Below are 279112 nucleotides of genomic sequence, written 5' to 3'. Positions count from 1 at the left end.
CTGCCACAGCACCAGCAAGAGCTGGCAGAGACCTCTTTGCAGCTGAGGCTTCAGCAGCTCCCACACCAGGCAAGGTCCCTGCCTCATTCCCTTTCCTGCACCAGCAGACATGGCTCTTGGGCAGCGGGAGGTCACATACACGTCTGGAAAGGGCTCAGACCCCTGGGACCTGCTGAGCGTTGTATCGTGTGAGCTGTAAGGGGTGTGGGAAACACCTGTCTTAAGAGCACTTCTGATGGGAAATCCCAGTCAATGCAGGTGGCAGCGGTGGTGGCCTCCAACAACCCCCTCCTGTCCCTGGCTGGACTGTGAGGGACATCTCCCCGGTGGGAGCAACCTGGAGCTGTGATGGTCAGCACGTGCAGAGCAAAACCCTGCTGAGAAAGTTCTTAGGCACCGGCATGTCCATGGGCACCTCAAGCCCACGAGAGGCTGTGTCCTGCCGGCCACCATCCCATCCTGCCTGCCCCGGGACTGGTGCTGGGCTCCTGCGGAGACTCAGGGCAGGGATGGATCCACCCAGGAGCTCAGCAGTTTCCTATCTGGGTCAGCATCTCCCTGGCCCAGGGCTGCCATGGCTGCCGGAAGGTTTGTGGGTGGTGAAGAAGTGAGTCTGCACTTTTCATACGGGTTTCTCTGAGCATCTGTGAGCCATGCTGGTGGGATGGAGAAGGTCACTGAAAGGGGTGACAGCAGGGTGGGGACCAGCAGCGGGACATCGTGTCCCAGCGAGGACCAGCGGGACAGCCCCGCTGCACCCCAGAGAGCCGGTCACCTCCCCCAGGGCCACGGCTCACCCTCCCTGCGACTGAGCTGCAAACAAGAAGACAACACTCATTTCTCTCTTTCTTTCTTTTTTTTTTTTTTGAAGACCAGTTTGGGTTTTTTTATCCCCGAAAAATGCCTGCAAAGCTGCAGCGACTTGTGTGTGTTACAGGAGCATGTGTTGGAATGAGGTTAGCTGGGGCGAGGCTGCTCCGCTGCCTTAGGGAGCTGCTGGAGATACAGTCTGTTCCCACTCACATCGCGGATATTTATAGATACAGATGTTTCTCTAGCAGCAGGGTTCAAGCTTGATTTTTTTTTTTTACTCCCTGTATTCCTTTGCATCCCTCCTTTGCTCTTCAAAGCAATGCTGAAGGTAGAGAAAGCAGCTCCAGAAACCAGCAGGGAGGCAGAGGAGTCACTCCCCGCTCCGGGGTTTTAGAAATAAAGTGTGCGAGTGGGTTGAGGTGCCCCGTGTCCCCACGCAAGGCCAGGGGCACCTTCTCAGGAACCCACAAACTGCCACCCTGGACAGTGGGAAGAGCAGGCTCTGCCTCTGGGTGCTGCAGCTGGAGAGCACCCAAGGGACCGATACCAGCCCCGTTTCACCAGGTGAAAACCACAAGGAGCGATCCTCCGAGGGCAGGGAGGGGGCTGAGGGCAGGGCCAGGTCCCCTGGAGCACCCCGGGGTCTCACACAGCAGCAAACCTCCCCCTGCATCAGACCAGGAGATGCTTGGTCCATGTATCTGCAAAACAAAATGGGAATATTTGGGGCTAACAGGTGCTGGGCCGTTAGGTCCCCACTGTAGCGGATGTTCTCCCCTCCACGGGGTCCCTCTCACCCCTTCCCCAGGGCCAGGCTCAGCCCTGACGCCTGCCCATCGCCTCAAGCACAGACCAAGGAGTCCTCGCACATGATGCTTGCCCACAAGCCCAGCCAAGCAGCCATGATTTCACAGCCCAGCTCGGCTTATTCCTACTGCTGCTTTAACCCCACCAGTTCCCCAGCATCTTCCTACCCCAGGGAAGGCTGGTTGAACTTCTTGGGAAAGAGAAAAGACCCACTGAAATAAATCCACGCCCTGGGGGAACACTGCTGGGCGACGCTGCCTTCACCTCTTCGCCTTATCTTCGGAGGCTGGGCAATGGCTTTGCTCTACAATTAATTATACATGCTCTGTGGTCCGTCTGGGAGGCATTAATGGCTCCACATGCGGATCATGGGGCTCTGCGTGGCACTATAAACATGCTGGAAGTCCAATTTGGATTTCCCCGGGTGCCTCATTTAAATGAATTATGTAAATGCTTTCCCCTCCTCTTTTGAGCAAAAGCCAGTCCGGCTGCTGCCCGATGTGTTAATCCCATGAATAAAATAAAAAACAAGGGAGACCATGCATTAAAGAGAATAAAAGGATGCTGCGGAGCCCCTGGCAGTGCCAGCATCACCTAGGGACCGAGGCAGGTGGGCCGGGGAGCGGTTTGGGACTGTGGCCACCCCCATCACCCTGGACCTGGGCACTGCCGGGGGGTCCCCCCTCTGTGAGGTCCTAAGCCTGAGATGACCCAAGCAGCTCCAGGAGGGTACCGTCCCCATCTCTGGGGTTTAAGTTCAGTTTAATTTGGCAATGAAGTGATCACAATTATCTTTCGTAACACAAACTGCTCATCGACTTTGCCTGGGCTCCCGAATTTCCCACAGTACCCTTATTTCTTCCATATACATCATTCTGAGGTGTCCCCCCCGACCTGGGATTGCAAATTACAGCAATTAAAGCCACATCAGGAGATAGTCCCCGTGCTGGTGTGTGGATTTCCCAGCACGTGCATGGCCTGATCCTGCTCTCTGGGCTGGGGCTGCGACTCAGGTGCAGATGGGGAGGGACAGGCAGGGAGGGGACCCACCCCAGGGCTGTATTTTCTGCTGAGCAAAAGACAGCAGATGTTTGCTGATGAATTATTCACCCAGAAAATTAGAATGAAAAGGGCCACTCCGCTTCTGAAACAAGGTGGCTGCGAGTGCCACGGGCTGGGCCATGCCAGCAAACGGACCGTTTACTGAAGCCATCAGGATCTGGAGGCTGAAGACGCTATCTAATCCCGGCACGCTTTGGAGAGACCCCCATAGCTCGTCATCGCTAGCAGAGCTGGAGCAACCAGACCCTGCCGTATATTTCTTAAATACCCAGCCAGCCTCCCAAAAGTACAGCTGCTGCTGCAGGGTGTACGCACAGCATGGGGACATTTCCCTTCAGAAGCGAAAATCACCAAAACAAGGAAGTTTTTAACCCCCCACTGACTCTATGCCAACTGCGTACTGCCCATGTATGCAAGCTCACCTTGGTGCATCCCTTTTCCATCAGACCCACGAGGCAAAGCCATGGCCGGGAAATCCCCAGCGTAATTCGGGGCTGCCGGGCAGTGTGTGCCTCTGTCACTGTGTGCTGAGCTGGAGTGTGACAGCCTCCATGGGATGCTCCCTGCAGCCGCTCCCATGGACTTGGGTCAGCTCGGCGGTGATGCCCAGCAAGCAGGAGGCTGCTTGCCATCCTCCCTGCCTGTGGACGATAAGGTATTTGGACTCAGAAATGGATCTTGCTAACAAGCAAATGCAGAACTCTCCATTCCCATGACAAGCACCAGGAGGCGATTGCAAGGGCCCAGACCGAACTTGGCATCTCTGCCTGTGAGCCTCACTCACGTCATGCTTAGGCCTGGGGTTTTTTTGCAATCAACCCATTTTTTTTTTATTATTTATTTGCATTAAAATATACAGCCAGGGCTTGCAATAGCAGCCAGGCTTCCCCATGGCTTGAACTCCTGCTTGGGGCGCTCCGCAGCTGGATGCACGTGGATGGATAAATACAGTCAGATGGGACAGTCACATCACGCAGGCAATAACCCACCATGGGGATGTTTTTCTCCACTGAAACACAAAATCAAAGGATGCCTGAGGCGGTGTGACTTGGCAGCCATAGCAGCATCAGAGACACCCCAACTCACCCTGCCTCAGTTTCCTTAGTCATTCTGGAGGTGCAATGATCGCTACATTGAGGTGTATCTGCAAGCGGTTTGAAACATCTCCTAGAGAAAACAGTGAGCGAAGATTACTCTTATTTAAATAAATAACGAATAGGAGGCATGAAGTGAAAATAAATCTTGCAGCAGACCCTGTGCAATCCAGACCTTCTCAAGTCAAGGCAGGGGAAGGAGCACGCCGGTGCTCGCTGTTGGGTTATTCCAGCAGCGTCACACCAGAGCTGTTTGGATACAGCTGGAGAGCAGAAAGAAAGAACAAGGATTTCTTGTTTCAGGGAAAATCCCAGGGATGAGGCATTTTGGTGGTAGCTAGAGACTCACTGCTGGCTAAGCTGGAGACTTGCCCTGAGTGGGACACCCCGTCACTGTGTCACCTCTGGATGCTGCTATGTCACTGCTGGAACCAGAGTGGGTGCTGCTGGCTCTGCGGAACCATGCTCACCCTCGCAGCAGCTCCCTGGCCAGGGGAGGCATTCAGGAGCCAAGAGCACATTTCCTGCAGCCAGTGCCTTGGGTCTATCTCCTGTTGACTTGCTTTGCTTGGGAATATCATGAGAAGCTGCCTGCAGATGAGGCCAGCGGTTACAGCCCAGGGAGGGACCCGCCGGCTGCAGCAGATGCAGCATTTTTCTCCCCTCTTGAAAGGTAGGAAATAGGAAAGGCAAAACTTGTCATGGGGAAGGACTGAACGTGTCCCCGCAGGCCGTGGGGACCACGTTGCATTGGCAAGTGTCACTTGTCCAAGGTGCCTATGGGGACAGTCAGCTCCCAGTGCATTGCTGCTCTGCACCGCTGCTCTGCAGTGGGGGCTCCTGCAGTCCCCCCATCTACATGGCTGGGGAGATGGCAGCCAAGAGGGGACATCTGCAGACATGTTACTGGCAGTGCATCTGCCAAGGCTGCCCACCCCAACACTGCCTGTACAGCCCAGTGCAGGTTGCTACAGGGTGCAGGGTGCAAAATGAAGGGTGCCAGGTACATGATGTGGGGCGCGGGACGCATGATGCAGGGTACAGGGTGCACAATGAACGGTGCAGGATGGGGGGTGCAGAGCGCAGGATGCAGGAGGCAAGGTGCAGGGGACGGGAGGAGGGATGTAAGGGTGCGGGATGAAGGATGCAGGGTGTGGGATGAAGGGTGCAGGGTGAAGGGTGCAGGGCAAAGGGTGCAGGATGCAGGAGGCAGGGTGCAGAGTGCAGGCTGAGAGATGAAAGGGTGCAGGATGAAGGGTGCAGGCTGAGAGATGCAGGACGAAGGGTGCAGGAAGAAGGGTGTGGGATGCAGGGTGCAGGGTGCAAGCTGACGGGTGCAGGACGAAGGGTGCAGGACGAAGGGTGCAGGGTGCCGGGTGCCGCAGCGCGGGCTGCCAGCTCCACCTCGTGGCTGAGCCGCTCAGCACCGCCCGGCCCTGCCTGCTCCTGCCTCCCCTGCCTGCTCCTGCCTCCCCGCTGCCTGCGGCCGGGCCCCCGCGGCTCCAGTGCCCGCGCCCAGCCCCTCCTCGTCCCGCACAGAACGAGCCTGGCCACGGTGATGGGCTGAATCGCTGCTCCAGCACAGGGCCGAGCCGGGAGGCCCTTTCCCGGGGAGCCCCGGCTGGGGTGGGCGACGGGCACGTCTCACCTCCCACGGCTGCTGCAGGCAGGGCAGGGACCCCCTGCCAGAGTGTGCACCGACCTGGGGGCACCCCTCCCCCAAAGGGTGCACCCCTGCACGGGATACACGCCAGCATGTGAGGCACCCCATCCCCGTGCGCATCCCGGCACGGTGTGTACCCCACCATGGTGCTCACCCCATCCCCACGTGCCCCTGGGCATGGTGTGCACCCCCGTACTGTGTGCACCCCTGTACACTGTGCACCCCACCACGTTGTGCACCCCCACACACATCGTGCATCCCACCACGTTGTGCATCCCACGCCGTGCACCCCACTTTTCAGACCACCGCTGCCCACCCTGCAGGCAACATGCCCCTCTCCAACAGCAGCTCTCGGGCTGCCGCAGGCTGGCAACAGGGTCCAGGGCTCCAAAGCCACCGTGCCCCAAAGCAATGCCACCCCTGCCTGCACCCACAGGGCAGCCAGCTGTGCGTTAGGTCTGTTTAGTACATCCCTCTTCATCCACCTCCCGCACACCCAGCACACATGGCAGGGAAGACCCCGAAGGACAAATCTGCCAGGTTTATTCCAAACGAGACTTTATTAATGAGGAAAGGCGCTGGGGCCACGCCAGCACAGCCTGCGGGAAACCCGACCTGTGCTCCAGCAAGGACCAGGGACCCGTCCTCCCGCGGGGACGGCTGGGCAGGAGCTGGGGGGATGCCTCCAGCCACAAATCCCTGAGATTTGTTTTCCTCCAGGTGGTTCGGGGAGGCAACACCAGCTGCGTCCTGGGTCCTGGTACATGGCCAGTCCCCAGAGCCTCTCCAAAAGGCACCATGGTCCCAGGGCACCAAGCAAGAAAAAGCTGGTGAAAACCAACCTCTCCCAAGGCAAGGCGGTGGTCTCCTCTAGAAGAGGGTATGGAGGCACCGCCAAAGGCACTAGACAGACATGGAGATGATAAGAGCTTCAAAAGCATCCTCAGGTCTTTCTCAGCCCTTGCTGATTTTCCCCGCTTGGCACTTCATCCCTTTCAGATTAAAACAGAAGACCCACAAGAAGGCTCAACCCAGCACAGCTGCTCCTGTGTGCAAAACCCGAGGCTAAGGCAGAGCTGGGGCTGTCCCCGGCCTCAAGGGACATGGCTGCGGTGGCTCCAACCCAGCAGTGAGATGCCCAGGGCCGCCTCAGCTGAAGTCCCGGTCCGGCAGCACCAGTGGAGCCACTAAGGTCCAGAGGTAGAGCAGGAGCCCGGCCCAGCTGGAGCAGATCTTCACCCACACGGCCGTCCAGGGGCTCGTCAGCACCTGCAAGCTCTCGTCTGGCCTGAAACAGCGAACAAGTGGGCGGCACCCATCACTGCGCTGCACCGGGAGGGTGCCATCCCCCTGCATGCCCCAAGCATGGCGGGCAGCAGCTGCGCTGGGAGGGATGGAGGCTGCGAGCACCGCGCCATGGGTGCCACGCAGAGTGTGGAGGAGAGAGCGGAGGAGCCCCACGCCTGCAGCCACGCAGCTCCCCGCAGCTCGCCCAGGAGATGCAACCCCACCGCTGCAGCCTACAGCACCCCAGAGGCTGGGTCCCCGCTCCCCCCACGTCCCAAGGGATCCCGGGCTGCAGCCGAGGATGCTGCAGTAGGGAGCTGGCGAGCCCGGGGCACAACTGCACAGGCAGCCCTATGCTACTTAAAAATAATTAACACTGATTAGAGTGCACGTTAAGCGGGCTTGCAGACGGATGCATCTCGGCAAAGAGCTGTGCCCAGCACAAGAGCAGGGAGGACGCCAGGAGCAGGGGAGCAGAGGAAGGGGCACAGGCCCCGGTCCCCACGGCAGCTCTGCCCACCTGTACCAGTTGGTGAGGGTCATCGTGATGTAGAGGGCAGCGAGGAGGAGGCAGAGGTGGAAGAAGGTGTAGTTGTAGGACACACCGTCCTGCTCGTTGTCGTAGGCACGGTGCAGCCCGCTCTCCACGGCCGCCGCCTCACCGCCCGCCCCGGCCACGCTTTCCTCCGTCAGCATCAGCTTGTTGACCTGCGGGTGGTCCGAGGAGCGGACGCTGCAGGCAGAGGGACACAGGCTCATGGATGCCTGCCCACGGCCTCCTCGGCTGCCCCCCAGCCCCAGCTCAGCCCCCCATGCCCACCCGCCTGGGGACACCCTGCAGGGCCGTCCCCGGGACAGGCAGGGTACTTCGGGGATGCAGCTTGTGCAGAGCAGGACCCCGCAGGCAGGCTGCCTGTGTCCCTGGGGACCGGGCCGGCTCTGCAAGAGGCACGTCATGACAAAAACCCTGGACCAAGCTGCGACCTCCCCTCCAGCACGGACTTCCCCTAAAAGCCACCCGATGCCTCTGCTCCGGGCAGGCAGAGGGATGGGGCAGTCCCTGGGGACACAAGCCAAGTCCTCACCTGATGAAAAGGGTGCAGAGGATGAAGATTATCAGCCCCACGATGCTCGGGGCATCCCACCAGGTTGTCAGCGGCTGGGTGGCCATCGCCGAACTGGTGCTGTTCCTCACCAGCAGCGTGGGGTTACAGGTCTGGACTGGGGGTGAGGGAGACACACAGGGGGTTCAGCCCCCAGAGACCCAGGGGGGCAAAGCCTCCACCCCAGTGTGTGGTCCTGCCCCACGCACCCCCCTCCCAAACCCGAGGCCGCATCCTGCTCACTTGGTACGTTGGCCAGGGCGGCCCAGGTGACATAGATGGTGTAGAGGGTGATGATGGAGGCCTGCAGCAGCCCTGAGTGCGGCTGGGCGTCCTGCAAACGCAACGGCGGGGGCTCAGGGCTGGCCCCAGACCCGCTGGGTGACCCCGTGGTGACACAGCCACCGGCCCCCCGTGTGTCCCCCACCGCCTCACTTGGATCTTCGGCAGGATGGACACAGCAGAGACGATGAGGCAGAGGATGAGGTTGATGCTGATGAGGACCTTGCCCTCCGTGCAGCCCTGGGGCTTGGTGTAGTACACATACAGCAGCACTATGGCCGCGATGGACATGGCGTAGAAGATGAAGGTGATGATGCAAAGGGCTGGGGGAGGAAGCAAAAAGGAAAGAGGCTGGAGCTGAGCTCCAAGTCCCCGCTGGCCCAGCGGCACCCAGCCCCAGGATGAGTCCCCCATCCCGAAAGCCTCTGCAGTGCCAGCCATACCGACCTGCGTACCAGCCCTTGGCGTTGCTCTCGCCCGCGTTGCGCAGCCACAGCTGGCTCCAGGAGTGGGCGAAGTCGATGAGGAGGATGAGCTGGATGAGGATGAAGAGGAAGGAACCGACCACACCGAAGTAAAACCAGACTTGAGGGGAAGAGAAAAACCAGTTAAGAGCAGGGCAAATGGGAATTTGGCAATGGCAAGGGCACGCGGCAGCAGGGATGCTGACTCCAGCCCCGGGTTTGATCCTGTGCTGGGGGTTAACCCAGAGAGCGGGGGCAGCTCGTCACCTGAGGTGAAGGCACCATCGGGGATGTAGAAGGCCCCCACTGTGATCCCCACCAGCACCAGGAACTTGAAGAACCAGAAGCTGTGGGAGGAGAGAGAAGGCACGGTCTGCAAGCGGGAACCCAGCGGGGAAGGGGGGGTCTGCCCCCACACCAGCATCCCCCCGCCAGGGACGAACGCTCACCCGTTCTGCACGGCGGCTCGCGGGTCCTTGCTGCTGCGCACGCACACCATCATCACGGCGAAGAGGAAGAAGAAGGTGGCCATGGCGAAGCCCATGCGGTACACAGCTTTGTGACCCAGGAAGCTGCTGCAGTCGATGTTGGTCTGGACCCCCAGGACCGACCCGCTGCCTTCACAGAAGCCAGGGAGCTGCAACGGCGACAGGAGGGTGAGCATCACCCCAGCATCCCGCACCCACCACGAGCCCTGGTGCCACCAAAGATGGGCCAGACTGCTCCAACGCTACCCGTAAGGCAAGCGGTTGGCCTGCCTGGGGACAGCGGTGGGGTGACACAGCTGGGATGAAACCAGCATTTCCCAAAAAGCCTGGCCCAGCCCTCGCGTTAGCTGAGCTGGCAGAGCTCAGCTCCCTGCACCTGAAGTCCCACCTCCGTGACCTGCAAGTCACTTGGGAGCTGAACCCCCAAAAATGGGATGTAGGAAACTTTCCTGGGACACATCTGGGAAAGCCAGATAATGCATGAAATTATCCCACTGCATCTTCCCCTCCGTGGAAAACCGGGGTAAACAATACCCTCTCCCAGTGAGATGCTCAGGAAAAAAGGAACAGAAGCAACATCACGCCCCAAAAATTAACTTTCTAATTCAGCCCCATGTACCCACCACAAACTAAATCTCTTCCACGTGGCGACTGAGCCCAGTGACCTGTGAGCATTATTTACCTTGTGTAGCTCCTTCTCCACGCCGGGGATTATCATAATGATGGACACGAGGGTGCCGAGGAAGAGGAAGAAGGTGAAGAGGAGGCGGGAGACGGTGGAGTTCTTGGCCGAGGGGCAGCAGCCGCAGAGCAGGCATGGCGCGGAGCCGCAGAGACACGACACCTGCAACGAGAGCATCCCCGCGTCGGAGGGGTCGAAATTGGCCCTAAAACATGTGCCCAGGTTGAACTGTAACATCTGCCCAGGAACCCACGCTGCTGTGCTGGGGGCTTTGCTTAGAGCTCCTGGCCAGCATCATGACCCGCATCCCACAGGACCTCACGGCCCCGTGGGACCCCCCCAAATCTCCCCAAAAAGCTGGTGAAAACCAAAAGAGCCACAGGAACGGGTCCACTGCAATAACCAACCAACTTGGAAAATGACACCAAGAGTCCCGGAGACACCCTCATCTTCTTTTTGTGCTCCCCAGCAATTGCAGGAAAAAAAAGGCTTTGGTCAAAGCAAAGCACGGCCCTGCAGGAGCCTCCTCTCCTCACCAGATATATGAGTCTGCAGAGTAATTTAAGGCTGCCTTTTCAATCTAAGACAGGATGGGGAAAACACCGGTATCGGCATCATGGGGAAACGTGTTCTGCCATCCTTCCCCCTCCCCAAAGGCCATTTTACAGGTGGGGAAACTGAGGCACAGCAGCCCTGGGAGTCCGCAGTGGGTCCGGGCTTCCCTAATCCAGCATCGGGAGCGCTGCCGGGTGCATCCTCGCTCCAGGGGCTCCCATTGCCGTGCCAGAGCTGGTGCACAGTGGGGAACCGGGGAAACCCCGGCTTAACAAAACGCAGCCTTGCTACCTAGCAAAACACTGGCTGGGGTTTTGCCTGAGGATTGCGCAGCATAACGCTTGCAGGGAGAAAAAGGAATTTTTTATTAAACTATATTCTTGGACTTCCCTAGGTCCCGCGAGCCATCGCTAGAGGAGCGTTAGGGAGATGCTGTTTGCATCCCACCAGTTGGGCTGGACTGGGCTGGGCTGAGTTTTGCAGGTCAGATATACGCTGTTCTCACCAGCTTGTCCAACAATTTGGGTATTTACCCACCGATTTAATAGCTACCAGGTTGGGGAGTGCCCCAGTCACTTGCCCGAGAGGAAGAAGAGCTGCGGGGGTTCTGCACAACAGGTTTTAAAGCCCACGATGGGGCAGGAACGCAGGAGGCTGCAGCCAGCCCTGCCCATGGAATCCCTGGTCCGGACGGGGCAGATTTGCAGCCTCTTACTCACCTGCACCAGCCCCGGGATCTCCCGGCTCGCTGCCACATCCCCAAACCCCTATTTTCCCAAAAGCAGGGGGAAGTTGGAGAATAAAAAGGGCATTTTTAGGCAAGAGTATGGAAGAAGCTTTTTGGGATGGCTTGTCACTGCTGGGTCACTAATCCACTATGGCACATGAGCAGAAGGTCCCATGTTAAATATTTGGGGAAAAAACCCCAGGGGAATAAGGTGTCTCTTGGGTTAGCGTTGAAGATGCCGCACTCCCAGGAATTACTGAGGTTGGTCAGGGGAGTAAAACCAACATCTCACACCAAGGCAAAGCGGGCAGCAGTGCCCTCCCGGCCCCTGAACCAGAAGCCAGCGCTGACCCTGCCTAAACGAGCTAAAGACAGGCTAAAACACTGAATAAAACCTCAAAGGACCCAAAAACTAAATTAAAACTGAATTTCCAACTCCCCATGGTGTGAGTGGGAACAGCAAGGGTCTCGGGACAGACAGCCCATGCAATGCAATGCAACTGCAAAACACACCCAAATTCCTCTAAAATAGGGAAACTTCAGGCTACTTCCTTTTTTTAATGCCTCAGGGAAGCCCTCACAAGCCCACAGCCTCCCCCGGCCCACGCACCAGCCCAGGGAGCAGCGAGAAATCCCCACGCAGGTGCCGCCAAGCTGCCAGTACAGGTATTGCCTAGAGAGCAGCGGGAATTAAACATCTGCAGTTTGTTTAAAATAGCACCACTTTGCTTTCCAAATATTTTTCTCTAGCTAAAATCTACTTCTTTCAAAATTTACAGCATTCGGCGTTTTTAACTCCTGCATCGAGCCAGCTTCTTCCTAGGAAATCCTGTGACCATCTCTGGTCCTCAGCAAACTACTTCCCCTCTATTTACAAGCTAACTTCATTGATTTATTTTGCTTTTAGTACTTCATTTCTTCCCTTTGAACAGCTCTTCCTCTCCTGCACTTGAGACACACCAGCCGGCCACGTGCACTTGCAACAGGAGAAGGGTTCAGCTCTCTCCCATGCACACGTGTTGTGTCTTTATTGTGGCTATGTACTTCCTAATTATGCCCAGTGATCCATATTAATTAAACACCGCTCAGTATCAACTCAAATATACATTTCTCATTGCTAAAATTAGTGTAAAAAACGGACGTGGCAGAAAAGAAAACCAGATGTTGAGCTGCTGGAATCAGGGATGCTCATGAGTGATCACTTCAATGCCCCCAAATCACTAGAGGTGGCTTGGGATTTCTTTTTTAAACATAAGCACATCATTCTTTGAAAAAAAATGACCTCCTTCCTGATTTATTCCTCTTTACCCACATGTCAGCCCCACGTCCCAGCCCCACCAGAGGCTGTGTTGAGCTGAGGGTGCCCGCGGGAGCCAGGGTGGGCGAGAGGAGCCCCCACATCCCAAGGGACCCTCATCCTGCCTCTCCAGGAGCTGCTCAAGGGACATCACTTCATGTTTTCAACTCGAAAGCTTGAAAAAATGGCTTTCAATTAGAGATAGCTTCCTTTCAGGCTCATTAAATGCACCACTTGCACAGGAATGCATTTAACATATGCCAGCGTTACCGTATTTCTCTTTCAAATTAAAAGACAGATAACAACAAAAATCCCTTTTAATGCAGAATTACTGCCTTATTTGACCTTACCTTGCAAAGGACCTTAGCGCACCCTTAACTTTAAGCACATCAATACCTCCAGCTCCCCTCCTTTCGGTGCCAACTGAAATAAAAACCACCGGTCCCAAAATCACCCAAACCAACCTGGAAAACCATGAGGTTTGTTATTGTTTAGGAAGTTGTTGGATTTGGGGGTTCAGCTTCACGTCCAGGCATCACCGAAGACCTGCAGCAGGCACGGTGTCACGATCAGCAGGGTGTCACGCTTCCCCCGGGGTCGGTGCGGGGGGAGCAGGGCGAAGGGGTGTCCACAGGGCCGTGATGGAGCTGGGCTGAAGGGAAACCCTTGCTCCACGTGCAGGCTCCAAACCTTGCAGCTGACCTCTGGGAAAGCTGCAGGTGGATAAGGTAGTTCCTAGTATGAGTTTTTTGGGAGCATGCAGCATCCCTGGAGCCTGCCAGGTTTATTTTCAAGGATGACCCTTACATGGCCAAGCTCCATAGCCATATTTCAGGTTTTACAGCCCCTTGTAACCACAGGAAGGCAACCGCCGAGGTAACGGGGTATGACAGCCCCATCCCACTGACCTGCTTTGAGCCCTTTTTTCACGGCTCCTGGTGCCCTTCTTGGGTGTCACCCCGCCCCGCCAAGCTCCTTCACAAAGGAAGCAGATCCCTTGCGCCATGCGCTAACCCAACCTGCTGCCTGGGCACCTCTCGATTTCAGCTTTTTTCTTGAAAAAGAAGTGGGTTAAGAGCAAGGAAAATCCTCCCACGTTAAGGCAGCGCTGGACACGCTCTGATACACCTCCCCTCAAAGACTTTCAAAGACGCCCGTAAGTACGAATGTGGCCAACGGCCAAACAGCAGGATGGAAAAAGCCAACCGAGGGAAGCGGCTGCAGCATGAGTGGCGGATGAATGAGGAAGCATTGGTTTTCAGCCGCTGCAGATGAAAGATAATTGTCTCTAGTTTCACTATCGACTTCCTCATTTAAATGCAGCTCACCTCCAGTGCAACTCACGCAGAAGGGCTGCTGTGCCTCCCCTCCTGGTGACCAGGAGAGCGTGCTCGTAGCCAGACAAGCACCGTCCACCCAGTCCAACACAAGGAAATGCAACAACATGAACCCAACCACACCAATCCAACACCAGCACCCCAACTACACCACCCCAACAACACTGGCCCAACTACACCAACATAAGTGCACCAGCTCAATTACACCAACCGAACTACATCAGCCCAACTACACCACCCTACCACCACCAGCCCAACTAAACCAGCCCAACTACACCAAATCAACACCACCAGCCCAACTACACCAATCCAACTACACCAAATCAACACCACCAGCCCAACTACACCAATCCAACCACACCAGCTCAACTACATGAGCCCAACAACACCAGCCCAACACCAACCCAACCACATCAGCTCACCTACATGAGCCCAACACCACCAACTCAACACCAGCCCAACTGCACCAACCCACTAACACCAGCCCAGCTACACCAACCCAACAACACCAACCCAACAACACACCTTCTGCAAGCTGCCCTCGCCCTAGAAAATCCAGAGATGCAGAGACCAAGTCAACCAAAATTGGTCTTTATCTCCTGTTAAATTAATGACCCGGCAGGTTAATCAGTACCAAACCCACAGGGTCAAGCACAGGCTTAGGAGGTGGGTGGCTCTCACGTCTGGCAGGTGGCTTTGCATTGGTACAACGAGTCTGCCAGTCCCCACGAGCTGCCCAAACCATGCCAGAGGGCTGCACGAGCCCCCAGGGATTGCTTTGGCTTGGGCAGGCTTCTGCTGGCAACACCAACCCTGTCCCCAGGGAAGGCAGCTCCAGACGACGGCGCTGGGCAGAATCTGGCAAATCGCTGGAGGCAGAGAAAAGGAAATTTGCCTGGCGTGGTGCAAAGCTCCACTCAGGAACGGCTTGTAGAGTTTTAATGGGACAGTGCTGAAGAGATGGCCTGGCAATCCGATAGTGCTTTGACTCAAATGATGCAGGCTGACCAGAAGGAGTTAGTTCAGGTTTTCTTGTTAAAAATAAAATAATAAAAAAACCCAAAACCAACCTTAGATTGGGGGTTTTGGTTGGGTTTGGGTTGGATTTTTCTTCTGTGTTCAGAATCGAGCTAAAACACCCCTTTAGTCAAACACCTCCCCTGGAAGGAACAGGAGAACCAAACCTACACAGCGACTCTACCCCATTAGCACAGCCTGGTCCAGTATAGTTTATTGGGGGAAAAAATCCAGAATTAGGCAAGAAACCTCCCCGACCTGCTCCAGAGTAACTCCCGGCTTTTCCGATACCTGCCCATAAGGAAAAGCATCAGATGTATGTTACAGACGGAAACCTTGCAGGCCACCATCTGTTCGATCTTGCGTTTCAAAAGCTCCCGTTCATTAAACCTCCAAAACTTTGAGGTCGAGTTGTGAAACCAGCCCCGTTTCGAGGCCGGCAGCTCCCGGGTTGGTTTCGGCTTCCAGGTTGGTTTCATAGCCCTGCCTTGGCCCCGCGCCCGCAGGTGAGGCAACGCCAGGAAGGGAACGGCAGCGCCAGCCGCAGGCAGCTGCCTGCGTCACTGGGCATGGCATCCTGATGCACGCACGCTGCGTCACCAGGCACAGCACCCTGGATCACACACCCTGCCCCCGCCCTGGGCCGTGGCACCCCACGTACAGCCCTCCCACCCGCGGACCTGCACCCCCCCGTCCCGGCTCCTCCTCTTACGCCATCCCCAGCCCCCCGCTTTGGGGGTTCGCAGTGAGAACCAGGCAGGACCCCTGGCCCCTCAGCATCGCATGGGTGCAGCAGGACTGGACCCCCCCAGAGAATCAGGGCAGGGGGGCAGGACCCCCCCACTCCCCCAGGTGTAGCAAGGCATCACCCCTCCGGCTCCCCACATCCCCCAAGCGATGCACCACCCCAGACACCCTCAAACTCCACGTTCCCCTCGACCGTGATGTTCACGAGCCCCAGAGCTCTCTGGGGTGAACCCTCTGGGTCTCCCCCGGACACCCGGGGTGCAGCGGGATGCCCTGCGCCGAGTGTCCCCTGCATCCCCCCAGGCACAGAGGGGTGCACCCTTGGGCACAGAGGGGTGCACCCTTGGAACCCCCCGCGTCCCCTCTGCCCCCGGCCCCCCCCCGGCTGCAGCGAGCCGGGTATCCCCTGCCCCCCCCCCCCCCCCGGGTGTACCAGGTCACATCCCCGGGGTGCCCCCAGACCTCCCCGGGCCCCCCGGACCCTCCTCCGGACCCCAGCAGCAGCGCCCTCCCCCCGGGCCGCGCCCGTCACTGCGGCGCTCGTAGCCGACGCAGTCCCGGTGTCTCCCGGTGCCTCCCGCTCCCCCCGCTCCCCCCGCTCCCCCCGGTGCCCCCGGTGCCCCGGCCGGGCGGGCACTCACGCAGCTGAGCAGGGAGCAGACGCCGAGACAGGCCCCCATGGTGCGGTCGGGCCCCGCCGCCTCCCCGCTTCCCCCCTCCGCCGCCGCCGCGCTGGCTCCGCCCGGGCCGATCCCGGGGCGCGGAGCTGGGGCCGCGTCGCTGCCGCCGCGCCTCCCCTGGGGCGGCCCCTGCGGCTGCGGGGCGGGCGAAGCAGCGGCGGGACGGGGCTGGCCCGACCGCGGGGGAGCCCCTCCACCCCCCGACCCCTCGTACCGGGTCAGCGGCGGCCCCGGACCCCCCCTTTGCCGTTCACCGCCGAGGGGACCCCACCGACGCCATGAGCCCGGTCCGGAGCGCGGCTCTGGGATGCCCCCGGAGCCGGGGATGCTGCCCAGGCCCCCACTGCCGGGGCTTTCCGTGCCCTGAGAGCAGGGTGGGCTCCTCTGAAGGCGGCCCGGAGCCCCCGGGGGTATTTGGAGCGTGTTCGCTGTGAACTGGGTCCCCTGAGAAGGGCCGGGTCCGGTCCCCGCTGGCGCCTGTCCCTGACGATGCTGCGTGGGCCGGGGGTCACCCGGCACCCAGCTCCAGGGGAGAAGTTGGTGAACCCTGTGATTTTTCATGGCTGAATGCTGCTTGTGCAGCCAGATGTGACCTTGCCGAGAGCTCCGAGGGGACACATGGGGTCAGTGACTGCGTTCGAGGCCCGGGAAGAGCTGGGCTGCTCCTGGCCGTCAGGTCCTACAAGTCCAGCACACCCACCAGTGCCAACACATACCGGCTACAGAACATGTACTGGCTACAGCACACCCACAAGCTCCAGCACACCCACCAGTTCAGAACCACAGAAAGGTTGAGGCTGGCAGGGTCCTCTGGAGATCACCTGATCCAACCCCTTGCTCAAGCAGGGCCACCTGGAGCCAGTTGCCCAGGACCATGTCCAGGCAACATTTGAGTATCTCCAAGAATGGACACTCCACAACATCACAGTCAAAGTGTCTCCTGATGTTCAGAGGGACCCTCCTGTGTTTCAGTGTGTGCCCATGGCCATTGATCCTGTCACTGGGAAGAGCCTGGACCTGTCCTCCTTGCACTCTTGTTTCAGGTATTTATCTCCACTGATGAGATCCCCCCAAGCCTTCCCTTCTCCATGCTGAACAGTCCCAGCTTTCTCAGCCTTTCCTTACACGTGAGATGCTCCAGTCCCTCAATCATCTTTGTGAACCTCCACTATGTCCTTGTCTCTCTGCTACTGTGGAGCCCAGCACTGGACCCAGCACACCAGGTGTGGCCTCACCAACGCTGAGCAGAGGGGAAGGATCCCCTCCCTCCTGGCTGGCAATACTTTGCCTAACGCAGCCCAGGACACCGTTCGTCTTCTTTACAGCAAGGGCACATTGCTGCCTCATGTTCAACTTGGTGCCCACCAGGACACCCAGGCCCTTTTCTGCAGAGCTGCTTTTCGGCCGGGTGACCCCAGCACGTGCTGGTGCCTGGGATTGTTCTTCTCCAGGGACAGGACTCATCCTTCCCCTTGTTGAACTTCATGAGGTTCCTGGCAGCCCATTTCTCCGGCCTGCCAAGGTCCCTCTGGATGGCAGCATGACCCTCTGCTGCATCAGCCACCCCTCCCAGTTTGGTGTCATCTGCAAACTTGCTGAGGATGCACTCTGCCCCATCATTCAGATCGTTAATGAAGACGTTGGGCAGGACTGGGCCCAGTACAGACCCCTGGGGTACACCACTAGTGACTGGCCTCCAACTAGACTTTGTGCCACTGATCACCACCCCTGGGCCTGGCCATTCAGCCAGTTTTCAACCCACGGCACTGTCTGCTCATTCGTCTGCATCAACAGCTTCTCTATGAGGATCTTATGGGAGACAGTGTCAAAGGCCTTCCTGAAGTCCAAGTCTTCCCTCATTTATCAGCTAGTCTTTGTAGAAATGTATCAAGTTGACGAAGCATGGCTTCCCCTTAGTGAAGCCATGCTGACTTCTCGTCCTTAATGTGCCTGGAAATAGTCTCTAGGATTAGTTGCTCCATGAGGAGCTCCACCCAGGGATTGACGGGAGGCTGATGGGCCCATAGTTCCCTGGCTCCTCCTTGCCCTTCTTAAAGATAGGAGTGACATTTGCTTTCCTCCAGCCTTTCGGCACTTCTCCCCGTCACCATGATCAATCAAAGGTTGTTGAGAGTCGCCTGTCAATGACATCAGCCACCTCCCTCAGCACTGTGTGTGCATTCCAGCAGGGCCTGTGGACTTATGTATGTCTTAGTTTGCTAAGTATCTCCCGACCTAATCCTCTTCCACCAAGGGTATGTCTTCCTTGCTCCAGCCTTTCCTCATGGTCTCTGGCACCTGGGATTCCTGAAGGTCAGTCTTGAAAGTAAAGAGGCAAAGGCGACATTCAGTTCCTCAGCCTTTCCCATGTCCTGTGGCACCAGGTCCCCTGTCTTATGGAGCAATGGGCCCATATTTTCCCCAGTCTTCCTTTTGTCACCTAGAGCAGCCCTTCTTGCTGGCTTTGACAACACACGTCCCGGCTCCAGCAGACCCACCAGCTCCAAAACATGCCCTAGCTCCTGCACACCTTCCAGTTCCAGCAGACCCACCACTTCCAGCAGACCCACCAGTTCCAGCACACCCAGCAGCTCAGCACACCCAGGAGCTCAGCGCACCCAGCAGCCTGAACCCGCTCCCCCTGCGGGGCCAGACCCCAGGCGAGGGGGGCTGAGGGGCACCTGCCCGCAGGGAGCTGAGGGTGGGATCCGGGGCTGGCGGGCAGTGGGTCACCCTGCTCTGCCTGCCCGGCCAGAGTCTGGCACGTCCGCCCGGAGCAGCGAGTGCCGCTCTGCTGCTGGCATGCATCGTTCAGGGGCTGAGATAAACTGGGACATGCTAGCCCACTTCCAGACCCTAAATTTAGACAGCCGGGAAAGTACGTGAGTATGCGGCAGTGGGCTTTGGGGGGCACAGGGCCGGAGTAGATGGGGACTCGACGTACCCCCTGTGTCCTTGAGGAAGAGGAGGGTGTCACGCTTCTTGCTCCAGAGGTAAAGCTCCAGGATTTGGCCTTTCATCAGTGTTGGCACAAATTAAATAAAAGCTTTTCTGAGCCTCCGTGGGTTTCCAAAAGCTGCCAGCTGGTTGCAGTCCTGCGACAGGAGAGGTCAGCGCCCATAAATTGCTCACTGATCTCAACTGATCTCAGGTTGCTTTTCCTTTCGGGAGGCATCCGGGGTGTGCGCTGGGGACCTGCCCTGCCTGGCTGTGTGCGGGCACGGGTCTGGCAGCGCCCACGGGGCAGGCAGCGGCCTCGGGGACACGGTGGGCTGGCTCCAGGTGCAGCCCCCGGGTGGGAGGTGGGGGCTCTGGCAGCTCCCATCTCTTCCCAGCTGGGTATCGGAGCCCGGTGACACCCACAGCAGGAGTGTCCTTCAATCCCTGTCCTCCCGGGAAGGGCAAATCGGCTGGAAGGGTATTTGTCCCTTTGGTCCTGCTGTCCCCCTGTGCCTTGCAGGGACGTGAGCCCGCTGGCATGCTGGAGCAGAAATCCCGCTGGCTCCATGGGGACCGCTCCTGCCCACGCTGTCCCCTCATCCCCTTTGATGGTGCCGCCAGATGGCAGTGCCGGTATGAGACCAGTGCACACAGCTGCCGGACAGCAGGGACGGTGGCAGCGCTCGGTCCCTGCCTGCTCCTGGATGGCCAAGCAGGGCCCTGGCTGCCAGGAGGGAGAGGACTCCCCACCCGTGTTGCAGGGGTGTCCCCGTTCCTGATTTTTGCTGGTGATCGGAGGGCACACCACCACCTCCACCCGCAGCATCGGCCCCTTGCTGTCCCCTTCTCGGGAGGTGGTTTGTCTGCAGACGTGGCAGGGCAGCAGCAATGTCCCAAGTGACAGCAGCTGTGACAGCCCTCCATGCACCAAAGGACACGCTGGGTTTACATCACCCTGCACGTGGGGAAGAGCAGGAAATGAGGGATGGGAGATGGGGGGTGCTGCCAGAGCCCAGGGACACGTGGCTGCCTCCAGCCCGCCCTGCAGCAGAAGCCCCCAGCCCATGTCCCCCTGCTCAGCAATGTGGGGAGCACCCTCACCCCTGTACCCCTAATGAAGCATCTTTTTTTTTTGCTCTGCCTCCTTCTCCTGCATCACTCAGCATCCCCAAGGCGTGAGGCTGGGGCCATCTCCTTCTTCCCCCCCGGTACCTGGTGCATTAGGGGTTCGGGATCATTTTCTGGTCACCGCGGGGGGATTATAGGGCCAGCCTGTAGGACCGGGAGCGAGCGGAGCCAAGCACAGCTTGCCAGGGATGCTCTCCCACCCCGGGCACATGGGGGGAAAACAAATGATCTCATGTGACTGTATCTGGGACAATACTGGCTTAACCGTGGGCGCAGCCAGAAGGGTTTCTGCTGAGCCCAAGTGATGCTATTCATGGATAAACCTACATTACAGTAATTAATAATTATTAATAATCGAGTTTGTATTTGGGGAAAAAAGCTAAACCCATCAAGCGTCTTTCCTCCAGAGCATCGTCGAGTGCGGGCAAAGGCAGGCACGGCGTAAGGTGCATTTTTGGGGTGATGAGTGTTGGACAAACCCCTGGTCTGGGGGGTGTCCAACCTCTGGCACTCTGGGTACTGGCCCAGCTCCTGGTCAGGGCTTTTGGGGCACCCTTGGCCACCAGCTACCAGCCAGCACTCCACAGCCTTGTGTTTTGGGTGCTTCAGGGAACAGCTCTGTGACCTCAGGGTGCTGCTCATCCACGCTGGGAGGTGTGGGGGTCCCTCTGCCCTTCCCAGGCTGCCGGGGAGGCCAGACGAGGGGGACAGGAGTGAAGTGACCCTGATTTACTGCCAGTAGTATATTTTCTGGGCTGCGCTGCCTCTCTCGGGGTTTCCAGCCCCCAGAAGAGAAGGGGGCCAGGCACAAAGCCAGGCTGGGATGGGAAGGACAAATGCAAAAGTCCTGAGACTGAAGCATCTCCCTCCCCCTTGTCTAAGGATGCCTTGGAGTCGGGGAATTAGTTTTCCGCTAAGCTCTTCTGTAATAGAGAGAGACACAGGAGGACTCAAAATGGGTGATTGCACGGCCTTTAATTAGAGACAGAGGCAGGGTGCTCAGGGTCACAGGAGCTGGGATTCAAACCCAGTGGAAATAAACGGGATAATTTTCGGGAGGGCCACTGCAGGCACCTGCAGTACCTTCTGCGCTTGAGCTCCTACTTCGTCCCTTTTGGTTACCAGGACCCTCCTGTCCTGCAACACCACAGGCTTAGCAGCCAAATTCATCTCAAATGCGTCAACCCTTGAGACCAGCCCAGCAGAGGAGCCTGATGGAGACCAAGAAAACCCTCTGAATCCAGTGATGGCATCCCACCTGCTGGCCTTGCTTCTGGGAAACCCACCGAGCATTGGGATTTGCGCTGGGGACCTCTTCAAGGATCCGTTACCAGTTTGGGATGCCTTAAAGGCCAGTGAGGTGATGCGGAGCTGACACGGCTGGTGGTTTCTGCAATGGGCCATCACCAAACCTATCACTTGTCATCCAACAGGCTGGCATCTTCTCCCCAAAGCTTCTGCCAGCCAGAAGAGCAAGGGGCTGTGAGGCCAAGGAACGCTGGCCACCCTCCGTCCTTGAAGCTTGATTTAGTCCGGGCTTGCAGACACAGCAACTGGCTGGAAAAGCTTCGGCATTTCTCTGCTGAGTTTGGACAGACGCTGTTTGTCTTTCTCATGGTGGTGGCCAGATGCCTGGCCGGTGATGGATGGGAGTGTCACGCACAGGAGTTTCTGTGCTGTCACAACTGCTGGGTCGCTCATGAGGTGGAAAATGTGGGGAGGAGGTGACTCCACTGTGAGCTAAATGTCCTCCCCAAGGTACCTGGATCTGCCAGGATCTGAGTCAACAGAGGTGGTGGAGTAGGGAGGTTGGGGGAGCAAAAAGCAGGGTGAGACCTTGATCTCAAGGTGTCCTTAGTCCCCCTTGCAGGAGGACCTGGTTCTTCTGTCGTTCCCAGCATGCAGCCTCCACACCACTGGGTGCTTCTGCTTTGATGCTCACCCCAGCTGTGGATTTGAGCCCCTCAGTTTGCTCTCCCAGCACCCAAAGGCTCCAGCCTTCCTCCAAACTCCAGCACGAGCCTCCCCAAGCCCCTCACTTGGGTTTTCCACATCCCCTGGTTGACAGGGCATCCCCAGTGCCACCCGGGCATCCCAGCCAGGACAATGCTGGGGGGATTGCGAATTCGGGATGCCCGCAGAGAGCTGTGTATGGCGCAGGCGGTTTTCGAGCCTCTTCATTTTCAGCCTTAACGATTCTTCCTTTCGGAGAAATGGCTAATGAGCCATGGGGATCCAATTACATTTCTCCAGTCAGCCTTTCGCCTCGTTCCTTGCAGTTTAAAAACCAAAGAAAAAAAAAAAACATGAGCGCCAGAGTGGAGACAATTAGATCAGTGTCTCCTTAATGAGTTCATGGCTCTGGCAGAAATATCTGTCTTTGACAGGAGAGGCAGAAACCGAGCTGCACCCACGGGTGTGCGTGCCGTGGGGTGGGAGCTGTGTGTCCTCCCCCCTTTTCAGACCCTCTGCGGGGTGCAGGTGACCCGGAGGGTGCCTCGCCGGGCTTTGGGTTTGCTCCTTACACCGGCTGCTTCTCACAACACCCACGTGGATGCCCGGGGCCACTCGGCTGCTTTTTATTGAGCACAGCAGTGAGCTGGGGCTTTACACCATGTTTCTGTAGGATCAGGGATGCTAATGAAGTCCAGATGCTCCCCAGCATAAAATACCCCAGCTAGGGTGGAAGGATCCCATAAAACCCCAGAGTGGGAGAGGAATGGAGCCCCCAGGGTGGGGAGAAGCGATGAGATGCTGTTGGGAGCATCAGAGCAGCGGTGATGCTCACCTGGATGGGGATGAGACACCACCGGGTGAAAGATGCCACCAGCCAGGACCTTGTCACCCCCCCCGGGCGCTGGCAGACCCCAACCCCGGCTGAGGCAGCGGCAGCGCTGCCGAGCCCCACGTGGCCCTGCCAAGCAGATTTTGCTTAGCTGCCTGGGCTATATTTAGCTGCCTGTAAAAGGGGTTAGCGAGCAGCGCTGGAGCCAGTGGCACAGCTAAGAATGTCAACGTAAGAGCAGCCAGGGATAAAAAAAGCCCAACTCGGGTGCTGGGAGCTTTGCACAAATCCCTCACTGCTGGAGGTGCAGGCAGCAAGCAGGCAGGGCTGCAGGCAGCGCCCACATCCTCCCTGGGTGAAAGCACCCGATGATGGCTCCTCACTGTCCCCCCACCATGATTTGAGCTGATCTGGCTGGTTTGCAGCATCCCAGCATTCAGCCGGACAGCAAGGGTCTGCTAGGGGAGAACGGGGCCTGAAACCTGGTGGGTTTGGTTAAATCCCAGGGCTTTTGGGGCAGGCACCCCCTCCGCAGGCAGGGGACAGTGGCAGGCAGGAGGTACAGCCTGCTCCCCAAGCTGGGAGGTGTTTGTGAGGCTCCCCGCATCCCCATCCAGGCATCTGGAAGTTACTGGAGCATAAACAACAGATCTGAGTTTTGTTTGGGTTTTTTGCCCATGAAGATATCTTTTTGGGATGCTTGCTTTCTGCTCAGTTGACTCGAACACACCTTTCTTCCAAAGGCTCGTCTCACCGCCCCGATCTGGTCTCTTAAAGCAAAAACTGGGCAAATCCCACCACGTCCCAGCTCCTCCCAAACCCTCCTGTGTGGCTCTGAGCTCTTCCACACTGCCCCGACCTTGCCTGGGCTCACCTCCAGCCTGTGCAAACCGGGCTCTTGCCCGGAAACATCAGATTTAAAACAATATAGGAGTCAATACATAGCAAAGGTGGGTTCCCAAGTTGTAGCTGTTTTGTCCCAGAAATAATTTGCATGTTCCACTTGTCCATTGGGGCAGGTGATGAATATTTTGATGGCTGAGCCCTGAGTGCAGCAGTTAGAGTCATTCGATGGAGACCTCGTTTCCCTGGTGGGACCGCAGCTCCCATGATGAACTGGCAGAAGGATGAGCCCCAAGCTGTGGCTGCATCTGGCTGCATGATCCACCATGCCTTTGGGTCGGGAAAGAGCTTCTGCTGAAAAAAAAAAAAAAAAATTTAGTTTAATTTTCCCGTTCTGCTGCAAACAGCAGTTGCAGACGAGTTGCAAAGACCTGTGCAACTCATTGCAGGTATTCAAGCTGCCTTGACCTACAGAAATACAAAAAGCAGCTCATGTGCTGTCGCCCGCCGTGGAAGGGATGCACTGGGCTGTGTGTGCACCCGAGGGCTGCTCGATTGCATCCCACGGGGGGGTGGGGAAGATCTCCACCACCTCCATCACGTTGTGCCCGGGGGGGAGATGGTGCTGCATAATTGATGTGCCCTGGGAAGGACGGCGCAGCAAGCTCAGATCCAGATGGCTGAGTACCCGGAGCAACGAGGACGCCTGGGAAGGGCATCGCTCTCTGCTGTGACCTTAACATCTCCTGTTGAGGCAGAGATGTCCAGACTTTCATCTTGGCATGACACTCCACCCTGCCTGGTGACAAATTGCCTCCCTGGGAGGTGTTTGCTGGCATTTTCCCTCTTGTTTTAAATTCTCCAGGCAATGAGATGTTCTTGATGCCTTTGGCCTCTGAGATCTCACGGGTAGGATGGTTTTTCCCAAGGGCTGAGCATGTTTTCTGCAGATCCATCCCAGAGGAGCCACCTCCATCACTCCAGGGCTGGTACCCCCCATGCAGGGATGGCGCTGAGGCCGTGTCCTGCCCAGGGTCATGGAAAGTCCCTGTCCCCAGCCAGGGAACAACCTGCAGGTCCCCAAACCTTGTGACCCATGTCCCAAAATAGCACCTCATTGGAGGGACTGACGCAGCCCAGGGTGACCTCAGCTCAGGAATAACCTTTCCTGCACGTCCCCTACGTACCCAGCGAGAAATCAGGGTCTAAACTGGATTGGAAATTAGGAAGATACATCTAAAAGAGGAACAGCAAAGTGCTGCTCTCCCTCAGGGGTGACTTTTAGCCCAGATCAGAGCTCGCAGCGCTGGGCAGGCGAGTGGAAAACCACCCTGCTCCTCCCCTGCTTGCACCCCTGGGCAGGGGGACGCTGCCTCCATCCCCGGGGGGCTGCCCCAGGGCCGGTGGCTTTTAATGGCCTTCGTGCGGAGGTGGGATAAAGCAGCTTGGCAGCAGCAGAAAGAGAATAGACTCTCCTGAACTCTTTTCCTTCCTATTCTGGACCCTCTTTTGGGGGGGAGAAAATAGGATTTAAAGCAGTCTGACCCCGACCTCACTGGCTTCACACCCCCGATGGACAAGGCAGGGGCTCTCCCGATGCTTGGGAGGGCACGGACAGTGTATTTTTGGTCCCCCATCAACAGGGATGCTCATCCTGCCGGGAGCACTCTGGGAGGAGGATCCCAACATCTGCAGGTGCTGAAAGAGCAGAGGAGGAGCAGAGCAACCTTTGCTCCGTGCCGGCACAGCCCGGTACCAACACGGAACGGGTGCTGCCTGATAAACCTTTCCCAGCCGCTGTGCCACCGTGCTTTGGCATCGGTGGGGCTTGTACCCAAGAGTTTTGTGAGCTTCAGCTGGGAGTTTGGGCTCTTGATGTTCACCATGTCCTGGATGCAGGCAGGCTCAGAAAGGTTATTTGGTGCCACCAATGTCCTGGCCAAACAAGGAGGGACCGACACACCGCTTGTGTGCCTCAGTTTACCCAGGTCCCCCAGCCCAGCCATCCCCAGCGGATCGCACTGGCAGAGGGAAGCGTTCAGCCTAGATGGAAATGGGGACCATGCCGCAGCTGTCCCCCAGCTCTCCCAGGGCAGAGCATCCCTGGGGGGTACCCCGGAGCTGGAGAAAAGGAGACCCACCCTGGGGAGCTCCCGTAGGACCCTGCCCAACCACTCCGGGCTTCCCTCCCCTCCTTCTCCATCCCCTCAACATCTCCTCCCTTGCTCCCACACGTCTCCCGGAGCAGAGGGATGGCAGCCGTCCCCCTCGCCCGCGACAGCCAGTGTCACATCCGATCAGATGCCAGGCAGGATAAACATCGCCGATGCTCGGCCCGAGACTGCTCTGGAGAGGGGAGACAGTCAAGGAGAAAACGGAGCGTGAGGAGCTAAATATAGCGGCTGGCGAAGGCTCCCCTCCCCGCCGGCCGCGCGGGAGCTGCCAGTCGCCCGTCAGCACGCGTGAGCGAGCAGGCAGGATGAATGTCCCTCCCGCTGGCTGCCGGGGCCGGGTGGCTCCAGCCCCCCCCCCAAGCTGTTTGGGGGTACAGGTGTACTGGAGGCAAGCACCAGGCTGAGACCAGCCAAGTCCTGGCTGCTTCAGTGGCTCCTGTCCCTCTACAGCCCTGGCACGGTGAGGCACGACCGAATTTGCCTCCCTGGTCGGTAGGGAGGTGAGGAAACCATTGCCCCTCCCGGGGCAGAACCTCTGCCAAGCCCGGCTGAGCCGGCAGCTTCTCCCCGTGGCCAACAAGCCCCGGGAGGTGCTGAGCTCCCCTGGGGAACGGACAGGATGGGCACCTTGCTCCGTGTGCTGAGCATCACCCCTCACCGTCTGCAGGGAGAGGAGGCTGGCCAGAGCCAGGAATTTGGGAATGTGCCCCAGCATCCCGGTGCAGGGCCAAGGGAGCAGGGGCCTCTCGGGTACCCTCCCAAAAGTGTGTCCTGCTTCCCCAGCCTTGGAACACCCACCCTGAGAGCCAGGAGGGGACACTTTGGAGCCTCTCACCAAAACCAGACTGTTCCCCAGTCGCACATGTGGGCGGGAGCGCCAGTGGCAGCCCAAGGAGGTGCGTTACCGTTCCTGTGTGCAAATTTTGAGTTGCTTTTAATTCACACTCGGGGCAGCTCTGTTCACCGCTGCCTCTCCCCTCCCTCGCTGTCCTGACCCAGCTCAGGGGTGCGGGTGGGGAACACCCATCACACGCAGCCGGTGTCAGCCATGTCCCCTCCTCGAGGCGATGCTGGTGTCAGGCCAGGAGCAGCCCTGGCTGCCAAGATGGTGGCATCTGCTCCACGCCCAGGCTCTGCCCAGCGTCCTTCTGCTGTGAGGACCGGCCTTGTGTTGGGCAGAACGTGGGCCTGTGGCATGGTCAGGTGGAGCTACCAGCTGGATCCAGGGTCTCCCAGCCCCCCCCCCACCTCAGGGGTGCAACCACATACTTTTTACTGATTTTTTTTCCAAAGATTTTGAGCCTGGCAATTATTTTTGGCTGAAAGAAATGCACAGGGAGGTGCATGGGCTGCGGCCGTGCTGTCCTGGTGGGCAAGCGGATCCCTCCTCACCCCCCATGGGGACCATGGGGCTCCTTCCGCAGGGCTGCAGCCAGGGATCCTAATTCAGAAGAATTTTGGGGTTTTGCACTTTTTTCCCAGGGGGCTGGCTGGGCTCCTGGTGCAAGCGGCGCTGCTCACCACCCTGGGCTGCAAACCCCCTTTTCCCGGGCGGGTGGGTTCTCCAGCCGTGGCAGGGCAATGATGTCACACGGAGCCTTACGGGGGGGAGATGGGCCCCGGGTGGGGACGTCACAGCCCCCCCAGATGTCTCAGCGCGGGGGGGCACAGGGCACACAGCCCCCGGGCGGCGGGGACAGCCGGGGGGGGGGGGCTGCGGGGCGGCCCCGGCCGCGGGGGGAAGGGGGGGTGGGCGGTCCCCGGCGGCAGCCGGCGGGGATGGGGGGGGAGGCGGCGGGCGGGGCGGCGCGGTGGCGGCGGGGGTGGGGGGGGGTGGTGGCCGGGCGGGGGGGTCCCCCCCGTGCGGAGCGTGGGCCGGGCGGGGGGAGCGGCGGGGAGCGCAGCGCTGGGCGGGCGGCGGCGGGCGGCTCGGCCCCGGGTGCCCCAGGGGCTGCCTGAGAGCCGGACGCGGCCCCGGGGCTCCTGCCGAGCGCGGAGCGTCCTTCCCCCGGCCCGCCCGGCTGGCACCGGCACCGGCATCGGCATCGGTAGCAACATCAGCATCAGCATCGACACCGACATCAGCATCGGTATCAACACCAACACCGGCAGCAGCACCAACAACCACCGGCACCGGTATCAGCATCGGTACCGACGTTGGCACCGGGTCCAGGTGAGCAGCTGGTGGGTGGTGGGTGCCGGTGAGGTGTTTGTGCCAGGCCCTGGGCCGTGGTGGTGGATGATGCCCTGTGCTCGCGGGTGCTGGGGACTGGGTGCCTGCCCTGGGAAGCGGGTGCCCGCCCTGGGCACCTCCATGGCAGCGCAGCAGAGCAAAGGGAGGGAGGAGAGGCAGGAGGCTCAGGAGATGGCAGTGGCCTCGGGGGGCAGATGGAATTTGGGGGGGATGAAACTTTGCGGCAGGCTGCAGTGCTGAGTGGGGCAGTGGGGTGTCTCTCGAGGGCTTGGGGGGGTCTGTCCCCATCCCACCGGGGGCAGGTGGCTCTGGAAAGGATCAGGGTAAGCAGCAGTTAGGTGCTGAGCAAGGCTTGTCTATCTCGGGGTGGGCACCTCAGGTCAACCCCCATGGTGGCACCCCTGTCCCATCCTGGCACCCACCCCTGGCCCCCTCACCCCCTGCCCCCTCCTCCCTGAGATGTCACCACCGCCCTCTCCACCTTCCACCTTGCCCCATCATCATCTCAGCTACCCTGACACCCCCCCCGCCCCCAACTCCAGCCCTCAGCTTCCCAGATGGGAGCTTCCTGGATGGTTTTGGGCCCAGGGAGCTGCGGGGGGGGGCAGTCCAGGTAGTGAGAGCTGGCATGGGGCTGAGCACCCAGGAACCACGCTCGTCTTGTGCCTCCTCCCAGGCGGCATCCTCTTGGAGGAAAGGGCTTCCCCAGGGACAACCCCTCCTTGCTGCCTTCAGGGCTTTATTTTGGCAGGTTGCCTCTGCAGATGCTTGGATCGGGTCCCTTTGGTCCCCAGAGCTGGCTCCTGTCCCCTGGTGGCAGTGCCACCGAGGAGGTGGCGGAGGCAGGGTGTCCTGTGCTCACCCCGAATACTCACAGCGCATGACCTTGGGGCTGTCCACCGAGGGACACCTCAACCCTTGCTGTCACGGGGGGCTGCCTGGACTCCTCCTGGGATGTCCCCCCTGGTCACAGCTGAGCAGAAGTGGGACATATAATGGGGGGGAACAGCCCTATTGCTGTCTCCACCCTTTATCTGCTCAGCAGCATACCCCCCCCAAAAAAAAGCAGTTTTTCAAGGGGGGAAGGTGGTGGCAGAGCCAGGGTCTCCTCACTTTGTTAAACTGGGGGAGCCACAGAGTTTCTTTCCAAGCTGGGCTGCCTGGAGGCTGCGCCCAAGTCGCCCCCCCCCACCCCCAGGGACTGTGCCGGGCTGGAGCAAGGGACCTCAGAAGGGTCTAAACTGCAGCTCTCAAAGCTCTGTGGTTCCCTGCCCTGCCCCTGCCCGCCGTGCTGGGGGCTGCCAGGGTCTTTGGTGGCTGGTGGAGGGCTGTGCCAGCCCCAGCCTGGGGACTGTGCCTGGTGTCCCTGAAGGCAGATGGCAAGCGGTGGGCTGGAGGGCAGAGGGGGAGGCGGAGGAGGTGGCTGGGAGCTGGGGGATGCGGGGTGGGAGCTCTGACACCCGTTCCTGACCTGGCCCCACGCTCCCTCACAGGACGAGGTGCTCCGGTCCCCTGTGGGGACACGGCACCACAAAGGACAGGGATGGGGCCACAGCCCTGCTCCGACCTTGGCTCCTCGGTCCGGCGGTTCGAGGGCCTGGCTCAGCCAAGGGACAACGGATCCGGCTCTGCTCCATCAGGGCTGGGGATTTCAGGCCGTGCCTCTGATCCTAGGGTGCCTGCACAGATTTCTTCCCTCCTTGGCTTTTGGTCCCTTCCCCGCCAGCTCCCCAGGGGCCGGGCAGGTGTCACTGGGTGGCGGGGAAGGTGACGTGATAACCACCGTGTCGGGGAATCCCGATGATGCTCCCAGCATCTATGCAGGGATGGGGGAAACATCTGGATTGCCTCCATCAAGGCTTCACCGTGGGGGAGGCCAGTCGGTCCCTCCCAAGCGGCTGATGCCTGGGGGGCAGGACACCCTGGAAGATTTCCACCTCCCCTCTTGGATGAGTTGCAGAGGGAAGGAGAAAATCTGCCGGCAGCCAGGGACCTGGGGGGAAGGACATGCCGGGGGCTCCCTGGGGAGCCGGAGGTACCAGCTGCAGAACATGGCCTGGGAAGCCATGAGCTGGCTCTGCTCCCCAAAATTAATTATCTGGGTGCCTGAACATGTCCTGCTGCTTTGGCAGAGCCAGGGAACCTCTTCTGAATTCAGTGCTGCTTCCTCGAGGCACCCCACTGCCCCCTCTGCCGTACCCAGCTGGACCACGGTGCCGGCCAGTGGCAGTGGCAGATGGAGAAAAGGGACCCTGCGCTGGGAGAAGAGGCTCCCGTGGTGCACGGCCGAGCCCGGGGCCATCCGGCTGCGTTTCAGAAATGCCTGGCGACTCGTGTCACCCAGCCCACAGCGCTCCCGGCACCGCACAGCCCAGCATGCGCTTGGTAGCACCCAGCTGGCACCCCGTGTCCCTGCAGATCTCCCAGCCCCTGTCCCAAGCAGCTCACAGCCCGTGTCACAGCATCCTCACGGCTCCTTGGGGTTCCCCTGGCACAAATCCCTGCACCATCGTGCTCACCCACGCGCTTCGCACCCGCAGCCAGGAGAATCGAGGACGTCTGTGTCCTTGTCCTCAGCACCTCAGATCGGGTCCATCGGCTCCCACCCAGGACGCTCAGGCTGGAGCAGCTGACAAAGAGCCATTTGGGGAGGAGGGAGCCTGAAACTGCTAAAGAATGAAACCGATTTAGATGTGGGTGACACGTTTATTATGCAAAATTATAGTTTGTGCCGTCGCCGGAGCAGCTAACTAAAGGTTACTGTGGGAGCTCTATTACCCAGGGCTCAATCATCGTAATTACCTCCCATTAGATCACCTGCTTTGCAGCGGAGACACGTGGAAGGGGAAGCTCCTGTTTACCTCCCTTGGCTACAGGAGCAAGCACGGATTTACCCGCAGTGCCACGGTATCCCCGGGAGGGATGGAGGCCCCTCTCCGTGGGGGCCACGGGTGGGTTTCCATAACCCCCATGCCAAAGGGAGCGTTGCATTTTCCCCCTTGGACTCAGAAAGGACCCAAATGCAGGCGATGGGACTGAGAGCAGAGCCATGGGGCGCAGAACGTGGGGGAGATGGGCTCAGCCCTCCCGCGCAGCACCCTTGCAGGGTCCCCGATGGGCACCTGAACCCCCTCAAGGAAATTCCTGTTCTCCTGCTGGCAATTAAAGGTAATTAACTGATAAGGGAGGGCAGGGATGCTCACAAGCTCTAGAAGAGGTCACAGCCCACAGGCTGGCGAACACCCGGCTGGCCTGGGAGAGGCTGGAGCAGCCTCCATCCCTCCCTGGGCTGCGGTGGGACCCCTCGCTGCATCCCTCCCGGGGATGCCTCTGTCCCTCCTGGGGATGCCTCCATCTCTTCCTGGGATGCCTCCGTCCCTCCCCGGGATACTTCCGTCCCTCCCCGGGATACCTCCATCTCTTCCTGGGATGCCTCCGTCCCTCCCTGGGATGCAGGGCAGCATCGCCTGTCCGGGAGGTTTGGGCAGGGGAACACAAGCCCATGGTCCCAGCTGCTCGTGCGTGGGCAGGGGGACAGGCACGAGCCAGGGGAGCTGCTGTTCAATGGGTGACCCCAATCTGCACCCAGACCGATGTGCGGCGGGGGTCTCACCGCTGTGCTCATGCTGGATGTGTCGTCCTGCGTGGTGGTGCCAAGCTGGGTCACGTAGCTGTCACCTCCCCCCGTCACTGGGAAAGCAGGAGCTGCCAGCACTGCCAGCCCTGAGGATTTGCCGTGTTCCCACAGCAATATCGTGGAATATCGCTGGTGATTTTTTGGGTGCTTTTTGTTTTCCTAAAGCTGATGAGCGGGTGGGCTGGCAGGGCCGGTGGTGGCTGTGGTGCAGGGAGGGGACCTCTCTGCTGTCCCAGAGCTGCTCCCGCTCCGGTGCTTTGCCCAGCCCGTGTGTCAGACCCCGGTGAGGAGCTGCCGGCTCCTTCCTCCAGGATACCGAATTGCAAAGCAGCTTCATCCGTGCCAGCAGCAGCTTTCCCCAAGTCCAGCCTGCATCCTTGCACAGGGACCTCGCACCTCCCAGCTGCCAGGGAACAGGACCCCTGCTCAATATGACGGTAAAAGCCGGAGGTGCTTGTTGTTAGCACAAAGTGAAGGAAAAATTTTCCTCTCTAAATTTCCCAGGGGAGATTGGGCGGGATGGGAAGCAGTGATGTGCGCTGAGCTGGGAGCCCTGGGCTCCAGGAGGATGGAGAAGAGGACTCAGGATCTGGGTATCCCAGTGCACACCCCACCGCCAACACAGCTGAGGTTTTCCATCCCCTTCCCTCCTGCGCTGGGGTTTTGGGAGCTTTTGGGTGCAGGATGAGTCCCCGGCAAAGCCCGGCAGCGATGTTGCACTGCCAGCCACATCCTCGGGCCTCTGCCCACTGAGCTTTTACCGCTTTACTCTTTAATAAGAGCAACTCAGGCTTGCCCAAGAATGAAATCAGGATGGTCCAGAGGCCATCGCCCATTCGGCTTTCCCCGGTGCTTTCGACATCGGCCCGGGATGCCCCGCGCGCTGCTCCTGCAGGAAAAGATGCCTGTTTTATCAATGTATGGACTGGTAGGAGATGCTGTGCTCAGCAGGGCTGTGGTGTCCTCTGGAGCACTTTTTCCGGGTCCAATCCAGGTCTGCGGGGTCAAAAGGGGATTTTCTCTGCGGTCGCTGCCCTGTGGGGAAGCCAAGCCGTGATGTGGGGCACGGTGGTGAGCGCCTGGAGATCCGGAGGCACCTGGATTTGGGCTGGCAGCGTTTGGGTTTGCCCTGCAGATGCTGAAGGAAACTTTGGGTTTGGATGTCAGTGAGCACGTGAGCTGGTTTCACTCCTACCCTCAAGCAGGACTTGCTCTGATTTGTGTTTGCAGCTTTATAAGCCAAAGTGACAGTTTATACAAATAGCCTGAAATCTTGTCTGGAGAGACTCAGGTTGGATTTTATTTTTTTTCCTGGCTTTCATGAGGGTATTAAACAGAGCTGAACTCTGCCATCATCCCCAAGCGCGACAAGACCGGGACTGAGGGAGCAATAACACATCCTTCCTTTCCCCCAGCGACTCCATCACATGGATTTCAGCAGCAAAACCCACCTCTTGTGCTCCTCTCCCTCTTGGCATCCAGCAATTAGCTGGAAAGAATATGATCAGTGTCCTGTTTTGGAGTCCTTCAGTCTCACTCTGCCTCGAACAGGAATTTGGGTACCGATATCCAACCAGCCTGGACGAGCCCCACTGCAGAACCAGCGAAGGGTAACCTTTGTGTCCAGTCCAAGCTGGTATTAGCTAGGACAAGTCTCAGGTTTTAGCGTGAAAAAGAAATTTCTAAGTCCCACAGCTGGAGAGAAAACCCTTTACAAGTCAGTCAGCCCTAAAGCGTGCAGAGAGCAAACAGAGGGTGAATAACGGCAGGTGAAGGGTGATCTTTAAGGGCATCCTTGTAAGCCAGGAAGAGTTTTGGGTGGAATAATTTGGGAGCGGGGTATGAGCAGGGTGGGACTGAGCCTAGACCTGGTCCTGCTCACCTGCGGGGAGTGGTGGGCACCAGGGAGGAGCGGGGCAAAGGGAGAAGAGGGACGGCAGGATGACGGGAGGGGAGGAAGAGACGCTTCCACGTGTCCCAGACCGATGGCTGAGGCCATCCAAGCACGAGCAGGAACCAGGGAGAAGATGGAAACCAGGTCGGGCTGTGAGGATGGGCGTGCGAGAGCAAGAGCAGGGAGGAAGGTCAAAGCGCAAAGCAGGACACAACGGCAAGGGGCTTAGAGGGTAACGAGAATTACTGCTGTAAGTACATTAGCCTAACGAGGAGGATCCACTGCTCAGCGGTGATGGGAGGTGGTGGGAGCCCACGTGTTGGACGCCTTTTGGGCAGGGGTGTTTGCTGGAAGTCCATCACGTGGAGGGGCCAACCCCATGGGTACCAGGATGTGCTGGACCTTCTCAGGCTGGGCCAGAGATTTGGGGAGCTGCCAGTGTAACCTGCTCCCCGAAAACCTGCTGGAACAATTCCTCAAAGCTTTGGGAAGGAGCCGAGGCCACACAGCGAGGAGGAGCCAAGGAAAAATGGGGGGAAAAATAGTGTGAGACCTCGATGATGCTCCGAGCACCGGGGCACAGATTTGCCTGGATCCCTGCACCGCCTCGCTCCGGGCTGTGTCACCGTCACTCGAAAGGTGCCAGGCAGGGTCCGAGCTGGCCCAGGCACCTTCCCAGCCCACCTGGAAACAAAACCCGGGACAAAAGGGCCAGTCTGTGGCCGGAGAGGCTTTGCTGCCGAGCGCAGGCAGCGGGGTGGGTGCCAGCATCCCCCATGGGCAGGCACTGGCAGCTGCGTCCCACCCAGCACCGCGTCCAGGAGGGATCATCTTCTCGAGACGCTTGGGATGAGACTTCCTCGTGCTCTGGGCTTGAAGCAAAACCTGTTCTCCATGTCGTTCTGCATCTCCACATTAAATATTCCTGTGCCAGCCAACATCCCTGGAGCCTTTCCCCCCCTGCCCTGGAGACGATGAGTTTGGGACAATATTTATTCCCATCCTTCCCACTCGCCTGGATCCCGGGAGCTGTTTATGGGCTGCTGACAGCTGACAAAGTCCATTTCTACGTGGCAGCGGGTGCCTGCTCAGCATCTCCTGGGCTCCGGCACCGGCAGAGTCAGGCAGGAATGCTGCTGCCTGCAGCCACATCCCTCAAGACGAAACCTCCGGGACCAAACCTGCTGCCTCCGTGGGAGATCTCTCGGCTCTCCAGATTTTATCCTGTGTTTAATTATTGCCATCTGCTGTTCCAGGCTCCAGGGGCTGCTTGGTTTGTCTGGTGGCTGTCGGTCTCTGGTTAAATCAGCCCCGTTGGATTTTCCTCCCATGTGGACTCATCACTGATTTTCCTGGATGATGCTCTCATCCCTTTCCCATCTGGGGCAGCTCTTTCCTTCCCGGCTTGCAATGCTCATTTAATTCAATGTTACAGCTACGCCTCGGTAAATCCTTCCCGTTTTTCATCGCATTCATTATCTCTTAATAACATCGACATCGCAGGGTTGCCGGTGGATTTTTGGAGGACTCACACAGGGCTGCAGCGCTTCCCAGCCTGTCGTCAGAGAGGCACTACATGTTGAATTAAACGAGCATGAAGAACCCTCTTATAAAGAAAGCAAGATCATTAAGTGGCCCAAACCCAACACTCCCAGACCCATCAACCACTTAGAAGCTGAAGAAGCAAATCCTCATGCCTACGGTTAAATGAATCCTTAACAAAACTTCACAGCCATCGCCGTAACAGATCCCTGCTCCTAAACACCCCGGAGCATTTCTGGTTCACGTGCCCTGGGAGGGGGAAGGTGCTTGGCAAAGCTGCCCAGCGTGGTGTGACTGTGGTAGGGGCCACAAGATGTCCCGTGGTGCCCCTGCTCCGGGCGCTGGCTCCAGCACAGCCAGAGATGCTGTTTTGGGTGAGCTCGTGAGCATGGTCTGCTCCCCCGGCACCCCAAGGTGCTGTGTTAGAGGGGACATCCCTGCTTCAGTCGCTGGGGAGGATTCATGGACGTGCTGTCCATGGAGGTGTCTGACCCCAAGCTGAGCCCTCAGTCTCTTCAGCTGCTCCATCCCCGGGGTGGTTAACACCTTTCTCTGCCCATTCAGCATCTTCCTTCCACCAGGGCTTTTATATCCAGGGAAATGGGAGATTAGGTCAAAACCTTCGAGCAGGAATGACGCCACGCCAGAAGGAAGACCTCCACCACCAAACCCTGCTGCCCATCCTACCCAAACCCCCGTGGGACGGGACCGAGCTCCTCCTAACACCCTTGGCTGGTTTCCTCCCATTGACGGCAAAGCCCAGGTCTGGCACGGGGTGGCCACAGCGTGTCCCTGCCCGTCGCTGCCTGCGCCTGGTGTCCCTGTCTGCGGGTGGGAGGGAGAGGGGTGGCTGTTTCCAGCCTGGCTGGGACCATCCTGCAGCTTTCCTGGCCCAAGGCTGGGAGAGGAGGTTAATGAGGAGGAGGAAGAGGAGGAAGAGGAGGTTGGGTGCTCCTCACCCCAAACCACTCTCCCTCCCAGGGCTGATGCTCTGGGTCTCAGCAGAGGTGTCCAGCTGTGGCACCTCCTTCACAAGCCATGGATTTTGGCTTTTTGGGGCTTGGATGAGGAGGTTTGGAGCAAAGAGCAGGGGAGCAGGGAGCAGGGGCTGGGGCAGGAACCCTTCCTCCCGCTGCCTGCAGGTACAGGAGCTCCAGGCTTGGGGTTCGTACCTAAATGACAAAGGCAAGCAGTGGGGCAGCACCCGAAACAGGGCTGAGGAGATGTTTCCTGCAGCAGGTCATCCTGCAAGGAGCTTGGATGCTGAAGGCAGCCTGGACGCTGGGCCCGGGGTGGGGTTCTGCAGCCGCATGTGATGGGGAGCGGCACATCCCGGTTGCGGTGGGATGGCAAAATCTCACTTCTCTTTCATCTCGTGGTTGCTTTGCATCTCACCCACTGACCAGACCGTCACCTTCCCCTCTTGTGCTTTAATTGGGCATCGCCGCAGCCAAATTACATTACTGAGCGTCCCCAGCCCAAACCGAAAAGCTCGGCATGTGCCTGCGGTTCTCACCCACGTGGCACGAGAGTGTCAGGGCTCAGCAGCACCACAGGGATGGAGACGTGGGAGCTGTCCTGTTGGGAGGACGTTGCGTTACACGAAGATGCCCGAGGTCTGAGGGCATCCCAGCCTGGATATGGCCTCATAGGACGTTTTCTGGTCTCCCGGTGGTCTCTGTGCAAGTGGCAGCTTTTGCCGCGGTGGGGCTGGCTCGATTCCCAAGGGACTTGACCAAGGGGACACGACACGTCCCAACGCTGTGTCCTCCCTCCACCTCTGCCCAGTATCTTCCACCACAGCCCATCTCCAGGAGGGATTAAGGTTTATTTCTGCCCTACCCTCCCATATCCCATTAGGGGCATTAAAGCAGGAGCCAGCGGCCCCGAGGACTTTCCATGTGACTCCAGGAGCTTTTTTAAGTCGAGACCACGTTAAGCCTCCCAGAAATGGTCCCTGCTAAGAGAAGGAAAGCCCTGCTCACCGGGCGGAAGCCTGGGGTTTATGCAGCGGTATTTGCCCAGTGCTGGGTTGGATTTGCTGCCTGCAGGGCCCGGAGGATGCAGCAGCACTTGGCATGGCGTGGGTGTTGTGCCCGAGGGAGCCCAGGGATGCGAGGGGACGGGGGACAGCCTGCTGGGCTCCCGTGATGCTGCATCCCAGGGGGGCTCAGGATTCCCCCTAGCACAACCCCGCAGGGGTTTCAGTCCCCTCCAGGATCCCAACAGCTTTTCTGTCTGTGCCAGCATGAAAGTCCTGATCTCTCTGCATGGCTTTTGGGTGCTGCAGGGTGAGCGTAGGAGGTGTAACCCCTGCCCAGTCCTGGGCACCCATCCTGGCATCCCGGGAGATGTTTAGCTGCAGGAAGGAGACGGGCAGGATCCAGCCTGGTCTTGACAGCCATTTACCGCCTGGTTCTCTGGTGCTTGAGCCAGCGGGAGCCGCTGGGGCTGCCGGGAAGGCAGCTCTGATCCAGCCCTGCAGGATCCCAGTCTTGCTGGGATGTGCAAAGAGTCTGTGCGTGTGCGCACAGCGTGTGAGTGCACGTGTGCATTCGTCTGTATAGGCATATGTGCATGCATGCGTGTCTACGCATGTGCGTACGTGCCTGTGTGTGCATGCACGTGTGCATCTGTGTGCATGTGCGGCTGCACGTGTGCATGCATGACTTTGTGCATGCGTGTGTGAACATGAGTGTACACACGTCCATGCTTGTGCACGCTCACGTGCTCACACCATCACGCGTGCCTGGCGTGTGAGCCCTGCTCACCCCAGCCCCTGTTCCCGAACGGTTCCAGGTGACACGGCGGGTGCTGCGGTGCCCACACGGACACTACACGCTGCTGCCTGTGGCCCGGTGCCCAGGGCGAGCTGCTGCAGGGCACTCCATGCTGGATGAGGGATGTGACCTCAAATGTGTGGGGCATGACGAGAAACTCTGTGACCGGGAGGTGACATGGGTCCAGCGCTCACGGGAGCTGGCAGGAGCCCTCACGCTGCCATTGGGGTGCACGCATGTGCCTGCACGCATCCAGGGCACACGGCATGCATGCATGTGTGCTGGGGTGCCATGCACGCACATACATGTGCCAGGGGATGCCAAGCATGCACGTACATGTGCCATGGGACACCACACATGCACTCACGTGTACCAAGGGCACCGTATGTGCACATCCTGGGGCTCAGCTCCAGCTGCACGTACACGCACACTCGCACACAGCAGCCCAGCCAGAGGTGATGCACGCAAATATGCACACACGTGTGCCGATGCACATGCAAACACACGCAGCCCCAGAGTGCCACAGATGGTGCAAGTGTGCACGGAGACCCGCGCAGGGACCATCGCACCTCCACCATGCCTTTGCCCATGGCACAGCCACCGCCCGCATGGCCTTCGTCGCACATCCGAACCTCGCTCCGTGCCTCAGTTTCCCCACCTGAACAGGGCCTGGGTCCTGCCCTGCGCAGGGCGGCTGCCCCGTGACTAATCGCCTCCCGGGTTAATCATTCATTTCTCCTCCTCACATGCAGCCGGGATCACTCGTCCCGCTCGGCACAGCACCTGCGCCCAAGGACTTGGGGACCTTGGCCTGTCCTCCACGGAGAGCGATTCCCGGGGGACGCCGGTGAGTTCATCCCCCCCCCTCCCCAGCAGGACGAGCTCCCGCTGCCACTGGCTTGGGGACGCCGGTCCCAGCACTGCTGCCAGCGTCCAGCCTGGAGGGGCTGCGACTGCCGGGGCGATGGCGTGGGGGTCCCTGTGCCCCATGAGCACAGGAGGGGGTTTGGGGAGGGTGGAGGCCATCCCTGTCCCTGCAAGGTCCTGTGTCCCCCCCCCGAACCCGCCCTGTGCCACCCCTGTGCCACCTCCCGCCTGCAGCTGCAAAACCCCTCTGCAAAATCTGGAACATTTACCAGCGCTGAGCCGACAGCCCAGCAAGGTCCCAGCAGTGGCACGGGCCGGCGATGGCTCCACGCTGGTGGGATCCACACCGTGCCAAGGGCTTCCCAGGACAGCCCCCCGCCTGCCCAGGGAGCCCCCAGCATGGCCACCCCCTACCCTGCGTCAGTGAGAGCCGCTCTCCGAGGGACATGGTGGGGTCCCTAGGCTGGGGACGATGCGCCCTTGTCCCCGCAGGTGGTCCCACTGTCCCCTCTCCACGTCCCCATCCCTGCTCTCCACCCACCCCTCGTCGCCATCCCCTCCTCCTGCCCACCCACCCTGCCCTTCGCAGCCCGGCCTGGCGTAGGGTGCTGGGTGCTATGGGTGCCCTGCGCAGGGACACAGCCTCTGCCAGCCCCCGGCTTGCTCCCCGCTCCCTCCTTCGCACCCCCTGGGCACCAGCCCCGGTGCTGAGCCCCCGCTCTGCCTCCCCCCAGGTCGGAGCTGGAGGGGCCCCAGCCGGGACTCCCCGTCTCCCGTGGGATCCCTCGCTGGCCGGGAGACGTCGGGAGCAGGAGCTGCCAGAGCGGGGCACGGAGCGGGACCCGGGCACGGGGGACACGCAGCGCCAGGCCAGGCTGGAGGGTGCCCGGTAAGGCTGCTGGGGATAGGGGGTGCTGGGGGACCCCCGAGGACCCCCCTTCCTCCACGACGCGGTGACCGGCGGTGATCACGGCGCCCAAAGCTGCCAGCCCCGGGGATGGAGGAGTCCCGTGGGCAGGGTGGGCCCTGCCTTCGCTCCCGCAGAGCCTGCAGTCAGGGTGGGCAGCGGGGGGGTTGTACCCTCCTTGGCTCAGCCCTGCTCCCCCCCCCGGACCAGAGCGTGGTCCCCTTCGCCCTCCGCGCTCAGAGGGGCTGACGGGCAGGGGACGTGTCTCCCCAGGGTTAGCATGACCGAGGTGGAACCCGTGCTGGACTTCGCATCCTCCGGGAGAACCGGCCGGCGCAATGCCCTGCCCGACATCCTGGGCTCGCCGGCCGGCGTCAGCCCCTCCGACCTGCCCCTCAAGCTGGCCGAGATGTCCCTGAACGCAGGTGGGTGTCAGGGAAGAGGGAGGACTACGTGGGGTGGGCGGGAACCCACCTCTCTGAGGGTGCTCATGCCCTCGGCTCTCCTCGCAGGCAGCGCCCAGGAGATGCAGTCGCCGTCGGCAGAGGTGCCCCCTCCGCAGCCCCCCAGCCCCGAGCTGAAGGACACGTCCTAACCCCCCCCCGGTGGGGGCCATTGCTGACCAGCGGAGGAAGGAGGAGGCTGCGGAGCATCAGCCCAGCTTTCCTGGCACGGCCGGAGTCCGCTGGGTTTTCCTCGGTGCTACCGTGGCGAGACCGTCGGGTGTCACCCCCCCCCCCCCGCCATGGGGGGAGCAGCGCATGGCGGGGACCTGCCGTGACGGAGGGGCGATTCCCACCCACGCCCTGGGACAGGACCCGGGGAGGGGGGGGTTTTTTGCCTCCCTGGGGGGGGAATGAATATTTTTCTTCTGGGGCATTTGGCAGAACCGAGCGCAGGTGGGTCGCCGGGCGGGGGGGGCTTTCTCCTCGTGGCAGGAGCAGCCCACGGGTGTTTCTGGCTGAGTGTGGTGGTCACTGTGATGTTTTGGGTACCACCTCCGTCTCCTGGCCTTTCTTCCTGGGTCACCTGGGAGCCTTCCTCAAGGAGGTGGGGGAGGAAGCACCGCACAGCCCCAACAGCCCCCCTGGCAGCCAGCACCTTGCGGACGGCTCCCACCAAGCATTGGAGCACCCCAGGGTGGTCCCTGCCCCGGTGGTGGGGGGGGTGTCTCAGCTCCTTTCCAGAGCTGGCCCGGGGTCCCCATGGCAGGGAGGCAGCTCTGTCTCTGCCAGGGGATGCCGGGGATTTTGCGGGGGGGAGCAGGCTGATGCTGTTTTGGGCATCCCCAGCCCTGCGCATCACCCTGTCCCCCCCTGTGCTGGGCCCACCCATGGGTCCCCATGTCTGCTGTCCTCCCGCCGCGCTGGGATCCCCCCCGGAGGGGAAAGCAGCAGTGAACGTGGCCAGCCAGGTCCTGCGGCGCTTTGGGGATGTGCATGAAATGGGGTCGGGCTTTTCCAGGCGCTGGCAGGTGGGACGGGGACCCTCCTGCCTGGGCACTGAGGGGCTGGGGGGCGGGAGACCAGGAAGGCCGGGGGCTGGTGGCCCAGGCTGGGGCTTGCCAGCTGGAGGCCGGAGCCGGACGTTGTGTTGGACCCAGCTCCGTCACGGGTGGTCACCTATAGCTGTCGCTGTGGGACCAGCAAATCCATCCCGAAGCCCAGGGCCACCACTGGGCCGCTCTGGCCACCGCCGGGGTGGTCACCAGGTCCAGGAGAGCTGCACGAAGCCGCACACAGGGCCACTGTGTCCAGCAGCACCCGTCCCCAGCACCCCAGGGGGGCCCTGGCCACCCCCCGGCTGCCCGGCCCTCGGCGCGGAGGCCGGGACACGGCGTTGTGTGTGCATGGGCATCCGCGTCCGTGGGCGTCCACACGTGTGCATGTGCATGGGTGTCTGCGTGCATGGGTGCCTCTGTGCACGGAGCACCCACATGTATGGGCACCTTTGTGCATCTGTGTGTGGGGGTGTTGTGCACATGGGTGTCAGCGTGCGTGTGGGCGGGTGGTGGCCATGTTCGTGGGTGGTGGGTGTCTGTGTGAGTGGGCAGCCGTGTGCATGTATGTTCGTGTGCATGGGTGTCAAGTGCATGGGTGCTCACGTGGGTGGGTGTCCATGTGTGGGGGTGAGTCTCTGCCAGCATGGGTGGCTGAGTGTGTGGGTGCTCCTGTGGGTGGGTGTCTGCGTGCATAGGGAGGCGTGTGCTTGGGTGCTCACATGCGTGGGTGCTCGTGGGCATGGGCACCCATGCGTGTGGTGGCTCTGTGTGAGCATGGGTGTCTGTGTGCGTGGGTGCTCGTGTTGGGCGGGTGTCCATGTGCATGAGTGACCATGTGCAAGGGTGCTCAGCCGTGTGTGTGGCTGTCCATGTGCACAGGCAGTCTTGTGCGTGGCGGGTCTGTGTGAGCAGGAGTGGCCAAGTGCATGGGACCTTCTGTGGGTTGGGGGTGGCCGTGTGGAGGGGTGTCCATGCATGTGGGTGCTCCTGTGCCTGGGTGTCCTGTGGGTGGGCGTCCACATGCATGGCAGCCGTGCGCGTGGGTGCTCATGTGCATTGGTACCCACGTGTGTGGTGGGTGTCTGTCAGCGTGGGTGTCCGTGAGCGTGGGTGCTGCAGTGGGTGGGTGACCCTGTGCGTGGGCAGCTGTACATGAACGTCCCATCTCATGGCACCGGTGTCTCGGGGGGAGGTTGGCAGCACGGAGGGGGACCAGCGCTGTGCAGATTTGGGACACTGATGCCCAGAGGGTAAGGGGACAGGGGACAGCCCCTCTTCGTCCCCTCCAGGGCCACGCGGGCAGGTGTGGGTCGGGGCTTTTCTCCGGGGAATAAATTGTCCATCTTTCTCTGGGGAGCCATGCCTGCGGGGTGTCCCAGCCAGGGCGGGGGGACACCCATCCCGCGGGGTCTGGTGGCTGCCCCCCCCGGGAGGACGCAAGGCAAGGGGGTCCCGCTCGGTGGCAGTGCTGGCGGGAGGAGGCTGAACACGAACTCCCGGCTATTTTTGGGTGTCTGTGATGACACCTTGGGGCCAGGGAGGGGGGGAAAGTGTCCCCGGGTCCCTTCCGGATCTGGTCACTTTCACCCTGGTGTCCCCAAGGTGGGGGGATGCACTGCAGCCACAGGGCTCCAGGACACCTGACCCCCCCCCCAGCTGGGACCCTCCGCTGCCTGGGGATGGGGGCAGGAGCAGGCGCGTCCCCAGGGAGCCGGGGACACGGAGTCCCACGGCCGCAGGTGACCCCCTGCCCGGGGGCCTGGGGGCTGCGCCAGCCCTGCCCCTGCTTCTGCTGGAGCCCAAAGCCAGGGGAGATGTGGGGGGGGACACGCTGTGGGTCCCATGGCCCCAGGGCTGTCCTTGTCCCGGTGTCCCCCTGGCGCAGAGCATCACTGGGGGCACACGTGTGTGTCCCCCCACACACAGGGTAGGAACAGCGTCACACGTGTCCCCAAACACACACACAGGTGCCATCACACATGTCCCCACACTGCCCTGCATGCCTGACTCTCCCCCCGCCCCAGTACTCGCTGCTCCCCATGCCTCAGTTTCCCCAGCTCAGCTTCCCTGTCCCCAGGACGTTACCTTGAAGGACACTGCCATTGCTGGTGTCCCCATGTCCTGCCCATGTCCCACCACCCACAGACCATGGGCAGCACCTGCCCCCCCCACCCACCCCTTGGGGCTGCCATGGAGTGGGCACACACCTGCCGTGCCCAGCTCTGCCCTGCCTCAGTTTCCCCATATCCCATGCCTGCTGCACCGCTGGTGGTCAATTGTGTCATGAGTTGTGTACGGTCTCCGCACCGCACCAGCTGGTACAGTGCGGAGACCGTACACAACTCGTGACACAAATGACCCACTCTTCCTTCCCCATCTTTGACCCGACCCAACCTGACCCTCCACGACCAGAGGGTCCAGGCAGAGGTTGGTGGCCGGTGACGGGTGGCCCAGGGTCGAGGTGGCCGCTGGCAGCGCTGCCGAGGAGTATTTCTGGAGCGCGGTTGTGCTCTTTCCAATCATGTGATGAGGACATTATTTAAGGCGGCTGCAAGGCCGGCAGGCAGCTGCGAGCTGGGCGGTGCGGTGCCACGCTCACAGCCGGACGGACCCCCCGGGCCCCCCCATACACGCGTCTGGTTGTGTCACCCCCCCCGCACCCCCTCGCCATGGTCGACGCCTTTGTGGGCACCTGGAAGCTGGTGGATACGACCAATTTCGATGAGTACATGAAGGCACTGGGTGAGTAAGGGGGAGTCTGCCGGGGGGAGGGGGGCTGGAGTCAGGACATTGCCCCCTTTTTTTTCTACACACACCCCCCTGATTTGCCCGGCAGACACCCCCCCCCTCCCCGCACACGGGGCTCTGGCTTTGGGGGGCTGCGGGCGGTGGGGGGTCGCTCTGCCTGGGCAGGGTGGTTTATGGGGGGCTCTGGGGCTTTGTGCCGGGGTCTCGTCCTGCCCCTGCCCACCCCCGGACAGCCCTTGGCAGAGGGTGGAGGGAGGGGATGCCCCCCCACCCCCAGGGTGCAGGGAGCCACCCGGGACCCCTCCAGCCTTCATCCCTCCCCGAGCCCCCATCACCCAGTCCCAGCTCCGGCACAAGTCCTGGGCAGGATGGGTCCCCCACGGGTGGGTCCCCCACCCAAGAGCAAGCTGGGGGGGGTGACAGCGATGCCCCCCCCCACCCCACCAAGCCCCAGAGCTGGTGGGTGCTGGTGCAGGATCCAGCCCCAAGCAATGGCAGTGTTTCCCCCATACACATTCATGCCCCGGACCCCCTCCCCCCGCAAGCACAGTGGGCACATTGAGCCCCCCCAGGACCGAGGGTGGGGAGCGGTTTTGGGGTTCACCCCCCCCGACCCCATGGGAAGGATGGGCTCCAGTGCGATGCCGGTGGGACTGGAGGCTGACAGCCTCATCCTGCCCCGCCCCGTGCCCTCAGCCCCCCCAAACCTTGCACCCCGCAGGCGTGGGCTTCGCCACCCGGCAGATGGCCGGTCTCACCAAACCCACCACCATCATCGAGGTGGAGGGCGACAAGATCACGGTGAAGACCCAAAGCACCTTCAAGAGCACGGAGATCAGCTTCAAGCTGGGCGAGGAGTTTGACGAGACCACGGCAGACGACAGGCACGTCAAGGTGAGCCCCCAGCCCTGCCCCCCCGCCTCGGACCCCCCAAAAAGGGTTTGGGGGCTCTGCTGGATCCGGCCATCAGTTCTTGGCTCTGGGGCTCCATCCTTTTTGCCTTCAGCGGGGTGACATCGCTTTGCCCCCCGGGGCTGGTGCTCAAGCCCGGGCTCACCCAGCCGACCCCCCCACCCCACCCCGTTTTGCAGCTGGGTGTTCCTCCGGGGAGCAGCACGGGGCCGGAGCTGCCGGGAAGGTTGTGCAAGAGCTGGGCTTGCAATGCCAGCTACCGCCTGGGGCTTGCTCAAGAGGAGGCGAGGGGACCTCGTGGGGTAGCGGCGAGTGTTGTCCCCGCTCCCGGGGGGACAGAGGGACACGAGACCCACTGCTGAACCCCCCCCGCACTTTGCTTGCCCTACAAAGCCGGCAGCTCTGCAGGCAGGGATGGTGGGGCTGGGCAATCCTGCCTGGCCGATGCCTCCCCAAGGGCTGATGCCTCCGCGGGGGTCCCTGGGAGGCCAATACCTCCCCGCTCGGGCTGTTCCTCCCCGCAAGAGCAAGGAAAAAAAGCTTTGAGAGGAGTCAGAGCTTCTTTCCTGGCCTCGTCCCCTGCAGAGCCGTATTCCCTCACACCCAGCCCCTGCTTTTTCCTAGTTTCCCGGCTGCCGTGCACATTAAATACGCCACACACGGAGCAGCTGCAGCCCCATGCCCCCCACCTGGCCCGTGGGGAACCTTGGGGAGGATCTCGGGGGGGACCTCGGGGCTTGTTGGACACAGAACCCCTTCCCGGCTCTGAAGCAGCAGGCGCAAGGGCTGGGCACAAAGTGAGGATGGGCTGAAATGGGACGAGTGCGAGCAAGGCGGCAGTGCCAGGCAGATCGGGCAGCGTGTCCCTGCCTGCAGTGCTGCTGCCCGCCGGACCCGCCACAGCTGGTGGAAACCACGTTCCAAGCAGCGGAGACGTGTGAGCTGCCGTGAGCTCCTGCCCGCAGCCCGGGGACGTGCCCTTCAGGAGCCCCTCGGCTGGTAGCCAGAGGGCACACGGCGGGGCACAGGGGCCGCCGGGACGGCTGCCTGAGCCGTGGGGCTGCACGGGAGGCAAGCGTCACACCGTGGGGTATGCCGAGCCGTGGGGCACCCAGGATGTGTGGGGCACCCGAGCTGTGTGGGGCACCCAAGCTGTGCAAGGGAGCCGAGTTGTGGGGAGACCCAAGGTGCGTGGGGACCCTGGGTGTGGTGCGTGACCCGAGTGGTGGGGACACCCCAGCTCTGAGGAGACCCCCTGAGCCATGGGGGCACCCACGCCTTGTGGGGACCGGGGCCAGGGGGGACCTGAGCCAAGGGGAGAGCCGAGGGGCAGCACCCGGCTCTCAAGGAGCTGGGTGGGGGGCACAGGGCAGGATGGGGCCGCTGCCTGTCCCGGCACAACCCCGCACCGCGCGGCCGCGGGCCGTGCCCAGCTGGCTGTCACACTAACCTTGGCACCGGCTGGGCTTTCACAGCCGAGTCAACAGCAGCGACTGAGCAAACAGCGGCCCCGGCGAGCGGAGGCATGTTTGCCAGATCAGCCCCTCCGAAAACTCTGGCTGGGCCCTCCCGTTCAAAGCACCCATACCTGCTCCGCCTCTTTGATCCCCTCCGTCACCGGAGCCAGCGAGCCATGCCTGGGAGCGGCCAGGATTGGGTCCCAGCGTCCCCAGAGCAGGACGCGGCCCTGGGCAGGGCTCCCGGTGCTGGCCTGAGGGCAGGGTGACCACCACGGTGCTCACGGCGGGGTTAGTGGGGGGCGGCTGAGGCCGTGACTCAGCCGGCAGCCAGAGCAGGATCTGGCCCCTGCTGAAGTGGGCTGAGGAAGCCAAGCAGGATGCTGCCAGCCAGGCATCCCCGGGGCGGGGGGGCACCCGCAGCTGGTCCCCAGAGCCCCACGGGGCTGTGGGTGAGCACGAGGACACCCAGCACCATCCCTGCCAAGGGGCCAGGGCCGCGCTCCCCCAGGCACAGGGACAAAGCCCCCAGGAACCCCGGGGAGGAGGAGAACAGCGGGCCTTGCTCTCTCCCCACAGTCCGTGGTCACGCTGGATGGAGGCAAACTTGTCCATGTGCAGAAGTGGGAGGGGAAGGAGACATCGCTGGTCCGGGAGCTGAAGGATGGGAAATTAATTCTGGTAAGGAAAGAGAAATGGTTTGACACTGGGGGGGTCAGCCCGGGACAGGGCAAGCCGGGGGCTGCACCGGCTCAGCACAGCTAACGTCCCCGTTTCTGCCGCCAGACTCTCACCATGGGCAACGTCGTCTCCACCCGCACCTACGAGAAGGCGACATAGACGCCGTCGCCAGCCCCCCGCCCATCACCCAGTGCTGCGTTCGCCCCCCACGTCGCCTCTGTCCTCGCCCCGCGCCGGGCACGGCTCGCTGGGTCCTCGGAGCCCGCTGCCCCCGCTGGGGCCGCCTGCAGCCCCCGTCCCCTCCTGGGGCTCCTTGGGGCTGGGGTGGCAGTTTCATGGTTTGTTTGGGGTTTGTTTTTTTATGAATAATGGGAAAATCCACATGGAAAAAAAATAAAGGCCATGTTGTTACAGTTCTGTGATCGGTTTACTTGGAAAAAGGGGGTTTTGGCACTTGCTGACCCGTAGCGTTGAGCCGGTCTCAGTCAGGCTGGGGGGGCAGCGTGGGGGTTACATCCAGCCCCGACACCCTGGCAGTGATGGGTTAAATGACCAGCGATCCCAGTAGCCCACCTCAGCTGGTTCTCTGAGCTGTGGAAGTAAGAGAGGCCGTTAGGGTTAGAAACATGTTTTTCCGGGGGAATATTCACGTACTCCCGCTGCAGCTCCGCCATCAGTCGCCCGGGGTCCAGGCCCACTCCATCCCCATGGGAGCCGCCAGCACAGGCGGGTGCTCCCTGCCAAAGCGTTGCTGGCGGTGTGCGTCCAGCAGCGGCCGAGCGGGAACCAAGGTCACGGGCACGCCGTGTCTGCGTTCGGGAAGGGAATTAGCCCGAAAGGGATGACTCGGCTGTGTGGAAATGGGGCAAGAAGCACGGGAAAGGGCACAGCGCAGGAGAAAGGGGCGGTTGCCGGCCCCGCTGCCAGCCCCACTCTGGCTTCCCCTAGAGCCCGAGGTGCCAGCGGTGACTCAGCTCCCCCCGCCTGGCACAGCTGCGCGGGCAGCTCCCAGCTGACTCCCTCTGCGGTCACCACAGCCCAGCATGGGACAGCCCGGCCTTCCGCCGCCCCTTCCCTGACCGTCAGCTCCAGTTACAAGATTTACGCTCCAGTTGCTCCTTAGCAGAAGGCACCGGGCTTCTCACCGGGGTCACCTCGTCACACACCCCCTTCCCACCCCACGGAGCCTCTGAAAGCAGCCAGGACTTTCAGAAAAACCCCTTTAATGCAGGTCGCGCCCCCTCCCACTCAGCCGGCCCTATTTTTTCATTGCCCAAGACGAAGTGTGGAGCGTATAAAACAAAAGACGTGGTACAAAGTACAACTGGAGATTGGAGAGATTTATTTTTCATCACTTACCAAGGCGGCAAACACACCACAGTTAATGTTTACTTAAAATATCTCCGCTCCCCCATTTGCTTCTTATTCTTCCACTCCCAATGTTTGCAGACAAAACGAGTGAGGCTGGGGGAGGGATTGCAGACCAAAGCCGAGCAGTTCCGCACCGTTACCAGCGGGGAGGATGTAACCCCAGCGCAGGGCCCAGAAACAACAACCCTGGCCCCGAGCGTGGCACGGGGACGGGCAGGGAGGGCACGACTGCGCAGCTCCACCTTTTACAGGCAACTGGATGGCGGCTGATGCGATGCAGGCTCGGTGCAGCTGGCCACACCGCACTGTCCAGGGGAGCTGTGAGTGCTGGCAGCTTACCCAGCGAAACGCGAGGCGACAGGACGGGAGAGGTGCCGACCCTGGGTGTAATTAGGCAGTTTTGGCAGGAGTGCCTGCTGGTGGGAGAAAACGGCAGCCTGCGCCTGAGGTAACAGGGAACAACTCGTATCAAAGTCAACACCCATACAACCGCGTGCCGAGCAGTACTCTGAGGAGAAGGAAACTCTTGTCCCTAGAGCAAGGGGCACGCTGATTCGGTTCTGCTCGCTCCTCAGGGACTCGCCATGCCAGTACCCCTGCCTGCCCGCTCAATCCCGGGGCTTCTTCTTATGCTTCTTTTTCTTCTTCTTCTTCTGAGCCTTGCTGGGCTTCCCCGAACGCTTGGTCCTCTTGCTGGCTGGCTGAGCCCCTTCGCTGTCTGAGTCCGAGCTGTCCGAGTCTGACTCGGAGGACTGCTTATTCTTGTGCTTCTTTTTCTTCTTCTTCTCCTAGCAAATGAAGGAAAATAAATTAAAAAACCTTGCACATGACAAAACTGTCACTTGTGCTCACCAGGGCAGCGAGACACTTTCTGTAATGAGTGTGTTACAAGCTGTGACAGGGGCGAGCCTGTTCCGACATGGAAAGTGCACTCAGCTTCCACCCCAGTGAGTCAGGATTGAACCACCGCTGTCAGTCCACAGGGTAGGGCAGCTGTCAGAGCAGGGGGGTATCAAAATGTAAATCCAAGCCTGAAAACTGTTGGTCAGATCACAAGAAGAGAGTTCTTGCCGTCCCTCCATGGTCAGAGCCTACTCCATTATTTAAGGCTACTCTTTATTAATAGAGGTTGGCAGGATGAAGCCTTTTTGCCAACGAAACGGGTTTCTAAAATAGCCAGCTGGTCACCATCCCCGCGTCCCCACAACATCATCGGCCCACAGACTGCCAGCAAACCAGCGCTGATGGCTGGAGTGCTAATGACAACACGCCCTTCTGCTTGCAGGAAAGCCTGAGCAACGCCAGCCAGAGTTTCTTGCAGCCGTCCCTGGAGGGCAGCCGGGATGAGCAACGTGCCCTTTTGCCGGCAGCAACTCTTTGCACAATGTCCACGCAGACTGCGCACCCTCCCGCTCTCACAGCTTCCCACCCTCTCCCCCACGCACGCAGGGGCAGCACGGAGCCCCCCGGGCCGCGATTCCACAACGCCCTGAAGCAACAGCTATGCTGAGCTCAAGACCTGACGTTTACGTGCAGCATAAGAACAGCCGGTGCTGGAATAAAGCTTGTAAGGAACTCTGACAGAAAAAAAAACCCTCAATTTTGAGACAGGCACTACCAAGCAGAGATTACTCGGAGATCAGCATCACGGTACAGCTTCCCCTGGCATCGCATTGGGCAGAGCGTCCCAAGGCAGACAAAGACAATTTCATGAGGCAGTTCAGCAATTTGTATATATTTAATTAGAAAGCAGTACGGGAGGAGAGTGGCTGACCTGCCTGTGCTGGCATCACTCTGCTTGTTGCTTAACGCCTCTTCCAGCAAGGAGGAGGAGGAGGAGAAACGCTGACCGCAGCTCTCGGGAGCCGGCCGTGCCCTCCGAGTGCTGGGGCAGCCTTACAGCTCTGGAAACCACCGCCCTCCAGCCAAAGCGGGCCAGCGTTGGAGGCAGTTGGGCAACCAGCGCCAACCCGAGTGGTGCCGGAAACACAAGTGGCTCAGAAGGCATCAGCCGGCATGGTCGGCTTTTGTGCACAAATAAGCCAAGATCCAAATCTGATCCCAGCTCAACTCACCTTTCTCATTCCCTGAATACCCACAAAATTATCATGTAGACCAACCATCAGAACAAGATGGAAGATTTTTTTTCAGGTATATTTTGTAGGAAGATGCTTTGGAAAAGAAATGATCGTCATGCAAAAAATGAGATATTTTCTCCAACACCCCTTGGTTCTGGGAAGTAAAGGAAAGCAGCAGACAGATGAAAGGGCCCCTAAAAATTATTTTAATATTTCACATATGCTTAATATAGAGCTCCAGCTTTCTGTCCAAGCCCAGCAACACTGGCCTCCAACAAGGATCCACCGACTTCTTCCATGGCCACACCAACATCAGAGAGAGACCTTCCCGTGCAAATGGCTATCATGAATTTTCGTTCTATTCAAGGACAAAAAGAGGACATAAGGAAAGAAGCAAGAGAGGGTTTCATGGAGCAGAGATGGGCCAGCAAGGCAACCCAAGCCCGTGAGACTGCCTGTGACAGATGCCGCCAGCGAGGAACGCAACCCAGTGAGCAAAGCTTCCTGCTTTGGCTGAGCCATTTTTCAAGCGTTTGTGCTCAAAGCAAGCTACACCTTCCCAGAGGATCCACGTGTGCTCACTGCTCTGGAACTGCTGCACCCGTAAGACTGAGCACAATCTTCTCCACATTTGCTGCAAACCAGCATCCTATTCTCCTCCATAATTTAACTATGCAGTCAGGTACCAGTGATACGCATGCTACTGCTGGCTGCACTAGATGAGGGTTTTTTATCCCCAGTCATAGCCCAGCTCCTCTCCCCCTATGCATACTTTACTGAATGCATCTCCTTTAGACTGGCATCATCCTGGGTTTGTAAAAGCAAGCCCTGCGGTCGGGATGACACAGCAGCATTGCAGCTGGGGGTCAAGGTGAGCTCTCGAAGCAGAGCGTGAGCAAGGAGCCATGGCCATGGCACTGCCTCCCCCTGCCACCACCTCCGGAGGGCTGAGCTCTCCAAGAGCCTGTGCCAGCGGGTGGGAGAAGCCCAGGGCAGTCACTTCAAGGCCCCACCAGACCAGGAAAAGGACTCTTGGTAAGCCAGACAAAAAGCCCTGTTTCCCCCCGTCCCCACTCATTTCTCATTTAAAGAGGTTGAATGATGGCTTGTTCAGAGCTCAGCTGTGCAAAGGCTTTGGGGAGCAGCACAATGGGAGACGGACAGCGGTCAAATGACAGTCCCAAACATAACACATAATCGTGTTTTACATTCCACTATGGAAGGGAACGTAATGGGAGAAGCCTGAAGCCCCCAAGCCAACAGCTCCACTTATTTCCTTTGCCAAGAGCATTCCAAATGACCTCAAGGCCACCCTTGGGCTTGCATATTTACTGGGAGAGGTTTACTGCAAGTCACCCCTGCCCTGGCAGGGCTCAGTGCCACGCATTCGTCTCAGGAGGAAGCAGAAAGGAGCAAGCCCAAGGGCACGGTTGTGCCAGTCCCAGGACTGCAGGCAGGATGAGTCCTCGGGGAGGCCACCCTCCTCGGCCAGCTGCTGCGGACACCCACGGCCACCCTAGAAGCTAAGCCAAGGGAGAGACAACGAACGCATCATTAGATGAAGGGAACAGCAGCAATCAGCCACGGATACACAAGATACCTGTACAAAATCAGAACGGTTAGTGTTGGCAAATATTTCCACTTGCTCCAGCACAACAGGCACATGGCTGGCCAGGGGAGCTACGGGTCTGAACCCAGCCCTGACACCAGTTTTGTGGGTCTGGCATGAGATACTGTCTCCTCCCTCGGGCACCCACAGGTGCTGCCTCAGGCCTGTTACACATCCACCCCACCCAGGGGAAAGAGAAGAACCCTGGCTGGAAATGGATTGCAAGGCATCCACGTAAAGAAAACTGGCTTCACAGAAAGAAGCCCGAGTCATGGCAGCACGTGCATATTCACCCAGAAGACTCCAAGCTAAGAAACCAGCATTCATCTGTTCGAAACAAAAGCCAGAAGTAGCTGCTGAGCGCAGCACGAAGAATGAGGCAGAGAGGGGGGAATAAAAATAATGAGGCAGGGAGCACATTAAAGCCAAGCCCGTGCTGTATTTAGGTATGCGCTAACAGCACAGAGGGCACAGGGTTGCTAGTAGCCCTCCGGTACCACCCCACAATCTTCCCCTGAAGGGCAAATTGTCTTAAAATTACTTGGGGGAAAAGTAGTGACCCAATGCGGAAAGCACAGAGAAGGTTGGCTTCCCCCTCCTCCCCATGAGCCATTCCTTCCATTAGCTTCAACCACTTCCAGACAAGTGCAGTTTCCATATGAAGATTAATATACTGGCTTACGGGAAGACAAGCTGAGCCCATCTACATTTCATTTAAAAACAACGTATTCTCCCATAAGAGCAGGGACACAAAAGACCCAGCTAAAGACATCAAGTTAGCATAGATTGTGTGTAGTAGCACCAGATACAGGCTATCAATTAGGGACAACAGGAAGGGAGCTAGTAGCTTATTTAATGTGAAATAGGACAACTCTTTCAGGGAGGTGGAAGAGCAAAGACAACGCACGGCTCGGAGCTGAACATCAAGCAGAGAGTCCTCCAGGACTTGGGGAAGAGAGCAGAGGATTGAGTTCACTCCAGGGAGGGGAGCAGAGGATTGAGTTCACTCCACACCTAGCGGAGCCTTGGCACGTATTCATTTTTGTAGCTCCACAACAGCACTATGATCCTTGATGTCACCCAAAATTTGAGCATCTACATTTTTCTGTGGGACAATACCAGACTCACTTCAAAGTCCCCGACCCACAGACTAAGGGCAGAGGCAAATCGTAACAGTCTTTAGAAGAAGAGGAGGGTAAAGAGTTAAATCTTCTACAGAAAGGGATGCAGCAAGGAGAATTTTCTCAAGCTTTTCCAGCCCGTGCACATGGTGAGAAAGTTTGACAAGACCTTAACAACTAACAGAGTTTCATTCCAGAGCTTGGGAAACTTTCTCAGCATGTGAAAGCTGAAGACAGGACAGGATGTCATGCTGTCCCTTCAGGATTACAGGGGAATAAAAGTACACACGTGGACATTGTGCTGGCTGAAAAAAAAAAACCCAACAAAAACCTAACCAAACCTCAGTCTCCTCTTTTTGGGGGCTTCTAACAGCCAAACTGCTCACACCAACACATAAAAAGCACTTTCAGTGCAGCCCTGCAAGCACCACCACACGCTGGACTGCAAATACTGCAGGGAGCAAGCCAGCAACGGAAGAGCTTAACATTTTCTGTAACAGGAGATAGTGCTGCTGTGAAATCATTCTGCACAAGCAGCATCTTCTGTTCGACCACAGATTCCTTTAAACTCCACCATCCTGGTACTGGGGGGGACAAGCACTCCGCAGGTGACCAGTCAACTCACGGTTGCACAAGCAGGAGCATTTCTCTAGTTTAGGGATGGGAGAGGGCAGTGCCAAAGCAAAGCTCGGATTTCTGCCTCCAGCAACAGCAGCAAAGCCCTGCCGCACCCAGAGCTTCCAACTGGTCTCCAGAACCAATGGCTGCTGATGGATGAAGCTCAACTCAGCTCTCAGGCACACCCAGGCACTCCCCCAGAACTGCAAATCCTGCATTTGTGTAAATATTTTGAGTGTATTTTGCCTACACAGGCTCCCAGTGTAAAGATGCCGAGGGCCAACAAGTACGAAGGACCTGCGTGTTGCGTCGTACATCCTGTCCAATTTATGTAACGATTACAATTCTACCAAAACAGAACAAACTTGCTTCAAAATCTGTCCTCTGCAAAACCCGCGTTGGGAGCTGGCCTGCAGAAGAGCAATAGGCTGGGCTACAGCCCGAAAGTGCCGGTTCTCCTACTGCTCCAGTTATTTTTAAAAGGCTGGCACTAAGAGGGGACCACATTACCACACTAGGCTCCCTCCTGTCCTTTGTAAGGAAAATTGCTCGGGGCTATGCTTCAAGAATGTCAGAACAGTTCATTCCTTCTAAAGGTATTTGATTTTGAGATAAGAGGGGAGTGTCCAGAACTCTCCAAGAAGTTTAAATATTTTTCCTCAGACCCTTTTGTGGAGTTATTGTCTCATTCGGAGATTTGATGGCTGTCCTTGCGAAAAATTAGAATAGATTTCCAGATATATATGTCTTTCTGATTCTCCAGAGAGGTGCCAGTATCCCTTCTAGGGTTTTTTAATTCTTAAAAAGAAAAAAAGTGAAATTCCACTGCCAAATTTAATTCCAAATAAGATCCATTACATAAATCTAAAGATATTATTGGATCCCTTGTTTGAGGACTAGTCAGAATTAACCTGATGAGAAGAATCCAGTCTATGGTCATCAAAGAAATACAGCAAAGTTCAGAAAAGCACAGATAAGGACAGTAAGAGAACAGCCAGTGTGTGATGAGCTGTGCCCTAAGCTAATGCCATTTAAGAACCAGTAAAACAAGTACCAGCTACAAGTGAGGATACTAAGGCTAGATAAACTACAGGTCACTGAACAAACAACAATTAAGGTGTGGTTTTTACACGAAGAGACAACATCTGCAAGAGGATTGCCTGGAAATCATTTACATGGTGGGAGAAAGAGTAGCAAAGTCTGCCGAAAAGCCATCACCGGTCACATTTACTATGCAATTCCAATGACCATCACAGAACTACCCCAGGGATAAGTAAGTTAATGTATCTGAGTAGAAAATGGGATGCTTTTGCAGAATTCATATTAAAGGGATTACTCCTAGTGTTGAACAGCAGATCTTTTCTTGAAAGACAGACAGGAGAGAAGAATCAGAAGGGTTCATTTCTTCTCAGCACGCCTCCCTCCCACGCACGCTGCGGCGTTCCCATAGGAGCTCCTTCACCCTGCGACCCGAAGAGTAAAAGCGAAAGGGAGGTAACCACGTGCAGGCACAGCTGTCAGCAACTCCTCGGATGCTCCCTGGTACTTCCGCACAGCGCTGTGACAACAGCATCCCCGCTTCACCCTCAACTCCCTTATTTTCTCAGGGATTACGGGAGGCAGGATAGCGCTCTCGTACAGAGTACTAACAGGGTGATCTGAACCAGAAAGACTTGTGCCCACGGTCACACCAGAAGCCTGTGCCAGTGCAGAGCCCTGAAGCCTCCAGCTGTCTCAATCCTGGAAATGCTGTGGGGCTTAGGCAGGAGAAAAGCGAGGAACTGAGGAACCATTGGGGAGGCAACCCAAGCCAAGAAAAAAGGGGGTGAGGGCCCCAGAGTTTCTCTGTAAGGAGAGGAGTCTGGGGCGAGTGAAGAGCACCCAGGGACTGCAAGGAAGCATCTGATCAAGGAAACAAAACGTTGATCATGAACAACTGAAAACATTAATACTATTGCTCGGACACTGAACAGATCCTTGCAGATAACAGTTCCTTATCTACTCTTTTAAAAATATAAGCTCCACATTTATGTCACAGACATCGGATGGGACGGGGTCAGCAAGGCCATTGTTACTAGGTAGACTGAGCTATTCCTACTTTGTGTAAATCCCCAAGGGCTCCAGGCAAGCAGGGAAGCATATGGTGGCTCCCAGACAAGGTCACAGAAGGTGCTCGAGACAACAAGGAAGCTATTCATTTTGAGGATCCCACATCCTGCCTCCAAAAAGCTCAAAGTTTTATTTTCCAGCACTGGAAAACATCTGAAAACTTTTGATCTCCTCCTTGAGAAGGGAGGAAGATCAAAGGAACAAGCAAGATTTAAAGGAAGGCTGTTAATCCAGACCCCCCCAAAAAATATTAGTAACAAATTCAGGATAGTGACCCACAGATCCCATAGTCCCAGCAGGGCAAGACTCCTCAGGGACTCCCCTCCCTGGCGATGGGCACTGACAAGATAACGAACTATTAGCACACCTCTTTGTGTAACTTTTCCCCACAGCATTTAAAAAACAATTACACGAGCCTTTACCAAACCATCATCACTGCTAGAGGGAAGAGAACCCATGGCAGAAGCCAGCCCTACTGAGGTATTACCAATGGCCTGCTCTCACATCGTGCCACAGCAAGAGAGAGGCCCAACGTCTGGAGTGCAAGAAGGTCAGGCGCAGTTAGCGTGGGATCTGAGAGACGACATGGTTCAATCGCGCACTTCCAAGATCAGAACAGAAAGAAGGTTATGTGCATTTTCTACCACAGCGTAACGACACTCTGCAGACAAGTCCAAGATGTTCTTAAGTAAGAGTCTACGCAGTGGGGAAACAAAGCACATCTCAGGATGGAACCAGCCACAGATCTACAGCCAAGAGAGATCCTGTTCCCACTACTGGATCAGCTATCCAGAGTGCTACTCAGCAAACAAGACTGCAAATTATTAGGCATCAAATTAACACTAACCTCATTTTGTAGTGACCGAAGGGCAGAAACAGGCATGCAACAGGGCAGGGGCTGACCCAAGGGAAGTCACAACACACCTGGCTCTTCTCTGGTGCAGTCACCAGCTACAATCCCACGACTCCTCTCAAATCAGAGGGTACCACAGTGCCAGAAGCCACATTACCAGTGAAAAACGTGACTGGAAGCGAGACTTCAGCTACCAGTGTCCGTCACTCTGCACTGGTCTGAGTGCTGCCATCAAAACAGACTTCTCCATTCCTTATTGCCGGCAGCTGCAGTCTCTCCTACTAGCACCAGTACTGGTTTAACTCCCCCATGAGCCTGGGAGAACCAAGCCCTCAGAAGTCAGTTCTCACTATGCAATTGCTAACACCGTACTTGTCCCTCTCCGGTAAAAATGAAATCCGTCATCTTTTCTGCCTGCCTGCTGCCTCTCTCAGGGATACAGACAGGGCACAGAGCTGGAAAGAGAAAGGAAAAAACAAAAAGAAAAAAAAGGGCTTTGAAGTGTAATTAAAAGTCGGACTCCAGTTATGAAGGGGCTGATGAAAGTGTTTCATTACTGAAATCTAGAACTGGAATACTCCTCCCTGTATAAACAGACTGACCACCAAAAGCTCCTGGCTTGGATTCAGGTCTCCCCTACATTAACACCAGCATGCTCTGAAGCCAGAGTTCAAACACTGGAAGCTGGACGTAAAAGGTCTCTTATCTCTTGACATTTTCACATCGCAAAACCAGCTTTAGAGCTTGGAAATGGAGTACGGTCCCTGTGCAAATACAACCAGCGATTTTCCCCTGGCACGTGCAGATAAGCCTAGTTCAGATCGCACTGGCTGGGTCAGGATATCCCCTGCAGCAAGGCAGCAGGGCATTTAGTTCAGGTTAGAGAAAGGTGTTAGGGCAAGAGAAGCGAGAAGGGAGGGGAAACAGGGTTATTGGCAAGAATGACAGAAATTTGCGAAAGTGAAGCAATTTCTATAGAGCCTCACAAAGACCAGGGAAAAAAAATAATAATCCTTTTCTCTCTGTAAGAAATATCTTTCGAGGACTGTGCATTATAGCACAAAGCCATCTCAAAGAGTTTAACAAGAATAAAGGGAGACAGTATAAGAATTATTAAGAAGTCTGCAGAGGGGATTCCTGTTTTGCTACAGAACCTGCACAAAACTGAGCCACGTTCTCAGCCCAGAACTGGCTACTCACAACCACGTTGCTGTAGTGAATCACAGACGTAACTATGCAGAATAAATTTTCCAGGCCGGCAGCAGGGCAACTCATACCTTTTTCCTTTTTTTTGAAGAATCGTCAGCCAGGCTGCTCTTTTTCTCTCTTTCACATCCTGCTGCTGCCCCTTCCTCTTCCTCCTCTTCTGGGATGAGGCTGTATTTGGTACCTCCAGGCTGCACGAAACACTCCTTGGCAAAATGACCTGTAAAACAGTGCTTGAAGGAGCAACTCACCCCCTTTTTATTTAAAAACAACTGCATTTCCGACACCTGAAGTGCCACCAATGGTCTTTTTATTATTAGTCATAATAAGTGAATCTACACTGTACATTTTTTGTCCTAGCATTTCAGCTAATTTAACATGCCCTGATTAAACAAGCCAGGGAGCAAACGCAACCTGGGTCATTCTGGAAAGACTAGTCAGGCAAAAACCAGGACACTTGTCTCAACAGGGCAATTGGTAGAATCATATCTTAAACAGCACGGAAAAGCATATGGGAAAGGGAGTAAATTGGTGTGACAAGCACCTGGTAAATGACACCCAAACCCATAAATATAGAGGAAATCAGCTCATTCTAGTTCTACCCTTTCTACACTGGAGCCAAAGTTGAACTTTTAACAGTTGCAGTGGAAAGTGCAGACAGATAGCATCTGCCTGCCTGACATGAGTAGACACCATCATTAAAAAGCAGACTGGAAATACACAGAAGCCAGTTTAAAGTTTTGGGGGTTTTTTAAAATGGTATTTTAAAGATAGTTATCTACCACTACAGAGAATCGCATCCGTTATTAACCTGCTCCAGAACAGCATTAACTCCAGCTTGACTATTTATGGCTAATAAGGTAAGACAAGTAGGGTGCTACAAAAACTCCGTGTACAAATAACTACTTTATGCCTCAGCAACTTGTAAAAGCTACTGAAAAAGCATCACATATGCCAACTTGCCATCGCTGTGCTAGGTGAAAGACAAAAATTTCACTAGGTTAAAAAATAAATAGTTTTAAAATGCTTGTTTTCAGCTCTAAGACACATGGAAGAAAAATTCAGTCCTTATACACAACCGTGAGACAGATGTCAATACAATCCTATCCACAGGTCACTACCTGATCAGAACAAGGCGACATCAAAACAACAAGACAACCCTGCATGAACATACCTTTGCAACCGCATTTCTTGCACACGGTGTTCAAGACAGCTTCAAGCGTGATCTTCTGACTAGTAAAGTCTCTGAACGTGCGTTTTTTCCTCTCATCCTGACTGGAAAGAGGAGGACAGTTCCATTTTCAATCCACTCTCACCTTTAACCCTGTATATTTACATGGACATGATCTGAACACAAGGTTTTTTAAACTGTTGCTCTAAAAGTACTGCTTAGCTAAACCAAAGAACAGAGTTGACCAACTGCTCATTAGAATAAACCACACTGTTAACAACTGATTACCTGTCATCATCTATTTTTGAGAGCAACTGAGCACTCTCTACACAAAGCAGACAAATGTGGGGAGCTGCAGTCACATCCTTTATACTAATATCCCTGTACTAATTATGTGAATACACATGCACATAAATACTTGCGTGGTATGAAAATGAAGCAATTTTATTTGACCTGCAAGAGATGTCACAAATGAAAGGTAGACAAGGAAGCTCTGAAACATCCGAGCAGTTAAGATTTGATTTCGTAGTACGTGAGAGGGAGACAAATGCCCAGCTGCAACGAACAGTCCTTCCAGAACAAGCACAACACAGGAATGAAAATCCTGCCCCATGGAAGGACTGGAACTCCCTGCAGCCTCCACCAGCTCCTGCCTCCTTCAGTCAACCCGCCAGTCAGTGTGGGGCTGGGGGCTCAGGAAGAGCCCCCTCACCCTCTGAAAGGGGAAGGACCCGGAGAATAAGTGTGGCAGGAATGCAGGCAGCAGCAGCCTGTCTGATCTATTCTGCTCAGTAGCTTTACCTACTCAAGGGAAACATTGTTTGGATCGAGATCTTTTCCCGTGCCTTGGTTAACAACCTTCATGGAGAGGGAAAGCTTCAGCTTGTCATCTTTCATCTGAAAGAGAAAGATACGGAATGAGAAGACTAAATGACAATGATGTTAATTAATACTCTGTGTCTGGGGGCCTATAGAGAAGGGAGGGAATTGTTGGTTAGCAAAGAGCAGCACCACAGAGGATACTACATGAAAGTGCTTTTGTTCTATTATTTTGTAGTTGCATTTAGAGTATTCTAGCTGATAAAACAGCTGCTGTGAAGCAGCTATCTCAGCAACGAGACAAGATCAAACCGTAGGTCTGTTCAGGTTAACGTTCTGATTTCAAAACAACCAAAGCCAAGAGCTGTAGAAGAAAGTGCATGTCTGGAAGCCTTGCTGTAAATCTTGATCATCCACCCCAAGGCAGCTCCCCCTGGACTAGTACTCTGGCTGAAAAATAAAACTTTATATCCTTTTTCTCATTTCCATCCTCTTATGAGACTAAAGATATTTTAAGTACCTTTATTAGGGGCTTACTCTTTTCTGAATCCTAGTAAGTCCTTGATTGCCGCATTATGACTTCAGAAGCAAGAATAAATGTACGTTTGGGTTTTTTTCAAGCCTTTCTTACAACTTTCTGCATTTTCACCAATGCTGCTATTGAAGGTATTTCTGGTTTGTCTGTTTATGACATCTATGCAGTTATTTGCAGGCAACATAACAACAAACTCTTCTGCTGTTCACCTCTCCTACATGCTTCTGCCCCTTGCCTCTACCACAGAAACACCAGGAATCCAACAACTGTGTTCCAGACAAAGAAAACAGTGGCTTAATAAAAATTTATACAAACAAATTATTTTTTTAAATTAAAAAAAAGCACACCACAGATGGCTAAAAAGAATCTGTAGAGTCTTTCACATAGATTTTCTACACCATGTGAATAAGACCAAGTTTCTCAACCCATTTCTGTTATCTCACACAAAATTAGGACCTTGTTTTGTACATCAACCTGATTATCTTCTTTCAAAAAAAAAAAAAAAAAAAAAAGCAAAGCATTTATGGCCAAATCCTGTGCAATTCTGAACTGAATGCCTCCACCTCAATCCCAACAAAATACGGTCAGTTTGTTTTGTTTCCATGGCTCAACAAAGCAAGAGTCTTTAGCTTTTGTTCCAAGTAATCTTTAAATACAGACGATACACCTATTGCCACATCTTCTGCAGAAGAAAAAGCAAGGGGCGGGGGGGAATGTGTAATGCTCTTACTTCAAAACAAACAAATAAAAAAGCCTCTGTATTTTCTCTTGGGCCTAATTCACTGCCACTGGTACTTTCCTGAAAACAAACAAAAAACTCTTCTTCTTCCAAGAATGCGCCTGTCTCTCAAAACAGCTAATGAACTGTGTTTCTTGGGATGTCTCAAACTACTCACTTAAGCCACCAAATCACATGGTTAAGTTGATACAAGGGGAAGAGAGGGAAGCGTTTTGTCGGTTTTAACCCAAAAGCTTTTCTGAAGTCCCTTTTTCTGACTTGCGCTGTTGCGAGTCACAGAAGGTCAGAGCCTGAAGTCACATCTGGAGGTAACGAGAATTTACCCGTCTGTAAAACAGAGCCCCGACACAGCGACAGGGACACACGGCCTCTGTGCTCACAAGTTCTCAGGTCACTGGTTTTGCAATATATTTCACCTACATAGCACTAAAGAAACAAGAATGAACGTTACCTCTTTTCCGATAAGCTTCACCCACACTTTGTCTCCAACGTCTACTATCTCTGAGGGTTTATCCACACGGCAGGAGGACATGTGAGTCCTATGGACAAGGCCTGATCGTGTTTTTGGAAGAGAAGAGAAAAATATAAAGAAAAGTCTTTGTTGAATCACAGTTGTGTCCTCTGGGACAGTGGTCTCCAAAGTGTGCTGGATGCAGGACAACGCTTTGGGGTAGGGGAAAAAAATATTCTTGTACCATTAATAAAGAAAATTTTTAAAAAATTAATAATGTTTATTTCATCTTTACCTGATCCTTTTTAATTTCTGAGTATGTTTTATAATGTACATAACACTAGTGCAGTAGTACATGTAGGGAATTTATAAATAAATGTACATATATTGGGGGGGTGTGCTCAAAATTTTTTTAACTGATGAGGTGAACTGATTTTAACTGATCATGCACTAGGGGTGCACAATCAAAAACATTTGGAGACCACTGCTGCTGGGGACAGGGCACGTATCCAGAGGTTTCCCTAAGGAAAATTAAGCAATTTTTTCTTCCAGTACATTATACAGGTGAGAATCGACCAGTTGCATCAATGAAACATATAAAAGCTCGTCAAGATCTGCTCCAAATGAATCCAGAGAAGCAGGCCCCCAAAGCAATGTCTCTGTACTCAAAACATGGAAAACTGTAGCAGGCACTAACACCTCTCGCTTCCTGCCTGCTCTCTGAGGCCACTCCAAGCACCGGAGAATAAAGAGCCCATTTCACGCATCAGCAGCACAATACTTTGCTGGCAAAGTCAAAAAAAAAAAAAACCCAAACCCACAGATCACCAAGGCTGCCCTGTGCTCGCAAGGTCACGCAGCCCCAAAATCGTATTTTTAATTTGCCCGAATGACACGCAGGCCGCAGGGTTACACAAGGGAGGATAAATATGGAAACACACCTTGCTGACCAAGCTCGTATTTCAGGGTCTCAAAGCAACTTCCCTCCAGCCGCCACGCTTCTGTCCAAAACCTTTTATTAGAACCGGCGCTACAGTGACCGGGCGCTTGAGGAGGGAGCGGAGAAGGGGCTGTTTGTGAGATGCTGCTTTTGTGAAACGACTCTGTGTGACTGCACATTTCCCGCAGATATAAACAGAGCTTTAAGTCAACTTTTTTGGTTTATTTTTTATTTGAGCTTCATTGTAGTCTTTTTTATTTAACTCATTTGTATTGGTCATAAAAGAAGTTGGGCAAACAATCTAATTGTAGGAAGTCTCTACAGTTTGTCCAATAATTTAAAACGATTCCCTAAAATAGCCTGAAGTTACTAAAAAGCCCTCTGAGTATTTTTTGTATTCGTACAAACATACCATCATATTCTAAATACTGAGAACCTCAATTTCATTCTAATTTAGAAAAAAACCCCAAACTTTTTCTGATCTTTTTCTAAAAGCTGGCAGGCCATTAACTCCAAGAACTGCTTCGCTCGAACAAACCAGCATGAAACTACATCTGAATAAAATAAGAGAAACAAACCTTGTTTCCTGCAGCCTGGAATTTTTATAAATGCTCCATATTCTGTCACTGTAGCAACCTGGGAAGAAAATCAACACAAGACCTAAGGCAAAGCCCTTCGCAGAACACCTGCTTGCAAACCGCAAGGCAGAACACGCACAAAAAGTCTGTGCAGTTCTCCTGTTTTCCTTTGGTTTTAGATTTCAAGGCAGGTTAGGCACTGCGATGCTTGGTAACTCTGGGGCAGGTGTGGTCAGCCAACCACTCCTACCTCGTTCAGACAAGAATCTTACACAGATACGCAGATATATCCACACGTACGCACGTGAACGCACAGAAACACGCAGAGAGGTGCGTGTAGGCGCAGCACAGAACTGTCATGCAGATCAGCGTGTGTATACATGTGGCACAGCACCGTGGGTTACCCAAACCGCCACCGCACTAGGCAGTGCCCGAGACAACAAACGCAGGGACAAAGCGCAGTAAGGCCTGCCGGGGCCGCGGGCAGCAGCGCCGCACACCTCTCCCTGGAAGATGGCGTAGAGCTCGGGCAGCGCCTCCATCACCGCGGCGTCCAGGCGGGAGACGCTCCCACGGTCCCGCCAAGGCCGGCTGAGCTCACCCCGGGCTACTGCGTACTGAGAGATGCCTTCAAAAGAAATATTTAATTAATATTAATATATAACCCACAATTGCATTATGCTATTATATAATTAACGTATAATTATTATATCATTTATTAATATTTATATTTAATTAAGCGCCTGCGGACAGGCCCGGTCCCCGGGAACAGCGGTTATTTCATCCTGACTTCGGCTACAACCCGGCCCCGACCCCGAGCGCCCCGCGGTGCCGGTCACAGCGCGGCCCGGCGGCCCCCGCCCTCACACCGCAGGGGCTCAGCGGCTCGTACCGATGGGAGGGGGTGGCTGGGCTGGGCCAGAGGCGGAGGCTGCGGTGCAGGTACCCCGCGCCGGCCCGGCCCGATGAGGCGGGGCAGCCCCTGCCCGGCGGCCGCGGGGAAGCCGGAGCCCGTCAGCACCACTCAACCGCCGCCATCACTGCCTCCCTCCGGCCGCCGCCATCTTGCTCCCTCCACACACCCCTCACCTTGCGGCACCTCTCCGATCCGCCTATCGCCGCGCGCAATGATCGCGGGCGGCAGCTCTGAACCAATCGACGTTACTCGTGTTAGGCGGTGCCCGCCCTCCACCTCCAGCGACCAATCCGCGCGGGGAGCGCCCGCCGGCACCCAGCGCTTTTCTTTCGTCACCCGCGCGCCGGAACTACGCCAGAGGAGGGCGGGTCACCTGTCTGCGCTCCGCCAATCAACGTGGCAGGAAGCGGCGCGGCCGACCAATGGGAGAGCGGGAGGGCGGGGCGGAGCGGGCGGGCGCGCGCGGCCGGCGGCGATGATCGAGCAGCACAAGCGGAAGGTCCCGGGCGGCGGCCCCGGCCCCGGCCCTGCCCCCGCCCCCGCTCCTGCCCCCGGGCCCGGGCCCGCCCCGGCCTCTGACCTCCCCCTTGTGCCCGTGGCGGCCAAGCGGCCCCGCCATGAGCTGCCGGGGGCGCCGGGCGGTGGCGGCGGGGGGCAGCCCCCCCCCGGGGCCCTACTGCAGGCGGTACGGCGGGGGGACGGGCCGCGGGGGGGAAGAAGGAAGGCCTGCGGGGGCGGCGGGGGGGGGGGGGGGCGAAACGGCCCGCGGGGGCTGGTGGGCGCGGGGGCCTGTGGCCGTGCCCCGGGGGTGCCCCTCGCTTCCCCCCCGCCCCGCCACGGCCTCCTCTCACCCGGCTGCCCCGTTTGCTCCCGCAGGGCCCGCCGCGCTGTTCCTCCCTGCAGGCGCCCATCATGCTGCTCTCGGGGCACGAAGGAGAGGTGTACTGCTGCAAGTTCCACCCCAACGGCAACACCCTTGCCTCCGCTGGCTTCGACAGGCTCATCCGTGAGTAGCAGGAGCCCCCGTCCCAGCCAGCGCTGCGCGGGGCTCACGCGGTTCCAGGCCGTTGTGCTGTTACGGGGTTTTATCTCGAGCCGTGAAGTGCTTCACTAGGAGGGCAGCAAGGGGCTTCATCCTGCTCCTCTGGCCGGTCACCGTCCTGCTGGCCCTCGGACGGGGCCGTAACTCACCTTGCTTGTCCCAGGTTTCTCGCGCAGGTTACCATCGCTCTGCAGAAACACGATTACCGTTTTTCTTTAAAAAAAAAATAAAATAGGTCAGCTTGACCTAAAAGCATAAATCAGCTCAAACCAGCTCTCTGTCCTTCGGGGGCTCACACAACACTTCTTCATTGCTACATGTCCCGGATTGGAGACGGTAGTGGCGATGGCACAGAGTTCATCTTGCTGACTGCCCAGAGCGTCGCTCCATCCGCAGCGGGGAGGCGTTTCCACGTCCCCTGTACTTATCTCTCCCTTCCTTTCCCCCAGTGCTGTGGAATGTCTACGGTGACTGCGATAACTACGCCACCCTGAAGGGACACAGTGGGGCGGTTATGGAGCTGCACTATAACACAGATGGCAGGTGAGCGGGCCCTGCTCTTTCTGGAGGAAGATGCTTTCGGCTGGCCAGAGTCCCTCGGAGCGCCTCGGGGGTCCACGAGTGGCGAATGGTTGCAGTGTGGCTTTCCCAGATAAGGAGTGGTGCCCACCTGAGCTCGAGCGAAGGATCTGGAGTCACCCGTGAGCCGCCAGTGCCCTTGATTTCAGTCTTGCAGAACAGAGGAAAGTTAGTGTCAGTCATCTGGGAGACAGTGGGGAGGGAAAGAAAACAAGTGAGATATTTGTTAATTTAAAAGGCCGTTCTGCTATTGCACCTCAGCTGTTAGCACTGAGCTTTCTTTCCTTCCTGTGTTCGTCCCAGGTAGTGTTTAAGGAGGCAGAAAACCAATTTGTATGTATCCAGAAATGGGGGTTAATGGATGTGCCTCCAGTGTAGCTGCCCCGCTGTTGGTCAGCCTCCTCTGAAACACCACCTTTGTCTTGGGCTATGGGGGAGATTCTTCTCCACAGCGTGTTCCCACTGACTATTTCTAGTTTTGGTCACGGAATTTGAGAGTAAAAAAAGGTGGGAGGGGAGAAATGCTTCCGAAACCGAGAGCCTCATGGCGATTCTTCTCTACAGCATGCTCTTCTCAGCATCCACAGACAAAACCGTGGCTGTGTGGGATAGTGAGACCGGAGAGAGAGTGAAGAGACTGAAGGGCCATACGTCGTTCGTTAACTCCTGTTACCCAGCGAGGCGAGGGCCCCAGCTTGTGTGTACAGGCAGCGATGATGGGACGGTGAAGGTCAGTGTATTGTGTAAGGAGATAGTCTGGAGTGAAAGATGGGCTCTTGGAAAGAATTCTTGGGGTCTTCCCATTTAAGTGGACTAAATTAATTTAATTGAGTAATTTCATTACTCTTCTGGTTTCATTATCTAATAATTTTGATTTCGGAAAAAAAAATCTGAAATCAAATTTGACTGCTCCTTTTTTCAGTAATTCTTTGGGGGGTGGTTAAGAAGATCCGTCCGCTCAGTTGTACTTTTTCTGCTGATCTGCATTAACAAAGCATGAGAAGGGCAAGCCGTTAATGAAGTCTTGCATGCTAGCCCCTTCTTCCCCCCCTCACTCCAGACTTTTATTATGTTTTTGTAGAGATCTCCCGGGATCTAAAAGGGAATTTCAGGAGAGCAGTCTGAGTCTCTGCCAAGTACCTGTGCAACTTCCTATAATTTTGTCAGTAAATATCTATACGCAACTTTTACAACTGCCGCGTCTTTTCAGCTGTGGGACATCAGGAAAAAAGCTGCTGTCCAGACGTTTCAGAACACGTACCAGGTCCTGGCGGTAACTTTCAATGACACCAGCGATCAGATCATCTCCGGAGGCATCGACAACGATATTAAGGTAGGCCACCCGCGTCCTCCTGTGCCTTTCCCACCGCATGCACCTTTTTCATCCCGTCACATCTTGCGTCGGTCAAGGACAAGTGTGGAGGCCTGGTGGTTAATTTGACAGTCACAAGAAGCATGCGGACCTGCTGTGTCTGACCTCGCTGTTGACATAGGGCCAGTAAACTCGGAGGGAGTTGCTCCAGGGCTGTTTGCCATGTGACAGCCTGGACAGCCCTGGCATTCCTGACCAGGCATCCCAGCACGGCTGTCACCCGCCGCAGCCAATACGGTACGCTTGCACCCGTCCCAGAGGCTCTAGAGCCATATATGAGGTAAACTAAAGAAAATGTGGTGACGCATCCACACTCTGTGCCCTCTGCTCCAGATTGCAACTTACTTTTATCACCTGCTAGTGTGGAAAGTTCTTACTTAAGAGCCAGCTCAATGTTTCATTCAGCCAGTAGCTGAGATTCTCCTGATAGCCGTAGGGTTCAGTCTGTCTTACTGTCCTTTCGGCTTCGGGCTCCAGCATTACGTAGGCGTGGGGAGCATGTGCTTGTCAGAGAGCCATCGCTAAGTGCAGCAACATGAGATCTGTTCCGACTGCCCCATGAAAGGCAGTAACTCTTGGGAAGAGAACAGCGTGAAATTTTGGGGGTTGGACAACTGCTCTGTGCCATCAGTCAGTGGAATTTGGGAGCTGGGGGAGCTGTAGCCAGGGAGAGAGGGATTCCTGTGTGCACGGGGCTGCTGGTATTTAACTCCTTGGTGGTTGAACACGTAAGGTAAGAAGTTTTCGAAGGGGCAATTTCCATTTTCCCTACAAGACGTATAAAATTGTAGACCCCGCCAACTGTAATTGAAAGCCGATGTCATCGGCTGACTGATCAGTACCTGTGTGAAACTCTGGAAACAGGAGTTCCAATAGTCTCTTTGGTAAAACGCAATGTTGTGTCCGAAAGGTGTGGGACCTTCGCCAGAACAAGCTCACCTACACGATGAGGGGACACGCAGACTCGGTGACGGGCCTTAGTCTGAGTTCGGAAGGCTCCTACCTGCTCTCCAACGCGATGGACAACACAGGTACGTCCTGACGTGAGAGCGCAGTGTGCAGACAGCTGTCAGATGCTGCTCTCTTACGCTTTGCCTGGCGTTTTGGAAGGAAGAGCTCGAATTGTTTGACGTAGAAAAACAAGAGCCGGACGTGGGGATGGGCTGAAGGGAGTTTGGCTCCAGAGATAAAGCTGGAATTCCTGCTGTTACGCTGGTGGCAGCCCATCCTTTGCAGGGAGGGGGCAGCTGCATTGGAAGGGTTAGTCGCGTCTCCCGAAGGGCAGTGAGGACGCAAGCTGCGGCACACATAATTTGCGCAGACAGTTGAACGCAACCTCGGCCTGGCTCTTGTCAGGGCGGTTTGGCATTTTCCCTGCAGCAGGGAAGGACAGCGCGGTTCCAAACTGCCTGTCTCCAGGGTGGGGATGCTCAGTGAAGCTGATCTGATTAGAAGCGTGATCGTGGAGTGCGTCAGAATAAAGCAAATCCTCGTGTAAAGAGGTGGTGGCTCGTTTGTGTAAGAATTAGTTTGGATTTTTCCCCTCCTGTTGGCAGTGGTCTTGGTGTAATTATAAATTTCTGCATTTGACCTTCCATAACGAAGCTTTCTGCAGGGGAAAGCTGCTGGTTTCCTTTTGCTTCAGAGGAAACCTAGGCACGGGGAGAGCAAGGAGCACGGCCAGGTCTTTGCTCATTAGCAGCATGTCTTAGGAAAAGGAACATTTCCAGAAGCCGACCTTGCCCTCGTGCCTCCACCATCTTCAGCTAATGACTGTGGGCTCTCTCTTGCAGTTCGCATCTGGGATGTGCGACCGTTTGCCCCTAAAGAGAGATGTGTAAAGATTTTCCAGGGGAACGTACATAATTTTGAAAAGGTGAGTGTACTGCAGACCGAAACGTTGTAAAATACTGCTGCTATTACGTTTTCTGTAAATTGGTTTTTTTTTTAAGTTCAAGTTTAAACCAGAAAGGCTTTAATAAGAACTCAAACATTAATGCACAAAGTGGGATTCCAATTAAAGCCGCAGTAACAAGATTTCTTTGCTCAGTTCAGCTATAATTAGCTGTAAATTAAGTATTTTCTACATTTACTATCTACTTTGTGTAACATAACAAGGTGCTGGATGTTTCCAGCAATAAAATAAAATCTGTAATCACCATCTCATCTTCCGAAGGGAGATCATTAAAGTGGTGCTCGTGATATTTAAAGTCTCGCGGTGATTTTAATTCAAGTAGAAGGGGGAAACATAATCTTCCTTTAGAAATGGATCTGTGCATGTTCTTTTATTTTAGAATCTTCTGAGGTGCTCTTGGTCCCCGGATGGGAGTAAAATCGCAGGGGGATCGGCTGACAGGTGAGTTGCCACTGCGTTCCTCCGTTACCGTGAATCCGTAATCGGTTTGCGGGTGCTCCTGGATCATAATCTGAAGACTCAGAGTTGTGCATAGAGGTGTGAGGACCCAAACAACGCTCTGTGCTCTTCTGTGAGCATTGTCTGCCCTGATTCCTATAGCAACGTGGTTATGTTACCTTTGTGTCAGTGGAGGAGCACCGTGCGGTTGTAAAATATTATTATTGTCAAAGGCAAACCAGAGATCTGCGTTACTGCTTATGTTCAACCACGGGATCCAGCCCCAGGACCAGCAGATGACAGGAGCATGGTTGTCAGTGGGCTGGGTCCCTTGTGCTCGTACCAGCAGATGTTTGTGAGAGTCTTCTAGGAGCAGGGAGTCTGGGGAAGTGTGTGTGAGGGGTTACACTGAGAAGGACCACAAATACCACTGAAATTGCTGCTTGGCAGTTTGCAGGAGGCACCAGTGGTGTTCCAAGGATCATTCTTGATCCTTATTTTAATTACCAAGTAAGAAGAAACAAAGATCTGACTAAATTAGCACATATTGGACTTTTAAATGAGATATTCTATAAACTAAGACGACTGAGGAGTAAAATGGGTAGGAGGAGGAAGCTGGCAGAGGGGCTGTGCCAGACACTGAAGGTCACCGTGAAGGATACCGGCCTCCGCTGGAGCAAATCCAGACGCGCTCTCAGTGACATCGAGACAGGAATTCCTGCAGGCTGGCCTCCAGGGCATGGAGCAGTAGTAATTAGCAAATTAATGAGTTTCTGATAAAGGATAGGGAGAACTTTAGCTCTCGCTGTCCAGATATAGTGGGGCCAGCTGTCACAGCAAGTGGCCGAGACGTGACTCTCCTTTCCAGTCCCGCTGGGCAGTAGTGGCGGCGCAGGAGGGGAGGAATGTCTGCGCGTTAGCCTGCCGAGCCTGCGGCAGGTCCGCTCAGCAGCGACGTGTGGCTGCAAGTCCCAGGCCGTTAGGTTAGTTCTGCAGATGCACGCGGCGACGTGTGGCTGCAAGTCCCAGGCCGTTAGGTTAGTTCTGCAGATGCACGCGGCGACGTGTGGCTGCAAGTCCCAGGCCGTTAGGTTAGTTCTGCAGATGCAGCTATGTGGTCTGACATTCGTGGGGAAGAGCAGGCAGCAGGTTGGACCAGGCTGCTCAAATCTTTCTGCTACCTCTGAGCTTTTGATTTTAATTTTTTTTTTATTTGAGAAAGAGTATCTGCTGGGAGAGCAAAGCAAGATTAGACAAACTTTTCATTTGTCTGAGTACAAAATAGTGCCTCAATGATTACTCTCTCCTCCTGCATTACATGGAGCATGTGTATGTTGGAGGGACAATTACCTGAATATATTTTTTTACTGTTGAGCCCTTCAGAAGGGTTATAGTAAAATCAACTACTTAAACTGCTTGCATCCTTTGTGACACCAAATTAAAACCGCAGCAGCAGAGTGCTTTGAGAAAGCATTCGATACAGTTCTTGCCTGCTAGATAAAACAGTTGTGCCTGAAGAAATGCTGCTTTAAGTAACATTCGTGACTTAAGGGTGCAGGCTTGGATTTTTCTCCTTTATGTGTTTCAAGAAAATAAGTCAAAAGAATAGCACCCGCCTGAAAATGAATGCTCCTGACAAAGCAGATCTGCCCTGTGTCGGTGTCCGGTGTCCTCTCTACCTAGCCAGCAAGTGTTACAAATGATTTAGTGGTTTTTGGGGAGAAAGAACCTCACTTCTATTTCAACTAAAAGGCTAATTGTAAAAGCAAATCTTGTTCTTTGTCCAGTCTGCAAAGCTCTGACAAATGGAAAGGAACAGGTGAAACTGAGGAACCCCTTGTTGGTGGCATTGCATGAGCCTGAAAGGGTCCGGCCGTGGTATTCGGAGCCTGGGCTGTGTGCGGGGCTGATGAAAGGGCTCTGGATGCCCGACGTGTTTGAGTTCGTGCAGGCGAGACACAGGGATGCACAGTGGCATTTGCAGCGACCAAGCAGCGATCTGGGGTACAGTGTGCTTTACAGCAAGGCACTGTTTCCCCCACTCCCTGAGACCATTTATAAGAGGAATCTAAAAGCTGATCCGTGCCCGGTGCCTGCTGTTTCTTTCTGACCTCCTGCCAGAAGGATCCTGGTGGCTCCTGCACCGCCCTTCAGCCAAAGCGTGGTGCTCGTGGTGGGGGCCCGCGGCGAGGCCTGCGGGAGGTTAATCAAAGGGCTCGGTGTGATCTGATCGGCCCCCTAATAAATGCTGGGAAGGGAATTATGACTTTAATGGCACAGCAGGAGGAAATCCCTATATAAAGCTGTTGGCTGTGAGGGATTACAGTGTAGCAGGGGCTGGGGAGCAGCCGGGCTCCTCCTCACCGCTTGCCAGCCAGGCCAAACCAAGGATGGCTGCTGGGCTTGCAGGCAGGTACTTGTGATGGTGGGACCCCTCCTCCCTGCTCCAGCGCTGTTTTTCTCCCTTAGCCCACCGCGTTGCTGCTATCTTGAGGGTCTGTACAGTCTCACGCTTTCAACTCCATCTCTGTGCTATGAGGGATGAGATGGGGCTGTCAGGCCATGACAGCAGCAAGGCTGTTAACACCGAGTTGACGTGTTGGCTCCTTCCTGCTCAAACCTCTGCTGTTCTGGATTTGACGGTGCAGCATTTTACTCCTGAGAGGCTCCTTGTTTATCCACGCTAACAGTTGCAGCTAATACAGCCCGGGTGGTGAACCACTGCAGGAAGAAGCCGTTGGTGCGGGGGACAGCTGCTTTCCCTTCTCAAATGCCTGCTCTCATAATTCTTTTGTAGGTTTGTCTACGTGTGGGACACCACATCCAGGAGGATTTTGTACAAGCTGCCAGGCCACGCTGGATCGGTGAACGAACTGGCTTTCCATCCGGAGGAACCCATTAGTAAGTCCTCCCCACCTCAAGTCAGCTGGGGAAATAGTTTCAGGGCTGGCTGAACTGCTGGTCCTCTGGAAAACGGCCCCAAAATTGCCCATGGCCTAGAGCCCCAAGTATTGGACAAATTTAGGGTTAGCAGCCCCCTGCTTGCCCCTCTCTGATAGATGGGAGTTGGGCCGGGTGTGCCCTGGGGTGCTGGGCTGAGTGTGGGGGTCTGCTTCTGTGTCCTGCCCAGGGGGAGACCTGGGTGGGGGCACCCGTGCAGCAGCAGGGTGCTCTGGGCTGTTGGCCACTGGTGGGTGGCCCTGAGCCGTGGCTTGGCTGCTGCTGCCTGGGGCTTGCCCACGCTTCCCAAGGGCTGTGCAAAAAGGTTTTGGGCTACCTTGGTTTGGACGCCAGAGCTACAACTGTACGTTGGGTGATCCCATGAGGATGGTGATCACGGAAGTGCGTCTCCAGCCTGGGGGCTCTGAACGTGCCCAAGAGCTGCAGGAAGCAAAGAAGGTTCTTTGTGCAGCGGGTGTTGTCCCCGTTCTAGCGGTGTCCGTATCAGCACTGGGTGAGACAATGCTCATGGTGGCTGTTTCGGAACCATTTTAACGATCCTGCGTTAGCCAGGACCAGGTTTCTTGGCACAGCGTGTGGCCCAGGCAGGACCGCAGGGTGGTGTTTGTTTCTATGGAAGCACTCGCACCGTCGGCCAGGTCACCGCATTGCTCCAGCCAAAAATTGAAAAGAGTCAACCCAGAAGCGAAGCCAAGAGCTCGGTCGTGCTGAGGATCACAGTCTCTGCGGCAGGGCAGTGAGTTATGGCTTTGTTCCTTGGTTATTCATTGCCCTGTCTTCAGAGCGGAGATTGTGCTGGAGGAGTGGAGCGAGCTCTCCAAACTGGAGAGGATTGTTTGCAGTTGTGTTCTGCTGAGCTCCTCTTTGTGAATCCATCATGGAGCTTAAAATAAAAATTAAAAACCTATCCAGGCGTTGCGTGCGAGTTATGCAATTGATTTCTACGAACATCTGGGAACGTTAGTCTTGTGAATTGCTGCACCCGCTCCACGATGCTTGTCTGCAGGGGAGGGTGCATGGGGAGCTAAAACATGCAAGGTGACAGGCACCAGTCTGCCAGTTCATGTAGAAATCCCCCAAATCTCTCCTGGACTTGGATGAAACTATTGTCAGTGGCAAGAGCAGCGCTTTTGGGTCAGTCTTTTGACGCTTGTGTCCTGAATCCCCCGAAGAGCCTTTTCGGAGTTACGGTGGCTCAGTGGCATGGTGGAGTTGGGTGCCGGCTGCGTTTTGCCTGTTGCGATAAAATAACAACATCCTGGCGAGGCTTTCCCGGCCAGCCTGTGCCCTCTAGCGGCATGCAGCCCCGGTTTGCAATCCAAACGCTCCTTGCAATGGAAATATCACTCCAGGATCCTTGAGAGCGTTAACAGCGTGTTTATACTCTCTCTTTACCATTTTAATGCTCAGCCGTGACACACGGTACACTGTTACGGCTGCCTCGGGACAGAGGAATGGCAGCCCCGACGCAGCGTGTGATTAGACGCCAGAGTAGTAATTCCATGAAGTGTTTTTGGGGAGCGAATGAAATTTGGCTTTCTGGATCACGTACAGCAAGTGAAATGAGTGTTCAGATCAAATGGGGTGTCGTCAGTGGAGGTCTCAAACTGTTGTGTTTAATTTTCATATTCCTTCCCTCTCTCTCCCGCAGTACTTTCCGCATCCAGCGACAAAAGACTGTACATGGGGGAGATCCAGTGAGGCCGACGAGGAGTTGGTGGGATTCGTGCCCCGGCGATCCTTGGTTTACAGAAGTTGGGTTGACTTGCTCCTCCCCGGTGCCAGCCCCCCTCGCACTTGTGGCGGTGGGAAAACATCAAAGCAGCTTGCTGAGACAAGCCGCCCTCTCGCAGGCTGCAGTGCCTGCGTGGTCTCACTGTACAGCTTTTTTTCCTCTCCTCCTATCTTTGAGGAGGAAGGAAAATTTGGAATTGAGAAGATCTTAATTTTTGGCTGTACCACCGACTATTAAACCCTTACCCAGATCACTTGAAATTGGTAAAATTTGTTGAAATTCCATATGTGGCTTGTACATTCCCTGTCGAATTTCTCTTGTTGTTTTTTTTTATACGGTCAAAAATGAAATAGATAGCTTTTTACAAGAACTGTGTGGATGAGATTTATTGTTCTGTTTTACTTTTCTATTGTACAATACTAAATCAAGTCCCTCACTCGTATATAACCCGGGGAAGCCGTAGACGTTAACTTCAGAGGAGCAGCTTTATTTTTTATTCATGGCAATAAAAATGACCACACTTGAAATAATTATTGGGCTACTGCTGAATCCTATTTTCATGTTTTGAGTAAAATCCAGCCTCCTGCTATAAATAAATGTAAAGGCAGCGAGGTTTCTGTGCCAGGCACCGTGGTTTCGGTGCTCAGGGGTGGGGGAATGGGACTGGCCGTGTGTCGCCTCTCCCCAACCAGGCCGGTGGCACGAGATGGTGGCAGGTCCTCGAGCAGGTTAGGTCCGTACCTTGTAGACCCATGGCCGACTGCTGGGACAGGGTGGGATTTATGGGATTTCTTCTGCCAGATCTTGCCCTGCAGCCCTGGACTCTCTGTGTGGCCGACTGCTCACTGCGCTCCAGCCCCTGGGTTTGGCCCAGAAGGGAACGGTCTGCCCGGACTTTTTTTCCCAAGGGTGAAACCGGCCTCAAGCCCTTGACTCGGAGCTGAGCCTCGGCTGGTCTTTGTGAGAATGGACAAGGGGGTTCCCCCTGCATTCCCCAGGTTGTTGTCTGATGTTAATTAACTCTCCACAAAGAGTGCAGGCTGCGTTTCCCTTCTGAATGTGTCCACCTCAGCTGTTAGACTACTCATCCTTTCCCTCCCTCATTTCCCCCCCCATTTGCTGCCTCGGCTCGGGTTGTATCAGACATTTCTCGCCTCTCGCTGCCTTTCTGTCCCGTCCTGGAGGAGGCTGCCCGGGGCTGCAGCTCCCTGGGATGATGGAACATGGAGACGCAACGCTCCCACCCAGCAGCACTGGGCCATGGGACTGTCCTGCGACGCCTTGGCCAACGTTTGACCGGGAGGAATCTGCTGTGGCCACGGGGTATTTAAGAGCCGGGAAACGGGTAGTTTGTGCAGTGGAAACGGAAGAAGTACGGGGTCCCCTTGAGAGTGTTTCTTGTTCCTGCATTCCCTGCTGCGGGCAGAAGAGAAGAGCTGGAGGATGGCACGCTTGGGGCCAGAACAGACCCGTCAGCCTTTAGGGAGGCAGGGAAACGGGGCTGCCTGTTCCCCGGAAGGCAGGGTGATGTCTCCCGGGCATGGGGTGTGCGGCACCATCCCCTCACCTGGGATGGTTCCTGTCCCGGCGCCGTGTCCCTCTCTCAGCAGATGGCTGCAGGCTGCCCGCACCCCTCGGGGACGTGGGACCTCACTCACCACGGTGTTTCTTTTGAGGCCCTCGGGGCTGGCGCAGAGCTGGTCTTGGCTCCTCGTCCTAAATCATCGCAGCCAAAGTGACTCTGGGTGCGGACGGGGGTGGGCGGCTGGGTTCAATTCTGAGGAAACCATCGCCCCCACCTGTGCCTCCTTCCCCGACCCTCTTCATCCACGGCTCGACGGATTCAAGCACCAGCTCGGAATGCTCGGACTCAGCAGAGCTCCAGGTTCAAGCGCAGGGAACGTCAGCCTGGTCCCGGTCCGCTGCCGACATCCCCCTCCCGTCGTTCCCCTGATTCCCAGCGGGAACGGCGTGCAGGAGCCCGCAGGAGCGGCTGCCGCAGCCCCGGTCGTCCCTGCGCCGCTGCCCTCGACAGCCGCCAGTCCCCGGCGGGGAACACCCACACACGGCTGGATCACGGGGAATGAACGTATCCGAACGTAAAGAAATCGCCCCTCAGCTGAAGAGGCGGGTGGAGAGAGCTGGAGGCAGGGGGAAGATTTATTTTTAACTCTGCAGAGTATTAAATAACGTGCCCTGAAACGCGCGTAAATGAGAGCTGGGACTCTGGCCGGGAGCGCCGCAGTTTGGGATGGATGTCCCCAGAGCCGCCAGCGTGGGAGCCCGGTGCCCAGGGCCTGATGCTGTGCCTCTGTCCCCTCGCCAAGGGCTGTCCAGCAAGGAGGGTGCCGGCACGGGGATTTAGTGCTTGATTAGACGGTTATAATCCTCGAGGGTTTATGGGTTTATTTGAATATACGCCCAAGTGTCAGAGGGAAGAGAAACTCCTGGGGCTGAGCCAGCGGTGCCAGGATGATAACCCTGCAGTTTACTGAATCTTGCTTGTTTAAAAGAAGAAAAGGGTTTTTTCCCTAATTCCGAACCCAGGAATCCACAGGGAAGCCAGGGAGGGGCATCGCTGTTCCCCCTGCCCTGCGTCCTGGAGGGTTTTGTTGGACAGCGGTTGCTGCACCCCGGGGGTCCCGCAGCACCCGGGGGCCCATGAAGGATGCTGAGCAGCCGGCAGCTCCCAGCATGAGGCAGCGGGTGCTGGACGGATCCGCACCTCATGCAGGGGCGAGCGGCTGCCACCCCCTCTGCCCCCAGACGCCCCTCCGGCACGTCAGCACGGGTGGAGCTGTGACCCAGATCGGGGAAATGATCCGGATTAACACCAAATCCCCCGGCCCTGAGGGAGCAGCCAGGCAGAGCGAGCTCAGCGCCAGGGCGGGCGGCCAGTTTGCTCCCAGGGCATCTCCCCGCCGCACGCGGCGCTGCCACCCGAGCACTAGCAAACTCAGCGCAGCAGTGAGCGCCCAGCCCAGCTCCCCAGGCAGGGTCCTGTGCCCATCCCAACGCTGTGAGAGACATCTCTGTTCCCCAGCGCTGGGGAACTTGGGGATCAAATAAGCACTCGAGATCAACGGAGGGTGAGGAGGGAGATGCAGGAGGGGGGCAGCCGCCAATCCCCCTCCGCAGTCGGGGCCGGATCGATGCCCACCCGCCTGCGTGGGGAAGTGGGGGACAGATCGGACCGTGTGCCGACGTCCCGGCCCTCGGGGAGAGCTGGAAGTCGATTTAGGAGAAGCACCTACCTGTTCCTAACGGGAGACGCGGTCAGTGGAGCGTAACTGTGGAGCCGTTGGGACGACAGGGGGATTTAATGTTGGGGGGGTGCTCAGGGCTGAGCAGGTTCAACGCTCCGCAGAGCCCAACCCGGGCACCGGTGAGCACGGCCGGCCCTGCGTGCCCTCCCCAGGGCTGGCCTTCCCCTGGGCTCGGTGCTGGGCTGCGCGGGCTACCGGAGAGCTGGGCACCCACCTGCCGTGGGGGGCTGGCACTCCCCATGAGGGGCTAGCACCCATGGCCCGGCTGGCCTGCACAGTCCTTGCTGTGCAAAGTGGGTGCTGTGCCCTGTGTGTGCATACACGGACATACATGCACACCCATGCGTGTGTAAACGTGTGCTCATACGTGCACATTTGTGCACACACATGCACGTACACGTGCCTACACATGCTCACGGTGCACACACAAATGCACCGCTTGCACACAGCTACATGCGCACAGGTGTAAACACGCACATACACACGCTCACGTGCACACAGCCACGCTCACGGGCACACATGCACCCACACACATGCACCCACGTGTACCCCCTCCCCCCAGACACCGCTAGGGCCAGCACCGCCAGCAGCCCTTGGGGACGGGGCGATGCCCGCACTGGGCAGCACCGGGCAGCAGAGCACCGGGGGGGGACTGGCTTCCCCTCGGCTCCCGGCCGCTGCCCGCTGCACCCGGGCGAGCGTGGGCCCCTCTTGGCTCCCATCCCACGCCAGAGCCGTGCCAGCTCCGGGGCATCGCAGCAGCAAACTGTTAAAGGCATAATCCGAGCGCAGAGAAAATTGTTTTCTTGAACAGGTTTATTCCTCCAAGGGAGGTATTTGCTTGAGAGATTTCCACTATAAATTAAATCTGTCCCAGGATCCAGCTAAACAGCCTCCGTGCAATAGAGCTGCTCTGGCGGGGGGGGCTGCCAGCTGCTGCCCCCCTTTCGGTGGGGGCCAGGGGAACTGCCAGTGACCCCCTGCTGTGGCCCTGTGTGGCCGTCCCCAACCCTGTCCCTGTCCCCAGCCCGGTCCTTGACCCTTTGGCATCGCCAGCATCGGCAAACGCTCCCAGCCGGATGCGGTACCCAGAGCACCGGGTGTGCTGCGGCGGGCCAGATCCTGTGCTGGTGCTGGCGCTGGCGATCCCCACGCTGGGCACCGCGGCGCCGGGAGGTCCCTGCTCAGCCGAGGGGAGCCCTGGCCCTGCCGCCCCCCTCTAATTACCTCCTTGTCCTTCCTCCAGCGCTTCTCCCGCCTTTCCCCACTGCTGCTCCGAGGCTCCTAATGAATTTTGATAGTTACAATAAGCAAGTGATAATTTCTGAAAGAATGGAAAACAATTATTTGCTCTGTTGGGGGATTAGATGATATTTAGTCTCTATTTAATGGAAAACTAATTAAATTACATGAGCAAGTGAATGGAAATTTTTTGTTAATTATGAATTTTGCGAGCTACAAAGGCTAAAAGATGATGGATTTTGTAATCTGCCGCGCTTTTCGCTATATGCTGAGATAAGATGACAACTGAGAAAGAATGGCGTGAATGCTTTTTAATTTCTGTATCGATTCAATAACAGCCAGCTGAACAGCAATCCATTAACGGTGATCCACGGGAGCTGGCGTTGATTGGCAGGCTGATGGCTAATTCTGTTAAAATCGGGGAAAGGTTGGTTAAACAGCCGGGGGTTTATTGCCGGGGGTGGTTGGGGAAGTGGCTTTGGTTTGGTTGGCTCCATCACGGCCCTTCCCTCCGTCCCCGCTGGGCTGGGTGGGCGGAGGGTGCCCTGCGTGGGGTGACACGAGGTGTCCCTCGGGGTTTGGGGCTGTTCCCAGGTGAAGCGAGGAGGGATGGGTGCGGGGTCCAGGTCAGCGGCCGAGGTGCTGGCTGGGGGCTGGTGTTTGGCACCCCCAGCCTGAGCCTGATGCCCAGATTTGGGGTCCCCATCACACAGAGAGCACCCCTGACCCCAGGGATGGGGTGGCCCTGACCCTGGGATGGAGCATCCCTGTCCCCAAGGCTGGAGCATCCCTGTCCCTGGGATGGAGCATCCCTGGCCCCAGGCTGTTCTGTCCCAGCACAGCCCGGAGGAGCCGTGTCCATCCCCGCCGCCTGCTCCAGCCGGGCTGCCCCGTCCCAAGGTGCTGGGCTGCACCTCGTCACCTCCCTCACAGGGCTGCTCTGCCACTCCAGCCACTGGTTAATTAGCAGCTCATTAACATGAATCCCAGCTACCTTCATCCCCTGATACCCCAGCAAAGGGGTGCGTATCATGGCTCCTCAGCCAAAATCCAGCCACCCACCAGGCTCTGGAGGGATTTACCCTGAGCGAAGTGCAAACCCCATCCCAGCTCCCCGTTACGGGGAATCACCCGACCGGCTTAATTACGCACAACCTGTGCCCATGATTTGCACACATTTACCCGGCGCTGATTTACATAATGCATCAGAATAAATATCTTTTTCCCATCACCATAACCCAGATAGATGGGGTCCCTTTGAAGATTTCTTTGCTAATAAACATGCCAAAAATCATCATTTTGTCTTGTTCTGATGACTTAGTGCTGTTAATTACTACCTGAGAGGGTGAAAGATGCTCACCAGCCCCCTTGGCTGGTCTCCACAGCAGCTCCCGCGGGCTGGCGCATCCCTGCCAGCCTCTACTGGGGACATCCCTGAGCAGAGATTCGGTATAAATTTGCCCCCAAAATTCACGTTCCAAATCATCACCAAGCCTGGACAATAGTTTCAGCCTAAAAGAAGGGAAAAAAAAAAAAATCAACCCCGAGAGTCCATGAGGAAAAGAAGGGGGGGGGGGAAGGCAACTCCAATGCCAGGGGTGCAAAACCGTGTTGTCCCCTGGGTGTTTTCCATAACCTAAAATCCCTTTTTTTCCCCAGTTTTGCCTTTTTTAAGGCAGCAAACGGCATCCCCAGCCCGGCGTGCCCTGCAGCAGCTTTGTGCCTCCTTCTTCCCCCGAACGACTCTTTGCTGGCTGCATGGGGAACGCTGCTGATGCTCGTCCTGGGGAGCTATATTTTTTTTTTGGCTCCGTTTGGAAATAAGGAATAATTCTGGTGAGGGGCACAAGTGCCCGAAGTCTTGGTGTCCCGGCAGGGGCCATGGCACATCCCTGCCTGCAGCTGAGGAAGGGGAGCAAAAGCTGCCGGTGGTGTGATTTCTTTCTGCTCCAGAATTTTTTGAGGGGAAGAAAAGGGGGAAAAAATTAAAAAACCTCCAATCCCTGTGTTGGTTTTCTTGAGAAAAAAAATGGACATTTTTGGGTAAAAATATCAGTTTAGTGAAAACCCCCTATTTCCACGTGTTCTGTTTATACTCCTTGCAGAGATCTCTCTCTGGCACAAGGATCCAGGTGGGGGTTTTTTTACTTCAAACACCCCTTTTTCGTGGAAGGAGGTGATTTTTTTTAATGAAAGGAGATGATTATGTGTACGCAGAGAAGTGATTCCCCCGGCCCCTCCTGCCCTGGGGATGGAGGGCTCGGCCGGATTCAGCCCCGCTGCCGGTCCCAGGGGGCTGCCAGGGTCCCTGGGCGAGCGGGGAGGTGATCTGCTGGTGGTGGCTGTGGGGGACATCTCCTGCGACCCCCCCAGGGGCTGGGGCAGCAAAACAGAGGCTCAGCCCTGGGGCGAGGCAGCTCCTTTCCCATCGCCATCCCAAAGGGCCGGGATGGGGGTCAGAGCCGCGTGGGGCAGGGCAGGGATCCAGGATTTGGGATGAGGCTCCGGCATTGCCATCGCGATGGGTGTTGGGGAAACCGAGGCAGCTCCGGGCTGACATCAAAGCACAAGGCTTCGTGGCTTCCTCCCATCCCCACGAATAAATCACCTGCCCCTGATTTAACTTCCTTCTAATACCTCCTCCAGAATTTTGGTCATCTGGGTTTTCTCTTGCAAAAAAATTTAAAAGCCAAGGGTTGGGGGGTCTGGAGGGCGGCGGGTTACAAGCGAAGCAAAGGACAAAATGTTGGGCTCCTCTCCCACCCACTCACAAATGAAGTTATCTCCTCGCCTTCTAGGGAAGCGCCTTGACATGCTATATTGACCTGTTTTAATCTAAAATTGATTCCTCGCAAAACTCCACCTGGTCAAGAGCCAGGCAGGATCCCGGTGCCATTGTATCAGTTCCACGATTTCACATAGGGGTGTTCTGCCTTTGTCTGGTTTTTTTAGAGCTAACGGGGAGGGTTGAGCCGAGCAGATTTGCTCGGCCATTGCCAACAAGATGCGGTGGGGCAGTTGGATCCTCATCTTTTTTTTGACCCATGGGGTGAAACTCATCCCTCTGCTCCAGGTTTCTGCTGTGCTTAAATCCAAGAGGAGCCCACAAGCCCGATCCTGGAGATGGGGCTGGTGCCCCACCTTATGCACCCAGGTAACCCCTAGGAGCCTGGGACAGCCGGGAGGAGGGCAATGGGACCTCTTCCAAACTCCTGGTGAGGAGCTGGAGATGATGGAGCCAGGAGCACTAGGGGTGATGGAGTCAAGCCTCCGGTGGGGGTGTCACAGGGGGGCCAGGTCCACGGGTGGGATCCCTGGAGCCTGCACAGCGAGGCATGGGGGTACATGGGGCTGATGGAGGCTGCGGCTCACCGTGCGCTCACTTAACCAGCCTGAGGCAGCACACAATAAACGCAGAGGTCCCCGTGTTCCAGACACCCACCGGCTCTGTGGGGACTCGACCACCTCTCCTGGGATCCCTGGTTAAGAGCATCGCTTGGTGAACCCACCGCATCTTTGCCATCACGGAAGCCAAGTGTTTTCTGCGAAGGCCATGTGTGGACCTCCCGAAACGCTCCTGAGAGCGCCGAACAGCTGGGAGGGAGAGAAATTCCCACCACGGAGGATGAAGGAAAAGCTCCAGGTGTGGTAGGTGCTGGAGGCTGGTCCCAGCAGCACACAGGGACGTGTGATCCCTTGCAAGCTTGGATGGGCCGAGTTAGACCGTGGCCAGACCGACACTTGCACACAAAGCATCTGTAAGGGTGCAGCCCCTCGGATCCCATGCAGAGCTGCTCTCCTGTCTAAGAGTGCGTGGGGCTGGTTTAGGAGATGCTTCCTTATGAAAATCAGGGCTGAGGATTAAGAAATCACAGAACTGAAAAGCAGCAAACTATCCCCAAGTCCTTCTGCTGGGTGGCATTTCAGGAGGAGGTTTCTAAAGCGCTGGAGAAGCAGCAGCCCGGTTGTTCCTTGGCAGATGTGCACTCTCCGATCCCCCTGAAGGTGTGCTGTGAAAAAAGAACAAAGGCGAGCCGGGTGGGTGGCGGTTAGGGGCCAGACCCTGCCAGCTCTGCCTGCACCCACTTCCTTGGCCCAGACCTGCGGGATTTGAGCCTGCGAGCCCTCTGGGAGCAGAGCCCCAAAGCCGGGTGGCTGGCTGCTGTCTTGCCTCCGGCCAGCGGTTGTTCCCCGCCCTGGAGCGGGGCTGTGGAGCCGGGCTCTGCAGGGGGATGGAGGGGACTTTCCTTCCAGGGCTGGGCCATCTGTCCTCGCTGCAAGCCCAGTGCCACCCCAGGGCCACCCCCCCCCCCCCAGGCTGCGGGGTCCCTGTGCGGCGGGTCCGGGCACCACCCCCGGGCCGCAGGGCCGAGGGAAGGGGGAGGGCAGCAGCTCACCTGCCCTTGGCGTTTGCAAAGCGCCGGGATTTAACCCAGCCCCACCTGACTCCGGAGGGGGCGGGCGGGGAGAGGAATAAAAAGAAAAAAAATCTGCGATTAAAAAGACAAATACGACAGCGAAAAGCGGGCGCGACCAGGACCGCGCCTGCCGCGAAGGGGCCGCGCTGCCCGCGCCCCCGGAAGCCGCCAAGGGCTCGGCGCGGCGCAGCGTGCCCGCCCTCGCCTCCCCCCCGCCCGGCCGCGCCGCCCGCCGGGCCCCGCCGGGAGCGCGTCTGGCCTTGTTCCGGCGGCCGCGGCCCGCCCTGCCCGGCGCGCCCCCGACCCCACCCGCCGCCTCCTCCCCGCCCGCCCCCGGGGCGCGGAGCGCGGCTGTGCGGGAGAGACAATAGAGGGGCCGGGCGGGCTCCGCGCAAACCTGCGCGCCCCGGGGATGGATGGCGAGGTGTGCGCGGGGTGCCTGCGCCGGGGGATGGGGCTGTGGCGGGCTCGGGGGGAGCGGGGCTCGGCGCGGGGGGAGAAGGGGGGCGATGCCCCTTTCTGAGCGCAGCCCGCCTCTGTGCTAACCTGGCAGGATGCGGGAGCCGGCGGGGCTGCTGTGAAGAAAGTACCGGGGCTGGCCGGAGGCTGGAGAGCGGGACATGTTGCCGGTGCCCCCCTGATGCTCCCCGGGTGGCGGCTCTGCTGGCGGAGGGGCGGCTGGTGAGGAGCTGGAGGACGGCGACGCGAGGCCACGGTGGGGGAAATCCGAGGCTCCGGCTGGGAAACCATGGGGAGATGCAATGGGAGATGTACGCTGGTCGGATTCTGCTGCCTGCAGCTGGTAAGGCGAGGGGCCGTCCGCGCTCATCAGCATGCCGGGTTGTGCTTTGTGCGAAATGTTGGCCGTCGCCGTTACACGCTCCGTCTCGGCGGTGACCTTGCTGTGGGACCGGCTTAGGGATGCTTCACTGCCACCCGTTAAAGAAAAAAGAAAGAAAAAGAAAAAATAATAAAGGCGGGGAGGGGGAGGAATGAAACGCCACCCTCGTCCCCTGCCTCAGCCCAGCGCCGGCTGGAGTTGCGGCTGGGGAGATGGATGCCAACCAGTTCCCTGTGCTGTCAGCGCCTGGGGATGCGTCTCCAGCAGGTGTGAGCTTTGTTTCCAACTGCAATCCCTGCCCTTCGAGTTCGCTCCCGCCGCCGGTTTCCCATCCTAGTGACTCCAAGGGTGTTTCTTGGGGTGCTGGTCCCCCGACTCGGGGCAGGAGGGAAACTTGCGGCCACTGCCAGCACTTTGTAAACTCTCCCGCTTTCAAGCGGGACCCGTCTGCCTGCGGCCGGGGGACGCCGGGATGTTGGGGCAGAGAGAAAGGAGAGGTTTAATTTTGATAGGATTGTCAGTCTTCGTAATAATTAGGTGCCGTTCTTGCCGCCGCCCACGGATCAATCTTCATCAGGCTGCTGACAGAGAAGCAGGTGAAGGGAGCGTTTGGGGTATTTGGGGGGTTTTCTGCTAAAACCGGTGCCAACGAGGTTGCGATTAATTATCCCGGCCAGGTGGTTCATTAACGGAGAATCAGCAGCCTACAACGTACCCCGCGGCCATGCCGGGGCTCGTCGTGGCGAGGAAAACGAGGGGGGAGATTGCCGAAACGCGTGGCGGTCAGCCCGTGATGTCCTCGGGGATTGCAGGGGGCGATGGGGTGGGTGGAGGCAGCGATGGAAGCAGGCTCCGGATCCGCGCTGGGGATGATGGTGGCATCCTGCTGACGGGCGCTGTCCTCCTGGCATTGCTCTTGTTCGTTCTCCATCCTTCGGAAGGCAGTGAGTGGGGAGGGGTCCCCACTTTTGGATGGGGGGGGGGGAACTCTGGCTTCCCTGGGGGGACACGGGAAGCGTTGAAGCCAGTCCTCAACCCCAGGGAGCAGAGCTGTGGTGGGCTCATCCCCGGGCTGAAGTCCTGCCGTTCCCAGCGGGAATGGCCTCTCGTGTCCCCAGCTGTCCCCCCGGTTCGGTCTGTGAAGTCTTGCTTTGCGCGTCGCTCACCTTCCCCCTTATTCAGGAGAAATCCAACGGGTGTTTTCTGGCTGCGTGGGAGTTTCTTGGCTTTCGGTCACTTTATTTTTACCGCTCAGCTCCCAAATAGGTTTGTTTGAGACAAACAAAGGTTGAGACATCCCAGATCTGAGAGATTTTAATCTGTTTATTTTAGGGGAAGAAGTGAATCGGTGTGAGCTCCCAGGCTGGGAGAGCGGCTCCTGCTCACACCCAGAGAAACTTTGTGCTGCAGATTGGGGTCACGCTTTCCTCTCCCCCCCCTCGCCTATGTGTCCCGGTGCGCTGCAGCAGGGATGGGGTCCCCAAAGGCTTGGCTCCAAAACCATCCCTTACAGGTGGCCGTTCCACCCCAGGCTCGCCCCGTACCCCAGCACATCCCCCCCCAGCCTGCGGGATGCTCTCCCGACCTCCGTCCTGGCTCCGGAGGCAGCAGCTTGCATCCTGCGGGCTGTGGGCATGCCCCGCACCCCCAGCACCCTATCCCGCCATCGCGGCACCCACCCGCCCCATGGAGAAGAGGTGCCGCTGGGTGCCCTGCCCGGGGTGGGGGCTCTGGGTGCCCACCCAGCCCCAGGGCAGTGGAGGTGAGGGGTGCCGTCAGGGCGTCCCCTTGGGTGACTGAGGCCAATACTCATCCCCGAGGTGGTGTGGCCGGGGCGGGCAGACCAGGCGGTGCCGAGGTTTGGGAGGGGACCATGAGTGCCCCGTGTCTGGGTCACCCTGCTGCGTGTCCTGGGCCCTTTGTTCTATGGCGAGGGGACAGCCGTGCTCCCAGTGCCCCCAGCTGCTGGGGCTGGGGTTGGACTGGTGTGTGCTGGGGCTGCCCAGGAAGCCGTGCCTGGGGTGAGCTTGTGCCAACAGCGGGGCTACCCAGCGAGCACGCTGGCTTGCTAAACCTCGCCGGGTGGCCTGTGCCTCAGTTTCCCTTAAACAAAGCAGCATGGGTGAGATGCAGCCTGCCCTGGGGTGATGCCACCATCTCCGGCTGGTCCTTGCTGCCAGGCGCCTTCCCGCAGGCGCCTTACCGCGGCTCCTCAGCTGCTGCCATGACCCCGCGGGCACCTTCTCACGTCCCTCTTGGTTTCCCCAATATTTGCAACCTGGTTCCCGGGGGACGCGCCCCTGGTCCCTTGTCCCCCCTGGACATGGGGGATGCTCGTGGTGGCAGAGGATGCTCCATGGCTGCAGGGTGCCCTGGTGCTGCCGGCACCCACTGGGCACAAGGTCCATGTGCCAGGTCCCCGTGCTGGAGTGGGAGAAGGCAGATTTGGAGAGGCAACACACCCTGCCCGGTGCAGGCAGAGCCCTGCCTGCTCCACCCTGCGCAGCCCAGACCTCGGGGCAGCAGTTGTGCCTGAACCAGTTTGGGAAACTGGTTTTCGGGCCGTGGTACAGCGGGGAGCCCGGGCAGCCGCTTTGGAATATCCCAATATCCTACACGCTCCTTCTGCACTGCTTGGCGAAGCGATGCTGCGAGCGCTGGGTGTCTCCGTTCCCAGGGGACAAGCACCACCCGCCAGATTTTACCTCTGTTTATGTTTTTTCTCTGGAAAACCCCAGGGATGCCATTGCCAGACACGCGCTGGCCCTGCCCCGCCTCGACACGGGCTGCCAGGAGAGATTTGTGCTGACGAAGATGAAATCAAAACTCTCGGGTTCTGGCCGGTCCCCCCCGTTGTACAGGAGGCTGAAGAACCAGCTGGGGGGTTCACGGTGCCGTATGAAACCTTTCTCCGGGTGCACGTCGTTGTTGTTGGGAGGATTTCTCTTTATGCCAGGAGGAAAGCTGCTGAGGCGGTTGGATGGAAAATGAACCTGGATGCCGCTTGCCAGCGCGGGGTCGAGGGTGTCAGAGCCGCAAGCTGCAACTCTTGTTAACTCTGAAGCCTAGTGGTGTCGGTTGCAGATCGGGACAGTGGCTCTGCTGCAGGGGGATGTACGAGGCAGTGCTACGGGATATTGGGATGCGGACTGCTGGAAGCTGAGGTCTGGCTGCTGTCACACACCCCTTGGCCGTCCCGGTTGGGGGACTGGGGCCAGGCTCAGGCACCGGCACAGGCCCGGCTTGCTCGAGTGGGCTCCTTCTCCACCCCCCAGTGGTGACGCCATCGCCTCCCCCTGTGGCGTGGGGCTCATCAGGGGGTGGGATGCAGCTGGGCGGGGACGGGAGATGCTCAGCGCTCCCACCTCTGCCCGGCGGAGCCCCAAACCGGGGTTTCATTTCCTTCTTTGTTTCTCTCCTTCTCCTTTAATTGGTTGGAAAAGCAAAGCTCGGTTGGCACCTCCTGCCCGGCTGAGCCTGCCGGAGCCTGCCAGGCTGGCGGTGTGCCGTGCCGTGCCACACCATGCCGGCACTGGCATCCTTCCTCCTGCAGCCTCCCGGGGTCGGGGTGCAGGGGGAGGAGCTGCGGGTCCACCCCATCCTGCCTGCCCAAACCGTGGGGTCCTCACGGGGCACCGAGAGCCTCCAGGATGCGAGCCCCCCATCACTGAGCCTGGAGAAGGAGCTAACGGGGTTGGCTTAACGAAGGACAGGCGAAGGGAGAGGACGGTCCCATCCCCTGCATCCCTCCACCACCCCCCGGCCCCGTGAGACATCCCCTTCCCCAACGGGGTCCCACTGCACCCTTGGGGGCTTCCTGGCCCTGCCGTCCCCACTGCCCCTCCTGCCCTGATTTGCCTGGTTTTGGCCACCTGCCCTCCGGCACCGGCGGGAGTCACCCGCCTCCGACTTCTGCCGGCATCTTTTGTCCTCGCGCGGTTCCCATCGTGCCCGATCCCCAGCGTGGGGACAGCACGAGGACGGCGGGGCTGGAGCTGCCCCCGGCCGCCTTCCCACCCCCGGGGAAAGGGGAGAAGAGCCGGGGCTGAACTCTGGATGGGGGTTTTCAATTACACAATTAAATGCACAATTAGGTATAATTACCAGCGCTCAGAAGGCGCGACTGTTCATAATAGGCATGTAATCTACTGCAGTCACTGTTTATACTGCTCAGCTCCGCTCCCTAATGATTATGGAAAGCTTTCACATTTGCATGGTTGCTATGGAAATGGGGGGCTGACGGCGGCAGCAGGGACGGCGAGCCCCTCGTTTCCCTGCGCCCCATCTCCGCGGGACGCGGTGCGATGGGTGCGGCGATACCTCCCCGCCCGGGGATGCTGCGGGGCGCCGGGTGCCAAGGTGGAGCCGTGGGGATGCTCTGGGGATGGGCAGCGCTGAGGATCCGGAGACAGCCCCGGGGGGGGACCCGCGCGTGCTATAGGCATGAAAAACCCCAACCCGCCTTGTCGCCTCCCCGGGTGACCACCCCAAGAGCCACAGCAGGGACCGGGGGTGCAGGCGGCTGTGGAGAAGCAGCCCAGCCTGGCGAGACCTCCGCCCGGACGTGCACCCTCCGGCGCATCCGCGTTATTCGCAGGCAGAGCTTTGCTTGGCAGGCCGCTATAAAGGTTTATGGGCGCACGTTTGGGAAGGCAGAGCGTTACAGCTCGCAATTAAAACCGCAATTAAAGTGCAGTACGTCTAAATTTGCAGGACCAGCTAATGTGCACCCAAGAGTATTAATGAGACCGGTTGAAGAACTCTCTAAATCATTCATGCCGGTTCGTAACAGAGCTGGGAGCGATGGGAACTGGAAAATAAATGTCCCGAAGGGCTGGGTTGTAGAGAAAATAAAGAGGATGAGCCAGAAAACAGCCTGACCTGACACGGAAGCCGTGAGACCACGGGAAGGAAAGGTTGATGCACGATGTGATCGGCAAAGCCTAAAAGCCAGTGGCGTAACTGATGTCTGGGAAAATGAGCCTCGTGCACCAAACTTGATCTTGTTCTGTGTTGAGCTCACAAGTTTGGCTGCTGAAAGGGACTCAGCTGCCGTAATAGTGTTTAGATGCCGATAAGCAATTTGATTTAATCCCAGGTGGCTTTCTGTTAGGAAAAAAATTAGCACTATAAAAAATCAATGATGCTCATTTCGGTAATAGAAAGAAAGAAGAGAAGGAATAAAATCATCGCCAAAGAAAACGTGCGGACCGATGCATCGCCTGGCGCGGGTCGAGTACCGCATCCCTGCCAGCCCGTGGGGCAGCCAGCTCTGCCATCCCAAAATACATCCCCAGGACATCAGGAGGGCGTCGGGAAGAGAGATCTGAGGTTGGAAGATGCGGCAAAGCGGCTTCTTGAGAAGCTCTTTGTGGCTGGTCCAAGGGAAGGCAGGGAGGTGGAAGAGATTCCCGGTACCGACAGGAGAAATAAGGCGAAGAGAGTGTTTTCTTGGGAGAAAAGGGACTTTCTAGCCACGGAGGGGATTAACTGCAGCAAGAAATGACCTCTGGGTGCGATGGCTTTTCCCCGCTGCCTTTGGCCAACGCTTGCCCCGGGCTCGATGCCAGCGGCCGGCTCTGTGCATCTGCGGGGGATGCAGGGGACCGTGGGGACGCCCCCACGCCGGTGACAAGCGGACACATTCGGGAGGTGCTGAGCCGCTGGGTTGTGTCTCGGCAGCGAAGCGATTCGTTTTGCTGCGGGAACTCGCTGCTCGTGGATCGATGAACATCTCGGCCGAGCTCCTCGCGGCTTTATTTGTTTACAGACTCAGCCCCGGGGGATGCTCTCCCCAGCCCCCAGCACCGATGGCTCCCACCACTTGCTCCCCCTGCAACGCATCTCTCGGCTCCTCTCCGCCTGCTTTCTCCGGCAAGAAAATGCGGGGAGGATCTGGGGGGGCTGAAAAATTGAGCAGGGAAAAGGATTCAGGACTCAAACGGTTTAAAACTCATCGTGGAGAAATTCAGTTCCTGATGGGGAACCCCCATCCCTTTCTGGGGCTCGGACCCAGCGCTGACCCCGTGGCGCTGCCGGCCCTGCACTGATCCTGCTTCACCCACAAATGCCGATACGGCGGTGGGTCCTGGCTGTGGGGAGGCTGCCGGGCACGGGCACCGCGGTACCGGCATCCTCCCAGCCTCGCGCTGACGCTCTGGGGCTGGAAAAGGGCTCCGTAACCCGGCAGCCATTGCACATCTCCCCGGGGAACGGGGTTCTGCCGGCATCACCCCCCTCTGCAGGGCTGGGGACCCCTTGGGGTGCTGCAGCCGGCCCGAGCCGCGTACCGAGGCTTGGGGGGCATCCTTATGGAAAGGGGCTGTCTTTACGGAAAGGGGAGAAAATGGCCAGGAGCACAAAGTAGGGATGAAAGACCCACAAAACCCTAACGTTCCCATCAACGCCGGCCACACGTCTTAACGGCTCCTCCAGCGCCGGCCGGCGAGATGCAGGTTATTGATCGCTGCGGGGCCTGGCCGGGCCGAGCTGAGCTGCAGGCGGGTGGGTGGCTTCGGGCCCCTCATCCCGGCGGTCCGGGCTGTATTCCCATCCCTCATCCTCCTGGGATGCCCAGGGATGTCCTCGTCCCCATCGCAGCGTGGACCTGGGGGCACTTTTTGGCTGGAAGCGCTGGAGCGTTGGGGGGTTGAGTGGGGAGGAAATATCCTGCCTGGATCCTGGGGGGGTGCTCAGTGGGGCAGAGCGGCTCAGGATGGGCCCCTTGGTGTCTTTTTTCCTCCCCTCCGTTTGAAAGCAGCTATTTATTTCAATTTTCAAAATATGTATGTAACGGCCTGGAAAACTGGGAAGGCAAAGTTGGCAGAGAGCAGCCCCGGTCGTATTTAAACAGGACATTAAACCCTGAGTGGGTTATTAATAAGATTAATAACAGCTCCCAGGGCTTGGCTGGGAAATTTCACCCATCTTGGGTTTTTGCTGTGCGGCAGAGGGAGATTTGGGGGAGAAAAAGACAATTGCCGGATGGGAGCGGTGGGGCAGGATGCGGCCCCTGCCCCAGCCATCCCCCCCGTCCCGTCCCGCCCCGGTGGGAGTCGTACACCGGCACCTTTTGCCTTTCTGTGTCCTGGCGAGTTGTGCAGCCAGTGGCCCCTGTGCTGGGGCAGGAGACGCTGTGGGGACCCACGTTGGGGTGATGCTTCCCCCCTTCCCCAGCAGCGATGGAGCCGTGGGGGCACAGAGCTTTCCAGCGGCTGTTCCCCCCTAAAAAATCCTCCCCGCAACCCTCAGCCCTCCCTTCCCCATCGGGCATCAGCTGCTGGGAGCCCTCAGGGAGGTGGGGGGCTCGGCCCAGGGGTCGGGGGGCTCGGCACAGGGATTAGGGGGCTCGGCACAGGAGTTGGGGGGCTCGGCACAGGATTTGGGGGGCTCAGCACAGGAGCTGGGGGCTCAGCACAGGAGCTGGGGGGCTCAGCACATCCTGGCGATGCCGGGGAGGCTTTAGGGAGCAGGAGCTTCGAGGGAGGGATGCAGGGGGGCACGGGTGGGTTTGGAGCTGTACGTCCCAGAGCTGCTCAGACACCCCAAAGCGTGGGAGAAATCACAAGTACCAGGGGGGGCTGTGGTGAATCCGGCTGCACCCCCCTGGGGCCGGCGGGACCCCCGAGCTGAGGTGGGGGCTGTTTGCAGCCCATGGCAGGGGCAGTTCGGGAATCACCCAGAGAGGGGACTCCCCGTGCAGTCCTTCCTCACACGCACGTGTGCAAGGTGGTCACCGCCACGTCCCGGCTCCGACCCGGCCGCGGGGACCCGTCCCTTGGGGGGGACGCTGGGGGAGGCAGCGCGGTGCAGCCCCCGGCGCTGAGCATCCCCCGGGTGCTGGCGGTGACGGCAAGGGCGCTGCAGAGGCGCTGGTGCTGGCCGAGCTGTCGAGCTCCCGGCCTGGCTGCGTCCCGGCACCCTCGTCATCCTCACTGCCCAGGCTGGGTGTCACCTAAGCAGGGGACGCGGCCACCGTGCCTGGCGCGGGGGACACAACCAAAGGGAGCAAGCTCTGAGAGCTGGCCCCATGCTTGGCTCTCAGGCTAATTACCTTGATTGGGGCTAATTAGTGCCCTGGGTCGGTCTGGTCTGTGCCCATAACGGGATTGATAGGGAAGCCCTTTCCCGCCGCGCGTGCGTGGGGCAGAGCCCGTGGCCCGGGGACGCCGCGGGCGCTGGGGAGCCGGAGAGGAGCTGGCGCGGAGCAGCGTCGCTTCCCTCGGTCTCTTGCCAGGGCGAGGAGACGTGAAGGCCTTCGCTGGAAGGGATCTGGGGAGCCGGAGGGCTGGGGGTGGCCCGGCTCTGCCCGGGAGCCCCCCCAGTTTGGGGCTTGGGGGTTGCAGGGAGCCGTGGGATGTCACTGGAGCGACGCGTCTCTGCCTGGCACCTTGTCCCCTGGGCGCGCTCGTGCCATCCCGCGGGGACACCCAGGTACAAAGCCCCAACTGGGAAATGTCCCAGGGGAGAGGAGGGTGCGTGGGGTGGGAGCAGAGGGTGCGTGGGGGGAGAGCGGAGGGTGCTCCGGTTGGAGTGGAGGGTGTTTGGGGTCATCATGGAGGATGCTCAGGTGGGAGTCGCGGGAGACAGGGTGATCGTGGAGGAGCCTCGGGCAGTGAAGGATGCTTGAGGTGAGCATGGAGGGTACTTGTGGTGGGAGCAGAGGGTGCTCGGGGAGAGAGCGGAGGGTGCTCGGGGGGAGCGTGGAGGAGTGGAGGATGCTGGGGCAGCACGAGGAATGCTGAGGCTGACGGGAGCCCCGGGGAAAACCTGTCCGCTCTCTCCGCCTGTGCAGCCCTGGCTCAGCGTCACGGTGGTGCTCAGCTGCCGCCTGGAAGTGCCGAGCTGCGAGGCCTCGTCCCAGCCCCTCGGGGCTCCCCCCTCCCCCAAACGGCCAGGAGCGGGGGGAGGCCGGGCAGCGCGGCGGTGCCGGCCGTGGCCGCGGGGTTCAGCTGGGGTCCCCGCTGCCTGGAACCGCGCCGCCCAGCCCCGGGAGGGACCTGGCACCCACCCTGCGGGGGCAGCAGCCAGGCACGGGGCGGGCAGCTTTGCACAAGCCCTTTGCAGGCTCTGATTTGTATTTTCTCTTTTTTCCCCCCTGTTTTGGGTGAGGGACCAGCCCTGTCCCCCTTACCCACCCTGGGGGCACAGCATCCCCATCTGCGCCTCCGGGCCCCCTCCCTGCTCCTGTCCCCTCCTGTCCCCTCCTCTGCCGCCACTTCCAGCCCAGCACCGGCCGGTTGCCAATTCCCGTCGGCAGCTGCCGGGACGCTCAGGCGGAACCGTCCTCTCCTGGCCCCTTCTCGTAGCATCTGGCGCCGTTTTCCCTTGGCTCGGGGAAGGGGACGCACGGCACGAGCCCTGTGACGGGCACCGGGGTGGCACAGGGCCGTCACCAAGTCCCCATGGTGGTGTGGGGACCGCTGGCACGGCGGCCAGTGGGGTGGTCAGAGTGCAGCGAGGTTTGGGGGGGTATGGGGGGGGGGCTGTTTGCTCCTCAGGGCTGGAGATGGCACTGGGGGCTTGCTGGAGGGTGGCACGTGTGTATCGGTGGTGGCATCCCCCCGGCATGGCCACTGGGAGCCCCTGGGTACCACAGCCAGGCTTTGCTGGGGACATCGTGGGGACGATGCTGCAGGCTGGGACCAGGCGTGGAGCTCGCAGGGAGCGGGGACGGTCCCCGAGGGTGGGGGGTTCCCGTGCCCAGCCTGGCCGTGCCTGCGTTCCCTCCGGCTCCCGACTCTCCCACGGCAGCCCTGGACGTGGTCACATCCCCTCGCCCTGTGCCCCCGGCGGACACCCAGGCTGTCACCCCCCTTTCCACTGGGAAGGACACGGGGCAAAGCCTGGCAGGACGGGGAAGCGTGTGCAGGATCAGTGCCGAGACCTGTTCCACTCCCTCCCGGGAATTCGCATCAGTCCTCTGACTTGGTGGCTCCAAACGAGGATTTAATTTGGCGGCGGCAGCAGGCTGGCATTGTTACAACCCGCTCGATAAACACCGATTGATGATTAAGTGCTTTATTTATGTATTTTTTAATTATTTCCCCCCTGAAGCTCAGCACTGGGTGTGCGGGTGATGGTGAGCGGAGGTGGGCTGGGGCAGGTCCCCGTGGTCCCTTCCAGCATCGCGGGGGCACATCCCCGTCCTGTGCCCGGGGCCACCAACCTTCCTCAGGCTGCATCTCGGCAGATTTTAAGGCAGCCCCTCCCAGGGCGGCTGCCCCTGAAGCCCAGCCCGGATTTGGCGCTGGGCTGCAGGGCTGAGCTCAGGACCGGGGCTGGGCAGGATGCTGGCAGTGCCCACGGCTGGCGCTGGGGACGGCTGCTCCGGGAAGCGCAGGCGAGCGATGCTGCGGGAAATTTGGGGGGTCTGCCTGGGGCTCCAGTGGGTGTCAGCGGCTGTATTTGGGGACACGCTCACCCGTTTGGGGCTGGTTTCTGCCCCATGGGGTGCAGATCCTCCCCATCATCCCGTGAGCACTCCCACCCCACCGTCCGGGAGATGGGTGCTGCCCCCAGCTTTGGCACCCACAGGGTGCTGCTGCCCCCAACCATCCTCCCTTTTGTGTGCACCCGCAGGAGGGATGAGGGTTTCCACCTCCAAATTTGGTGGGGAGACCCAGCCCAGCAGCACCCATGGCCCGGACACAAGACTGATGCTCCCACCACCTCCTGGGGTCCCCACATGGGCCCCCCCTTGGGAAATGGGGCTCCGGGGCTCTCCCTGTGCCCCCCCTGCTCCGTCTTCTCCTCCGCCGGGGGGGGGGGGATGCCCACCCCACTAACGACCCCAACCCCCTAACGACACCGCCTCCTGCCTCGCAGCAGCCCCAGGCCCTAATTATTGTTAATCAAGCCCCCCCAAAGAAGGAGCCGCGTGGTCGGGGGGTCCCGCGGGGAAGCGGCGCTCGCCAGACAAAGCAAACCCAGCCCTAAAGAAGGGGCTTGAATTATCCATGGGGCCGGGCTCGCCGCCTGCCCTGCGATTAGCAGCACCCTCCTTAACGGGGTCGATGGCGGGGTTGGCGTCCCCCCCAGGGGAGGGGGACACGGGGAGAGCCCCAGAGCCCCATTTCCCATAGGGGCACCCACAGGGGGACCCCAGGAATCCCCCCCCAGTCTTATGTCCAGGCCATGGCTGCTGCTGGGCTCGGTTTTTTTCCCCAAAATTTTGGTGTGGAAACCCTCATCCCTCCTGCGGGTGCACACAAAAGAAGGGGTGGCTTGGGGCAGCACCCTGCAGGTGCCGAATCTGTGGGCAGCACCCATCTCCCAGCCGACAAAGCCATCCCGTGTGGTTATGGGGGGAGAAACGGAGTTTTAGGGAAAATCCTGGATTCCCTGATGTGGGGCTGGCCCTGATGCCGGGGGGATGGGCTCACACCCCTGTTGGATGCAGAGGACCGATGATGGCCGTGCCAACCCCACCCCCCCCCGCAGGGTTTGGGATCCTGGGGGGAGCATCGTCCCCTCGCTGCGCCGTGGCGGTGTCACCTGTTGTGCCATGCCGGTGTCACGCCTTGTCATTAAAGGATGGGACGGCCCCGGGGGGGTGCCGGGGTGGGTACGGCCCTGGGAGCTCCCCAGCCAGCCCCATGCAACAAAGGGGTTCGGAAAAAGCAACCCCAAAACCTCCCCCCCCCGGCCCCGCTGAATGCAGTGGGTATAAAAAGAGGACGAACCAATTAATAAAAGCAATTTTTATGGATGTTTAAGAAGTCTCTAATGAGCTCCCATCCGTGGCAGCTGCTAATCGCTGCGTTTAATAATGCGCCGGTGGTCACGGCACGCTCCGCCAAGGCACCTTATTAAATCCTCTTTGCGATGAATGGGAAAAGTATCGGCGGGTTTAACAGCACCGGCTCTTTCACTAGAGGAATTGTTCAAAATATGCAGGTTTCTGATTTTATTAGGACGGCGCATCCCTTTGGATGCCTCGCCAGCTCCGATACTGGGGTTTGCAATCGCCCTGGGATGCGGCGGATGGGGTGACGGCCGCGGTGGGATGCTCCGGTCCTGCGGGATCGTGGCTGGACCACAGTCCCATGTCCGGAGCGGTGGAGCTCCGCTCCCATCCCTGGTTGCGGTGACAGCGATGGCGATGGGGGGAATTTAAGGAAAACGCCGGATGGGATTGTCGTTAAATCCCTTGATGGGTGATGAGCAGCACTGCTGACGTCCCGTGCAGAGCTTCGCTCCTTACAGCACCCCAAAAAGCATCGCGGGTGTTTGGGGAAACAGCCAGGTCCCTTCTGTGCCGCTTGCTGCCGGCCCGTTGCTTCCCGCCGCCCGGGTGCTTTTGTAGTCGGCCCGCGGGAGGATTTATCCTTGCCTAGCCAGCACCCATGGGTGCTTCGAGCCACTTCTCCTAGCGGGGTGCTGGGATGAGGGACACATCCAGCCGGGAGGAGACCCCCAAACCCTCCAGGAGCTCAGGGCCATCGTTCAATGTAGACATAAGAATAAATTCCCGATTCTCCAAGAAACTCCGGCCCCTGGGGGTTTTGCTCACCCGGAGATGAGCGTGGGCATGACAGCCCTGCCTGCAGCGGGCAGCGATGCCCCTCGCCGGGCGTCGTGGCTGCCCGTGGGTTGGGGAATCACCCCAAGGGGAGGGAAACCTGCAGGGTTTATCGTATAAAACCCTTTTGTGCTGGCAGCTACCTTCTCGTGGGCTGCCGGGCAGGTGAATCTCTTAAACCCATGTCTCAGGGCGGGTTCATCCTGGATTTTTGAGGCTAAAAAATTGGATAAGTGCTGGAAGAAGCACGCACGCTCGCAGGGTTTGGCGGGTGCACCCGGTCACCCCTGGGTACCACCTCCGGATGCCCCTTTCATCCCTCCGGGATGCAGGAGCATCCCCTCCTCCTCCAGCACAGCTCTACCCTCCCATAAAAATAAATATTTCGGAGCCGCACGCAGTTTCGCCTCCCCACCGGCTGCCGCTGGCTGCTCCTTTCGCAGCGGCATCGCTCCGAGGGATTATTTTTGCTCCCCGGCTCATTAACGGGGTTGTTACCAGGCAGATTTCCTCACCCGATTTTCTCCTTCCCAGCCTGCGGGTCGTGGGAGGAGGGACTGCTGGTTTCCATAGCAATGCGCTTGGCTTTAATCAGTATTTCTTTCCTGGGAGAATTGATTACGAAAGGTGTCACTAAATAAGTCAGTAAATTGGATTTTTTTTTTTTATATATATATATATTTTTTTTTTTTTTTCCCCCTCCCCTCTATCGGATTATATTAACGGCGTCTTTGAGGCACCGTTTGAGATCCGGGGGAAATTACCTCTTGCTTCTCGCAGATGTCGGGCTAAAGAACTTAACTGGGAGAATTAGCATGGAAATTGCCTGCGGCTTAATCCTGGTCCAAACGGGCAGGGCCACCGCAGGCTGGTGGGGACATCTCAGCTGGGATCCATCCTGGCTCGCCCAGTGTGGCGTCTGGTGGTTTTCTGCAAATTTTTGGAGATCGGATTGTCCCGCTCCTCCTCTTTCCAATGGCCCAAAGCTGCTTTTCCCGGAGCGGACGGCTCCTGCTCACTCCCCATCCCGGTCTGGCCCCAGCGATTGTCTCTGTCTCGCCCCCAGGATTTGTTTTTTAGGGGGTCAGGCTCCCGGTATCTCTCCTGGCTCCCCTTCTTGGTTGCTGCTCCTGTGTGCCTCCTAAATTTAAGCCCAACATACCCCAGATTTAAGCCCAAACTCCTCCAAATTGATGCCCAATATCCTCCAGATTTAAGCCCAGGATCCCCAGATTTAAACCAAAGATCCCCCAGGTTTAAGCCCCAAATTCCCCAGATCTAAGACCAAGGTCCCCCAAATTTAAACCCCAAATCCCCTAGATTTAAGCCCCAGATCCCCAGATTTAAGCCCCAGATGCCCAAATTTAACCCCAAGATACCCCAAATTTAACCCCAAGATCCCCAGATTTAAGCCCAAATCCCCCAAATTTAAGCCCAAGATCCCCAGATTTAAACCAAAGATGCCCCAGATCTAAGACCAAGGTCCCCCAGATTTAACCCCAAGATCTCCCAAATTTAAGCCCGGGATCCCCTGGATCCCAGCCCAAGATCTTCCAGGTTTAAACCCAAGATCCTCCACATTGAAGCCCCAGCTCCCCCCAGGCTGGACCGGGGCAGGATCAGTCCCCCGCTGCGGCGTGTTGACGGCTCCATCGCTCCGGAGCATCGGCGCCCACAAAGCTCTTCCTCAGCGCCGAGGGGTTGGGTGGGCGGTGGGGGACGTCCCACGGACAAACCGGCACCGGAGGAGCTACCAGAGATGCTCTGCCCGTGGCTGCGCTCGGTATCTCCGGACTCGCGGGGAGAAATCCCCCCGCTCTGAGCAACTCCCCATTTGCTTGGGGGGCGGGTTAGGGGTTTTTCCTCCATTTTAATTAATTCTCAGCCTCTCAGTGGCGATGCGGCTAATGTGCTTTCTGCTGCGAGTCTCCTGCGCGATGGCTCGTTGTGGCTAATTGAGGCGCTTGATTAATCCCGATTTTCTTTATCTGAAAGGCTGTTGAAACTGGCTGTCACTGTCATGGGGGGACACTCACCGATGGGTTGGGGACAGCAAAAAGTGCCTCCAGGGCTGAGGCAGGGATCAGGGCGCTGTGTCCGACCGGGGTGGGGGGTTATTTGGGGCGGGGTGGGATGGGATGGGATGGGGTGGGGTGGGGTGGGATGGGGATGGGATGGGGATGGGGTGGGATGGGGTGGGATAGGGTGGGGTGGGATGGGGTGGGATGGGATGGGGATTGGGATGGGGATTGGGGTGGGGTGGGATGGGGATGGGATGGGATGGGGATGGGGATGGGGTGGGATGGGGATGGGATGGGATGGGATGGGGATTGGGATGGGGTGGGATGGGGATGGGATGGGATGGGATGAGGTAGGATGGAGATGGGATGGGATGGAGATGGGTTGGGGTGGGATGGGATGGGATGGGGTGGGATGGAGATGGGATGGGATGGATAGGACAGATGGGACAGCAGGCTCCCCCATTCCCACCCCATCCCAGACACAAGCTGGGTTATTCGGGCATGGCACGGGGCTGTACGGCCCCTTCACTTCCCTCTCTGCTTCCAGATGGGTTTGCTCCAACCCACAGCCTGGTCCCGTCGCTTCCCTGCACCCGTTCCTCCCGCAGCCCCGTGCCAATGGCCGTTGCTCACGTCTCCTCCTCTCTTGATTTCTCCTCGTGGCGGAACTAAAACTGTAATTCAGAGGGCTTTCTCCACCACCCCTCCGTGCCTCAGTTTCTCCATTAGACCTGCTCTGATGGACCTGGTCACCCTGACCAAGAGATCGCTCCCCAGGGCGGTGCTGAGCAGGGCTTTGGCCCGTTTGCCAGGTAAACTGAGGCACGGCAAAGCACTGCACAGCACCCGGGCGGTGCAGGATCAGCCCTTCCCTGACCGTCACCAGCAGCCTTGGTGCTTCAGCCCTGCAGGTGTGAAAGCACCTCGACCTCGCAGGGATGGCTGGCCGGGTCCCGCTGGGGTTGCACCCCGTGCCTCAGTTTCCCCTCCACGGCAAGCGCCTCCTCGGGCACCGCTGCTGCCCCCGGTGCACATTCCCCCCCCCCCCCCGCCAGGGACACCGCTGGCACCTCCCTCCTCCATCTCACGGGTGCCACCACCCCGTGTCCTCCCCACCGAGGGGACCCCAGAGTCCTGGCTCCTTTCAAGGTCATTTGCAAGGTCAGGTCGGGTGGCCGCAGAGCGGGAGGAACTCGGGGTTAACGGGATCATCCCCGCTCCCTTCTGCGAGGACGCTGAAAGAGGTTCGTGGCTCCTGAGCAATTCCCGAGGGGATGGAGCAATTCCCTGCGGGAGTAAAGCCTGTGGGGTGGGAGGGCAGCGCTCCGAGCCAGCCCCCGATGGGCGACAAGGGCAATAAACCGCTTCGACTCGCTCGGCTTTCCCTGGGCACGGAAACGTTTCCTTGCTGGGAGGCAGGAGAATGAGAAAAGTCTTGTCTCAGCGTTTGTAGGATGGTGCAAATAACAGATGTAATCTTGAATTTAAGTTAAATAGATGCGATATTGCGTTAAACTAACCCACTTGTGGGGAAACACGAATTTTGCGATGTTTGCTGGAAAAAACCCCACCCTATTGAAATTCCTGCAGGGGTAATGACCCGCTGCGGGTCCTCGCCGGGGACGTCGGAGCCGGCGAGAGCCAAATCCACCCAAAATCCACAGTCGGGGGAGCCGACAGGGCCTGCGGTGGCTCAGGGCTTTGTTACAGCAGGTGTAAATCAGGAGGAGCCGGGCACGGTGCTGGAGCATCCCTCTCCGCAGGGGACACCCATTGCCCCGGGTCTCGGTGTTCCCGGCGTCTCAGAGCGCTGCGGGGGTTTGGGGGTGTCTCCTCGCATCGTGCCTCGGTTTCCCTTCTCTACGATGGAGCCAAAACAGGAGGGGGCTGGGTTTAATGTGCCCTGTGCAAAGGGCACTCTGCCACCCTGGGCCACAGTTAGGGCAGCATCAGTATCAGCATCAGTATCAGTATTAGTATCAGTATTAGTATCAGTATTAGTATTAGTATCAGTATTAGCATTAGTATTAGTATTAGTAGTGCTACTGTTACTATTATTGCCGTTGGCCCCCCCATTTCCCAGCCCTCCTGGTACGGCAGAGGAACCTCCCGGGGCTGGATGGAGCCGGGAGCACAAATCTGGGGTGCGGGGCTTGGAGGGGACCCAACCGGCCGGGTGCTGGGGTCTCCTGGGGATGGGTGCAATGGGTGACCTCGCGCCCAGGGGTGCAGCCTGCCCCGGGGCCGTATCCAGCCCGTGGAGGAGGTCGCTGGCAGCGGGCTCCCGGGGCGCAGAGTCTAGACAAGCGCATCCAGCCGGGGCTGCCGCTGCGTTCCCATGGCAACGCTGCCGGATGCGGCGAAATGAAATAAATAACCAGGGATGGGGGGGGGCGGGAATAGACGAGAGGAAGGAAAGCCCATTGGAGGGGGGGGATGCTGGGGGGGTGCTGGGGAGCTGTGGAGGGGGACCCTGTGCACCCCAAGTCTCTGCCTGTGTCCCCTGCGCTCGCAGCCACTTTCCAGAGATCTGGGATGCTTCAGCCACGTGCCGGGAGCTCCTAAATCCAGCAACACCAGCGTTGGGGGGCAGGAAGGGGCTGCGTGGAGCCCCCCAAAACCCACCCGCATCAACGGGGGGTTGCAACACCTGGGGAAAAACCCAATTTGTGCCTCTTTCACCCCACTTTTTGCTCCTGCCGTGTTTTACAATGGGGCTGCTTGGTCCCAGAGCATCTTGGCGGCCAAGGGCCACATCCTGCTCATCACCCCCCCGATACCAGAGAGCGATCGAGGCTCCGGCGCCTTTAATTTCTTTTCTGCTGCGATTTCACGAAGGCTTTTGCAAGTTGGAAGTAGGTCAAGAACTTGTTTCCAAGTCATTAAATGAAGTCCCTGGGTTCACAGCGGTGTTTGCACCTTCTTAATAGTCAATTCGCTCACTTGCCGTTCATTTAAATCGCAGCCAATTTCCCTAAGTGGAGCTGGGCGGCTCGTGGGTACTGCACGATGGCAATGCCTCCGACGGCTCCTCGGGCTCCCCAGGAGCAGGGTGAAGGCGCTGGAAGAGTGAAAAATCAGCAAAATGCCTTAAACTGCCTCAAAAAGAGAGGTTGTGGGGGGGTGGGTGAGCCTGCGAGGGGATGCTCAGGTGCTGTGCGGGGTCAGGGTGGGGGTGCGGGGCGCTGTAGCATCCTTTGGTTGTGAACGGGGCTGGGAGCGGGGCTTTGCTTTCCCCGCTAGGGCTGGGGCAGGATCCGGCCAGACCCCAGGAGCCCCGCGCGCGTCGTCAGCCCCAGCGATGCTCCATCTGCTGCGGGAAACGTCCCTTACGGGCACCGGCAGCATCGGGCCTCCCGCTAGCGGGCCGGATCCTGCCCTGCAGCTCTGCCCTGAGGGTGCTTTCTCCCTAAACCACAACATCTTTTGGGCCAAAACTCCTAGAAAAGGGACATTTCTGCCCCAAACAGCCAGGATGAGCTCAGCGGGGTCGCGGGGGGGGGAGCGATGCTCTCGCAACATCTTCGGACGCAGCACAGAGGGGAATTCGAGGCAGAATAAAAACCCCAAATCTCTTCAAAATGCAGCGAAATGAAAAGTTAAATCCCCAGTGAGCCCCAGGCATATGGCGTGCGGGAGAAAATCACCCGGCTGAAGGATAATAACCCATCGGGGGGTACCGAAGCCCCGCTCCGCTCCTGCCATGCCGCAGCGCAGAGGGGAGGGCAGAGGGTTTCTTTAAGCCCGACGCACAGATGCTGCTGCTGAGATCAAGGGCAGCAGGCAGCCGGGGGAGCATCCTGCCTGCGCTGCCTGCTCCGGCCTCGCCAACACCGACAAAAAAAAAAATGCAGCTGGGTTGTCAGGGCTTTTCAATCTTTTGGCAGAATATTTTCAGGGGGGAACATCCCTTTTTTTCTGGGATGGAAACTTTTCCCATCTATTTTTTTACCCATTCTGGGAAAAATCAGGGGGGCAATATTCCCTTTCCCTGCCCCGGGGCTTGGTGAGGACCCGCGGAAGGGCGATGGGCAGGTTTGCTCCTGCCTGCAAATGTCAGAGCCGCATCCCCGGCGAGCCGGCAGCAGAGGAGCTGCAGTTTCCGCGGTGGGGAAAGGCAGCCCCCACAAAGCCGCCTCTCCCCGCGCTCTGCCTGGGGGTGGCCGGGGCAGCTTCTGGCCCCTGGAGCACCAACCCCCCCCAAATCTGGAGCGTCGCAGGGATGCGGGTGTGCCGCTTCAGCGCTGGAGCACGGCTGAGAATTCCACCCCCGTCTGCTACGTCGTGTTTGGGGGTTCATCCCTCTGTCCCCTCCCTCCCCACAGCCAGGTCCCCCCCGGGCTCCCAGGGTCCTGTGTCCCGGCTGGCAGCGGGTGCTGTGCCGGGATGCTTCCCTCTCTGCCGCAAACGGGGTGGTTGGGGACCGGCACGGGATGCGGGGTACCGCCACGTGCCCCCACGGGATGGGCACACGACACGCTTGACGGGCACAGCCACGCGTACGATGGCCACGTGCCCCGGCCCGGTGCCGGTGGGACGCTGGGGGTGAGGGCAGCGCTGGGGGCGGGGGGGGCCCTGGGCACCCCGGGGCAGTCGGCCCCGCTTTGGGGGTGGGGGGTGCAATGTGCAGGCAGATCGTGGGGGCAGGCAGGGTGTGCGGGCAGACAATGCGTGCAGGCAGACCGAGGGTGCAGGCAGGCTGTGAGTGCAGGCAGGCCATGAACACCCAGCTGCTGCCTGCTCCTGCCCTCAGCTGCCCACGGGCTGGGGGCCACGGCTGCTCCCCACCCTCAGCCGGCACTTCCGATGCCGCTGGATGTCCCGAGCTCAGCCGGGATCCAGGAATCCTGACCCCAGCTCCCCCCAGGGGCCCCGGCTCCCTCACCCGGCCAGGGCACGGGGTCTTGCCCCTGATTTTGGGGGGGTTTCACCACGCAGCTCCCCCCCCCCCGCCAGCCCCGGGGTGGAGGTTGGGGAAAAGGGGATTTTTTAGGGAATTCCCCCCCCATGCCCATCCCCACCACCGACATTGCAGCGTTTCTGCCGTGGCTCCCTGGGATGTGGCCGTGACATTTGCAGGCAGGAGCAAACCTCCCCGTCGCCCTTCCGGGGGTTTTAATAATCCACGCGGGCGGGGGAGGGGGATATTCCCCCCGGAATTTTCCTAGAAAGGGGAAAAGAACCGATGGGAAGAGTTTCCATCCCAGAAAAAGGGGAGGTTCCTCCCCCAGAAGGGGTTTTGCCCAAGTAGTAAAAATATGCGAACCCCCTTATTCTGCCCCAAAACGGCCCAGCTGGCACGGCACGAGCGGGGGGAGGGCACGCGGTGCAGAGGGACGGGGTGACCGGTGTCACCTTCTGCAAATCAATGGGGCCGGACCCCCATGTCCCCGTGCCCCCCGCCGTGTCACTGCTGCCCCTCGGGGGCTTTTATTTAAAAGCAATTAAACACGCAATCACGTACCCAGAAAAATCGCTGCTGGACATGGGGGTGGCACGGTGTGGCTGGGGGATGGGGGGGGTTGCTGCCCCGTGTCCCCAACGTGTGACACCCCCCCCCGCCTGCTGCGCCCTGGGGCGCTGGTTCACCCCGGGGTGATGCTCGGCTGGGCAAGGGTGCGGCGAGCAGCAGGGGCGTCCCCAGAGCATCGCCCAGCACCCAGCCCTGGGGCTCGGGGGGGGGCAGAGAGAGGCGGGAGGGACCAGCCGGGAGTGAGCAGGGTGGGGGGGCTGTCCCCTCCCCAGCTCCAGCAGGAGATGTCCCCCCCCCCCCAGCACCGGAGCAAGCTCCCGTCTCTCTCCACCCATTAATTATTGAGGCTTTAGGGATGCAATAATATATTTATGCATCTGTGTCAGCAAACGTGTCATCCCCATCGCAGCCCAGGCGAGAGGATGGAGCACGGGGACGGGGGCAGTGCCACCTCCCCCACGGAGCCCGGGGGGACCAAGGGCCGCAGCCAGGCCAGTGTCCTTGCCTGGTGACACGAGCGTCACGTCCCCTGGGCACTACGGGAGGAGGACACGGATGAACCATCCCTGCCATGGCCAGGGCCGCTGAGCACCCGGACGCGTGTGCCCCAGGGTCGGTTGTGTCCACAGGTGGCCGCGGCCTCGCGTCCCTTTGGGTTTGGCGGTAATTAAGTGGGTTTTGGAGAAGGGGTTTTGGTTCTCTAGAGCCATCGGGTGTGACAGATATGATGGGAGGATCTGCTGCCAGATCTTGCTTCCGTAAATCCCAGGCAGGGCCGTGGGCTGTGGGGGCTGTGGTGGCTCCAGCCTGTCCCTGGTGGCCGTGGCAGGACGAGGGATGGCCTGGGGCCATGCTGGGACCTCATGGCCACCCTGCGGACGTGGTGTCTGTCTTGGGGTGCAGCAGAAGGACCTGGTCCCTGCAGGCAGCCTGTCTGCTGCCGTGTGACCGAGCAGGGCAGGGTTGGGTTTGTCTCAGAAGTAGAGGGTGGGATGCAGCAAGAGCCCCCCCGCCCCAACATCCTCATCTTTCAGTTGGAGGTGTGGGTTTGATGGGTAGGCTGTTGGATGGTCACGGAGCTGCCTGGATGGCTGTACCCAAAGAGTTGCACTCAACAGCTCAATGTCCAAGTGGAAATGGGTAACGAGTGGTGTCCCTCAAGGGTCCATACTGGGACCAGGACTATTTAATATCTTCGTCGGTGCCATAGACGGTGGGATCGAGTGCACCCACAGCAAGGCTGCAGATGACACCGAGCCGCGTGGGGCAGTTGATGTGCTGGAGGCAAGGGATGGCATCCAGAGGGACCTGGACAGGCTGGAGGAGTGGCTGCAGTTCAGCAAGGCCAAGTGCAAGGTCCTGCACCTGGGACAGGGCAACCGCCGGCACCGGCACAGGCTGGTGATGAGTGGGACTGAGAGCGGCACTGCAGAGAAGGACTCGGGGGTACTGGTGGATGAAAAGCTGGACATGAGCCGGCAGTGTGCGCTTGCAGCCCAGCAAGACAATCGTATCCCGGGCTGCATCAAAAGCAGCGTGACCAGCAGGTCGAGGGAGGGGATTCCATCCCTGGAAGGGTTCGAGGTCAGGTTGGACAGCACTTTGGGCAACTTGAAAGATGCTCAAAAGATATCCATGCCCATGGTGGGGGGGATGGATTAGATGATCTTTGGAGGTCCCTTCCAACCCCAAGCATTCTGTGATTCTATATCGGAAGTGTTCAAGATCAGGCTGGACGGGGTTTTGAGCAACCTGATCTAGCGGAAGATGTCTCTGCCCAACGCTGCTCTGCTGGGTTGCAGGGGGGATTTCCAGCCTCCAAACATCAAATCTGGTGAGGATGGGTCATGGGGGAAGGTGCTGCCTGGTGTCTGTGCAATCCTCCTGGCACAATCTCTCCCGTCCTTGTCACGGGCATTAAAAAACACGGGAAAACCCCGCTGAGTAACGGGATGGGACCGAGGAAGGTGAAGGTGCCATAACCAAGGGGTGATTCGGGGAGAGGCGAGCTCCTTCCTAATTCAATTTGCTGTCAGCACCCCTAAAAAAAAAATCCCACGTTGCTCCAGCTCTGCCTCACTGGTTCTGCCTGCCCAGCGCGCCGGGCTGAGCCCCGGTGGCCCCTGTCCCCTCCTGCCACGGTCCTCCCCGGGGACCGCCACGCGCTGCTGGAGCCCGGTCCCCGCGTCTCGCCTGCTTCGATTTCTTGATTAAAATAAAATCATTGCAGGCAAAGCATTTCAATTAGCAGGGCTCCGGCGTGCGCCTGCCCCCGACTAATTGATCTGATTTGCTGCAAAGGGAACTTTTGGGGCCGATCAATAAACTGGAGAGTGTTTAATTAAGAGGGAGCCCTAAAACTCGTTGCATTGATCGGCTGCAGGTTTATCTTAATTAGCAGCGGGATGGTGTGTGGTTCCTGGCCCCGCACCCCCGGGAGCATCACGGCTTCCATGGCAGAGCAGCAGTAAGAGCCAAAAGGGGGGAGCAGGGTGTTAATGAGGGCGGGTCGTTAATGGGGCTGCTATTAGCGTGGGAGATACCCCTTACAGGAGGAGGACGGCCTGGGGAGGATGCTCTGAGCTCCACAAGTCACCTCGGTTTGGGGGGGTTGGATGCTGCTGGTCCCCAAGTTGCTCGGAGGTTTCTTGCGGAGCCCCGTGGCCGGGCTGGCTCGCTGCTCTTGCTTCGTTTAGAGCCACCGTTGACGAACGGTGACAAAGCCTGGGTGTCTTTTGGGGGACATCTCACCCCCAAAGGACTGGGCGAGGATGCTCCAGGTGCTGGACCCACAAGAAGCATTTGGAGCAAGCCAGGAGCGTCAGTCGGAGCTGAAGAGGGTGCTCGCTCAGCGTGGCCGTGCCTCAGTTTCCCCACTCGTGAAAGCAGGCGTAAGGCTGCTGAGCTGCCCTTGGGATGCCCTTGAGTGCCAGGGGAGCTGCAGCCGCAGGCTGGCCGCGTTTGTGCTGTGTCTCTGTATTTTCCTTAACCTTAAGCAGGATCCGACGAGGCTGAAAAAACCAAGATTTGCTCTTCGCGCAGAGGGAATAGGCTGGAATTGTGGCACTCGCAGAGCAGCGTTTCACTTGCCGGGGTGGCTCTGGCAAAGCTCCTCGGCAATTAGCAGCCATCGCTCGTCGGCGGGGAGACCACAGTGTTTGCCCCTAATTTTGCCTCTCCTTGGGATGAAGAAGGATTCGGTTCGACCAGGCTCTTCCCAGCTCCTTCTCCTTCAGCCTCTCCCGGCTTGATGGGCTGGAGTTAAGGAGCCGTGCAGTGTCACAGCCCCTCGCTCCGGCTCCATGGGATGCTCTCGGAGGCTCTTCCCAGCCCCATCCTTCGGCTCGGAGACTCGCCAGTACCCAAAACTCTCAGCCTTCGCATCTAGCTCCCGCTAAGCAGCTCTGTCAACAGCCACCAGATCGATGGACGGCTATAAAACCCCGAGCACCGCGCTCCTTGTATCATTTATTATTTACATTCCTCAATTTAAAAGATTTACGGCCCGGTTGTAAGTATTTCCAAAGGCTGTTTCCTCGGAGAGTTTAAATAGCGTGGAAGTGAATTAAACCTCAATGCAAACAGCCTCGGTCACGGCCCCGCAGGTCCAGGGGCTGCCCGGGCTCGGCTGCTCTGTGGCTTTGCGTCGCCTTTAATTGAACCCGGGGTCCCGCTGGCACGGATCCAGCAGGTCCTGTCCCAGGGGTAAGGGATGGGGTACCCCGGGCCTCGGCTCTGCCTTTGCCTTTCCTCCCCCCATGGCGGGACGGAGCTGGGCGAAACCAGGCGTTAATCAGAGCCCTGGCTAAGCCAGTGCAACGAGCGCGTGATGCTTTATGGATGGGGAAACTGAGGCACGGCTGGCAGTTGTGCACACAGATGCATTAGCCGCGTCTCATCCTCACGGAACGCTTAGGGAAGGACTTTTGCCACCTCATTTATTTCCCCCCTGTAATTAGGACACATTAAGTCGGGTGGATGGGCAGGGATGGTGCGGGGCCCCGGGGCAGCCCTGCGGCCGTAACCCCCTGTGGGAGCTTCAGGGAGCACCGGGATGGAGCTCCGGTAAATCCCGATCACCGGGGGAAGCTGCTGGTGAACGGGGAGGGGATGTAAAGCCCATTTTCTCCTGCACTTTTCCAGATAAACTCCCACTGCTCTGCCAGGGTGAGAGTCATTGCACCGGGAGGGGAAACTGAGGCACGGGGCCGTGGGGAGGACTCGGGTCCCTGGAGCTCGCGGGGTTTATCGGGTGAATCTGGGGCATCTCAGAGAGCGATGAGACAGGGCTGGGCTGTCAAAAAGATAAACGTGAAGAGGTTTCTTGGTTTGCAAGGCTGCTGGAGACACACGTCGCTGCAGCCCTGTCCCCGTGCTGTCGGGGCATCTGACACACCCCTAAGCTCCCTAAAAGTTCCCTTAAGAAACCAGCCTCATCAAATCTGCATTTCTTAACTTAAAACCATTGGTGAATGCTCCAGCACTCCCACCTCAGCTTCCTTTAAACTAATCCTGTAATTAAGAGTAATAGACCCCGAGCCGGTAGCAAATAGAGCCATAAAACCGCGCTGGGATACCAGGCAGATCACACCAGCCACCTCCTCTAATTCTGTGAGCCGTGTGATTTATTAAGCTGCAGCATGTCCTTATTTATGGGTTACAAAAGATAACGGGGATCAAAACCCAGCGGCGTTAAACGGGGAGGCACGTGACGAGCTGGCCGGGATGGGCAGAAAAATCTCTTGCAAAATACCGGGGGACCCTGTGTGTGACCTGAGGTTTTCCCTGGATAAGCTGAGCTTAGGGATAAACCCAGCCCGGAGGGTGATTTTAAGCAGTGCCTGAGATCCGAGCAACAGGGAAACTGAGGCACAGAGGGTGCTGGTGGGGCAACAAGCTGACACCTCCCTGCTCCCCCTTCTCAGCTCCAATTATTCCTGATAACCCCTCGCTCGCTGCCGCGTGTTCGCCCGCCGCCGGCCGACGCATCGCGCGGACGTTTCAGCCCATTGCAACTGCTTATCCCCGGGATTTCCCATGAATTCCCGGCCGCTCTTTGCCTTTGCCATCCCGGGAGCTGCTGCGGTGACCGCTGTCCTGCCGTGACACCTGCAGCCCCTCCTTTGCTCCGTTGCAGGTCGCGGCGCTGGAGAGGCAGATCTTTGATTTCCTGGGCTACCAGTGGGCACCCATCCTGGCTAATTTTTTACACATCATGGCCGTTATTTTGGGTATTTTCGGGACCATCCAGTACAGATCCAAATACCTCATGATGGTAGGTACCACCGCGGGTGCCGCTCCGCGTGCCTGGGTGCAGCATCCTCACCCCCGGGGATGGCTCAGGCCCGCGTCCCCTCCGGTATCCAAACCCAAATCCCTGGGGATCCGGCGGGATCCAGCGAGCGGGGCGGCGCAGGGCCGGAGCGGGGGATGTCCGCTCGGCATGGCACGCCCTGACCGGCTCTCTCCTCGGCAGTACGCGGTGTGGCTGGTGCTGTGGGTCGGCTGGAACGCCTTCATCATCTGCTTCTACCTGGAGGTCGGACGCTTGTCACAGGTAACGCCCCCCCGCCTGCCTCCTCTTCCTCCCCCCCCCCCCGTCCACCCCCCCCCCCGTCCACCCTCCCTCCATCCTTCCTGCTGTCCTGCCCTTGCCCTCCTCCTCCTCTTCGCCCTGCCCCACAGCTCTGCCCCCAAAAGGCACCCAGAGCCTGTGGGTGCCCCCACCCTGGGGTGGCAGAGCACCCACCTGGGTGCTGGGGTGCCTCCTGGGGGGCTCCCGGCTGCAGCACCGAGCACCCGGGCGTGCGTGGGACGGACAGACGGACGGTTCAGGCCAAGGTGGTGGTTGGGGGGGGGGTGGCTTTGAAGCAGGAGCGCAAAGTTAATGAGGCTGATGAGTCGGGAACTGAAGGGCGCTCGTTAATCAGCGGCGTGCCCTCGGCGCTGCCGGGGTTTATGGGGAGCGGGAATTGGACGGCGCCGTTTCCTAACGTGCCGGCGAGGAGATCAAGCGGAGAAGGGACACGGGGACTGGGGACGAGCAACGATGGGAAAGTTTGGGGCAGGGTCTCCAGCAGCAGGCAGGGATGGGCAAGGCAGTGGGGTGGGAGGAGGAGACCCCCCTGCTGCATATTCCCAATTTTCCAGGGTCTTCTGGGGCTCTGCAAGTGCCGCTCGGCCCTGGAGCCCCCGGCAGTGGCCGGATAGCGGCTGGACATCATTGATGGCTTTGAAAAGTCACCCAGTGGCGATGGGGTGAGGATGTGAGTGGGGCCGTGTCTCTTCGCCCCACCCTGGGCTATTAAATTATAGCTTTTACACAAAAAAGAGCAAAACTTCAGGTAGTGATGGTGCATCGCTGAGCATCCTCAGCCCACGGTTGGGGTACCCGTGACGGGGAGGTGCCCGCTCTGGCATCCCGCTCCTGGCTCTGGGGATGCTGTTCCCTGCGCGGTTCGCTCTGTGGCTGCCAGAGCGGGGAAAAGGGCTTCCTGGGGCAGTCGCAAGGACAAAGCCACCTTCCCATCTTGCTACAGGTTGTTTGAGGCTCTTCTAGAAAGCTGAAACGCCGGATACGGGCAGCAGGCACAGAGGATGCATTAGGGGAGAATTTGCTCCCACAAAGTGTTTTTGGTGGAAATCCCCAATTTCTCAGTGATGCTGCAGTGCCAGAACACCCCCTCTTTGTGCTTCCCAGCACCTAAACCCACATCCTTTGGTTTTAGAAACCAAAAACCCACTTTCCTTCTATTTTTTCCGTCCCCACCCACAAAAAAAATCTTTTAATCCCAGATTGGTGATTTCCTATGAGGGATGCTCAGCCCGTTTCCCAGCCCCCTGCAGACCCAAGGGCTGGCGGCGCAGAGAGGGGCCTAGAGGACCCTCCGAGGGGTGGGTGCTCACCCGGTCGTGCCAGGAGGACCCTCCGGGGGGTGGGTGCTCACCCGGCCACGCTGCTGCTGCCTGCTAGAGCCCTGTGCCGGGGCTGCGTCCCAACCCGCACAGCTCCCGTCTCCCAGCCGGATCCGTGGGCAGGGGCATGGGCACCGATCGTGCTGCGGGGCCTCCTGGGATCGAGGCCGGACCCCATCCTGCTGCTTTTATTGAATTCCAGCTTCGCTTTGCACGAGCCTGCTGCGGGGAGGGCGCAGGCAGGGGTGGGGGCATTAGCCCTGTGTCTGACCCGACCCCGGGGCCAGCCCGACGCCGTGCCGTGCCTGACGCCGTGCCGTGCGGCGGGGCCGCTGCTGCCTGCTGCACTGCCGCAGATCAAACCCGGAGAGCCCCAAAGCCTGGGAATGGGCTTACGAGGAGGGGACGTGCGTGAGCGGGGCCCCGCGAGGCTGCTCGGGGATGGGGGGACGGCACCCTGAAACCCGCTCTGCTCTGCGTCCCTGGAGCACGCTGGCGGGGTGATCCCGTGGTCCCGCCTTTCGGATGGCTGGATGCGGCCGGCAGCACCGCAAGCGGCTGCTTCCTTGCCTCGAGGCCAAGCTGCCGCGTTGGTGACCGCTCCATGACATCCGCGATGTCACCTGGACATCACGGCACACCCGGGCGCTGCTCGACCAAATGGTCGGTGACGCTGGCGTGGGAGGAAGCCACAAAGCCTGGGGACGCTGGCTGCGGGTTAGGGAGATGCGGGGGTTCGCTGGCCGCGCTGCATTAACGTGGTCCGGGTGTGCGGAGCATCCTTGGGTTGGAAAAGCCCATTTTCTGTCCACCCACGCTGCAGAGAGCCCCAGCTCCACGGTCTGTGCCTCCTCCTCTGCTCCCCTCCCGCAGGACCGAGACTTCATCATGACCTTCAATACCTCACTGCATCGCTCGTGGTGGATGGAGAATGGGCCGGGCTGCCTGGTGACGCCGGTGATGAACTCCAACCTGGCACCCGAGGACCATCACGTCATCACTGTCAGCGGCTGCCTGCTCGACTACCAGTACATCGAGGTAGTGAGCAGCGCCACGCAGATATTCCTGGCGGTAAGGGCAGCTGCCGGCACCTTTCCTCCTCATCCCTCACCCCGAACTGCCACGCGAGGGAGGAGGGACGATGGCGGGGACTGGGGTGGGCAGAGCTGCCGTGGTCCAGCTGGAGATGGCCCACCATCACCATCCATCTCGTAGCATCAAGGGTGGCGTTGGCTCAGGGCTGGGAAGAGGGGAGCAGACGGAGCCCAGGCCAGCACCCCGGGGGTGCTGCCCACCCCAAAACCTGGCAGGCTGGGGTCTGGAAGCTGCGGGAATCGGGGGGTTCTCGGTGTAACTCTTCCCTCTGGAGAGGGAGGGTGTCCCCTTCCCGCTGGCCGTCTCACCCCGTGGGGAGGGGGGAAGGAGACATACCTGGATGCAGAGCTCCTGGGGAGCCTTGGGGGGCTGCAAGAAAATAAAGCTTTAAAGGGAATTGGAGAAGCTGCCACACACCCGCCAGAGGGGCACCCAGCGCCACACGGGGCTCAGCACCCTCCGTGTTGCCATCCCAGCGCGATGTCAGCTCATCCCCCCCAGGAGCCACCGCCCTTGTCCCTGAAACCATCTGACCTCGCTGCATCCCAAACCAGCACCCGGACCCACCAGAGATGGGCTCCAGCACCCCCAGCCTGGGGGCAGCCCCGATCCTGCCCAGGATGCTCCCAGTCCCCCCAGGATGCTCCCAGGCATCCACCCCCCAGCACCCACCTCCACCCCCCGCCGTCACCGTGCCGGTTGCGGTGCCCGTCACCCCCATAACCGACTTCTCTCTGCTCGCTTTTGTTTCGCAGCTCTTTGGCTTCGTCTACGCCTGCTACGTCAGCAAAGTGTTCCTGGAGGAGGAAGACAGCTGTAAGTGCTTTCGCTAGCAGGCACGGGGGGGCCGGGGGGCACCTGCAGCGCTGCACCTCGCCGGGGAGCGGGGGGCAACGCCTGGGTCGCAGGCGGGTGAAGGGATCCCTTCAGTTGGGTTTTTTGCCCCATTTTTCCAGCCCCTATGAGGCAGATGGGGTGTGAGGTGCCACCCCGCGTCACCAGTGGGCCCCCCCCACCCGCCTCGGGGAGGGTGCTGCACCCCGGCCAGCGCTGGGAGAGGAGGGGGACGGGGACACCGAGCCCCGAGCTGCCACGTCTCCCCCGGCACTGCGGCGCACAGCACCCCGGGTGCAGGAGCGGGACTGGTTTCATCCAACGCGTGGGGTCGGGGTTCGTCCCCACACCAGCCCACGAAGGGGCTGAGGCGGTCCCCGGTCCCCAGTCCCCATCTGCACACCAGCACCGAGTCCAGCTCCCGTTGAAGCCGGGATGCTCGTCCCCGTGTGCGGCCACTCGGGCGGATTTGGGGCCGGCATTGTGCTCGCCGCTCCCCGCTGACGCGGATTCAGCGCCTCTGCTCCGGGCAGAGCATCTCATCTCGCCCAGGCGCCTGGTCCAGCCGGGCAGTGGGGAGAAGCGCCCTTGCTGGGAAGAGCCGCTTCCACGCCACGATAAATTCACGGCGAATGTTCCTCCCGGCGCGGATCCGGCCCGCGGGGGCTGTGGGAGAGCCGTCCTCCCCGCTCGCGTCTCCCAGCGCCAGCCGTCGGCTGCCTCCCCCTTCCGACAGCCACGCGGGGCCACAGAGTGGGGAACAGCGCGTCCCCCGGCCAGGATCCCCACGGACAGCGGGGCGGCTGAGCCCTCCTCCCCGCCTCGAGGGTTTTCACCCCAAAGCAGGGGTAAACCCAGCAATTTAAGCAAAGTTACAGACTAATTTTTATACGATCTATGTTGTGCTTTGCGATCTGACAACAATCCCTGCAAACACCCCTCCGGAAGCGCTGAGCACCCCGGCCCCAATTAACCAGGCGGTTAAGGCTGTAGCCATCCAACCGCATTAAATGCTCATCTGCCATTAATTAATTCGCGCCAGCTGGCAGCTCCCGGCACCCAGCCGCAGGCAGGGACACGCCACGACCGCCGGCACGGCAAAAGCTGCCGAGACGCGCTCAGCACCGGACTCCTTCCCCGCAGCACGGGGATCAGCATCCCAGCCGGCGCCGTGGACCCACGAACGGTCCCAGCCCGACCCAGGAGATGCTGGGGTTCGGCATCCCCACGTTTTCCCCCCGCTGCCGGGAACCGGTGTGGCGGAAAAGGAAAATCTCCGTGTGAAATTGGACACTGCCTGCGGTAATAACTTGTTTCTGTACCCAGGGAGCTGGCAAAAGGGTTTATCTACTGCCGCCGGCTTTGAAGCGTGTTTGCATTCAAACAAACTCCCGCATTCAATACACTTTTAATATTAATGCTGCTGGAGCCCAAGATTCAAATGCATCTTTTTTAATGGAATATCTTATTAGATTTGGAAATGGATGGATGGCGTCAAAATTGAGAGCTGGCTGAATATTAAGTCGGGAAGATAAATATGCTGGGAGAACTGGGCTCCCCCCTTGAGCTCGCTGCCGTTGCTTGGACACCCGTGTGTGAACTCGCCCAGATGGCGGCTCCGTGGGGATTAATGTATTTGTTTTGGGGAGACGGGTCGCGCTGCAGCCCCCGTAGTGGTTTGGAGACCCTGGCTTGGCTGCGCACGGTGCCCGTTCCAGGGTCGAGGGTTCGGGTCTGGGGGCATGTCGGATGAGCATGGGAGAAGTTGGGGTACCCCCGGCCACCCGTCCAGCCGGGGTGAAGGGCTGGGCTCTGCCACCATGATTCCTTCTCCAGCGAGGGCCGGGGGGCTCGTCGGGCAGGTGACGGGCTCTGCTGGCCGGAGGGGGATGAACTGCTGGGCTGGAAATCGCAGCCAGGAAAACTGATACATGGGTGTCTGCAATTGCCCTAAATGACAGGCTTTAAACGAGATCTAATTCCCCCATAATTCTCCGTAAATGCCCACTCAGGAGACAATGACAGGGTGATTTTACCCACTCTGTCCAGCCGGCAGTGCAAGGATTGTTGTGGTGAGAAGAGAGCCCAAGCGATCTCTGCAAGTCAGTCCTTCTCACCGGCACTTTCCGGGGATGCTACGGTGACCCGGGATGGTGCCGTGACATGGGATGGTTTTGCAACCTGGGATGCTGTGGCGACCCAGGACGTTGCAGCAACCTAGGGTGCCACACATCTCGGGGATGCTGCCGGGACCTGGGATGCTGTGTGTCCCTGGGATGCTGTGTGTCCGTGGGATGCTGTGTGTCCGTGGGATGCTGTGTGTCCCTGGGATGCTGTGTGTCCGTGGGATGCTGCGTGTCCCTGGGATGCTGCGTGTGCCCAGGATGCTGCGTGTCCCTGGGATGCTGCGTGTGCCCAGGATGCTGCGTGTCCCTGGGATGCTGTGTGTCCCTGGGATGCTGTGTGTCCGTGGGATGCTGCGTGTCTCTGGGATGCTGCATGTGCCCGGGATGCTGTGTGTCCCTGGGATGCTGCGTGTCCGTGGGATGCTGTGTGTCCGTGGGATGCTGCGTGTCCCTGGGATGCTGCGTGTCCCTGGGATGCTGTGTGTCCCTGGGATGCTGTGTGTCCATGGGATGCTGTGTGTCCATGGGATGCTGCGTGTCCCTGGGATGCTGTGTGTCCATGGGATGCTGTGTGTCCATGGGATGCTGCGTGTCCCTGGGATGCTGCGTGTCCCTGGGATGCTGTGTGTGCCCGGGATGCTGCGTGTCCCCAGGATGCTGTGTGTCCGTGGGATGCTGCTGCAAGCCGGGATGCTGCATGACCCACGGGTGCCATCGGGACGGGGGGAGGCAGGGAAATCGCCCCGCTGCCCTCCCCAGCTCATCTCGCTGCTCTCCCCCCTCTCCCCAGTCGACTTCATCGGCGGGTTTGACTCCTACGGCTACCAGGCGCCACAGAAGACGTCACACCTACAGCTACAGCCGCTCTACACGTGAGTCCGCGGGCCGGGGAAAGCCTTGGGGGTGCTCAGGGATGCTCAGGGATGCAGGAGCCGCTCCAAGGGGCCTCATCGCACCATCGTAACCCAAAAGATCGGGGTCTGTGAGTCCGCTCGGCCTCCATATAAAGCCCAGAGGCTGCGGCGGGGCTGGGGCGGTTTTAGGGGGGTCGTGCCCTTGGTTTGCTTTTTGCCGAGCCTCGACACGCCGGGGCCGCCCGGGGGGAGCAGCAGCTCTTCAGATAAGTGCGGCTGACTTTTTTCTTCCTCTCCCTTACCCATTAAGCTTAACTAGATAAACGCTCAAATGAGATAAGGCTGCAAAATCTAAAGGGATTAGCCTCGTGCGGGCTTTGCCGGGTGCCAAAAATTAATTATATTTTAAGCCTTCTATGCAAATTCAAGGGCACGCCACACAATTAGAGATGCAAAGAGAGGGTTGCGGTGGAACAAATGCATTTGTGATATTGCTCGGCCCGTCCTGGTCAGTTGGGCACAGGCAGTCTCTTGTGTGCCCGCCCTGGTGCGTGGGTGCGGGTGAGCACCCGTGGGTGCTGTGCCCCCTTCATCTAGCCGGTCCTTCCCCGGGAGCCCCCCGTGTCCCCGTCACATGCCCGGGTGTGAGGCGGCACGGCGGGATGGGAGCTTCCCGGGATGGGGACAGGGACGGTGGCACTGGCGTTTCACCACGGTGTCACCCTGGGGTGGGAGCGGTGCCAGCACCCACGTCCTGGGGATCGAGGTGGGTGTCCTGCCCTCCCCCAGCCAGCTGCCCACCCTCGGGGGGACCCAGGAGAGCGTTGTCCCACAGCTGGGACACGTCCCATGGATGGTGTCACCCGGGAACCCCTTCAGACCTGCCGTGGTGGGACGGTGCAAAGCCACCACAGCAAAGGTGGGCAGCGGGGAAGGCAGGGACCGGGGGGAGCCCTGCCTGACCCTCTCCTGCCTGCAGCCTCCAGCGGCACCGGGGGGCACGGGGGGGCACGGGGGGCTGCTGTGGGCCCAGCGTTCCCCGACGGCCGCAGGATGAGTGCTGAGGGCTGCAGCGTTTGGGGATATCAGCGGGAATATCAGTTTTAAGTGGGGGGGAATATCAGTGTTAGATGGGACCCAAAAGCTGATGGCAGAGAAACTCGGCGCTGAGACGCCAGGATGAGACCTCAGCGGGGTGCAGAGGTGCTGGGGAAATCCCTCCTCCCTTTCTGGGAGATGTTTAACCCAGCCCTGTATCCTCCGCAAAACCCAGCTCCCCAGGACCGGGTTTGGGGTGATGGGGAGTTTGGGGTTGCACGGCTGGGGGTGACGCTGGGGATGCCACCTCCTGCCTGGTCCCTGCCTGCAGCAGCCCCGCGGGCAGGGGGAGAGCCACAAGCCCCAAAGCCCTTTGCGGGCAGCGTGTGCCGCAGGCTGCGGGCTCTCCCCCTGCCCGCAGGGCTGGCTCGGGCAGCGCTCCTTGTAATTAGATTGCTTCCTAATTAATCAAGCTCGCTCAGGCTGCCCACATCCTTGCGGCCTTTCTGCAGGGGGGCGGGGGGGGTCACAGCCCGGACCCTGCCACCGCGCTGCCAGCTCCCCCCTGCCTGCAGCCCCCCCCATCTGACCCCGGCAGCTCATTAATAACCCACCACCTAATTAGTGCAGCTGTAATTTATATCAAGGTGCCTCCATCACCCCGAGAGTTGTGGCAGGTCGGGCTGATGGAGTCCGGGGGATGCACCCTGTCCGTGAGGTGGGGGGCACCGGGTCCCGTGGTGACACCTGGGGGGATCCGAGGGGGTGCTGGGGCAGGGGTGACCCCATCTTGGGGACACCGCCCCCCCCCCCCAACCCCGTCGGTCTCGCTGCCACCTGCCACCAGTGAGAGGACGTGCAAGGTGCTGTCCCTGCTCAGTGCAGTGGATCCGGCGATTTGTGTCCCCAGGGGACGGCCAGGCAGGAGGGACGTGGGGCTGCCGTCCTGTCCTAGCCTGAGAAATTAAAGCTTATTCTGCAGTTACCAATTAGCGATAATTGGATTAACGGCGGGCACGGGGGAGGGTTTCCACCCGGCAGAAGGAGGAGGATGTGCCAGGCCAGCACCCGCTCCGCGTCCCTTGGGTCCCTCCTGCCTGGCCACGGTGGCACCGGGTCCCCACCCGCCGTGTCACCCCCGGACACCCAGCTGTCCCCCACCCCGTGACGGGGGCTCTCACCTCCGGATCCCTCCCGTAGCACGTCGGGAAGGGGGAAACGCAGGCTGGGAGCCGGTAGCTGAGACCTGGGCAGTTGTGACAGGGGTGTGCAGGGGGGTCCCCAGGGCATCCCCCCGCGCTGTCCGGGGGGAGACGGGGGCTGTTTCTCTCTGCGGTGTGAGGGGCTGCGTGCTCCCCCCGTGCTGCGGTTGTGTGCGGTGTGTCAGTGTGCCCAGGCGTGTCAGGATCTGGCTGGGGCAGAAGTGGGTTTGCGGCATCGCCGCGGGCGGTGCTGGCTCTCCCCACGCATTTTAAACGTGCAATGCCTGTCCGCGCACACGCGTGCACACACAGAGACCTGCCTGCACACGCGCTCATGCACGCACACCCACACGTATGCCTGCACACACATGCACACACTCGTGCATGCACACATGCACTCGCCTGCACACGCCTATACGCACATGCACACGCCTGCACACGCCTGCACACGCCTGCACACGCCTATACGCACATGCACATGCCTGCACACGCCTGCACACGTGCACAGAGGGCGGCCGGCCTGCAGGCGCATGCAGCATCCCCCAGCACCCGGCACCCCCCAGCTGCTGCCGAAAGGTCTCCTGTGGGAGAGGGGGCTGGCAGCAAGCTGGGGGGGACAGGCAGCGTGTGCCCTGCTGTGGTCGGGGTCCTGGGCCCCTCCGTGTCCCCTCCGTGTCCCCTCCATGCCCGCAAAGAACCGGGGTGGGTGAGCGGGGCAGCCCCGATGGCAGTCCCCATGTCGCTGTGGCGGGGGGTGGCCTGGCCCCAGTTGCTCTCCTACATTTTGGGGGGTGAAATGAGGGTGATGCCATGCGAGGGCCACCACGGGTCACCCCAGCAGGTCCCTGTCCCCCAGGATGGGCAGCAGCCGGTGGGTGCCCGTGGCCGTGACTCCTTGTCCCCATGTGGGGACACGTGGCAGGGACGACATCCCGGACCCCGGTGTGTCCCCTACCGCCTCCTCTCCCCTTCTCTCCCCAGATCCGGGTAACCTCCTCCTGCCCTGGATCCGGCCCCGGTGCGGGAGCCAGAGGCGACAGGACCCCCCCGGAGCGAACTGTCCCACACCCCATGACACGACCCCCCTGGCGAGGGAGGGGACACGACGCCGAGCCACCCGGTCCCCTCCTGCCTCCCTGCACCCCACAAGACCCCCAGGAACGGAGCCGGGAGCTGCACACCCATCCCACCCTGGATACCTCCGAGCCCCAACCACCCACCCACAGCAGGATCGGGGTGGGGGGGGCTGGATACGGGGGGACCCCCCCAAGTGGTGCCACCCCCCCCCCCAGGCTCCCACGCCCTCCCACATGGGGACACGCGGGGAGGTGGCATTGCTCACCAGACACCGTTTCCTTCTGTTTCTCCCAGCCTGGTTTTTCCTCGGAGCAGCGGAGCCCTTCCCGGTGTGCCGGGCAGGAGGGGGGGCCCGGAGCGGGATTGGGGCAAAAACCAGCCGGTTTGGAGCAAACTGGGACTGGGGGCAGGGGACAAACAGCGCTTTGGGGGCAGCGGGGCACAGGAAGCAGCTTCGTCCTCCGCGGGATTGGGACAATTTCCCGAAACGCCAGTCTGGGAGTCAGGCTGGCCCCAAAAACGGGGGTTTGCTCCCAGAAGGAATTTTCCAGCCCCCCTGGCTGGCTGAAGCAGCGTCCAAGGGGCTCGATCCGGGATGCTCCCCTCGCCCCGAGGAGCTGGGTCCGGCCGTCAGCATCTTGCCTCGACCACCCCCCAGATCTGGGGACATGGGGGGGACACACAGCACCCCGAAACCCCCTCTGCAGGCCTCCCCCCCATCCCTCCCACATTTTGGGGGGGGATCTTGCTCAAACTTGGCAATACCGACGCTGCTTTCGACACAGCCCCTTGCCGGCTGTTTTAACGAATCTAATGAATGTTTTGGGTTGGTTTTTTTAATTATCGTTTTGGGGGTTTTTTTAATTTAAAGTGCCTGAGCAGACTCTGGCTGAGCACAAACCCCCCCCCAAGGCCGACATCGTGCCTTCACCTCTGCCCGCCCCGGGGGCTGCCTGGTGCCCCCCAACCCCTCACCCGGGGAGGGGGGGCAGCTCTCCAAACCACCCCCCAGCCCCTCCATACGTTCGGGGGCTCGGTGGCAAATCCATCCGTCCGGTTCAGCGGCAGAAGAGGCGACGTCGGCGCGTGGGGAACGGTTATTTCGGGGGTGGCGGGGGGGGGGGCGTGCAGGGTCCCTTGGGCAGCGATCGCTTTGGGAAATGAAGATGAGCTGGGAATTAAAAGTCTTGGAAGAAGCTGGAAGGAAAAAAGTAGGGAGCATCCCAGCTCCCCCCAACCTCCTTGGTCTCCTGTTTTTCCCGGAGGTGGGATGTGGTTTCTCCTGGATCCCTGGATTTGGCCCCCAGCCCTCCCTTTGCATCTGGGAGCAGGGGCAGGGTTACGTGAATTTTGCCTCCCAGGCATTTTTCCTCCACTCCTCCCAGGGTTATTTGGGGATTTTTTTGCACCCTGGAGTGAATTTGTTTGTCCTTCCCAACAAGTAACCGTGAAGTGCCAGCGACCGAAGCTGCCCGAGCCCTGGGCAGGGGACAGGCTGCGTGCGTGTGTCCCCCTCCCCACCAGCCCCTCCGCTGCCTCCAGCCAAGCTGCGAACTTTACAGGCAATAAATTTTCCACCCTTTCCCCTTTTTTTTTTTCCAAGGAAAATAGTGTTTTTTCAAGCAACGGATCCCCCCCCCCCCGCTCCCCAAAACACATCCCCATCGCCGAGCACTGCCCAGCCCAGAGGACAGCAGCATCTCCAGGGTTTAATTTCCTCTCCAGGACCAAGGACGCCCTTGCTGACCCACTGCAGGATGGGATGGGATGGGATGGGATGGGATGGGATGGGATGGGATGGGATGAGCAGCCACCCGTCTGGTCGAAGTCCCAGCAGGAAGCAGCGGGGAACGCTTGCCGTCATTTAAAACTCACTCAAAAGAGCTTTCCTCCCTCCTGAGCTCGGCAGGAGCCAGGCACCGGCGCTCCGTGACTTTTTTTTTTTTTAATTATTTTCCGTTGGCTTGTTTTTATATAAGACTGTATTTGTAACGTGAACCGAGGATTTCTTTTCTATTCTGTAATTATAAAAGTCGAAGGAAAGTTTCATCCGGTGGCTGTTCTGGTTTGGGGGCATTTCCCTTCCTTGTGCAGTTGAATCGATTAAAAACTGGAGGGTTTTTTTTTTTTTTAATTTTTGGGTTCCCCCCCCCCCCATTACCACTGCCTGCTTGCTCCCATGGGCTCTGCATCACCCACCTTTGTGCTGCCTTATAACCCAGCCCTGCTTTTTAATGATGCCCCAGTGAGATTCTGCCTCCTCTCTCGCTGCCCGCACGGGTAATTTCCTCCCTGGTAGTAAAAAACCAGAAAAAAAAAAAAAAGCAGAAAAAAAAGCAGCATCTTCTAGGCTGGGTGTGGGTACCACACTCGGGGCAGCTAGGGGGGGTCTGCAGCCTCCCTTCCCCTAAGAGAAATATTAATAACCCCCAAAGAAATATTAATAAACCTCAATGGAATATTAATAAGCCCCCAAGAAAAATATTAAGACCCCTTCCGAGGTGTTTTTTCAGGGTGAGCTCCTGACATAAAGTTTTCCAGCCCTGCAAGGAGCGAGGGTAGGGATTCCCTGGCGGGAGACGCCAGGTTGCGGCCGCAGATCCATGGGAAAAGTTCCCTTTTCTCTTCAAATATTCACGTTTTCCCTTACTGAAGCAGCAATTTTAATTTAGCTCCATGCCCCCCCCTTCGGGGTGATGCTCGCTTCACACGTGGTTTCAGTCAAAGTATCCAAAGCCATTTCACTTGCTCTATTTTTAATTGATCCCAAATGAGAGGCGGTCACCTTCTGCTCCCCTCCTCCCCCTTTGGTGCCTTTCCCAGCTAAACGGGAGAAGGTGGCGGCGATGGCATCGAATTAAATCTTATTTTTAAAATCCAAATGGAAATGTGGTGAGACCGGGGCAGCAAACACGGGGTCCTTGGTGACATCGGGGACCAGAGCAGCTGGATGCTCCTTTCCCCCTGGGCTGAGCTCCCCGTGATGTTTCCGCTCAGCAGCTCCCTGCCACGGGGTTTTGTCACCGGCTTTTTGGGGACATGGTGCCCAACTTGGCTTGTTCCCACTTGTTCCCAAATCTCTGTCCCTGCGGGAAGTGAGCCTTCATCCCCGTAAGGGTCCTGGCCCCAGCTCTGCTGCGGGATCCCAGCCCCGGGGTCGGGTCTTTAACAGAAAAAGCTAAAAGCAGGTTTCCGGCCCTAAAATCCATGGATTTTAGAGGGGCATCCAGGGATGGAGGAGCCACAGGCTTTGCCCTGGCCATGGGGACAGCGGGGTGTCCCAGCGTCCCGGGGACAGGCGGGTGTTGCCCCAAAGCCGTGGGTGCGGGGGGTGAAGGTGGCCCCCACAGGCGTTTCCCTGGGCACGGGGGGCACTAGCAGCCCCCGCCCCTGATGGGTCCCCAGGAGAGGGACCCAACGCCCCCCCCGGTGTCGGTGCAGCTGCCGGGGCGGGTGGGGACAGCACCGCCACCCCCCCGTGGGAATGGCACGTGTTTGGGTGAAGCCTGACCCAACCAGAGCCGGCTCCTGCCTTGTAGGAACCAAGAGGGGGGGGATTTTTTTTTTTTTGGGGGGTGAGCAGGGATGGAGGCCTGTTTCTATGACGACAATGAGGCCGTGGACCAGGGAAGAAGTGGGTCAGCATCCCCACGGTCCCGCTGGAGCATCCCACGGATGTGCTGCTGGAGCATCCCACCGCGCTCCTCCTCCCCGGCTGGGGAGGAAGGAGGAAACCTGTTTGCCTGCGCGCACCCATTGCTCTACCTCCTGCCAAACAACCTCCTGCTGCCCGGCCCCGGCCCAGCTCCGGCAGCCTGCCCGGGCACGCCAGGAAACCCTCCGGCAGTAACGGCGCTGCAGCCTTCGGCCTCGCCATGCCCCGTGTTCTGCCTCCTGTACCTTGGAGGGGACCGGTAAGGGGAGGTAAGCACCAAACTGGAGGTTGAAACAGGGTTCTTAAAGTGTTTTTCAATTAAAATCGCTAATTTTGGGAGGCATCTTCCAGTTTTTTGCACGGTGTTTGTGGTCATGAAATTCGTTGCCCTTTCTCTGACAGGGATCGGGTCCCTCCGGAGGTGGCTGCTGCAGTGAGAGGTGGTTGTGGGGCTGGGAGACGTCACGAAAAAGGGAGATAAAACCACGTCACGTGCCGGTGTTGGCTGGATAGCGATTGCAACGGGAATTAATTCAGAAACGGGTCTGGAACGCGCGTCGGGGGGTTCTGTGGGTGCTGCCGGGGCACGGCTGGTGAGCTGCCTCCCAGCAGGGATCTGGGCATACTGGGAAGGTGGCACTGGTGGGACTGGGAAGGGCAGGGGAGGTCTCCAGCAGCCTTGCTGGGGGAGGATTTTACTGCTGTCGCTAAAGGTCGGAGCAAGGCGATGGCTCCCCGCCGCGCTGGGATGAGGTCATTCCTGGCAGCCCCTCCAAAAGCCACGGCCACCGTCGCCCTCCTGCACCGTGAAGGAGATGCGTCCCGGCTCCAAAACATCCCCGCAGCACAGAAAAAGAAATAAAAATACTTGGGAAGCTGCTTTGAAAGCAAAAAACCCCCCATCTGGCTGGGGGGCAGTGCCTTATTTCTGGGCACCCCCAGCTGGGATGCGGGATGTGGGTGCTCTCGGGTGCAGCTGAAGCCACCCCTGGCACGGCGGGGCTGGAGATGGGGGCTCAGCACCGCTCCGAAACGTGTCTCTTCCAGCAATCCTTCCTCCAGCTCCGCTGCGAGGAAGGCGATGGGTTTTGCTGGTCTGGCCTGGGGTCATATACTTCAAATTTAAATAGTTAGTTATTTTTAAATAACATTTATTTACTTTGAAAACTTATTTATTTACTTATAAATAAATCAATAAATAAGTTGATGTATTTACTCATTTATAAGTAAATTTTATTTATATTATAAATTATATTTATAAGTAAATACATCAACTTATTTATTTTAAAGTAAACGAACAACTTTTCAAAGTAAATAAATAAGTAAAAGGCAAAGTCTGAGTCTGTATCTGTAGATAAAGGTTAAAACTGTGCTCGGGGGTCTCAGGAGTTATGACGAGTCAGATTTTAATGTCTTCTAACAAAGGAGTTTTTTTAAACCAAATCGCCAGCCTGCAAAAGCCGGTTACAAAAGCTTTTCCTAACCTGAGCACTGGGAAAACACGTTTCAGAGGCGACTTTTTGCCGTTTGCTCAGAGCTCGTGGCCAGCGGGATGTCCCGGGAGGACAGGAGAGCTGAGATTTGCTTCCCCTGGGTTTGGGGCTGGAAATTCGGAGGATGGTCCATGTGTCTCTCCCCAAGGCAAAGCCAACAGCATCCCGTCCTTTGCCATACAGAGACAGGGAAAAGTCGGGATATAGAGGAAAACCATCTGCTTCCCAGCGTTTCCCTTCTCTCCGTTTCCTTTCCACCCCTTTTCCCAGGGGCGTTCCCCTTCACATTTCTATCTGCAAATTTAGAGCCGCACTGACCAAGCGGGATCATTTTGAAATGGCAAAGCCAGCTCAGGACCGGCTGTGGAAAACCAACCTGTGATTTTTTCGGGATGTCACAGCTCCTTTTCCCTGCAACCCGAGCAGCATCTCCCACTCCAGAGCCACATCCCACCGGCAGTACCGGCATCACCAGGTGGCTCCCAGGAAACCCAGCCTGCCGCAGCGGTTATCGCTGCTGTTCCCCAGCTGAGCCTGGGTGCCGCGCACCCACCCTGGGGTCCTCGGGCAAGGCTGGGCGCTGGCACGGACTCGTCGGAGGAGATGAAGGCAGGCGATGACCCGACCTTTAATTCACATCCCAGCAGGACTCGCAGGGAGAGCGAGCAGCAGTGCTTCGGCTGGGAGCACCCCCGCATCTCCCCATTATTTGGGCATGTTACATTCTCAAATCACTGATTTCCCTTGGGAAATGAATATTACAACATCTCCTGCCTTTCTGCCTTCCCCAGGAAAGCCTGACTCCTTTCTCCTCCTGGTTTGCAGCCGGCGCATCCTTTGCCGAGCAGGGAGGATGCTTGGCACGCGAGCGCTGCCTTTCTCCCAGGTCCCCGCAGACGACGGGTTCATTACCCCCACCAGCTTCCTACGGTTTCACGGCCATAATCTGATTTTCAGAGCAGGGGAAAGTCATCAAAATAAAACTGATACGAATGATCAGCCGAACGGCACCGGCCGTCCCTGATAGGAGATGTCCCCTGTCCTGCTCCCACCCCAGTCTGAGGTTGGGACACGGGTGCAGCATCCCCAGCAGCAATGCTCTCGCTGCCCCAAAGACTATCAGGACACCTCGAATTTATAAAGCATGCGAGTGTGGGCATTGCACCGCTACCCACGGCCATGGCCGGGCTTGGGAGGGCTTTGCTTTGAACCCCTTACACCCTGGGCCAAGCCACTGTCCTCTGCCTGGCCACGGCTGAGATGTAATTACAGAATCCAAGCATCTCTCATCGCTATCATGTGAAGAAACCCTGTGTCACCGTAAACAGGAAGGACAGGAAGAAAAACAAGTTGATTTTCTTCCATCCCAACCCGAGCAAAGAAATGGCTGAGGAGCAACAAAGGATTAATTTACCCCACGCAGAAACGCCAGCTCCCTCCTGCAGCCGCGGGACCCCGGCGAGTCACAGATGTTAAGGAGTAAAAAAGCCGCTTTCACAACCTCAAACAAAGGCATAGAGACGCTTTTCAGGGACTTGAGGAGGTCTGTAGATCCGGCTGCCGCAGTCCTAGGTGTGCTGAGTTAAATATGGCTGGTTCAGGGACATGGGAGCGGGAGCGAGGCCGGTCAGATGCAGCGGGTGAATGGGAACAATGTTTTTGTGCTTGGAGGGAAGCTCACTGCCTGCTTTTGGTGGTAAATTGATGAAGAAACATATCCCGGGCCTTATTTTTCCCCCTTTGATTCCTTAGTGGGGACGGGCGGTTCTCCAGTGGTCCCTACCGGGTGGAAGCCGCAGCGGCATCCCAAGGGACACCCTCCTCCCGGCACCACGCTGCCCAGCAGGCTCATGGGTGCAAGGGCCCCGAAATCCCTAGCCCCACGTACACCAAAAGATGCTCTTTTCGGTGCTCCCATCACCTCCATCCCCAGCTGGAAGGTGACACATGGATGAGTGTTCACCCAGATGAACATCAGATGGACGCAACATCTGCCTTGGTGGGAGCTCCTGGGCTTTCCCTGCCGGCCGCAGTGCGTCCATGGGCATACGCACAATTTTTGGCTCAGGATGCACAACACCTGGCTCGAGAGGCGTGTGACGAGTTCCCTGCAGCCTGCCTGCTTGCCCCAGGAGCTGGCTTCTCCTGAAAGATGCTGCACAAATATATATATAGTATATATATCTATACAGACCACTGGCCCCACCACTTCCCAGGAGAGCAGCTAAGATGCCTTTGCAACATTGTGCTCCAGTCCTGCAACAGAGCCAGGTCCAAATCAGCTGGCTTTCAGCTCAGAGCATCAAGAAGGGGTCAAGGATGGGCTGGAGTGTGCCTGGGAGCCAGCGCTGGAGCTGAAAACACGCAGGGGAAAGCCAAGGCAGGGTGAGAACAACGAGAGCGGAGTCTGCACAGGGTTTGGTGCCAGGACTCCCGCCAGCAGCACAGCCCCAGTGCCGCGGTGGGCAGAAGGACAGAGACATGTCCAAGCGCAGGGGGAAGGTGGGAGCCAGCGCGGGCAGCCGGCTGGGCAGGAAAAGTTCCATTTTGTTCGTGCGAGCGGGGCGGGTGCCAGCCGTGTTACACCATTCCCCAAACTTGTCTCCCCAGTCTGTTGCCACGGGACTCCCCGTGTTGTTCTGGCACCGGTGCCTCCTGCTCCAGGCAGTTCGGTTGCGTCTCCGGGGCCTCCTCCATGCATGCGGTGGAGCCACTTTCCCTGCAGACCCCGTTCACCCCCCTGGGCTCCAACCAGAGCTGCACAGCCAGAAAGGCGGGTTTTTACATGTCGAGGTGATGGAGATGCAACCGGCCGTAACCACCGTGCATCACCTCTCACACAGGGAAAGTGCACGGGAAAGGTCTCAGGGCTGGCGGCTCCAGGGCCGGCAGGAGGATGCATGTCCCTTTGTCACCGCGAGCACAATGCCTGGGTGTGTTCTGGAGTAAATCCACGCAGTTACAGTCAAAATGGGTGCAAGAACAGTGAATAATGAGCAAGTGACCACCTGGGATTGGTGGAACATGCAGCCAGTGCTCAGGACCCTCCAAACCAGACATCTCCGAGGTCTCTGCAATGCATCGTCCCTCCACGCGTGCAAAGCTCGGCTCCTGCCGACAGCCGTTGCAGTTTTGCTCAAGCAAATCCTGGCGTTAAAGCAGGCACCCTGAGCAAGGGGCCACCGCCACCCTGAAGCCTGGGGTCACCCACGTTAGGCACCTCTGTCGGGTGCTGCCTCCAGCCTCTCAGGAGGAGCAGGGGCAGGTCCAGTGGGTGAATCAGCCCTGCTAAGCACGGGCTCGCTACCTCCAAATTACACCGAGGGCAATTAGGTTTTGAAGCCGGGTGTCTCCAGGGTACGTCTGAGCCTCGGTCTATGCAGTGAAGATCAAACCCGGAGCGCTGGTGAGGAGCTGGGAGCTTGCGGCTGGGAAACACGGTGCCGGTCCTGCGAGCTCCGGTGCGTGGAGGACACAGGAGTCACGGGAGCACCCAAGCACCGTTCGGGCAAGGCACTGCTGGGGTGGGTTTAGTGAGCACTTGGGAATCCTCACTGCTGGCCCCCCAGGAAACCTCAGGGCTCCCTCTGTGCAAAACGAGCCGTGCCAAGAGGTTTCGCTGGGAATTTGTTGGTCGCAAATCGCTCCCCAGCCAGCTCCCCGCCATGCAATGCACACTTGCCTGTGGGCTGAGCGGTTCATGGAGCTTCATGGCACGTGGGGACGTGCAAGCAGAGGCAGCAGGTATCCAGGTCCCTGGGCTGTCACCCTGGGCTGCAGCAGGCAGGCAGGCAGGCAGGCAGGAGGAGCGGCTGCCTGCATCAGGCAGAGCAGCAAGAGCCGCCGGGCTGCCTTCTGCAAGGAGGAAGTCGAATAAAAGCGGCCTCCACCCAGCGCCCAGGCACATCTCGGTGTCCAAATCAAAGGCGTGCGTGGGTGGAGGGACAGCGTGGAGCTCGGTGTGACAGAAGGTCTCTGTCTGCGCCAGAGGGGAGGGAGGCGGCAGCAGGGAGCCCTGGGCAGCCGGGAGAGGTGGCGGCGAGGGGGTCTAGGGGGTTGCTGGCAGCAATGGGGTTTGGAGCTGGGAACGGACAGGCTCCACCTTCACCCTTCACCCTTTCTTGCTCAGCAAACCCTCCTGTAGCCCCCTGAATTTTAGCAAAATTATTTGGGTTATGAGAGAGAAGAAATGCAAAAGCATTTCAAGCATCAGTCCTCTGTCCTTCGCGCCGCACGCTCCTTCCAGCTTGGGCAGGAGGGGCCACGGGGGTCCCACATGTCCCCCACCGCTCTGCACCAGGGCAGAGCCAGCCCTAACTGGGCCATGGGGGCCATGGGAAAAACCTCGTCTGTGAACCTGTAATTAAAAACTGGATTGCAAAGCATGTGCCTAAGGGGGCTGAATTAAGGTTACTTAGGCAAATGTAACGCTGGTATTTCCTAAATTTGAGCATATGAGTCTGCAGCTGGGACGATGTTCTTCTAAACGTGACAATTTGTTGGGTTGTTGTTTTTTCTGAACTGGGAACATAACAGGAAACACATCTTGAACGTGTGGCATGCAGATAGCTGCGCCCTGGGGACGGCCCCGGAGGCCACTTCAAGGAGCCAGTAGCAGCAGCAGCACGTTGTCACCCTCTCCAGGTGAGGGACAAGAGCGAATCGGACAACTTAAACCCCAAGAAATAATGTCTGGGAAAGCTGGAAGGAAAGGAAAGCGGGGTTGGGGACTGGGAAAACCTTCTGGCTGACTGACCCCCTGCAGTCACCACTCATCCCCTTGCTCCTGTTTGAGCATTGTTGCCCTGCGCCTCTGCCTCTATACAGTCTATGTTTCCAGTAATAATATATATTTTCCTATATATATATATATATTCCAATAAATAGCTCTGTCTGCAGGTAAAGGATATACCTGTCTCGATACTGTGCTCCAGACTGGCTCGGCTCAGGAGATGTTAGAGAGGCAGGAAAAGATCAGAGCATCCCTCCCGCTCGTCTTCCAGCGCTGAGGAAGAGCTGACGCAATGCAAATGGGAAACGCGGAGCCGGTAGAAGGAAATTGCTCCCCACAAAACGCAATCAGGGGATGGGACTGCAAGAAGAAGTCATGCAGGCTGAGAAGGTAGCAAGCTTCCAAAGGGCTTAGTCATGTAATTGCCTGTCGAGAAAATCCAGAGTTGACATATTTAATGATAACAAACAAGCTGGAAAGCTTAATCAGCCTCCTGCTTTGCAGCTCTAATGATTAGTAAATGGGATGAGACATGGTGTGGGGGATGATACCCAAGAAGGGGAGCCTCGCAGGCGCTCACTGAGGAGGTGGTGTTGCTCCTACCAGTGACAGCATATGGGGACAATGTGCCACCAGTGGACATCAAATGTTCCCAGACAGCATCTACCTACCTCACTGATGGGGCAGCAGTGGTGGAGGGACCCCTGTGTCCCATTTCCTTGATCCTAGTGGGTGTCTGTACCATCCTGTGGCCCACAAAGCAGGGAGGTGGGTAGATGTAAGGATCTAGTTTGGATGTTGGAGTGATCTACCTAGACCATACATAGGTACACTCCTTTGATTCCCCAGGCTACGGCTGGCCTGGGACACGTTTGGAGGGACGGCCGCTGTGGGTGGGACACTCTGAGCCCAGACAAGTTTCCACTATGACTTGGCCAGCACTGGCCAAGAGCAGCCCTGGAGCTTCCCAGCTCCTTTCCAGCTGGGTATCGAACAAGCCCTGGCCAGCAGCCCGCCCTCAGGGGGACACCACTGCCACCTCCCTCTCGGGAGAAAGGTGCCACCACCTGAAGTCTCCTGGTTGCAGCTGCTTTGCTAAGCCCTAGGATTTTTCGGATCCAACCGGCTCCAGGGGCTGCGCTCAACCCAACTGCTGTCCCCCCGCAGCGCAGCCCTATCTGCCCGCAAGGCTCTCGGGAGGGAGCGGCTGTTCATACCCCAAGCACTCATTTATTTTATCCACCGGCATCTATCAGAGCTCCTGTTTTCTCCGCAGCTCTGGTGTCTGGGTCCCTACAGGGTTTGGCGACTGGTTAAAAAGGCTGATGAAAAGGTAGGAACATGGAGCAGGGCTCAGCCCCGCTCCTTGCTGCTGTGACGTGTCTCAGCAGCGAGGTCCAGGGGGAAAACCCACGCGGTTTAAAAAACAAACAAGAATTTCCTTTTTCCTGGTTTATAGCTGCTGTCAGTTGTTTGTGCGGCTGCTTTTTCTGAAGGTTTCTCAATTACTTTCTCGTTAATAGACTATAGCAGTGGGGCACCCAAGGATCTTTCCCAATGGCACTTGGCCTCGTATACTAGTCACCCTGCTGAAAACATTTCTCACTGCCTGGTCCCTGGGGACAATAAATACCTTCGTGACCCCGTAAGTCCTGTGTGTCTCTTCTCATCCTGGATTTAACCCACTCCAGATCCCATAAATCCATCCTGGATTTATCTCCACTTCTCCAGGGCGTTTTTCACAGCCTGCCTCTGGCTGCCTTCTCCTGCGGTGGCTCTGTGAGCCGTGGCAAATGGGAGGGAGGACAGCGGAGGACATCACCGGGATGCAGAGGAAGGCATTGGCATGGCTGTTTTCTAGCCGTGGGACGTGTGGCATGGCTTTGCCATCTGCCTTCCTGCCCACAGAGAGGAAATAGTGGGATTTGTTGGTAACGACCCTCAGAGCATCACCCAGAGCTGCTTAGTTGTTATCGTCGTACCCAGGGTCGGGGACTCCATGTCAGGCTCGGCACAGCTGACTGGTGGGAGCTGCTTAAAAATTTTAATTTGAGAGGGGTGTATTTTTGCAAGAAAAAGTGATTTTTCCAGCCAAAATGAAACTTTCAGACTTTACTGTTGTCAGGTGAGTCTGCAGCCAGAATTTCCTTCAGCTTGCCGTAACCGCAACATTTCACCAGCCGCTTTTAGACACTTGGCTGCTGACTCCTGAAAATGACTGCGTTAGGTTTCTCAACAAGAACGTGGAAACCCGTAGGCGAAAAGTGTCGGTGAAAACCACGGTTTTATCTGATCGCTGAAAGCTGCTGGAGAAACGAAGGGATGTTTCCCGTCTAGGTCCGCCGATGACGACAGGTCCAGCCCGGAAAGCGTTTACGTGCGCACCCTGCATCTGCGTGCGTGTGGGACTGGGCTCTCACCGGGAAGGTCCCATGGGGAAGCTCCATGATTTGAGGTCTCTGGTTGACTTTGTGAAGCAGCTGATGGAGTGATGGATGGGTCAGCACACAGCCCGTGCTCATGAACAAGTACTAAAGCTGCCCAGCTGCAGGGCTGGTCATTACTTTTTGTCTCAAGGCAAGATGGTTTGATGAAACACTGTCCCAGTGATGAAGCTGAATGATGTAGCTGGCTCTTAAAGCTTTTTGGTCAAGTCAGCACATTTTGAAAGTATCCTGCATGAAAATCTCAGCAGGTTTTGGCTTGGTTTAGAAAAAATCAAGTAATTCAGTGGATATTTTTTTTCTTTTTCTGGTGACCAACAAAATTTTGCTGCCCCACTGAAGAACTTGGCGCTGTGGAGGGAAACGCTCTTTCCTCCCATCCGGCTTTTCATTTCAGAGACCAAGTTGTCTTTGAAATACAAGTGCTGGACCTCCCTACACTTCCCTGGGGCTGAGGATGGCAGGTCTCTCTGGGGGCAGTACTGAAGCCACTCATCTGTAATTTATGGAGTCCCTCAATCTATTTTCTTTTCCAGCTGAATCCCCTTTCCTGTGCACGTGTCTTTTCCATCGAGCTGTGGGAAGCTCTGCTCCAAGGAGCATGAATCACAGCAGTGCTGCGTTTATTTGCTCTTAGACGAGAAGACTCCTTCAAAGAGAAGATACTGTCATGTTGGGCATCGTGCCACCAGGAACAGAGTCCGGGCAGAGGGTCTGGATTTGGGCATTTGGCTTTGGATGTGTAACTTTGATGTTTAATGAAGAGCGCAGTTGACTGAAGCCCCTTCTGTAGTCAATGGAGAGAGAAAGGTGCTTCTAGTGGGTCACTCAGAGGTTCGGAGGACATCAGCCACCTTCTGGAGGCACCTGTTTCTCTTTGTAGACCAAAGTCAAAGCTCAGGATAACTTATGCCAGGACTGGCATGGGGTAAGCCAGGGCCAGGGAGCTGGGGCTGCCCTTTGATGGCCAACAGTGTGACAAAGATCTGAAGGACATTTCCACCTCCAGAAGGTTTTTCCCGTGGAGGTTGAAGTTATTTCACTGCCTGCCCTCCATGGTTCCAAAGTCTCCAGAGCGACGTGTTCTCCCAGTGGGAGACTTTCCAAGGATTGCAACACACTGGGAGCTCAGGCAAGGTCTGAGGAGCAAGAGAGAGGATGGCAGTGGTGGGAGGCAGAAGAGGCTGCAGGAGGGACGGAGGTGCTGGAGGTGAGACCCAAACTCTGACTCAGTCCCATAGCCACAGGGCTGTGTGTCCCCATGTGCCATTTCTCCACGCTTTTCTTCCTAAACTGAATAAACTAACTGGCATAAGCGGGCTTTAACCACTAATACTTCACCCACAGGAGGAGTCCTTCCCTCCCCCTCTCATTATACTGGTATAAATGTAATTATTCCAGGTATAATTAACAGAAACCATGTTTCTAGAGTCAGCAAGCAGCCTGGGTGTGTGCTGCAACCTGCGGCGGCGTAGCTGTTATCTCTGCCTCGCAGCGGAGGGTCAGCACTGCTCGGGGCTCTCTGTGCCACCGCCGGCACGATAGCGCAGGGACAGGTGGCCCCAGCAGCAAGGTGGGGTGCTGAGGTTGCCAGTTTGCAAGCACGGCACCCCAAAACCTGGCCAGCAGAAGCAGGTAGGGACCTGCCAGCCCTCCTTCCCCTGGGCTCCGCAGTGAAGACATGGTGTGGGAAAGAGCTCCTGACCACTCACGCTTCACAGCCCAAATATTCATCATCTAAGAGTCAACACCGATGCCTTGTATCAGCCTGGGACATTCAGGAGATGTTGCAGTATGCAACCAAAGGAGAACGGTGTCTGAACAGATTTGTTTGCTCCAGTGCCAAGATGACACAGTTTCACTATTCACATCTCCACTACACCAAGAGGTTGGCCTTGCTCACACCGGTGGCGTTTTGGGGACATTGCATGGTCCACCATGGCATGGCAGAGCCAGGATTAGGGCTCTACCAGCTGGAAAGTGGAGAGCTGATCTGGCCTCACCGCACAAGCGTGCTGACTGCATCATTGAGGTGGTTTCCTTGAGAGAGGGCAGCTCAGCTTGGCAGAACAAGCTACATCTTCGTTAGGCATGCTCGCCAGAAGAACCTGCTGATGTTCCTATTCCAGTGAAGAGCCTGGGGGCAGCCAGGCCTCGCTAACAGGAGCTACTCGTCGCACAGGATCCACGCCGCAGCCATTTGTGGGGTGCTCAGGGCCCGGCAGGTCTGCAAGGCAGCAGGGCAGGGGGTCCACGCCAAGTGCCACACACGCGTTTGAGCAACATGCTGCTGCAGCGCGGGCAGCTGAACCCACCAGAGCCGAGTTTATCACAGTGGGCTTTTGCCAGGTCAAATAAGCCATGCTGCCGCTGGGTGAGGAAAGCTTTGGGTGGCTATGCAAGGCTTGGCTTAAAAACCAGCACTGACAGTGAAAGCATTTGCTAAGTGGTGATCCTGAAGGCCCCCTGACATGTACCCAGCACCCCCAGGCTGCAGCCATGACTTAATGTCCACAGGGGTTTGGAGGGTGGCCGGGGCGAGGCCCCACTTCCCCACCAGCCCTGGCCGGCCAGGCTGCACGCTCCGTCGTGGCACGGGCGCCTGGAAAAGGCAGCATGGCAGCAGAGACACCCATCACCCCGGCAGCCCTTTGGGGAGAAAATGGATGCAAGCTATGCAGCCAGATCTCAGCTGGATCTGGCCCTGCTCATGCGTGAGTGACTGTGATAAACTGGGCTTGAAGTAACTTCTTGTGCCTGAAACCACAACACGCTTGCTTCGCCCACAAAAGCTCAGACTTCAGGGGAATCTCTCGTGCAGTCTGCGGGACCCTGTCGGCTGACGAAGCCCTTTGAAACGCTACAGCCGCTGCTGCGCTGGGCTGTTTGTTTGCTCTGTGTACATGCGAGGGCATGCCCCAGCCGCTTCCCTGCGCAGGCAGTTTCCTCCCATTTTTCACACGTGGATCGCTCGCCTGGCTAGGAGAAGAGAAAATATTACATCTAAGCATCAAGCGCAGGTGCTAAATCCCCCCCAACCACAGGAGCCCAACACCCCGGTGCAGGAGGGTGCACAAAACCAACAGCAGCTGCTCCCGGACGAGCTGTCCCTTTAACATGGAGGTGTTATTGCTGAAACTACCGCTCCCAGAGTACAGCGCTTTGTTTTAATGTCCAGACTGGGAGCCTGGCCGGCGCCGGAGCGGCGCACGCTGGGGTCTGTAGTTTCCCTGCAGCTCTGGCTTTGTGGGGAAGGGGAGTGGATGGGGGGGTGTGAACATGAGGGGAAAACACCCCAAAATTGTGCTTGGCTGCTGGCGCCGGCTTGTAAAGGCACGGGGCGAGGAAGAGTTGCTCGCCCTGCCCATGCTCGGCTGCGCTTCGTGCCTCTGGTGTGGTTCTCCATTGCCTTTGTGTGAGCAGGACCCGGGGGGATGGCTGTTGTCCTGGGCAGGGGCGCTGGCGGCTGCCTGCTGGCCTCCCCACTGCCCAGTGCAGGCCCAGGGTGCCGGGGGTGCCCCAGGCCGGGAGCAGAGGCGGCGGGGGGGAGGCTCAACCACAGCCCCGTTAGCCGAGGGAGCGCTGGTGGCGGCAGCGCAGGGCCGAGCGCGGCCTGTGCCCCCCCGACCCCAGCTGGGGAAGGGGCCGCGCTTCAAACCTCAGGCCCCCAGCCCGGGCCTGGCCCCAACTTGAGCCCGGCCGGGGAGCGAGGGGAGACGCAGGAGGGTGCCGAGCACGGCCTGTTCCCCCCCCTCCCCGCGGTACTGCCGGGCCGGCACGGTGCCGGTCTGGGGGGCAGGGGCCGCGGGCAGGGCCCGGCCCGGCCGGGGGAAGCTGCGGCTCGGCGCCGCTTGGAGCGGCCTCGCCTTCCCGGCGTGCAGCGCGGCGCCCGTCCCCGCCGGGCCGCCATGTTGTCGGAGTGAAAGGCAGGGGGAGAGGCAGGCGGCGAGCGGCCTGGGGGGGGCCGAGATCCGTCTTCATCCTACCGCTCCGCCCGTGAGTATCGGTACCGGACCGGGCCTCTGGCGCGCCGCGCACCTCAGCGGAGCCGCCGGTGGGGCCATATTGGTGGGGGGGGGCGGGCGGAGCGGCGCCAGGCCGCCCCGAAGGCAAGCGGCGGCGGGGCGCTGCGCCCAGCTCTCCCGCCCGGCTCCTTGTCGGCGCTCGGGGGCCGGGGCCTGGCCCCTATTGTTACCGGGGAAGGGGGGGCGCGGCGGGCACCCGCCTCTCGTGAGCGGCTCCCCGGCCGCTCGCCGCCGCGCCCCGGCCGGCAGGGAAGGAGGGAGGGGGGTGTTATTGTTGGGGGGGGCCGCGGGCCCATCCCGGCCGGGCGGCGGTGGCGCCCCTCGCCTGCGTCCCTGCGGTCCCGGCCCGCCGTGGGGACTCCTCCGGGGAGCTCCCTTCTCCCGGGGGGGCCCAGCCCGGCCCGCCGGGGAGGGCCAAGGCCCTGCTTTGTTGCCCCGGGGGGCCCGGCCCGGCGCTGGCCCGCGGTGGTGTGTGTGGGGGGGTGGTTGGGTTCCCCCCCCCGGCCTTGGGGGGGGTCTTCGGCCGGGCGGGGGGCTCGGTGTCCCTAGCAGAGCGAGGGACGGTGCCTCGCAAGTGGGAGGAAAAGGAAATGCAGACAATACTTTTTGATGTGCTGGGTGACCCTGGGGTTTTGTGTTTGTGTGGGGTTGGTTTTTTTTTTTCCTTGTTTTTATCTTGGTTTTGCGTAATAACAGCATTTGGCCCTTTTTACTTACAAACTTGTAATGTTAAGTCCGTCTCTTGCCCCGACCTGAGAAATACTCCGATTTTATAAAACATTTTTTTGTCAATGTTTAATAACTTTGTTCTGAGCAGAGATTTTATTCGGCAGATCATGAGTAAGGAATTTCCTTTATTAAGAGCGAGGGAGGTGGGTAAGGGGTAGCATTTATCTTAGAACGTTTTAATGCTGGTTTAAGCAATTTGGTCTGTGATCAATTTACCCCCTTCCTGCTGCCTCTCCCCAGGTTTTCAGGAAAACACAAGGTTTAATGTTAAAAGTTCTCATAGGCCACACAGCTCTCAAACAATGGCTGTGCTTTAATTTCCAGTCTAACTTTCAAAAAAACCCCAAACCAAACCCACCCAAACTCTCTTCTAGTTCACGATTGAACTTTTTTGAAATGCACATCTTATGCCAACTTAATTTCTTAATATTGTCTGTTATTTTTAGAGGAGTATTGAATAAGAGCAGTGAAGATCTGAACACGTAGCTGCACTCTATGTGGATTAAAGCTGCCTTATTCAGTGTCGTCGCCGCTTTGGCTTAAAACTTGCTTGGAGATGTCTCCAAAGTTTTTGTTGCTTGTGGAACGTCCTGTAATCTAAAGTATTTTGCTTGTAATGATAACACAGAGCGGTTTATTTACAGGCTATGTTTTTATCAGGGGAGGAGGAAAATTGTCTGCTTTGTGGGCTTTGTAGCAGTGTAGAAGCCTTTGTTTGTAAATACGTAGCTCTTCCCAGCAAACAGTTTACCTAGGAAAAGTTGATTATAGATTTTTACCAAGAGTTTGGGAACGAACAGAGTCCTAGTAGCCATTAGCAGCGGCGAGTCTGGCAGCTGCCGGTTAGCTAATGAATGTGTGTTGTGTAGGTGACTTAACATATTTCTGATGCTCTGTGAGCTTTGAATGACAGGATTCAGCTGTCCGCTACATTTAACACGGCATTTCTATAAAAACACGTCTTGGAACTTAACTTGAACTACCCAGAATGCTCTTTTCCCCTTTGCTCCCTTTCAAAATGTCGCCTTTGCCAAGTTTTTCTCTCGTGTTTGGAGCTGCCTTGGCTGTATTAGACGAAAGAGGAAGCATCTGGGAGCAGGAGGCACTCGTGTAGATCTCCATAGTACCTTGACTGAGATTTTCTAGAGTCTCAAACACCCCCCCCACTTTTTATAGTAACACAATTGTTAACAATCTGAGTGCAAATTAAACCAGAAATAAATTTGTGCTGGTGAACAGAGGGACCTTGCAGCCTTTTGAGGGAAGAGAGTAACGTTGTGGCTGTGCTGACTTCCACTCCCAACTTTGTACTGGTGGTATTCCATCTGAAACAGGGGCTTGTCGCAGTATATAAATACTTGAAAGTTTTTGTGGATTCATAGTATCTTCCTGTATTTTTTTTTTTAAAGACTGCCCTGAGATAACTTGTAACCTCTTTTCATAGGGGCTGCTCAGATTTCATTGTCTGCAATTAATACACATCCCAGCTTGGTGATACGTGAATTTCTTACCAGTATTTACTTAATTATTTTTTTCTTATTGCATAGAGGAGCTTTATTGCTTCATTTCATGTTACTGAAGGATTTGGATGATGTTTATTAAAGGGGAAACTAAAGGAAAATACCAGTAAATCATAGTATTGTATTCTTAAAAATCGGTGAAGGTTTGGTAATACCAGGTGTTGTCACAGTGTTTTATGACATATTTGAGGAAGGTAGTGATTTCCATACCTTCTAAAAGATAGAAGGCTAGTTCTGTTACATGTTACTTGTATTTAAGGTGTGAAGTTCTTTGAATGTATAAAAAACTTTGCAGAGTTGTTTGTTTATGTGGCCGCAGAGGCTGTGTGTGAACAAATGCATGTTGTAGGTGCAATTAAAAATCTTATCGCTGCAGTTCTTAGAGTCGTTTTCTTCGGAATATTAACACTGTTCTCAATTAGTGAGACAAACCTGAGTAAGTTTGATCAAAGATAGGACTTGGATTTTTTTTTTTGTGTGTGTGTATCAACTTTCTCTGCTGTTAGAAAATTGTTCTTGGAAGTTGCTTGTAGTAGTTGACTGTTGTTCAAAACTACTATGATGAGCAGAGAGGAAACAGAGCCACCTTTCAGGCCTCAGAGCTGCTGTCAGGATCAGGGCCAAGGTTTACAGCCACCAAGGTACAGGAGGGAAAAGCATTCTCATACTAGTATGCAGCTGTAGTGGGAGTCCTAAGGGCTCAACTCTTCCCTCATCCAGTTTCATCCTTATAACTGTGGTATTTGTGGGGTTGCATTTAGGTAACTAACTAAACTAGCAATCTTTTAAAATAATTCTGACTATACCAGCCTTTAAAAACAAATTCAATTTTGCTCTGTGTTGGCTAAGCATTACATAACAGGGGCAAACACTTTGCTGTTCACATGTGTAATGTCTTTATTGCTCTCAGGATCAGCTGATAACATTTTAAATAACAAACTTGTGTGTTTTTGTGATGCTGGGATGCTATCAAAATGTACGGGAGGATAGTAAATTAGTGAGTCACTGTCAGCCTAGTCTGCCTGTTGTCCTCCTGTACACAGATGATTTTGGGTGTATGCAAAGCATTTGGGGTATTTTCAGTGTTGGACGGTTTCTGTGACTCGTCCAACTTTCCTCGGTGCCATCGACAGCGAGACCGGCACTGCTGGCTGCTCTGGCTCTGGAAGGTTCTGCCGAGATCCCGGGCACTGAGAGGTTAGCTGCTCTTTCTCCAGGGAATCTCGTACAAAATGTGCCAGTGTGTTTTACCATCTCATGACTGAAGCCAGCTTCTGAGTTTGCAGGAAGAGTGCACATTGTGTTTGGGACTTAATTAACTGTATAAGCAGAAATCCATTATTTTAAGTTTGCATTTGGAAAAAAACCCCAACAAACCAACCTGTTGCCTTGATGTTTTGTATGACTGGATGAGCGCATCGTGATACAGTGGGACTTGTGTATTGATTGAAGATCTGCCTGGTAATTTGTTGGATGTAAACATGCATGCAGGCACTGATGGTGTGATTTGTGTTCCACGGGGTTTTCAGGGGCATTTTTCCTGGCAATCTTCTGTGGCAACACTCCAGTCGGTGTTTTGTCCGTCGTGTAAATTGGCATTTTGATTTCAGTGTAATGGGTACCTTACGTGGATCTTGCATATACTGATAACACTTTGCAGCACAAAGTGTGGGATTTTTGGCTAGCATGCATTTTTGTATGATAATTTAGTTGCTAGCTTAATGGAGCAAATAACTATGTTAAAAGGAGTCAGATTTGGCGTCGTGATGTTTCCCTGCCAGTCACAAGACGATTGTGTTATTTAATATGTAAAGCTGAAGCTGTAAGGATTTCATGTTTTCTTTTCCTTCTTTTTCTCGCCGTCTCTTCCCCTTCCCCTCACCCCCCGTAGGTGTTGGTGGAATGAGCGTTGCGTGTGTTTTGAAGAGAAAAGCAGTACTCTGGCAGGACTCGTTCAGCCCCCACCTGAAACAGCACGCTCAAGATACAGCTAATCCCAACATGCCTGTTGTATTGACATCTGGAACAGGGTCCCAGGCTCAGCAACAGCCAGCTGCAAATCAGGCGCTTGCAGCAGGGACACACTCCAGTCCTGTTCCTGGATCCATAGGAGTTGCAGGCCGCTCCCAGGACGACGCTATGGTGGATTACTTCTTCCAGAGGCAGCATGGTGAGCAGCTTGGGGGAGGAGGAAGTGGTGGAGGCGGCTATAATAACAGCAAACATCGCTGGCCTACTGGGGATAACATTCATGCAGAACATCAGGTAAAAAAAAAAGTTCAATGTTTCCAAACTCAACACCTGAACGCATTGGGTTTATGATAGATGCTTGTAATGATACTTTTTAAAGCTTAAGCTGGTTATTGTGTGGTTGGAATGACAACAGTTGTACTTTTTGTGGGGGTTTTTTTTCTTTTCAGGATTGCGGTGCCTTGGTAGCTATAAGCTGAAACATTTCTGCTCTTGAGGGTGTTGAAATCCCAATCCACTCTCTGTGACAGTCAAGTGCATGTTTGCAAAATTTATCATTCCCTTTATTGATTTTTTTTTTTTTGGATGTGTGAACCAGCGTAGCAGCGACTGCTGCTGCTTTTCAAATCTGTTGCTGTAGTTAAATAATTCTTATGTAATGGTATTACAAAACTGCCAATGCATGTAGGTTGAGCCTTTACCATTCCCAATATTGAAAAACATGGTTCTGGAAGTTGCTGGTAATGTGTATTCCTGTGTTCCTTTGCTTGTTTGGTTTGGGGTTTTTGGGGTTATAATTGGGAAGAGAAGGTGCTATTAATGTGCTTGGCTGGATTGAGAACAGCCTTAATAGTGTCGTGAAACAGTGCTTTTTGAAATACAGCTAATTTCTAACAGTGACTTAACGGTTTTAAAAGGGTAGTGGGCCAAAACGTGTCTCGGTAGTAGTGTTTACTAGCACTCTTTTCAGTAGTTGCATTGTCAGATGTGCTGCGAGTTAAATGAGTGCATGACTCACTCTAGCTTTCTGTCGGTGACCTGTAAGTAACTCGTCAAAGAAGATGTGCTTCCTCTGCTAAGGGAGCAGAACTTCAGTGTAAGCACATTTTAAAAACGAGTGATTTCCATGAATATAATCAGAGGAGCAGACACAAAGCTTTTGCAACCTTTATGAATATCTCCTGCCTCTAGTTTTTCAAATAAGAGCAGACAAGGCCTTGCTCCTTTGCCGTGCCTCCCCAGGGAATGTGTTGCCATCCGGACCATTTAAAAGCAAACATTGCAGTGAATTTTGCAACCTCACTGAAGTCAGTGTGTGCATCAACAAAGGATAAACCCAAGTGCCCTGTTAATTTGTTCTGGCAGAAAAAGCATGTAAAATACTGCAATATGAACTAAGCAGCTAGAAGAATGTTGTAGTTAATCCCTTACGTGGAAACATGGTATTTAGTGAAGTTACCATTTTAAGTGAAATAACTGCATTGAAATGCAATGTAATTTTTCTGTTAACTAGCCAAGTTTTTAGTCACTAAATGTAAAACTTGTTTCAAGAGACATCGATGGAAGAGATCGTAATGTGCTTTAAGTTGTGTAAGAAACAGTAAGCAAAAATTTCTTATTGACAGGCTGCAACTTTTCAGTTTTTCAAATAAATGCTGTCATGAGGTCTGCGTGGAGATGTTTAAGCAGGAACTGCTTTTGTTTGGATATTTTGTGGAAAGATGACTTATGAAGTAAAACGAACGTCATAAAATTCTTAATCTCTTTTTCATCCAACTCACACTTTCATCTTCCTTTCTCTGGAAATCCCTAAAAAGCAAAGACAACACAACCTACTGGAGATTGAGGGGCCAGGGCACAAGACACCAAATACCAGCACAGTTTTTAATGACTGCAGGATTTGGAACTTTTTTTACTGCGTTCTTTAATAACCAGAAGACTTAAACTTTGACTCAAACAAAAGAATCCTACTATTAGAGACTTGCCCTGATGTTAGTAGATGTGTTGCTCTTCCTCAGCTTGATTTTTCTTCAGCAACTTCTTGAATGAAATGACACTAATCAATGTACCACTTAATGGAAGAAAAACTCATTAGCTTATACTGGTTTAAATGAACTTTAAAAAAAAAAGTGCATGTTCTTTGAAGGCAGAACACTTCTGAGAAGGTTTTATGGACAAAATACACCACAGGATTAAGCTCACAAGGTTGCATGTGATGCTTTCTCTGTTTTTTTCCCCCACATACTCTGATCTGGAGCTCAAGAAATACCCACCATAATATAATTAAAGTTGGAATTTTATCTGTTCTACTTCCTGGTGGTTTTTACATCAGCTGCCATGTATTTGTCATACAGTCCTGGTGTTTTGCATTCCGTATGTATCTTTAAACCAATCTTTTTGTTTAATTTTTTCAGAGTCAACTCTGAGATGGGGCAGTAACTCTTCCCTCGTGTGTCTTATTTGATACCGTACACTCCAGTGATTGCTGGGCAGTTTTATCTATGCATTTATTGCTTCAGCCATTCTTGAGTGCCTCTTTTTCCATGATTCTCCGTTTGCCTTGGTTTTACTTATGGGAAGCAGAATGCAGGATATATGTAATCCTAATACTGCCATTTCTTTTGACTTTTTGGCCACGTCTGCATCTGCTTCTTAAATTATAAATTCCTTGGAGCAAGATCTAGTCTTATGCATGCAAAATGATTTAATTCAGTTTGGGCTTAGCCAGGATAGAATTGAATTTGTCCTGCAAGAATAGAAGTGGAAGGAAGTGCTTGGGACACGCAGAGAGGTAGAGAGTTATGGATGTCTGCTAAGTCTGAATTTCTTATAGATACACTTGTATTCTGTACTCCTGATTTTAGACTTTCAAAGATAATGCAGTGAGGGTCCTTGTGTTGTTGCCTTGAAGACTGGTTAGGAAACTCAGTATCTGAAAGATAATGGGAAGTTAGAAAAAAAATAATTATAGGGTAATATAGGTTAATGCCTGCCTAGAGCTTGGGAGGTCGTAATTAAAGGTAGAGGGATTTTTTTTTTTTTAGTTGTTGAATCCTAGTTTCTTCTTTGTTATGTATGTAGACAGACATCTATCTCTGGTGATAATACTCCAGTGATTTTTACCAAATGATAGCATTTCATCATGTGTTATTAAATAGCTATGAGTGTTGTAAGTCACAATTTATATACGGGATTCTTGCTTTTCCTTTTTTTTTATTGTGCTGGCTGTTCCTCCTTGTCATTTGGTGGTACTTTGACTAGCGGCTCTGACAATTGAGTTTTGAATAGCTTTAGTAGGGATGACTTAAGATAAAGTTTCTATGCTCCCGAGGAAGTAAATAGTGTCCTCTTGTTGCGAACAGGAAGAAAATGCCAGTTCTTTCTATATTTTACCTAGAAACTTTCTCTTCCCTTTTCATTTTCCCCTTCTTCTCTGGGGGAGGGGGAATTTTGTTTTTATATGAAATCAAGTGGTTAAAGATGCTACTGTCATTTTGCATAGTTAGGTATCAGAGATAAGCCATCCACACAAATAGCGTAGATTATAAATTCCTCTTTAGTCTTGCAGACGCTGAAGTAGAAATCTGCCTTTTTTTTTTTTTTTTCTTCCCTAAATTGGAATCTCTGAACTGCTAAGCAAACTTCCATCTGTCTGCGGCTACAAATCACCAAACTTTACATGGAAGACACTTGCATCAGCCAGGTCTTGACTGCAAAGCTTAGTGTCTCTTTTTAGCTACAAAAGGCAGCAAGACGAGGTTGAGTGTCAATGTCCACCAGTAATTCCAAGATTCAAACTGGAGAGGTTTAGGCTGTCATTTATCTATGATGCCCAATTATTCTTCAGGCTGTTTGGGCAGTTATGGTAGCTGCACTGGGGTGTTCGTATGCTATTTATCCTGCAAAAAATGGGTAGGGATCAGAACCTCACTTCAGGTAGGTGAGTGAAGAGGTAGAAGATGACTTCTAATGAGTAATGGCTTTGTTGGATTTGTCCTGGTTATGAAAGGTTGCATATCTCATTACAAATCCAAACAGCCATCTGCCACTCTTGAGGGGAATGAAAAGACAGTCGAGATGTTCAGCTGGGAGAAGTTATCAACACTGAGCAGGTCTTCAGGAAAATTGGCTGGGTTTTCTTGGATGGGGTCTCTTGTGGCTTGTGCATGCATGTATGTTCTTGAACTGGAGTGAAGAGAGAGTTTCTCTGGTGGTGGTCCCTTCTGAATTACAGTGAATGGATATACTTAGACTGTCTGAATTGCAGTTAGGGTAAATTGGGAGTTGCTTAGTAAAAGCAAATGATTTTAGGGATTTACTTTCTTTGAGAGCATGTTTAATTAATAATTTGAGACAATAGAACTCCGCAGGGATCATCTTGTTGAATGTGGGGAATTTTTCACATATAGTTGGTGAAGAATAGTGAGAGCAACAGGGCTGGGACTAGGTTTTATGCTCAACTTTGCCTTTTGGCAATGTGACCGTGCAACTTCTTAGCTGGGAGCTTGCATTCAAGTGGAGACAGAAGGTAATTCTCCTGGCAGCTGCCCTTCTAGAGCACAGCTACTCAAACTATGCTGCTTGATGCTGTGAAAGTGTCTGGATTTGACGTTGTTTGACAATGTTTGGTGCCTGTTGGCAGGCACCATTACCAGAGTTTGCCTTGAAGTCGTGGCCAGGTCCTCTAAAAAGATCCTGGAAGCTAAGGAAGCAGAAGCACTAACGTTTGTTCTTCCAAAGTGAAATCCCATTTAAGTGACGGTTAACTCTTCAGAATGGAGATTTCCGAATCTGCCTGTAGAAAGCGCCTGGTGTATGAGGGCTGCTGTGGCCCAGGTGATCTGGCTAGTTGGGCTGGGTTGAAGGCATGTACACCATGTGATAGCACACGTGGCTCTGTTTTTGGAGATCATTTTCGGATGTATGTTTCATTAAATCTCAAATTTTCATGGGTACTTCTATGTATCCCAGTGAACTGGTTAGGGCTTTTCTTGTCGACACTGAAATGGCTGCGCTAACTTGATACCCAGATAATTGAGAACATAATACCTTGCTGAAATGAAATGTCTGGTTTGGCTGATTTGTTTCGCAGAGATTTCTCTATAGTGAAGGGTTGTCTTGGGGAGGGGAACTGGAACATTTGATTAAGTTTTCTGCTTTACAATGCCTTTTGAAAATTCCTCCTGAGGTAGAAGGAGCCTGAGTAGATTGGCTAAGCTGGATATTTAAGGTTGGGTATTGGAAAATCCTTCTCTGGTATAGGGGAGAAAAAGCACCCTGAAATCTTGAGAAAGTTAGTTTAAGAATCTGCTTCCTCTGAATCTGTAGGTTTTACTGTTCCTGGCAGGCAGTTGCAAGATATCTGGCTCTAGTTGGGATTGCACAGGCAACCTGATGTGCTAGCTTTGGGATTTCTCTGTGGTACATCATCTTTGTAGACTGCTTCCTTGCTGTGGTGCTTGCTCAGGAAGAGCAAAGTTATTTTCACATGCTTCAGGAAGACTTCAAGTGTTTCAGTTAATATATTGCGCCCAAGCGTGCTTCGAATAGAGCTTTATTTGAGCATAGCTTCTGCTTGTTTTCTTCCTCCCCCCTCCAACTTTGCTTTCCCCTTATCAGCTCTTTCACGGTTTGCTGAGTTGGTGTGACCTATCTGTGCCTCTGCGGAACAGGTTGAGATACTTGTAGCATTTTTGTAAATGGGTGAAACTTTACATAAGATACCAGCCATATAATCTATCCACAGTAGCCTCTTCCTTCCAAACTGGCACAGTTAATTTCGACTGCTGACCAGAAATCTCCTCAACAAAGAGCTGTTCCAGAGCATGGAATCCAGTGTTGCCTGTGTCTGAAAACTTGCTTACAGGTGTATGCTGAGACAATTTTAAAGCTGTCTTCTCTGAACGATGATTTTATGGGTCTGCAAATGAACAAACTTGCCTTTGTGTGCGGATATCATGTGATGCTGTGCTGCCTCCAGTCAGGCGATCTGCTCTTAGATATTGGGTTTCTCCTCTTCCTTTGTTAAGGGTAACTTTTTGTTCTGGGGCAGTTGTTTTTATTGGGAGCATCTGGCTGTGTTACTTGCCCTGTACAGAAGCTTCAGACCTCGATTCTGCGCTGGAGTGAAACTTGACTGTTACTAAACCTTCAAATTAGTCCTTTGCCCTGCTGCCCACAGTCGGTGTGGCATGGGGCCGCTCGCATCTGTTTCTGACAGAGCTCAACACTGGAATAAGACGTTGCTGCGTCCCTTCTTTACACCTTTTGCCCTCTGAATTTAAACCTCAGAAGATCAGAGTAGGGGTGAGAGTGAAAGGAAGAGCACTCCTGGGGGTGAAATGAGCCAGATCTTAGTGTAGCCTGGAGTTCTTGCTCAAAAACATTGATCCAGACATGCACTCAGGAAGCAGAAGGTGATTTTCCCAAGGTATTGCCAGCTCCGGCGGGGCAAAATGAAGATTGCTTCTTATGTAATCCAGTATTTTGGAATTCTGCACCCCAACAATATGTGCCCGAGACATCGCAGGGTAACCTAAATTCCACATTAATGAAGCGCTTCCCTCGGTGAATAAAATCTGAGGAAAAACGTAATGAGGTAACTAAGCCGAGCCATTCTGAAAGGCTGCCTTTCTTGCATTTATTTCTGTACCCTGAATCATTAATCATCTTGGCGAAATGCCATGTAAAGCATTAGCCAATCTGCAATTTCAATAGCTTTTTGCTTCGAATGCTAATAGTAGTAGCAATTCTAATGATGAATCCTTTACTACAAAAATAGTAGTTAAACCACCTAATCCTGTCTAATACTTGTGACTTCACAGTCTTTCTTTACCGACTATTGTTACAGGAGAGGACTAAAAATAGTGCTGTAATCAGTTGACAGAACAACATATTTTAGCACTGGATCTAGTTGTTAGCGGCAAGCCTGTTGTTGACAGCGTGCGGTGCTTTTCTTATTGTCAGCTGGTAAATACTTTTTTTTTCCTCTCCTAGATACTATATATGTGTATATGCATGCACTCAGAGTAGGTATTTTAAATAGCGTACTATGTGAGCTGTTCAGACACGGCAAACTCAGGCAGTCTCCCACAGCTGAGTAGGAGGCATTCGTTTCTATCTGAAATTTGTAAACCTTTGGTTAATTTAAAAAGTATATAGGCTGTTCAACCAGCTATCTATATATATATTTTTTTTCTACTTTCCATTCTAAGGATATTTTATTCAGGCAGCAGCCTGAATGGTTTTGATATTTCTTGTTCTTACTACCTCAATCTTGGTGTTCTTGTAGTAATGTTGACCTTTTTTTGAGGAATGTTTTATTAGAAAATAAAGATTTTTTTTTGGTTTTTTGTGTGGGTGGGTTTTTTTTCCTATTACACATTGAGCAAGACTTAAAACGTGGAGGCCTAATGGATGGAAACTTTACACAACACTTGCCTTTTCACACTTGCAGAGTGCACATGAGTTAAAAATAGGTAAATATCCGTGTAATAATCACACTTTTGAGGTGCTCTTGGTAAGCACCCCTAATGTGCCAGTGCAAACAGGAGTGAACTTGTAATCTGTTATCCCTTCTCACAGAGCCAAACAAATGCATTTCATCTTAGTAGCTGAGAAATCGTAACATTTTGATCTGTCCTGACAAGGAAAACAGTAATGTGATTTCCCATGTTACAGAACAAGAGGTCTCGTTAGCAAGGTGCTCCCATCAAGCTTGCGCAGAGCTTAAATTGTCAGAGGGCTCCCTCCAGGCTTCTGGGAGCACGACCAGCATCAGCAGCGTGAAGAACGAGCCCTTCCCCTGGGTTTGTGGTCCCAGCGCCCAGCCCTTGCTCCTGCTTTTGTTTGCCAGGGTGGCAGAGAAGTTTAGGGTGCTTCACCCAGAGTTCCTTATGGCAGTATCTGTGGGATACCCTGGAGTTCGTTTGCTTGGCTGGCAGCGCTGAAGGCTGCAGTAGGCCCTGTAATTTACTGTAGATCAAAGAAATTTTGAAAGCAGCCATTTACATGTTCCAACTTAATGAAATCCTGTCTTTGCAGTGCCCATCCTACCTTGGCTTTAGCAGATGCCGTCCTGGGGGGTTGGCCTCCTGGCCAGAAGTAGAATTGAGGGAGAGGGGTAGTAGGAGAGTAAGTGTTGTAATCTAAGGGAGGGACAATGGGGACTGGATAGATCCTGGTGTAAGAAAGTGTTTGGGGAAGGGGAAAGGCAGCCTTTGAAATGGGGCCACATGGGGAGCGGCGTTAGAGAGAGGGGAAATGGAGAAACTAGAGAGCTGAGGCTTACAGAAGCAGCCTTCTAGTTTGCTTTGGTTACCCTATTTAACATAATTGGCTTAATAGAAATAGATAGTTTAAACCCTCTTCAGTTGCTGTTACCGCTAATAAATGCAGATATTTGATCTGTTTAATGTTGTCCAACATCAAAAAATAAAGCCATAAACCCTCAGGCTTCGTAGTGCACTTTGAGACAATTTTTTTAGACCATCAGCTAGAATATTTCTCAGCTGGTTATTTTTCAGCTTCTTTTTTTCCAAAGGACTTTCTGATTTGTTTGTTTGCTTCATTTTCCCCCGTATGGTTGGCTTTTTGTTTTGTTTAATTTCACTTGTCTTTCCTCTTACTGGGAAACATCACTTGCATGAGGAGGAAGAAAAAGTCCTTTGTGATTAAGGGTGGAATTTAGCCTTTGATAGTTTTTGCTGTGTGTCTGTCTAGGTGAATATAAATTCTACATAAGTGAGGATTCCTTAATATATAAGGCTAGCGTACAATCCCCAGAGATACCTGCAGACCCCGAAATGTGCTACAGTATTACACTTTGAATTTATATGTAAAGGTCATATTAGCAACCATATTTGCTTAATATAAGGTGCAGTATTAACACTGATTATTGACATTAATATTTACTTAAAGTTGCAATTCTGCTACTTTGGTAGCTATCAGTTTGGGGAAAAAACCCCTTGGATTATTCTAGAATAAAAAATATGGTACTGGAAATCTGAAAGGTAAATATACTGTTGCTCTCACGTTAATTTGTTAGGTCCTTCAAATCCTTGTTTAGTAATTGTAAGGACAGTTTGGGGCCCCAGTTCCTGTTAATTTAACTGACTGCAGAATTCCTTTTGACAAGTGCCATTTAGCCCTGTGGGCCTTGTTGTTTGCTGGGTTAAAATTAACTGGAGTTTCCAGTACCAGCAGCGCAGTGTGTCCTCTCAGGTGCTTGGGTTTCTTCTTTCTGTGGGCACACTGGTGCTTTTGCTGATTTCCTTGCTCATCCTTTTCTGCGTTGCAGCTTTTTAGCAGTGGGGACATCAAACCCTGTTTTGGGGTGGCTTGTTAGAGGTGTAGCAGAGGAGGTTTGGTCCTGGTCCCCATCTGTAAGTTGTTCCCTCTGCTCCTACCCTCTCTCGTGGGTGATTCAGACTCTTGTGTCTTTGGTGATGCCTGGAATGATTGCCTGAGTCTGCTTTTCTGTCTTCTATAAGAAAAAACTTCCAAGACATTTAAATACTGGCCGTATCTGTGACAGAGTGTGTTTCGGGGGGGCTCAGGCAGGGAAAAGTGTCTTGCCTGGGTCTGTGGTGTGGTAGGTGAGCAGGAGGTCCAGTACCAAGTGGCAGAGCATAGAACATCTTTGGCTGCTGGAATATTGCTTCCTTTATTTCTGGTATAGCTACATCTATTCAAAAGTGTTCCGGATTCAGAGATACTAGTCCTCATCTGTAGCTTTGGGATCAGGAAATCATTTGTTTCTGAGTTGCTGTCATTGAGTTTTGTCATGGTGAGGCCCTCTAATCTTATTTAAAAAAAATAATTAAAAAAAAAATGTAATTGTCCTGTGTAAGATGACTACCTGACATAAATTAGCTGCGTGCTGCTCGAGGGGTCAGAAAACCCACAGGGAATACGTTTGATGCAGAGTTGCCAAGAAGCTCTGCTGTGTGGGAGGTTGAGTTTTGAAAGTGGCCGTTGACCTAGAGAGAGATTGGTTTGCGTTGTTGCAGTCTGCAGCAGGTGAGAGCAGAAAGCATTCTGTGTTTGGTCTTGTCCTTTCTAAAATAGGCGGTGGGTATCTGCTATTGAAACTTGGAAAGGCCTCTGTAACCTTGGCATGTACGAGACCAAGGGTTTTTATTCAGGGGACTGAAAATAAGATTTGAGGTCTGACCTAGAGTGACTGTGTAATGAGGAATACAACTGGCTCTCGCTTTATCGCATGTTTTTCAGAGCAGAGGTGAAAATTGGTTAAGAGGGCTTTTGAGAGACTGAATTGACTTCGGCCTCAGCGAAACAATCGGGTGGGTTTACTCCAGTTTCTTGGTGTGGCTCATCGTTAGCGTGCGGGGTGAATCTGCTTTGGGGCATGAGCTTCCACCGTGCAGGCAGGAAATTATTTATGAGTCAGTGAAGTGGTTGTAAGCTGAAGTGTGTTATAGTGACATACATTCATATATTAGTGTGCGTAGAAATTACTCTTCTTGAATGAGATTCTCATTAATTTTGGTGAGATTTACATAATTCCTGAGTGCATACACAGCATTTAATGTGAAGGGGAGGAATGTTCTTGTGCAATGAAATTGCTTTGTAACTCTCGTTCAGTAGCAGTGTTGCTGATGTATGGAGCCTTAATTTTGTTAAGTAGGCTTCAAAAGCAAGCTTGCTGGTTTTCTGCCTTATCAGAAAGGAGGAGTACTCTTGACAAGATGGTAGGGAGGTCTGTTCTTGATGGTTGGCGAGGACATGCACTTTGCAGTTCGCTTCGCGGAGGTGGCGTGCCTGGCAGAGCCTGGAATGGGGGTGCGACTGAGGGGTGCTGCTGGCTGAGAGCAGGAGTCAGATTTTGTTGTATCACTTCTGCAGCAACTGAGACTACAGCTGACCTCTCTTCATGTGATTCCTGATGTTTCTCGAGATCACCTCTTCCTCCAAGGAACCACGTTGTCATGTCGTATCCAGATGTCAGAGCGTCGCTTCCTTGTGCAGCCGATTTATCTTGGCCTTGTCTTCTGGATTTCTTTCAAAACTCTGGTTGAGTGGTGAACCAGATTTTATGGTAATCAAATCTCATTGACGTTAGCGCTCATCTGTGAAGAAGTTCTTTCTCTGTGGACCTCCTTGTTTCTAGTGTTTACACCATCGTGACTCTGCTCTACATGTCTGTTTGTTATAGGTGATAGCTAACAGGAATAGATCCCGATGAGGTGGTAGATCGTCCGTGTAATTTAATTACCACTTCAGACTATTGCCTGCCTTTTGGAATACTCAGGTATAGGAAGTCGTAACTTTAAGATCTGCTGTTTCAGAAGCTGTTTGTTCTTCTTTCAAAGGGAAACGAAGGAGCCCTGTGATATTTCTGCGTACCGTGTAGGAAAATGAGGTGAAGAGGTGTTGCTATTTACTATTATAGAAGTAGGGAAATGAGAAGAGCACCTTTTGGGTATAGTCTTTGACAATTGAATAATAAACTAGCCTGTATTACAAACGAATAGATACAATGACCAGTGGAGCTAGAGGAACTATGTGACTGAAAGAAAGGGCCTCAGAATTGGTGATTATATATAGTTTGAGCATACAGTGCCTGAAGGTCAGGCATGAAGACCTGGTTTAGAAAACGTTTTTGTCCATAATTGTTAGGATTGATGAAACAGAGATGAGTAGGGGTATGACTTAAATATTTGTAATGAATAATTACTTCCATTACCTCTGGTAGCCAATATTACTTTCTTTGCTTTTGATAGTCACTGGGGCGAAGTGCATTTGGGAAGGAGATGGAGGCAGCCCATTTCCACTGTGTATCATTTAGCAGGGGAGGCTAGGATGGTGATTTGCAAACTAAGATGAGTTTGAAGGACAGCTTCCTTCAGACCCTTAAGAGAGGAGTGAAAATAATAGCGCTCTGTTAGGTGTGCTTTTAAACCAACCAGGTAGGACACAATTGGAGTGCACTTTGCTTTCGTGTTTATCCTGCTTTTTGCGCTTTACCACTCTTCTTATCTTGGTCTCTGTATCCCCTCTGTAGTAATCAATGATCATGGAAACGTAGAGAAACGGTCAACACTGAGGAGAGCTATGTATGCTTACTGGACTATAGCTCTTGGAGAAAGAGGAATTGCTAAATTGTTGTGGTTTCTGGTGGAGGAACATGAACTTGTGTCGAAGGCTTTGACTGTGTTGGAGATGATGTTGTTTTTAGTTACACCAGCTCTAGCTTCTCCACCAAGAACTCGGGCCGGTGTGGAAGCATGGCTTCATGCGTGGCTGTAAATCCTATATTTGCGCTGCTTTAATTGGTTTAACAAGGTGATAACACGTTTTTCTACTCAAGACAAATGCTTGAACAAGACATCTGTGAAAATGTTCTTGCATCTCCTGTGAACAAATAAAATATATGATTGTAGCATTTTAAAAAATGTTTGGTGGAGTAAGGATGGCCTTGTAACGTGCTGAAGTACCGTAAAGAAGGGTGAGAGAGGGGCCAAGAAGAGAAGTAGAGTTTGTTCTTGTTCAGACACTGCCTGCATGTTCTGCATGGGGCTTTCACCAGGGGTGTTAGCGCAGCTGAAGCTGTGAGGGGAGCTCAGCTTGGCAGCAGGGAGTTGATATGACCAAAACAAAATACAAACGTCTCTTAATATCTTTTTGATTTGTGCTAGGGATGTAACGATTATATCTTTCTAGGAGCTTTGTTTTGAGGTTCCCATAGCACAGGATCCACCTTTGGGAGTTTATTTGTTTTGGCGAAGTTGGGGGACATGCGTGAGAGCAGCTCTGTTTCTCCACTAGCACCTTCCACAGCGCTGCATGTCCTGGATCACTGCCATTGCGGCTGCATCTGTGGTTTGCTGGCACATTGCTTTAGTAGCGAGAGTCATGAACATCACCTACTGAATCTCTTTATATAGCTTCTCTGTTCCTCAGATGTCTCATTGAAATAATAATTTGCTACTGTTCAGTTTTTGTGGCTTAACGTGTCTGGAGGTTTTAGCACTTTCCATGAGTTCAGCTTGAAATGCTTCATGGAAGAATTTGGTCTTATTAACTTCTGTCTCATGTGAGGCAAGCGAGACGCCTTAGCTGGCGTCAGTGATGGAGGTGGCAGTAAAGGAAAGTCTTTGGTGTTGCCTGGTGCTGCAGTTTCTGGAAGGTGGAGTCCTGTTTTCACTCTGTGGTTGATGTGATAAGTGTCGCCGTAGAAGGTGGCAAGACTTAAAATAACTTTGAACTGAGCTATAGTACTAAGAGAACACCTTATTTTTAAACTGTGATTCTGAGTGACTGGCCATTGAGGATTTGCGAATTACATAAATATGTATTAGATAATTTAATCTTTCACAAATTAGTATTGTCATAGAATAGTAGGAGAATTCAGACTGCCAGGACTTCTGGAGGTTACCTGTGGTGTTTTCCCTGCATGTGATATTCTTGGATGAGATCTATTGAATCTTGTCTTAAAATAGAAATATAGCGTAATCACAAAAAAGTCTTGACTTGGTTCTGCTGGAAATAGTGGCTGAGCATCAGAAGTCAAGGTTAAGGTCAGTGAACAAGGGGTAACTGTACACTGGTCGCTGGTGCATTAGCATCTAAACGAGGTTTTGGGTTTTTGTCCTATAAATCACCCGCCAGCTATTACTGGGCTCCTTCCCTTGGCCTAGAGCAGGCTGCATCCGAATCTCCTGCTGTGTCTTCACCAGTGACACAACTAAATGTTGTGTGTGAAAAAGAGCCCATGAAGGACTGCAGTGACTACAGTGTGTGGATTACTCAGAAGTCTTTTACAAACTATTACCCCTGCTGTAGCAGAAAGGTGTATCAGATCTGTTGAGTTGCAGGGATTATGTAAACATTGAGTAGGAGGCGTGTAGTATTTATTGCTCATGTGCCATCGTGTTTGTGGCTGTTGTAATAAGCGCTGCTTTGATACAGGTGTGTTATCTGAGGAGGGCAATAATTTAGTCTGAATCCTGGCACATGGTTGAACTTCTGTGCTTTGTCCTCAAGTCCATAGTTGGGTTTTTTTTTCTTTGCTCCTGCCCATATGCTCAATGGCTGATCTGTAAGGACTTGCCTGGATGAGATTTGGGAATGAAAATCAGAAGTGTTTTCTTGCATTTTCAATGTATCCGACTTACTTAGCTAACAGTTTTAAATTGCTGCTTTTTTTTAATGTTCTAATTGAATCAATCTTCATCAAATTGTGATCCGAAGCAGAAAATGGCTCAGCTCCCCAAGTAAATGTATAGCTACAGGTCCTCCAGGTGAGCAAGGCCAGTGTCACCTCCCAGGGCCGTCCCCTCGCTCCCGCAGCCCCTGGGCTCTGCCCTGCCTGAATCTGGAAGGACCATTTGCTATTGCCCATGCCTTGCCTGCCTTGCCTTAGCTGGCAAGTCTTGGGGCCACCAGCGTAGCCCTGGAGCTATGTGGCTGCTGTGCCACATGCTGGCAACCTCTCGGGAAGGAGGAAAAGGCCATACCCCATCAGGGGCTTGCTTAAGGTGTTTTGCACCACAGTTTGTGCTTCTGGATTTCCACTTTGAGATGTTGTGGTTGGTACAGGAACTAAAATTGGCAACCGATCCTAAAGCGTCGCTCGCTCTCCTTTCTTCATCCCCTGCCCCCCATTTCAAATGGTGTTATTTAATTTAATTTGCCTTTTGTTTCTATCACTGTGTTTTCCTCTTTCATATCAGTGTAACTTGAATATAAATCTGCCTATTTTATAAAAGAGCCTTTACTTGATTTTCATCTGAAAGGAAGAGATGTGACTTGCTAACTTATGCATTGACTCCGTGGTTTGAAATCCTGCAGCTCACTGTGGAACATTAGTCTCTGCAATACGATTAGCAAAGGCAGTTGTGCTAGACTTTGTGTGTCGTAAAAGTAATTGCTGGTTTTGTCTTTTCTGTGTGTGTATAAATCTAACACTCTAAACATTGTAGCTTCTGGGAGTCTTAAAGGTAAGTCATGTTTTGGGCTCAATAACCTTGTTATATGCTGTAATATGGAATGTAGCTCTTGGTCTGTATCAGAAAAATTGTATACACTATGATTATCATTAAAAAACCCCCACAAATACGAGCATTTCCTTATGTATTTATTTTTCTTACCCATCTATAAATAGGTGCGTTCCATGGATGAACTGAATCATGATTTTCAAGCGCTGGCTCTGGAAGGACGGGCTATGGGAGAGGTAAGTGAAAGGCCTATAAACAAAAATCTGGTTATTTTGGGGGGAGGAGGAAAATAACAGTTTTTGAGGCTGCTGGAGTGATTCTGAACTTGAGAGTTCTCCATTATGACTGTGAAGCTTGTGTGTGTGTGTGTGAGTGTGTGCTTTAACAAAATAAAAACCTGTCAGGCTGGAATACATCTTAGTAGGAGGAACAGCTAAGCCCTCCACCTGTTGTATCATCAAACAGTAAAATGGTGGTTGTAAAAGAACAGTTAGAAACGTGTCTTGTGACAAGTGTTACAATACTTGTAGCGTGTTTATTTTGGGATCCAGTGATCTCAGACCCCTTAATATTGTGGGTTTAGTTGTCTGTCATTGTCTGCTGCCCTGTTTCCACTCCTGGTCACCTTTTGGCTCTTGTAATAAAGCACAGGACTGTGTTTAACGTTTAAAGTAGCTGGGCAACGTAATCAAGGGCTGCAGAAGTGTGAAGTGCTTCAGACAGGTCAAAGGACTGAGCAAGAAGCTGTCAGATAACGGGCCCTTCAGGTCTAACTTGACAGAAACCCAGTGAGAGTTATTTTAATCGAACAGCGCAGTAAGGGGGTGGCAGGTTTGGGGTAGGTGGCCATTGGTTTTCTTTGAAAAGAGAGAACTTACCTGTTGACTTGAAAGAATAGCAAGTTACTGTAGTTGGCTGTGTTAGGTTCCTAAAAGTTGGATGTAAACGCTTCTTTTCCTTGCCTTGTTCCCTTTTCCTTTATAGTCAGTCCATTTAGAGGCTTCTGGAAGAACAGAGATGAGAAAATTATGTCTTGTAGAAGGATATTAATGTACGGCAGGTCAGCTTGATGCTGTTGTTTTGGAGAGCCTTCGTTTTCGTGTTCCTGTCTGTCAAGTTCAGACTAGTTTATTTTCTCCACCTTTTAGTCTGTCCTATCTCTGTTGCCTAGTTTATGAGCCAGGTTAAAAGAAAAATGTCCCTAGAACCCAAAAATTACTGTTTTGGAGAAAACAGCAAACCAGAACTGTGGTGGGATTCATAAGAAGGTGCCCTCTCTCCTCTTCTTCCTTCCTTCTCTGGAAGATCATAATACTGAGTTGTATTTTAATTTGTCAGTACTTTGTTTCTCTAGGTTAATTTGACAGTTCTCTGTTTCTCTAGGTTATATTAACATACATTGAGACTATTGACTAAGAGTAGATGAAAATGATTTACAAAGGAGAAAACATGGTATTAAAAAGTCTGTCTAAAGCGGCTGAAAAGCAGCTGATGTGCCTCCATATGAAGCATGCCGGTGGAATGGCGGGGGTGTGAATGTTCTGTGAATACTATTTTTTAACACCTCACTTGGGCAAGACCTTCATTTTCAGATATAGAGTGTACAGGCTCTTTGAAAGCCTGTTAAGAGCGTCACGTTAGCTTAAATGCCTGAAGACATTCCTAAATATGCTGATTTTTACCAACTCTTACTTTACTTAGCCATTTCTTGAGAGAAGTGGATTTGGGTTTGGTTTTTGGAGTATGTGAGGTTTGCCTTCCCATGATGACTCACCTTGTAATTGTGATGCAGAAAGTTTTGGAGATGGCATCCTTTTGTCACTGGGCTTTTCCACATACTGGAACGTGCACATTTTTCCAGGAAAGGTGACATTTCACCCTTCTCTTTAAGCTAAGACACTGTTTCTTGTTTCTCTTGGGGTTTTTCTCCCTCAGTCCCACAATTTCCTTTCTTATCCATTGAATTTTCTCTGTATTTCCCCAAGGTATTTCAACATAGATCCAGCTGGCTGATTTAAGGAGCTATGTAAACAGAGATCCTCACTGGATATACGTATTGGCTTTCAAGACCGTGTTCTTCAGCTAGAGACTTTGATTTTCTGCAGCATGCTGTATCTGTTGTTTAGATGCCTTAGCAAGGCACCGATGGTTTCCTCCCCTGCTCCTGGAATGTGAAGGAAACTCATGGAGAAAGTCAGTGTACTAAGAACACATTTAAGTCTGAAATAAATGAGGAAAAGAGCAAATTCGATTTGTATTTCTTGATCTTGTGTCTTCTGAGCCTTACCTGCAGGAAGTGTCAATAATCTCATACTTTCAGTTGATAGGGAGAAACCTGGAGGAGAAAGATGAGGAAAAGATTGTTTACACATTCAGTGTATCTGTTTATCATCTTCTTTTCTTGCTTCTTGGTAGGCAACATCATCATAATTTTAGTGATTTAAGGAGTTTGTGCCTCTGAAGACATCAGAGCTTTTCTTAAAGGTTGCTGTCAAACAATTAAATCTCTTACCTGCATTTTGACAGCAGGATAGATAATAATTGGTGATGAACAGATATTCTAATCTGGGAACATTAAGAATAGTTTAAAAAAAACCCATAACTTTCATCTGCCTTGTGGCTGTTTCCATCTTCAAAATCCCACCCTCTGCAACCAGCCTTGTACCCCCCTAAATTCCTGTGTAAGGGGAAGTGCAACGTTTTCTCAGGTGTGAGACTGAAAGGAAGAGCCACGGAAACCCTTCTGCTCTGCTCTACAATGGAAGGGATTTGGGTGGTTGATAGTGAACGTGGTGGATAATGGTGAAAGTAGCCTTGTAGAAGGAGCATCTATTCTCTGCCCCTTTTTTAGCCAGGTTGGTAGCTGTAATGAAGGAAGTCATCTTGGAGCCTTACTACAAGCCATGTAAGAGCAATGAAATCTTCACTAGTTTTGTATCCAGCTCCCCTTCTCAGCAGATACTGAACTGGGAGGCAATAAAAAGCCACGGTGTGTAGCAATTGGTGAAGGAAGAGCGTGGTGCTTCAGAAGTTGCACACAGGGGCCAGTCGGTTTTGCTGCTTTAGAGCACAGAGCAGAACGTGTGTCCATGCTCTTGTGCTGTCTTCTGAGGTCTCGGATCCCACAGCAGTGATACTTACCTGAGGCTTAACGTGAGCTATGCAAGTTCTCTTTCTTTTCCAGCCTTCAAGACAGGAGAGCTGGATATCTGCTTTTCTTTGCTTAAATCCCTCTTACCTGTAGCTTTGCAATATTGAATATTCGTGCGATGCCTTTTTGGGGATAGTGGACAGTGCAGAGAGACTGCGCCGTGCTGTTTGTCGTCAGGGCATTAAGTGCATTTTGAACTGCGGCAACATTCTTGATTTGGTAGTAGGTTATCTGTGAGATAAGCCTGTGTCCAGAATAAAAGAGCAGCTGGGTGAGTAGCAGGCTGTAACTTAATCTGGGAGGGTGGGAGGAGGATGGGAACAGAAAGGTATTAGGCAACTGGTAGGTACTTAGCTTCAAAAAATGGAAGGAATTGAACCAAAAATTTTGAAGTACAAATATTGGGGTAACAGTGAATCTCACCCTACACTTGAAAAGAAATGCTGGTAAGAAATATTTTCCATTTCATCTGATGAGCATCTAATTATTGCTCTCTGCTGCTGGCCTCTGCAGGTTTTAGTGCTGGAATATAGTGTCGGTCTGACTCTGGCCGTACAGTGAAATTGCTACAACCCGTGTGGTTCATTGTAGCAGAGCTCTTAACCATCCCAGGCTGAAGTGTCCGTGTGTATGTCCCCTGGATGCAAATGGACAAATAAGCCCCAGCCTCTCCAGGGACCAGCGCTTTTTGTTGAGCAGAGTGGTGGTGACACTGGGCCTAGGCGTTCCTGTATCTGGTTAAAAAAAAACAACCAACAAACCAAGGAAAAAAAAAAAACCCACCTAAAAAACCCCCACATGACTCTGCTTTCCCTGGTAATGATGCCTTTACTGTGTTCTCATAAATTTATGATTCATTAGCAGCTGGGCTAAGGGAGTATTGACAGTTTTGAATAATGTTTCTGTTCAGGTTTGGGTTTTTGGTTTTTATTTCCTCCTTCAATTTATCCAGAGCTAGCAGCATTAGAAATAGGAGGATTGAAGCTGTGTTTGCAAAGCGTGATGGTGCCCCAAGAGCTACACTGGCATGGCAGGATGGCTGAGTGCAGGGGCTGAGAGCACCAGAACCGAGGCAAGAGCTAAGCAAGAGCGCACAGGGGACGGTTAGGCAGCCACGGAGTCAGTGAAATGCAGTTAGACAGCTTAAAGCTAGCCATCCTGGCACGATGGAGTTTGTTTTGGGTTTTTTTTTTTAACATTCCTCGCTATATTTCCAATCATACAATCCTGTTGCGGGTTTTTTTGTGTGCTGTCAGACCCTCCTGTGAGCCGGTTTAACTCCCTGAGCCAGCAGACAGCTGCCCGTTCTTTGGGACAGGAGACCAAAACCTGTCCTTGGGGTGGCACTCCAGCTGGGATTGCTTGTTGTGTGCTCAGCCTCCCTATCTTGTTTGGTTTTACACGGCAACATTTTTTTTAGGGTAGATAACATCTTAGTGTTTGTAAACCTGCCGTGCTGCCCGAATGTGACTTGTAAATACACGCTCTGCCTTCTACCTGTTGCTGCAGATAAACTGACTTCTCCAACTGCACAGATGGCTTCTTTTATCTTAATATTTGCCTTGTCTGATGGGGATCAGTTTACTTAATTTGTCTAATTCGTAATCCCATCTCAGTGGGATCTATATGCACAGGCTCTGTACTTGTTGGTTGTGGAATTGCTTGTGTTGATGTGTAAGTCTTCCTCTCCCCTCCTCCCCGCTCTGCTAAATTGAATATTGGCCTAACTCTGTAAGTCCTCTGTAAGAGGGCTTAGAAGGATTATTTTCACACTAGATAGGTTCAATTTTAATAAAAACTGTGGAACAAATAAACTAGTCTACTTCTAAACTGCCGCATGTTCCTTTTTATTTTCCAATGTGAAGAACCGGATGATACTCACTTAAAATAATTTATTTATTTTTTTCCCGTTGCAACTGACAACTTTCCCTGAGGAAAAATGTGTCGTCTTGGCAGCCTGTTGCATAATTCAGTACAGATGATTACCACTTGCTAAACCTCTAGTTTTGGTTGGACTGGTGCTTGACAGAACAAGGACCCCCATTGCCATCTGTTAATATTGTCTTTTGGGTTTTCCCCTTCCCAATATCTGTAAATACATCCGGAATCTGTATGTAAAATAAACATTTATATTTTGTTTCTTTCTGTTTATGGTGCAGAGCTTCCAGCTGGAAACTTTTATGCTTCTGGGGGGGGAAGATAAAACTGTAGGGGACAGAGTTGGAGTTGTTTGTGCAGTAAGGGGGTGTGCGTGCACAAGATAGCATTAGAATTTTTGCTAATCCTTGTCTGTGATTCACTGCAAAACCATCAGAAGGTGTTGGGGTGCAGTTCTTCAGGATCTCGTTGGTAAGTGGATGTGTCTTCACCCTTACGAAAGGGGGAGAGGGTCGGTGAAGCAATAAAGGGCTAAACTAGTGTCAAGTCGCACACCAGGCAGAGGAAATGGTCTTGCTACCTTTTGTGGCAGTTATCCAGCTTGTAGGGTCAGGAAAATGGAAATATTTAGTTAAAGGAACAAGCAGAATACAAATAAAAGCTTGTTCTGTATATTCCACTTCATAAGACAGCTTGTTGCTGTGGTTTGTAAACTCACATGAAGTGTTCGTTTTCCTTATCTTTCGGTTAGGAGTGTGCGCCTGGTTTATGAAGCAGTACGTGAAGTGTGTCTGAACCTGGTGCCTCGTGTGGGTGGATGTCCCTTTCCACATCTTTAGTGTATGATTCTGTTATAACTGAGATTTGAAAGTGTTTCATGAGACGCAACCACCTGTGCTGGCAATACTGGTTTAAGGTTCTTGCATCAGCCATGGAGTGCTTGCGGGTGTGTTGCAAACTTCTCCCCTTACCTCCCGCAGCCCTCTCAGCAGCCACATTTGCCAGCTGCTCTTTGCAAGGCCTCTGAGCAATTTGCAACGTGGACCTGCAAAAGATCGTTCTTTCTAAAGAGGGATTTTGAGGGGCGCACGTGCTCTGACCTGGGACACGCTGGGGGAGATCCCTTCGCCTGGTGTTGCTGCTGAAGAGAAAACGTTGCCGAAACGTGGCCTTACTCTGATGAATTCTGCCGGTTTGGAAATGGCTTGTGAATTTTAAGATGGTGGAAATGAGAAATCTCATTTTGTTTCCACTGTTGATATTTCATGAGAAAGCAAGTACCTCAAAGTATTAAAACCAAGAAGGGAGGTTGAACTTAGTTACATCTAGCAGACTTCCTCGGGAGAAGTAACTACTGAACCTTTATGCTTGTTTGCTTCAGAGTTTAGGATTGCTTTACAAATGTTGAGATTACCTATTGCTCTGACCGTACTTACCAGGCAGTTGCTGACCTCCCTGTTCCCCTTTTTTGTGCAGGTTTAGAGATGCAGATTTCCTCTTAGGTTTGTACTAGACTTGATTTTTTTTTTATTTTTTTTTTTACTTAAGTTCCATTTTGCCTTTTTACCTTAAAGTAGAAACAAATTTCCTAAGTTTAGAATTCACTGTTTCTTTCCTGTGTATATCAGAAAAACTTACTAACATTTTGGAAACTCAGGAGCTTATGAAAGGAATTTAATTTTCTTGTAAACTAGAAATTGCTCCTTCCTCAAGAAGAAAATACTCTCTTCTGCTCACTTCTGTCTCCTTTCTGCAAGCCCATGCCCCTTCTCATCCGTTCCTTGGGGTGTGACTGCAGAACAGAGAGTGTCCTCCTACTCTGCAAGGTATTGTCAAAGGAAATGAGAAGTGTTTGGTTGCAGGTAAAATTTTGTTTAATTGGTCCGTATCACTTTATTCTCCAGAATTCCTTGAAATGGAATGAGGAGGAGAGTAGTTATTTTTGCTGGGGTGGCAGCAGCAGGAGTGAAAAAGCTGTGTTTGAATAAATACGGGAATGACAGAAGCTTACAAAAAATGGTAACACACGATGTGTGTTTATGTTTGTAAATACTAGAGAGCACTGACTTGGCTTTCACCTCCTTAACGTCACCGTGGTGCAGATGGAGGAACAGGTTAGTCTCTGTTTTGAAATTAGTTTTGCTGATGGGAGTCGCTTGTCCTTACAGTTGTCCTGAGTTATTTCTGGATTACGTAAAAGGGGAGCACGGTGCAAGTTTCCCTGCTTTTATCGTTTAGTTAAGAGAATCACGAGCAGTCCTACGCTGTGTTTACGATGCTATGACAAATCCTAAAGTCACAAACACGCTTCTAAAAAGTGAGTGACGTGTCGAGATCTCATGATGTTTCTTGAAGAAGGAGCAGCTGGGGAAAGCCCTGTGTTTTCTACTCAGTAGTTTGAGAGTTAAAAGAACAAGTTGAGTCTTGTTCTCCCAGTAGGAAGAAGATAATAAAAACCCAGAGGTAGCTTAGCACTTGGATTAAAATGCTTTCTTCAAGGTTTTAACCTTTTTGAGAGGGTTGGGTGGAAATGTCTTGCTGCTGGAAGAGATTGAAACTAGAATGGGATACCTTGTAGAGAAAATAGGCAATTAAATGGTCTTGCATGGACAAACTGTGCAAGATATGGAGTCCGTAGGCATGGATGGCGTGCCAAATATTGAAGAGCTGGGGAAAACAAAAGTTTGGCATTTCTGTACCAAAAAGTTCTCATACTCAAAGCCAGTGTCATGAACAAATATTTGATTGTAGAGAAAGGAAGTTTTTTTTCTTCCTTTCACTAAAAGGAGACCTCTTAGACACAAGAAACTCATTACAAGGGTGGTGAGGCCCTGGCACAGGTTGCCCAGAGAAGCTGTGGATGCCCCATCCCTGGAAGTGTTCAAGGCCAGCTTGGATGGGGCTTTGGGCAACCTGAAAGATGCTGAAAAGATGTCTGTGCTCATTGCAGTGAGAGTGGGTTAGATGGCCTTTGAAGGTCCCTTCCAACTCAAAGCATTCTGTGATTCTAGACTCTGCATCTGTAATGAATGCTGCGAAGCAGGGTGGGTACAAGTCCTGCTGACACTTTTTGTACAGCTATTTCTTCTGCCCTAGGGGCAGCCCAGGTCCTGGAGTCCGTACATCCAGGTAGGGTTGATGTGTACGTACCTTTGAAGGACTTTGGGGTACACTGCGTTGTGCTTAGGCATAGAACGTGAACGAGCTCATCTCATCCTTAGTTTGAAAACTGATCTGAAGACTTTTGCTTTTGAATTAGTAGGAGGAAGTCTATTGCGAGTTGGAAGAGGAGGTTAGGGTGGGGAATAAGTTATACAAGTGTGTACTTTCAGTAAAAGAAAAACTGCAGTTGAATTGAGCAACATTCAATCAGTAAATAAGTTTTGTTTAGCACTGTGGCAGCAAACAGCGTGCACACACACACACAGAGGTGTGGTGTCTTCAGCCTTGCAGAAGGATCTCAGCCGGTTCAGAAGGGGCAACCTCTGTGCTGGAGCTCCTGGTGTGCCTGGCACAAGACGAGTGTTACCAGCACATGTCATCCTAAAATTTGCCCTGTTACATATGTTATATGTTAGCTTGAGATGTTGATTCAGCCTCTGTAGGTGAGGGTTGCTTTGGTTTCCATTCCCGCCTGCTCATATAGACAATATGCAGATGTATGCATAAATATTTCAGTTCGGCTGGAAAATGCCCCTGCGCCAGCTCTTGCTCCGGGCGCGCAGTCAGCAGCATCAGCGAGCCGAGGAGCTGGGAGCGTGTGGTTACTGCTGCACAACTTGCACGGCTGCGTACAGCTTGAGGTGTGAGCGAGAGCCCCTGAAGCAGCAGTGCTGTTGCTCTGAGGTCTGCTCAGACACCGAGCCTGCCCTCCATCTTGTGCCTGTACAAGGTTTTTTTCCAAAGGGATTGCAGTTATTTATTTTCCCCTTGTAGGTGACTGCCGTGTTTTAAGTTGTGGATTGATCTTATTCTCTACTGATCTTGGCACAAAAGCGGGATTACTTGTAGTCAACAGCAACTTCGGGTGTTAGTTAAATAGCTGAATGTAATTGCTCTCTTATCTGTGGTGTTTCATTTTGGGTTTTTTTATTAATTTATAGAATTTGGAAGGAATTCTACTTTTCAGGTGTGAGGTAAAATTGATGTTGCTTTCATTATAATACTTGTCTTCTCTGTAATCTGTCCAGTTACCCAAATCTGAACCTCAGGTTTAATCTCATATGTACAGACCTGCTTCACGATACATTTCTGAGTAAACAGATCTTCCCTAAGTTAAAAAGTAAATGGTGACCATGACTTTTTTGATTGTCTGTCTTAAACCAGAGGGTACTGCAAGCTGGAAGCTCTTAATGATTTACACTTGCTTCATCTTCATCCAGTAGCTTATTTACTCTGTTATGCTGTAGCCTTAAATTTGCACGTCCACTGATAGAGTTATCAACACTTCTAATATACAGGAGACAAGGTTTAATCTGATAATTCTTGTTTGTTCTATGGTAGTTTCAAACAGATGCAAGTACTTGTTAATCTTTTACTTCCTTTAGTTTTATTCCAACTTCATCAGGCAAGGCTCATTTATTTTGTTAATTTGCTATGAATGTACTGTTGTTTCCTGTCTGAATTGCATACGTCTCATTCAGCCAGAAGATTTAATTTGAAGATTGTACGCTTGACATCTAAGGCACTTAAGCAGGGCTCAAAATTCCCCTTGCCATATGTAGCTGCCACGCAGCAGGTATTTCCTCAGTGAAGCTGGTATTTTCAAAATACATCTGCGAAATAGGGCACGCTGTTCTTTCTGCCATCTTCTGAACTTCAGAACAATCTTCCTTGGATTCATTCAAGCCAAGGACGGCTTTCTGTCTCGTTCTCAGTAAGTGCATAACCTTCTTCGTTTCATCCGGTAGGAACAATACACGCATGGCAGGTGCGGTGGCCCAGAACTGTTCACTCTTATTAGTGTTTATAAATAACCTTCATAGCGTGGAGAGTCCTCAGCAGTCATTAAATAAGCAAGAAGTGAGAGCTCTTGGCACCTCTTAAGCTATTCTGTCCCTGCCAGCATCAGAACCTCACTATTTGAAGGCAAGAGTTTGTGCTGGAAATGCTGGGTAGTTCTAGAGGTATCCTTGCAGATCAGGTGGAAGTCGTGATAATTTTCTGATCAGAACAGGTCTTTTTCTGCTACTATTTTTCTTGCGAGTAGCTCTCGTGCTGAGAGGCTGGAGAATGTAAATTGTATGTGTGTGCTTACGTGTGTGGGATTCATAAAGCATTTAAGAGTGTAAGAGGATTGCGGAGATTGAATCATTATCTCAGTTGCTGTATGGCTTTCACCCTAGGAGTATATAAATATTTTGATTATAAAGCATGTATCAGTTTGTGTTTAATGATTGATTCATGTTTAGAAGGGAGACGCTTATGGTTTATGTTTGCATTTTATACTTATTTTAATCATGCTTTGTTTTTTGTTTTTTGTTTTAATTGCAGCAGCTGTTGCCGGGTAAAAAGTTTTGGGAATCTGATGATTCCAGCAAAGATGGACCAAAAGGGATATTTCTGGGAGATCAGTGGAGAGACAGTGCTTGGGGAACATCAGGTAGCTCAACTATTTACTTAATTTAGTCGGGGTTGAATACAAAAATGTGCAAATTGTCTACTCAAAATTACTGGCCAGTCTGGATGACACGGCTTTTAAAAGATTTTTAAAAACATCTGTTTTGCATAATAGAAAACTAATAGAAAAACCCACATTGCTTTGTGATAGAGTTAAAAGATATCCACAGTTATAAAAAGATTGTCTAACGTGAACGTGTGTACCCTTATGTTTATCTGCTTAAAATTTTAGATTGCCATTAAAATTTCAATTTAAACTCTCTGATGTATTCTCTGCCTTGGGATGGATGACTTGAAGTTTGAACAAAGATATTAGAGAACAAGATCAGTAAAAAAAACCACAACCAGCCCACAATCTTTTAATACTAAACCAACGAACCAAAACCCAGCAACGTTCAATTTAAAAAAGAAAAAAAACAAAGTGATGTTTTGAATTAGTAGTGTTTAAGTTTATCTGCCAAGAATTTTGTTCTTGGATCAGAGACTGCCCCTTACTTTGAATTTAAGGGGCAAGTGTTCAAGTTGGTTTTAGTTAAATGGCAAAAAAATCACATGCATGTGCTGAATTTGAAATGCTAATCTTTTACTTTTTATTTTCTGTGCTTTCTCTATGTAATGAATAGGCTCCTTAAACACTGCTGAGTATCTCGTGCAGTTCCCAAAAAACTGCACGGAACTACAGCTCCAGGGGATATGCGATTTAGAGGAACTGCACTGTTGTGTGGGGCTCTTTTTTCCCTGCTGAAAATACCCATTATTAGAGTGAAGGTATTTGGGATAGTGATAAGGGCATTTTTTATTATTTAAATTTCCAAATCGCTGTGAAAAGGGGATAGATCTTCTCCACATCTGGTCAGCTGAACGTTGCAGTCTGGCTGGATACTGGGGAGGTTTCGGGGAGCTGCTGCCCCCAGCTGTGACTTGCCTATCGGCAGCGGATGTCCATAGCAGCGCCTGCACCCCGTCTTCAGCAGCAGCGTGTGCCCAGGTGTGTTCGTACCAGCTAAGTGGAGGGTGGATGAAAGGGCTGAGCCAGACTCTGAAGAGCAAGAGCTGAGAAGGAGACTTTCTCCTTCACTGCGCCTGCTGTTGGGCTGGTTCCACTCACCAGACAGGCAGGGTAGACATCTGGGGGAGGTAACCTCCTACCCTGGCTGATCGCAAATCTCCATGAGTCAAAGCCCTTTGTCTCATCTGTTCCTTTGTTTATTCCCAATTAATCCTGTGCACCTTAGAGCCTTTATTCCTGAGCCATGGCCTGAAATGGTGTCTGTGAGTCAGGGAAGTCATAGTTTCCCCTTTTGCTCATCTAAGATGAAGAGAACAGCTGTGGGCTGAGAAGTTGCTCAAGGTTGCAGCCCCAGAGCAAGGAGCACAGCTTGGAGGTGGGGTGTGGAAGTCTCCTTGGCCAGAAGACTAGTTTGTTCCATGAGCAGTGGAACTCATGAAGCCCGGTTTTCTGTAAGATGCCCTTTGCTCCATCCATTTTCCTTTCTGTCTGTGTCCACAGTATGTGCTGCAATCCTCCCATATGGCTTTGGTTCTTTGCTACTCAACCTTGAAGTTGTAGCTTTAAAGCATTTAAAGCCAGTACCGCTAAAAGGAGCAGTGCTGTCTGATGCAGGCTGCTCCTTTCTTCCCTTCCGGGTGGTACAAGTAGTTATGCAGCAGTGCAGTGAAACCTGCTATGGGGAATAGATTTGGGTTAGAACTAGCTTTTTTGTTAGCTTTATCCCCAAAAAGTCTCCCCAGTCCACCTCACTTTGTGGCCACATAGATGCTTGTGCTGGCTTGAGGGAGAAGGCAGGAAAGTATAGCCAGGAGCAATGATAGAAAAGAATGACTTCTCTTGGCAGTTTACACCTGGTTTATAAGGAAGCTACAGCATCGATAGCATTGCCTGTCCCTCCACCATCACCTGGCAACTACCCGATCTGCTGCATGTTGTCATTGACTCGCTGACTCTTGCCAGTCTGAGCAGCCAGAAGCAGAGAACTTCTTTCCTTCCCTCGTCGGGGATGGAAGGTCACCTTCTGCTGCCCAGCCAGCAACATCTGCAGAGCTGATAAGGACTTGGAGACATCGATCCTTAGTCTGTTATGGTTGGATCTCAAACTTTCATGCTGCAGGGATGATAAAGGGATGGGGCAGGGCAGGAGGACAGGGGAATGAGGAAGAAGAAATGAAGTTCTCCTAAACTTTTTCTTGAGGAAATAGCAGCTAAGAGAAACTCTGATCATGACACGAATATGGCAGCCCAAGAAAACAAATACAGGCTGATGTAATGGTAGGATGATGTTTTAAATGACAAACCAAGACTGACTGTTTTTGCACTGTACCAATGCAAGAGTTTTACTAAAACTTAGAAGTAGAATTTTTGTTTTTTAATTGCAACCTTTAGAGACTTAAATTTCTGAAATTTTATGATTTTAGACTTTAAATGTAGTTATCGCTTATAGGTTTACAGGTTCTAGTATTTAAAAAATGAGAAAGCCATCCTGCTTTTTCTAATGGACATCATCAGAGTCAAAAAGTTGGCACTTCTTAGTACAATTAAGACACTAGAGAGTACGTGTTTAATTACTTGCCTCCTTTGAATAGTTGGATCTACTTATGAGAATTACACATGTTTTTGTTCCAGATCACTCTGTTTCCCAACCAATTATGGTTCAGAGAAGACCTGGTCAGGGGTTTCATGTGAATAGTGAAGTCAACTCAGTACTTTCACCACGGTCAGAGAGTGGAGGACTTGGAGTTAGCATGGTGGAGTATGTGTTGAGCTCATCTCCTGGAGATTCCTGCCTAAGGAAAGGAGGATTTGTAAGTGTGCCCGATTCTGACATTTGAGTTTCCATTATGTTATTTTCTCCATTTGCTGCTTGGTTTGTTTGTTTGTTAATCCATTCCTAAAGGCAGATGTTTCTTCTTTCTTTTATTTGCTCTTAGTTTAGCTAGTTATCTTAAAACGGGTAGGCTAGCAGTTTAACCGTTGTTCTTGACTTAGGGGATGCAGTGTGGGAGCGGGGTGTAAAGGATGTGAAGGTTGCTGACGTTCCCTGGTTCTTTGGATAAGCACACCGGCAGTAACGCCCCATCTAAGCTTGTCGTTGGAAAAGTATGCAAATATACCTGTGGTTTTTGAATGAGCGTGTGGCTGCTTTGTTGCTGGCTAAGAACAAAAAGCTCCATGTAACGATGCTAGAAACGTAATGTAGCTACAAAAGCCACTCCAGCTGGGGAACGCTTTCAAGGGCATAGCGTTTCCTATGGAGAAATTGCATTAGTCACCGGGCTTCGTGGGGTGGGATGGGATGGGAGCATAGTTGCTGCCACCTCGAACCTAAGGATTCGGTGAGAGAAGCGTAATCAAACCCCATCCCTGTAGTGGGGAGAAAGGGGCTGCACCTCAGCTCCACCTCATCGGCCAGGTGCTAGATCAGGAGTTGTTGAAAAACATAAAAGCGGAGTAGGTTTGTTACTGTTGGACTGCTGTGCTCATCTCTTCAGGGAGCCCATTTGTGGTTTCCTTCATCCATCCTCTTATTTTTTTGTCCCTCATTAGTGGGCACCCGATAACCTTGTTGAACCCTGAGCCTAAGAAAGATGATTTCTGAGAAACGAAAGATCAGTGGAAGGAGCCAATTTATCATCTGAATTGGGGGTTAGAGAGGTGTCCGCTCTGCAGCGTTGATAGTCAGGATGCCGGTTCTGAAACAAAGGGTCTCGCTGGTGAATATCACATTGTGTGGGTGAGAACTGGGCTCCAAATTTGTATTTATAATTGGCATTTCCCAGCCTGCCCTTTAATATTAAGGAAGCATGATTTTATTTTATTTAAGAAGCATCAGAAGAGGATTGCTTTTAAAACAATCTTTTTTTTTTTCCTAAATATGGGAGGGAAAAATCCCCCCCTCCAAATAAAAGGAATGGAAAAATGAGGTAGTTGATACAGGGTTCAAATGCCCTGCTATGTACAGAGTACTTTTCCCTCAAATGAAGTGGAAGGCAGGGTTTGAATGCCTCTCTTTGTGACAGCACCAAAGCTGTGTCTGATAAATATGTTTATATGCCCCTTGCTGTTTTTTATCATAAATTATGTTGTTTTTCTTCTCCCTTTTGTTGTTCAAAATTCTGCCCCTGGCATAATCACCCTTTATTCTTCTCCCAAGTGAAATAAAATGCAGACATTAAGGGCAGGAATGCTGCAGATGTAATACCACTCGTAAAATGCTCAACAGAACAGAAATCCTTTTTTTTCTCTCTCTTCCCCCCCGCCCCCCTTTCCTTTTTCCTCCCAAAAATGTGCTTTAGGATTATACGAACCAATGATGGAGCTAATAATTGACTTGGGTACTCTTAAATGAGCCATACCTTGGAGTTCACTGTGGAAATCGCAGTGATGCCCCCCAAAATCGAGATGATCCTGTTCTGCTTAAATACATGCACTTGTCCAGTCAGTCACTGCATCTTTGGCACCGAGTCAGTGACTTTTGGAGAGGCACTAATTCAGTTTATGTCCCTTCAGTACATGCTGTTGTGTTTAAAAGCTCCCCAGTTAAATTTGAAGTGCCGAAGTCCCATCCAAAAAGAGGGTTTGGATAAGTATTCTTTAAAATTATGTTGGGGTAAGATTTTTAGAGCCTCTAGAGTCAGACCCTGAATTACTAAATGGGAGAAACTGAATAGTTAGGTAGATAAAACCTCTCTTGGAAAAGTGAGAACTAATTCCCTTATTTCTTTGATTATGATTGACTATTTTGCTTTTTTATATTTTTATGTGTAAGAACTAATGTTAGCAAGTGACTTTATTGTGACATGTTTCTTTGATTTGTTACCATCTCGGGGAAGAAAAGCAAAATTGATCTGAAAACTAAGCTTATTAAAATAATGTCTCTTTTGCCCAGGGGCCAAGGGATGCAGAGAATGATGAGAATGACAAAGGGGATAAGAAAAATAAGGGCACATTTGATGGTGATAAATTAGGAGATCTGAAGGAGGAGGGGGATGTGATGGATAAAACAAATGGTTTGCCGGTGCAGAATGGAATCGACGCAGATGTCAAAGACTTCAGGTATGTGCACTATTAGTTAATAATTAATCAGTGGCACACTTAACATTTTTGGAAAGATTTTCCGTGCTGTGGTAAAAAAGCTTTTGACTTTTTGGAACAGCGTGGTAAGGCTGTTATAACGTGCACTGTGAGAAGGTGGGGGGTAACATCTGACAGCTCTCACCTGTGCAGATGTAGTCCTGCATATTGAAATCTTACTTTATTTTTACACCTGTTTTTAATTACTGCGTGTGGGATTACTATGGAAACACCTACTGAAGATGTTGACTCTGCTTATACACGAGTCTAAATGATACTTGGGGTTTTGGACTTGTTCCTTGTAGCTCTCGAGATTAAAGCCTTCTGAAATTGTGGCTGTTGCTGTAATCAATGCATTTGTATTTCTTGCTAGCTTACCTGCTTGCTGCGCCCCGTGTTGACATGTAGGAAAACTGTTAAAGCAAAATAAATGTGCTGAGGCGTATACTGCCGGCCCTTGCGTTGAGATGAACCATTTCCCACTTGAGTCCAATGCTTATGTTAGGTAATTAGGAAACCGTGGCAGCTACTCTAGAAAGGTTTCAAGGGAGAGACAGTGCCAGAGCATTACATGGTTAATAATTGCTGAATAGCTTTATGAAAAAATAACTGTGACATTTCTGAAATCCTGTCTTGTTATGGCCGACTCCTCAATTAAGGAGAGAAAAGAAACTGAATTTTTTTACGCTTGTACTGTAACAGGTCTTTGAGGCAGGGGGACTGGGGGTTTCATGGGTGGTTTTTTTTGTTTGTTTTTTCAAATACAGAAACTGTTCTGTAGAATTCATTTAGGGAACTCTTTCAGACCCTCCTTTTATTTTTTTCCCCTCTACCACAATATCTACAAGCAGTTCTGGTGAGTACTAGTGTCTGCTGCTGTTAATTGCCGCTGTGTGACATAGTGTTAAATGGCTGTGTGTAGTGACGAGTATCTTTTCTTTCTGCGTAGCCGTACACCTGGTAATTGCCAGAACTCTGCTAGTGAAGTAGATCTTCTGGGTCCAAACCAGAATGGATCAGAGGGCTTAGCCCAGCTGGCGAGTACCAATGGTGCCAAGCCAGTGGAGGACTTCTCCAACATCGAGTCCCAGAGTGTCCCTCTGGATCCCATGGAGCACGTTGGCATGGAGCCTCTTCAGTTTGATTATTCTGGCACTCAAGTACCTGTGGACTCGGCCGCGGCCACCGTGGGACTCTTCGATTACAATTCCCAACAGCAGGTAAAGTGTTGACCGTTGGCCCTACCCTACCGCTCCAGTTCCTCCAGGAGAGTCATCGTGGGGTTAACGTGAGCTCAGGCTCGTGTCTTGGGGAGAGGGATGGAGGAAGACTTGGAATGGTTTCATCATCTCTGTGCCATCTGTAGAGCGCTGCACGTGTCCTCCTTGGGAGCTCGATGCAGGAGAGCTACTTAACACGATCGTCTGACCAGTGGTCTTAAGGACCGGTAATAAACAGCAGTTACCAACAGCACGTTTCTTAATTAATCACTTTTAGCTGGAGTAAGTGTGCATTGGAGAAGAGCTTAAAGTAGTAAAAACGGCTAAACAAAAAAACCCAAACCCAAACAAGCCACCCTCTAGCCCTTAAAGTGACTTGGGGGTCAAGCGGCTGTTCAGCCTCGGTGTTGCAGCCCTGCTTTGGGGTGTCCACAGTGCTGAACTAGAGCAGACCGAAGGAATAATGTGTTTAAACCACCTTGCTCATACTTGAGCATGGTTTAAAACCTGAGGTCAGAGTCCAATACTACAAAACTTTATCTCAGCCCAGCGGGTTTGTTTGACCTTTTCTCCCACGCAAGCGGCCCAAGCTTCTCATCCCGGACAAGTAACACAAGTCCTTGCTTTTGCTGTTGGCTTCTCTTGAATGCTGGGCCTAGATCCAACGATCGACTTGTAATCCACTCCTGTTCCTGCTAGTTCAGGTAACGATTGTAAACTTTTATTGCCTTCCTTCTGTAACTATGATATCCCTCAAAGAAGAATAAAATCCTTTGTTGTAGCTGATTGCAAGAGTATATAACTAGCCCTGGGTTTCCTGAAATATCTGATCTTTTTTAGCAAAATAGCCTGTTGGCACTCGGTATTGAGGAAAGGCTGTTGCCAAGGTTGTGCTAAAGACCCACCTTCAGTGAGTTATCACAGTCTTAAAAACAATGTAAATATCTGTGTTATAGCTTAATCGATTGTTTTATTATATAGCGTGTTTGGGAGGTTAATGACGGAAATTTTTTTAATGATTAAACTAAACTGCTGTATAGTTCAAAAAGGGAAAAAAAAGCTAGTTTCAAGTGTTTGTCTTACTCTGGTGTAGGACCTTGAATGCAAGAATTACTTTCAAACAATGAAACGTGTGTATTTTTTTTTTTTTTTTTTAAAACAGTACTTCAGAGCTAAAGAAGCGAGTTGCTTGTTAACGACCCGTTAGATATGGGAAAATAACTGCAGGAATACGAAGCCTGTAATCTGCATTTTGTCAGTGTTTTCTATTTACATTAAGGCTCATTTACAAGTTCAAATAGTTTTTATTTGTTTCTTCCAGCCTTTAAAAAATAGGAGTTAAAATTGGGCAGGTCTTGCGCCTAGATAAAAAAGCGAAGTAAGGCCGATTCCTGAAGCGAGTGCAGTATGGCTTGCTGGCTCTGGCCTTGTAGGCAGGCCTGGGTGGTGGGTTTTTTCCTTTGTTTAAAGCGGAGGGGTAATATTCACGTCATCTCCATGTAATCACGCTTAAAACTTTCTGCTGGGATGCCTGTGAAGCTGCAGTTCTTTCTCGTGTCTCCGAACCATCAGTTCTGGTGGGGAGCAGAGGTGCCGGCGGTGCACCCACCCAGTCGCTCCGGCATGCTTTGCTCTCCCCAAGCCAGGCCCAGAGTAAACAGGCCAGGCTTTAGTAAGGACTGTTATTTTACAGTTTGTTTTGTTGTAATAGCTACTTACACCTACAGTAAACGCAAACAACAGGCTTGTGTAAGCGTTAAGTGCCATGTTGAAGATAAGGATTCGCTCCTCTGCCAAATGCAGCCTCTCGGTGCACGTTGGTGTAAATGCAATGTATCTTGGCTCAGAGTTGTACCCATTTTCTTAAGATACGATATCCATCAGCCAGTGTTTCTTGGTCCTCGCTGTCTGCCAGTTATAGCCTGTATGAAAGAAGTCTGTCTTTTGGCAGAATAGTCTTTTCCACTCAGCTGTCTTGAAGGAACTGTGTCCTGAACAAAAGGATCTCGTCTGTAAAAGTGTCTTTCTCGGTCCATTGGGAAGCGTCATATACTTTGAAGAGATTACAAGCAAGTACAGCTAAAAGCAATATTAAGAAGGGAAGGTCTTAACCATGTGTAATCTGATTAGAGATGTCAGATGTTTATATTGCAGAAGAAACTGGCTTACAGAAAACTAATCTTGCAGTGTTCCCATAACTGTATCATACAGACTGTGATGTTCCAGTTTCTTGGAATTCCCTCGATGAAGCATCATTTACAGCGTGGCGGGGAGTTCATTTGTATACACGTGTGAGAGGGAGATAGCCTCGCCTTTCGAAATGTCGGGCGATCCTACTGAACTTCTCGGAAACTATGTCAGTTGTTTGTGAGTTTTCACTCTGAGCATGATTTCTAATAGGCCACGATGCTCCATGCATACATTTTTATAACTTCAGCCTCACTGTGTAAATTCCAGTTAATATTCCTGTTAAAGAGATTTCCTTTCCTTTTTCCACTTACTGGAGACCACAATTTAATACACATACATAGTTTAACATAATTTTCATATCCAGTGGTGTTCCACATAAGATGACAAAAAGCTATAACTGGAGTTTTTACTTTTTGCTCTTTGTTTTTTGGAACATGGGTCTTTGCTGTCAGCAGATGGAGTCAGTGCATTGAGGCTTTAATAACACTTCCTAAATACATAGAGTTGACGATTCCCAGAGCTCATGTGGTGTAGGGGCTTATCTGGCTAAGTAAAGCCTGAAATTGTGATCGTTTTTGTTGGCTTTGCTTCCTTGTATATGCTACAGGCAGTATGAAATCTGCAGCTGCAGAAAATTTTAGCTGCTCACACTGAGTTTCCTCTGGGTAAGTTGAGTCTGGGTTTGCAGGCTTGCAGAAACTGTGATTTAAAGCAGGCAGAGGGAGAGGTCGCTAATTTGAGTCACTGCTCGAGTGCACGGCTTAGATACCAACATTTATCTGACCTTTCTTTGGAAGAGAAGCTAAAGATTCAAGACGAGGTCTGCTGCAGGCGGAAGGAATCCAGCCCTTCCTCAACGCTTGTGACACTGCAAATGCAGAACGTCTGCATGTGGTTTTAAAGAAGCTCAAGAGCATAGTCCGAGGAAGTAAGCATCACTAAGTTGGAGCTAAGTCTTCAGGTCTCTCTGACGTGAGGATGCAGACATACTCTCGGTGATTTTCTTGAGCAGATGAAAGGACGCTGCCCGGCCACTCTGTTCCTTATTCCTCCCTTCTGTGATACCAGCAATTTTAAGTAAAGGAGCATCTTCTCAATCTTCCCCTTTGAGTCTTTAGGAAGACTCTTAACAGCAGCCATTTGCAGAGTGGTTTGGATACTATGGCTTGATTTCAGCAAAAGAAAAATGCACAAAGGTAGCGTGTGTCTGAAAGTCAAATTTAGCAGTCACCAGCTGTGCTCACAAGAAGGGGAGAGAGCAAGCAGACAACAAAAAAAATACAACAGCGGCAGGTGAAATATTGATGCTTGAATATTGTGGAGATATTTTTTTTTTCCTAGTCCTTCTAATTTAAAAATGGATCATTGAGATGCATTTGGGATGTGTGGAAGTCATCACACATGTAAACTGAGCACAAGAAAAAGTATTTTCAGAGAAGATAAGTGCTTTTTTGCCCTTAAGACAGGCAACTAATAATCTAGCCATTTCCTCTGCTGTTCACCTCAGCGGAATACACATTAGTGGACTGGAAAAACAGATCCCAGGGATGCAAAAGAATATGAAAATGAAAGGTTTTGGTGAGGTGTTTGCAGCTGTAGAAAGCTAAAATATTGGATTGCTGAACTCAATACGAAAGTAGACCACAAACCCAAGGATGGCTGTTCTAGGTGTATCTACACCTAGCAGTGAGGCAGTTTAGGGGATATGTGTATATATGGGTGGTTTTTTTTTTTTTTTTCTATATCTGCTGATGCTGATCAGCGAACGAGATGTTGCTGGAAACTCCTACAGAGCCAGTGTCCCTCATTCCGTTTTCTGTAGGTCACATTGTCCACAATCTTGCTGCTTTTTTTTTTTTTTAAACTAAAAGATGTTAGTAAAGTGTTTTGATCCAGCTACTAATGACAGATGGTATAGTAACAGAGATTACACCCCTTAGAAGCACTCAGCTTTGTGTAAACATGAAGTATTGTTGAATGACATGTTTAAAAAAAGAAAGGAGAAGAAAAAAAAAAGGTGTATTTTACATAAAGACTGCTAGGAATGCTTTATGGCCTTCCTGAAGTTAGGCCCAGGGAGGTAATACAGTACCTATGGATTTGATGTGTTTCTCCATAAGCAGCATTACAACATTCCCGGGATAAACGGAGAGGCCCCATCATCGATGGGGTAAGCAATCTTTGGGAAAACCAGTGGTGACTAGGGTTTGGCACACAGAAGATCAATTCTGGATCCCCTGAGTACTGAGTTTCTGCATCTTAAATCTGGTACTGATCTCTTACATGTTTTGTTTCCTCCTTCTGAACTTGCAAAAAGAGAAGAAAATAGAGGTAGGCTATCGCTCATCTTTTTTCACATTTTCTGCCTAAACAGCGCAGTTGCTCATCCTGCTCTCAGCAGAACCAACTCCAATTTTTGCCTATTAAAACCCCCCTAATTTTCTAAATGATTCTGTACTTCTTCTTGATGGTTGCAAGCTTCTGCCAAAAATTTGGGCAGAATTATTATTGCCGCTTCTGACAGCTGAAGTAGCTCACTTGTCTTGTCTGAAAAGAGGGCAGAGATAATAGGTGTGAAAATTTTATAGCATTGAGGCCTATTTTTTTTTTTCTAAGTGACTGGAGAGAGAAAACCTTTATCACAGCGGTTTGTGAAGTTGTTCACACCTCAGAAATTATCACTTTTGGAAGTGGGGATAAACGTTTCTGGATAGTTTCAGAGTGGCTATTCAGCTTGTGTATTCCTAAATGTTTTAACTGGAGCTGAGCGATGGTCTAATGCCGATGAATTGATTCAGGGAGGGTTTCGTTTAGTTAGAGGCATAGGAACTTGCTGGGGAAGTAAGTTTTTTAGTAAGGACCTAGGTGAATGGAGAAACCCCAACCCTCAAGCAAAAATACTTTTTCTTGAAAGACTAATGAAATCCTCTATTTTATTTTTTCTTATTGAGAATGACTGTTCTCAATAACATTGCCCATTGCTGTCTAAGATTGTAGTGAGCTGTAAGCTGGCAAACTTGTATATGCTTTGGATGACTTAACCAAAAATTCCCTGGGTCTGGTCTCTGTCTGTGGTCAAAGAAGAACTTACACCCCTTGCCTGGATTCACGTAGGAGATGCTGGAGATGGAAACCTAGCAGGTAGAGGAAGCATTTCCATGAGCTCCCAAGGCTGGCATCCCAGCTGATGGCTCTTTGGCCAGCCCCGAAGCCATCTCAAGAGCATCATCTCTGCACACCTCGCTCTGTAGCCCACCTGCCATCCAGCTTGCCATTTCAGACCATCTTGGAGTCGCATGGGTTGCCCGCCGGTGGAACTGCGATTCCCCTGCGCTCAGTGATGGAGATCTGGAAGCGTTCGAGGCAGCTGCTGCTGATCCACAGGCTGCAGTTAGGGGCTGTGTGTTGGAGGAGGAGTTGGGGGAAAACAAATGCCTTTCAGGCATCGTGCAGAGAATAGCAGGGAAAACCCTGGCTGTGGTTATGCTGTACTTCAGAATACATTTTTTTTTTTCAGGTGGATTATCATGGGCAATTGATTTCAAAGGGCCTTGTTTGGGGTTTTTTTCCAATTCCATTTGAAATCTTTCCATTTAAAGAGTCTGTAGTTGTGAAAATAAATCTAGTGTAAAGCCATTGCTTTAAAAGGAAGTAAGAGAATGCTTTTTGTGCATGAGTAAAGGACCATATTTGTGCTTTTTGTCCCTTTAGTTGTTCCAAAGACCGAATGCACTTGCTGTTCAACAACTAACAGCAGCGCAGCAGCAGCAGTACGCGTTGGCAGCTGCCCATCAGCCTCACATAGGTAAGTCTTGCATTTAATACATTGCAATTTACTGGACTTCTGTTAGTCCTCGGAATACGTTGGGAAAATAGCAGGAAAAAAAGATCGGTAGGATTGGAGAATGCTAACTGTGTTTTTGTAACTGGTAATTGACACGCAAGCAGAAGTGTATTGTTTGGAGATTTACTTGAAAAATTCTGGAGGTATCTCTTGCACACTTTAAAAGCTCTAGAGCGTTCATGGCTGTCAGGAATGACGCTCTCACCCTTGCTGAGAGTGCTGCTCAGTAATGAGAGTGTTTTGAAGTACTTGCTCACTCCAAGTGAGGCACGAATTGGGGTAAACGGCACAGTGAAGTGAGGGGAAAAATGCACAATTCAATATACACCTGAATGTCCTTCCTGTGGTTCAGCTGCCTGGGGTCTGACTTTAATTTAAAGATGTAATTTATGCAGACACATGATTCATATTATTAAAACAGTATAGATTAACTAAGAAAGCACTTAATCCTGTGCGTAGAAAATCAGGAGAACTGTAGAAGGGCTGCTCATGGATGATTGGAGTTAAACTGTCTTAGGGTTATGCTTTTTAGCGCAATTTAAGTGGCAGTTCTTCCTACCCGAAAGCCCAACACAAATGTGCTGGGACTCTTCCAGCTCTGTGCAGTGCACTTGGGTGCTTATTGGGGTTCAGCAATAGACTTGAATTAAAATTATTTAGCTTTTTAACTTCCTCCCCTTCACCTTCACCTCCTCTCCACGCCCCTCTCCCGCCCACCGGTAATTTCTCTAATGATTAAACTGTTTCCTTGCAGAGGTAATGCCTACACAGCAGTGGTAGTGCCCTGTGATGGTGCCTGTACAGTCCTGAGCTCCTTCCAAACTAATTAATTGAAGTGCTGGTATTGTGTAGTGGGCATGGAACTCAGAAAGTAGGGTAAATTGGTTCTTGATTAACTTGCTGTAGAAAATACAGAACAGTAACAAGCAATTGGATAACGTTCATACCTAGCTGGTGTTTATAGTCACTAAACGGGGGATGTCAGCGCTGCAGAGATACCTGGCACGTATGGGGATTGTCTACAGACTATTTTACTGCTTCAGCTTTCCTTATTGTAGAATCGTTTGGGTTGGAAGAGACCTTTAAGATCATTGAGTCCAACCGTTATGGGGCTTTGCATCCTTGGAATGAGGTTTCTTCTATGTAAATTATATCTGCTGCAGGTTGTTCGGTTAAGGCTCTGGGAGATGCAGTGGTTGCTCACTCCCTGTGGAAAACAACCTCTAAAGAGCTTGAAAATACTGAAAGAACCTGAGCTTTTGTGTTCGCCAGCCAGGTAGCCAGAGGTATTTTGGTAGGGCTTCAGTTCTAGTTAAGTTTGTTTTTACTGACAGGTATGTTTTCAGCAGGTTTAGCTCCTGCTGCCTTTGTCCCCAATCCGTACATCATCAGCGCCGCTCCACCGGGAACAGATCCGTACGCAGCCGGACTTGCAGCAGCTGCGACATTAGGTGAGATACCTCCAGTTGTCTGCGTATTCGTGACCACTTTCTGTACCAAAACCGCTCCTGAATCTCTGATTTTGGAAATGAAATGTTAGTACATTGACATTTCTGTGGAGAGATAATCGTAGAGCAGTGACTTGAAACAGAATTTGTCTTGGAAACTCTATTTTCTGTAGATTAAATGTGATAATTCTTGTATAACACTTGCTATGGGCTCTGTCTCTGTTGAGGATAAACAACCAGAGCAAATCTGAAATGAAACACTTGCAGACATAAATGTTGCTACATGTTCGGGGTGTTTTGGTAACTGGCAGTAGTGAGAGATACCTTTGAAAATATACTTATTAAATCCTAGAAAGATGGGAGATGTGTTTTCCTGCCAGGAAAGTTGTACCTCGTTGCTGTTTAGCTTGATTTACTGTAGTGCATCCCGCAAATGATATCTTGTCCTTTTGCTAGAGTCTGTTAAGAATTTATGCTTTTTAGGTTCTCTAGGTAAAAACATCCTGTATCTGCTGTGAGGCTTACGCTATGAATATGCAGTTTTCCAGATGGCAAGCAAAGATGGTGGCTCTTGTCTTCCTCCAAGATCTTTCTCCCAAACGTTCATGCATCAGTTTCCAAATTCTTGCCAACTGTCATAGCCAAAATTGTTGTATCTTGAGATGACAGCTCGGTAAAACAGCTTATCAGGCAGTGCGAAGAACACATTGTACGTTGAACTTTTGCTGTGTATGCCATAAAGTTCTTGCCTAAGCATAGAGGACAAAAGAAGAATGTACTTTCAGAAAAAACATTTTTATAACCATGCTTTTCTTTCCGTGAGCCACCAGGAGAGGAAGCCGCCTTCTACATTTTAAATAAAACCTGCTTAGTTCAGAGTAAAGGATGATTTTTAGTGGAGCCTGCATGCTGTTCCCACACTCCGCTTACAACTTATATACTCACTGCAAATCTCTTCCACTATGGGATAGCTTGTGCCAAATCAAACCCATTAAACGTTGGTTGGACGTGAATATAGCGCTCTGCCAGACAGCGTTGTGGTTTGGTATGTGACTTTTCGGCGTATTTAACTGCTCTTACATAACCGCTCCTTAGCTTTGAAGCTTTGAGGCCAGTATCGGGTCAAGCTCTGAAATGGGATTTCAGCAATTGTTACCCAGCTGGATGGTGGTTTTAGGGGATCGTATGGAAGTATGTAAAGAATTGAGATTGTTGTTTGAAGATGGGCTTTGGACTTTTTGGCTGTTGTGAATTTTGTATGCCGATTGCCTAATAACAATGCAAGATTAAGCTTAGGTAACAACATGTCGTTGGCAAAGAAATGATGCTGTGATTAAATGGAAGAAAGCCAAGAGCTAGAGTACAAGGATATTTCTAATAGTCCAGGAGTTGATAAACTATCATGTGATGGTGAATGTGTGGCAGTGAATGATTGACCTGAACTCTTGGTGGCAAATCTAAGTAGGAGGCTTCAGTCAGGACTTAGCGGGGAAGAGGTGCCAGAACACTAGCAATTCCAGTTACAGGCAGAAGAGGTGCTTTGTAAATGAGTGCTAGAAAAAGAGGATTCTGGTTGGCCTTTTTGCATCACCTCAGTGCTTCTACAGCTGGTGCTCGTTCTTCAGTAACACTGAATTTGAGTGGAGCAGGAGGTCAGCATCTTGATTTCGTAGGAAGACTACATGTAACTGCTGCCAGATTTCTAGGAAACAGCAAGTGTGTTTTCAACAACTTTCCCCCCCCTTTTCTCAGCGGTATTGAAGCTGCAGCTGCCTGAATATCTGATTGGGGCCTTATAAATTTTAACTGGGAAATAACATACCCTGGGATACCTAAAGCATCCCAAAACTTGGCATCAGGATCTCTACTTGAATAATTTTTAAACTTTGAAAGCAAAACAAAAGAACGTGTAATGCGCTGCAATGTATGTGTAGTGTTACACCACTGAGAAATACGAGTTACTTCATTGGGCTTTGGACCCTAACAGCCAGAACTGGCAAGATAACAAACTTCACTCCTTGTGGATGTTTGTTTTAGGAAAAGCACCTTTTCTGTCTAGACTCGAGCAGTTTTGAAAGCCTTCTGTCTGTAATACCCGAGTGCAGCACTGACGGGGCGTGGGGCAATTCAGATGTTTATAGCGTTATGTATAAAGTCAGAAGGCTTCCGTAATGCGTATGGGGGTGTTAAATTGGGAGGACTTGGAGAAGTTTATGAGATGGAAGAAATGAGTTTAGAGTTGTTGGTAGTTTATTGCTCACAGTGACTCTTAGAGCAGAGGGGAAACTTTTGTGTGTTTTATGGCAGAGATAATTCTGTCAATTAAGATTCTGCTGTAACGGCAGCTTTTTCGTGATTGTAAGACTGTCAGCTCTGTGATAATACCCTTTTCTTCCCAATGATAGTAGCATTTTAAAGAACAAATTTGAATGCAGAGGGAAGGGCTTCCTAGACTCAAGAAAAAAAATCACTTGTGAGTTTAAACTGCGGAGAAGATACTGCTGTCTTTAAAAAGCGTCGTGAAATTACCTTCTATCGTTTGAGAAGGATGTCACTCAAAAAAAAAAAAAAAAAGGAAATCTTGCCTTTTGTAAGACAAGTTGGGAAATGTTGATTCCCTCTGAAGGTGGCGTGTAACCGGTAGAAAAGTGTTTCTGTTCTTTGTAGAGAAGTGGATGCTGGAATAATCTGCATACAGGAAAAACACAGTGCTCCCAGCCTGAAGGTAGAGTCGCTTTGGATGTGTCTGCGCTGTGCATCTCAGGCTTGGGTTTCTTAGCAGCCTCAGTCACTTGGTGCTGCCCTGCGTCCCGTGCAGAGCCAGCCCAGAGCTGGAGGGGTATGGGTGCATGCACACACCGCCTGGCACCGGGGCTCGGGGGAGCACGTGCAGCTGGATCTTCCCCAGCTGCCTTGGGCACTGTGTTGTGCAAGGATGCCTCTCCTCTTCTGGATCCGTGCTGGCCCCAGGCGCTGTGCGGCAGGGTTTGCATGGGGCTGCACCAGAGCTGTCCGAGTTCAGTTGTGTCTCACCCCCATCCCTAGAAAGACACCGCTTTGGGGATATCTGTGGTTGCTGTACCGGTAATTACAACGTGATCAGCTCACAGATTGATAGTATGTGATAAAGTTGCTGTTTGCAGCCTTGCATTTTCAGACGCGAGGTTCATGAGGCTGTTTAACCTGACAGTCACTAAGTCCTTGGCAAGAGGGGGCTGGCAGTTCCTGCAGAGAGCAGGTATGGCTTCTGCTTGTGGAGATTTGAGTGTGAAGGCTGAGATTAAAAGCAAAAATTTTGTTATGAACACACTTACAGGTGGTTTTGCTAATGTTTCTTGAAAGGAATATTTGTGGATGTCCGTGGCCAACGTGTGATACGTAGTAGTGGGAATATTTGATTTCAAAGGCACTAGAATGGCTTTTATTTTCTCATGTATGTGTATCTTTAATAAGTGTAAAAACAGGTGCAATATCTCCTGAAGTAAAGAAACACTCTGCATGTTTGTCTGTCTGGCAGTGATGACACACTTGCCCTCACTGAGAACACTGTTCAATAATGAGCCTCACCATGTGCTCAAATGAACTGAGCCAGACTTGCAGCTCTTTTAAGCCCAACTTGCCTGCAAACTTCAAAGACTTTGTGTCTCCTCTTCTTTTAAACACCTAAGGCTTTTGCAGATCTGATGAGCAACCTCTAACTAGGAAAAAAATCCCATCTAGACTATGCTTGTTTGATAATTAGAACCGAGATTAAAATAGCCTGGAGAGATGCCCACATTTTGCCCAGATAAAGGGTATTGCAGCAACTTCCTGGTAGCCTAAGGGTGAACGCAGACTAATTACTTGCATAAAACGGAGCAGTTGTAACTTATTTTCCTGTTGAGTGCAGAAGCACCTGAGCAGCTGCCGGCTGATCTGCATTGACTGAATATAAACAGGTTCTAATCCACCGAATAGCTCTGTGTCTGTAACTGCTTAGGTCAAGACAGGCGGTACCATTGTGGGACTGATTCATTTTCTGCAGGTTTTTTAATTTCAGCTACCACTGCTCATGAATTTCCAGGTTGGAAGGTAAGAAACAAGGGGTTGCTGCTCCAAGGCACATCTGAGTAAGACAGAGAAGTCACCTTCTCTGACTGCTGGTACACAGTAAATCCAGCAAGCGTGGATTTCGTGACAGAGCTTTAGTGTGAGATACAAATCCGGCTGGTCAGCCTGTATTGCTGACAACATGTATTCAAGACAACAGGCTGCTTGTAACATCTCCCTGCTCCGCAGAGAGCTGGGCACGTGTGTTAACGACACCACAGAATCTGAAATTTGGAGAAGTACAGTAGTTAAAAAGAAAATTATAGAAGGAGAGTAACTATTACACTTTTGAAATATGAATTTAATACTTTGACATTAAATATGAAATGAATGTCTTGAAGTGTTGCTGAATCTCAGCAGTATTGATTGCAGGAGCAGTGGCTGATCCTGACTGAGATCCAGACGGTTGCCCTGAGGATTGCTTTTGCATTATGCAGGAGTTGATGTGAGACAAACACATGTTACTGTATAAAAAACAAAACCGAAATTAAAAAGGGCTTCCCGGACATTTCCCCCTCTGTCATACCTAAGCTTATGCTCAGCAGTGTCTTTTTGTACCTCCCTTTTCACTGTCATCCCTCACTTTTGGGGGATCGTTTTTAAGTCTCTCGGGGCAAACGCTTACAGTCTTTGTGTGTGTTACACTTGTTCTCCTTGCAGGCTCTTACTGTAAGACCTAACGAACAGCCACACTGAAATGACTTGCTTAGAACTCAAATGCTAAACCATCTCTCTTAAAATAGAAGCTCGTTTTACTCCATATAAGAACAAGTGTGTGGTTCAAATTCACTAAAGACTTGTTTATTCTACGGTGTCAAATAAGACTGTGGCCCTCTACCTTAAAAAGGCCAGCATGCCGTAAGTTACTCCTACTGTGGGGAAGGAACCCGTGGGATAGGTGATGGATTTGAAAAGCCAAGGACATACTTCTACTTTTCTGCTGACCTTTCCAAAAGATACAGAACAGACATATTAAAAAACATTATTGAATTCACATATGTGTTATTTGGTGGGAGGAACTCCACCGTTCAGCGCAGAGTACTCGCTGCTTCCTCAGCGTTATGCCAACTAGAATTATTTAAGGACATAGGCTGCCATTCTGCTATTGCAAATTAAGTGTGCAACCCTGAGACTTGATAAAACACAATGAATCTTCAAAAGTTACGCTTTTTCTGATGTTCTCCAAGATTGATTTTCTTCTTTTTTTTTTTTTTTTTAAGCCTCTTATGTTGGAGGAGGAGGGAATGTGATAAGATACAGGATGGTACAGCCTCTTTTGTGGTTTGCAAAGTAGGATTGAATGGTTAGGAAAATAACATTTTAAACACTTGAGAATTGATGCTATCCAGATGCAAAGAGGTTTTTTTTTAATTTCTTGGGGGGCTAAATGATAGATGGCATTGAGCTGTGAATGTCAGCTGAGATTAGAAGAGATTTGTATATCTCTGCTTAAACAAGTTTCCTTCTCTTTTGGTTAGAGATAAAGTTTTGGTCCTTCACTATAAAATTAGGGCACAATAATAAAAACATGGAATGTCAACAGGATCACTGGTAGCAGAATTTGACTTCATCCAATAAGGTAAAAGCAAGTCAAGATGAAATTTCCGGTCTGACTTCTAAGCTTTTTAAAAATGAATAATACAAATGGCAGTATCCCTCCTTATTTGCAAAGGATTTAAAGCAGATCACCTTGAAATAGGATTTGTTAAACCAAATACGACGAGCCAGTGTTTTTCACCGTTTGCTGCGTAACGCTCGTCAACGCTACAGAAGCTCACTGATTCCCTTCGCGTTTCAGGTCCGGCGGTTGTCCCTCACCAGTACTATGGAGTTACGCCCTGGGGAGTTTATCCTGCCAGTCTCTTCCAGCAGCAAGCTGCCGCCGCCGCTGCCGCCACCAATTCGGCAAATCAGCAGACCACTCAGCAAACCCAGCAGGGCCAACAGCAGGTACGGGCTAGGATGCTGTGCACGTCAGGTTGTTTACAAGGAACACAGCAGCTTCGAAGAATCCCAAATTTTTTATTTTATTTTTCTTCAATGACCTCTCCTGACCCTCAGTTTTAAGTGAGGAGAAGAGCATTTGGCTTCTTAAAAAAAAAAAAAAAGAGAGAGAGAAACATCTATACGTTCTCTTCTGTCATTTATGCATCTTGCACGTGAAGGGTGTGTATGTTTGGAGTGGTGAATTATTGCATGTTAATGCTTTGGAAAACAAATAATCTAATCAGTTTGTGGGCAGTGCTGAGTGATGCAGTACCAAACGCACGCTGTTGGCATTGGAAATCAGCATCTTGCCATCTTGCAGTCTGTTTTCATGCCCATCGCTGCAGTGTGAAGGATGTGGAGACTATGAAGATGTGTGTCAAATACTAAATGTCAGTAAGTGGTGTGTTCTCATCTTGAGGGTGCTGTCCGGGATAGGATGCTTTTTTGTTTGGTTGGTTTTTTGATGAAGATTGGTTTTAAAAGGGTCAAAGTAACAACAGAATGAATTGATTTGGTGTCCACGTGAGGACTTGGAGACAAAAGATGAGTGCGAAAAGAAAACACTGAATTTGCTGTTTTTATAAGGCAAACCGTGCAGCTGTTTTGCTTTAGTCTACGCAGAAATTTGGAGAATTTGACACCTAAAGGGACAAAATGAACGAAGTTAGTGAGGGGTTTTCATATGATCTGCTCTTACCCTGTTAAGTGTGTTAGAGATAAATATTGAGACAGGTATCTGTTGTTTAAATGGTATTTGCTTTTTAAAAAAAAAAAACAAAGAGGTCACACGGGGGCTGATAAGGGGAACTTCTTCCTTACATACTTTGTAAACGATGTGTGCTTGATGGGGTTTGCACCATCCACCTCTTCCATCTTAATCCCTTGGCAGTTACGTTGGATTATATAGCCTGTACTTTTTCTTCTGTTGAAAATTGTGCATTTTTGTGATGAATTACTGTGTAATTTCTTGTTTAGTTTTTTTTCTTTCTTTTTTTCTTTCTCTATATTTGGAATTAAACTAGGTTAATTTTCCTAACTTCAATTAAGTAAAATAAGCATTTTAAAGGTCTGGTATTTAATCATAGTTGTACCTCTGATGCAGACAACACAAATGTGAATCAAGCAACTGCAGGAGCAGAAGGTGGAAGCTAAGAGGCTGGTATGAGAAATAATAGGGAACAATAATTTTCTTCCTTTACGATAACGAAAAGCCACCCTAAACATTTTACAAAGTTGTATGGGAGTGCAGATTGCTAGCTTGTTATTTAAATCAGCATTTTTAAAAAAAATTCCAACCTCTAAGATGAAACATGGTTGCTAAACCCGTGTAATTAAGTTAAACGCTAGAAGGATGAGAGGCGTCCCACCATCCTTGGTTTGGTTCTTTTTCCCCTTGGACACATGGTTGAACATGTGCCACTTCTTTCAGACCTGGGAAGGGCCCTTTCTTGTACTCTTACTCCTTTCTTGTAGTAACACCAAGCCTTCCTTTCTGGTCCTCCTGGGTTAGAGAGCAATTATAGAAGATAGCAATTAGCAGTTGAGTTTATTAGCTTCTGCTTTGAAAACTAAAACAAAACCCAGTGTTTGGTAGCATTAGAAGACATTTTTGGAGAATAAAAGCAGTGCTGTTTCACACCGACAACTCTGGATTGAGAACACTTTGCTCCTGACTAAGTTAATCACCAAACCTCCCCGCCTGGCAGGTCACAGACGGGAGGATGTTGAACAGACCTGCTCGCACCCGTGCGCACAGGTAAAACGGCGCTAAGAGTGTGTTAAAGCCAGTTATGCTTTGGCGCTCAGACTGGGAGCCTTTCCCCGAAAGGAAGGTGTGTGCTAAGAGAGCTTCTGCAAAGGCTTAGGCTATTAAATAAAAGATAGCAATCATCAGTAGTGTTTATAATATTTTTCATTACTTCTAGAGCCGTGAAGCAGGCAGGAGTGGGGATCGTGGGTGTTTTCTTAATGCAAACCTTCCATCCGTAAGAGCATACAGTGTGTATTTTTTGGATGAAGTTTTTCTAAGAAGTGCTGAGGCACATGTTTTGGAAACCTGGAGCGATGATTATAGATAGTTGATTTGTGATACGACATCTTCAGAGCGTATTTATACAAACCGCCAACACTTCGCTTCCTGCAGCCTGCCAGCCGTCGCGGGTATTCTGTGCATTGCCCTTGCGCAGTGCGTGCTTACCCAGCACCGCGAGACTCCCTGGGCTCAGGAGTTCACCTTCAGGCTTTGACAGCGATAGCAAACTCTGGGATGCACGTCTAACTTCAGGATCCTCCCCCAGTCCCTCAGTGCACAAAGGCATTTTTTCCTTTCAGTATCTTTATCGGGTGACACACATGATGCCACTTTTTTGCAGCAAGGCATGTCGAGTACCGAAGGATGGCTTTTTTACTAAGCTGACCTTGCCAGTGGGTGCAGACTCTTGCATCACCACTTTGAGTAAAAGGCTTTTGCAAACAAAGCCTGTCAAGGTAATTACAGGAAAGGTCAGTTTGCCATCTTCCCTTTTGAGAGCAACATGTGCTTCAACCATGAGAGCTACGTATAAAAGACAGTATGTGATCTTCGGTCATTATTTCCGATGAGTAAGTGTCATGTCGCTGGGTCACTGTTTTCTGCGGGGGCTGGCAGCTTGGAAAAACCCATGTCACCTCGTGTCATCAGCCCCCAGCTCCTAAGTCGGGCTTTTTAAGGTTTCTGCTCAAGTGGGCTTTCAGCGGAGCTTTTGTGGCAGAGAGCAAATGTTATCTGGGATGGGGCAGATGGCTTGCAACCACTTGTAACAAAGGATGGGTATTGGAGGTGCATCAAGAAATGAAAGAGGTCAGATGATGAAGCTCAGTAAGCCTGAGAAGGGATGTATTCTTTAAATTGGTCTTCTGCTCTTACTCCTGGTAGTAGTGTGAAGGCTCATGGTGGGGAAGACAACTCTGTCCTGAGTAAAGGTTGTCACATGCCGGTTGTGACAAAGCTGCCGTTGTGTGCAAGAACTTACGCTAGATTGCTGCTGATGCTCCCGCACGTGTCTGGTGATTGTGGCTTGCTCCTGGGTCCCAAAATAAACAGATCAATGTTCCTCTGTCTTCTCCAGGTTCTACGCGGAGGAGCCAGTCAGCGTCCTTTGACCCCAAATCAGAACCAGCAGGGACAGCAGACTGATCCGCTGGTGGCTGCTGCAGCCGTCAATTCTGCCCTTGCCTTTGGACAAGGGCTGGCAGCGGGGATGCCAGGTAGGGGCTCCCAGGGAGCTGCAGCTTCTCCAGTGCCCAGGGAGAGCTAAGAAAATTGTATCTCCTGTCTCTGCATGCTGTCATGTTTGCCTGGCATTCAGCAGTATTTTGGTTTTATTGGTTTTTTTGGTTTTAATCTGTGGGTGTAGAAGGCATTTTTGAGAGGCTGTTAGATGTGAACCTAACTACCCATGCAGCATTTAAGTTAAATCGGGGTTTAAATCCCTGTGTCACACCTGAAAAAAATTGTTATCAACTGTATTGCTGTATGGGTGCATTAGCTGCTTGCATAATAAAAAGAATTGATGGCTCCTATTGAAAATTGCTTTCAGATTTTTCTGTGGATCATGCCAGCTTACATGATCGTTATTTTAAAACCTCAGAGATATCTTAGTCCCATTCATTAGCCTTGTCTCTGCATCCCTGCTGGGTGCTTGACTTTAACAGGACAGGGACTTCCTGATTTCTTCCAGGCAAATGCAAGTGGCTTAAAAACAAGAAAATGAATAAAATGGAGGGGTTTGGTTTTTTAATTTATAATTCTGCAAGAGAGGAGCTACTGTATGAATTCTAACTCTGATCCATGAGACGGTATGGTACAAATGCTTTTGACATTCAGTTGTACGCAGTATTAGTGTAATGGCAAAGGGCAAACGTAAGTATGTTTTTGAAGGATGCGCAAGTGTGTCCCGCTGGTCACATGTAAGAGAAGAGGATTATTTTGACCTCGGGTCTCCTTGCTGGAAGTGTCACATGGTTGTTACACAGGGTTTTTTATGCTTTAAGAAGAATGTTGCTGTATTACGTTACAAAGTGAACTGTAACATCCATGTTTCCAAGCAATCTGTAGATTTCCTTAAATCTGCATTACTGGGGTTTTGGGGTTATATTTGCAAAGCACGTATTCACAGAGAACGTTCTCTTTGTGACCCCACCTTGGAGAATCACTTCAGTTTTTCCTGAAAGTTTTATTAACTGTAGAATTGTATAGCAAGGTACCTATATAGCTATACACTACTTACACAAAGCAACAAACTTTATCACCAGCATATTTAAGAGTTTGTATTTACATATATTAAAGAATGCTTTGTGATACATACCTTCAAGAATATATAACTTTAAGTTCCATGTCTTGTTCGCATGTGTGCGCACGCTGAACAGCTCCAACATACAGCGGGAGAGTTGGAAGTGCCGTATGTTCACATATATGAAAAGTCCCAGCACACGTGTACTTATAATGGAAAAGAAATAGTGCTTTTGTATTTTAAGACCTTTTTTTATCTGTATAATTGAATTTACACTGGTATAGTAGGTTTGGGGGAGGGGAAGTCATCTCTACCTGAAAGGCTTACTAGTGTAAAGTCGTAGACTGTTAATACAGATTATGTGATTATGTTGGGTTTGTTGGGTTTTTTTGCTTCAGGAGAAGCAGAGCTGTTGTTGCTTTTTCTTTTTCCCCATTCAGATTTTCCTTTAAAACCCTTATTGCCCTGTACTCATCTGAAGGCGGTTGATCTGCCATGTGTTGTGTTACTTGTTACCTGACCTGTGCACCTGTAATTTGCCTCAACAGGTTACCCGGTGCTGGCTCCTGCTGCTTACTACGACCAAACAGGTGCTCTGGTGGTGAACGCAGGGGCTAGGAACGGGCTGGGGGCTCCTGTCCGGCTGGTAGCCCCCGCTCCAGTCATCATCAGCTCCTCCGCGGCGCAAGCAGGTGAGTCCCCGTCCTGTCAAGTGAAAATCTGCTCCGTCCCCAGTGGAGGGTGGACCTGAAATCCTCTGGGCTCTGCTGGCAATGACGACACACTTGCCCTCACTGAGGTCCCTCGCGGGGATCGTTGTTGAAAACGTCCTCCGTGCTCACTGTGGGCTGAGCCTCCAGAACAGCCTCAGAGAGGTAGCGTCCCATAAACTCTGTTCTTTTGCAGAGTTTCACGATAGTTATTTAAATTTGTCTGCTGGCATCTAGTTTCCCACGTAATAAATGGTTTTAGCTGGCGTAGAACTCCCAAATGATCGCCTTGCGTAAAATGTTACGTGCCTGGCCTTTGCCAGGAGTTGTTTTGGGTTTTATTAGGGTTCTTTGGGAGTTCAAGGCTTTAAAAGGATTTTTTTCAGCCAGATTCTGTGCACGTAAGCAGTCTTTGCCAGCGTTAGTAACAGATTATGAAATGGGCCTTTAAATTGTTTCCTTGTAGTGCTTGTTTATTTTGCTTTTTCTTTCACTTTAGAACTGTCTGCAAAACAAAAGTACTTGGTTTTGATGTTCTTAGCACCACGGGATTGCTTTTCGTGCGCTAAAGGACAATTTTGCTTATTTCAAAACTTGTGTTTCTTAATTGGGTATTGCTAAGTGTGTGGCTGTATTGATTTGAATCTCAGATCTTAGGAGAAAGGGAACATTTTTGTGTGTTTGATCTATGTAGCTCTAATAATACGAGCAGCAATAATAACTGAGTCTTGTTGGTATTCAGTGACTGTGCAAGACTTGTGGAGCTCGGATATAAAGAGACTTTATGCAGAGTTTGATGCGAAAGGGAGGTTTTCATCCTGAGAGGAAAGAAAAAAAATCTATAGTAAATAAAAGGAACCTGCTAAGTTTTAACTTCCAAAACTGCTATGAAAATGGATTTTTTCAGTCTATGCTTCCAATTACTTTCTCCCCAGCGGTTGCGGCGGCCGCAGCTTCGGCCAACGGTGCAGCGGGTGGCCTGGCAGGAACGACAAACGGACCATTTCGCCCTCTAGGAACTCAGCAGCCCCAACCCCAGCCCCAGCAGCAGCCCACCAACAACCTGGCATCCAGCTCGTTTTACGGCAACAACTCTCTCAGCAGCAATTCCCAGAGCAGCTCACTCTTTTCCCAGGGCTCTGCCCAGCCTGCCAACACTTCCCTGGGATTCGGAAGCAGCAGCTCTCTCGGTGCCACGCTGGGGTCTGCGCTGGGAGGATTTGGGACAGCAGGTAAGATCAGGAGCTGCTTCACGGGGAAGAAAGAGAAGCAGAGAGCTCCAAGTGCAGCTGGTGGGCTTGTGAGCTGCTGGAGCTGCTGAGCCTTTCATCCTTCTCAGGCTAAATGGAAATTTTCCTTTAGGGACTACTGTGGCTTTCGGACTCTGCAGCTTTTAGCTTCTTTTAATAGGTGATACGTGAGAAGTACCAAAGTAATGAATTTGTTTTGTTATACACATTGTCAGTTGTCCCCTCGTTGCTACAGATTAAGTTTTTAAACAGCTTTGAATTTCCTTGTCTTTACTGGCATGTGCTCGGTGGAGATACTGGACTAACAGGAACTGGCTCCAGAGTGGTATCCGTCCGTGTGCTAGCTCTCACCTCAGAGTAATGGCTACATAACTTTTCAGGATTTTAAAAAAGCTGATCTGAGGTGATTTCCATGCTTTATTCTGGGAATTGTTTCTATCATACACCAAAAAAATTCACTTATTGTGGCTGTGAGAAATGTTATGTACATGGCTTTTTTTCATTTGTTTGTTAGGCAGTTGGAAACAAAGATTTTTTTTTTTTTTTTCAGAATAAAACCAACCCAGAACGATGTCTGTGGGATGGGTGGGGTTTTTTTGTTTTTTGAAGTAGAACAATTATTTTAATTACTGCTTCATCTCAGAGGTAGTAATTATGTCCTGAACTTTCCTGCTTTCATCAGTGTGAAGGGCAAGTTAAAACATGCCTTTTGAACCTGCTCCATCAGAAAAGACTGAGGGACATACTGTCACTGCATCAAATCAGTTTTAAATGAAAGTTACTCTAAATATTTTTCTTAAACCCAGTCTGAGAATTTGAACCCTATTGGATTCAGGTAAACACAGCATTCACTTCTTTCACTTCAGTTTATTTAACTAATTGAATTCAGTTACTAGTTTGCTCAATGCCAAGATGCACAAACTTGTTTTCCCTCAATCAATGAATAAAAATATGAGGCTGTTGCTTCTAGAACTTGTGTGCAGTCATGAAAAATGATTAGTTCATGACAGTTAACAATTTCACTATTTATTAAACAAGACTTTAATGCAAAATTGATTTTTTTTTCCTCAAGTTGACAGTGCATTTAAAGAGTTTGTATTTGACTATCAAGACAACTCTTCAAAAAATTGTTGGGTTTATGTGTTAAATTGAATTCTGATTTCCACCTCAATAAAGCATGGGAGCTGTTTTCTAATATAATGAAAGGCGAGCACAAGGATTTCAAGTAAATGTACATGAAGCTGCGTGTGCTCTTAAGTAAACACAAATAGATAAAATCTCGTGTTGGATTTATTTTAGCTCTAATGGGCAAAGAATAAATACAAGGCAATGCTTGTAGGACGATCTAATACCTTCTGTTAAATGAAGTGATATCATAGAATCATAGATAGATATGCTATAGGGAAAAGAGTTTTTAAGTATACAGGCCTTCTTCTGAAGGTTCAGAAGCGAAGCATTGAGTGTTTGTGGCCAAAAGCCAACGTGTTTGCTGTCATTCCGTTCTGTCGCTTCCTTCAGATAGATTTTTATCTTCTTGATCTTTCTGCTTGTAGATTTTTTGGAGCAGTATTTCTCAATGTGTTCTATTGGTAAAAAACCTACAAAACCTTAAATGCAAAGACAGGATTGAAGCTAGTTGTTTAAATCAAGGATTTCTGCTTTATCATTAACAATATGGTTTTAATTAAGTAACGTTTCATTTGGGCCATGCAACACTCTTAGGAGAGCAACAGCCTAGTGCAATGGCGTTGTACGGCTCTCCAGCTATCCAGTTGTCTTGTGCAGCTTGTTGACATCACACAGTTTGTCTCGGGCAGCTTGTTGACATCACACAATTTCACTCTCTTCCTCTTTTCAGTTGCTAACTCCAACACGGGCAGCGGCTCCCGCCGAGACTCCCTCACAGGGAGCAGCGACCTGTACAAGAGGACATCCAGCAGTTTGACACCTATAGGACACAGTTTTTACAATGGCCTTGGGTTTTCCTCCTCTCCTGGACCTGTGGGAATGCCTCTGCCCAGCCAAGGACCCGGCCACTCTCAGACTCCACCACCTTCCTTATCTTCACATGGATCATCTTCAAGTTTAAACCTGGGTAAGAGGCGCGGTGCCACTGTCCCAGCACTGCAGGTTACTGCTCTGCTCTCCCTGGGCGCAGAGAGGTGACCACCCCGCTCTGGGTAGGTGAGGTACCTGCTGCCTGGTTGCTGCTCTTGTTCCTGGGGCAGGGTCCTGGCTTTTGCAGAAGAAGTAGGGGAAACACTGAAGCAGGGAGTTGTAGCACCTGTGTGAGGTGTTTTTGTCTCTTGCAGTAGTTCAGTTGTTAAACGGGAAGGTTTCTGCATTGCCTCCTTGTTTCCTCATCTCTAAATTATGGGTAACGTTTCCAAGCGTTTGAAAAGCAAGCTGTTTCTCTTGCGCAGATCTCGGTAACAGCACCGATTGCTTGTTATCCTTGAACAAAATGGACATGGAGGGCTGAGCCTTAAACTTGTCAGATGTTTTAAAATGCCCGTTAAGTTTTCAATAATAAATTACCGAAGCTTACAGTTTCTTCTTTTAACCAAAATATGCAACGTGATCGGGAGCAGTACTTGGCTTTTAGCTGAGGATTTTGCAAGTTTGCTTTTGAAAATTTCCCATCAACGCGGCCTTGTCAAAAGCACATTAGTGCATGGGAGAGGCATTCTTAATTTTGGTAAGATACATCACTTTTATGCAAGCTACATCTTCTGGAAGAGATTCTAGTTGGCCCAGAGCTTTTACATACAGTAAAGTAAATCTTTAAAATAAATAAAGCAAATATTAAATAATAAAGCAATACTCATCTGAGCTTCCTGAAGTGTTCATTTCCAGGCCTTAGAAACAAACAAGATGGTTATTCGTTGCATCCGCACCAGATAATTTAGTACTTGCTCAGAAAAAAATCACTTTGTTTTAGTTCTGTCACATATCTGTATGGATTTAACAAAACTTTTGGTTATCAGAACAGTTTTCCATGCATATACACACTCATCAAATACTATATTTGTCATTTATTACATGCGTGTGTGATAAAATTTGATGCTGGCTAAAGGTTAGCATGGAATAGTAATAAATATGATTTTTTGAGATCAAGTTTAGATTTACCATCTTTCCTTGTTCGGAGCTTTAATAGAATTGGAAGGGGTTTCACTTTATTTATGCAGCTGTACAGTCCTTAAGCTGACAGTTAAATAGCTACAATAATTTAACGTTGAAGACTAACCAGATTCCAAACTTGGCACTAGAAAAAGTCTGTTGCCCCTGCAGGCAAACAAAAGAATGAATCTTAAAAACTGGATCAGAGAAAGGTTAATCTGTTTGAGAACAAACTCTGGAAAGAAAACGGAGTTACCATTTACATAAACGGGTTGTGTCCCGGAGCAGTTTGCGTGGGTCTTCCCGTCTTGGCAAAATATTCCTCTCCTTGTAGCCAGGTTTCCTCCGTGGCTGCCTTTGTGCTTGGCAATGCTGCAAGAAAAATCTCTCTTAGAATAGCTGTGCATTTGTGTGGTTTTCACCTTGAAATCCGTAATTTTAATTTTTTAAGTTTCTCTGTCACCTGTAACGGAAGACAGTGTTAAATGTAGTCGTAGTTTCCTTTGGTTATAAAATAAGTTTTAATGCTATAAAAACAGCACAGGTATTGTTTTTCCTTCTAAGAAGCTTGAGGCTGACTCTTTTTCTATTTGGGAGTGATAGCAGAAGTAGTTTGTGATGAAGAGGACGAGCAGTATTTCTAAATATCTAAAAATGAAAAGACAGATGGGAACACCCAAACGTGGTGTTTGCCAAAAGGGAAATTAGAGCAGTCGGGTTTAGAACGACATCCTACCACCGCATTACGTGGGGGGAGACAGCCTGGGGGAGGCGCTTCGAGTAGCTTCGACTTCAGGGTTCCGCAATGACGTCAGAAGTTGGCATTAAATCTGACTTGCCCTCAGCAAATGCCATGTGAGTTGTGAGTTTGACTTGTCACGTCTCATGGATGCACAAGTCGATCGTTTGTTGGGTTGGTGTTGTGTGTAAAGATTCAGCTCCGGCTCTTCTGGCTTTCTGAAAGCTCATAGCTGTGAAAAATGGTGAGTATTTATCAAGCTAGGCTTTTTTCTGGTGTTGTAAAGTGACCTTGTGAAATGTCTGGGCAATCACAAGTACCTGAAATAACCGTGCAGCCAGTTCTTAGGAGAAGAACGACTGGAGGAGAGAGGCTCAGCTAAATACGAGCTTTAACTCGAAGGCGTATGCGACACATGCAACTGTGCGTAGCTAGGGTAAAGCAGCTGTGAATAAATAGGCACCTTTGGGTGCTAAAGGCAGCCAGGGGCCATCTTATTCCCCAGTATGGATCAAAATTATAGAATTATTAATTACTAAATACATTTTTTTAAATGATAAAATTTAATTTTGGCCAGGTTACACTTCACATCGGTTCATGTAGTCCCAGAAGCAGTTTTTTGTCAGCCCTTGTGTATGTAGCTGCCGTGGTTCCATAGAAACACTTCCCACGCTGCAGCCTGGGGCTGACTGTGTCCGGCTTTGGGTTTTCCCACTTTGGAATGGGGATCAGGATTTGCAGCAGATAAGTAATTATTTTAATTTAATTATATTCTTGCAGGAGCTGCTTGGGAGGGAACTGCCCCATACTGTAGTCAGCGTGTAATTTGAAAGGCAGGATTGGTGTGAGGAGGCTGATACACACACATGGGAATTTAATTTATTAGAGATGTTTTGGGAAAACTGGCTGGGGAGCTGATAACCAGTTTGCTGTGGCCGACTGGGAGGGCTGGAGGGCTTCGTCTCCCAGGGCAGCTGGTGGGACACTGGGCGAAGGGCTGGGGCAGTGCCTGGGGGGTCTGGGTGCCCTTCCCAGCCCCAGGCAGGCAGCGTGGGGTCCCCCCCCCGAAAGGGCAGCCCCTGCCCGGTGCCTCCACGCTGACCCCCCTGTGGGGAGAGCGGCAGGGACGTCTTCGCCGCCTTTCTCACACAGCCATCTCTTCATCTTCCTCTTTCTGCCATTGTTCTGGCATTCCTCACACCGCACTGCTGCCTTGCAGAGCAATTTGAGAGCCCTGTAAAAGTCCCCTGGAAGCTCACTTAAGAAGTGTTTTGTTTTCAGACAGCAGCCTTCATGTTTCTTCCCCTGTGTTTTCTTCTTGATTCATCCTTTCATTGTCCTTTTCTTTCCCTGAAATCAGTAATTCTTTCAGGTTAACCTCTGTCTCAAGCGTCCCAGCAAGCACTGAGAGGATGACTTACCATTTCAAAATAGGAAACACTCAGTTGTTAGGGCTGAGTAACGTGTCCACCTTGGAGTCCCCAGGATGAGGAGTCTGCGCGCTTTGTCCTCCCCAGATACAGATTTTTCCTGACATATCCCAGACACTTTTAAGAAAATATGGTCAATACGTTCAGAGACAGAACCACACCACAGCTGTCCCTCCTGTACAACCTCCGTGTACTGTATACAGCACTGGTTTGCTGTCATATGTGGATGCCGAGTGTTTTGCATGGGCAGCGTGGTGTTGGCACGATAGGATGTCTCTGTGCAGTTTGCACACTCCCCTTTTGAAGTTTCTTGTGGCTGAGGACGCAGGAGAAACTCTCAGTGACATCATCTTGCAGGAGCCCTGTCCCTTCTTTGGGGTTTTTGTGCCTTTATTCTACTTTAGTGTCCCTAAGAGCTTCAGGAGCTTCCAGGCTCCGTGTACTGCTCTTGAACAAGGAGCTGTTTCGTTGTAGTTATTGGTAAGATCCCACTGAAGTCTGGGATCTGGCAAAGTCACTGTATTCCCAGCCACACGTTGGTGTAAAGGAGCTTGAGGTGCTCCAAGGTTTCTGGCCCTTGGTGGTTGACAGGTGTGGTTCAGAAGCGCTTGCTTGATTTAGGAAACCCATTCCCCCCCCAGTCTGTTAATTCTCAGTATGCTGTGGCTGACCTGCAGTCAGCATCTCCATTGGAAGAAAGAGAGAGGGGTAGAAAACTGGAGTAATTTGTGGTTTATTTTTAATCTCCAAAAAGATCAGAAGGTTTTTCTCAGAAAACCTCTGACAGAGAAGACTTTGTCTGTACAAACCGCGCTTTTCCTCTTCACTAAGAGATAAGGTATAGGTGATAACAGTGTGAGCGCTAAACCCTCTCGTCTTACAGCCATTTGCAGATGATCAGGAACTAGTTTCGACTTCAGCACCTTAGTGCTGTAACTCTTGCTCCAGGCTTTCAAAAAAAAAGCGGTAATTCGGAGCTCTTTGAATGCCATGGAGAACATCAGTCCCTTTACCCAAGAGATGATTTACTCTTCCCTTGAATATCCTGGTCCTTCCAGCAGTATGGAATATCACTTGGTCACTTTTTGGAGTTCTTGCTCAATGAAGAAGATAGAGAAGATGATGGCCGCACCGTAAGACAGAGATGTGATCAAGAAGCTCTCAAGTCTCCCCCTCCAGAAGGGGGAGGTTTGGCACCAGCTCACGTTTGCCCAGCTCAGAAACGGGAACTTCACTAGGCCGTTATCAGATACTTAATTCTCGTACAGTGTTTCCTGCACAGGAGCTTCCTTCAGGCATTGATGGCAGAGGACTGCAGTTGACTCCGCTCGGTTTTTGTTATTATTTAATATTTTTATTTTAGACACTGTCACGTGCCCAGTCTGTTCTCTTTGCAGACAGCCCTACTGATGTTTGCCCTGAAGGTCTTTCCCTTGCAAATTCTTCTAGCTTTTTTTTTTTTTCCAGGTGGTTTGCCCTCTCTGCCTCACATTGGCCTTTCAGGCGGCAGGTTCCCATGTGATAAGAACATTTTTCTTGGGAGGACTTTATCCCACCCAGGAAAAACCGTACTCGCTCAAGGCATCTTGCGGTCTTTGACCAGCAGAGGGATCCCGAGCCCTGCAAGAAAGGGAAGAGTCCTCTGCCATAGCTTGAAGCAAATCTTGAAAAATTGCAGGCAAGGAAACGGCATTTAAAGATTTAAGTTGGTTCCTATCAACGCTTGTGGTTTGCAAACTGTACGATGAAGCGTTGCCTGTTCCCCGTATCCCTGGTATGGGGTAACTCAGCGGCTGTCTTAACATGGGTGAAAATCTTTAGGGCGTTTGTAAAAGCACAGGATTTTTAAAAGTATTTATTTGTTTTTAATTTATTGTTATTTACCTGGTTTGAATAGTGATTTGGGTTTTATATCCAAAGTGTTTATACTTGCTTCTCGCCGCCTTTTTCTTACCTAATTTCATCTTAACTCTCTTCCCACTACGTTTCTTTTAAATCCGTCCTTCCCACAGCAGCAGGATAGGTGAAAAAACCCTAAGGATGGAGGATAAGGTAATCGGAAACAGCAAGTTAGTGAAAAGATTCAAGTGGGGGGATTGTCGTTTGTCTGTTTTAGACAGTTTTGAGACAGCGAGGAACAGAAGTTGTTACAGTCTGTTCTCTGCTGAAATCTGTAGCTGTTCCTGACTTAACACAACGGTGCTGTACTAAGGAACGATGCTTGAGCACGTCCCCGCCGAAATTGTTTTGGGGGCAGTTCATTTAGCTTGGCTGAGAACACTTCCTAGTTGAACAATGGCAGAAACCCATCTCAGTGGAAAAGGAGTAATTAGAAGTAAAACGACACGCACAAGTTGTAAATTAATCCCTCGGCCGCTTTATTTCATCTTGTGAAATACCCTTGTTTTTATGATTTGCAGGAGGGCTCACAAACGGGAGCGGCCGTTACATCTCTGCCGCTCCAGGCGCTGAAGCCAAGTACCGCAGCGCAAGCAGTGCCTCCAGCCTCTTCAGCCCCAGCAGTACGCTCTTCCCGTCCTCTCGCTTGCGCTACGGGATGTCTGACGTTATGCCCTCCGGCCGAAGCAGGCTGCTCGAAGACTTTCGCAATAACCGGTACCCTAATTTACAGCTGAGGGAGATTGCTGGGCACATCATGGAGTTCTCCCAAGATCAGCATGGATCCAGGTGGGATTAAAAACCGTGCGCTGTGGGAAGCTTTTTCGGACAGCTGCGCTTTGACTTAGTGTCATCTGCCATTTGCATCACGTCCTGAAGCAAAGCGGCGGAAGAGGGAGAAGGAGGAGTGGTGTAACACTCTGACCCTCCTTTTTAAAGACTGGGGACAAATTCTGGGTGTGGGAGTCCCCTCTCTACGAGGAGCTTCCTTACTTTGTAATTTGTAGCTAGTCCCACTGGCATAGCTTAGCTGGTTTTAAAGAGCTGCCTGGACGCGAGACCTTGCTGTATTACTCCACTGAGATCTGCTTTGCTTGGAATGAGCAGATTTTGGGATACCAACAATGACCTGTGGCCATGGACCTTGTGGCTGTGATCACCCCGAGGTTTCAGATAGTCGCATAGGGCAACTATGTGTTAAAGATTTGTGTTTTGCAAAAGCTCAGTGTATGAAGCTTTGAATGGATTTGTATTAACTGCATTGCGAGCATGCATGCCCGTGGCGCCACACCAGCCCTATTTTTCAGGTTTATTCAGCTGAAACTGGAGCGCGCTACCCCAGCAGAACGTCAGCTTGTGTTCAACGAGATCCTCCAGGCAGCTTATCAGTTGATGGTTGATGTATTTGGAAATTACGTCATCCAGAAGTTCTTCGAAGTAAGTCTACGTTCTCCTCTTTGCAAGTCTTACTTGGATCCCTGCTGTCCTGAGGTAGCAAACAAACTCGTAGGAACCCTGCTTTTGGCTAAAACGATGGGTATCAGTCAGTGCTGATGTCGTCTCCTCCCCATGGCCTGCTGCGTCATTCCTGTTGGGGTGATGGAGGTGTGGTACCCATAAAGATTCATCTCAAAAGTAACCCTTTGCTTTGAGATGGCAAAAGGTGTAGGGATAAATAGCAACATATCCAGGAGAGGTAGGTCCAACGAGACTTTGCAAGGATGCTGTGCTGGGCTGTCAGTACTCGGGTATTTAGGAACAAAAGAGAAACTTTTCCTGTGAGCAGCATCCGCTGGAAGAAGGCATTGTGTTTTCATACAGGAGGTTGCGCAGATGCCCATCTCCTTCTTGAGGGTGCTCTCTTCTTCTCCAGCAAGCCTTGGTGGTTCTTTTATCCAAGGAGTTTTATAGCGACCCTGGGAAGGGTTAGCGATCTGGCACATGTCACCGTGGTGGCTCCAGCACCTTTGACTCTGGAGTTCGTTTCACAAGTGTCAAGCATGTCTGACGGACATGGAACAGACGTCTGGCTTGTGCCTGCTCACATCCATCGAGGTGCTGCTGGTATTTTCTTTCTGTTCAGCAGGCACACTGTTTCTTCTTTAATGCTTTTGTGTGACGGTGTGGGAGGGCTGCCGTGCCGCTCGGCCACGTGAGGGGTTTTGTACTTGTGGTGATTGGTTTTCATCTCCCCAGTTTGGCAGCCTGGAACAGAAGTTAGCCTTGGCAGAACGCATCCGTGGGCACGTTCTGTCCCTGGCTCTGCAGATGTACGGCTGCAGGGTGATCCAGAAGGCCCTTGAGTTTATTCCCCCAGACCAGCAGGTAATTGTAAGTCTCAATTTTAACTTTCTTCTTGATGTTTAACGTTCCTTGCCGTTTGGTGACCTGAACTGCGACCTTCTGTTCCTCTTGTGGCTGGTGTTCTTTTGGTTTGGTTTATGGCATGTTTGTTAGTTTCGTGTGCATGATAAGTATGTGACACTGCCTGTGGCTCTCATCGTCATCTCCTTGTTCCACTTAACTGGTAATGGTGTTGGTTCTCTTAATTCCCTGAAATCAGATTATGTATGAGGGGAAACTGTGAATGATGGTGAATTAAAAGATATTTTTAAATCTCTTGAAGGAAGCAGTGCCAGAGTTTTGCCTTTAATATTCACTGAGATATCATTGCTTTGATATGTGGGTCAATATTCCGCTTTCCTGCAGCGAGATGTACGAGGAGCTCCTAGTTCCTGTCGAGCCAGGCCTGGCACTGGAGAGATGTGGATGATAGCCAGAGTCCCACTCAAAGCTCATTAATAAAGCAATTCCTCCAGGGTTTTATGAACAATGAATTAAGATGAAAAATACGCTAGGCAAGCTAGCTAATAAAGGTGTTAGGAATTGTAATACAGGAATCTCAATGTAGGTTATTAAATTAAAAAACTGAAAGAGGCTTTAGGAGTGCATTTGCCCTTTAGGTCCAGCCTGGGCTAAGCTGTTGCCTTAATGTGGTGGCCCAAACTCCGGCACTGCTGATCTGAGGATTTACTAATTGTCTACTTCCAGAACGGTAGTTCTGAGTACGTTGTACTCCTGAAACGCCTGGTTTTGTATCAGTTGCAAAACTGAACTTGTCCAGTATTGTGGTGTTATTAAATTCCCAAAAACTGTCATTCTCTGTTTCCCAATTGTGAATCTTTTAGCCTGCATGTGTGCTACTTCAGTCGTATCTACACCTCATCATCTTGGTTTCCTTAATTACTGTACAATATTACTTTGCCTGTGTAAAATACTAGCAGGTTCTTATCCCAGTGCTGATCCCATTTTAGTGACAGATGAAGCTGATACTCAAAAAGTTTGTGAATTTTGGGCATTTTAGATTTTTCTTGTTCAGGGGAGCAGAGGAGGGAGCGGGGGATGCACAGTCAAGTTGTGTATCAGTAAAATTTCTTAAATTTGGATACTTAACTTGTAAGAGGACACTTGTGTTTAATGAAACGAGTGCTTCATCTTCATTTTGTAATAGTTTCTGCACCACAGCAGGCTTCATCTCAGCACTCGGACACTGGAAAACATCCAGTTTGAAATACATCAGTGCATCCTTCACCCCTTTCCTATTCTTTACCATGTTTAGCAGTGAAAACTTGGCCTTTATCAGCCGTGAATCCTGGTGGTGCTTTCTGTTTGTCTTTCTCTCCTCCTAATAGAATGAGATGGTACGGGAGTTGGACGGCCACGTCCTGAAGTGCGTTAAAGACCAGAATGGTAACCACGTGGTGCAGAAGTGCATCGAGTGTGTGCAGCCTCAGTCCCTGCAGTTTATCATCGATGCGTTTAAGGGACAGGTAAGTCCTTAACCAAGATACTGACTCTCATTCTTTGTATTCTTATATCTTGCTTTGAATAGCATGATGGTGGCTGTAGCGTTTTCAAATATTATGAATTTTAAATTTTAGCAAGCATCAGTTGAAAGGGTTCTGCAGCAAAGAGAAACTCTTTGGTCATGTCTCTGCCAGCATTTTTGTGCAGGTATATCACAGCAAAGCATCCTTGCAAAACTCTGTTTTCCTGGAACATGAAGTATTTTTCCACTGATGGAGGGGAAAACAGGTCTCTCGTTTAATCCATCTTCATAGTAAAGGTGCTGAGCAGAGTTTTGTGACGGATAAATTTTCATTTTGATCCTCTCTGTGAGGACAGGTTAGAGGACCACTAGTTCCCAAGGGTCTTGGACAAGGGGAAAAACATGAGTTTCATCTGCAAAAGGGCAGTTACTTGTGCTTCACTCTCCTAGTTTTTTCTTGGTATCCTCTCCTGAATTGTTGCCCTGGATATCAGTTGTGTAGCTGGCTTTACTCTGCCTGTAGTCAGCTTGTCTTCCATTACAAAAGCGCTGGTTTGGGCGTTTCCAACTTCAACTTAATTGGCTTTGGAAAGGGGACTTTGAAGTATTGAGGGTTTTGCCACAGGGATGCGAGGATAGCCCGGGGTTATTCTAGCAGGAACCAGGCTTTATTGCTTTGGCTGCTCCTGGAAGAGCTGTGAAAGTGGGGACTTGCTTGGCTGTGTCAAAACAAGGAGGATTCTAGCTGGAAACATGCTCAGCAGATTTACTGGTTAGAGTTTCGCTTTGGACCCTCCACCAGGGAGTTAGGCGAGGCAGAAACACCTCTGGGAACTGGGTTGATGGCACTGACATTTCTTTGACCGGCTGTCCCAGTTTCATATGAACTTTCATATGAAGGATTAAACTTACCACCTCAAGACTATTGTTCTGCAGTTAATTGCACTTCAAGTCCTGTTTTCCCGCACGGTTTACTCAATAGTAATTTGTAGACTGTCAGTTTAACTTCAGTGCTTGGATTTGCTACTTTTGTTAATTTTAAACAACCAAAGAGGACTTTGTGCTTTAGACAGAAAACTGTGCAGCAGTAATAAAATGTGTCATGTTCTTACCAACAGATTTGTTAATCCGTTAGAAATGAGAAAGAAGGTTCTTTGTTGTCACTTCTCCTCAGCACAGTTAAGGCTTTTAAACAAATCCAAATAGTTGAGGAAAATCCTTTACTGAGCATTTTTAACCTTTCTGGTTCATACCATTTCTTAACATAGCTTAAAATACATAGCTGGCAAACAGTATGCTGGATTTATTCTTCTGCAACAGTGTTTCAACACAGCTTCTCATAACACTTGGCTATCCCAGTGTTCTTTTTATTAGTCAAGAGGTTTTACCATTGTTTTCCTGTTAGATGAACGGGGAAGCTGGAGCACAGGTAGGGATGTGATGTGCCTGCGATCACCCAGTTAGTCCCGTGGCAGTGGGGAGCAGATGTTTCCAGTTCCAGTTCATGCCACCTGGAGCTGCTGTGCTGCAAGGTGGTGTTACCTCCGTGCCTGGAAAAACCACCATGTGTTTATTTAATTCTGAAAGGTTTTATGGATTCCCAAAGACTAACAGATGTGTTGCTGCCTGTGCTTGTCTGTCTTTGTTGCACGCAGGTTTTTGCGCTGTCTACGCATCCATACGGCTGTCGTGTGATCCAGAGGATCCTCGAGCACTGTCTTCCTGAGCAGACCCTTCCCATCTTGGAGGAACTTCACCAACACACCGAGCAGCTTGTTCAGGTCAGCGTGGGAAGGGGGAATGTGGGGGCAGTGAGATGGTTCTTGGTTCTGCTCTGTATTAGGGACGCTCCTGGCAGCCTGTTTGGGGCTGCAGCTATAGAGCTGCTGGGGTGGTCTGAACACAAGGACTCCGTTCCTGAGGAGGAATGGGAAAGACCAGGGCAGACAAGAAACGCACCTTCACTAATTGGTTTGGCTGTGTGCAAATATCCAGCAGGTATCAAAGGTGCAGTTACTTTTCCTTTTTGAAAAGGATCTGAAGTATTGAGTGGGTGTGTGTCCTAATGCTTCACTCCAGAAGGTACAGGGCAAGTAAGAATTGAGGAGAGTTGATGGGAAGAGCTGATTACTCCTAGAAAAAGGAAGCGCCAAGTAATTGGGCTTCTTAAAAATATGTTGGCTTTATGCACACCCCCTTCCTGGCTGCCTTTCCTCAGTCCCTCTGAGAACTTGTTTTTCTAGAATTCTGGTGTTGGGACACGATGGATATAACAGCAAATAAACCCTGTCCTGTATGCTCGCAAATTTAGCACGTGGAAAGTGGGAAGTGCACGGAAGTGAGGCACCGTCATGCCTCTGGTGTTGTCAGTGGGGAAAATACATCTCTTGTGATCTGAATATACACACATTCAGAATATGAATGGTCTCCCATAGCTAGAACCATGGCACAGCCCTCCAGGACATGAGATTTGCGGTGTTTGAACCTGGAGAAAGCAAAGAAACTTGAAATAAGCAGAGTATTGACATGTTGTGTCCAAGGAAATTGTTTGACATTTTATGATTGGTACAAAGATGTATTTTACCTCGTGGTAAAACTCTAGAATGCACGTTTTTGTAGACGTAGAAAGTATTTACATGATTTATACTGTAGCTATTTTAACTAGTGCTTAGTTCAAGTTTGTAAGTCTTAATGCATGTTGGGAACTAGTTTGATACGAATGGTTCCTGTCCACGTTTTGTCACACGCTTCTGCTGTCTCTCAAACAGGATCAGTACGGGAACTATGTTATCCAGCATGTACTAGAACATGGTCGGCCTGAGGATAAGAGCAAGATTGTAGCAGAAATTAGAGGCAACGTGCTCGTGTTGAGTCAACATAAATTTGCTAGGTATGAATCTGTTCCTTAAAGTCTCCATGCCCCGTGGGAGCATGGCCACACGCTAGAGTTGCAGAAGAGTTAGGGGTGGGGTGTAGACAGGTGAAAGGAGAGGAAAATAACTTTTTGCTTAACAACAGAGTGCTGTTTATAACTGCTTGTAAAGTGGGATGAGTGACTGGCCAGGTAAGTTTTACTTGTAATGAAGGAGGATGAAGGTGTGGAAGAGCAGCTCTAATCTAAGCTCCTGAACTTGACCAAGAGTTTTTGTGTGTGTTGGATTTTTTTTTTGTTTTGTTCTGGTGGTTTTTAAGTGGTCGCTATCCCTTGGGTAATAACATGCCATAGAGCATTTCACTGCCTCTGGGATGCTGTGTCAAGCCACAAGGGAGTTTAGGAAATCAATTCTTTTTCATCCCACTTTTCACAGAAGAATCTGTGCTTTTTATATGCTAAGTCTCGCAGTCCTTTTTGAGACACATGCATAACGATATCCTTGTAGGGAAGCTGCAGCAGTCTGGGGTTATTAGTCCAGATGCTACAGAGCTACACATGGGTAGAAGCAAAATCCCAGTACCTTAGCGGATGTCCAGATGAATAGTACTTCCCACATTTGTAATATCCTTTTGCCTGTGTGTCTAGCCATTTGAACATGAAGGCTCAGCCCTTCAAAGGCTCAATACTCTCACCTTTTTATGATTGGTGTAAAATAGAGCTTTAATACTTAGGGACACAAGGGAAGTGTAATATTAACAAGAATGAGAAGAGTGTGGTCTTAATGTTGTAATTTCAGTTTCTTCCTCCCTGACTTGCCTTGCTTTTTTTTTTTTTTTTCTAACCTTCTTTCTGGGTGGAGCGTTAATTAGTGTAGGATTTTCCCTGAGCTGAGAAACCACTTGCTAATTTTATGATTCAGTCAGGGATGCAGAAGATAAGACTCGCACAACTCTCCGTCCCCTTTCATATGTCCTGTTTAACTTGGCTCTCCGGAGAGCAGAGGCTAGTCATGTAATACGTTCAGGAATTTTGGAAATTCTCTGCTTTTGGTAAGATCTTTCGTTCCTGAATTGCATTTCCCTGTTGTTCTAACCTTGGACCTCCGTTCCCGTCAAGCTCCAGTACTGAGAAAACCAAACAAAGAACAACTCTGCTGCTGCTCTAACGGGCATGCTGTGAGAATAGGCGCTGATCTCAAAAACACAGCATCGTTGCAGGGTTGCATAATTTTGGATGAAATAAAACCTGAACTGGTCCTTTACCCAAATTCCCACTCAGATCCCCAAATCCTTGGGCTGCTCCTCTGTTTCACGTTGCTGAATTGCTGTGCCAGCACGTATGTGTCTCCCAAATGGTCTGTCCTTGCTAGAAGCGTAAGAGACCTCCTTGGGGTTGAACGAAAAGCCCAGTAGAGATGTTGTTACTCACAGATTGTCCTTCTTTTATTGTTACAGCAACGTGGTGGAGAAATGCGTTACTCACGCCTCCCGTACGGAGCGTGCCATGTTGATTGATGAGGTGTGCACTATGAATGATGGCCCTCACAGTGCCTTATACACCATGATGAAAGATCAGTACGCCAACTACGTGGTACAGAAGATGATCGATGTGGCAGAACCAGCTCAGCGGAAGATTGTCATGCACAAGGTAAGCAGCTGCTGCCGATTGATAAGGATGTGAGGCTTGTCACCGCCACACTGGTTGTGGAGAGAAAATAAGGCCGAGGTGATTGCTTTTGCCGTTAGAATTTCCTAACGATGGAGGTATTTCAAAGTTGCATATTTCAGTAGTAGCTGAAATATGAAAATGTGAAATAACGAGATGCCATTTGGACTTAAAACTAGCTGGTTGCTTCTAGCAATCTCTTCTGACCCAGTAACCTAGTTCCGCACTCGTGGCGTCGCAAACGCTGCTAAAATCCGCCAAGACTTTTACTGCAGCAGCACTGTAAGGTCTGGCGATGACGACACACTTGCCCTCACTGAGAACAGCGTTCGCTGATGAGAACAGTTTAATGCGCTCAGTGGAGCCGAGCCAGACCTCCGTGCTGCTGAACCCCGAGCGTGGACCTGCTGGTCGCGTTTCCGAGGGCTGTCGGCGCTGCCGTGTCGCGTCGTGTCCCCTGTACAGTCCGGATCAGCACAGTCAGGTTGGCTGTGACATCACGCTGACAGGCTGTAGCGTCTGAGCCTGGAGTCATTAATCAAATTCTCTGCTTCTCCATTTTGAATACGATTTTGATGGGAGACTTCCACAGTTTAGCGTTATGCTGCGGTTTTGAGATGCGTAATGGTTTCAGGACTTGATATTTGTCAAAAATGAAGACGTTTTGGAATTAAACATGTGTTGCTGCCAGCCCTCCCTCCCTCCCTCCCGGGGCTGGGTGCCTCCCGTGGGGCAGCAGGCTCTACAGATCAGGCGATGTCTTCATTTCCCTGCTTTTAAAGGGCACATTTGCGGGTCTTTATAACTGTAGCGAATGGGAAACAAATAGGCTTTTAAATGTGGAGTGGAACTGAGATTATTTTCTTCAGTCACATGTTTTAGGGGTCTGTTACTTTGTGAAAAATACCAGCTAGAGCAAGACTAGTAATAAAATACTGACTAACGCTGGCTTGGAAAACCCCATATTTACTTTTTTTTAAGAGGAACTGGGTGTTCAAAGCCCAGTGAAATCAATTGTATTTAAGAATACTAGAGTAAAACAGAGCAAGTGATTTTTTTTTTCTGTAAAAAGAAGTGGGTGTTTTCTGTGCGAAGGAGCTGATTTTACCTACGCAAGGCAGTTGATCAGTATATAAACAACATCAATGCAGCTGAAATAATCTTCAGAGAGGTTAATTCTTAGGTTTAGGAATCATTCAGAGTAGTTGTTTTAAACCAAAATCTGTATTAATCCAAAAGAAATAATAAAGATAATTAAATAAAAATGTGTGGCAAGGAATATACACAGTTTAGCAGTAGCAGAATGACCTGTAGCTTTGCTAATCTATATGTAGAGATACATATATTTAAAAAAAAATAAAATACGCAAATGATCTTTACTGACGTTCTTTTTCCTGTCAAGCAAAGTCTTTTGAATAAAATGCTAATTAGGTTATCAGTGTGGCTGTCAAAAATAGAACCAGGGTGACAGCTAAATAGGACTGACTGAGTATGAAGATTTCAGCTGAATGAAAGCCTGGGAAAATTGAGTGTATCGACTGTTGCTTTTGCATTGTGAAAATTGCTGTTAGTACAAACAAGCAGTTTGTGTTCTTGTTAAAGACAGCGCTTTTATTTCAAAAAATAGAAAATATTGAAAAGTAATTTTAGCCGTCAGTTCTGTCAGTAAAAAAAAAAAAAAGTCTTAGAAGTGAAGATGAACAAGGAATGAACTGTTGGACCTGGGGAGCTTTTCTTCTCCGTAACCTCAGAGCAGAAGCCAGGCCTTCTTGGAAAGGGGATGTGGGGAGGGCCAAGGCATCAGCTTCCGATTAGTACAAGATGGGTCCTTGAACTGAAAGAGGAATTTAAATGGCCAGAGGCTGAGCTGAGGAAGTAGGATTGAGTTTGGGAGGGATTTCCCATGGGGGTTGCAGGGTCAGCCCTGGTGATGCTCCCACCCCAGGAGCAGGTCTGGCTGTTTCCTCATCCCGCCTGCAGCTTCCACTTGTGGAGTACAAAGTCCGGTGTAACTGTGTTTCTCATCTAGTCACGGCAACGAATTGCTCTTACATCTCGTTCCTCTGAAACTGTCCAGGAGAACGTCAGCAGCGTAATGGTGTTACTACAACGAAAACGGGTGTCCTCCTTTGGGGGGTCAGCAGTGACGGTGGTTTTACCCTGCCTACGGTCGTTACAGTGGTGTTCAAAGTGACCTTCACTCTCAAGTAGTGTGAGCGTGTGAAGTCTGCTTCCACAGACTCCTGCTTAAAATAAATACCTTAATTGTCAGGTTCAGAAACGAAACGGCTGTTGAGGCCAGGCACACCGCCTGCCTCTCCCCGTAGCTCTTTGAAACACAGCTGCAGTGCACCCAGCAGGCCTGCAGCGCAGCCTGGGAGGAGGCATGGGGCCCTGCTCGCCTTCTGCAAGAGCTGCTCAGCCGCACGGGCTGGGGGCAGAGTGTCGGGGCACCCTTGGGAAGCCCCAGCACCCAGGGGTCCTGGCTTCCCAGCCCCCTCCTTGGGGCCTTGTATCCATCCACACACTTACATCCAGCCGGATTCCAGTACCAACTGGATTCCAGTAACACAGCTCGAGACGGTGCTGCTTGCTTGACCAGAAACTCCTCCTAAAAATGACGTCAGTGAGTTATGGACCGTTAACTCGACTCGCAGTGATTGAGGTGATGACAGTGCTCTAAGATTTCTGACATTTTGTGACCTTCCGGTCTTCCGCCGGTGGTCCTGACCTGGACCTCCCGGAGCTCTCTCAGGACTGCTGCGGCCGTGATTTGGGTTCCTAAACTTCACTCGCTCTCCTTTTTATCTCCTAGATCCGGCCTCACATCGCCACCCTGCGTAAATACACCTACGGCAAACACATTTTGGCCAAGCTGGAGAAATACTACATGAAGAACGGGGTGGACCTCGGGCCCATCTGCGGCCCACCCAACGGCATCATCTGAGGCAGCGGCCTGGGGAGGAGCTCACTGGCCATCCGGCATCTACAACCAGCAACCGACAATATTCCAATATACAGTTAGAAAATGTTTTATGGTTGCTAAAAAAAAAAAAAAAGAAGAAAAGCCTTTGTAAATTTCTTTAATTTTATTATGCATAACATGTACTAATTATTTTTTTTAATTAACTAATTGCCCTGCTGTTTTACTGGTGTATAGAATACTTGTACATAGGTACCAAATGTACATGGAAGGCCACATTTTTGTTCACTGTTGTATCTATATTCCAAATGTGGAAACTTTCAGGGTGGTTGGTTTGAAGAAAACAAAACAAAAAAAGTTTTTAATTCATCTGCCTCGCAGGCAACTTTTTTGCAGATACCTGTTTTTTCTCCTTTTAGTCAAAAGTCAGCAAGAAGTTTGAATTTTAGTTAAATGGCACAAACGACGCATTTAACGCTGTTTATAAATATTAAAAAAAAAAATTCAACTTGCTAAAGCTTCAGTTTAAAAAAGAAAGAATTAAGTTTTTGAAACTTTTTAATTGCTTTTTTTTTTTTTTGAGTATAACATGCTAAAGGAGGTAGCTTAGCTGTCGTTTTTTGGGGAAGAAAACGTAAACACCCAGAAAGTTTTTAAAGCGAGGGGGTGGGGGTCGGGTGTACTCGTTTACTGCCTACTCAGTTTGTTCTGTTAACATTGAGAGACACAATTTGATTATTTAGCATGAGGAAAAAAAAAAAATCCAACTCGGCTTTGGTCTTGCTTCTATAAATATATAGTGTATACTTGGTGTAGACTTTACATATATAAAAATTTGTAGTATTTTCTTGTTTTGATGTCTGATCTGTATCTATAATGTACCCTAGTAGTGGAACATACTTCTGACTGTACAATTGTACATTTGTAAACCTCTGTAATGTAAATGTGGAGAAGTTTGAATCGACATAAACCCGTTTTTTGGTAAGAAAAAAGAATTAGCAAAACCTGTGCATTTCAGTGTATATTCACACCTTTTATGGTCGTAGCATATAGTGTTGTATATTGTAAATTGTAATTTCAACCAGAAGTAAATTTTTTCTTTTGAAGGAAATGTTCTCTTTATACAGCCTAGTTAATGTTTAAAAAAAGAAAAAATAAATGCTTGGTTTTATTTGTCACCTAGTTGAACAGTAGCGATCCTTTCTAAATGTTATACAAAAATGATTCAGTTCAAAATAGTGTTTTTTTGAATCTTAAAAAGTAATGTTTTGCTTATTTTGTGACAGTAAGAAACAAAAAGTGCAAAAGTACAGAACCCCCTAGTTTTCCTTACAATCAGAGTCCCTTTTCACCTTGTAAAGTGTGAATCACCTTCCCTTTTTGTACAGAAGATGAACTGTATTTTGCATTTTGTCTACTTGTAAGTGAATGTAACATACTGTCAATTTTCCTTGTTTGAATATAGAATTGTAACACTACACGGTGTACATTTACAGAGCCTTGTGTATATTTCCAATGAACTTTTTTGCAAGCACACTTGTAACCATATGTGTATAATTAACAAACCTGTGTATGCTTATGCCTGGGCGACTATTTTTTGTAACTCTTGTGTAGATTGTCTCTAAACAACGTGTGATCTTTATTTTGAAAAATACAGAACTTTGGAATCTGGCTTTGTGGTTCCTTTGATGAACGCCTTCACTAGTGCCACCCCCACCGCTGCTGACCAAGGGGTTTGAATTCAGGGGGGTTTGAATTCAATTCTGCCTTCCTGCAGTGGTCGAGGGTGGCTGTGTGTGCCCTGAGCAGCAGGTGTGTGTGGAAGACAAAGAGCAGAGCAACCCTGTATCCATGTCCGCTCCCACTCTTGCCATCCCTCCTCCTGCGATTTTGGCTCTTTGGAGGTTTTCTCCCCTCTTTGAGCACATCTAAACCTTTTCCAGAGCCTGTACAAACTGGCAGCGCCCACAGTTGGAGGTGACCAACCACCTCATCCTCTTCCTCACTTCTTGGGGTGTGAGGAGGGGACAGGGGAGCTGCAGTCGAGGTGGGGATGCCCCTGCATGCCGCGGTGTTTTCTAGTTCACGCGTGAGCACGGAGGCGGTGTTTCCATGGAGCCTTTCCCCAGCCCAGCACTGGGCGAGTGAAGTTGGGGCAGTCGTGCTCACCTGCATCGTGTCCCACCCCACCTCCATTATCTGCTGCCCAGACTGTGTTCTCATGCAACTTCTCCATCCACCTTTGGCCTTTATTCCCCCAATTCCCCAGCCTGGGGTTGTCCCCGCTCCGCGTTTCATCCCACCCAACAGGAGCCCAGGCCCGACCCTGGCTCAAGGGGAAAATTGGCCTCTGGTAGCACCCATCCTCTTCCTCTCGCAGGCGGCTGGGACCTGCCCCGGCCCTGTGCTGCGGGTCCACGGCAGCTGCTTTGAGAGACCCTTTTCTGGAGGTCATCGTCAGAATCGTTTGGGAAATCCTGAGAAGTTTGAGAGCTTGTGCAAATGGGGTGACGGGGGATAAACTGATGGAGGGGAAGAAACTTCCCATTCACAGGAAATTATTTTTTTGGCTCAGGGCACTAAACTGGTCTGATTTTGGTGTATGTATCGAATGACTGATCCTTCCCACGCTGCCGCTATCTTCTCACCCCTCAACAAAAAACAATTCCCCTGCGACCCAGCAGTGGTTTTAATCTGTTTTCACACCCGTTGAGGTTAAATTTAGCAGAGAGCGCTGACTTGGGCTTTCCGATACGGTTTTTTGCCCTGGGTTTGAAGCCAGCCCATGCCATGAGCAGCAGCCGTCGCACGGAGCCACGAGGGTTATGGTAGCACTCAGGTCCCGTGTCCTGCAGCCTTTGGGGCTCTTGCAGCTCTTCAACACCTCGTTTAACCCACAGCAGCGTGGCCGCGGGTTCGGGGCAGAAAGTGGGGAAAGCAAGGGATGTGTATATTGGTTTTAAAGGTGAATTTAATTTAGCATTGAGTGTGTCTCCAGCGTGAGGCTGGAGAGCGGGGTGAGGATCTGCCCAGGCTCCCTGTTTCTCCTGGACACCCGTGGGTCCAGGGTTGGCCCTGGGCACCCTTCCCACCATGGCAGCAGCAGTGAAGGTGTTCAGGAGTGGATTTAACTCGGACCCAGCGGGAAGGATCTGGGCAGCACAGCTGGGCAGCAGCCCCACGGCCAGCGGCGTTGGCCCTGCCGGGCTGAGGGACGGGGCAGGGGGCTGCCGGGAAGGATACGGCCGGGTTGCTCCGTGCAGGCCCAGCTTTGGTTACTCCTGAGCATGGCTGCTGCGCGCTGCTGGAGAAGGGGATGCGAAGGAATCCATCACGTCAGCTGGTGTCCATTGGGTCAGCCAGGGTCTGCCGTGACACCCAGAGTCCATCCCGTCAGCTGGGATCCATCATGTCAGTGGGGGTCTGTCATGACAGCCGGGACCCATCATGACAGCCGGGACCCATCACGTCAGCCAGGACCCATCCCGTCAGCCGGGATCCATCACATAATCCAGGATCCATCACGTCAGCCGGGATCCATCACATAATCCAGGATCCATCACGTCAGCCAGGATCCATCACATAATCCGGGATCCATCACATCAGCCAGGACCCATCACGCTCCCCCGACCTGATGGAACAAGATTTCCCACTTCAATGGGGCCGCGGGGGGGTAGAAGGGACCTGATGGCAGCCGGGCAGCGCCTGCTCTCCCCACGGCCCCTCCCGTGGGACCCCCACTGTGGTGCACAGGCACCTCTCTCGCCCCTCCACGCGTCGGGGGCCGCCTCTCGAGTGCCACCCCCGTGGTGGGGACCCGCGGGGACTTTGGCCTCCCCGCTCCGTCCCCTGCGGGGAGGGCAGCGCGGCGGAGCTGCAGGGGTGGCGGCGGCCACGGCGGGGCGGTGCAGCCCCAGCAACGCGTCCCCGGCCCCGCGGCTCCGCTGGCCCCGCTCCGGTCCCCTGCCCTGCCCTGGGGACCCCCCCTCACTGCCCCGGGGCCCCCCCCTCACTGCCCCAGGCCCCCCCCCCCCCCCACTGCCCCGGGGACCCCCTCCCAGGACCCCGACCCATCCCCGCTGGGTTTCGGCGCCACCCAGAGCCTTTCCCCGGGGTTTTGCCCCATCCTGGCTTCTCGCTGATGATATTAATGAATTTTGTTTTAAATTATTATTAATTTGGATCCTGCTAATTACAGCGCAATTAAAGAGAAGTGGCTCAGGTGGGGACCCCGAGGCAGAACCCCCCCCGCCCCCCGCTGCGATGTTTCCCACCCCCAAAGAGGAGAGTTGCTCTGAGCAACCCCGCATCAAGCGGGGGCTGATGAGGATGCTCCACGGTGGGACGTGTCCCAGCTCTCCCCATCCAGGGGCAGCATCTCGATTTTTAGCTGAATTTGGCTGATTTTCCCCCCTGCTGGGAGGGCAGTGCCCCTTCTCCCAGGTAATCGCCCCTGCTCCCCCCTTGACCCCCTCTCAGCGTGTATTTTGCATTCAGATGAGTTTTTTAATCAGAATCTGAGTATATTTTTGGGCTTTTCACAGAAAGTGTGTGAAAGCCATTAGGAGGAATTACACGTGTGTGAGAAACGACTCATTTATATCCCATCCCGTCTGTTCCCAGCTCACCCACAGCTACGGCCTCCCGGGCCTGTTGAGGGGACTGAACACCCGAATTCAGAGCAAAGTCACCCCAGGGTCACCTGGCAGCTGTGTGGAAGTCACTGTCACGACAGGGGACTGCCCTATCCTCTGCTATCCCTGGGCTTTTTTGGAAAGGGAAACTGAGGCACGGTGCAGGGGGGGCCTAGTCAAGCCGTTGGCATGGGACAGGGAGCAAGTCCTGGCTCTGCCTGGAGGACTTTCCCCTCCCGGGTTGTACCCCGGGGTATCCCTGGCCCCAGCACCCATCCAGGGGTGACCAAGGGTGCCACAGAGGGGAGGCCTAGGAGCGGGGCAGGGTGGGGGTCCCACTCCGGAGGCAGATCCCAGGGCCCCCACCTGCCCCTGGTTCCTCTCCCCCATTTACCCTGAGGTGACCCCGTCTGCTCCAGGCTCCCCCCACGTACTCCTGGGCCCCCCAAATGCTCCTGAGTCCCCCATTGCCTCAGCACCGCTCATCTACCCTTGAGACCCCTCAATCTGCCCCAGGTGCCCCCCATCTATTCCTGCCCCCCCCAATCTGTCCCAGGGTCCCCCCAGTCTGCACCAGGGTCGCTGCCATCTGCTCCAGCCCTCCCCCATCCACTCCTGGGTCCCCACATCTGTCCCCAGGCCCTCCCATGTACCCCTGGATCCCCTCAGTCTGCCCCAGGTCCCCCCCCCAGTTTGTCCCAGTCTCCTCTGTTACCTACCCCAGTCCGCCCCATCTACCCCCGGGTCACCCCAATCTGCCCTAGATCCCCCCTGTATCCACCCCAGAGTCCCCCCATCTAACCCAGTCCCCCCCCGTCTACCCCAGGGTCTCCCCCATCCGCACCAGGCTCCCCCCTCCCATTAACCACTGGATCCCCCAATCTGCCCCAGGGTCCCCCCACCTCCCTGCCCCCCCATCCCGCTCCCCCCGAGCCGGGTCCCGGGGACGCCCCCGGCGGAAGGGCCGTGCCGTGCCGTGCCGGGGTGGGGGGAGCCGCGGCCGGGCCGGGCCGGTGGGGGGGGTGGGGGTGTTGGACCGGGGTGGTGGCGGGGGGGCCCGGCCGGGCGCTTCCTGCGGGGCGGCAGCGCGGGGGGGCTGGGGGGGGGGCGCGGCGGGGAGGGCGGCGCGGCGGCGGCGGCCCGCACCCACACCGCCTCCCGCGGGCGGCAGCAACAAAGGCCCTTCCCCGCCCCCGCCGCCGCCTCCCGCCGCCGCTGCAGCCGCTGCCGCCGCCGCCAGCCGTCCTTGCGGCAGGAAGATGCCCGGGGAGGTGCCGCCGCCGGCGCCCCGGGGGCTGCGGAGCCTCACGGTGCTGCTGCTGCTGCTGAGCGCCCGCGCCGCGCTGGTGAGTGCGGGCGGCACCGGCACCGGCACCGGGCAGGGGGGGGACCGGCATCGGCATCGTGCGCGGACCGGCAACGGGTGGGGGGCGCCGGCATGGTGCGCGGGCTGGCCCCGGGCTGGAGGGGGTGGGACCGGCATCGGCACCGTGCGGGGACCGGCACCGGGCGGGCGGGGGCCGGGATCGCACCGGGAGGCTGGGACCGGCGTCGTGCGTGGATCGGCAGCGGGTGGGGGGCACCGGCAGCGGGCTGGGGGCGTGGGACCGGCATCGGCATCGTGCGTGGATCGGCACCAGGCGGGGGGGAGGGGGTGGATGGGACCGGCATGGTGCGCGGACTGGCCCCGGGCAGGGGGACCGGTACTGGGCTGGGGGGGGGGCGGACGGGACGTGGGACCAGCCCCGGGCACGGACCCGTCCTGGGCTGGGGGACCGGCAGCGGGCGGGGGGGCTGGACCGGACGGAGATGGCGGGACCGGCATCGGTATCGTGCGGGGGGGACCGGCACCGTGCGGGGGGGACCGGCACCCGGCTGGGGAGGGCGGGGGGCTGGCAGCGGCTGCCTGCCGGGGGGGGGGGGGGCGGCACCCCTGCACCCGGCGTGGAGGGGGGTCCCGGAGCCAGCGCTCTGCGGGGGGCGGTGGGGACGCGCACCCTGCTCGGGTGGGGTCGGGCCGGCACCTTGCTGGGGGGGCTCTGGGATTCCGCTGCCCACCCTGGGGCTCGCACCCTGCCGGGGGGGGGGCACCCAGCTCCCGAGGGGCTCCGCTCCCCAGCACCCCGCTCCGCGTAGCCCCTCCCTGCCTGCGCAGCCCCCCAAAGCCGCAGCCCCCAGCGGGCAGCGCAGGCAGGAGCCGATGCCCCCCCCCCGGGTCCCCCCTCCCCACCTTCCCCGCGCACCCCCGGGGCAGTGGCTGGGGCTCAGCGCGGGGGTGCAGGCAGGGCTGGGCAGGAGCAGGCAGGCGGGGGGCAGGCAGGGTGTCGGGGCTCTGCGTGTGCGTGGGGAGGGGGATGCAGGCAGATGCAGGCAGATGCCATTTGAAGGTCGTAGGGAAACACGCCTTAAAAATAACCCTGCGCGGGGGGAGAGGGGGAAGATCCCGCTCCTGCCCGCTCCCGCTTTCTGGTGCAGAAGAAACTTGGGGGGGTTTGCCCCATCCCTGCAGGCACCGATCCCTGCCTGCCCCCCTGCCTGCCCTCTGCCTGCCTCTGGGAATCTCTCTTGCACTTCCAGCCCTGTACAGGGGTAGATGCAGGCAAGCCCTGCCTGCTGCTCCCCCCTTGCCTGCACAGGCATTGCCCCTCTCTGCCCAGGCTCTTCCCAGGAGGTTTTCCCAGCCCTGCTCACGGGAGAGGCTCTCGATGCTGGCAGCAGGAAGGGGTTATGTCCCTGGTTTCTCCTGGCACTTCCAAAACTGCTTCTCCCCACCGCTGGCACGCTCTGGCTGGGAAACCCTGCACCGGAGCTACCCTGCCCTGCCTACACCCTGCCCTGCCTGCACCCTGCCCAGCGCTCGTTCTTCCACAAGCCGCTTCTGGGAGCGTTTGGGGGACCCAGGGCGGCTTTGTGGGGCGCTGGCTGTTGGGTGATGCTCTACAGAAAGGATCCTCCTGCAACCAGGAGATGCTTTTCCCATGCAACCAGTTGTGCTCCAGGGCGTCGGGAGAAGCACCCGCTCTGGGAGGAATAGGAGGAAGGCTGCCTCTTCCTCCTCTCTTTAAGAGGAGAAGAAGTTCCAGGGCCTGGCTGCTTGCCACCACGCGACCTGCTGCATTAAATAACCCAGAGCTCTTCCCCATCCTCCTGGAGTTCTGGTTTGTGGGTGCCACAGGCTGGCACCCCTATTTCTGTGGGGCAGCGGGTGCGTGAGGGGTGTTCGCCCGGCTTTCCCGGCAGCGGTTATTCCCCCTCCCGAAGACCCACGTGCAACTTTGGTGTTTCTGAGGAGGCTGCTGAGCCATTATTGAGAAGACCATCAGGTGCGTGATTTACTCGTGTGAGCGGCGATAAATATTGTGGCTCCTGGCGATGCCGCGCGGCCGCTTGCGCGGTGTATGGAAGGGCAGTTTATTAATCTGAATATTGCGCTTTGCCATTGATCTGGGGAAGCCTGAGCTCCGCCAGCAGCTCCCCTCCGTCTCTGGGTGTCTGTGGCAGCAAGAGGTGCATGCGGCCATGCCGGCATCTCCAGCACCCGTGGCGGGTGCGGGGTCAGTTGCGTGGGTGCTCACTTTCCCCCAGATAAGCTTTTCCCCTTCCGCATTTGGGGAATTTTAGTTACCAGCTAGTGGATGGTGATGCAGGCGGTTGCTGGCATTTGCTGAGGATAATTAGGCAAGAAAGGTTGTGGACTTGTTAAATACCAGGATGGGAGGTGACGGGATGCTGGGGTGCTCCTGGGGACCGTGGGGCAGGTCTGGTCCGGGGCAGGGAGGAGGCAGCCCAAGGGAGGGAGGAGGCTGCTTTCCCCCGTGAGGGATGCTCCAGGGCACACTGGGCATCCTCACCTGGATGGGACCGAGGCCTCTCCTCTCCCCTCCTTCTCTTCACTGAAGCTTTTAAATCATTTGGTCTCGTTGGACAAAGTCTCGGCTTCTCCCTGGGGTCACCAGGATGGAAAGCAGTCACTTGTAGCAGCTCTGGAGCATCCCAGCTGGCCGCTGTGACAATTGGATGGGGGATGGATTTCGGGACTCCCCATCCCCCTGGTGCAGTCGTGCAGGCGACTGGGTAACGCTGTCTGCAAACCCTGTGCTGGATCCTGGTCCCTTCTCTGGAGCAGCACCCAGAGAATTAGTTACTTAACATTTGCACGGCAGAGAATGGACAAATAACTCCGGCTCCTGCTGGCACCGAGCCCACGAGCTCCCTGGGACGGGCCCAGTGCCACGTCTCCCTGTCCCCAGCCCGGGGGAACGTGGAGGGATGGGGGCTGCCGGCCTTGGCGTGGTGCTGCCGGAGTGTTTGGGAACTGTAATGAGTCTCCCAGGACTCAGCGCTTCCCTTTGATCTCATGATGGCTATGATCCCTCTTGGCCCTGGGTTTGGGGAAGCTGGGATGGATCCCTCTGGGATCGGTCCCTGTAACCCTTCGTGTGCCTCCGTGGGAGCGCTGCGGCGTGGGGGCTGCCTCTCCTGGTGAGATGTGATCCCGGCAGCGGGTTTTCCCAACGGTGTCACAGACACACAGGTTTGGTTTTGGCCAGGATTCCCCGGGGCTGTAAAGCTCACGAGCTCACCCTGTCCGTCCCCCATCCCTGCCGACCCCCACCTCATCGCTTTGGAGCTGGCTACAGTCCACTTTGAGAGAGGATGAGCTCTGGACCCGTTTGGGAGACAAAGGCAGCTCAGCGGAACGGAGTCCCTGCATCAGCCATGCCCATGGGGGGACCGAGCTCAACCCCTTATTAGACACCTGAGAATCCAAGAGCGGGCTATTTTCTGCACAGCTGGGAGAACTGGCGGCTCCCCACCCCGCAGACCACACGCAGGCTGGGGGTATTGCTCCTTCCTCCTCCTCTTCCTCCTCTGCCACGCAGGGCCTTGGTGGGGAGCCGGGATGCTGGCGGCCGAGGGGCATCGGGGGACGTTTTGGAGGCAGAGTGGGCAGGGGGAGAGGGCAGCAGCAGGCAGCGCTGCTCACGTTAATTAGATGCAGGCATAGCGCGGGCTGATGAGCTTTAATCAGCGAGGGTGACCCGTGCGCTGGGCTGCGGCGAGATGCTGGGGGAGCAGGTGCATCCAGCCAGCCCCCTGTGGGACACCCTGGATCTGGGGACCCCGGCTCCCTCGGCACGCCGCGGAAGGGTGCTTTGCCCCGGTCCCGAGCTGGCCGAGCCATGAGCTTAGGGATCAACTCGTCACCTTAATTACTGAGAGCGTCGATTAGCTGTAACCTTTCCGCGTGTCCCGGCCGCTGTCCCTGTCCCTGCGGGAGCTTTGCCTGGGAAGCTCCGGGGCTGGGCTGCTCTGGAGCCGACCTCATCCTGCTCCTCCTTGTGGGGTATTGGGGCGGTGATTTTGATGTAGTCCCCGAGCGTGTTTCCACGGGGCTGTCCTGGCAGGGGTAAATGTGGGACAGCGTCCCTTGCTCCTTGCAATCCCTTAAAATCCCCCCTTGGCTCAATCCGGAGGGGTGATGGGGAACGCGGGACCCAGAGGTGCCCCACGGCCCCACAGAGGTTTGGGGTGGAGCACCCACCTCTCCCTGCGGGGGATTTGGGGGTTTCAGCATCCCCCGCAGCTCTGGGTCCCACCGGTACCAACGTGGGGCCTGGGGGTTTGCAGGGCACCCTTGTTCCCGCAATGTTGGCCAGTGGGCCGGGGTCGGCAGCTCCCTGGTGGCCAGCCTGGCGTGGGGACCACGGGGGGGGTGTGTGTGTGTGTGGGGTGTCTTTCCTTTCTGAAGTTTGTGGGTGCTCTGGGGGCTGCGGTGAAATTGCGTGGCATGTAATGAGTTTGCTCGTTCTCAGCCCGGCTCCCAGGGAGGGGTGGATTTGAGCTCCCTGGTGTGAACTGGGATAAGCCGGTGGTTTGACCCAGCCCTGTTTGCAGGGACATCCCAGCTCTCCCCATCCAGCTGCGCTCAGCACCCGGCTCCTTCCTCTGTCAAGCAAGACGTGAAGTATTTCATAAAGAAACTGAGCAAAAGTAATAATGAAGAAAAAAAAAAAAGGGTTCCAGAGCTTCTTGAGGGCTGCAGGGTCCTCTGGCACCTCCTGTGGTGTGGGCTAAGCGGGGGTTAAGTCCCCAAGTGTCCCTAAGGCTCCTTTTTCCCCTTGGAAGAGCAGCCCGGAGACGCGCGGCAGCCCTGGGAGACAGCAGCCTGGCCGAGGGAATGTCCATCCCCGGCGCGACGTGAGCCGGGTACCAAACCCGGCCGAGCTGGCCAGCCGGGAAGGCACCGAACCCGGGGCTGCGCCCTGGCAGACGGGAGCCTTTCCCTTCCTGAAGCTTTACAGACTTTAAAATAGTTTTAAGTCAGGGCGTTAATTCTTTATGCCCGTCCTCTTCCCACCAAGCTCTCCCCTTGCTCGGAGCAGGGCAGGAGGGCTGGGGCCGATCGCATCCTTGCCCCCTGCATGGCTCTGGGGCTGGTTTTTGCTTTTATTCTGCTCCTCGGTGCATGAATCCAGCACTCGGCATCTCTGCAAACCCAGCCTCGGCACTCAGGAGATGGGGAGCAGTTATTTGGGGGGAGGAAACCCCCTTCAGCACGTGGTTTGCCATCTCCTGGGAGCAGCAGGCAGGTACCTTCGCTGGAGCTGTGGTCCTCAGCGTCCCTCAGTGTTCCTCGGCATCCCTCAGTGTCCCCCTTCCCTCTGCACCCTCCCCGCTCCGATTTAACTCCTGCACAAGGCTCCTCTGGCTCAGGACCCCGGGGAGCTGCCAGAGAAGGATTTATCCTGCAAAACGGGTGATGCCACCGAGCCTCTCATGGGCAGGAAGGGGGACAGGGACGCGTCTCTGTTTCTCAACCCGGCGGTGTCAGCCTGGCCCTGGCAGAAGATGCTCATCCCTCCCCGGCCGTGTCCCTGGAGACGGTGCCGCAACACGTGTGCGGAGGGAGGAGTGGTGGCTGCCGGAGAGGTTTTCCCAGCTTTTCCATCCTCGCTTTGTGCTTTTCCCTCTTCCCTTGATGCGGTGCTTTATAGGGGGGGGAAAAAAAATGTGTCATCAGGAGCGTCCAGCGGTTCTTCACCTCCCCCGGCCGTGGCTTTCGCAAGCCGCAGCCAGTGCCCGGCTCCGGGGAGAGGTGGGAGGAAGGGCGGTGGGGCGAAACAGAGGGCTTTTTGTGGCAACGCATACATCTTTCCCAGTTAATTAATTTGACATTTGTGCTGAGCTTCTCGTGCAAAGCTCCCGAGTGTTTCGGTGACCTTCGTGAGCAGCACGCGGGGCGAAGGCCCCCCCTTTGTGCCCAGCCCCACGGGGCAGGACGGGAGCTGCTGAAGTCAAGGCAGGGGGGAAGGATGTGGCCGGATCCAGGCAGAGGGCAGCTCCTGGGGCTGCCAAACCGAGCCTGGTTGCAGCATCTGCCCCCCCAAACTGTGTTTTTTGGGGTCTTGCCGAGGTTGGGAGGGAATGGGATTGAACTGGGGGTCATGCGGGTGGCACAAGGATGCTCCTTTTTCTTGTTGTGAAGGTGAAAGCATTTTTAGAGCTGGTCCTTTCAAGGCTTTGTGTTCAAAATGGCTCAAAAAGTTAATTCTGGTCCTGGTTAAACCCGTATTTAACCCAGGTGTGGCGGTGCATGCGATGCATTGAGCAGATGCAGGGGACAGCACCGATTCGGGGGTGACCAGCAATGGGTACCACTGCGGTCCCCACCCTGGGACAGACGCTCCCCAAACCGTGCATCCCCCTTTTCCACCTCGGCATCCCAGAAAAGGTGATTTCAGCTCTCTCCGGTCTGGATCGGGATGTTTGCTCTGCCCTGGCCGCGCGATGTGCCCCCACCAAGACGGAGGCCGCGTGTGTTTACATCTCTGCGGCCACGATGCAAAGCATCTCCTTCCCTCGGAATGGCTTGGCCGCGGCTCAAACTATTTACTTCAAGATAAAAATAACAGCAGCAACCTCAGGGCTGCTTCTTCTTGCCCGGCCAATTGTGAAACAAGGATTATTTTAGCAAGAAGGGGGGGAAAAAACTCAATGTGGGGGGGCCCAGGCACGTGTCCCCACCCCTGCAGCCCCAGTGTGGGACCCGAATCGGGGCCCATCGGGGCGGAGGAGGCTGGAGCCAGGGAGAAGCATCGTCTCTTAGGCAGCAAGGAGTACAACTTGTTGGCAAAACAGTTTATTTGCCAAAAAATGCTGTTTTCTGGAGGAGGAGGAGGGGAACGAAGCTATTTCATGAGCCGCGTTGGTTGGGCTGAATAACTGCTGAGGAGGGCAGGCGGTCCCGAGTGCGAGTTTGGTTTGGTTTATAAGTGATGCTCACGTTAGCAAATGTCAAAAATATAGCAGAGGGCTGCATTTTGGGGAAAGAGAGTGGGAGTTTTGGTCCAAAATTGGCATTTAAAAAAAGAAAACTTAGTTATTTCTTATTTTTTGCAAGGAAAGCTATAACTGAACAGAAAGCCCCTGTGTTTCTCTCCTACTCCAGAGCAGTTTTCTCTGCAGAGGCAGCGGGTGGTGCTGGCACGGGCACGCAGAGAGCTTTAGTACCCCAAACTAGGTGTCAGTCCACCATTTCCAGCTCATTTATGGCAAATTTGGGTCCACCAGGCTCCTAACAACTTTTCTAGGTGCTGCCTGTCCTGGGGATGTCTGTTGTGTCCCGAGGTGCTGCTGGGAAACCTCTCCATTGCACCCCATAACGATTAATCAGAGGAAGCTGGAATAATGCTTTTTTTTCCCCCATTTTGGAGGCTTTTTGGCGAGTAGCATCATCCAGCCTTTCATCTTCCTTCTCCCTCACGCACGGGCTGCGCCTGCGTTTGCTCAGTGCGAGATGAAGGTGTCGTGGGAATCTCCTGCCACTGGCACGAGGGTAATTAAGAGCCGGAGCTGAGTGTCACCGGAGATGGCATTTACGGGGAGCATGGGGAGGAGGCAGGGACCGGCACTTAACTGCTCCAGAGCCCTGGCTCTGGCCCAGTGGAAAAACCCAGAGCTGCCAGGTATTTGTTGATGAAACGGGATGATTTTATGCAGCTCTGGCGATACTTTAACCCGCACCCGGGAGGCTGCTCGGAGAACGAGGTTCCCTTTTTTGGAGGCACTGGGTGAGACAGCCACCATGTCCCCGTGACTTTGGAGAGGTTTGGTCCTCGGCCGGTGTCACCGCTCCCTTTCGCGCCTCCTCCTCCGGGACAAATAATGCAGAATATCATAAATCAGCTTTGCAGGGTGCTCCCCTCTGCTTGAGGCCTGACGAGCTCGGTGCACCCCAGCCCGGGCAGCGTGCTTGGGTGCCAGGGGGCTGTGACCTGGAGCACCCACTCCTCATGCTCCCGTGGCACCAATGAGTGCTAATTAAGCACTAATTAGCCATCAGTGGTTGCTAGTGGGTGCCCTGCCAGCACGCATGGCTCATGCCCTGTGCGATGCTGCCATTGCAAACCTGGGTGGGATCCTGGGGTTAATTAGTCTGGTGTTAATTAGGGAGCATGCAGTGAGCTGGGATGAAATAGGGTCCTGTGCTGGGCTTAGTGGCTGTGGGGCATTGTCATCCCGCCGGGCTCCCTGGGGACCTGCAAGTGCTGGAGATGTTGGAGCTGCACCCGGCTGGGATGCTCAGGTGAGTGGAGCTGCCTGGGACCCAGCAGCACCCAGCAGCACCCAGCAGCACCCAGCAGCACCCAGCAGCACCCAGCAGCACCCAGCAGCACCCAGCAGCACCCAGCAGCACCCAGCAGCACCCAGCAGCACCCAGCCTCCATAATCGGTTGTTTTTGTTTTCTCCTGGCACTGAAAGGAGCTGTTTCTCCCCATTTATCAGTAAATAATTGTTTTGGGTGCAACTTGCTCATTAGCTGCCTGGCAAGCTGCAATTAGGCTGTGGGAGAGGGTTGTAGGGAGGCTTAGCAAGCTGGCCTGGCTCCTTGGGGTGTCCCCTGTGTCTTTGGGGTGTCCCCTGCAGTGTTGGGGTGTTGGGGCTGGGGGGACTCGCATTACTGTGCTGGACACCTTGGATTTTTGGGGTGTTACTTCTGAGCTGCATCCCTTGGTGCTGTAATTGGGGCGATGCAGCTGGTTTTCCCTCTTTGCCCTGTTGCCTTTAATTGGGATTAATTAACGCCTCCTCCTCTGACTCGAGGTGCCTGTCCCATCTCCAGGCTGTGGCACAGGACCTTGCAGCGTGGGTCTTGCCATTCCCAAATATCCCTACGTAGATGTCCTTAAAGCCTGCGCGGGTGATCCCCAGGGATGCTCGTGCGGAGGTGGGCAGAGGCTCTGTGCTGGGGGGATCATTGCAGCCCTGCTCCCTCCGGGATGCCTGACCCTGGCAGCAGAGGAGCCCGAATCCCTCAGTTTCCTGTGGCAAGAGCTCTTCAAACACCTTGCTGGAGGAGGAGGAGGAGGAGGGTGGGAGGGAAGGCTCCTGCTGCTGTGGAGGAGGAGGATGGGAGAGAGAAGCCGTTGAATGCGGAGCCAGGATCGGGTGGGCACGGCTGGGTTTGCAGGGCTTGCCTGGTACCCACGGGCCGGTCCCTGGCACATTGTCCCCCGTGGGGACGTACACATCCCTACAGATGTTTCTGCACTGGCAACGTCCCGCAGCAGCGCCCACGGCGTTTGGAGCAGCTGTGGCTCCTTGCCTTCGGGCTGAGCTCAACTGGCCCGGCCCTGCTTACTCTGGCACTGAAAAGGGGCTGCGAGGAGTCAGCAGGGAGGATGCGCCACAGGGTTCTGCATCCTTGGAGCAAGACATCCCCTCTGCCGGCGTGAAATCCTCCAGATCCCATGGACACTCATGAAACGCCCCTGCCACGCGCACGCTTGCCCAACCGGGGGCATGTGTGCAGAGGATGCTGTGTACCAAAGTCTGGGCTTGCTTTGCAGACAACCGACCTCTATTTGTGTCTGTAGCATCCCAAACGAGACCCAGAAATAGTCTGCGAGGGGCACGTCCTTTGGGTATTTTTTGTTGATGTGTGGAGAAGGGAAAAAAAAAAAATAATCCTGGCTGGGCTCTGGATGCAGCGATCCAGCTTCAAATGCGCCCCGACCCGAGAGGAAATTGGAATTACACCGGCTGTAAAGGGAAGGCAGCGGGCAGGGGGTGGCTGGGGCTGAAGGAAGCAATAGTTCTGTGTCCTGCCTCACTCCTACCAGAGGAGCAAGTTTTGGGGTTTAAACAGTGACTTTTTGCGTCTAAATGGTTGGGGCTGTCTCCTGGGGGTGCTCCCTTCCAGCCCTTGAGCAGTTGGGGTTTGTGCTGGGCTCAAAGCACCAGCAAAGGGACTTTGGAAGATCAACCCCGTGGGCTCCTCTGCATAGACTCCGACACAATATTTGGTAAAAAGAGTTTATTTATGGTTTTTTGGGGTGGGTTTTTTTTTTTAAGCAGCCTTTTGGCTGCCAGTCCTGCCAGCCTGGTGCGAGGCTGAGGATCTGCCTGGGGCCATCTCAGCTGCAACGCACCCGGCAGTATGGGAGAGGGTCCCGGGAGCCCAGACGTGGTGTTTTTCCTTCTGACCCAGCTCCCCGTTTGCTCTCACCAGCTCCAGCGCAAGCAAAGGGTGCCTCCGCAGCCGGGCTAATTCCCCCGGGGCCGGGCGTCCTGGTGCTGTAACCCCTGGATAAAAAGCATTACTGGATCCGTGCCGGCCAGCTTCATGCCACTAGCAATGTCAGGGATGCTGGGACAGGGAAGGGAGCAGTTGCTTTCCATCGGGCAGGATTGGGGTGCAAAGCCCCCACACCCCCACTGCCCCTCGTCCCCGCTTGCCTTGGGCCAACAGGATTTTTGCATCCCCCGGCTCAGGAAGTGGCTGCTGCCCGCAGGCAGCCAGGCGTCCCCCTCCCTGTCCCTCTCGCCCCTTATTTTCCTTCCTTCAGCCCGAGCGTTTTGCCTGATGGACTGGATTAAAGGCAGGACGTGAGGAGGACAAGCTGCCAGCAATTAGGCTGTGCGAGCCCTCCCCCAGCCGGCTGTGTAAGAGGAGCAGGGCTGGACGCCGAGGTTTTGGGAGACGGGACTGTTTCTTCCCTCCTGCTCCACTTCGGATGCTCAGAGCAGACGAGGGGCTGCGTGGGGTGAATTGCCCATCCCCTGGGAAATGCCCTTGGTGAAACGTGTTGGGTGCCTGCTTTTTTTTGGGTGAGAGGTGTAGGCCAGCAGCTGGGCTGTTCCTGAGCCTCTCAGCTCTGCGGCTCGTCCTCTTTGCTCCAGATTCTCCCCAAAACCCGCTGGCCCCTGGCAGGTGAGCACCCCACACCCTCTCCCCCACGATGGAGCAGGGGACTGGTGGTTTTGGGGCCAATCCTGGTTGCCAGGCGGGGTGCTCACCCCAGTGCCCGCTTCCCTGCTGTAGGCACGGGCCGGATCCTGCCTCTCCCGGTGCAACTCCAGCTGCTCCCGGCGGGCACAGTCGGAGTTTGCCTCCAGCTATAAATATCTCGGAGAGCAGCAAAGCCCCCGAAGGGTTTAGGCACTATATATAGTTTTTCTGCAGCAGAAAGACATCTTGTGTGGAGGCCGGGCGGTGGGATTGCCTGCCTCCTTCTAGGAACGGTGGGATGGAGGGAGAGGACATGATGGGGGGGATGATGACTTTCCATGAGGATACGGGGCTGGACCCTCTCCCTGCGGCCAGTGTCCTGGTCCCTTTGCACCCCTGCAGCACCCAGCTACTCTGCTCCGGGTCTTGCTTACACCGAACATCAGCAAAAGTTGCTGTCTGAGCGAGGAGGAAAGGGACATAAAACATTTATAGCCCTTGAAAATCGTCAAGGAAATGTCTGTCTCAGTTAAAATAGCAAGAGCAATTAGAGGAAAAAAAAATCCAAACCCCAAACCAACGGCACAGTTTGTGTGTTATTCCAGCTCTTTTCCCAGTGCTTCCCATCCTCGGCCGGGGATGCAGGCTCCCTGCCTCCGGCTCTCCCACCTCCTGCCGGCTCTGGAGGATGGGATAAGGTCTAACTCCCATAACCAGGAATGCCAAGCCCGTCTGAAAACCCCATCCTGTGGCTCTGCCAAGCACGTTAAAAACTCCATCTTGACTTAAAATGAAAGGGCACCGAGAAGTTAATTGGGTTCCTTCTTCTTTTTGGTGTCTGCAGCCATGCCGGAGCGGGGTCGGTGCCTCCTGTTTGTCTCTGGATGCCGTTAATTAAGGAAGCCCCAAGCTTGAACTTCCCCAGCGCCTTTGCCAGCTGCAGCGGGATTTATCGTGTGTGAACGGGTCCTTCCCCTCCCCGGGCTGTGGTGGGGGCAAGGATGGGGCGGGAGATGAGGGAAAACAGGCGCTCCCGGAGAAACAGGCCAAATCCTGCAGATAAGGGGAATTTTGATGTTGCTTTGTTTGACCCAGTATCTTCCAGGGGAAAAAAAAAAAAAAAATCTCCAGTTCTCCAGTGGGCAACAGGGCTCAAGGGTCACGCTCGTTTGCTCAAGCCTTGCATTTTTCTGCCTAAAAATCAGTGGTTTAGTGGGTTTTCATGATTTTTTTTCTTTCCTTCTGCAAAGGTTTTAACCTGGCTGAGGGGCACGGCTGCTTCTGTGGGGTAGAAGATGGAGGTTCAGCGTCCACCGTGGTCGTGGTGTGGGAGTGGGTCGGGGCTTTTTGCATCACTGAAGGTTTTGGGGACCAGGACTTGTCTTGGCAGGGAGCTCCGAGGGTTTGCACGCCTCGGCGGGTCGGAGCGGCTGTCCTGGCACAGCTTGAACCTCGGTTGTATGAGAGAGAGGAAAGAAAATCCTGGGAGGGGAAGTCCGGGGAGGAAGAGCAGGTCTGGGTGAAATGGCCAGGAGGGCGTTGAGCGGGCGCTGCCCGGGGACAGCAGCGGGTCCTGCCCAGGGCAGGAGGGACGGGGACCTGGAAAGCCACGTTTTCCTGCAGATGAAGTGTAGAAAAGTGTTTCTGGGGGGGGGAAGAACCTGTTATGAAGACAAGCTGGCCTGTTTTGACTTGAAAATGAAGGGTTGGTTGGTGTTTCAGGCCAATAAATGTCTTGACTTTTTTATGTTTGCTTTTGTGACAATGTGCCTTTCCGATGGGATCACACCAGTAGTGAAACCCGCATGAAAAAAATCTTCCCATTTTGTGAAATCAAAATTTTGGGTCTGTTTCCTTCACCCACTGGGCTCTGAGAGCTTCTTGGGGTCCTGGTTTCAAGCTTTACCTGCTGACTTAAGAGCTGGAAATACTTTTCCAGGCACAAGGTGATTCCCTCGACTCATGGAGCTGAGGCTTTGAGAAAAACGCGGTGCGTGGTGGGAGATGGGCACTGCATGGAGAGGTTCAGAAACATCTCCCCAGGGGAGCAAGCTGAGCTTGGGGTGAAACAAGCCCCGTGGCTTCTCCTTGCTGGTGGCTGCTGGGGAGCAGTGAGCACCCCAGTGCCCTGGGAGCGTGCTAACCTGGGGTTCGGGTCTCCCTACTTTAATTTTCCTCCTGGCCTGATGGTTTTTGGGTCGTGGGTGAGAAGAATTACAGGGCTCAGGACAGTGAGGCTGGGTCCTGGGTGTAGTGGGCTGGTATTTGTCTGAGGATGCTGGGACTCGTCCCTGTGCAGGGGTGCTGGTATGTTTGACGGTCCCCCCCAGGGATGCTGGTACCCATCCCCACACAGGGGTGCCAGTACCGGTCCCCATGCAGGGATGCTGGTACGTTTGACAGGCCTGCCATGTGGATGCAGGTACCTGTCCCCCCACGGGGATGCTGGTACATTTGACAGTGCACTGACCACCCACCCTCAGAAGAAAGAGGTTTCTCTTCTTTCTTCCCCTCTCAACCCTTCCTGGCCAGGCAGAACATTTCTGCCTTTCCTTCTGTCTCATCCCCTCATGCTTTCAGCCTTTGGGCACTAAAGCCAACCACTCTGGATGGAAAAAAGAGGCCTCAGATGCAGTGAAACACCCTCCTCTTGCATCGATTGTTTGTTCCTCACCTGCTTCCAGGGACTATATCTGAGAGCTGCTTGAGGTGGTTTTTATTTTCCCTCTACAATAATAAGTTTTTCTTCAACAACAGAGACTGGAAGCCCTGAATAGCTCTGAACAAATAACACAAAACGTGTCAGGAAGGAGTATTTCCACCAAAAGGCTAAAGCTGCTTTGAATCTTTGCTATTGTAGAAAGACGGAGCAGAAACCTCCTTCATGCCTGGATATTTGCCGAGAGCTGCCCAGGCTGAGGGAAATAACCGGGTGTGAAACAAATATTGTCATTTCTCCCCTTGGGGGCTTCCCGGTGCCGTCCCCAACTCAGACCCGCAGGTGAATGCTGCTGAAACGCCTGTGAGTGGGAAGATGCTGAGCAGCCGTGGATTATGTTTGGGTTTTTTTGGGTTTTGGGTTTTTTTTTTTTTTTCCTTCTCTTAATGGAAAAAGCCATGTTTGTACAGAAACCAATTGGTTTCTGCGGTCCTGAAGGGAAGGAGCATCCCAGAGGCACCAGTAAAAGCTTATTGCTTTATGCTCAGTGTTGCAAGAAGGCTTATAAAATTAAAAACAGCATGCAGAGGGTGTGTGTGGGTCTTTATACCATGTGCCCCATCTTGCAAGAGCCTGGTGCTTGCCGACTCTGGAACAGCAGCAAGGATTGGGAGATGGAGACATGCAGGAGCTGAGCCCCCACGACTCATGACATGTGTGGGAACCAGGTCCTGAGCTTGCTCAGGGCTCCAGAGCAAGTCACAGCCAGTGTGTGATTAAACCCGGCGGATGCTCTGAGCCCACCCGTCCCTTCCCGTAGGTACTGACTCCAGCAGCGCTTCGGAGACGCGAGCAGCCGTCGGGTCCTCCGGGAGCTGCCGTTTTGGGTGTGAAAACCCGGGGATGCATCAAAAGCGGGACTCCCAACCTATTTCTACTCTTCATGGGGGGGTGGGCTGCTCTGTGGGGGCTGAGCTGATCCCGCTGCAGCCCCTGAACGTGCCCACGTCCCGCCGGGGCGGCAGGAAAGTAGGTCGTGGCCGTGCTGGCGTGGCGGCTCCGTCCTACATATGTAAATCGGGTCTATTTATGGCCCCGTGCATGACTGCGGGCTCAGGCGGCTCTGAGCAATACCTTGCTCCGCGTCCCCTCCACGGGGCTCGTCCCGTCAGTGCCAGGGCCCTGCGGGTGGGTCCAATCCTGTTTCCGCCTCTGGGGTGAAAAGCGGATGCTGGTGGGTCTGCAGCTTCGGGATGAAGCTTTGGGATTGCCTCCCAGTCCAAGCAGGCAGGGAAAGGGAGGTGAAACCTCTCCCCTGCTGGGATGCGTGCGGAGCTCCCTGACTCCATCCCTGCCTGCACCGGGCATTTCTGGCAGCAGGTGCTGGCGGATCGCTCCCTGCTTCCCAGTGTTTGGGGTTTTTTAATTCCTCCTGGTGACAGGGCAGAAAAACAATCCCTTTAAAGGTGCATTTGCAAAGCATGAAGCTTGTCTGGGCAGACTTGGGGCATCTCATTTCTCCATCCCCATCCCTGGAAAGGGGTGGGTCTCCCTCCAATGATTCCCCTTTAACCCAGCGCAGGATTACTCCGGCTAATCTCCTTCAGGCTGGAGTCCCTCTGAAAATTGCCGCACGTTTGCATTTGGCAAGCGCAGCATCTTAATCAACATCCATTACAATTTCCATGACAACTCCAGGGAAGGTGGGCAGAAACTCCTTCCCGTTGAATACACGCAAGCTTGCAAGCACCCAGTCCTGCTGCTTGGGCCACCGGTCAGCAAAGCACCACCCTTGATTAATTATTCCTAATTAAATGCTATAAGGAAAAGGGCTGCCTGGGAAAAGGGGCTCCTTCATTTTTTCACCAGCGGTTTGGGGGACCTGCCGTTGGGGAGGGGGAGTCAGTATTAATCTCTAGCTGCATGCAAGAGGTTCTAATATATTCCTGATTAATCATTATTAGGAGGTTCATTAGCTGTGGCTCAGCACGAGAACAGATTGGGAGGGGCAACAGGGCTCCAATAACTGAACTGTAGCAGTTTTAGGAGCAGGTAGGAGACGGTTAGCAGGACAACAATAGCTTTTCTCCTTTCTGTGCTGCTTAAACATGGCCCAAATGAAGCATCTCTCTTTGCCCCCCCCATGCCCATGACCCCCCCCCCCCTTTTAAAAGTATTTATTGCCATTTTCGTGGTTGCTGTGCAGCCCGGACCTGGATGCTTCCTGCAACCCCAAAAATGATCTTAGAGTTTGTTCACGCTCCGGTGGCTGGGGGTGATGCCCTTGGGTGGGCTTCCTGCTTTGGAGGAAGGGGCAGCTTGTGGGAGGAGCTCATGCGGGATTTTCTGAGTGTTACAGGCTCGTGCATCAGGAGCAGCTTCAGAAAGTGGTTTCCCAAGTGCCAGTATTGGTGGGTTTTGTGCAAAACACTTGAAAAATGGTTAAAACGTAGGGGACCGTGTGGCTGTGGGGCTGTGCTGCCTGCCCTTGCCATGGAGGCAGGATGTGACCCCTCTGCCTGCTCCATGTTGCTGACCCGGCATGCTTGGAAACCTCGGAGAAAATCCCCATTAATGGTGACAGTTGCTTTGTTCTTGGAACTCGTGGCTGGGAAAGGTCTTGGGTCCAGCTCCTCAAGCGGAAAAACCCACCAAGTGTCTCTGCCACAGCACGTGGAGTGCTGGCTGCGACCACGAGTCCTCGGTTAGGGAGTGGGGAAACTGAGGCAGTGGCCGGGAGGGAGAGGAGCTGGCAGCCGAGGGGGTGGGTGGGAGAAGGAGGATGGTTTGTAGGGCTGGAGGATCTTCCCTCTAAGAGCAAAGGGGCTGAGATCTGCCCCCATAGCCCTCCTCTCCTCGCGCCAGCCCATCCCTTGGTGGCTCAGTGCTCCACTCACCCCTTTAATGACCACAATTAAGCCAATCCCAGAAAATGAAATGGCATTTAAAAAACCAAAATAAAATTTAAAAAGCCCACAATTGCTTTTTGTGGTCATTAAGAGGCTTTTTACTGCCGGGGCTGCCTCTCCTGCGGTTTCAGTGGAGCATCTCCTGGCATGGTGACAGTGCCCTGGCTCACCAAAGCCATCCCGTGCTCCCCGGGGGCTGTTTTGTGGAGGGGGTGTCCACATTTCTCCTTAGTCCCTTGCGGGGATAAATAATTTTGGTGCCAATCCAACCTGTGCCAATATCACCCACAGTGGGACAACTTGTCCCACAGAGCTGTTCCGCATGGAGGGAGGTGACCTGTTGGTGGCCTTGTGCCTGTGGAAGGAGGTGACACAGTGGTGGCCTCGGACCAGGGGGATTTCTGCCTCCTGAGTCACCCTTGCTCTCTGGCTGGGCAGGGCATCACGTGCCTGAAAGCAGAAGAGGTTTCCAGCCTGGCTCGTGGTCCCTGGGCTGTGTCCCCATGCCCCCGAATAACCACGCTGAGCTCTGCCGGTCCTGGGGAGGGCTGAGCCCTGGCTGCTCCCCATCGGAAACCTCACAGAAAAGAGATTCGAGGTGTGGCGTGGCCGGTTCCCATGTCCCACCTCTGTCGGTGGGCGATTTCCCTTGGCACGCAGGCACTTCCAGCCGAAACCTTTCTTTCCACAAACAGCCGTGAGATCATTTTCTTCTTCCCACAACACAATCAAGCATTGTCCTCCCTATTCCACTGAAAGTTAAGGAGGGGATATGAGCAAAAATACTGCGATCACTGGCCTGATGGCTGCCAGTTCCTTTTCCTAGCTTCGACGAGCTGGGATGTGGCTCCCCAAGCATCCCAAAGCTTTTTCCCTGCTTCAGGGAAGGGTTTTGCCCTGGTAGAGGAGAGGACCTACCGGGTCATGGGGACCACATCTACACTGCTGGTTCCTGCCTGCATCTCGGCGCTAGGACCGACCCAGTCTGGTACGCGGGTGGGAGGGCTGGGGCTGCGCTTGGCTGGCTTTTAAAAAGGGTAATTGCTCTTTTCCTTGCGTTTTCATTGTTTAGCAAAGGGCTGTTATCTAAGCAGGCAGGGAACAGCAGTCTGGCAGCGCTGGTGCTTGGCTGGAGGGAGCGTTTCAAGTGCCCGATTGAACTGAGGCTTCAGGTCAGAGGTTTGGGGGACAAAAAAATAACGTCCTCAATTTTTTGTGGGGCTGTGGAGAGCCAGCCCAAAGAGGGAACCGGAGCTGGCCTATACTGATTGCTTGGGAAGGGTGAGGAAGAGGAAGGTGTAAAGGGGCTCCTGGGAGCCCTGTAAACCCGAATGCTGCTCACGGGGTGCCCATCTGGGTCCTGAAGGGTCCCAGTGCTGCGGTGTGAAGCCCGTGAGCAGCATCCCTATGTGATGCTGACGGGAGCAGAGACTCCCTCTGCTCCAGCCGATGGGTATTTACGTGCTGTCGGGGATTCAGCATTAGGGAAAGCATCTCGCTCTTCCCCTTGCCCACCCGCCTCTGCACAGCACCCACCGCTCAGCCTGTGTGTCGTGTAACACCCTTCTCCTCCATGCATTACCAGCAATGGTGGGATGCACACCCCAGGACACAGACACCCCAAAACCTCCATTATCCCCAGCTGGGAGGCCCATGGCATCATCACCCATGGAGCCAGCACAGATGGGGACGTGCCACCAGCCCATCTGCTCTGCGTCCTGGTGCTGGCCACATTTTGCCAAGTCCTCGTGAGTCACCCACGGCTTGTCCCTGCGCGGGGTATTTTTACATCCATCGCTTCAGGCTCCCATGTTGCACATCTCCCTCCGCAGCTTTCCTTCCCCCCACAACCCTTAATTAATGGAAACCATCTAGCACCGGGTGACCTGTATTTTGCACGCTCTGCATTGTAATTAGGAGCCAGAGCACAGAGACCGCGCTCTCCGGCACGACAAACCTTTCCTGGCCATAATTAGGGAGAGAAAACCAGGGGATTTTTTTAAATCTGTGGTGGGAATTGTGGCAGGAGGAGACCGAGTCTGGATCTGGCTCTGCCACCTCCCATCCATTTCCAGCAGCTCCCATCCCCCCTGTGCCATCCCAAGGCGCAGATCTAGTAGAATATATCTTGGTTGGTAGGCTTTAAGCCTGAAAAGGGCCATGCAATCATCAAGTCAGAGGATTTTATACAGCTCCTTCAGGCTCCGAGGTTGGTTTTCCTTTGCAGGACGTGGGGCACGTGGCCAGAGCCTGCCCTGGCCTCGGCTCCCTGCGTATGGAGAAGACGCATGGCAGCAATATGGAAACAGGGCTGAAAATGCACCTGGGGCAGTGACATGGGGATGCTGAACCTGGTGTTGCTGGGGCTCATTCCCATAGTATTCTTGTATCATGCACAGGGAGGGAATTAACCCCCCGAGAGCATCGCAGAGCAGCTGGCAGTCCCAAGCCCACAGATGCCCATTCTCCTCTTCATATTACAGCTCCTGCCAGACTCATGTTTGGGTGCTGTTCCTTGTTTTAGGACCTTCCTACCCCCTGCAGCTCTTCCACTCCACAGCCTGTCTGCCTGGAGGTGCCAGACCCCTCCTTGCCTGCGCTGGGCAGGATTAGGCTCCCCTGAGCCATCTGGTCCCTGCAGGAGCAGACCCTGGCTCAGCTCCCTGCAAGCCCTTAGCTCATCCCTGCAGCCCCGTGCCCACACTGGGGCCAGTCTCCCGCAGCGTCCATCCTGGGGATGTCCTGGTGAGGGGCTCACCCACGGGGTGACAAATTACCCTTGGCACCTCCCCGTGTCTCCCCCTGGGTTGTGGAGGGAATGGCTGTGCCTGGCTTGGGGGAAACACCTTGTTTTGAGGCCACTGCGGGTGGCAGGGATGGATACCACCTTCGGGGGCTGAGCTTGGAGCCAGGCACCTGTGTACTTATGGAAACAGAGAGGGGGAAACACCCCACAAGCAATTCTCACCTGTGTTCAGGGTAAGTTTGAACCAGAACTGCCTGCTGTGGCTGGGAATAAGATGGAGATTAAGGGGACCTCTCTCCCCACGGTCTACGGGGAGCCCTGAGCAGGATGCTCTTGGCTGGGGACTGCTTTTGGGTAGCACCTTGGCTCCTGCCTTCTTGCTGGCTACTGCTCCAGCTTGCTGCCACCAGTGCATTTAAGCAGTGTCTATAATTCCCTTTAATCCTCGCAGACAGACTCCCTCTGCCACCCGCAAAGTGCCGCCCGCTTCACCTGGCGGCTGGCGAGCTGGCGGCACACCGGAGGTTCACCGCGGGCAGCCCCAGCACTGGCGGCAGCACCGGCAATCGGCTTAAGGGAGATAAAGCCGCAGGGACAGGAGGGATGAAGGGAGGTGGTGGGGTTTGGAGGGGGGAAATTAGCCATTGAGGGTCTTGTAATTAGAGCTTGGGGCCTCCTGGGTGGCAGTGGTGTCACTCCTGGGTGACACTGGGCAGGTCACCCTGGGGGGGCTGCTTTGCCCGTGCAGGACATGCCTCGCTCAGGCTGGGCTGGAGTCAGATGATGATGGATGCCAGCGCTGAAGAGCATCTTTTTTTTCGGGTGAGGTGCAGTTCTGTGAATGTAAGAGGAGGCTCGTGGCATTTTTGACTTCTCTGGGTAAAACCTGGCCTTGAGATCCCTCCTCTGCCTCGCTCCTGGCATCCAGGGGCTTTTCCTGGATGGCTTTGGAGCAATTGCCTCCCAGCTCACTGGGACGTCGTATGGAGCATTGCCCGAAATTGAGGGTGAGAGCAGTGGGGATGCTCGCTGCCTTCTGCAGCCAAGAAATTCCCCACCTCCAATTGAACCTTCTTCCTCCCATACGCTGCATTGGTGTTCTCCAGCGGGGACCCCCAAAATTGTGTGCCTGTGTGGGGACAAGTGATGCCAAGTGCCCAGCCTGAGCAGCGGTGGAGGAGGAAACCCAGGTGCCCAGGTCGTCCTGTACAAGGCAGGGGCAGGCAGGAGCAGGCAGGCACTACTGTGGTCATGGAGAAGCAGCGAGAGACACGTCCTACCACCAGAAAAATGTCGGCCAGACAACGGGAACCCCGTGCTGGTTGGGGTGTGGCAGGATAAAGGGGCTGCGGGATGCTGTACAAACCCATTGCTGGAGGTGCTAAAGGCTGGGTTAGCTCCGTGCATCGGGAACCAGAGCTGCGGGGCTGATTCTGACCCAGGGATGGCTTTGGGCAGGGAGCAGGGCTCAGCAGAGCCCGACCGGGTGAGCAAAGGGCAGAAACCAGGATTTCTATGCAGGGAGCATCCTCTGTAGCATCTCTGCAACAGCGTGAACCCAGGGAGGGAGCTACAAAGGAAACTCTGCGTTAATCCTCGGTGTGCAGCCAAGCTGCATGCTCAGCCCAGTCCTGGCAGGGTATCTGGGCTGGGGAGAACAGACCCGTCACCGCTTCGCCAGTGTTCCCACTCCCAGATTGGGATGTGGCCAGAAATCCACATTTTTAGACCATCTTGGAATGTGTAAACCACTTTATGTTGGATATTTGGGGATGAGCCTAGAGGACACCAGCAATGTGCAAATTTATAACCTTGTTTTCATTCTGGCTGATGTAAGCGTGCCTTCCCCGTCCCTGGGTTTGATGGACCCTTTTGAAACCTTGTCCCTGGGGATGCCACATGTAGCAGCAAGTCCCAGAGGTTAATGATATGAGATTCTAAAAATAGCACTTTTTATCTACAGACACATGTCCTTGTGCATTTTGGGAAGCGGGCGGGAGGAAATGCGGAAGCAGAGCTGGGATGAGCGTGAACAACAGGCCGCTGGGTGCAACGTGGAGGTTGGGGTGCTCTTTGGGGTGCTCAGGGGTACTGATGCTTGTGGCTGTAGGGAAGAGTAAGGGAGATTCGTGTTCCAAGGTCTTTCATGGTGAAGTTGGGAGAATTGACTTAAAGCCATGCTGAGGAGTTGCTCCGTGACTCAGTTTCCCCATGGGTGAGAACGGGCTGGAGGTGCTGACCTGCTCGGAGACTGGCAGAGGGTTATGAATTCCTGGGGAAAAAGTGCCCCTTTGGTCAGATGAAGGTTGCTCACCCATCGCAGCATTGCAGGGGATGTCGCTCGCTTCTGCCACTGCATGTGCACCTCCTTGGTGTAATCTTAGCATTTAGGTAAATCCTCCATTTTATTACAGCATTTAAAAAATCCATCAAATGCAAAGGCATGAGGTTTTATGCTGCCCTCCCCCAACGGCACAGGCAATCTGCCGGGATCTGGGTGCCCAGCGAGGCTGCGGGTAATCCCCTCCGCTATCGCATCCTTAATCCTCGCCCTGTCCCTCGCTGAACTGGCTGTGGGGCAGAGGAAGCAAGCATGGGTTTGCTTTCAAGTGAGTGATCACCGGGGTTGGATAAGAGTGCTGCCGAGATGGGGCCAAAATCTGCCAGTGGGGGGTGAGGAGTTGTGCAAGGCTGGCTGCTGGGGTTGCGGTGCAGTGGGCTTGGAGCAAGATGCATGTCCCGCCGCTCTCCTTGCACAAGGGAAGGCTGGAAGGGGCACCAGCCACTGCTGTCCCCTGCGGGAGGGAGATATCCTGGATTTGGAGGACCTGGGAGCCCCATTTGCAGGAGCACCACCATTTCAGCCTGGAGCTAGGGGACTGGGCACCCAGGGAGAGCTGGTCTGTGGGACCACGGTCCCCTGTCCATCACCTGGGCCGCATCCCAGTGTTTCGGTCCCCCATTCCCAGTCTGAGCATCCAGACATGCTCCCCAGCACAGACCTGCTTCCCTGGGTCTCCTGCTCTCCCCATCCTCAGCAAAACAGCCAAGGGGACCTGGATACAGCCAGGCAGCTGCCTTCAATCAGGGCCAGGCTCCAGCCTTGGTTCCCACCTTCCTTGCACCCAAGCCTTGCTGCTTCCTTTGCATGCAAACCATCTCCCATGGCTTTTCCAGCATCATTTCTGGTGCTAGGTGGGCACACAGGATTTGTGCTGAGCCCTGTGCAGGGATGGGAATGTGGTGGGAAGTTCACTACCAGCCATGAAAATAAATAAGAAGGAGACAGATTTTCGAACATAAATTCTTGCTTTTTTAAAAATTATTTTGTGGGCTAAGCAGCAGCTGGGTGAGTTGTAACCTTGTCGCTCCTCTGCTGAGTGATAGCAGTCGGGGACCTCGCTGCTCGCTCCAGCCAGCGGAGAAATCAATGGTAGTGGTAGTTGCACGGGTGGAAGTGTGACAGTCAAAGGATGTGAGTGAGGCTGGCGGGGAGAGGTTGTATCTTTTATTAGAGCAACCGATACGGTTGGGGGAAAAAAGCTCCAAAGCAGATAAGCTTTTGGGCTCACAAGTCCTTATTCAGGTCCTAAATAGAAACAGCTAAGTCAGATCACTGGGTTTATTTTAATCAATTTCAGATCTGAAAAAAAGGCTGGTGAGCTGAAAATTTTTTTTCCCTTTTTCTTTTTTTTTTTCTTTCCCGGGGAGCCCCGTCAATGTGTAGGGCTGGATGGTGCTGTGAGTGTGTCAGGTGAGATGCTGGAGTGGATCATGGCCCCGACATCCCCAGCCATGCCAATTTTTGGCTTTCCACACCCCCTGAGGAGAGGCTGTGTGAGACAGAGACCAGGACTCCTGGGCTGTTGCAGGCTTTTGAGGAGATGCTTCCTAGTTGCTTTGTGACTCAGTTTCCCCACCTGAATGGCAGAAAGGATGCTCCCTGAGAGCCAGGCTGGCCCTACAACTTACAGCTGCCCTTTTGAGGTGCATGGAGCTCAGGGAAGTGCGTGTCGCACCAGGATGCTGCCATTGTCTGTGGGATGAAGCATGGTCCCATTGTAGGGGTCGTTCTGCTCTGTTAATCCCCCTCAGGGGTGAAGCTGAGCCCTCCAGCTCAGCTGTGGGGTCTCTCCCTGCTCCAGCATGGGCTATTGTAAGTGCACATAATTGTGGCTGTCTCCTGGGTCATTGCAACCCCACCCCGATCCTGCTGGCAGGATGCTTTGAGGTGCCCAGTCTGGAGATGCTCAGCTCTGCAGGTGCCATCCAGCCTCCAGCCTGGCCGGAGCAGGGATTTGCCTTCAGCCATTCCCAGGAATCATCCATTCATGGTGGACACCAGCACCACGAAAAGCTTCTTCCTGCTGCTGGAGATCTCCTCTCCTTGTGAAATACAACATCTCGTCCCCCAAGGAGAGGACAACTGATGTTGAGTGTCTATCCTTGGTGATGCACCCAGCAGGCATGACACCCAGCACCCAGTGGGCATGGCACCCAGCATGCAAGCCATCTTCTCTGCTGTTGGCACAGTGCTGCCCTGGGCTCTTGCAAGTGTTGAAGGGGTAGAAATCCTTCTTGCTGCCAAAGAGACCCATCTTCAAACTTTGCAGTGTTGGAGGAAGGCAAAGGGATTTGACCAAGGGGTGAAGGAAACATGGTGGAGCAAGGACTTGAATTTGCTTCTACTGGTAGCCCTACACAATGGGACATCTTTCTGTGTCCAGCTGACTCCTGCCAGCTTGAGGTGGAGGAGAGCAAAGGCTGCCCTTATTTATTAAGAAGATGGTGGACTCTGCCACTGATGTCCATTCCCTCACTCTGCCTCAGTTTCTGTCTCCGTGTCAAGCACAGGAGGATATTTTTTTCCCCTTCTGTCACCAAGTGCTTTGGGATGGGTGAGATGGAGGTACCAGGAGAGGCTCTGTAAGGGACATTTCCCTCCAGACAGCTCAACGACAAATACCAGCTCCAACACGTGCATCCTCCACCCCTACACATGGTCCTGCTGCTTCACTTCAGCTGCTTATTCCCCGACAAAATTAAATACCTGCTGTAATGATGGTAATATCTCATGCAGAGAAGAAGGTAAAGAAAATCAGGGGCTCTTTCTCCAGGACCGGTGATGCCATCTCAGCCCCATGAACAGCCTGGATGGGCAGATAGATGGTGGGATCGCCCCTGTGAGGTCACACCACTGAAATACAAACCCTCTTCTTAAAGCTTTGGGGCTGACGCTGCCTGGTAGACGTTCCTTAAGATCGCTGGTTTTCATCTCTCCGGCAGGGTGTTGAAACGCTGCCATCCCGCTTACTGTATCAGCCGTAATTATCGTTGGAAAGGCAGAATGGAAGTGGCTTGTTTAGTTACATTTCATTAAGAGGACTTCATCTGGGGGCAGGAAACAAGGAGGCTCAGGCTGTATAAATATTTGAACAACTCTTTCCAGCAGCATAACCCCTTTCACACATACACCCATTGCATGCGGACGGGATACCTTGAAACATTTCCCACCGCATGCAAAAAGCCTTCAAGTCTCCCATTCCCGAAGCGGAGGCAGCGAGAGCGGGGAGTGGTTTTGTCCATTGGCAGAAGCTTTGCTCATTTATAAGGCTTGAAGCCTCCAGCTCTTTTATTTTCTCTGTAAGCCGAGCCCTGTGGGGCTGGCGGTGTTTCCTGGGCAAGGAGCAGTAACCAGAGATGGGCAACGCTCAGGTCAAGGCTCTGATCTTCAGCAGATTCGAGACATTTTCTTTCATCTTGAAACCTTAGCTTTATTGGTGTGGTGCAGAGCCTAAGCGCTTCCAGACGTGATGCATGGGGGACTAGGTCCCGGTGTCCCAGATGCTGTGCCCTGTCCCAGCAGTGGCTGGGTTTGGGATGACCCCGTTGCTGGGGGCTGTCCCAGTTCTCCTGCAGCTGGTGGGTCCCCTGGGACCATTTCTCCTCCCTTTGCACAAAACAGGGTGACATCCAAAAAGGCAGAAGTTTAACAAATGCATGAGCTACCTACCCCCATCTGGGGAAAATTGGTGGTTTTTTTTTTTAATTGCATTTTTATTTGTCTTTATTACACATCACATTTGATTGCTTAATGCTTTTGGATGCAGAGAGGGGAGGGCGGCAGTGCAGCCGCCGAGCTGAAGGGGCCGGTGCCGTCGGAAGGGAGATTGATTACATTTCCAGACGAATAACTGCAGCATATAAAGTTCAGGGCAGATAGATAAATACAGGCTGAGGGCTCTTTGTGCATGGACTAGAAAGAGGAAATACCATTTTTTTCCCCCTAAATCAAGGCGTTCCAGCAGTGATCTGCTGGGGGCAGGAAACATCAACCTGCTCTTGAGCACTTTTGGAGGGAGGTGGGCTGATTTTGCAACTGAAAAGATGCAGCTGAAATGAATTTCGTGGCTGGGATTTCATGCTGTCTCACTCAGAGGGGCTGGGTAGAGGCAGGATGCGGCCCTAGGCCCGCTGCTGGCCATTCTCTGCTTCGTGGCGTCACCTCTCCTCCCTGGGTATGGTGGGGAAGGCAGGGAGTCTGGTGTGAACTCCCCACCCTGCTCTCATTCTTGTTGGAGAGCTGAGTAATGAGGCAAGACAGCAGAAATTGGGTTACTCTTGGCGGTGAGAAGCACTTCCATGTGTGCTGGGAACCGCTGGCTGTTTGCAAGGAGCCTGAGCTGGGGTTTTCACACTCCCTTTGCAGCGCTAACACCTGGTTGCTCTGAATCTAATCACCCATCGATCTATTTTTAAGGTGCAAAATATTCAGGTATTTAAGTGTCAAACAAGCAACACTTGGCATTTGCGCATCTTTCAAGTGCTGATTGATTAACTCTCTCGACACCCCCAAAATCAGGCGCCTTCCCCCAGTGACAGCAGCACATCAGTCCTGGGAAATCACTGCACCTCACCGGGAACTGATGGCCCCAGCGTTATCCCCGCACCCCAATCACTCCGTGCACTCCTCCCTGCATGCCTTCTGCGTTTTGCTTTGGGGTCTTGTCCTCAGGATGGTCTCAACAAGGACAAACCCCCTTGCCAGAGTCCGTCCCGGCTCAGGGGCTTGCCGTAACTGGAGGAGACACGAGCGCAGCACATGTTAAACCTTGCTCCATCCCTCCCTTGCCTTTAGTGCACCAGGCATTAAATTGTTGCGTCTCAAGGGCTGGCACCACCGTAATATTTTGTTAGTGCTGCTGCCTGCCTCCTCAGTGCTTTAACACAGAAGAGCTGGGAAGTCCGAGCGGGGAGGGAGCAGGATTAGGTTTCCCCCACTCCAGCCGAGCAGCGTGGCCGGTGGAGAACAAGGATGCCAGTGCATCAAACTATCCTGGCACCTATCTTTTCCCCCCTTTCTGCTCCTGCGGTTGTAAAGAAAAACTGAACCTGCAGAGACCTGATTGCTCCAGGGGGATCGTGGGCATTGGGTGTATGGTGGTGGCTCTTCTCCGGCTGCAGTGTCCATCCTTCCCTGGCTCCCATTGGCAGCAAATGGGGTGGAAAGGAGGGAAAAAAATAAAAAAGTTCCTTCCCTCTCTGAGGCTGGGAAAGTAAATATTTTCTCCTCGTTTGGGAGCTGGTGAGCTGGTGGAAACACTGGCGTTGCCCTCGGGTGACCCGGGAAGCGTGTTATCAGTCCAACCATCTGGCTGGGGAGATTTGGATGTGTGGAGGAGCTCAAGCTGTCGCCAAAAACCACCCAGCTCTCAACAGGGCTTGTGCTCAGCTGCAGCCAGGGCTGCTGGTGGCTTTGCAAGGGCTGAACCTCCAGTGACCAACCAAAAGGAATTGGCCAGTCCTTGGGAATGCAGAAAATGCCTTATGAGGCCAAAATAACCAGGGAGCTATTTATTTTCACCTACCCTTGATGTGCAACAGGGAGGAGGATGCATGAAGGTGTGATGTTAAAAGTGGGAATAATTAGTTCAGGTCCCCACTGAAAGCCTCTCAGGTGTAATTAGGAGAGTAATTAAGAGAAAGGTGGCTGCTTTCCAGCAAGATGCAGAACCCCAGTTCTTCCCAACCCCACATGCCTCTACAGCTCCTTGTCAATGTGGTTGTTTTTCTATGGGACAAAACTTTGGGTGTGCAAAACTTTCCATTGAGCTTCTCTCATGTCTCAGGTCTGACTTAAAAGCTTTTGAGTATTTTGGTGGGTTTTTTTGCTTCTAGTTGTGAGGTATTAAGATGCAAATTTCTGGTCTTCTCTTTCCCATACAGGGGGCTGGAAATGAGCTTTTTTCTCCCTATCTCTTTGCTGGTCAGTGCCCTGGGTGCTGGAGCATGGAATTGAGGGGAAAGAGGAAAGGAAAAGGTTAAAAATAAAGAAAAAAAAAGGGGGAGGGGGGAATAAAAAAAAAGACAGAAAGAAAAAAGAAAAGAATGAAAGAGAGCTTGGAAGGAGAAATGCTATCAGAGCCAGTGCACATCCAGCTCACGGGAGTGGCTTTTACCAGGCTGGAGACTTTCTACCAGCAGCCTGGCCATCCAGCTCACTGGCCACGGTCCCAGCGTGCAGCACCCACCCCGGCTTTGTGGGTGCTCTGCACCTGTTAGGAGGGGAGACCAGGGCTCTGCTCCCCACCAGCCCCCTCCCCAGGGGCAGGCAGCTCTTGATTCCCCTCCCAGCTTCCAAACGCCATCTCCAGCTCCACCTCTTTGGATCTGTATGGAGATTATTTTTCCCCCCCTCCATAAGGAACAGTCCATTCACCCCGTGCTCACCGGTGGCTGCAGGATCCAGCCCAGGGCCAGCACTCGCCCGTGGGACCCAGCCCAGGGGATGCTCCCAACAGTGCTGGCCACCACGGTGTTTGCATGGCTGAAAAACTCCAACTCCCATACAGGGTTTTAAACCTCTCTTTAACGTGATGGTGTCCCCTGGCATCATTCAAATCTCAATTTGATTTTTTTTAGTATCTGCTATAACAGCTAGGCTGTCTTGTGTGCTTGGGCTCTGGGAAGGTTAAAGCAAGACGCAGAAGAAACCACCAAACCCTGAGCAGACCCGTCTGCCTGTCCCCCTCCAGCTCGTCCCTGCTGCCATCCCACATCAGGAGGATGAGTTCTGGCAGGGGAGGACATACTGCCTTTCCCCCACGGTCCCTGGGGAAAGGGGGAACTGAGGCGAGGGCTGACGATGCCCTTTCCTGCAGTGTGCTGCCCACTGGCACTAGGTAAACTGAGCCATGTGGGCATGCAGCCGTGCCTGCAGCTCCCTGCCCCTCAGCAACACCGAAGATGCTTGTCTTGGCCAAACTCCATCTCCATGGCCTGGATATGGAGCAGGAGACTCACTTCCCCTGGGTTGGGTAGGGCGAGCACTCCTGGGGACCCGTCTGCTCTGCTGGGTCTCTGCGGAGGAGCCGGGGAATATGTGAATCCCAAAGTGCCAATTAGCAACGTCCTGCTGCCAGGAGGCGGCCAGGGGGGTGTTTAAGAGACACAGCAGCAGTCCCTGTGCCAAATGCTCGAGGAAGGGCAGGGAAAAAAAATATATAAAGTCCTATTTTGCAGGTCTTTGGAGAGCCGAGTCTTGGGGAGGGGAGCGAGCTCTGAAACGCGCCTTTGTGGAAGGTGAGAAAAGCTCGAGACAGTTTTGCATGTTAAGCTGCAATAGGATTATGGAGCAGAGCAAATTAAATCAGTTCTGTAATGACTGGGGGGGAGTTCCTGCTGACAGCGGCAGCTCCCGAGTCCCAGGAAGGAAACAGTGAATGGAGCTGGGGGGCTGAGACCCACCGTGAGCGTCCGTGGATGGTGGCCTGGGGTCCGCGGGCAGTGTGCCGGGGAGGGCAGGATTTTCCCGGGGCTGCCTGCGTCGCCATGGCAATGCAAAAACCCATGGGAATTAATGAGTCTGGAGCACACCGTGAATCCTTTGGGGTGGAAAAGAAATCGGCCTGGCCAGGTAGAACGGGGAGGTGGAGGAGGCAGGCGGCAGAGCTGGGGGTGCGGGCATCCCGGCTGCCTGAGCCCTGCCCATCCCTGCCTGCCAGCCTGGCTGGTTTTGCTCCAGCACACGCAGGTTTTCTCGATTGCCGTGCCTGGGTTAGCAGGATGCTCTCTGTAGGATGGAGGGCACCGTAGGTTTGGGATATTTTGGCAAGCAGGTATGTCCCCACTCCTGGGTACCAAGGGGGGTCTGTAGAGCCCAGCTCCAGCTTGGCTTTTCCCCTACACCAGCTCACCGAGGCTCGGAGGAACCTCCTGCCCTGCTCCCGCATCTGCCAAGAGCACCATTTCCAGCCAAATGCTCCATCAGCTCTGGCCAAACCCACAGCTGTGGGGTGAAGGGCCGCGCTCTGAACCACTGCTGATGCACAGCAGACCCTGGGGTGCTTAAGGCTTGGGGGGACCTGCCACCCCAGGGGAGCCCCAAGAAGCCACCTCGACTGCCTGATGCAATCCAAACCGACGCCTGGCAGAGCCTCGCTGGGCTCATTTGTGCCTCTTCATCTGACGTTTTGCATGCAGCAAGAGATGGGGACTTTTGTTTGTATGTGTGTTTTTTTTCTTCTCTCCTCCATCTCCCTGGAGGTAAAAAGCAGAGTGTGCTGGGAGATGAGGTGTTAGCAACAATTTACGTTGGGAGGTTTGCTATTTTTCATGCCAGCCCTGGCTTGAGGATATTTATTGTGTAGTGGGGTAGGATCTGGCACTAATCCATTGAAGAATTGGGATAAAAAGTGATGGTGGAGACAGACGATTCCAAGGAGGAGGAGGAGGAAGAGATGCTGTTTGAAGACCTGAGCCTGGTCCAGGGTATCTGGACCCGGTGGTTCATTATATTCCCTGAGTGATGATTAAACATGAGCGTACGCATCCGAACGTGGGTTTTGGGATGCGCCCGCACCCAGCCCTGCTTCTCGCAGCATTGCCGGTGTTGGCAGTGGAGAATCGATACAAAGCCAGAATAATTGCTGCTCTTCGGTAAATGTTAATGATTATTTTACTTGCATAAAATAACCAGCCTATTAAATCAAAATGCACTGGGGTTTAGGCAGCTGTTATTCAGAGGCTTAATTAATCTGGGAAAGAATGAAGTTACATAAAATAACTGCTGCTTGCCTGAGCTCACACCATATCTTGCGAGTGGGATCTCCACTGGTTGTGAGCATCACCCCCCTGGTTTCCACCAGAATCCTGCACCGCCAAACTCCATGCCACTGCCTTCTAGCCCATCCTTCTCGGCTTTGCCATGGGCATCTCCATTTCAAGCAGCTTTGGTGGTCTCTAGCATCGATCTTTGGGGAGAATCTTGGCCAGGACTGACCATGCTGGGACACTGAAGACTTTCCCCAAAGCAGTGGGTCCCGGTGACACTGAGATGCTGTCTGGAGCAGCTTTCCAACAGATTTATTTTTAACTCACAGCCTTGGATCGAAGAGTGGAAATTCAGTGATTTTTTTTGTAGTGGGAAAAGAATTGTGGAGTCTTTAAGGTTCAGAAACAATGTTTTCATTCCAACTTTATGTGCAAGTTAGTATTATTTCAGCTGTTTATAGTATCACTAAATCACGTGTTGGGGTGAGTTATTAAGGTAAAACACCAAAAAGATGCTTTCAAGGGGTGATTAATTGAAAATTTCCCGTGGAAAATATCACAGAAATAATCGACGCTTTCCCTGCGATATGTTCTCACTTTAAATGCATTTTCCCAGAGAAAACGGCTTTCAGCCCCTGATGGATTGCTGACCCTGGCTGCATCCTTCCGAGCTTTCCAATGCAGCCGGATTCAACATCTCCCTTGGAGGACACACCCCAGGTCACTGTTGCTCTTGCACACTGCCATCACCATTTGCATCATTCCATCCTGGCAAGGGCAGTCTCCTGCCCACCTTGCCCTTGCCCTTGCTCTTGCCCTTGCCCCTGCCCTTGCAGGGCTGTGGGTCTGCTGCTGGGAGCAGGGGGTCTGGGTTTCCCAAAGGTGTCTCATTGGGCTGAAATGCAAACAGACCTTTGGGACTTTGACTTTCTGGTTTTGCTGTTTGTTTTGGAAGCAGGAGGGGCAGGGGATGGGATGCAGAGACAAGAACCTGTGCTTGGCTCCAAGGGATGGGGAGGGAAGGGGCCACAAGTGTCTTCATGCTTGCCTGCACCACCCTGTCCTGTTCTCCAGGCTGCTTTCACACTGATTCAATCTTCCTTTTCCTCTTTAATTGCCCACCCATTGGGATGTGGAGCAATCTGGTCCCCTGCATCCCTGCTGATGCTCTCCACATGCATCCCTCCCTTGCCTTGTCCCCATCTCATGCCCCAGAGTTGTGCCGGAGGCTGCTGGGTGGCCATGGACATCCATATCATGGGATAAAATTTCCTCCACCCCGTTTCCCATGCCAGGTCTCCCTACAGCCGGAGCCTTCCAATCCCAAGCCCTACACGTGGCACCAGGGGCTGTGGCCAGGCTCAGTTGGAGGAGGCGCCTGGGCTCCTCAGGCTGCAATGCTTTCCTGGGGTTTGCTTTGCCCCAGGGTTACTCAGCTCTGCTCTCCATGCACGCTGCCAATGAGCCTTACACATGTGCCATGGAAAGGATTTTACCACCTAGCTTTTTGCCCCATCACCACCAGCCTGAGCTCTGGGCATGAACCAAGCCTGTGTCCTGGCTGCCTTAGAAACCACCACCTTTCAACTCTTTTTATTTCCTTTTTAATTCCCTCAGGGAAAACTCTCAAGCTTGTGTCCTCAGCCAAGAGGGCTAAAAACATCCACGGCCTTCAATCACTTCCACCACCCAGACTGGGGCAGATAACTCCCAGCCAGGGCTGCTGGGATGCAGGGAGATGCTGTCACCCTCCATACAGTCCCAATGAAAGCAGATGCTGGGACTTGAGCCGGGATTTCTCCCCTCACCTGGACTGCTTCCCCAGGAGCTCCTCCATGCTTTTGGAGGCGACTCTTCTCCCCCTCTCCCCCCCTGTAGCTCACCCCATGAGGCCATTGAATTCCTCCTTCCCTGCGACACCCCCGGGAAGCAGACCCCAGACCCAGTTAGGGTGGATGCGCTGGAGAACACCACCCATCGCCCTGCACCAGCATTGGATGCGTCGCCATGGAGGAGGCGGTTTCCATGGCAACCGTTGCCATGCCGATGGCTACCTGCGAAGGGCCTGAGAGCATCCCGAGGAGGTTCACCAGCCTCTCCTCGTGGTTAAAGATGGATTGATTTATAAGGTTCCCTTCCTTGCAGTGTGAAAGCCAGACAGCAGTGAATATTGCTTTTGCAACGGCAGCACATTTGGGGTTTAATGTTCGGGGCAGGTTTTGTGAATTTTAAGAGTCTCTGCGAAAGCCCTCCTGTGGAGCGGGAACACCCTACAAAATATAACACCCAAATCCTCCCTGCCTAGGGAAGGAGGGATGTGCAAGCATTAGAAAGACCCAAACCAGCCAGTCCCCATCCCCCAGAGGGGTCTGTAGGTGCATGTTTGTACCGTACACGGAGCTGGCAAGAAGGTCCCCTCTGTTCCTTGGTTTCCCCATCTTTTAAGTATCCAAATCCCCTGGTGTACATGGAGAGCTGCTCGTGGGAGGGCTGAGTGTGTCCGTGGGACTGTTTACATGAGCTTTACATTTTTTTTTTCACCTTGAAAATGGTGTCACCCACCTTGATAAAGGAAGAGGAGAGGGAGAGATGGGGTGTGCTGGGGGTGGTTTAGATGCACATAGATGATGGAGAGGGACTGAAGCCTCTCTAATCTCCGTGCTCAGCTCCAATGGTGCCAGGCCAAAGGGCCTGAGCTCTCACTCGCTTTCCAAGGCTCTTAGTGCGGGATTTGGGTGTGATTTGCGCTGCTGTGGCCCTTGGCTGCCATTCCTGGCTGGTCCAGCCAAGCCACAGAGCCATCAAAGGGGACAGTGAGGGTGTCATTGCCTGCTGATCTCGCTCAGCCCCGTGGCGGCTGCAGGAGCAAAAGTGTCCTCTGGGATTGAGTGGGAGATGCTTTTCTTATCTGAGCTCAATGTAGCAGCCATGTCACCTCCAGAGCTGCTGACATTCAAATTCTTTGGGTCTGGCACTTATTTTAGGTCATTTAGAGCACTGGAGGAATGTTTATTGAAATTTTACTTTCTGGCCCTGCTCTATGGAGACTGCTTTGCATTGGGGCTTGCTTTTATAGCATTGGATCTGTGACCTTTTTGGACGTTGGAGGAGTAGAAATAGGGCAGGTGATTGGGGTCTGGATGATGCCAGAGCAGGATCCTGGCCCGGGCTGCTCCCACGGCTGGTATGGCAGTGCCAAGCTCATGGGCTGAGCCATGGGGACATGGCACGAGCGGTTGCCTTTCTGCAGGACAGTCCTGAGCGTGGCCCGGCAGAGAACCAGCACCTTGCAGGGCGCATTTAAACCTTTCCACTCCTTTTTGCCTCCCACAGACGTGGACATCACCAAAGATGATGAACCCACCAGCCAGTGTCTTGGGCCCCAGTGCCTCCAGCAGCTTTGCCTTGACCCCTGATTTAATTTCCCTAATGAAGCCCAGCTGGGGGAAGCAGCGCTGAGCTGGTTAGTGAAACCCCCTGCCAAGAGCCATTAGCTGGGAAGTTGTAATTGCACGGATGGGAGCTGTGGCCCCATGGCTCAAGCTGGCTAATTGTGGCCCTCAGCATCCCTCCCACTGCAGGCAGGGCAGGCAGGGCAGGTAGGGCAGGGGCAGGTGTGGCAGGGGCCAGGACGAGCATCGCGCTGGGGTGTCCTCCCTGCCCGGAGGAGCCTCTGCCTGCCTGGCCCGGCACTGCATCAGCCACCCGCAGAGGGATGTATGGAGGACCTGGGAGTCCTGCGAGCGGGTCCCCCCATCCTGACTGTGGGAGATTGATTGAGGGTGCAGGTGCAGCTTGCGTGACTCCCAGCTGTAGGCAGGCATGTAAATTCATACTGTGGGAAACCGTCTTTGGGGGCTGGCAATCCTTGGTGGTTGCACGGGCTTCGCAGCCAGCTGCACGGGCAGCAGCCCCATCCCTCCTGCAGCGGGGTTGGGACAGTCCCTGATGCCATCCCCCAGGACCAGGGACTGCAAGGGATAGATCCAGCATGCCCAGGGGGTCCCTCCAACCTTGCTCTGACCATGCAGAGCCTGCTGTGTCAGAGATAAAGTCTGGGTGAAGTTTCTCTTTTGGGACAAATCCAGCCAGCTGCATCTTTGCTGCAATGGAGGCTGTGACGGATGGGGAGGCAGCTGCAGGTCGGGAGGTGGGAGCTGCCGTCCTGCGTGATTTGTGATTTCCTGGGCTGGCAAAATCACCATTCCTCTCCCCTTCTTCTGAGCCGTGCAAAGGGGGGGCAGCCCCCTCATCACTGGCGGGAGGCTGGGGACCATGCACAACTGCAGGGCTCAGTGTATGTGGAGTATTAACGATCTAAGCAGCAGTAAATCCAAATAAACACCCACTGTTCCCAAGATTTATTGCATGAGCCTGACCTAATACCATCAGGGCTGCAGCTGGGGCAGCCTGGCCAAGAGGAGGTTTACGTCAATGCCTCAGGAGTGGAGCGGTATGGGGGCTTTTTTTGGGAACAGCCGTGTCCCAAACACCCCCCTCTGCACTGGGAACACCCGGAGATGTTTCACAAGTCTTTATCAATAAATCTTTGTGAAGCTTGGTGGGCTGAGGCTGTGCTTACTGCAATCAGGGGGTCCCCCCCATGCCTGGTTCTGGCTGTGTGGTTATTCAGGGTTTTACGCTGGGCAGATGCAATCCTGGGATAAAGGATGCTGGAGAGGACCAAAGAGTTGCCCAGAATCTGTTGCTGCTTGCCATGGCTTTGTATCACCAACCCCCCTTGTGTGCAGGAGCAGCTCAGGGGCAGCCTCTGGAGACATGCGGACAAGCAAGAGAAGGGAAACTCTCTGCCATCCTGCTTTAGGTCCCGTTTCACCTCCCCGGAGCAGCAGAAACACTGCAGCTTCCTCAATATTGCAGTGCAACAGCAGCGTGGTGCCTGGTTGTGCAGGAGCTGGTGTTTCATGCACTGAGCTGGTCAGGCAGCAGCTGGAGCTGTGCTGCTGGCGGGCTGCCCTGTGCCGCAGGCTGCCGTAGTCCCTCCTCCATATAAACTCCACTGATAGCTGCCGATCCCCTAGAATCCACTTAGGGCAAAACCTGGCTGAGAACATCTCTGCTCTGCTGCAAGCTGGCGTGTGAGGGGCAGGCGTGGGAGAGACGTCTCTCACATCGGGGGAGTTGTCTCTGGAGAGCGAGTTTTGGCCCTGCAAGGTGTTTTATTGCTGTGAAGTTGTTCCTGCTGCAGTCAGCAGCTCCAGGAGATAGATCCCCGTGGGGCTGCGGCACAGATTCTGCTCCCTCAACCAGGAGGGAGTAATAGTGTTTGCACAGTGCAGGGGGTGTGGATCTGGGGATGAGACTGACCTGGAGGAAGGGCTTCCAGCTCCAAACCTCTGCATCACGTTGGGGAGCCACATGCTGCAGGTTGAAGCACAGCATCGGTCGGTGACCCCAGGAGGGTGCTGGAGCTGGGCAGTGGTGCCTGGGGACTCCTCCCTGGCCGTGTGCTGAACAGGGGGGTGCTGGGCTTGGTTGCAAAACATGGGGGTGTTATTCTCATGGGAAGGTCTGCTTTTGGATTTGGGACTGGGCAATTCTCACCGGCATCTACCCATTTGCTCTCGCTGCATCGCTCCAGGCTCTTCTCCTGGGCAAAGCAGATCCAGGACACACACTGGTTCTGCTGAGTCTCTCCACCCTGTTGGATAGATGAATGGATGGGTGAATGGCTGGATGGGGGCTGGCGTGGCATGCTGGGGCAATATGCTTCCATTTTCGTTTCCCAGTCCAAGCATGGGGAGCCGGGGAGTCGGTGGCTGGAGCTGCCTCGTCTGGTTCCAATTTAAGGGAGAAATGGTCTTGATGGAGCTGAGCCATGTGGATCCCATTACGGTGAAGCTTTGCAAGTCATGCAGAGACAATCCAGCCTGTGGGGAGCTCGCCCGGGTTAGCTGGCAGGGGTCAGGGGTGGTCTGGGGAGCGCCTGTGCAGTGGTCTCCTTGTTTCTTGGTGAGACTCAATATTTTTGGTTTAATGCAAAGGCAAATAAAAGCAACTCTAAATGTTTCTTCCGCCCATCCCGCAAACCTTGCAATTTTTCCTTGCCTTCCCATCAGTTTTTGTGTCTTGTCTCATAATTTATGGGCTCCTATGGGTGGTGCACCCTATCAGCCTTCAAAAGACACTGAACCAGCCCCTGCATGTCCCCCAGGATCTCCTGGCCCTTCGCTTCCCTGCACTGGACACAGAGACACAGAAGTCTTGGATGGGCCATTTCGGAGTGGGTGAGCTCCATAGCTCCATAGCTTTGTCCTACCGATCCAGGAGGGACATTGACCCAAATGTTTTGGAGTCAGTGCTGGGGAGTCATGGAAAACTTGCATGGTAAAACTAAAGGTGGTTCTTGGGGTCTTTCACTTCTATCCACCGCTTCATGCCCTGGGCTACAACGGATCATGCCTGGGCATCTATTTGTTATTGCGTTTTATTTATTTTGTTGTTGCACAGCGGTTTATAGATGAGACATCACTTATTTAGCAAAATCACTTGCACTGATCCTTGGTGCATCAGTTTTTCCCTACTTTTTACCATCTCCTCTCCAGGAGTTGGAGCCTGTTCCCCCACAGATCAGAGCAAACGATTATTTGAAATCATTTGGCAACACTGAGATCATCTTGCTTGTCACCCACTGGTGACGCCTTGATTTCCGAGGAGGGAAAGCAAACTCCTGCTTGCAGGGATGTGTCCCCCTCGCTCTGGGCTACTTCTTGCCTCTGTCCCATCTCTCCTGGTCCCTCCTCTCTCCAGGGTGCCTCCCCAGCACCACGGCCATTGCTGGGCTTCCCAGGGTTAATCAGCACCAACTCCTACATTCAGACTACATCACTCCCATCCTCGCCTTGCACTGCAGTAGGGTTTGATCTCTGTGGTTTGCCAAGGGGCCGCGCAATTCCCAGTTCCCGGCGGATTAATTCTGGTAGATAACAGACTTCTTCAGTGAGTTGCAGGCAACCTCATATTTGAAGCTCCAGGACAGTGCATTATGTTTGGGGCAAAGACTGGATCTTCCTGGTGGTTTGGAACGTGCGTGGCACATTGGAGACCGGCAAGACATAACCCATGGCTGCAGTGACAGGGGAGAGAGCTGCTGTCGCTGGAGATAAAGGAATAGATCCGGCCAGAAAAAGCTCAGCAGCACTTTCAGGAGAGACTGACACTTAAAAGTCCAACTCCCCTTGACCTTCACCAGAAATCTAAGTCCCCAGGAATGTGCTCACCCTGTCACCGTGAGCATATGACACAAGTGGTACATTTGCAGGGCCCAAGTGACTTTAGAGGCAGGGCTGGCCAGCAGATATCACCTCAGCTTGGGCACTGCGGCAGCAATGCCTGCACAGCCCAAAGCCCCGGGGCGCTCCCACCTCCCTGCCCTGAGCATCTTGCTGCAGAGCATCTCACTGCAGCTGAGGGCTGCTGAGTTTTCTCTCCCCTGCCAGCTGATGGGCTCCAGGAGAGGGAAGTGGGGACAAAACATGAGTTAAGCCCCAAGTTTCTATGTCATGAGACCTTCTGACTTTTCGAGACTCCTTTTTATTCCAATCTGGAGTGAAAACAAAGAAACTGGGAGCTGTTGTCAAGAAGTAAAATGCTGTAATAGGTGAAGGGGACCCTTCTACCCCTTTATTTTAAATTTAAGTACTAACCTGGCTTGTAACATCTTGAAACATCTGATGCTATCTTGCAGATCAAAGCCTCCTTGTTTGGGTTGTAATGAAGTGTCAGACTGTTTGCTTGCAACACAAACAGAAGACACTTTGATCTGCAAAACAAGATGTTTAAGAGCCCTACTAGCAAGGGCTCTTCAAGTTTTAGCAGCACTGCAGAGCAGTGGAATATTTGAAGTCTGATATTGTTTCATATTGAGACTTTCCAAGTTACGGCAGCTGATAATGTGCATTACTGTCACACCTGTGCCAGGAATCACATGAAAGTCATCTACACTGAAACAATAGTGAGCTGGAGAACCAAATTGATAATTTTTCTAACAGTTTCCAAAAGCAGCTGTGTTTCCCCCCACTCTCCTGTTTTCCAGAGGGCTTGTTTCCACAGGAAATGTTATTGGAGTCAATGTGAGCTCTCCACAAAATGTCAGCTTATCTGAAAGATTTGCAGCAGTGAATTGTTTTGGGGGGGGAAACCCCACAATTCTGTGTGGTTCAGCTGGACAGCATTGCCTGCGCTCCTGCTCCTTTGGTCTTGCTTTTTCCTGGCCCGTTTAAGCTGTGCATCATCCCACGAGGGCTGTCTGGAGGTGTCTGTGCAGGGACCGCTCTTGAGCTGGAGCTGCTCACATGTGTCTCCTCGCTCGGCTACAGGCTCAGCGCTGGCGCAATGAGAACTATGAGAGGCCTGTGGACCTGGAGGGCTCTGGGGACGATGACCCCTTTGGGGACGATGAACTGGACGATGTCTACTCAGGCTCCGGCTCGGGGTGTAAGTAGCTGCAGAGATCGTGGGGAAGGGCCCATGGGGAACCTGGCTGTGGGTTTTGGTGGGACTGGAGAGGGGGTTGCGGTGGGATGCAAGGGAGGGGATCACCCCTTGCCCATCGCTGGAGCCACCCTCCTGCTCTCTCCTAGACAAAACCAAAGGGACCGGTCCTAAAGGTTGGGTTCAAGTGACTCCATTTCCCATTTCAGTCTCTGGTCCTACTGGGCAGGATTAGCCTTTCCCCGGCATGATAGCATGTGTCAATGTTATAGGAGTTTCGCTGACCCCAGAGAGGGGCTTTGGCCAACACATGGGAATTTGCAGCCCTTGGTTTCTGCTGAGCTCATAACCAGTCCATGCTCTTGGGTTTTTTTGGGGTGAGGCCAGATGGATGTCAGTCCTGGGAAATGCCAGGGCAGCAGCAGCTTCACCCTTTGCTTTTCTCCCCCTCTTTCAGATTTTGAACAGGAGTCGGGTCTTGAGACGGCAGTAAGCCTTACCACGGACACATCCGTCATGCTCCCCACCACAGCAGCCGTGCTGCCCATCACCTTGGTGCAGCCCATGGCAACCCCTTTTGAACCATTCCCTGCTGAGGACACCACGCCTGAACAGACAACCAGTGTCCTGTATATCCCCAGGACAACAGAGACACCCGTAATTCCCAGTTGGAAAGCAACCACCGCCAGTATAACTGCCAGTGACTCCCCTACCACCACGACCACCACCATGACCACCACCATGACCAGCCCGGCCACCACCACCACTGTGGCCACCACCACCAGCACCACCATGGCCACTGCCAAGCCCACCACGGTCCGGAGGTTCTTGCCCCCCTTTGTCACCAAGGCAGCCACCACCCGAGCCACCACCCTGGAGACACCCACCACCTCCATCCTCGAAACCAGCACGCCAACAGAGGTGGCCACGTCACGGCTTGTTCCCACTAGCACAGCCAAGCCCAGGTCCCTGCCAAAACCAAGCACCTCCAGGACTGCAGACCTCACAGAAAAAAGCACTGCCTTGCCATCCAGTCCTGCCACGCTGCCACCCACAGAAGCCCCCCAGGTAGGAGGCAGGAGTCCTTCTCACCTGCTAAAGGGCTCGTGGGCCATGTTTGAAGCCAAGCTATGGTGATGGGAAGCCTTTGAGGTTGATCCGTCCTGAGCCAGCTGCTCAGAGGGAGGTCAAGCCAGGTTGGGCTCTTCCCAGCTCTGTGGAACATTTGGGGAGCTGGAAAGGGGAGATTCAAGGGTGGGGGTGTTAGGACGGGCAGAGTGTGGTGATGGGGCTGACGTGAGAGCTGGTGGGGGGCACCCAGGGGTATGCCATGTGTCCCCAGTGCCCCTGGCTCTGCCTTGCCCAGAGCAGCTTCCCCAGGTGGGAGGGGAGCAGGTCTGGGGGTACCACCACCCCACGGGGAGAGAGCAGCTTTCCTCCAGGTGAGGTGTCTGCGCTCGCCGCACCATTTCCCAACTCGCAGCCGTCAGTGGGAGGCCCAAATGCTCCGCAATTACAGCTTGACGGTGCATTTCCAGCCCGTGGGGTGTCCTGAGCAGGGGATTTAATCCACTGATCCATCTCTCATTCAGAGCCCCTCAGGGGCCCTTTGAAAACTGCTTTGACTGAAAGGCAGAGTGATCTGTCTAAACTAGTCCCTCTTCTCTGTATGCGTATATGTATGTATAGCGCTCTGGGCTCTCGCTGACCTTCAATTAATCTCTGTCACAAAACCGCCTGCTTGTGGGAAGCAGTGAGCCATGCGCTCGTGCTGGGGGCAGCATGACATGGAGAGGGCTCCTGCTCGTCCTCCCCGGCTCCGGCCCATTGAGCTCTTTGCTCGTCCCAATTTGTGATGTCCTGAGGCAGCCATGGAGGGAGCCATTTGCCCCGTGAAAGAGGGATCCCGGGGAGGTTTTGCTCAGGGATGCTCAGTGTGGTCCAGCTCAGCATGTGGACATGTAGCAGGTCAGGCTGCCAGGACAAGGGGGAAGGTCAGGGGGGATTTGGCCGTGAGGGAGCTGCAGGGGTGGGGATATGCAGGTGGCAATGAATAGGTCAGGATTGGGCTGGAGGAGGATGGAGCGGCTCATCTGCCCAGCCTGTGTTTGCTATCCAGGCTGGGTTCACCTCCTTGCCAAGGGGGCTTCATCAGAGACCATGACAGGGAGCCGGGCTGGCTCCATGTCCTGGGGGAGAAGGACCCATCTTCCTGCTCCTGCCCTGTGCTACAGGGCTGAAAACCACAAAAGCAGGTTGAAGGAAGAAAAGGGAGAGGGAAAGGACCCCCTGGGACTCATCCAATGGCATTCAATCCTTACATTTGCTATGTTGCTGTAGCACAAATGGTTGCATCATTTCATGTCTAGCAAGGAGGCACCTGTGAGATGTTTGAGGCAGCCATCTGTCTACACTGGGGACAAACGAGGGTCTGGGATGTGGGGCTCTCTTTAGGGGAAGCTACAGAGAACAGGTGAGAGTTTGTGCATCAAAAGGGCACCTGGGGTGGGGACAGACAGGAATGGTCCAGCTCAGCCATGGAGGCCTCAGCCTTTTGGTGACCATCAAGATGTGGGGTTGTGTTGCTTGCTGCAATATAACCGTCCACTTCAGTGACACAGGGAAGGGACACCCCCAGAGTTATCCCCCACGTTCCCTGCTGAGAGGGCCATCCTGTCATTGGTACTGTGATGTCCTTCCTCTGGAGACATCAGAGCTGCTGGAGGCAGGAACCACCCTTTGGTCCTTGTCTCCTGCTCCATCTTGTCCTTTCTCCCAGATGGAGCCAGGGAAGCTGACAACAGTCGTCGACAACGAGCTGGAGGTCCCAATCAGCAGCGGCCCCAGCGGGGACTTTGAGATCCGGGAGGAGGAAGAGACGACTCGTCCCGAGCTCGGTAATGAGGTGATGGCTGTGGTCACACCGCCGCCGGGACCGGGGCTGGGCAAGAACGCGGAGCCAGGGCTGATTGACAACACGATAGACTCCGGTAACTCAGCTGCTCAGCTCCCTCAGAAAAACATCCTGGAGAGGAAAGAAGTGTTGATAGGTGAGACTGGTGGGCTTGCAGGGGAAGAGCTGGCGTGTTTGCGGGGGGACGGCAGCTGGGCTGTCCATGCCCCAGCAGAGGGGTCGGTCTTTGGCAGGGCATTGGGGTAGTGTCAAGCCTGGGATAACCCACACTCACCTGCCAAAATAGCTCCAGAGCCTGCGCTGGGGGATTCCCAGGGGTCTTCATGTCAGCCAGGAGAACGCAGAGCTGTGCACAACTTGCTTTTGCTAAGATGAGTTTCCAGGGAAAAAATAGGATACTGGTGGAAAGATGTGCTACGGTGCTGGCTGAATACCACCCGGCCACCACTGACTGCAGGGGAGGAGAGAGGTGCCCTGCGAGGGGCACTTGTCCCAGCCAGAGGGACATCAGAGGTGGGGCAGAGGTGTCAGTGTCCCACCGCCAGCTAAAGGGAGCTGGAGGTGATGGCCTGGCAAAGCAGCAATTGTTCTGGTGGTCTTCAACTGAGCATGGTGGATGCTGGCAGGTACCCAAATGAGCAACTCTTTGGGGGACTTTCTGCACCCTCCCTGCATGAGGTTACAGCCTGTGCGGGGACCTCTCTGTGCCTGGGCTGCCTCGTGCCAGTCCATCGCCCAATGTGCAGCTGTAGAGTAGATGCCTTCAAGTCCTACCCACCCTTCAGCATTGCTGCACTTGGGAGCTTGTTGAAGCTCCTTGAATCATGGGATTCTATTAGCCCCTCACCCTCACTTTCAGTTTTCTTAACTGTAGATTTCAGGAGAAAAGGTTGCAAAACATAAAACAGCCAGAATCCAAAGAGAGCACCCCCCAAATTAATTGCGCTGAAAGCCGGGCTGGGGCTGCAGGGCAGCACTGATGTCCATGCTGCTTCTCTGTGTTGCAGCGGTGATTGTGGGCGGCGTGGTGGGAGCCCTCTTCGCTGCCTTCCTGGTCATGCTGCTCATCTACCGGATGAAGAAGAAGGACGAGGGCAGTTACACGCTGGAGGAACCCAAGCAAGCCAATGTGACATACCAGAAGCCCGACAAGCAGGAGGAGTTTTATGCGTAGAAGGAGAGCCCGGCGTGCCTCGCGCTCCCTCCCTCCCTGCTCCAAACTCTTCCTCCTCCTCTACTTCATCCAGTCTCTCTCTTTCTCTCTCTCTTTCTCTCTCTCTCTTTTTTGGATCAGACTGTGAATTTAAAAAGCAACACCCACAACAGCTAAAGGAGAAAACACATCTTCGTCATGACGAAATATCAAGCGCCCAGAGCATCGCTGAGTTCAGACCGAGTACCGCTGGCCTTTCTGCAGTGGGAGGGACGGGGCAAGGAGCCAACGCCAAGGAGCCCGTGCCTGGGGAGTGCCCTGGCAAGCGCGGGATGGGGCGGTCAGGCTGCCGACAGCGGCTGGAGGTCACTGGGCTTTTCCCACCAACACAACGGACTCTGGGATCCGGACACCTTCCACCAGCCCTGGGGCGCAGGGGGGTTGGTTTGGATTTATCTTCCTTTTTTTTTTTTTTTTCCCCCCCTTTGGAAAAGAGGGAGGTTTCTTTCCCTCTCTCTTGTTATTTTTTATTTTCTTTTTAAATGGGGTTGGTTGCTTTGCAGGAATTGCCTTGCTCCCTGCTTTTGTTTGAAGACTCTCAGATACACTTCGAACCTTGAAAAAAGCACAAGGGGCTGGAATACCTGATGCCCCGGGGTTTGCTCTTGGAGTGGGGAAAAATAAATAAATACAAACATGGCCAGTATGCTGGAAATGATCTCTTTAGATCACCTCTTCGGAGAGTTCATGGAGCAGCAAGAAGCCACACTGGGGTATCTCGTGCTGCTCCCCTCCTGCCACCACCTCGCTTCACTGCATCGCTGTGCCCAGCCAGAGACCTTAAAATCTATAGAAACCGCGTGCTGCCAGCCGCTGAGGGGTTTGTTTGAGAAGGGACCTTGCTTTTGCTGGGTTTTCACTGTGACCAATAAAACTCAGCTTGCACAGTACGACCGACAGCACTGATTTTAAAACAGAGCGGGACGTTGCGTGATGGGGAGTTGGCAGGGAGAGAAGTTGGAAATGGAGAAGTTAAATCCTCTTCCCAGTTCCTCCAGAGGGGATAACAAAGCTCTACAAGGTGTGAGACGCAGCATAAGAAAAGAAATGCAACCAGAAGCAATAGTCTGTCCCCTCGGGGGTCGGGCAGGTGTCCCCACCAGGCCACTCACACCCAGAAGACGAGGAACGCAAGGCAGAGTGGTGGCTTTCCACTGGTCAGCCCCAGAGCAGGTTGGCTGCTATGTATCTTTTGCAAGACCCAGGATTGGTGGTTTGTGTTTCTTTTGTTGTTGCTTAAATTCCAGTATAACCCACAGGGGACCCAGGAGCCTGAGAGCAATAGATCCTGGAAGCCATCATCACCCAAGTGCAGTGGTTTCCCCTCTGAGGCTACCTAAGGTGCAGAGCAGCAGGGCCTGATCCAGAGCCCAACTGTGCCTTCTAGAAAGGCTAGATTTTTTGGAGCAAGCTCTCTGCACAGAAAAGTCAATTAGATATTTCAATGAGTTGGCTTTTAATTAGCTGAAGCGCTGTTTGCAATGCAGTCAAGGAGCTTTGTTTTCATCATGGTTGAGATCTTGATGGTGTCCCATGGAGACCTTGGCTTTGCTCTTAGAGCAATTTAAACAGGAAAATGGAAAAAATATTGGTTGCTTTGACTCTGTTGCATCGTGAATTAACCTGCACAGACACAGTGACACTTTGTCCCCTCAGGGTGTTAGTGAATATAGGGATTTATGACTCTGGTGGAGGCTACAAGACAGCAGCGCTTCTTTATGTTAGGAATTTGAGAGGCCAAATGCATATTTTATACAAACATATATATATATATATACACACACACAGTCACATACATACACAGTTATATATATATATGAAATGAAAACCCTGTAAATTTTCATTGCACTGCATATGATGGCTGGATGGGACTTTGTGGTTGTGAAGATGGGAGGTTTGGGGTGTGACCCAAAACGCTGACCTGGTTTTACTTCAGGGTAGGGAGCAGAGCCCCTGTGCACAGGCCAGCATTAAAATCCCTTTTTTAGAGATGTCAGCCTCAAAATGGTCATTGTTTTGGTTCTTTTAGTTTGGAGAAGACGGTCCTGTCGCATGTCTTGGATGGTGATGCTGAAAGGCAGATGGTGTAGAGTGTGTGTGTGTGTGTGTGTACCCATTTCTTGGGTCCATCCTGGCTGCGGAGGATGAGGATGCTGTGAAGGGGGGACCACACATCTGAAGAAGGCTGGTGCCAGCCTGGCACTTTGACGTGCTCCAAAGGAAGAGTTTCAACTCATGGTTTTGATGGTTTGGGGGTTTTTTTGGTCCTGTTGGGACTGCATGAAGGGCCCTAGCTGTTGGGGAGTGGCAGAAATCAAACCACTTCATGATTTAATGAGTTGGGCACAGCAAGTATCAAGGCCACCCAAACTCACCATCTTTTGGAAAAACGTGGACTTAATCTTTTGAGCTTGCATTAAAAAAAAAACCCTCCCAGCTTAATCTCTTAAATGCTGCTGTTCTTTGCTGCTTCCCTAATCTTCTTCATTCCATTTTTTCCCCATTTAATAGTCTGAAGTTCTATAATACAATTTTTTTATTCACTCAAGCTTAACCTTGGTTCGCTCAGCTGGTGTTAAGTTGTAATCCCGGCACTTAAATCCGTTACAGTTTCAGAAGTGAGGACTGCTGGAAGCAGGAGGGTGAGAGGAGGCTGGGCAGCGTTTTCTCTTGCACTAATTAAAAGTACGAGATGACCACATGCAAAAAAAGGTGAAGGCAATTAAACTGGTAATCAGAATTGACCAAAGTCTAAATTCATTGTACATCTGCTGCTTCCACACATTTGCTGTATTGCTGTCTGCCTGGAGAGGGGATGTGAGCTCAAGGCAACTGTCTTTTGGGCTTGGAGCCCACCTTTTTCTGGTGATAAATCATGATGGAGCCTTTTCTGTCACCTCAGCTCCCCAGGAGCACTGTTAGTTGTTGGAGTTGATGCTTGGAAGAAAAATAAGCCTTATCTTGCTGGAGGCTGGCTGATCTTGTGCCTCCCTTGTAGGGTACGGGATGGTGGGATGGAGCTGAATGTGGGCTGCCTTTTTTTGGGAAAGCCTGGCTCCAAAAAAATTTGCAGATACCATAGCAACAGGGATAGGGAAAACCCCAGCGAAACCCAGATGAACAATGCTGCCAGGGTATGTAAGAGGGGTGTGGTGGGGGGGGCTATAGCATGGCCATCCCCGAGGCTGTGCATGGCACCATGTGAACACGGTGTGTTGTGGCACCTGCGCCGTGCCAGGCAGCAGTGCCGAGCCCGTGGCCGTGCCGAGGGCAGCCGGAGGCAGGTGGCAGGCAGCGGGGTGGAGCTGCTGCCTTCAGGAGGCACTTCTGCACGGGCGCACGTGTCTTGCCATGCTCTGGGGCTTTTGAGGGATTCCTGGTACGAAGACGGATGGGGAAGAGGTGAGAAAGCACAGGGGGGAGGAATGAAAGCATCTTTTCTCAGCTGTTGATTTGGCTGCAGAGCAATTTTTTAGGAAAATTAACTCCAATGGTAGCTTGAGCATTTCCTGCGTCACCCCCTCCCAGAGCCTGCCAGATCTGGCACCTTCCCCCTCTGCACAAATTCAGTCCCTTCCCCAGCCTGCGTGTATCCTTTGTAGTGATGTCATCCATGACCGGCTGCAGTCTCCCAGCTGGGGCAATGCCCAGATGTGCTCATCCTTCCAGCCATGCACCCTGAGGAGCGGGCAGCCATGTGGGTGGAGAGGAGGATTTTTCCACTGGCTTTTCCGTTTCTTTTGTGCATGCTTGTGTGCGTGTGTGATACACCAGAGCTGAAGGAAGACTCTTTGCCATGCCAGTTTCGTAATTTTAGGAGAGCTGCAATTGTCGGCTCCTCTCCCAGCCATGCTGGTTTCAGTCTCTCTGCGGTGATTTGCAGCAGCCGATGCCTCAGAGGAGAATGACAAAGTGAACCAGTGAGTCCTGGGCCACACAAATAAGGAGGAGGCAGGAGGAGGGAGGTCAAAGGGAAGGGAGGAGCAGAAAATGTGTGCGGCAGCCCAAACGAGGGGCTGGAAGCAGGAGGGTGAGAAGGGCAGGGGACGGAGTTGGACTCAGACAGGTTTTGAAGGGCTGGAAAAGAGTTTCCCCTTTCCCCCCCAAAATCTCTTTGGTTTTAGACCATTCAAAAATAAGCATAGAGACCCTGTGCTGAGGCAGATGCCGCTACAGGGGAGGCAATGGCGCAGGGCTGGATGTGTGCCACGGTGTGCTGCTTTGCCTCTAAATTTCCCATTCCCTCCCCATTTTGCAAGGTGGGTGTTGAAGGTCCCTGGACAGGAGCTGCTTTGCTTCACGTGCGCCTTGGCTCCTGCTTCCCATCCTCATAATTCAGAGCTATCTGACCCCTGCCACGAGTCACCAGCACAGAGGCTTTAACGGGAACAAAACCATTAGCTAAAAACAAGAATGGATTTTTTTTTTTTTCTCCCCCAGCCACCCTTTTTATGATTATAAGCATTACTGGGTTGGGAGGTTTTCTGCAAGGCTCTGGCAGCTCCTAAAGTGACACTGAGCTTTCAACACTGAAAGGTTTATTAGAACAACTGGCTTCTTGCTGGGCGCCTCGCCAGCCGCTCGGCCGGGCTGGAGCCTGTGGTGACAGGGATGGGTGTGGTGTGCGTGTATGTATGTATATATATGTGTATGTAATTAATATATATGTATATATGTATATACGTGTGTGTGCAAAGTACGCACGTGTGCACAGGTTCAATGCAAACTCTGCACCTAATGAGGAGGAGGGCGTTTTATTAGCCAGCATCGGGTGCTGGACTCTGCAGTCCTCGGACCCCGTCCTTTGCTGCGGGCTGCAGGATTCGGCCCCATGCTGCTGGCTCCTTCCTTCCCTCCTGCTCTCTGCCCCGATCCTGGCCACCTTGGCGCTGGGTCGGGGTCTGCCAGGGTTGGGGGAAAGGAGCCTTTTGCCAACTGCTGCATCCCCGGCCGGAGCCGAAGCGGAGCTGGGATGCTGGCGAGGCGGCCAAAGCCCCACCGAGGCTCCGTGTTCGCTCTGGTTTGTCCTACGTACCTTGTGCCTGCAGCTCCGCAGACGCATCCACACCCAGTCTCTATAGAGAAGTCTCAGTCTGGAGTGTACAAACTTTTTTTAGTTTAGGGGTTTTTTTTTTTAACTATTTTTATTTTTGGGAAAAAGTCACCCTAGGAGACACCTGTGTGATGCCCAGATTTATTTTTTCCCCCCACGTTCCAGACAGCTCATCCACCGCATCTCCAAAGACCTCAAGGGTACCAGTGACTTTACGTGCATAAGCTACCCCTGTTCTGCGTCCCCCGGTCTAAGTCATAAAAGTACAGCTGACAATCAAACCAGACAGAACTGCTGACTTTAGAAAAATATATATCCATTGCAGTTTGATAGAACTACTTTTTAAAATCACATGCTTATCTCTCACTAACGCTCACCACCACGTCTCCAGGATAAATCGCCACCCATTGGTTCTTCTGTAAATAAACATGAAACATTCTTGTATAAATTAAAATAAAAAAGAAAAAAACAAACAAACATAGATATACGCCCGGAAAAACATCCCTTTCCAGAAGATTTAAATAATTCAAACAAAAAGAAAAACCCAACAACAAGTAAGCCCCACTTCACTTTTTCTTTGGAGCTGATTTAAATTCCCAATAGAAGAACAAAAAAATCTTTTAACAAGAGAAGAAACTACAAGTGTTTTACCTTTCAGTGAATATGGGAGGGGAAAAAAATGCATGTAAATATTTTTAATAGGAAACATATCTTAAACAGAACTTTTTTTTGTATGTACATAACTCTTCTAGAGTTTAGTACTTAAATTGCTTCATAGTGTCTGTTAAAAAACAAAAATAAAATAAAATAAAATGTTTGTTAATTGTTTTTGTTCTTACTCAATGGCCAAAACTTTAAAAATAATAAAAAAGACTATAAAAATAATCTTTGCCAATGGATCTAGCACTGTAATGGTACTGTCTATTTTTTTTAATTATTTCTGTGCTGTGCCCATTTATAAAAGGAGAAAAAAAAAATAAAGTCATTTAAACATTGTCTGCTCTGGGCTTTGCCTGCTTTCTTGCTGTGGACTGCCTGCCCCCGGGTTTGTGTCATACCAGCGTGTGATGAAGGCGAAGGGAGAAGTTCTCTCTTGTTCTTGAGCCTCGATAGCATCAGGCAAGGGGTGGTGGTTAATTAATGGTCTCCATGGCAACGCTGCAGAGATGCTGAGGAGCCGGTGGCAGTGTGGACCACCCCAGCACAGCCCAGTTGCGTCTGTGCTGGACCATGGAGGAGGTTTGGATGCAGGGGGAGATGCAAGTGATACAGGTATGTGAAACGGCATGCAGAGCCATGGAGCATTTCAGCTGAGCCACTGTATCCCCACGTCCCGCAAGTGTCACCAGCAACCTGGAGAAGACGTCCAAGCTGTGAGAGCCATCCCCTCCCCACGCTGGAGGTGGAAGCAGCCTGGGCTCTTGGCCCGGGGTCCCTTTCTCGCAGCTCTCCTCGCCAAAGCGATTCCTGGAAGCGAACGTGGTGAGAAATTTGGCAGCGATGCTGTTGGCCTCTGTAAGGAGATACTTGGATGCATTTAACCGGCTCCTGTGCCGCAGAGGCCAGACCTCCGTGGATGTGTCCTGACTCACAGCAGAAGGCATGGTTTGCATGGCTGCATGCTGTCTTGAGAGTCAGCCATGGCCAAGGGCAAGTGCCATGCCCCAGGAGGTTGCCTGCAGTATTTCCCCAGCCCCACGGGTGGGACCTCCTCCACTTCACATGCCAGCAGATCTGCACCCAGCCCTGGTGATGCCATGCCACTAGCATGAATTTCAGGGAACATCACTTTGTTTGGGTTTGGGGTACGTTTTTTTGAAGTGTTGCTGGTTTTTATTACCATACTGGACCCTGATTCCTTTATAAATCTCTGGTTCTCATGCTCCATCACTAAGTGCTTTATCCACTAAAAATGGTTAAACCTCCGCTTTGTATAACCCAACAGCCAGCCTTTAGCAAGGGTCACAGACTGCTACGCTGGACAAACACCATCCTTCCTTTGAAGCTGGGCAGGTAAGAAGCACTTTTCTGGATGGTGGTAGCAGCTAGACCCCCAAATCACCTCACTTCTTACCCCAACCATTGTCTCTCAGAGCCAGGCAGGTCCCGATCACCCCAGGACTGCTCCCCGCAGCAGCCCTCCCTGCTTACAGAAGCACCTCAGATTTACCAGGGCCACCCATTCAGGTTTTCAAGCTTGTCCCCAGCCCCAGCAATAATGATTTCACTGTGCTGGTGGTCAGACTACCCGTACACTTGGCAGCAGCCGCAGCCAGCTGCCGTTACAAGCGAGGTGAATAACTGCTGGCAGTGAGGTGTTGGTATTCAGGCTGAAGGCTTGAAACAGCCTCTAATTATATCCCCATCCTCATTTCTGGTATTTTTTTTTCCCCCCAACTGCAGTTATGGGAATGTTCCCTTCCCACACCACCATTGCGGACCCCCAGGGTTTGGTAGCATAACCCCAAACAGCCCAAGTGGGGTTTCTTTTGCAGCAAAAAGGGTTCCCTGTGACTCACCCTTTATAAATCTCTGTGACATGAGCAGAGTGTCCAAAAATAACACTGTAATTGAGACTTCACCTCGCAAATTAACAGGCCAAAGGCACTAACCCCCTCTTGGTTTGAAGGGCTTCTAGGCAGTTGCACCAGAACAGCCACGACGAACACCTCAATGTCCAGTGCTGACCACCTCGCAGAGACACAGCTGGGAAAGATCTTGAGATACCAACCCTGAGCTGAAAAGAGCATGGAGGGAAACAAGATTGTCACCACTGTGCTGGGTAAATTGTCCCCAAAGCCTTCAAGAGCCAACAGTTGGAGCAACCATTGTGCCTATACTCTGTATTGCAAAAGATACCACTTTAGGGGTAAAACTAGGACTCTGGCTTAAGCTAAGCTTGGGGAGGGGAGATCCAGGCTGATAGGCAGTGGCACTGCTCCTTGAAACTGGGATATGAATGAATAACCCTAAAGCAATAACAACCACCACCTTAGCTGAAATACAACATTTCCTTCTAGTCAGCATCATGAGATTTCTAAAACCACTGAAATTACTTGTATTAGTTCTGATGAGCTTCAGATGGAGTGGGAGAATGCTCTGCTCAGCCTTCAAAGGAAAGGATTAAACAGCAGCAAGTCAAAGGGTTAACATCGAGCTTGGCTTTGATGACTTGGGCTCTCATGATTGGCTTGCCAATCATGGGGAATTGCAAGATCAGTACTAATTTATCCCAGATAAATGCAATGAGTGGTTTAGAGAGGATGGATGTGGAACAGCTGCCCACGTCTGTCCCTGTGCTCAGGGGATGCACGGTGAAGCAGAAAGGCAGCAAGGCCAAACCTGACACTAAGGTCCACAGGGTGCAAGCCTCAGCCCCAAGGTCACACCGAGTCTTCACAGAGAAGTGCTGATACAGGTGAGAAGCCAAATCAGGAGCTAAGGAATGAATAAGCTATTCAGAGATCAATGTTTTCAAACAACTTGGACCCAATAAGCATCTTAAAAACCTGGCTGAGCCATCTGGAAGCATTAGTTCCCATTGAAGACCTGTGAAAGGACTTCCAAAAAGGTGGGAGAGGAAGAACCACCAGAGTGCTTTGAACTCCGTAGTTTACTTTAAAAACTAGAAAAATATTGGATGAAGTAGTCACACTGCTTGTAAGCACCCTGAAGACAACAAGTACATTAAGTTTTGATGGACTTGACAAGAACTGATGTGTCAAATCAACCTATTGTCCTTTTGTGACCAGGAACCTTGCTCTGTGTACAGACAAGGACCTGTCTGTGCCAAACACGGTCAGGGCAGTGAGGTTTTGTCACTGTCTCACAGGGGACCCTCATCTAAATGCAGTTTATTGTAGGATGGGTGAAAAACCTGTTTGTAAGGTACCTGGGGAGTGGTTATCAGCAGTTCACTGTCAAAATGGACAGATGGATTGAGTGGGCATCCAGACAGGGTCTCTCCTGGGGACAGGCTTATTCAATATTTTCATTAACAGTTGAATGATGGCATAACACTGATGATTATTAAATTTGCAGACAATACCTCGCTGGAAAGGACAGCGAGTACATCAGAGGACAGGGCTGGAATTCCAAGTGATCTTAATAAATTGGAACAGTACCATAAAAAATAAATAAATAAATAAAAATCACCTCCATGATCAGTGGAGACATCAGTACCACCAGGGGATAATTCACCATGGTCTATCCAAGCATCCAATACAGAAACTGTAAGAAGGTAATTTGTCCTGCCTGTTTCTTTGCTGAACATAGCAGGTGTCAAGAGATTTTCTTCAAAGCAGTTTAATTTAGTCTAGAACTTGGGAGATAACAGTTATTGAAATGCAAATCAAGGTACTACACATCTCTGTGATGCAGAGCCAGCAAATCACAGCCGACCATCATGGTGTGGCTTGTGTGCTGTGTCCATGCCTGTGCTTCCTCCCAGGCCAAGGGATGCACACTCACCTGCAGAGGAGTCACCAGCCCAGAGATGTCCCAGCTGTCCTTGCCAATGACCCCAGGATGTGTCTGCTGCAAGGACATGGCTGCTGTCCAGCTCAGGGAGAGCCCATTTGGCATCTACCTCCCACCTCTTACTTTCTGATGTGCCTGGAAATAGGACCAGGGCTCCTGAGCACCCTGCACCATGGCATCGGGCCAGCTTGCTTTCTCACAGGGATGTAGCCAATGCAACAGAGGGGTCATCTTTTACAGCCATGAAAGGTGCGTTAGCATATCTGAACACAGCACACCTGCATAAACTCCCTTGCTGGTTCCGCTGGATTTGAGGTTTTTTTTGCCCATGCCTGCCATGGAGATGTATTTCTCTAAAGACAGCGTTTCAAAGACGTGATAGAGTCGGGTGCCAGGTTCCATGGGCATTGGCAGCACAGGGTGCCATGTGTGAACATCCTGGCAGTCCCTGCAGCCCAGGCAGATGCCTCAGGGTACCCAAATGCTACAGGGTATTTGGGTGCAACGGAAGAGGATCAGCAGAGGCTTGCATGCTGGATGGGGACCTCCTGCATGAACCATTGGGGCATGCTGGAAGGGAAGCAGGGCAGGGAGGGATATGTACCTCTGCCTGGGATTTGCCAAGACCATAAATCCATCTAAACGTTCAGGTACTGAAGAATAAGGTCAGGCCCAAATGCCTTCATGGCTTTACCCCCACTCCCAGAATCCACATCACACCACCCCAGCACCGGCTGCATTTCAGCGGTGATAGAGCTGCTCCCTGTTAGATCCTCAGAGGGCTACAAATCCTTTCTGAGCTTTTCTGCATACTCCAAATAAACAGTATTTATCAATTGCTCTGACTAATGCTGACTTAGTGCTCCCAAGGCAGCTTTGCTGAAGGCAGCAATGGGCTGTCCTCCCTCATCCCAGAGAGCAGGCAGCCGCTGCTCTGCTCCCACCTCAGTACACAGACATGGTGGGTCATCTCCTGCCTCCCTTCCCCCCAGCTCCCTGGCAGGCCTGATCCTGTGTGCAAAGTCTTATTTCAATCCTCTGCATTGCTGTAAATAAATAATCCCTGCATCCTCACTCCCACCTTTTCCTATTTCCTCTGAGGTCCCTCCCACCCAGCTCATCTCTGGGGCTCAAATTCCTCCCCTTTGTTTCCCCCTGGCTTCAGTAGCTCCTGGACTCATTTCTCTGCTTTCCAAGGGCAGGAAGTCCTTTAAAAAAATAAAATATACATATATATATATATAAATTAAATCCTAGCAGAGAATGGCCGGATAAAACTCCTTGTCCTGGTCTGCAAGACAGGACTGCCTGATGGGAGTGATGGATATCTGGGCACAGCGGACGCCAGTGGCTCCAGAATGCCGCCTCAGAGTATTTTTGGTCTATTGTACAGGATTCGAGGCAAAGAGCAGCCTATTCCTGCTCTGTGTGACAACATTTCCTGAGCATCAGCAGATATTAATAGTCAGCTAATACAGCAGTCAAACATTTCCCATTATTTACCTGCTTTGAGACAATTGGCATCTGTGCTGATAAACATACCTCTGGGATTTGCACGTGTCCCTCACCTACTCCCTGCCCCCTGAGACATATTTCCTCCCCTCCACAAACCAGGCGCTGTTTTTCCTGAGGCTGCATCCATCCCCACGATGGGTGGACAGGACAGTTTGCCCTGTGTCCTACACCTGACAGGACAGAGAATTCCCTCGTGGGATATTTCCCCTGATAGAAAGGTTCAGAAAAAAAATCAGCATTTGTCCAGGACTGCTGGAGCCTGGACATTTGGTGCCTGGATTAGCATTCAATGAGAAATTCTGCTGGTTGACAATCTGTGTTCAATCTAATGAGGAACAAAGCCAATTAAAAATAATAGGGACCCTGTGCTACTGCCTGTAACAAAACAATAATAATAATAATGGCTAAATCAATTTAAGTTTCCCATTTAGATACAATCCAAACATTCCAATCTGATTCTGCCTTTCTCATTATTTTTGTAATTCTTTCTCATCGGCACTAAGTCATTGGGAACGGAGAACTAGAGCAGCTGGTTCTGATAAGACCCAGAGCAAATTTCATCCCGGTTAACGACTTCCAGAGGAAAACACAAGCAGTCCCACTCCTCCCACTATGGAGGGTGTTTCCTGACATGGCCATGGGATTGCTCTCTGGACTTAGACCACTGAATTGCAGGAAGCCTCTTCATTTTCCACAACTTGAATTTTGGGGAAAAGATTGTGTCAGATAGAAGTCATCATCATTCTCTTACAGCATAGGTTGGGGAGCTCTTCTGCAGGTCTGGTCTACGTAAATGTACCTGGCAAGAGGAACTGCTGGGGAATGCTGCTTGCACCCTGCCACAGAAATCATTGACATTTTGTTTGGAAAAAACCCCAAAGCTACAGAAATTTGGATATACTTGAGAAGACTGTTAGCTAGGCCCCATGATCACCACACATCATCCAGCTAGATCACAACTCCTAATACAACCTTCCCCCTTTAAATATCAGGACAGGCGCTCATTTAAGAAATGTGGGAGGCAGTCTCTATATGCATGTGATCCATACAGCTGCAAATCATTGCATTAAACAGTTTGCAGGGTATTTCCCACGTAAGGTAAGATGTTTCTTGCAAGTGACTTTGCGGCTTTGTATTTCTTGCCTTTCGTGATGTGGGCAAATTGGAGGTCTGTTCCCTTCCCTGTAAAGCCAGGATGGCGGTGGTTGCTTGAAGCTCCCCTGGGTGGCATCCCCTGGGAATCTGCAGGGACAGACATGTCCCCACCATCTTACTGCCAGTGAAAGAGTCCATCTGAGGGCAACAGGAGCGGGAATCCTTGCTCCCCAACTTGTCTGGAGGAGCCTGCAACAGAGGAGGGGTTACAAAGGGAGACTGCTTTGATTTGAACTTATTGAGGTTATGTGAAATGTGGGGGTTTTTTTTCTTTTCTTTATTCCCTCACCTGTGTTTTCTACAAATTTCTTGAGCTCTGTTGTCTATTTTTGGATGCTGAGAATTAACACCTTTATTTGCATTTTACCTTAATTTGGCCTGAGTTAGAAGTGATTTCAAGGTAACTGGCTGATGACAAGGCTTTCATCAGCCAAGACTGTGGCAAGTCTCCACACCTGGGTCACAGAAGGCATAACAGGCACCCTGGTACCCAGGGGTGCTCTCTGGGAAACTGCAGGGCAGCAACATCCCAGCAGAGCTGCTGTGGGTGAGGGAGAGGAGGAACTGGGGAAAGACAGGGAGTTTTCTGGTAAGATCCTAAAATCCTAGTCACTGTGCTTGAATCAGGAGGGCTTCTGAGTTTTAAGCTTTTTAGCTGAACTCTTTCTTTAGCTTCCTCTTAGCCATGTACTAGGGAAACTGAGGCACAGCCAGTGATTTCTCTCCTATGTCTCTAATCCAACAGTTTCTCTAACAGCATCAGCTAGGGATGCAGCTGGGGATTGTCATGATTCCTGCTGCTGCTCTGTGAACTGGAGCTGAAAGTTTCTTCCTGGCTGTGAACACTTAGGAGTTAATTCCTGCTCAGAAACAGGAGGTCTTGTGCCCAGCCTGGGGCTCGGGTTTCAGTCTGAATCCATATTATTATACCCCAGGGCATTTCCATTTGTAATAGCCCAACACTCTGAATCCAAAACGACTCAAGGCAATGAGTTCAACAGCTAAAATCTGTGAAAAAGCTCTTAAAGCAGGCTGGTTTTTAGGCACTTCATGCCTGTATGTTTTGCATGAAGATTGGTGCCCTGGGACAAAACGTCTCTGAAACTTGATGTTAAAAGGTCTCCATGGGTTGATATGAGGAGTTGGTGGATGGTTTAGGCAGACAGAGCACTGCACATCAATGTGGACATGCGCACAAAGCCTTGATCCTGCCTGGAGTGGGATAACGATGTGTACAGCACGCGCTTTGGGTCCTTCTGTTCCAGCAAGAAGATTTTGGATCACGATCTTCCTGTTTCACCTGGCTTTCTGTTTCTGCTCTGAAAAAACATTACTTGCATCCTTAAACTGCTCTCTACTCTGCTACCACCTCTCCTGTAAGATAGTACAGACTGCGTATGCTGCTTGGGCAGGAAATTTAATACACATGGAAATTCTGGACTGTTATTCTCCTTGAGGTATCTGAGGAGCCCCTCTTCCTCCTCCCTGTTCCCCTCTTCATGCTCACCTCAGGGCATGGTGTGCAGCAGGGCTCTAACGAAATCATCTCTCCTCATGGCAGGCTCTTGCCATCTGCATCTGCAGTCCCACCAGCTGGAGCTGAGCCTGGTGCTGAGCAGCATGTCAGCAGTTAATAATTGTAATAAATTAATAATAGCTTAATTAATAATTTTTCATTATTTCTGCCTCCTCGAGAGCTCCCGGAGGCACTGAATAATCCACTGAAACGTTTTGTACTACGAGTTCAAATAAGCACAAATGTTTGGGAGGCCGAGCGAACGGCAGCTCCCTTCTGAGCCTGGGCACCGAGGAGCTGCAGCCCGGGGTGGGGACATGGGGATGACTGCCATAGCCTGGGTCCTCCTTGCATTGGAGGACTCTGCCTTATGAAGCAGAAACCTCATGTCTTGATGTATACATCTGCACTAATAGCCGAGGCAGCAGGCTGAAAATAACTCATCAAATTGGTTTTGATTGGGGGGGAGCCCTTTCCTTCCAGGCTGTGGTGTTTTGTGTGGCTTTTTATTTGTAACCCATGGTACAACGCACCCGGTCAAGGATGGGTTGGCCCCTCTAAAAGCCACCTGAGAGGCTATGCCAGCCTGAGCCCCGTCTCTGGTCAGGGAAGAGACCAGCTCCCGAAGGGTGATTCAGCCATCCTTCAGTGAGTGTTTGCATCTCTCCCTGCCTCAAGTCTTGAGAGTAGCTTGGGCCAAACACCTGGGCAGATGTAAGAGACGTGATCCAAAATCTGCTCTCTGTGTGCGGTTTGCATCTCTGCAATGACAACATGAAACTAGAAGAGGAGCCAAGAAACATCCTTGGGATGTTTGGGGAGCCCCAAGTGTTTTTTTTTTTTCCTGAGACACCACAAAACCCTGTGTTTAACCCTGCAAACAGAGGCTGAGCAGGAGCTTCTGTTTCTAATAACATCCAAAGGATTAGCACTAGGGAGGGAGAAGAGCTATTTCAGTTTGAAGGCAATAATTAGGAAATAAGTGGGTACAAACTAACATAAATAAATTTAAACTAGAAATTACAAGCTTCCTAAAAATCCAGGCAGGGAGGGCTGGAGAAGCCTCTGACGGGGACCTGGGAGGCAAAACCCAGGGCCAGGTCAAGGGGGAAGACCATGATCGCTTTGGGATGCTGTGGCCTCCATCCTCTGCAGGTGAGCGCTGTGTGGTGAGAAATTATAAAAGATGTGAGATGCTTTCTCTGCCCTGGAAATGGGACTAAACATCTCCGTATTGGGTCTTCATGTGACTTCTGCAGGGCTGGAGAGAAACAATCCCACCCAGTTCAACGGGAAGATTCTGAAATACTCCAAATTTCAACAATGCCTCTGAAAGAAAGTGGTGTGGCAGTTGGCTTGCATTTCAAAATGATTTGTATTTTTAAAATCGGAAACCAATTTTGTGTCATCTTTGAAAATGGCAAACTGCACCATGCCAAATTATTCTAAAATACTCACATTAAGAAGGATAGTGAAGTATATCTTTCCCTTAAAAAGTATTGGGTTGTTTGAATATTAATTGTGTGATGAAAATGAAATCTGATTTTTGATGTCTGTGATGAGGAAGACAAGACATCATGAGTTTAATGAATATCCTAGAGGTAGAGATAGCGAAGCAGGGCCTGGATTACCTAGGGTGGTTGTGGGACCTCCATCATTTAGCCCTTTGAGGACTTTTAATGATTCTTTCTGGTTTGAATTTCCATATTTCCACAGCATTTGTGTAGGAAAGCTGCTGTCGCACACCTCCAACAAAGCTGTGTCCTGTCCTGAAATGAAGGGGGAAGTGGATATTGCAAGAAAATGTCTGCTCCCCAACCACCTCTGAGACACCTCAAATTTTACCTTGTTTTGCTAATTTTGGGTGAGGGGAAGGGCTGAGGTGTCCGGGGGAGCCCTCACCTTCGCAGCCAAAGGATGTCGTTGCCAATAAATCAACTCCTGCAGCGGATGGTGAGGGCAACAGATGGATAGGTAAAAGGCCATTTGATTTTTACTATTTAATGTATTAAAAATAAACCCAGAGGTTACATTTACACCACCCTGCCCCTTTAAAAGCAGCGGACGTTTCCTTGCCTCCATCAGCTGTTGAGAAGACAAAAGCAGATGGTACTGCAAAAAGGGAAAGGAAAGCTTTTAGCATCCTTCAGGATGTCTCACCAGGCACTCAGCAGTGACAATTACTGAGCAGGTAATGAAGACAGAGCAGAAACACTGATTTGCTGCTTGTGGAGAACAAAAGAAATTGCCATATTTTTTTTTTCTCCATAGATCAGGGCAAACAAACAGCTTCTTTAATAATGAAATCTGCCTTCGTGTGCCCAAGATAGGATGTGTCCTGCTGGGACAAGCTGGTCAGCTGATAACAGGCAGTTTTTCTTTATCACTAGCCCTGAATGGCAAAGATTATCTCCCATGGTAAATGTACTAGAGGCTGCCAGATCAAATACTTTACAAAGAGATTTAGGGGGGAAAGAAAAATGCTTCTCCTTCCCCATCATCATAGTTTGCACATCTCAGAGCGCCTTGACTGTGCTGGGACGTGACTTTGTCCTTTCTGCGGGAGCTGAGCAGAGGGCAGAGCAGAAATGCAACTGCAGAGGTGCCCAGGATGGGCAGGGGAATGCACAGCAGATTTGAGATTTTGCCAGGGGTTCACATTATAATATCTGAGTAATTCTTATTTGCTAAAATGCAAATTATCCCACTGTGTCTTGGCATCCAGGAAGTAATGTTATCCCATATTTATAGCACTGAGGCCCAGAGATGGCCACAGTGGGTTCAGGACAGAGCTGGGAGGTGGACTTGCCAAGCCGTAGCGTCATGCTATGGTGCAAGACCTGCCAGGCCTGGAAGAGCAGGGCCTGGGGTCTTTCCTCAAGCTCCTTTCCAGGTGGGTTAGGAACATGGAGAAGAGGAAAACCAAAACATCAATTTATACACTGGTTTTCAGTGAGTGGACAGAGGTATTCATTGCCAGGTGCCCACCGAGGCTTTACACCTCCTCTCCTCTGCAGCCTGGGAGAAGAGGAGGAAATAATCCCCCAAAGCTGCAGTTGTTTCTAGAAAAGAGAAAAAAACCCTCTTGATTCCTGCTACATTTGAGGGAGCTTTTAAGGACCAGCAAAAGCAAAGCCTGAGGGCTTGTGCCTGGCTTTGGTAGGAGCCTGCTGCTCAAGGCCACTTTGAACGTCTCTATAAGCCTGAAGACATTTTTCCTTACTAGAGCCCCAGATCTTTCACTTGGAGAAGAACCTGGGAATGAAAATTCAACTGAAAGGATTAATTGTGGCTGGCAGAGGGGACGTGAGCTGCTGCGGTTTCAGGCTGGCCGGAGAGGAGGGTAATTTAGTGGGAGGTGATGCGTGTAAGTTTCTGGCTGGCAGAGAAAAGAGTAATTTAGTGGGAGTTGATCCCTTGAGGTTTTTGCTGGATAGAGAAGAGAACTTGCAGGAGGAGACTCAAGGGTGGGTTCTCTTTAGTTTCAGGCTTCATAGTAAGTTCCTTTTTTAACTTTAGGGCCATCTTCCCCTGGTGACTCTTCTATTTGCTATTTCAGATGCCTGATTAAAGAGCAGCTCTTTGAGGTTGCTGAAAAGCTTAGGGGCATGGGAAGGGGGAATGGAGACTTTCTCCAACCCACGGTGCTGGTGACCCCTTGGGCAGTGTGTCAAAAAGAGCCGCCAGTTCACGGTCCTCCTCACTGGGGCTCTGCTGCTGTTTCACACAAAACCCACCAGTGTAACTGGCCTCAGAGAAGATGTTGGGCTGGATCGTTTGATCACCATAACCTTATCTTCTTCTGACGGAAAAGGTTGTCTCTGGGTACCTCTCCAGGTCTGATGCATCACTCTCCTCCACTGGAGTGAGAATTTCAGCCTTGCCAGGGAGCTCAGAGCACTTTAGCTGTGTTTTCCAACAGCAGGAGTGCAGATAAAGACCTCCATTTTCCTAGAGATCTCATGGATCAATCCTCTGGTCAAACCAGAGACAGGAAGATTTCCTTGTGGCTGGGACTTTCACAGCCTTTTCCTCCTGTGTGAATAGCCAGGAGTCTAATAAAGGCTAAATCTATATGGCAGCTTTTCCCTCAGAATTTCCTTATGACCTATTTCCACTAAACCGGTAGAAAAATTATTTCCCTGAGACTTCTTACGCCATCTCAAATGGGGTTGAAGTCAGCCAGCAGGTTTGCAATTACTCAGGACAGACCGATGCAATAGTAGCTGTTAGCGTGATCACGCACCCTGTTTCCAGCAGGGAGAAGATTCACTGGGTGCTCTGGTCTTCCAGCTCTCATGTCCCAGACTCAGTGCAACACGTGTGTGGACAATACTTTTGGCAGAGACTGATTCCAATAGCCCCAGGTCCAACTCATTAATCTTCCTGCTTGAAAGACACTCAAAGCAAACCTTCATTTCCCTGCTCCCAGGGGGAACGGCTGAGATGTCTCCAAGCCTAATCTCCAAACCCAGCTTTGGATGGGGTGAGATGTCTGGGCTGGAGGGCCTGGAGCTGGCAAAGTCAGGGCAAGGGACTCCAGGCGCTGTGGGCCAAAGTCAGCGTTGTCATGAAATGCATCAAGGACACACAACGTCACAGGCTCACTGGGGCTAAGACCACCCCAAGACCACCCTAAGCTTTGGTTATTTAAATGTTAGGTGTCTGTTTTATGAAGTGCCCTTTGCCGAGAAGAGAGGGGGGCATTTCGGGAGTGTATCTGAGACAGGGGGGCTCAGAGGTTCTCTGACATCGCTTGCCTCTTGGGGAAAACCCTTCCATTTTAGCCAGCTACAGTTATTCATACAGTGCCTAATTATGAGAAGGTCCCAATCCCTTGAGAAGTTTCAAGATGATCCTGTCATATGGCTAATATTTAGATTAAATCCCTCTTTTGCTAAGTAACAATATCCCTCACACTTCCTTTCAGAACACCCCACCAGGGCCTAATTTTGCAACAGTTTTTCCTGCTTTAGCAGAGAGCTCCTGTCTATTTATACACATCTCCTCCACACCTAATAACCACAAGAATAACTAATAGGAAGTGCTTGAAGCATGTCTTAATTAGTCTGACATTAGTAAGCTCCAATGTCTTTAGTTAATTGATAGATTTTAGCACGATTGAATCTCAGAAATTGAGTGAGGGTTTCATCTGCCTTCATCAGAGGCTGAACAAACTATGTTCTTCTGTCTCTTGGGGCAAGGATATTTGACACAACAGCAGTTGATTGAATGGAGAGGAACCACCTCTAAGAGCAGCTGAAGGAGCATCCGGAACTGCCTGCCATCTAGTCTGCATTAGGTGTGACTAAACACAGAAGATATTATTCATGCTTAGCTAACAGGTAGAGGATCTCTAGAGTGGAGCCAGCGTTTGCCCTACAGCAGTCTTACTCTCCAGAGACAAAGCATGTAACAGAGAGAGGGACTGATTCATCAGCATCACCCAGCTCTGGGTCCTTCCCTGCACCCCATTTTCAAGGCCACAGGCCAAGGTGGACAAACACATCACGCAGGGAGGGCCCATGGGAGCAGGGATGGCGCTTGCTGCTGCCGGTGGGGATGGAAAGGGAATTGTGTGCTTCTAATTATCTTCTGTGCTGGTACCTCTCTGGGCTCCTGGTTACCCCTGTTTGTCAGAAACCAGTCTGACAGCTATATTTCACGGGTCTTGGCTTGGATCTGCCCACTGTTATCAGTCATTTCACCTAATGGTTGGACTTCTCTGTCTTTCTTGCTCCCTACAAGCACTGAAGTGCTCAGTGGAAATGAGCTCATGGTGCTCCAGAGCTCACAGGGCTTGACCAAGTAATTTTTGGGGGGTGATGTGTGTGGTAGGAGAACATGTCGAGTCTACCAAGGGCAAGAAGGGGGAGACTGCTCTCACAGCCATGTCCTGGCAGAGCTACTCGTACTTAGGCTAGTCATCTGCACCACTCATATCTGCTGGGAGTGGTTTCTGTAGGCAGCTGGTACCACCAGGGATTGTGGAGTTTTCATCCATTTTCGTGGAGGCAGTAGGCTGATGTAAAGTGAGTGGTGCTAAACGTCTTCCAAGAGCTGACCCTACAGATATAGTAGGGGTCTCAGTTCTGCAGACCATTTCTTTAGCCTGTAAAGGGGACTCATCCAACACTTGTGAGAAAGCATTTTCTTGGCAGGTGTAATCCAATGACCTTCCCGTCCCTCCTCCAGCTCCAAGGAGCAGGCAGCAAAGAGACACCCCATGATTTGAGGCAAACCTCAAAGCTTTGCAGTGTATTTGCAAAACAACTGCTGTGCTGCCAAGATCGTTTCACTGAATAAAAGTCTGCAAGGAACATCTCAGGCCTATTTGCTTTGGATTTATAATGATGTCTCAGTAAGTTAACCTGGCTTTTGAAAAAATTTCCCCTGTGTTGGAGTCTGCAGAGTAGGGTAAGGGGACACAACAAAAACATTAAAGGAAGCCCTGTGGGATGACTCCAGCTTTAAGCCCTCAAAAAATGCAACTGGTTTTCCAAAACACGCAGAGCCAGATTATTGTGACAGCAAATAGGACGTGGAGGGGAATCGGCCAAGTGGACTTGTCTTAATGGCCACTAGAAAAGCAATTGCTGTGTAACTGTTGGAGAAAATGTCAACAATCCAGACACTGCTGTTTT

The 279112-nt window shown here is 53.0% G+C and overlaps 7 protein-coding genes, 1 long non-coding RNA gene and 2 other non-coding genes across 29 annotated transcripts; 8 read left to right on the top strand and 2 right to left on the bottom strand.

The window, feature by feature from the left end:
* Positions 1-5980: 5980 nt before the first annotated feature.
* On the bottom strand, positions 5981-16196 carry SERINC2 (serine incorporator 2). Its single transcript, XM_054802712.1, has 10 exons — positions 16067-16196; positions 9746-9907; positions 9025-9212; positions 8843-8922; positions 8559-8696; positions 8265-8434; positions 8073-8163; positions 7812-7947; positions 7247-7459; positions 5981-6727 (listed from the first exon to the last, which is right to left on the bottom strand). Exons 1-10 carry the CDS (start codon positions 16103-16105, stop codon positions 6589-6591), a joined length of 1356 nt encoding a protein of 451 aa, XP_054658687.1. The 5' UTR covers positions 16106-16196; the 3' UTR covers positions 5981-6588.
* An 11648-nt stretch (positions 16197-27844) lies between these two features.
* Positions 27845-39773, top strand: LOC129195820 (uncharacterized). The gene is made up of 3 exons (XR_008573971.1): positions 27845-28148; positions 38775-38869; positions 39624-39773. It is a non-coding gene; the product is annotated as an uncharacterized LOC129195820 (long non-coding RNA).
* Positions 39774-43819: 4046 nt separating this feature from the next.
* FABP3 (fatty acid binding protein 3) lies at positions 43820-47508 on the top strand. The gene is made up of 4 exons (XM_054802325.1): positions 43820-44039; positions 44767-44939; positions 46994-47095; positions 47201-47508. Exons 1-4 carry the CDS (start codon positions 43967-43969, stop codon positions 47252-47254), a joined length of 402 nt encoding a protein of 133 aa, XP_054658300.1. The 5' UTR covers positions 43820-43966; the 3' UTR covers positions 47255-47508.
* A 74-nt stretch (positions 47509-47582) lies between these two features.
* On the bottom strand, positions 47583-64396 carry ZCCHC17 (zinc finger CCHC-type containing 17). 5 transcript variants are annotated; one of them, XM_054802321.1, is made up of 8 exons: positions 64186-64396; positions 63794-63921; positions 63294-63351; positions 61776-61876; positions 60037-60128; positions 59235-59335; positions 58132-58280; positions 48419-49254 (listed from the first exon to the last, which is right to left on the bottom strand). In XM_054802321.1, exons 2-8 carry the CDS (start codon positions 63833-63835, stop codon positions 49075-49077), a joined length of 723 nt encoding a protein of 240 aa, XP_054658296.1. In that variant the 5' UTR covers positions 63836-63921; positions 64186-64396; the 3' UTR covers positions 48419-49074. The 5 variants fall into 5 exon arrangements, 4 of the variants coding, with proteins under 4 accessions (XP_054658298.1, XP_054658296.1, XP_054658295.1 ...); XR_008573970.1 differs by lacking the exons at positions 63294-63351; positions 63794-63921; positions 64186-64396 and adding exons at positions 47643-47686; positions 62717-63284 and having other exon boundaries at positions 48455-49254; XM_054802323.1 differs by lacking the exons at positions 48419-49254; positions 63294-63351; positions 63794-63921; positions 64186-64396 and adding exons at positions 47583-47686; positions 62717-63287.
* Positions 64397-64654: 258 nt separating this feature from the next.
* SNRNP40 (small nuclear ribonucleoprotein U5 subunit 40) lies at positions 64655-74782 on the top strand. Its single transcript, XM_054802675.1, has 10 exons — positions 64655-64894; positions 65086-65215; positions 65701-65794; positions 66395-66560; positions 67041-67163; positions 68113-68233; positions 68996-69078; positions 69497-69558; positions 72353-72456; positions 74168-74782. Exons 1-10 carry the CDS (start codon positions 64685-64687, stop codon positions 74215-74217), a joined length of 1143 nt encoding a protein of 380 aa, XP_054658650.1. The 5' UTR covers positions 64655-64684; the 3' UTR covers positions 74218-74782.
* A 9061-nt stretch (positions 74783-83843) lies between these two features.
* NKAIN1 (sodium/potassium transporting ATPase interacting 1) lies at positions 83844-120272 on the top strand. Of its 2 annotated transcripts, XM_054802402.1 has the most exons (7): positions 83844-83979; positions 109173-109310; positions 109512-109592; positions 111824-112021; positions 112801-112861; positions 115796-115877; positions 119081-120272. In XM_054802402.1, exons 1-7 carry the CDS (start codon positions 83926-83928, stop codon positions 119088-119090), a joined length of 624 nt encoding a protein of 207 aa, XP_054658377.1. In that variant the 5' UTR covers positions 83844-83925; the 3' UTR covers positions 119091-120272. The 2 variants fall into 2 exon arrangements, with proteins under 2 accessions (XP_054658377.1, XP_054658378.1); XM_054802403.1 differs by lacking the exons at positions 109173-109310; positions 109512-109592 and having other exon boundaries at positions 83850-83979; positions 119081-119217.
* Positions 120273-135349: 15077 nt separating this feature from the next.
* Positions 135350-211605, top strand: PUM1 (pumilio RNA binding family member 1). Of its 15 annotated transcripts, none has more exons than XM_054802762.1 (22): positions 135350-135496; positions 139666-140039; positions 154873-154941; positions 165231-165336; positions 167995-168173; positions 170258-170424; positions 171392-171662; positions 177564-177657; positions 179046-179147; positions 185032-185183; positions 188330-188468; positions 190042-190185; positions 191139-191435; positions 193312-193548; positions 199163-199430; positions 199949-200078; positions 200838-200966; positions 202334-202471; positions 204126-204251; positions 205239-205360; positions 206800-206992; positions 209826-211605. In XM_054802762.1, the coding sequence occupies exons 2-22, from the start codon at positions 139677-139679 to the stop codon at positions 209955-209957; spliced, it is 3558 nt and encodes a 1185-aa protein (XP_054658737.1). In that variant the 5' UTR covers positions 135350-135496; positions 139666-139676; the 3' UTR covers positions 209958-211605. The 15 variants fall into 15 exon arrangements, with proteins under 15 accessions (XP_054658737.1, XP_054658731.1, XP_054658736.1 ...); XM_054802756.1 differs by having other exon boundaries at positions 179031-179147; positions 200838-200972; XM_054802761.1 differs by having other exon boundaries at positions 165228-165336.
* LOC129196009 (small nucleolar RNA SNORD103/SNORD85) lies at positions 182654-182737 on the top strand. The gene has a single exon (XR_008574018.1). It is a non-coding gene; the product is annotated as a small nucleolar RNA SNORD103/SNORD85 (small nucleolar RNA).
* Positions 207299-207384, top strand: LOC129196010 (small nucleolar RNA SNORD103/SNORD85). Its single transcript, XR_008574019.1, has one exon. It is a non-coding gene; the product is annotated as a small nucleolar RNA SNORD103/SNORD85 (small nucleolar RNA).
* Positions 211606-215696: 4091 nt separating the features above from the next.
* SDC3 (syndecan 3) lies at positions 215697-264801 on the top strand. Its single transcript, XM_054802657.1, has 5 exons — positions 215697-215913; positions 254509-254626; positions 255081-255691; positions 257403-257673; positions 258545-264801. Exons 1-5 carry the CDS (start codon positions 215827-215829, stop codon positions 258709-258711), a joined length of 1254 nt encoding a protein of 417 aa, XP_054658632.1. The 5' UTR covers positions 215697-215826; the 3' UTR covers positions 258712-264801.
* Positions 264802-279112: the final 14311 nt, after the last annotated feature.

This window comes from Grus americana, chromosome 23 (assembly GCF_028858705.1).
Source record: "Grus americana isolate bGruAme1 chromosome 23, bGruAme1.mat, whole genome shotgun sequence".
In the NCBI taxonomy this organism is placed as follows: domain Eukaryota; kingdom Metazoa; phylum Chordata; class Aves; order Gruiformes; family Gruidae; genus Grus; species Grus americana.
This window is presented reverse-complemented; position numbering and strand designations above follow the sequence as displayed.

Excerpts from the sequence above, each read along its gene's own strand:
- SERINC2 (XM_054802712.1), bottom strand. The coding sequence starts at position 16,105 with ATGGGGGCCTGTCTCGGCGTCTGCTCCCTGCTCAGCTGC. Across the intron at positions 9,213-9,745 it reads TGGAGAAGGAGCTACACAAG|CTCCCTGGCTTCTGTGAAGG; the intron begins GTAAATAATGCT and ends TCGCCGTTGCAG. Across the intron at positions 7,460-7,811 it reads CTCTGCACCCTTTTCATCAG|CGTCCGCTCCTCGGACCACC; the intron begins GTGAGGACTTGG and ends CTCTGCCTGCAG.
- FABP3 (XM_054802325.1), top strand. The coding sequence starts at position 43,967 with ATGGTCGACGCCTTTGTGGGCACCTGGAAGCTGGTGGATACGACCAAT. Across the intron at positions 44,040-44,766 it reads TGAGTACATGAAGGCACTGG|GCGTGGGCTTCGCCACCCGG; the intron begins GTGAGTAAGGGG and ends TGCACCCCGCAG. Across the intron at positions 47,096-47,200 it reads AGGATGGGAAATTAATTCTG|ACTCTCACCATGGGCAACGT; the intron begins GTAAGGAAAGAG and ends TTCTGCCGCCAG.
- ZCCHC17 (XM_054802320.1), bottom strand. The coding sequence starts at position 62,894 with ATGTGCAGTCACACAGAGTCGTTTCACAAAAGCAGCATCTCACAAACA. Across the intron at positions 61,877-62,716 it reads ATACGAGCTTGGTCAGCAAG|GCCTTGTCCATAGGACTCAC; the intron begins GTGTGTTTCCAT and ends AAACACGATCAG. Across the intron at positions 49,255-58,131 it reads CTTCAAAAAAAAGGAAAAAG|GAGAAGAAGAAGAAAAAGAA; the intron begins GTATGAGTTGCC and ends TTCATTTGCTAG.
- SNRNP40 (XM_054802675.1), top strand. The coding sequence starts at position 64,685 with ATGATCGAGCAGCACAAGCGGAAGGTCCCGGGCGGCGGCCCCGGCCCC. Across the intron at positions 65,216-65,700 it reads TGGCTTCGACAGGCTCATCC|TGCTGTGGAATGTCTACGGT; the intron begins GTGAGTAGCAGG and ends CCTTTCCCCCAG. Across the intron at positions 69,559-72,352 it reads GCAGGGGGATCGGCTGACAG|GTTTGTCTACGTGTGGGACA; the intron begins GTGAGTTGCCAC and ends ATTCTTTTGTAG.
- NKAIN1 (XM_054802402.1), top strand. The coding sequence starts at position 83,926 with ATGGGGAGATGCAATGGGAGATGTACGCTGGTCGGATTCTGCTGCCTG. Across the intron at positions 83,980-109,172 it reads GATTCTGCTGCCTGCAGCTG|GTCGCGGCGCTGGAGAGGCA; the intron begins GTAAGGCGAGGG and ends GCTCCGTTGCAG. Across the intron at positions 109,311-109,511 it reads GATCCAAATACCTCATGATG|TACGCGGTGTGGCTGGTGCT; the intron begins GTAGGTACCACC and ends TCTCCTCGGCAG.
- PUM1 (XM_054802755.1), top strand. The coding sequence starts at position 139,677 with ATGAGCGTTGCGTGTGTTTTGAAGAGAAAAGCAGTACTCTGGCAGGAC. Across the intron at positions 165,337-167,994 it reads CAGTGCTTGGGGAACATCAG|ATCACTCTGTTTCCCAACCA; the intron begins GTAGCTCAACTA and ends TTTTTGTTCCAG. Across the intron at positions 202,472-204,125 it reads TCGATGCGTTTAAGGGACAG|GTTTTTGCGCTGTCTACGCA; the intron begins GTAAGTCCTTAA and ends TGTTGCACGCAG.
- SDC3 (XM_054802657.1), top strand. The coding sequence starts at position 215,827 with ATGCCCGGGGAGGTGCCGCCGCCGGCGCCCCGGGGGCTGCGGAGCCTC. Across the intron at positions 215,914-254,508 it reads TGAGCGCCCGCGCCGCGCTG|GCTCAGCGCTGGCGCAATGA; the intron begins GTGAGTGCGGGC and ends GCTCGGCTACAG. Across the intron at positions 254,627-255,080 it reads CTCAGGCTCCGGCTCGGGGT|ATTTTGAACAGGAGTCGGGT; the intron begins GTAAGTAGCTGC and ends CCCCTCTTTCAG.